Source organism: Jaculus jaculus, chromosome 13, assembly GCF_020740685.1.
Source record: "Jaculus jaculus isolate mJacJac1 chromosome 13, mJacJac1.mat.Y.cur, whole genome shotgun sequence".
Lineage (NCBI taxonomy): Eukaryota > Metazoa > Chordata > Mammalia > Rodentia > Dipodidae > Jaculus > Jaculus jaculus.
In genome coordinates, this window is record NC_059114.1 from 18,543,743 (window position 1) to 18,829,352 (window position 285,610).

Genomic DNA, 285,610 nt, shown 5'->3' on the forward strand with positions numbered 1-285,610 from the left:
AACACCACGGAAACCCAGCGCTCAACTTCGAAAAGGGTTTAGGCAGGAGAAGCTGGACCAGTCTGGGAGGACTCTCTCCAGCCTCCCCTTATCAAAACACCCATCCATCCTTGTGTCACTGACCATTCTCATCAATGTCATCATCGTTGCTACTTTTTTTCTTTAGCCTATAGTATAAGCCATGCTTTTACAACCTTAGCTCACGGTGGGCATCCTCACAACGACCTCAGGCCCATGTCCCTGCTGGGGGAACATTCTGTGGGTCTTAACACAGCACAGCCGGAAAGTGGCAAAGCCCTGATCAGCTGATGGAATTTCTAGGGTCTTCCTTCAAGATAGTTGAAAACAACACAGACATCCTCACATCCTGTCAGCTTTTTCTTTATGCCTCCCTCCCTTCTTCACTTCCACCCCCTCTTCCTGCCCCTAAAGTCACACTCCCTTCCCTTAGGCTCCATGTGCAAGACATCCGAAAAGGCATTTATTAGTGACAAAGTGTGTGAGGGGAGGTAGTTTTCCTATTCACCTCTTTCTTTGCACAGAAACTAAAGCCACGGTGAGCTGGCTGCCCTGTTCCAAGGCTGGAAGAAAGATCAAGTGTGTGTGTGTGTGTGTGTGTGTGTATGTGTGTGTGTGTGTGTGTGTGTTGTGCGTATCCTCCTCTCTTTCTTTGAGTCCCTCCCCGCCCCGCCCCCCCCACTTCTCCAAGACTGTGTGAGCGACAGGGACAGTGAAATGCAAACGCTTGTGCAATCTGCCCAGGAAGACAGCTTTCAGACGGGTTTATATGGTTACCCATATGGTAGAGCCCCTAAGAAAGGAAGCCTGAGTTCTGAGCGTCTGCCCTACCCTCCCCCCCACCAGCCCTTCCCCCCCAGGCCCAGGCCTTGTCTTCTCCCTGCCTTGGGGCCTCCTGGCCACAGGTGGACGCAACCCAGGCCATTCTCCTCGCTCTCCAAGATGCCATACCCTACATTGCGTTCCAGAATACACCAGAAGCAGGGAACTTTTCCAGAAGGGAATGGACTCCTTCATTCTGCCCTCCAGGAACCAGGGCCAGAGACCTAGCTGGACTCAACTGTTGGCTCTTACTGGGGTCTTCCAGCCCGTCCTCTTCTGTCCCATTAAGGGATGTTGTCATAATACCACGTAGGACAGAAATAACCATCCTGTGTCTCTCAGGGGCCTTCTCTGCCCAAAAAAGCATAGCCCTTCCCTTGTGTGGTTACTGCCTCCAGTGTCATCCAGACTCCCCAAAATTGTCATTGTGTGTGTCTGTGTGTGTGTGTGTGTATGTGTGTATTTCCTGATAGAAAAAAAAAATGGAAATTAGGTTATATAAAAGATGTATGCTTTGGAGCCCAGAGCCGTTCTTTTAATGAGGGTTGCGACGTCTCCCTCCCCACGCCCATAAACCAGCCGGGTTGGACGTCACCGCTAATTCGTTTCAGCGATGATAGGATAAAGGAGGGACATTAAGAAATAAATTCCCCCCTCACGACCCTCGCTGAGCTCGAGCCTGGGTCCCTGCATGTTGAGGCCTCCTGCCTCCTGGGCGTGCAGCTGCTTAGCGCCACGGCTCCTTCTGGGCTGGGGCAGCCGGGTGGCATCGGCGGCGGCGGCGACGCCGGTGGCGGGCCGGGGTGAGCCGGGGCGCGCGCGCGCGCGCGCGCGTGGGGACGCCGCCAGCCTCCGTCCCGAACTTGGGGCGGGCTGTGGGGCGGAGGGAGGCGGGCAGGAGGGGACCCGGGAAGGGAAGGGAAGGGGAGGGGGGGTTGGGGAGCGATCGGGGCGGCACAAAGCGGAGGGGACCGCGAGGTTCGCGCGCGGCTCCTACCCCGAGGTTGAGTGGGTGCGCCGTGCGCCCGGGTGGCCACGCGGGGCGACCGAGCCGGGGGCTTCGGATCCGGGGAGCGCGGCGGCGGCGGCGGCGGCGGGCGCGGGCAAGAGGAGGAGGAGGACAGGCGGGCGGGCGGGTGCACAGAGAATCCATCGGCAGCTCCGGAACTGCCGGGGCTCGGCGGAGGCGGCGGCGGCAGGTGAGTTCTCGGGCCCGGCTTCGGCTCGCGGTGTCCCGAGTCCCCCCCATCACCCTCTTTCGCCTGTCCCCGACGCTCTTCTTCGCTTCTTCCGCGAGGAGCTCCCGGCTGGGCTGCGTGCGCCACGCGCGTCCCAACTTGGCTCGGGCGGCCTGGCTTTGCTCCCAGCGGGCGGACCCCGGGCCGGGGCTGCCGTCACCCCGGAGAGATGGACGCGGACGCTCCGCTCCAACTTTGCGGCGACATCCCCGAGCGTCCCCAGCCGCGCGCTCCGCTCTGCGCCGCGGTAATGGCGGCGGACGCTCGGCGGCAGCGCCGGTGACCCCAGCGGGCAGCCCGGAGGCTGGGAAGGGAACGCCCGACCCCCCGGGAGATCCTTGGCGTCTGCCCATCTTCAACTTTCAGCCTCCTCCTCCTCCTCTCTGCTTGGCATCCGCGCCGTGAGCGCGCCGCCGCACCTGCCTCCCGCGGGGACCGCGACGGTGGCCTGTGGCACCCGGCCAGGCCACCCGCGGCAGGGGACCCGACACCTGAGGGTCACTTAGGCTGGCTTGCAGGAGCGCGGCTCCCACCTGGCTTCCCAACTTTTGCCAAGATCCTCCTTTGCGCTCCCGGCGGTCCCAGCCGGGCTGCTGCGCGGTACTGGAAAGTTTTGGCTCTTCCTGGAAAGGGAGCTCTAGGGCTCCCGTCTGGGGTGTGAGAGAGGAGCTACGGGGGGCAATGGGTGAGGGGTGCGCTCTGCCCCGGTTCAGGACTCTGGCCATACACAGCGCGGAAATGGGTTTGCTTCCCAGCGGCCCGGCAAGGAGGATGGATCTCCGAGAAAACCAATTTCCCTGTCCGCCCTCCGAGCCGGTGTCCTAGGGTGCGCACAGGGGAACCGAGAGAGTAGGACGCGAGGCGTTTTGCTCCCATCCTCGGGTCACACTGGGCACACCCCGGGAGCTCACAGATCTGGGCACGCAGGGGACAGCGGCTTCTAGCAGAGAGGCGCGCTGAGAAGGCATCCAACAGGCAGGGACCTCTGAGAGAACCCCCCGGGATTCCAGTCCCTAGAGCTACCTTTGCATGGCCTCTTGACCTTGGGTGAGTCCCATCCCTTCTCTAAGCCTTGGTGCTCTCGGAAGTAGAATGTAGGGGCAACCTCTTCCCTGGGAGCTGTTTGGGGACCTTTAGCGCACAGTAAAAGTCAGTCGGAAGCCCAGAGCAGACGCTTAGACGCGGGAAATGTTGCTGGCGGTCTGTTCTTAGGAAGCCCTGGGACAGATCTCAGAGCCTCCTGGATCTGGGGGATTCCAGCAGGCAAAACATGAGGGGCACGGAGAGGGTGGACAAGGCAGCCCCCCACCTCCATCTCCATGTCCCCCACCCCCTCAGCAGCTCTTGGTCATCTCATCAAGTTTTTTGCAACAGATGAGGCCATCTTAACCACTGCGCTCACACACGCCTCAGTCGTGAGGCCATCACAGGGGGGAGAGTCCCCGCGGAGAGGTGGTAGCGGTGAGGTGCAGACATGCTCAGGCCCAGGGCACATCTAGTCCCTCGTGACCCCAGGACCCGAGAAGACAGACGGGAGAGCTGGCCCGGCAAGCTGCTGCTCCTGAGGGTTGTGGGGAAGTCACCCCGCACACACGCACACACGCACACACACGTTGGATTTTTCTTTTTGTGCTGGTTGGGGTTGTTTTTTTGTTTTGTTTTGTTTTTAAACCTTGAGTTTGCGCCAGAACTGAGGACGGGTCAGACCCATTCTTTACCCTCAGGGGGGTCTCAGCAGACCGATGGGAAGAGTCTTGGCGGGTCGTCAAAAGGAAGCACTTTGTCCCCACCATCAACCCAGCCTGTATTCCAGAAAGCTCTGAGGAGCTCACAGTTCTGTGTGTGCGCCCAGCCGCTGCATAGGCAGGATGTGCGTGTGGAGCCCTTCAGTAGCTCCCCCAGGTCTCCAGGACAAGCCTCACTTTGCAGATGTGGAAACTGAGGCAGGGCTACCCAAGCTACCTGCCCATAGTCGCCTATAGTGCAGGTACAGCCAGAAGAGACCGCCACCCTGGTTTGTGGTACCAGTCTGATGCATACGGCTGTTGCTTAAGCAGACACAGCCTCATTTCCAGATAAGTCCACCCAAGCAGACTGGAGAGATTCTGACACACACACACACACCCCACCTCACCACAATGACACTAACTACCAGAAAAAAGGGAGAGAGCATTGTGGAGAAGACCTCTGTTTGAGGCTGGTTCCCCCACCACCACCACCACCTTCCATGGCCGTCTGACCTCCAGGTGGTCTTTTAACCTCTCTTAGCTTCAGTTTTCTTATCTGTAAAATAAGAGCAGTAATTCCCACAACAGGTTGTTTTAAAGTGAAGTGACAGTTGCCTGAAAAAGGAGGCATATAAGATCTAGAAACAAGATCTTATACTAAGATTAGTGAATCCAAGGAAGAACAGAAAACCCCCGGGGGAGGGAGGAATCAGCTATGGAGTCATTTGGGACACAAAAAAAATGTGGACATGATATCAAGATCAACCTATCCTTTGCTCTTTCTGCCTCTCCTTAATTTTCCCCAAATGGCCAACACCAGCCCCAGAGGCTCTGCCTTCTGTGGAAAGACCTTTGGGAAAAGCTGAGCTCCAGGGAGCCACTTAGTGGTCTCCCCCAGGGGCTCTCGGTAGGCGAGCTGCAAGGAGCTGTCCGAGGTACTGTGCAGACAACGTCTCTCCCTCTGGAAGCATTGATGGTCATTTGTGAACAAGAAGACATTTGTTTGCTACCCTCTTGGAGTGTGTGTGTGTTGGGTGTCTTGTGTCTTACGGCAGCTCCCAGAGCTGTCTGTGACTCGGGTTCTGTAGGCCTGGCCAGGGAAGGCTGAGTGCTGGAATGCAGATAAGAGCCACAGGCTATGGCGCGAGCTTGCTAGAACAGGGCTCTTTCCTTGGAGAAGTTGGCAGGCTCAGAAGTTGAATTTGGCATTTCATGTTCGCAGGAAGGGGCACGCTTTCCCACCCCAGAGCAGTATGGACACGCACGGCTCATAGCACAAAGCCTGCGGAGGTTACTGGCATGTCCGTTTCCCTCTCTCTAGTGTCTGACAGCTTCTAGACGTCACCTGACCTGGAGAGTGTCAGGCCCCGTGGACCGGCGGCAGCATTCAGAGCCCACAGGCTGGAAGGGCCCCTTGGGCTGCAGACTCTACATTCCCAGAACGCTACGCAAAAATGTCTGTATGTTTACCAAGGTCCTCCAGGAGTTCTAAGGCGCTCCACCCCTGCCCATCACCCTTGTTGTGCCAAGGGGGAAACTGAGGCCTAGAAAAGGGACGTGACTTGGATAATTCATACAGTCCATTTCTGACAGAGCTGGGGCAGAACCTCGGTGTCTTGACACTTCACCTAGCATTCATTTCAAAACGCAGAGACCCCAGAAATTTGGGGTCGAAAGGGGATTTCATTTTCATCTTTTCTGACTGTCATTATAAATTGGTAACCGGAGCCAGGTGTGGTGGCGCACACCTTTAATCCCAGCATTTGAGAGGCAGAGGTAGGAGGATCACCCTGAGATCAAGGCCACCCTGAGACTACATAGTGAATTCCAGGTCAGCCTGGGCTAGAGCGAGACCCTACCTTGAAAAACAATTGGTAACCCGCTTAGGACAGTACGTGTGACACTTTACGGGATATCAGCTCTGAGTCCCCATCTAACATTGAGCATTAGCTTAATCCCTTTAGGGAGAAAATGCCTTTTAAAAGTGTCCCATCAAGTAAAACCAGAAGCAAGACAATAAGCCCCTGTTTAACTGCTGCTGGTCTCACAAGACCTTTGCTTTGAGCTCATCTCAACAGGCAATTGAGCAGCCACCCAGCCTCTGCGGGTCCTTCTCACACACAGATCACCCTGCCAGGCTGGAAACTAGAAATCCAAGCCTGCTTGGCTCTGTTCAACCCACAGGATGGATTCACACGCACACACACAAAAATACCGCTAAGTCCCCACTAAGAGCAAAACTCTTCCAACACGGATGCCAGCATAATCTTATTTAGTGATGATTAACCAAGAGTGAGGGCAGCTCTGCCAGTGGTTCTACGATCTACATCAGCACGTGTGTCAACCGTGTGTGACAATGGGTGGGTGTCATCAAGTGTAAGATGGTGTGAGCCCTTCTCTGGGGAAGGCTGCAGTGTAATCAAGCAGGGGACATCAAGCAACCCCACTTCTTCAAAAGAGGTTTTGGGGGTACAGTGCCATTGCTGCCGGGAGGGGTAGCTGACAGTAACAGGGCAGACTTCTCAGAGGCACTGCCTCAGAGCCAGGAGCCCAATTTGCACCGCTCTTCCGGTGACGGCACTGTGGTATCGTGAGCTGACAGCCGTCAGAGTGTGAGGCAGAGAATCACACTGAACCCAAGGAGATGTCATCCTGGGATGCGTCTTGGCCGGACGCGGCCAACCGAGAACTCAGTGACTCAGGGTGAGTGAGCTGAGCTGTCCGACCTACCAAGTATTGGTGCTACATCGGGGGAACCCTTTATTTAGCCAGTAGGTCTGGGCTAAGCCCCTTCCCAAGCCTCAGTTTCTTGTCTGTGAAATGGAGGAGTCCCAATCCAAGCGCATCTCCATTGGACACCTGGATGGATATCTGATAGGCTAGCATATGGTTGATTCTGGTTGTTTTGAATGGAGGGGGAGGGATTGCCTTGTTAGAGAGATGTGTTTCATTTTGGTTTGATTTGTTTGCCTCAGGAGACCTTAGGCCATTCTGTATGGTTTATATGTCACTTGCCTGGCCTCAGAGGCATTTTAGTGATAATCCCTAGACTGATTATGTCCTTCAAAACCTCCTAGGCTTCTGCATTCTGATCCTCACCTCAGATGTATGGTGGCTCAGGCATGGTTCCTTGGTTGCATTCAAAAGAAAAAGATGCCAGGTATGGTGGCACATGCTTTTAATCCCAGCACTCAGGAGGCTGAGGTAGGAGTATTGACATGAGTCCAAGGCCAGCTTGGGCTACAGAGTGAGTCCCAGGGTCAGCCTGGGCTACAGAGAAACTCTGTCTCAAAGAGAGAGAGAGAGAGAGAGCCCTGTTCAGGCAGAAGCCAAGCTAGCTCTTTGCAGGGGACAAAGTTCCCATTTCCAGCCCAACACTGCGTTATTTTTCTCATTTCTAATGTCCATGTTCTGTGTCGACTCGGATCACATCACTGTCTCAGCTGGGATTTTCCAGGAAGTATGATCCTGCGTTTTGGGTATCACATGATTCCTCTGGAGTTTGGGACTAAAACCCTCTAAAAGGAATTCTTCAGGTTCTGAGATTCCCCATAGGCAACTCAGCTTTTGTTTGCAACATTTGCCAAGCATTGACCAACGCATCAAGATTGCTTCCTTATTAAGATCTCACAGCAAAATCACAAAAGGTGGGTCTTTTCGGAACACATTTCCACTCAGACGGGAAGAAGGGATCTTGTGAATTTAAAAGACTGCTCCCGCCAGGCGTGGTGGCACACATCTTTAATCCCAGCACTCGGGAGGCAGAGGTAGGAGAGTCACCGTGAGTTCAAGGCCACCCTGACACAACAGGGTAAATTCCAGGTCAGCCTGAGCTAGAGTGAGACCCCACCTCAAAAAACCAGATTAAACAAAAAGACTGTTCGCCTTCAGTCAGTGTCCATCATCTCTCGGTTAAAGATTTAGATTTCTTGTTATTAAACAAGTCAAGCTGGCTGCTTGTCCGTTTAAGACACTAAACTCTGAGCGCCAGCCCAGACCCTATAAGAGAGACTTTGGCATCAAGGAGGGACCAGACAATCCCTTCAGGTAGCTCGCAGTGCCATCGTGAGGTAGCAGCCTATGAGGCAAAGGGTTTGCCCAGTCGGTCCTATTTAGCCATTAAAATAGCACGTGGAACTTGGGCTGTATTGAGGCATCAAAAACTAACCTACGGGGACCAGTCAAAATAGCATTTGACAGCAGTGGACATACTGTGCGTATTTGACAACAGTGGACATACTATGCATATTTGACAGCAGTGGACATACTGTGTGTATTGGACAGCAGTGGACATACTGTGCGTATTTGACAACAGTGGACATACTATGCGTATTTGACAGCAGTGGACATACTGTGTGTATTGGACAGCAGTGGACATACTGTGCGTATTTAATAGCAGTGGACATACTATGTGTATTTGGCTCTGTGACTTCAGAAGCAGAAGCTTTGCTCTGAAATGTTCAACAAGGAAAATGAAGGCCAGTTACACGGAGGTGCCTGTATTCAGGGAGCTGACAGAGTCAAGAGCACGCACTTGAGAAAAGCTCTCTCTTGTCATTCCCCCTGTCATACAGAGTCACTGAGCCCCTTTGTTTCTTACAGGGCACGATATCAGTTCATTGGATCAGATGGGACTCTTGCCTGGGTAGATTTAGTAAATTTTTTTCTAGTTTTTGTTTTTTAACTGCTTTTTTAAATAAAATGGTTGTACCCTTAGACCCTTTCTCTCCTCTGTCCCAGTTCCGCTGAGGGTCTTCTCCAGTGCGGTTATTGGTCTTCACCATGGAGACCAAGAGGCCTCAGTCACTCTGGGGGTAGGGGGTGGAGAATAGTGTCTCAGGCTATTCCCCACCACCACCCCCGAGGCTTTTACAGTCTTTCTGGCCCTTCTTCCAAAATGTTCCCTGAGCCTTGGAAGGCAAGATAGGGATCTGATTTAGTGTGGCCTTTTCTATTGACTCTGGGTCTCTGATTTGATGAGGTTTGAGTGACCACAGTGTCTGTCGCCGTTTCCCAGGAGCTGCTTTTTAAGCTAGCTATGAGGGCAGTATTCATGTAACCGCTTCCCCTGAAATGATTCTGTGCTGGCAGGTGAGGTGGGGGTGCCCCATCTCATGGTAGACAGTTGGCTCTCTCTTGTTTATTCTCCTCCATCCCTTGACCCCACCCACCATACAGGAGTCACCAGGGAACTAAGGAACTGGGGGGCCTACTTGCCCCACACGCAGTCGGGCACTACCCACCTATTTATTATTTTTTAATTAATTTTATTTTGTTTTTTCGAGGTAGGGTCTCACTCTAGGCCAGGCTGACCTGGAATTCACTATGGAGTCTCAGGGTGGCCTCAAACTCACGGCGATCCTACTACCTCTGCTTCCCAAGTGCTGGGATTAAAGGTGTGCGCCACCATACCTGGCTTGATTTTATTTTTATTTATGAGAGAGAGAGAAAGAGAGAGAGAAAGAATGGGCATGCCAGGGCCTCTAGCCACTGCAAAAGAACTCCAGACACATGTGCCATCTTGTGCATCTGGCTTACGTGGGTACTGGGGAATTGAACCTGGGTCCTTAGGCTTCATAGACAAGCACCTTAGCCACTAAGCCATCTCTCCAACCCCTAATTTATTTATTTATTTATTTTGACCAAACAGTCAACGTTACTACTGGAGATGTTTCTTTACTGCCGCTTTTGAGGCTCGTGTTGGGCACCCTTCCCTGGACACTTGCCATGAGAGGTGGGGCAGGGGGGTCCTGACTTTGGAGCAGATGGTTGGATTCCAGAAACCTTGCACACTGGTGGGGAGCAGCATTCGGGGAGAGCAGTGATAACATTGGATGCTTGTCTGAAACAAACTGGAGCCCAAGTCGGGTGTTCTGCACTTACTTACAACACTTCTGACGGTCACCTCCTCCCCCTCCCCCGCTCCAGAACCCCTGACTTCCCCCTCCCCCCGCTCCAGAACCCCTGACTTTCCTCCTCCCCCCGCTCCAGAACCCCTGACTTCCCCCTCCCCTCGCTCCAGAACCCCTGACTTCCCCCTCCCCCCGCTCCAGAACCCCTGACTTCCCCCTCCCCCCCGCTCCAGAACCCCTGACTTTCCCCCTCCCCCCCGCTCCAGAACCCCTGACTTCCCCCTCCCCCCCGCTCCAGAACCCCTGACTTTCCTCCTCCCCCCGCTCCAGAACCCCTGACTTCCCCCTCCCCTCGCTCCAGAACCCCTGACTTCCCCCTCCCCCCGCTCCAGAACCCCTGACTTCCCCCTCCCCCCCGCTCCAGAACCCCTGACTTTCCCCCTCCCCCCGCTCCAGAACCCCTGACTTCCCCCTCCCCCCGCTCCAGAACCCCTGACTTTCCTCCTCCCCCCGCTCCAGAACCCCTGACTTCCCCCTCCCCTCGCTCCAGAACCCCTGACTTCCCCCTCCCCCCCGCTCCAGAACCCCTGACTTCCCCCTCCCCCCACTCCAGAACCCCTGACTTCCCCCTCCCCCCACTCCAGAACCCCTGACTTTCCTCCTCCCCCCGCTCCAGAACCCCTGACTTCCTACTGCTGGGAGTATCACATCCGCTCTTCTCTCTCCAACCACGGGAACTGGGCTTTTACTTAGATTGGCACTAAAGCACATATATTTAAAACCCTGTATGACTGCTTTCCCCAATAACCAACTAAGTCATGTCACTTCCTCCTGACCGCGTATAGCGTATGTTACCTAACTATGTGGTTCCATCGAGTGAATTGGGTGAAATTCTACACGTATAATTCATCTTATTAGGTATGATACTGGTTTTATGGGGCTTGTGAGACATGATCTTATTCCTGAGATGCTCTGTTTAAGAATTTAGGGCTGAAATCCAAGTGTGGTGACTCACATCTCTAATCCCTGCACTCAGGAGGCAGAAGCGGTGGTTGCCTTGAGTTTGAGGCCAACGTGGACTACAGAGTGAGACTGTGTCTCAAAAACCTAAGTAATGGTAATAATTAATAATGATAATAGTGTAGGGAATCTGCCAACGGGAATCCACAGAGCCATCTCCCCAGCCCTGCAACTCATTTTAAAATGATTCCTTGTTAAAGGCTGGTGCTTGGATCAGTGGGAGAGTACCTACCTAGCATGTTCAAGGCCATGGGCACATTCGTTTCATTATAAAGACAGACAAGTAGATAAACAGTCAGACAGTCAGACAGATGAACAGGCAGACAGATGACAGATGAATATGCAGGTAGGTGACAGACAGATGAATAAATACACAGATAAATGTGTCACTGATGGATCAGGATGAGCAAAGACACAAATGCTAATAGTTGTTGAAACTAATGGAAAATTTAAAACCATCATTATATTATTCATTTATGTTTTCTGTGTTTAAATATGCCTAATAAAATGGTAGTGTGCACCTCAGGAAGCTGAGGCAGGAGGATCAGGAGTCCAAGGCCAGCCTGGGCTAGATAGCAAGATTGTGTCATGCATGTGGGGCGGGGGGGAGAGAGAGAGATTTCCTAATAAGAAGCTGAAAGGGGGCTGGAGAGATGGCTTAGTGGTTAAGGAGCTTGCTTGCAAGGTCAAAGAACCCAGGTTCAGTTCCCCAGGACGCACGTAAGCCAGATGCACAAGGCAGTGCATGTGTCTGGAGTTTGTTTGCAGCAGTTGGACGCCCTGGTGCACCCATTCTGTCTCTCCCTCGCTCAAATAATTTCTAAAAACAAAAATTTTAAAAGAAGCCGGAAGGCAAGAACAGTCTTAGAGATTCTTCTCTGGTTAAATTTTCCCAAGTTTCTTAGAATAATATTCACATCCTGGACTTCATAAGACCTAGTCGCAAAAAAAAAAAAAAAAAAGAAAAAAACAGAATGCACACACTCTTAAGAACACATTCTTCATTATCTCTCCCTCCTTCTCTCTCTCTCTCTCTCTCTCTCTCTTTCTCTCTTTCTTTCTCTCTTCCCCCCACCCCCTTCCCGCCCCAACCTTTTCCTGGAAGAAGCAATCCTGTGGTTTAGCAGAATGTCTGTTTTCCGTGGCAGCTTCTCTTTACATTTTTCTTTCAGCATCTTAATTAGGGCTGTGAGTCACCGAGCTTTATGAAGCCTGGTGACAATGTCATTTACGGCTCTTTGCCATTCTGATCCAGCTCTCTTTCTCAGCGCTCATTACATCAGGGGCACCGAGCAGCGAGCAGGTGACAGTAACCCTGCCTTCAGCAGGCCAGGCCCTGGGCCTCTTGAGGAACTGAGCTAGGAGCTCGAGGTTCATCCCTGGAGTCTCTTCTAAAGTCATTCCCTCTCTCCAGCTGGAACTGCAGTCTGGGAGTGCCTGGTGCTTCGGGCTCCACGAGGCTGTTCAGGCAGCAGTTCTGACCTGTTTGGCATTAGCATCATTCTCCCAGACCCAACGCTCCCTTCAAGAGCACACAGTGGCCAGGCATGGTGGCGCACACCTTTAATCTCAGCACTCAGGAGGCAGAGGTAGGAGGATCACCATGACTTCAAGACCAACCTGCGACTACATGATGAATTCCAGGTCAGCCTGGGCTAGATCAACACACTACCTCGAAAGACCAACAAAAAAGAAGAAGAAGAAGGAGGAGGAGAAAGAGGAAGAGGAAGAAGAAGAAGAAAGAGCACACAGTGCTGTGGCATTGGCTCATGGACACTAGTCACTTCTGTCTACAGAGACAGTGACAAGGACTCAAGAGCTCATCCAGCGGCACATGCCATTTATTCAGCCCATAACCTTGAGCAAGTGGCTCGGTCTTTCTACGCCTCAGTTTTCCCTTCTGTAAGCAGGGCAGATGCCACTTTGCTGAGTACCAGGACTCATTAAATGCGTGGGGCCTGCAGGTGTTCCAGAAGTTCATGGGTGAATATGAGGATATGAGTGGGGTCACTTCACTCAGCTGTACTGCGGCCATGAACTTAACCATCAGAAATGCTTCTAAGAATTCCTTATCCTATGGGTCGCAGAGATGGCTCAGCAGTTAAGGCACTTGCCAGCAAAGTCCATGGACCCAGTTTCCATTCCCCAGGCCCCACATAAAACCAGATGCACAACATGGCACATGCATCTGGAGTTTCTTTGCAGTAGCTAAGAGGCCCTGGTGCACCCATTCTCTCCCTCTCTCCCTCTCTCTCTTTCTCTGTCTCTCTTTCCCACTCTCAAATAAATAAAAAAATATTTTTTAAAAAAACAGAATTCCTAGCTGGGCGTGGTGTTGCATGCCTTTAATCCCAGCACTCGGGAGGCAGAAGTAGAAGGAACACCATGCATTTTGTAAATATTTTAATTAATTAATTAAGTTGAGAGAGAGTGAGGGGGGAACGCCAGGGAACTCCAGGCACATGCACCTTGTACATCTGGCTTTACGTGGGTATTGGGGAATCAAACCTGGGTCCTTAGGCTTCACAGGCAAGTGCCTTAACCACTGAGAAATCTCTCCAGCCCTCCAGTCCTATTTTCTCAAGGTCCTTCTGAATGCATCTCGGAGTTTGAAATGAAAGCAGGTGTTTGATCTGTATTGAAGAAACCTGAGAACCTTGTAGAAAACTGGAGACATTTCAGCATGCCCTGGCTGGGATGGCATCTGTTGGGTGGGTGCCGATTAATCATGGCTGGGCTTACGGAAAGTGGTCAGTAACCTCTTCTTTCTCCCTCTCTATGCTGGCTGATCTCTGGCTTCCACCCTCCCCCCCACATCTTTCTCTAAATTCCCTCCAGCACCTGGAAGACAATGGACATCTTTGAATCCTTGGTCCTGTAGCTTCTGATGGGGTGTGCCCAGAGCAGGATCCTGGGTACTAAATGGAAGAGGAGAGTAATGAGAGAAGAGCGAGGCTCAGTACTTCTGATTTCTTCCACTCCCTCCCTAATTTAGGGCTGTTTGGGAGGGTGTGCATTCTGGTCAGAGCTTGTTTTTGTGGGTGGTCCCCCCAGTCTACCCCAAACTCCATTCAGTGGTGCAGAGAAACACTGCCACTTCCAGCTCCTTCAGCCTAGGTGGGACCTTCCCCGGGTACTTCGCCCTCCCTTGTCAATGCCTTAAAGGGTGTGCCAAGCTTTGCTTCAGGGGCTGCGGAGATGGCTCAGTGGGAGAAGCGTTTGCCCTGTAAACATGAGGGTGTGGGTCTCGATCCCCGGCACCCACTTAAAAATGCTAGGTGTGGCGATGCACGCCTGTAATCCCAGAGCCTGGGAGGCAAAGATGGGGGAAGCCCTGGGGTTCACTGGCCAGCTAGTCTAGCCAAATTGGTGAGTTTCAGCTTCAGTCGAGAGACCCCATCTCAGCAGATAATCAGGTGGTTAAAGAAGACACCTGACATTGGCCAATGGCCTCTGCATCCACATGTATGCACACCCACATGTGCATTCACAAACACACACACACACACACACACACACACACACACACCTGTCACATCACACATGATCATGGCACTTCCAGACACAATTGCCTTTTATGTTCTGCTTGGATTCTGGCTAGAAAATCTTTACCTTCATAGCCTCTTGGATGTTAGGATAAGGAATTCTTTTCTTTCTTTCTTTCTTTTCTTTTTTTTTTTTTTTTTTGTTCTCTGAGGTAGGATCTCACTCTAGCTCAGGCTGACCTGGGATTAACTACGTATTCTCAGGTGGCCTTGACCTCGAGATGGCTTACCAGGTAAAGCATTTGCCTGCAAAGCTGAAGGACTCAGGCTCAACTCCCCAGGACCTACGTAAGCCAGATGCACAAGGGGGCACACACATCTGGAGTTCGTTTGCAGTGGCTAGAGGCCCTGGCATGCCCATTCTCTCCCTCTCTCTCTCTCTCTCTCTCTCTCTCTCTCTCTCTCTCTCTCTCTCTCTCTCTCTCTCTCCCCCTGCCTGTTTCTGTATCTTGCTTCCTCTCAACTAAGTAAACAAGTAATAAAATAAAATATTTTAAAAATATATTCACAAAGCTGGGCGTGGTGGCACACGCCTTTAATCCCAGCACTTGGGAGGCAGAGGTAGGATTGCCATGAGTTCAAGGCCACCCTGAGACTACATAGTGAATTCCAGGTCAGCCTGGGCTAGAGCGAGACCCTACCTCGAAAAGCCAAATATATTTTTTTTCACAAAACATAGGAGTGGATGTTATAAAATTAAATGAGCCATGTCAGGGCATTTGGGCATAGCATCCCAGCCTGCCAGGTAAAACTAGGGGCAAGATGATTGAGGAGGTGAAGCTTCTTGAACTAGTGCTGGTGTGACGGGTCACCGCTGAGGACTGTGGGGTGTCCTCTCCCCACACCATATGGTGTGGCTGCCAACTAAGTGTGTGTGTCACTAGCACGGAGTAAGTTCATGGAGTTCAAAACAAGGTATGTCAGTGTTGGTCCCGATCCCTAACATCTTAGTGCTGACCTTTACAGAGAGCTGGGGCGATCCTGTATGTTTCTGGCAATGACTGTGACATCAGCCAACACTGTTTTTTGTTGTTTTGTTTTGGGGGGAGTTATTTTGGGTTTTTTTTTTTTCGAGGTACAATCTCACTCTAGCCCAGGATGACCCGGAATCCACTATGTATTCTTAGCCTGGCCTCGAACTCACAACAATCCTTCTACCTCTGCCTCCTGAGTGCTAGGATTAGAAGCATGTACCACCACAGCCAGCTTGTTTTTGTTTGTTTGTTTTACAGAGATGGAGAGCAAGGGAGAGAGAGAGAATTGGTGGGCCAGGGCCTCAGCCGCTGCAATCCAACTCCAGACACTTGCGCCACCTAGTGGGCATTTGTGACCTTGCACTTGTCTCACCTTTGTGCATCTGGCTAACGTGGGATCTGGAGAGTCAACAGAGTCAAATATGGGTCCTTAGGCTTCTCAGGCAAGCACCTTGAACACTAAGCCATCTCTCCAGCCCTGTTTTTGTTTAGAGGCAGGGTCTCACTATGTCGCCCAGGATGGCCTCAAACTCACAATCCTGCTTCAGTTCCCTGAGGGCTGGCATTTCAGCAGGTAAAAAGAGGTTGGGGTGGAGCTTGGCCTTTGACACCCGCCGAGACAAAGTTGCACGTTCCCTCAGGAGGTCCCGTGAAACACCTGGGTCCTCCAGGGACCACCACCACCACCACCAAGAGAGCAGTTCTGGAAAATGACCTTCCCTCTTTCCTTCCAATAGTCGCTCCATCATGAGTCCCAAAGTCAGACAACTCCTCCAGAGTCCTGGCAGGAAGCAAAGGTGGGAGGGAGGCTTCGTGGTGGCCACAGGCCACCTGAGAGCTCAGGCCCCTCTAACATGGTACCATCACCTACTCCAGCTGTTTGCTGAGGTTTGAGGATCTCGGCCCAGGACAGGTAGCACCTCTTCCACTGTCCTAAGAAAGCTAGATATTTCTACCTTATATGAAACCTTCACTTTTTAAATTTATTTATTTATTTATTTATTTACCTGAGACAGAAAAAGAAGGAATGGAGGGAGGGAAGGAAGGAGGAAGTGAGAATGGGCACAGCAGGGCCTCTAGCTCCTGCAGACAAACTCTAGACACAAGCAACACTTTGTGCATCTGGCTTGCATGGGTCCTGGGGAATCAAACCTGGGTCCTCTGGCTTTGTAGGCAAGCGCCTTAACCACTAAGCAATCTCTCCAGCCTGAAGCCTTCACTTTTTAAATAGTGAAAACTCACTGGGGAAAAATAATAATTTTGTGAGCCAAATGAAGCTCACCTGTGTGCCTGGGGACTATTATTTTTAGGCCATTCCCAGCCCTTCTGATGCGTGTCAGATTCTAGATCTGAAACACTTTTGTGTGGAACCAGGGAGAGATGAGCTGGAATCAAAGTTTCCTTTTGAAATTGTCATCTTTGCATGTCATGAAATAGTTGACTGACAGTGATTTTGTACGGGTCAGCTGATATCACACTCGCTAGATGGAAAGCTGCCTATGAGGTTTCCAGGGGGTTGACTGCAGAAAGAGATCAGGCTGGGGAGATCGCTTGGTCAGTAAAGTGCTTACCATGCAAGCATTAGGATCAGAGTTTGGATTCCTAGAGCCCACATAAATGCTGACTGGGCATGACAGCCTGCTTATAATCCCAGTACAGACCAGATCCCAGAGGCAAGCGGGCTAGCTAGACAGGCTGAATTGGTTAGCTGTGTGTTTAGTGAGAGACCGTGCCTCCATAAATTAAGTAGAGAGTGATGGAGAAGACATAACCTCTGGCCTCCACACACTCAACACGTGCCCACACAGACTCAAACGCAAGCCAAAAAAGAGAGAGAGAAGGAAGGAAGGAAGGAGGAAAGAGAGGAAGAAGGAAGGAGAGAGGGGAGGGAGGGAGGGAAGAAGGAAGAAAGGAAGGAGGGAGGAAAGGAAGGAAAGCATAACAAGTACTAGAGGCCTATTTCTCAAACAACCCCAGGCAGAGGAGTCAGCATCTACTGCAAGGGTTGGTCAAAATGGGGCTTGAAGGCTGGAGAGATGGCTTAGCGGTTAAGCGCTTGCCTGTGAAGCCTAAGGACCCCGGTTCGAGGCTCGGTTCCCCAGGTCCCACGTTAGCCAGATGCACAAGGGGGCGCACGTGTCTGGAGTTCGTTTGCAGAGGCTGGAAGCCCTGGCACGCCCATTTTCTCTCTCTTCCTCTATCTGTCTTCTTTCTCTCTGTGTCTGTTGCTCTCAAATAAATAAATTTTTAAAAAAATTTTAAAAAATGGGGCTTGAGAGACTGCACATTTGACACACTCCCAGAGGATGCTGGGCCATGGACCACACTTTGGGTAGCAAAGCAGTAGACCACATCCATTGCTGGTGATTTTTTTCCTTCAATTTCCCCTTCAACTTTCTCTCCCGTGAACCCACATTTTATGACCCGGACATGTGAAGTCTCTTTCCTTCCCTCCCTCCTTTTTTCCTTCCTCCTTTTCTTCCTTCTTCCCTCCCTCCCTCCCTTTCTCTCCTTCCTTCTTTTCTTCTTTCCTAATGGGCTGTGTGTCATCCCCTCCCCACAGCTGCTGGCAAACAGTGAAGTGCTTTGGGCCTCACCCTCCAACATGGTGACCACTTGCTGGAACTGCCCTGCCCATGGCCCAGAGCCACCCAGCTCTCCACTGTCCCCACTGGTCCTGCTCACTAACACGTGGGCTGACTCATGCAGTAGCTATAGACTTGGAGATGCCACCCCTGGTCTGTGGAGTACCTGGATGTGCCAAGCCCTGTCTTATATGCTGAGAGAGAAACCTATAGCTGGCTTCAAGGAACATCTGACCCAACAGCTCATTCAGTTGATTTTTTTGGAACAAAGGTAATTCCTCAATAAACGTGACTGATGGCACTGCAGAGATGCCAGCAGAATGGTTCGAGTCCCCAGTACTCACGTAAAGCCAGATGCACAAGGTGACACACGCACCTGGAGTTTGTTTGCAGTGGCTAGATGCCCTGGCCTGCCCGTTCTCTCTCTCTCTCTCTCTCTCTCTCTCTCTCTCTCTCTCTCTCCTTGCAAATAAAATAGAAATATTTTTTTAAAGTTTAAAACAAATAAACATGACTGATGAAGGAGTTGTAGGAGGGGCCCTCATATCATGACCCTTATCTTATTGTACTTTTAATATATACTTTGTGTACTGACTAGTTTGTATTTTGACCCTATAGGTTTCCTTTTTTAAATTAATTTATTTATTTAAGAGTGACAGGGAGAGAAAGAGGCAGAGAGAGAGAGAATGGGCATGCTAGGGACACCAGCTACTGCAAACGAACTCCAGACGCGTGCACCCCCTTGTGCACCTGGCTAACATGGGTCCTGGGGAATTGAGTCTTGAACCGGGGTCCTTAGGCTTCACAGGCAAGCGCTTAACTGCTAAGCCGAATCTCCAGCCCTAGGTTTCCTTTTTAAAGGAAGTAAGTTAAAGGAATGTTGCATACTGTTCCATGCATGAAGAGTGTGTGCTATGACGTGTGTGTGGCATGTGTGCACATGTATATGCCACAGAAGGTGGCCAGAGGAGGACCTTGGGTGTCCTTCATCACTCATCTTTGGATGGCCTTGAGACAGAGTCTCTCTCTGAATGCAGACCTGTGTCTTTCATGAGCCCCAGCCATTCTCCAGACTCTGCTCATCACGGGACGGGGGTTACAGTTGTGTGCGGCCATACCCAGCTTTTTACACGGGGGCCAATGAGTCGAACTCGGGCAGTTTGCAGCCCCCTCAGGCCCTCGCATTTGTAGCCAGCACTCTTGCCCACTGCGCCATCTCCCCAGCCCCATAGTGGGGACTTCTGAGTGGATTTTAAGTTGTGTGACTTTCTGATGCCGCTAGGCGGTTAAACCAGTATGTAGATCTCAGATTGTTTTGGAACACTAAGACAGATCTAAGTCACAGTATCTTGAATTTGCTTTGTTAAATGAACACACACTGCCCCTCTCTCTCTCTCTCTCTCTCTCTCTCTCTCTCTCTCTCTCTCTCTCTTTCTCTCTCTTTTAGGGTCTCACTCTAGCCCAGGCTGACCTGGAACTCACTCTGTAGACCCATGTTGGCCTTGAACTCATGGTGATCCTTCTACTTCAGCCTCCTGGGTGCTGGGATTAAAGGTGTAAGCCATTCTTTCTCCCTCTATCTTCTTCTTTCTCTCTCCCATAAAAATAAATAAATAAAATATGTTTTTAAAAGGGCTGGAGAGAATGCTTAGTGGTTAAGGCATTTGCCTGTGAAGCCAAAGGACCCAGGTTCTATTCCCCAGGACCCATGTAAGCCAGGTGCACAAGGTGGCGCCATGTGTCTGGAGTTCGTTTGCAGTGGCTGGAGGCCCTGGTGCACCCATTCTTTCTCTCTCTCCATCTGCTCCCACCCTCTCTCATACAAATAAATTTTAAAAAGTATTTTAAAGGAGTAAGCCACAGCATGCCTGCTCACATATTTGTTTAAACGAACACCTCCTCATTCTTTCTGCAGTCAATCTATACAATATCACTATTGTTTACTCAGTAATGTATTTGGAAGGTTCCAATGATGTGGTCAATATTTGCACATTGTAGTTAAGGCTGCCTATCATTTTATTTTAAAAATAAAAACAAACTTTAGCCATGCATGGTAGTGCACACCTTTAATCCCAGCACTCAGGAGGCAGAGGTAGGATGATCGCTGTGATTTCAAGGCCACCCTGAGACTACATAGTGAATTCCAGGTCAGCCTGGGCTAGAGTGAGACCCTACCTTGGAGAAAAAAAAAAAAAAAAAAAATATATATATATATATATATATATATATATATATATGTATATATATATATATATATACCTTTAATAGTCCCTCACAACACTAAAAATGTGGTATAATCAGCATTTTATTCCAATATTTTAATTTTTTTGTTTATTTTTATTTATTTATTTGAGAGCGACAGACAGAGAGAGAGAGAGAGAGAGAGAATGGGCTCGCCAGGGCTTCCAGCCACTGCAAATGAACTCCAGATGTGTGCATCCCCTTGTGCATCTGGCTAGTGTGGGTCCTGGGGAACTGAACCTCGAACAGGGGTCCTTAGGCTTCAAAGGCAAGCGCTTAACCAGTAAGCCATCTCACCAGCCATTTTATTCCAATTTTGAAATTGGCCTTTCATATGTTTGCCTTTAGAAATGACTATAATCCGCGGCTGGAGAGATAGCTCAGCAGTTAAGGCACTTACCTACAATGCCGGGTGACCTGTGTTTGATTCCCCTGTACCATGTAAATCCAGATTCACAGAGTGGTGCATGTACCTGGAGTTTGTTTGCAGCAGCTATAGGCCCTGACACGCCCATTATCCCCCTCTCTCTCTTCCCCCCATGCTTGCAAATAAATTAAAGTAACTAAGTGGCTACAGTCCATTAGCTTTGTCCCTTCTCAGCACCCGTGGTTTCTTCCGACACCCTCTTCTCCTGCCTAGAGAAGCAGGTGATACTTGGAAGTGGTTCCCCAGGAAGGGAGGTAAAGTGATACAGAACTCTGGGGAGTTATTTGGAATAGTAATCAACAGCTTACCTAGATAGAAAGAGTGACTCCTATTCTGAACCTAAATTTCTGTCAAATATAGGACCCTGAGCAAATATCGTCATTGCATGGGGAGATTTAAAAAAAAAAAAAAAAAAAAAAAGGTTGTGAGACCTCAGTTTGAGTGTCCTGAGTTTGATCCCAGCTCCTTTGCTGTTTCAAAGAACAATTTCATTCCCAGCAATGAGCTCAAACGCCTGATCAGCAAGCTATTGGGTTAATCCAGGTCTTCTTTCTTTACTCCCCATCGCGCTGTGTTTGGGAAACCATGTTAATGCTACCGACCCTTTCCTCCCATAAGCACGCATCAGCACATGTTTACACAAAAGCCATGCACACAGTTCCAGGGTCCAGTGGTCTCTGAGCCCCAGAGAAGGTCTGCAGGTTCTGTATCAGATATGGAATGAGGACTGGAGAGATGGCTTAGCGGTTAAGCGCTTGCCTATGAAGCCTAAAGGACCCTGGTTCGAGGCTCGATTCCCCAGGACCCACGTTAGCCAGACGCACAAGGGGGCGCACGCGTCTGGAGTTCATTTGCAATGACTGAAAGCCCTGGCACGCCCATTCTCTCTCTCTCTCTCTTCTCTCCCTCTACCTCCTTCTCTCTCTGTCTGTCACTCTCAAATAAATAAAGAAAAAAAAATTTTAAAAAGAACCCACAGATATGGAATGAAAAAATAAATGTCTAGCGTCCCTTTCAATTTCCAGCCACCATCTAGAAGCAGGGTGATTGAGTCAAAAACATGCTGTAGTATTTGGAAAGTGACATAAGCAAAGATTTTGACTTCAGACTTGGTCTGAGACGGCCCTGCTGATTCTAGCTGAGATGCCATAGCTTCATTAATGTCTTAGACCATCGTTTCAGGCTGCAAAATGGGGATAATAATATTGTGCTCTTCAGGAGTCTTGGAAATATTAAATTAGATAATTCAATATTCTGCATATAAAAATGTTCTGGATATTGGGTTGAACTTGGTAAGATTCATTTGTAAAACTATTAATTTCATGTTGTTTATTTTTTTAAAAAAATATTTATTTGAGAGAGAAGAAGCAGAGAGAGAGAAAGACAATGGGTATGCTAGGGCCTCTAGTTATTGCAAAGGTCCCTGAGCCTTGGAGGATGTGACAGAGATGTCTCACTAGTCCTAAACACGCCACTGTCATGTCGCAGCACTTTAATGAGATTTGAGTCTCCCCAGTGGTCACCGTCATCTGAAAAGAGAAGCTTCTCTAAACGAAAGTGAGTGTCGCATTAATATAAAGGCATAAACATAAGTATTTAGAGGGCAGTTTGATGGGTATAATATATCCGTTTAGCTAGACAACAGTAGTTACTTCCCCCCTAGGGCCTATGAACTCTCCAGCCATAGACTTTTGGTTAAGTCTTCAGTATCAGGCATGAATTTTTTCCCTTACATTTATCCAATAGTAGAGCCTTGCCCTTTTGCTCAAACCTGATCCAGTTACATTTATTGTTATTACAAGCATGTCTGGCACATGTAGAATTATGCCTTCATGGTTTGTGATTTTTATTTATTTACGAAAGAGAGAGAGGTTGGGCATTCAGCCACTGTAAACAAATTCTAGATGCATACACCACCTTCTGCATCTAGCTTACATGGGTCTTTGGAAAATGAACCTGGGATTCTTTGGCTTTGTAGGCAAACACCTTAACCACTAAGCCATCTCTCCAGCCCAAGGTTTTTCTTTTCCATTTCATATTTTCTCCTTTTGCTAGAATTCACTTGTAACTGATTTAGGTCTATGTAGATGTTGTGATGTACTTAGAGGGAACTTTCAAGATAAGGGACTCAGCCTTATCATTACTTCCTTAAAATATATTATTTTTACCTTCTTTTTTTTTTTTCTTCCATGGGGATCTTTTCACATCCTCTAGTAGGCTGAGCCTCCCCACACCAGAGAGCACTCAAGGTTGCCAAAACAGGAGGGAAGAAAATTGGTTGAGTCTCCGATAAACTCAGAGCTGCAACCTGGGGAATGCTGATCATGATGATAAAGACTCAACATGGCCCCTGCAGCTTACATCTCCGGGGTACCAATTGTCCATGCAGCACCCATCTTCTCAAACCTTCACAAAGTCCCGGCCAACTGCTTCTCATAACTTTCTCAATTTCACGGAAAGAAAATTGCCAGCCATGTTGTTAAATGACTCTCTTGAGATCAAACCGGCAGGCAGTGACAAGGGTAGGGAATGAACCAGGTCACGCGTCTTTCCTGTCATCTCCCCACTTCGGGAAGTTTGGGTGTTAGAAAGCGGTGTCTCCTGCACTAAATCAGACCACAGTTAAGGTATGCATTAGGATTCAGGAAGTACGGTTCCATAAATGACTCCCTTCTGTTGTTATTTTCTTTCACCCCACCGGTCTGGGTTCCTCTTAGGAAGTAGTTCCCACCCCACCTACTGTGAAAACCAGAAGCCAGCCAGGAAGTCTCTAGGGACAACTCCCTCTTCCCTTAGCCTCTCAATCCAACCCTTCTCCACATCTCGGTGACTCAGCCTCCTGGGTTCACTTCCCTCCTTCCTCCCTGTCTCCACCCTGGGCCTGACCGCCATGGCACCTTATCTCTGGGCTGCAGCAGCTCCTGGCAGGGATCCCTGAAGCCTCCTTGGGTCTCCTGCCCTCTCTGCTGACCAGCAGCAATCTTTACCAAACCCAGATTTGACCACAGAAACCCTGTCACGGTGCCCAAGGCTTGCTGCCCCGCTAAGGATAAAGTCCAAATTGTTTTCAAAGTAGTGTACAAAATGATGGATTTTTTAATGACCTTTCATACATGTGTGTCATGTACTGTGCTCATGGTGATCGTTAATCTCCTTCAACCCCTGCTCCTGGTTCCCCTCATTCCAAATAGCGCCCCCCGCTTCTACTTTCATGCATATGGGGTGTTTTTTGTAGATTCCAAATATGAGGGAAAACTGTAACATCTGTCTGTCTTCCCCCCACCCACCCGCCCCTCTCTTTCTGAGGTAAGGGTCTCACTCTAGTGCAGGCTGACCTGTAATTCACTATGTAGTCTCTCAGGCTGTCCTCAAGCTCACAGCGATCCTGCTCTTTCTGACTCTCAAGTGCTGGGATTAAAGGCGTGCACCACCACACACCCAGCCTATTTCTCTGGTTTTTGTGGCAAGGGTCTCACTGGGTAGCCCAGCCTGGCCTGGAACTCCTGGCAACCCTCAGCCTACGCATGTCGTTGCGTGAGTCCAGTTGATTTCATTTAACAGTGCAGATCTCAGGTTCCATCCATCTCCCCGCAAATTACATGATTTCAGACATATTCCGGCGTCTGCGTGTACGGTGTGCGTGCACATGGGCGCACTCGGCCGTGTGTAGGAGCGCGGGCACCCACAGGACACCGTATGAGCGGGGAGGCCAGAGGCCAACTTTGAGCGACAGCCCTTGCCTGCCACCGTCTTTTTGAGACAGGGTCTCTTGTCCACCACTCCATTTGCCAGACTGGGAACTTCTAAGAGATTCCCCTGCCTCTGCCTCTGTTCTTGCCACACGAGCACTGAGATTCCAGACGCTGCAGTGTCCCGCTTCTCCTGGGGGCCGGAGATCAAAACGCAGGTAGTCATGCTTGCATGGCAAGGGCTTTATCCACTGAGCCATCTGCTCAACCCACTGTTTCCTTCTTTACAGCCAAATAAAACTCCACCTCCCTCTCCCTCTCCCTCTCTCTCTCTCTCTCTCTCTCTCTCACACACACACACACACACACACACACACACACACACACACCACAATTTCACTCATCTGCATGCCTAGGAGGGCTATTGTGAACAGTGCTGAAATCAACATGGGTGTGCAGCGTCTGTATGGTATGCTCACTCAGGATCCCCTCAGTGTACCCCCAGGAGTGGTACAGCATAGCTGGATCCCGTGGTAGCTCAATAGGTAACTGTATTGATGACATTAGGATGCTCTGAGTGTATACCCAGGAGTGGTTTAGCATAGCCGGATTGCGTGCTAGTTCAATAGAACTAGTTTAGGTTTTGTTGTTTCAAGGCACCTCCCTTTGCTGTTGCATTTCAGCCATTCCAACAGGGTTGAGAAGAAATCTACAAGATATATATATATATATATGTATGTATATATGTATATATATATATGTATGTATATATGTATATATATATATCTTGTAGATATATATATATACATACATATATATGCACATATATATGCACATATGTATGCACATATATATACACACATACATACATATATATATACACACATGCATATATATGTATATATATATACATATGTATATGTATGTATGTATATATATAAGTTATATACGAGCAGAGAGAGAAAGAAGAGAAACAGCCAGGGAGAATGGGTGCACCAGGGCCCCCAGCCACTGCAAACGAACTCCAGACACATGCACCACTTTGGTATCTGGCTTTACATGGGTACTTGGGTATTAAACCCTGGTCGTTAGGCTTTGTAGGCAATTACCTTAACAGCTGAGCCATCTCTCCAGTCCCAAACTTCATCCTTCAAGAACTACCTATTCCATTCATTTACCCATGTTTTGAGAGAATGATTGGGAAGGTTTGTGGTGTTCACTTTTTTGTTGTTGTTTTTATTTTTATGTTTTTGGTTTTTTGACGTAGGGTCTCACACTAGTCCAGACTGACCTGGAACTCACTAATACAGCCTCAGGGTGGCCTCGAACTCGCGGTGATCCATCTACCTCTGCCTCCCAAGTGCTGGGATTAAAGGTGTGCGCCACCACGCCCGGCGGTGTTTACTTTTTTGAAGTTAGAATCCAGAATCTTTAAGTTGCTTCTCGGAGACCTTCATGGTCCAGCCTTAGCCTGAGACCCTGGCTTTCCTCTCTTACCTCGAGGGCCTCAAAGTGCCTGCCTGTTCCCAACCTCAGTGCATTCTTACCTGCTGGTCTCTTTCCCCACCTTCCTGTCCCCCCGTCCTCCTTGTTCATCTGGTCAGCTCAGTATCCTCACTCTGGAAGCCTTCCCTGAGAGCCTCCACTAGACTATGTTAGCCACTTATATCCCTGTGCTACTCACCCCTGGGTGTGAGCAGAGGGTGAGGATGTTGTCCGTCTCATCCCCACACCTACCCTATAGCCCCAGAGCCGAGCACCTCGCTGTCTAGAGTGAGAGCTGTTGTGAGAGTGGATGAATGAACGGGCAATGTGAGAGTGGATGGAATAATGACGGAACAATGTAAATGAGAGGAAAGAGCTGGGGTGATGGCTAAAGCAGCTAAAATTGCTTGTTTTCGAAGCCCGATGGCCCAGGTTCACTTCCCCACCAGTACCTTTGTAAATCCAGATGCACAAAGCGGAGCATGTGTCCAGAGTGTGTTTGCAGTGGTGGGAAGCCCTGGCTGCCCCTATAGTCTGTCTGTCTGTCTGTCTGTCTGTCTGTCTGTCTCTGTCTCTCTCTCTCTCTCTCATAAGTAAATTTTTAATGAGAAGAACAAAGGGAGGGAAAGAGAAAAGAAGTGGGGAGAAAAAGTGAAGGAGGAAAGGTTTACTAAGGGATAGAAAAATGTATGCCATCTGTTTTTATTTATTCCATTTTTTTTTTTTTTTTTTAGTTATTTGAGAGCGAGAGAACGGGCACACCAGGGCCTCCAGCCACTGCAGACAAACTCCATGTGCCACTTTGTGCATCTGGCTTACATGGGTACCGGGGAATCAAACCTAGGTCCTTGGGATTTGCATGGAAGCGCCTTAACCGCTGAGCCATCTCTTCAGTCCCTGATTCCATTTTTTTATTAGTGCATGTGTACGCATGTTCGTGAAGAGACTAGAGGGCAAATGTGGGTGTCGTCCTCACAAATACCATCCGCCTCCTTTGACACAGGGTCCCTAGGCTTAGAGCTCACCAATTAGGCTAGACCGGCTATCCCAGACGTCCGCCTGTCTCTGCCACGCTAGGGCTGGGATGACCAGCCCTGGCCACCACACCTGACATGTTACGAAAATTCTGGGGGTCAAACTCAGTTCCTCATGTTTGTGAGCCAAAGATCTTACCAACTCAGCATCCCCCAGCCCTATCTTTATTGATCTCAAGAAACATTCTGAAGCCATGATGCTTCCTTCTAGTAGCCATGAGGCTATCCTCTTGGCCTCTTGGCCATGTTTATAAAGTCCATGCATCTGGCTTGAATGTTTGTTTTTTGGGCGGAGGTTGGTGTTGGGGTTCAAAGTTTCATTTTCCTGCAACTGTAAAAGTAATAGTTGACAGTGACATGTATGTGACATGGGTCATCCCATTGCATGCCCTCCTACCTAACTCATGTAATTTATTTTATGTTTTACATTTTAAAAAAAAAGAAATTTTTTGTGGTAGGGTCTTGCTGTATCCCAGCAAGACCTGGAATTCACTATGTAATCTCAGGCTGGGCTTCAAACTCACTGACAGCGATCTTCATACCTCTGTGGGGATTAAAAGCATGCACCACTGCACCTGGCTAATATTTATATTTTTAAAAGATTTATTTATTCGAGAGAGGGAGGAGAATTGGCACACCAGGGCCTCCTGCCACTGCACACAGATTCTAGACACATGCGCCACTTTGCATGTCTGGTTGTATGTAGGTGCTGGGGAATTGAACCTGGACCATCAGGCTTACTTTACAGACTGAGCCATGTGTATAGCCCTTATTTCTGGATTTTTAACACAGGGTCTCAAGTATCCCAGGCTAATCTCAAACTTACTAGGCAGCCAAGGATGACTTTGCATTTATGATCATCCTGCCTCCGCCTCTCCAGTGTTAGGATTATAGGTATGCGCCGCCACATCTAGTTTGTGCGGCATTGGCACTCAAAGCCAGGGCTTCGTGCGCACTGGACAAGTGCTCCAGGGGAGTTACATCCCCAGCCATCCTGCAATTTGTTGATCTAGACCATCAGCATTCCCGTTTTACAGATGAGCAATCTGAGGCTCACAGGAGGTAGACCCCGGTCACAGGTCCTGAATTCTGGCTGTGACCTCTACACAGTAATGAGGCAGGTCCAGCAATGGCGAGAGACGAGCAGAAAGAAATTAAGAACCTCAGCTCTGAACTCTGGAACTTTCTGTCAGTATGATGGATGGAGTGAGTGGCTTTCAGATGGCTGAGCTGGCTCGGGTCACTGAACTTTGCAAAACAAAGGTGAGTTATGACTCATCTCACCTCACCCAATGTGGAGACCACAGCCCCACAGCTGTCCCTAGATGATGGATGAAGCAGGGATTTCTCATCTCACCTTCATGGGGTTGACTCAGCCACCAGGGTCCGGGGCTCAAGTGTCTCCAGCTACATCTCTCGTGCTTCCCAGCCCAGCATCCCCAGTCTTGCTCTCTGATCATCCCTAGGAGTGGCTGATGGCGTGGGTCTGTGTCCACAGCACCAAGGCTCTGAGTAGCGTGCATCCGCAGACGTGCAGTAGAAAAATGATGGCTTACCTGGACGTAACAGGCTCCATTTCTTTGGTGCTTCCCCTCATCTTTGGGGTGTCTTTGGGCTATTGCCTCATTCCTTCCACACAGATACCTGAGCACTGTCATTATCTCCATTTTACACACGTAGAAACAGTGAGATAGAAAGGTGAAGTAACTTGTCTATTATCACAAAGCTAAAGGGCTGGCGAGATGGCTTAGCAGTTAAGCACTTGCCTGTGAAGCCTAAGGACCCCGGTTCGAGGCTCAATTCCCCAGGACCCACGTTAGCCAGATGCACAAGGGGGCGCTCACATATGGAGTTCGTTTGCAGTGGCTGGAGGCCCTGGCGTGCCCATTCTCTCTCTCTCTCTCTCTTTTGCTCTCAAATAAATAAATAAATAAATTTTTTTTAAACATTTTTTTAAAAACAAAGCTAAGTAGAGAAGCTAAGACAGTCTGGCTTCAAAGACCATGTATGATTTTATTTTAAATTTTTTTAAAAGAATTTTATTTTTTTGCAGCCAGAGAGATAGGGTAGAGACAGATGGAGAGAATGGGTGCACCAGAGCCTCCAGCTGCTGCAAACAAACTCCACGTGCCACTCTGTGCATCTGGCTTTACGTGGATACTGGGGGATCGAACTCCCGTCATTAGGCTTTGTAGATAAGCACCTTAACTGCTTAGGCAACTGTCCAGCACCCCTCCCATCATGTAATCATTTTTAAAAGTGTTACTAAAAAACAATAATCAAACCAATAATTGAAAATTACTTAGTCCATAATCAAGTATAAAAGAATGGACAAGAAAATGAGCTTTCCTTATTACACCCAAATCTGAGCCTCCTATTCCTTTTCTGAGGAGTAATTGCTATTACTGATAGCCAGGATATTTCTTCCCAAGCATTCAGCATATCCCCAAGCTGACAGGGAACTATGAGACACACACAGGCTAGATGCCTGAACACAGCCCTATATCAGTGTGCTCCATTGCTTGAAAAGGAGTAATAGATCCTGAAGGTCATTCATTCTTCATTGATTGTTTTTAATGTTTACTATTTATTTGCAAGCAGAGACAGAGAGAAGGGGGACATACAAAGCGAGAGAGAAAAAGGATGGGCACAACAGGGCCTCCAGCTGCCGCAAACGAACTCCAGATGCAAGTGCCACTTTGTGCATCTGGCTTATGTTGGACATTGGGCTTGGCTCTTCAGGCTTTGCAGGCAAGCAATTAACCACTTAGCGATCTCTTCAGCCCCCATTGATCTCCACCACCAACTTAATGCCACCCCAGAACAATAGCTGCATAGCACCCCATTGTTTCCTTACTTCTCCTCTACTAACTCCACTTATATATTCCTCATCTTTTGTTGGTCTTGCTTTTCTTTTTTTTTAATTTTTGTTTATTTGTATTTATTTATTTGAGAAAGACAGACAGAGAGAAAGAGGGAGAGAGAGAGAGAATGGGCGTGCCAGGGCTTCCAGCCACTGCAAACCAACTCCCGACGCGTGCGCCCCCTTGTGCATCTGGCTAACGTGGGTCCTGGGGAACCGAGCCTCGAACCGGGGTCCTCAGGCTTCACAGGCAAGCACTTAACCACTAAGCCATCTCTCTAGCCCTGTTCTTGCTTTTCTTGTTGGCATCGTTGGGGTATTTGAGACAGGGTTTCACTCTGCAGCCCAGGCTGGCCTCAAACTCCTGATCCTCCTACTTCAGCTCTCCAAAACCGTTCCTGACTCTGTCTCTTGTTCGGAACAACCCCTGTGAGGGAGCGTGGCCGCACATGTTGGGGGTGGGACATACCTGCCTGTATGTGTGTTGCATGCATATATGCATGTGTATGTGCTTATGAATGTTCCTTATAGTTTATGCGTTGGAGAAAATGCAAGGTTTCAATCACCACGTCAGAAGCACGTGTACTTTAAAACGCAGCCAACATCACCGTGCTGGTATCCCAAGAGGCTGTGCCACGCATCAGTGTCAGAGTCTTCAAAACCCCTTGCGACAGGGGTCACATCTCCCTCCATCATCTACCTCCTTGCTCCTGACTCTCAAGCTGAGCCTTTTTCTTCTCCCAGAGATGTGGGAAGGTCAAAGTCACTGTAAGCAAGCTGTAGCAAGTCCGTGCTTGGGGACTTGTTCCCGGTCCTTGAGGCTGTGTTTCCGTGATCTCCCCCAACCCACATACACACACACACACACACACACACACACACACACACATGCGCGCGCGCGCGCGCGCGCACCTCCCCAAGGCGCAGAATGTCAGGAACACCCTGCTGACTTCCAGGGAGGTGGCTGGCTTGTGGCTGTTACTCGCTGGCGTGGGAGAAACACTTCAGCTTGAATCCTGGGTGCTGATCCATGGAGAAGACTGCAAATTAGGGGCTCTGGGGATGGGAGGAAGTCGGTTGTTTGGGGGTAGTTTTTATAGAAGGACCACAGTTGGGTTGACACTTTCGATCTTTTGTTTCTGTGGGGGATGGCGACGTTGTGTTTGTTTTGTAAGACGGGGAGAACCTGGCATCTGTTTTTAAATAAGATTGGAGGGAATCAGGGGAATAGGGCTGTGACTCTATAAGTGACTCTTCTGTGGGTGTGCAAACTACAAACGAGTTCACAGGCTGAGTTTTGTTTTCTTTCTTTTGTTTCTTTGTTTGTTTAAAAGATAGCACCCATGTGATTTAAGTAATTCACATGATATTCAAGTAGGAGGAAAGGTATTCAGTGCCACGTGTTCGCCCCTCCAGCTTCTGGCTTCCAAGATGCCTTGGAAGGAGCAACCACAGATAGCCACTCCTTCCAGAGTAAATACTGCATTTATGTGTGTTGTAGGATCTCCCTTTTTATTTATAAATAAGCCCAGTGAGGGAGCATTGGACGTGGCCCTGGGTTCCATCCTTACTACCACCAAAAAATACATTGAGAAATTAAAATTAAAAAGAAGCTTTACAAAAGTAACAAAGAAAACAATACTTTTGTTTAGCCCAATGAATCTGTAATATTATCATTTCAACATGGAAAAAAATGTTTAAAATTTTAATGCTTTTATAAAAAGTAGATTTTATTTCTATTTACTTATTTGAAAAAGAGAGGCAGAGTCAGTGAAAGAATAGGCACATCAGGGCTTTTGGCCTCTGTAAGTGAACTCCAGATGCATGTGCCATATTGTGCGTCTGGCTTACACAGGTCCTGGGGAGTTGAATCTGAGTCCTTTGGCTTTGCAGGCAAGCACCATAATTGCTAAGCCATCTCTCCAGCCCTTTTATTGTTTAAAATATTTTATTATTATTTGTCTGAGAGAGGAGGGGGAGAGAGAGAATGGGCGCACCAGGGCCTTCAGCTGCTGCACCCCAACTCTACGTGCATGCGCTACCGCGTGCATCTGGCTTACTTGGGTTCTGGGGAATCAAACCTGGATCCTTTGGCTTTGCAGGCAAGTGACTTAAACTGCTAAGCCTTCCCTCTAGCCCCCTTAACATTTTTGAATGAGGTAGGAGGATCGCTGTGAGTTCGAGGCCAGCCTGGAGCTACAGAGTGAGTTTCAGGTCAATCTGGACTGGTGTGATGCCCAAGGCGTGCTTTGCTGTTACAGCCCCTCTCAACCACAGCTGAAGTGCCCCAGCCACAGCCAGGACACACCATGGTCACATGTGGTGAGTGGCTGCCATCTCGGACCATGCGGCTCTCCATCCAACATGGCCATTCCACGTTGAATGAGCACTCCAGGCCTGGACTCCTCCTAGTGAATAAAAGGAGGCAGACTAGAGGGTCTCGGTGTCTCCTCTTCATCCTAATCTAGAAGTGGAAAGTGCCAGAATTGGAAAGCAACAACAAACCTGGACAAGCAGGCATCCCTGGAGTAGCCTAATGTCCCCTTACATAGTGGGGAGGGGGACTGAACCTGACCGTGACCATGAGTCGCATGGTGGCGAAAAGAATGGCTGGAATTAAAAGGTGCACTTTGGGGGCTGGAGAGATGGCTTAGCGGTTAAGGTGCATGCCTGTGAAGCCTAAGGATCCAGGTTCAATTCTCCAGGTCCCACATAAGTCAGATGCACATGGAGGCGCATGCATCTGGAGTTCATTTGCAGTGGCTGAAAGCCCTGGCTTGCCTCTCTCTCTCATCTCTAATAAATAAATAAAAATAAATTTTAAAAAAAAGTGCACTTTGGCCACTACGTAGTGGGGCTGTCATTAGGATTATGGTTGACAATAGGAAATGGTCCAGATCCATGCGGATTCAGAAATGCCTCCTTGGTTTAGATATCTGAACTATATCCCACCACAAGGCAGAGACCCTTACCACCTATGGTGGCTGTAAGGACTAAGTAAGACCTCAGGCAGAGGGATCGCACCTATTTTAGCCAGGAATTCTTGTTCCTGATCCTCCCATTGTGGAAATGAGGCCCAGAGTGGGGAGCTGTGAGCCCAAGGTCGCACAGCAAGGAGGTGGCATCAGACACTAGCCTGTTTTGACTGCCTGCTTCTCCTTGGCAGTTAGTTGGCTCCTACAGTGGGCTACTTGCTTCCTCCCAGCAAGGTAAAAGAAATAAATACACCCGGAGCGGCTGCGGTACTCGAATGAGGCTCGAGTCCAAGTGTTGTTTCCATGGTACGTACTCAGGCGCATGGGCATATGGGATTTGTTTAGAGTCCCAGCTCCAGAGGGCGGAGGCGGGCTTGGCAGGCCATCCTGCCCAGCTTCCATCTCCCTCTGGACAGCGGCCCTGTGGATAACCAGGGTGAGAGTCCTTGATGCCGTTTTCAGGGAAGGGTCCCGTTGGAGATGACACAGGAAGTTCCTTGGCAGGATCATGATTGAGCAGAAAGTACACTGATTAAAACCAAGGGAGTCCAGACCATCACATTATGTAATGATAACAGGAAACCAGGTTTGTTTTTTTTTTTTAACATTCTCCATGACATTGCTGCCTTCTACATCCACTGTCTTCTTGAATCCTCCAACCTACTAATGGCCCATTTGACAGATAGGAAGGTGGATATTAGAGCAAATAAAGATCTCACCCGGAAGCACGCAGATAGAGCCAGGAGGGACCTTAACCAACTCTTAAGCTTGTGAAAACTGGATATTTGCAACCTGGGACAAGTGAGCTTTCTTCGAGCAGATTAATTTATCCACCTATGGGCCAGAGAGATGGCTTAGTAGCTAAGGCGCTTGCCTGCAAAGCCTAAGGACTTATGTTCAACTCTCCAGATCCCACATCAGCCAGATGCACAAGGTGACTCAAGAGCACAAGGTTGTACATGCACACAAGGTGGCACATGTGTCTGGAGTTCAATTGCAGTGGATGAAGGCCCCGGGGTGGCAGTTCTTTCTCTCTCTTCTCTCATAAAATAAATAAATTTTCCAGGCTGGAGGGATGGCTTAGCGGTTAAGGCATTTGCCTGCCAAGCCAAAGGACCCAGGTTTGATGTCCCACATTAGCCAGATGCACAAGGGGGCACATGCGTCTGGAGTTCGTATGCACTGGCTGGATGCCCTGGCATGCCCAGTGTCTGTCTGTCTGTCTCTCTCTCTCTCTCTCTCTCTCTCTCTCTCTCTCTCTCTCTCTCCTCCTCCTCCTCCTCTTGCCCTCTCCCTCTTTCTCTGTCAAATAAATAAATAAATAATATTTAAAAGTTTTTATCCACATGTAAAATAGGAGAGTTGAAGTTGGGCTGGATCAGGATGAGAATGAAACATGATAGTGAATGCAGTGGTTCTTTTGGGAAGAAAAAGAGGGCAAGGTGCTATGAGATTATTAAGATTAGGATTAATGACAGAAGTGGAGGCTTGATTTTAGCATCCCAGCTCCTCAAGAGGCCAAGGAAGGTGGGCAACATGTTTAAGGCCTAACCTGGATACAAAATGAGTTCAGGTCCAGCCTGGGTGACTTACTGAGACACTGTCTTGAAATAAAATAAAATAAAAGGAGGGCTCAGGATATAGCTCAGTGGTGAAGTACTTACTTGCCAGACCCTGAATTCCATATCTAGGACAGCAAGGATGGAGGGAAAGAAGGAAGGAGGAAGGAAGGGATGGAGGGAGGGAAGAAGAAAGGAAGAGAGGAAGGAAGAAAGAAAGAAAGGATTCTAGTTTCTCAAGTGCCAGCCACTAGCCCTCCCTGCTTCAAGAAGATAACAGAGACAAGACAAAGTGCGTGCGGCTGGGGAATTACCTTATTTCTGTTTCCTTAAGTAAAGGACCCCAAAGGCCAAGTCCAGGCTGTGTCCTTTGCTAAGGTCTCACCCAAGCCAGCATGTGGAATAGGAGCCTGGGATCCTTGTCTCCCCCCACAAGCCTCTTCTTCCATTAAAGAATGGAAGGCTGGAGCCGGGCATGGTGGCACACGCCTTTAATCCCAGCACTCGGGAGGCAGAGGTAGGAGGATCACTGTGAGTTCGAGGCCACCCTGAGACGACATAGTGAATTCCAGGTCAGCCTGAGCTAGAGTGAGATCCGACCTCAAAAAAAGAATGGAAGGCTGGAGAGATGGCTTAGCAGTTAAGGTGTTTGCTTGCAAAGCCAAAGGACCCAGGTTCAATTCTCCAGGACCCACATAAGCCAGATGCACAAGGTGGCACATGTGTCTGGGGTTTGGTTTGAAGTAGCTGGAGGCCCTGGCATGCCCATATTCATTCATTCTCCCCCCCCCCCTCTCTCGTGAATAAATTTTAAAAAATGTGAAGGGCTTGAAGGATGGCTTAGCAGTTAAGTCACTTGCCTGCAAAGCCAGAGGACCCGTGTTTGATTCCCCAGGACCCACGTAAGCCGGATGCAGAAGGTGGTACATGCGGCTGGTGTTCCTTTGCAGTGGCTGGAGGCTCTCTGGTATGCTCGTTCTCTCTCTCCTCCCTATCTCTCAAACATATATATATATATATAAAATTTTTAAAAAGAGCGGAGCCCAGAGCTGAGAGTGGACCCAGAAAGAGGGAGCTTGCCTACAACCAAGCACCAAGCAGTCCGGGTTTGATACCCGGGAGACACGGGGTGCAGGCAGGAGTAGGGCCAGCAGAAAGTGAGCCATCTGACCCAAGACGAGACGGGGGACAGCGGTCCCTCGTGTTCCCCTGCCAACCAAAGCCCCGGCAGCAAGATGCGGAGAGACACTCACTCAGCCTGCTGCCCCACGGGCCACGCACAGCACAGAAGTGGTGCAGCGTGAGGGTGATGCCTATGAGCCCACAGAGAGAAACACACACACACACACAGAGCGACGCCAGATGGAGAAGGCAGCCGGGGCTGGGCCCGGGGATTCATTACTCCCCCACCCACATGGCGCTGCTGGTGCTGGCGTTGTTACGTAATGCGAGCTGCAAAAAAGAAAAAAAAAAAACACTAACCAGCCTCTGGGGTTGTGGGGGGGTGGCACCTTCTTTGGAGGGTGGGGGACCTCTGCACCCACCTCCTCCTGCTCTCAAAGGCAGTGGGCGCCTCTCAGCCACCTCGGCCTCCCGGGGTGCCCCCCGGGAAGTTGCTAAAAGGGAAATGAGAGTGTCAAGTTTGTGGGTTGTGTTGGCAGATGGGGGCTCCCTCCTTGTGCTGGCGTGTGGAGGGGATGATGAAAAGAAAGGGTGCAGGACTAGAGATGGGGCTCTGGGGAGAACCCAATGGCCCCCTCCCAGCCCCACTCCACCCCCCACCCACAGGTCATCTGTCCCAGCCCACATCTAGGGGACCCGCTGCTACACACACAAACAGAGCTGGGCTGTCGCCTCTCCAGCTTGGCCTTGGTTGGCGTTTGGCACCTCATCCACACCCTATTTTATTCTGAGCTGAGACAACTGATGATTTAGAAATGGCCAGCCTTTCAAGGCTCCAAAACTGAAACTTGGCAAAACAAAAGTAGGGACATAGCTCAATGGCTAAGAGCACTTCCCGTGTAAGCATGAGAGCCTGAGGGGGTCCCAGGTTTGTTTACCTGGCGCCCAAATACGCAGCTGGGAGCAGAGATTGGAGAATTTCTGGGACTCGTAAAAACTGCAAACTCCAGAAGCTGAGAGAGGCTGTGTCTTCAGGAAACATGCAAATGAACCATAGAAAGAGATATTCAGGGCTGGAGGGATGGCTTAACAGTTAAGGCATTTGCCTGCAAAGCCAAAGGACCCAGGTTCAATTCCCCAGGACCTATATTAGCCAGATGCTGAAGCGGGGGCACAATGTGTCTGGAGTTCGTCTGCAGTGGCTGGAGGCCCTGGCATATCCATTCTCTCTCTCTCTCCCTCTTTCTCTGTCAGATAAATAGATAGGAGCTATTCAGCATATTCCTCTAGCCTTGGTACATCTGCAAGCATGTGCATACACCACATACCACATACAAACACGATACACATGCAAAAAAATTTTTTTAAATGATACATGCCTTTAATCCCAGCACTTGGGAGGCAGAGGAGGTAGGAGGATCGCCTTGAGTTTGAGGCTACCTAGTGAATTCCAGGTCAGCCTGGGCTAGAGTGAGACTCTACCTAGAAAAAAAAGAGAGAGAGAAAAAAAAATGATACATTTGAAATAGCTTGTGCCCTTGGTACAAAGTCCACTCTTCCTAAGGTTTTCACATGGTCTGTGGGGAACTAATTTCTTCCAAAGACTTTTTTGTAGTTTTGTTTTCATGAGAGAGAAAGCAAGAGAGAGAAGGAGAGAATCGGCATGCCAGGGCCTCTAGCCAGTGCACTTAAACTCCACGCGTGAGCCATCTTGTGGGCAGGTGTGACCTTGCCCACTTGCATCACCTTGTGTGTCTGGTTTCCATGGTACCTGGAGAGTTGAACATGAGTCCTTAAGCTTCGCAGGCAAGCGCCTTAACCGCTAAGCCATCTCTCCAGCCGTCTTCCACAGTTTTGTATAGACCTATCTCTTTGGTGTTAACAATGTTTGTAACATGACAAAGGGTATATATATTGTTTTTTTTACCTATGATATGTGAGTCCATGTCTCCACGGGTACAACTGAGGGAGATCTGTGCGTGCTTGTGTGCGTGTGTATGTGGAGGTCAGAATTCAATGTGGGCTGCCTTCACCTCACCAATTCAGCTAGTCTATCTAGCCAGCCAACTTGAGGTATCTTCCTATCTCTGCCTCCTCAATGCCAGGATTTACAAGCACGCGCCTCCACCTCCAGTTTTTACAGGGATCTTGAGAATCTGAACCCATATCCTCATGCTTGCATGGCAAGCACTTTACCCACTGAACTGTCTCCCTAGACCCCATCCCCAGCTGTATGTTTTTTTTATTTTTTTATTTTTTGGTTTTTTCGAGGTAGGGTCTCGCTCTAGCCCAGGCTGACCTGGAATTCACTATGGAGTCGCCTCGAACTCATGGAAATCCTCCTACCTCTGCCTCCCGAGTGCTGGGATTAAAGGTGTGCGCCACCACACCCGGCTCCCCAGCTGTATAAAAAATTTGTGAACTTGAGACAAGTCAATGATGGCAAAAATGGCCATGATGACCAGCTGACATCCTCCGCTCATGGGACCATGGAAGGTGGTGCCCGTCTCATTCTATTAAGTTTGTTGTGCAAAGAGGGGTCTGGGACGAGGAACCAGTGGTCCATTGCGGGATAGCTTCGGAGAGTGAATGGAAAATGTGTGAAAAAGCCAGAGCTCTGTGAGACAAATCATGGTGGGGATGCCGTGTGGGAAACGTGAGAACTCTGAGAATCTTAGCATCTGGTTTCCGCAGCTGGCTGTCCGGGGCTTCCCCAGGGAGGTCCTTTGAGCACAAAGATGAATCTAGGCAGTCAGTGCTAGGGTGGAAAGGTGGGTGTCCCTTCGAGGAAGAATAACTGAGCTTCTGGGTTGGGTTCAAAACTCCAAGTGCTCCCTCTGCTTGCCACTTAGCAGCGCTTTCTAGCCTAGCTTTGAAGACCATGTTTGGTACTTGCTTCCATCTATCCTTTTTTTTTATTATTATTATTATTTTTTCCTCTGTCTTTGCAGCCCCAGAAGCCCTAGGTCACAGCTGCATCTAACAGGCCAGTGACCAAGATGTCCAGAGCATAGTTCACGTGCGTCACTTCTAGACACAGCCACCAGACGCAGCACCTCCCCAGCCTGCCTGACCTGTTGCGTAGGGACACATCCCGTCACTTCTCCTAACATCTGCCCCACTGACCATTGCTTCTTTTGAGAACAAGGTGAGAGGTGGACCCATGACATCATACCACCGACAGCCGGATGGCAGTGAGCAGATGACGCCAAGTTGACGTCGAAGACAGAGACGACAGAAGCCTCTACAGCCTGTGTCCCCCAGCTGTTCCCTCAGAGTAGCCTGAGCCCAGTCCTGCTGGGGAAATCATCTTGGCTTGCAACATCTTGAGGTCTTCGGACCAGGACTCTGGGACGCAGACACCATGGAAGATCATATGTTTGGTGTTCAGCAAATCCAACCTAACGTCATTTCTGTCCGCCTCTTCAAGCGCAAAGTTGGGGGTCTGGGATTTCTGGTGAAGGAGAGGGTCAGCAAGCCACCAGTCATCATCTCTGACTTGATCCGAGGAGGTGCCGCAGAGCAGAGTGGCCTCATCCAGGCAGGAGACATCATTCTCGCCGTCAATGGCCGGCCCTTGGTAGACCTCAGCTATGACAGCGCCCTGGAAGTGCTCAGGGGTATTGCCTCCGAGACCCACGTGGTCCTCATTCTGAGGGGCCCCGAGGGTTTCACCACACACCTAGAGACCACCTTCACTGGGGACGGGACCCCCAAGACCATCCGGGTGACCCAGCCCCTGGGTCCTCCTACCAAAGCCGTCGATCTGTCCCACCAACCATCGATCAGCAAAGAGCAGCTGCTGGCAGTGGATGGGGCTGCAGGTCCAGGAAATGACCCTCAGCATGTTCAAGGCAACAGGCAGGAGGCTGGCTCTCTCTCCCATGCCAATGGCTTGGCTGTTGAGCCTTCCGTGAAAAGTGCCAAGTTTGGTGTCCAGGGCAGTGGGGAGCACAACGAACTCCTCAGAGAGATAGAGCCTGTGCTGAACATCCTGAACAGTGGGGGCAAAGCAGTCAACAGAGGGGGACCTGCCAAGGCAGAGATGAAAGACACAGGAGTTCAGGTGGACAGGTGAGTTCCGCTGGTGCCCGTGCATGTGCCTGTGTGTATGCATGTGTGTGGAGGTGCAGACCCAGGGCCCAGGAGCCAATCATGTTCAACCCGTTGTCTCAGACAACTGCCCACACACGTTGCTTGGCCACCTTTCATCTTCCCCACAAACATCCCAGTCTCTGGAGGCAAAATGGACCTAAGGTGTCAGATGAAATTCCTGCTGTGAAATTGGGATTAATTAGTAATGAATTAATTGTTAGTATCATTAAGAAAGTAATAATACGGAACTTGTGTCCTCCTATCTTTGTCCCATGAAATGTTCCAGGAGCCCTGTAAGGTAGTTTCTGGAGGATCCATGTTTCACATGGTATTAGATCAAGGCCTGGGGAATAGGGAGGTGACGTCCCTGAAGTTGGCCAGTAAGAGGCAAGTGTGCATGGCTCATTTGGGTCTGCAGCATGGGAAGAAAGTCTTGGATTCCCATCTGCCTCAGTGTCTTTCTCCTCTTCACAGCTAGTTAAGGAACAGGAAGATTCCCAAAGAGGGTAAAGGACCCCCCCCCCACCAGTACTGGCCCCAGTGCCTCCAAACCACATTCTTGTTGGCATGTGAACACTGAAGGTACAAAATAAGGAATGGGTGTTGTCCCTTCTTGCTCGCCAAATTGGTGCCTCCTGAGTTTCTGGGGAAGGAGATCTGATAGCACTGTGAACAACAGAGACTCCTTCTGAAGGGGGACTGAAAGTTGGACCACATGGAGAATAGTGGGTTCCAAAGATGTGAGACCCTACAGCCACCTCGTCTTTCCAGGGACTAGACACACCTAGTGGGGCGTTCAGGGCTGAGACCATGCAGAGCCCACGTCAACTTCCCAAACCCCTCTTTAAAAAAAAGGTGCCTGTCTCAAAAGTTGTGGGGGTTTGGGGGGGTTTTTGTTTTGTTGTTTGTTTTTCGAGGTAGAGTCTCACTCTAGCCCAGGCTGACCTGGAATTCACTATGGAGTCTCAGGGTGGCCTTGAACTCACGGCGATAGCCTCCTTCCTCTGCCTCCCGAGTGCTGGGATTAAAGGCGTGCGCTGCCACGCCCGGCTCAAGGGCTTTTAGAGGTCCTCTGAGAGATGCTAGAGACCCCGCTGAAGCAGCTTCCCACAGCCCTGTGTCATTCATTTAGCAAACATCATGTACGCAGTGTGCTATTCTGGACTCAAGAGCTAGAGCAACGTGGTATGTTAGGGATATGTGCTGACACAATTCAACCTTCCTCATTCTATAGCAGAGAAGTTCAGAGAACTCTCTTAGTTGATATGAGCGTCGTTCCCTACCCACAACAACTGATTTGGGATTGCATCAAATATTCCGTACACTTGACTCTGAGATGCAGTTGGGCCTGGTACAGTGGGTGTGAGACTCCCTTGGGTTTTATTTGGGGGCATACCCTCATCTCCCTGAACCCCATATGATATGGAGAATCCCCAAGGAGATCCACAGTTAGGAGATGGGTGCTGCACACCAATTTAACCCTGGCCCGCCACCCCCCCAACACACACACACTTGACACACAGGGACAAAAAGCTGTACTACAGAACATGAGGCTCCAGTGGGATGCTCGGAATCAAAAAGCTTTAAGGGAAACCCTAAACACCAGCCAGAGAAGCACTTCCTGGCCTGTGTTTCTCCAGGGAGTAGCAACATGAAGCATGGTATGGGAATCCTACCCCGCACATCTATTTTTCTGCTCTATCCAATCTCTCTTCTGTCCTGGTCCTTCCTCTGGCCGCCCAGCTCCATCCTCCACATGATCTGTGGTTTGACCAAAATGACTTTTGGGAGAAAGCCACCCAGAAAGTCAAGGGAGCCTGGGGAAGTCTTGCAGGGGACAGGGTCTAAGGATGAGTAAGATTTATTTTCTTTCTTTCTTTTCTTTGCTTGGTTTTTTTTTTTTTTGTTTGTTTGTTTTTTTTTTGAGGGAGTGCCTCACTGTATCCTGGCATCCTGGCTTACCTATCACTTACTTTGCACCTGAGGCTTGAGCCCACTCCGTCCTCCCACCTCACCCTGCTGAGTATTGGGATTAAAAGTATGTGCCACCACACACGGCATGGCATTACCTAATGGCATCATATGCCTAGCTCAGTGCCTTGTAACTATGTCAGACCTCCAGACCCCTATATGTTAATACATTTTAAATGTCCCTCCCTTATTAGCCAGAAGGTAACTGGTGATTAATATAATATATAATATAATATAATATATAATAATAATATATATAATATATTATATAATAATATAATATTTTTTCATCTCTTTCATTCCCTAAATTTTAAACTGAATGAGGGGCATTAAAGTAACTCCTAATAGCCTGCAACTGGACAGAGTCCAGGTTGAACCCCAGCTAAGAGGTCAGGTTGTACATCTGAACCCAGAATTACTGTGTACACTAGGGCAACAAATGTGCCGTTTTGGCATCTCCAGTGCCACCAGCAGTGTCTCCTTGGTGACACGATTTTCTGAAATAGTGAACAGCTCTTAATGAGATGACAGATGGGTCAATATTTCCTTGTTGCACCCAGTTCCGTGGGTGTAGGCATGAAAGACTCGGGTGCATGGTAAAACTATCTTTATATGTAAAATAGAGCCACTATCTCTGCCTAGGAACTTTCCATCTGTTTTTTTTTTTTAATCAATATGAAGGGTTATGTAGTCTCCAGCACCCTCTCTCTTCATGTGGGTTTGTCCCTGGCATTGTAGGTCACCCCCCCACCCCAGATGCCACCTCCCTCCCACCATGATATAAGAACCATTCCTCCAGCATTAGAACAGTCTAGAGTGCCTCTGATTGCCACACTGCTGCCTAGGGGATGAAATAGGACCTCATTGAGAATCAGTGCTTCAAGCCAGGTGTGGTGGTGCACACTTTTCACCCCAGCACTTAGGAGGCTGAGGTAGAAGGATCTAATTGAGTTCCAGGCCAGCCTGGGCTACAGACCTTGCCTCAAACAAAACAAAACAGCATCAGTGAATGTCTCAAGTGAGAATGTCCTTTGAGGTCCTTTGGGCTGGCCCCCCTAGGAACACCCAAGCCCCTTAGCATGCAAGGCTGTTTAAGAAATTCTCATCCTCGGGCTGGAGAGATGGCTTAAAGGTTAAGGCATTTGCCTTCAAAGCCAAAGGACCCAGCTTCGATTCCCCAGGTCCCACATGAGCCAGATGCACAAGGAAGCTCATGCATCTGACATTCATTTACATTGGCTGAAGGCCCTGGTGTGCCCATTCTCCTCTCTCTCTGAAATAAAGTTAATAAAAATTTAAAAAACAAAAAAAAAGAAAGAAAGAAATTCTCATCCTCCAGAGACTCCCCTTATCCAGGCTCTGTTTTGGATGGGAAGTTGGCACTAATTTCCTGGAGGCTGAATGCTGGGTGATCAGTCTGAGCCACTTAGATGAGAATGAGACACGCCAAGCCCAGAGCCCACATCCAGGAAACTCCTACCTGTGGCCCCTGGGACCCAGCGGAGGGCTGGTTCACGGCTGGCTGTTGTCTTGTCTTCCTCGTGGAAATGGACTTAGCAGCCTGCACTGTCCTTGAGGCTTGGGGAGTAAATGCGATGTTTACTCAAGTGAGACAGCCCCATCCCCTTACCCGGGAGCAATGTGGCCCTACTATGCAATGAGGGGCGGGAGGGGAGTAAATCAGGACTTCTGGCACTTTCCATACTTGGGAGCGGTCACTTTAAAATGTTGCGTGGCGGAGGATATCGAGGTTGCTCAGCTTGCCGCCTTGAGGAGGGCTCGCTAAGGAGGCCAAGGTCTCTGGTCCAGTGTCCATCTGGACCAGCTGGTCAGCCTCACCCCGTAAGATCACCCACCCCCATTCACACCGGCAAGGCGCTGTGTTAGCTTCCAAGCGCCTTCTTCAGAGCCTGCGGAACGCTGCGACAGAAGTAGGCCATGGTTTCAGCCTGTGTGTGGGTAGATGCATGTCTGTACGTGTGTGAGCCCACGTGTGTGCACAGGTAAGTGTGCGCATGGGTCTGCGTGAGTCAGGAGGCCAGAGGTCAACACTGGGTGCCTTTCTCTAAAGAAAAAAAGTGTTTTGCTTTTTTTTTTTTTTTGGTTTGTTTGGTTTTTTTTTTTCATGGTAGGGTCCCACTTTAGCCCAGGCTGACCTAGGATTCACTATGTAATCTCAAGGTGGCCTCGAACTCATGGCAGTTCTCCTACCTCCACCTCCCCTAGTGCTAGGATTAAAGGTATATGTCACTGTGCCTGGCCATGTCATTCTTTTAAGAAGGCCTCTCCCTGAACCTGGAGCCCACTGATTTGGCTAGACTGGATAGCCAGCAAGCCCCAGCGATTCCCTATCTGTCTCCCCAACACCGGAACTGCAGCCAGCATTTTGCGAGGGTTCTGGGGATCAGATCCTCATGTGTGCGTGCGTGTGGGTGTGTGTGTGTGTGTGTGTGTGTGAAGCATTACTCACTGAACCATCTCCCTAGCCCTTAACCCAATTTACTAAGTGAGTAAACTAAGGCTCAGAGAGGTGAAACCATTCAGCTAGGGTCACACAGCCCCCAGAGTACTGTTGTGGTTCTACTCATGAACCTCACAATATGTGCCCAGAGTTAAAGGGAACGCACTTGAGGGAGGGTAGCTGGAGGCAATTGTAACCCAACAGAAGCAACTTGATCATGGAGAAGGGGGCGTGTTCCTTCTGTGATGAGCCTGAGGTTTTTTTATTTTATTTTATTTGCAAGGAGAGAGGGGGGTCAGAGAATGGGCAACGACATTGCAAATGAACCCCAGATGCATGTGCTACCTTGTGCATCTGGCTCTATGTGGGTGCTGGGGGAATCGAACCCAGGTGGTCCGGCTTTGCAGGCAAGTGCCTTAACCTCTGAGCCATCGCTCCAGCCCAGGGCCTGAGTTTTAAAAATCACATTGAGAGTTAGCTTCTTCTGGCCACACCAAGGGAAACTGCCCGGTGCCGAAGCGTTCATTTCCATTAATTCCTCTTGCTGCTCACAGTGTCTCCACTTAACGGACAAAGGCACCGGGGCTCAGAGACGTTCTGTCACTTATCCCAGGCCTCACAGCCAGCGAGCGACCAAACTAAGACTTGACCCCAAACCCGCGCTGTCGACCTCTGTCACCTCAACACATTACGCTGTGGGCCACAGTCTTGGCCTACTGGTCATCAAGCGTCTGGAGGTAGCAGAATGCGTTCTCAGAGTCTGAAGGGGAAACCGAGGCCTGGAGTAGCGCCAACCTGATGCAACTAATGTGGCTCGAGATGAGCAAGCTCAAAAATCCTTCAAGGCAAGAAGGAAGTCTTCCCTGGGGTTAGACAGGAAGCCTCCTCATTGGTTCTGCGGGCTTCTCAACCACCCATCCCCTATCTTGAGCAAGCATGGGAGAGAGGGAGGAGGTGGGAGCCCACTCTCCCTGTAGCAGGAGAGACTGGCTGGCCTGTGTCTGCTTGGTTCCTATCTTGTCTTGCGATCAGAATTGTTGGTGGGGAGATGGCTCAGTGTGTAAAACACTGCCCGTACAAGTGTGAGGACCTGAGCTCAGGACCCCAGAACCCACGTAACACCGGGTGCTTTAACACGAGTGTTTATAAGCCCAGCACGTCTACAATGAGATGGGAGGCAGAGTCGGGAAGCTCGTGGACCTGATAGACTGGTGTACGCAGCACAGAATAAGAGGCCCTGTTTCAAGCTGACACCTGAAGTGGTTCTCTGCCATCCACAAGCACCCTGCACACACACACACACACACACACACACACACACGTGCACGCACGCACACACACACACACATAAAAATTAAAAAATAGAGACGCCCTTACAGTGTCCTATAGCAAGACTATCTCCAGCGTCTCTGCCCGGGCTGCATGGGCTTCGTATACCGGTCAGAATGGCTGGGAATCTTCCTCAAAGAAGCCGAGCCGATAACTTAGCCTTGGTGTTACAGCCCAGAGTGATGTCCCTTCTGCCCCCACCCCCACGCGTGGCTTCCCTCATCCGTCCTTCCCCGGGCTTCGCTCCTGCCTTGTCCCTTTCTGTCTTGTCAAATGGGCACCTCGCTGTTCCACGGCTGAGCTATGGAAGAAGGCCACATGTCCATGGCATGTCACCTGCGGGCATCTCAGCATCCCCCGTGCAGTGAGCACTGACTGAGGATGCCACTCTCAGCTCCTGGGATGAGCTGTGAAGCTCTGACCTCCAGGAGCCATAGCAGAAGCGAGAAGTGAGGACTGAGCAGACACATGCATGGCTGCCCGTAGAGACACACACCAGAAGGGAAACGGAACAGTGGTGGGGAAATTGGCCTGGGGCTGCATAGAAACTAGATCGGGGTCAGGAAAGGCAATAAGCATCAACTATGTAAAATCCAGGGAGGGCCATCCCTGGCAGGGGTCAAAACAAGCAAAAAGGTCCTGAGGCAGGGACCACGGAAGGATGTTCAAGGAAGTGATAGAAGAAGCTTAGTGGTTAAGGCGTTTGCCTGCAAAGCCAAAGGACCCAGGTTTGATTCCCCAGGACCCACGTAAGCCAGATGCATAAGGTGGCGCATGCGTCTGGAGTTCATTTGCAGTGGCATGCCTATTCTCTCTTTCTCTCTCTCTCTCTTTCTCTCAAATAAATAATTTTGTTAAAAGAAACTGAGAGGAGGCCCGAGGGGCTGCAGTGTCATGAGTGGAGGCAGGAAGTGAGATCAGACATGGGACCATCACCCATCCCACTGCTGCCTTCTTCCCTGTCCCATTCAGTTACCCTATCACACCCCTGTGGCTGTTTTATAACAATTTCCCCACACTTGTGGCTTCTAAGAGTGCGTGACCTTTGCAGATCCCTGTGTGGGTCTAGAATAAGTCTAGGGAGGGCCACACCCACCACTGTACATCTCAGCAAGGTGTCCACCTGCACCGTGTCCACAGACAGCTTTGGTCGTCAGCACATGGACCGGCTGTGGGCCACTGGTACTGGCTACAGCAGGGAGTGGCCCCAGGCGGAGCTCAAATCTCACAGGGACAAGATGTGCCGCAAAGACTTCTCTGGCCTAAAATGCCAATGGCGCTGAGACCACACGGTTTCACCTACACGGAGGTCCACCTGGGGCAGTTGGGTGGGAAGGATTCATAAGCAGTGGCAGAGGACAGTGACCATTCAGCCTGCTCAGCAGCCTAAAGAATCCCACCTAATGATTCTGTGTCTTCCACCAAGTGTATTTTTTTCTTCGATGAGGAAATGATTTAAAAAAAAAAAACTGACCGAGTGTGGTGGCGCACGCCTTTAATCCCAGCACTCAGGAGGCAGAGGTAGGAGAATCGCCATGAGTTCGAGGCCACCCTGAGACTCCATAGTGAATTCCAGGTCAGCCTGAGCCAGAGTCAGACCCTACCTCAAAAAAATAAAAAAAGAAACCATTGCCAGCATTGAATTTACTCAGTGAGTGTAGTCATTGGTTGGGAACCTACAACATTTAAATTTAAGGCTGTTTATAAATATGCAGTCTGACCAAACCCTCTCAAGGTCCCCAGAAATCCCTGTTCACCAGAATGGTCAGCTAGGGCAGCAGTGGGAAGCAGAGTGGTCATAAATTGTCCCCGGCCGTGTGACCTTGGACAGGTGACCTCTGCACACTACAGCCTCCTTCCTCGCTAAGGAGGACTGACACAGCTCCTGTCTTCCTAGTGTCAACTACGTGCTAGACACTGGAGATGTGTGACCTTCTTCTTCAATGGCCAGAAGCGGGGGGTAGACTAGCTTTTGAAGGATGGATGAGTAGGAGTTGATTCTCAGTGGAAGAAAGATAGAAGAGCATCCAAGAGTCCAAAGGGAGGGGAGAGTGGAAAACGGGGCTGGAAACATCGGGAATCTAGCTGCGAACCTACTCAGGTTTTGCTCCTGGGTGGATGGAAGTCAAATAGCTTGACCCGGGTCCAGAAAGAAAACAGAGTCCCAAGCCCATGGGATCTATAATCAAGACAACTCTCGTGCCAGGGAGATGGCTCAGTCAGCAAAGCGTAGGGGCCCGAGTTCACATCCCCAGCGCCCACGGAAAGTGCTGGGTGTGATGGCATGCGCCTGCAAGCCCAGTGCTGAGGCGGTGGGCGTGGGAGGCCCCTTGGGGCAACCACTGCCAGCTAGTCTGCCCACATTGGCAAGCTCCAAGTTCACAGAGACCTTGTCTCAAAGAAGAAGGTGGAGAATGCCCGAGTGAACGGAGGGGCTTACGTACACGCATGCACTGCATACACGCACGCGTGCACAACGGTTTCCAAAGTAGCCAAGTAGAAAACCGACACTGTCTGCATCCAGTCCAGCAGCATCGTCTCCTTTCCCTGCTACATAAGCCACAGGCGCCTTCATTTCCCAGTCTTCGAGGCTTCCCACTGACGTTCCCAGTGGCTCTTTACACTGAAGTTACGTGAGATTTTAAAACCTCAACACCTGTATGACAAGAACTACATTTTGGGTGCCCAGTGGCCAGTGACCATAATGCCAGACAGTGCTGCCCTGTCCATCATGGCTAGACAGCGATGGCTTAGAAGCCTCACCATCATTCCCCGCGGGACTCAGAGTTCCTTTATTGTGTCCCACGAAGCCACGACCAAGGAGGTGGGCAGAATCACAAGCAGGTGCTGAGGGGTGGAGGCAGGTCCTCACATGGCCATAGCCCCGTGCTGCTGTTGACACCGTGTGAGAAAAACCACTGAGACTGGTCACGTGTCTGAAGCTGTGCGGCTTATAAGGAGCAGAGCCAAGAGTTTCCTTTGACTCTGCCTCGTCCTCAGCACGTCCCCACCAGCAACACCACTGTGCAGATCACGGGGTTTCTACAGCATGCAGACACTGTCAGCAGGTTCTGGGAGCCTTGAAGCAGGTCTGTCTAGGTGCACAGTCTCACGGTGTGGGTCGTGAATCTAATGGAATCTGCTAAGCTGAACAAAATCTGGGTGGATGGATGTTCTCCAAAGTTCCATATTAAAATATTCTTGCTAGGTATGGTGGTGGCGCACGCCTTTAAATCCCAGCACTCGGGAGGCAGAGGTAGGAGGATCGCTGTCAGTTCGAGGCCACCCTGAGACTCCATAGTGAATTCCAGGTCAGCCTGAGCTAGAGTGAGACCCTACCTCAAAAAACCAAACAATCTTTTCCTGCTCTCTACACACAACTCTAAACAAGGGTATGCTGGCAAAACACTTCCAGTGCATACTTTAAACAGTGGTATTCACCAGCCAAAGACAAGAGCGATGCTGAAAGGAACTTGTAAGTTCTTTCTTACGAGCACACACCCAAGCCGGGTGATTTGTTTCAGAGCTGACTTCACTGACAAATGGCCCCTGTACATTTATCGTTGTAACCTATGGGAGAATAAATGCCCAAACTAGTTTTTCCTGTCTGGTTTTTTTTTTTTATGTTTCCTTTGAACATTATATTATTTTATTTGTTTATTTACTTATTTGCAAGCAGAGAGAGAAGAGAGACAGAGAGAATTGGGTGCACCAGGGACACCACCCTCCATGAAAATGAACTCCAGATGCATGCGACTCTTTATGCATCTGGTTTCACGTGGCTATTGGGGAATCAAACCCTGGTCATTAGGCTTGGCAGGCAGACGCCTTCACCACTGAGCCATCTCTCCAGCCCTCCTATCTTTTTTTTTTTTCTCTTAAAACAAGGAAAATATCTGGGCTATCAACCACCAGTCAGACCTAGTTTCAAGTCCCAGCTCTGTTCTGTGTTTGCTGGGGGACTTTGGAAAACTAACATCACCTCTGTGGGCTCAGTTTTCTCATCTATAAAATGGGGCCTTATATGTCTGTTGAAGTGAAATAAGTTCTGGGCAAGCGCCGGGTCTGTTGCAGACATCGCGTTAACCTCCTCCCTTGCGTGCTGCGTCCCGACGTGTGGTCACGTGGGGCTGTCAGCTCAGGAGTTTCGGGGCTGAGATGGAGCCGAGTGACATTTATTTGGAAGTGGCTCTCTACAGACCGTTCCTTTGTTAATCGCAGGTAATCTGCTGGCTTGGGAAATGCCTGTAGTCAAGAAGCTCTCCGGGAATGTTTTGGTGACATTTTAAAGAGGGCGAGACAGAATGTTCTGTCTGATGAATGCGAAATTCTCCCAGCTCAAGAGTGGAGGTGGCTGTCTGGGGGCCACAGGGGTTTATGCGGACCCAGTAAGCAGGGCTCTGGCCGCCCCAGAGGAGCAGCCGGGGACCACTCCGGGCCAAGCGGCCAGCTGCTACGCCAGCTTCTCGTTCATCCCACGTGACTGCCCACATGCGAGACTGGGGGATAGAAGAGTCCCCAAAGCTGAGAAGGTGGCACAGAGGGCTGAACAAGGGGCGGTCTTCATGCCCGAGCCCAAAGCCTGGGGGGGGGGGGCCTCAGAACAACCCGATGCCCTGAAGTTGAGGACAGCAACGTACAACTGGACACACGGTCGACGGACGCAGGGGTAAGAAGCAGGCGGGCAGCCCTCACGAGGAGGAAGGCTCGAGTGACCCGGGACAACAACAGGGTGGCCTGTTCCTGTCATCCTCTCAGAAGCTGGCCGACCTGTGAGACTTCGCTGAGGTGGCCTCATCTTGAGTCTGTTAGAGGTCGAGGGCAGGTTGCCAAGGAAGCTTTGTGGATCTGTCCGGTTAGGAATAAGCCAGTAATTGGCTCCCTCGCTGCTAGGTGTGTGACTTGAGCCTCTCCGAACCTCAGCGTCCTCATCTGGTGCCCATGTGATGGTGGGGGTGGGGGTGATGATGTGAGAAGTCCGTGATGACGGCAGTGAGGGTAAATGCGACGGTTGCCATGGCTCTGCCGGTAAGAAAACGTTGGGTGGAGATGGCTCTGATGGTGATGATGGTGGAGGTATTGGAGAATGGTGATAATGAAAAGCTTCCGCAAGCTGCCAGATCGGCCTTGACCACTGACTTGGCACCTTGACCCCTTAGTTTCTCCCTCTCACACCATCCACAGACATGTGATTAACCCTCACCTGCACTCCACAGGGTCGGTGCAAGGGTGAAATCGTCAGGAGCATAGCCCCAGCATGTAATAAAGCTAATTTAAAAAAAAAAAATAGCTATCATTAGGAATGCTGTTACTGTTTTCGTTTTTGCCTTTTCTTAATTTTCCTAAGCCGCTGTGGCTCAAAACCTCGGTGGAGGGCTGGAGAGATGGCGTAGCTGTTAAGCGCTTGCCTGTGATGCCTAAGGACCCCAGTTCGAGGCTCGGTTCCCCAGGTCCCACGTTAGCCAGATGCACAAGGGGGCGCACGCATCTGGAGTTCGTTTGCAGAGGCTGGAAGCCCTGGCGCGCCCATTCTCTCTCTCTCCCTCTATCTGTCTTTCTCTCTGTGTCTGTCACTCTCAAATAAGTAAATAAAAAATTGAAAAAAACAAAAAAACAAAAAAAAACCTCGGTGGAGGTCAGTGGGACTCTTAAGCCCTGGCCCCCAAGACCTCTGTCCCCCTGTCACCTACCTTTCCTGTGATCAAATGGGTATTGAGGCCTTCAAGGCTCTGCAGATTGGCCACAACGCTGACACATCTGTATTATGTTGGGGGCGGGGGGAGGTGAGGAAACTCTGTCCAGTCTGTGCTGAAGCTATGCCCACAGACGGACAGTCTTGGGGCTGCTCAAACCCTCTCACTGCGGGGCGGGGGGGAGGTTCCCGTATGAATGATCACTAGCAAACAGGCATGCCGGTGAGGGAGGGGGCGTCTGTATAGGTACATGACTCCCAGATCAAGGTCGCCCATCCTCAACTGGTCCACCTTTCCTTTCAGGGAACTTGAAGGCAAGTTGCACAAAGCCCTTCCTGTGGGCGGGGATAATGACCGAGGCTTCAGTGACCTGTGGGGGAAGGGCAATGGCCCTGTGATCCTCAACAACCCATACTCCGAGAAGGAGCAGGTGAGTGTGGGTGCCCGCTGGGAGCCCACGTCCCCACACTGCCTGAGCCCCGGGGGAGCAGTGGGAGAGGGGAGGAAGGGGTTGGAGCGCAGAGCCATGGTCTCCACGCTGGGAGCTCTTGGGATGTGAGGTCTGGATCTGGGATGTTTGGGTCTGTTTGGGAACTGGCCAGTTTTCAAATTTTAACTATTTCTACCAGGAAAGGCGTTCATGTGGGCCCCATATATTTCAGTGTTTTATTTATTTATTTGAGAGAGAGAGAGCCAGGGGCTCCAGCCACTACAGACAAACTCCAGATGCATGTACTACCTTGTGCATCGGGCTTTATGTGGGTACTGGGGAATCGAACCCAGGTCCTTAGGCTTTGCAGACAAGCACCTTAACTGCTGAGCCATCTCTCCAGTCCCCATATTTTAAAGAGCTCATAGAGATGTGCTGATAACTAAGTTACGAGTCATTTTGTGTGTTCTGAGCAATATCTTATATATAGACGGCCAAGTGACATATTATTTTCACATTTTTTAAACTATTTATTTATGTATGTATTAGAGAGATAAAAAATGGGCATGCCAGAGCCTCTAGCCACAGCACATGAACTCCCAATGCATGCACCACCTTGTGCCTCTGACTCACATTGCTACTAGAGAACTGAACCTGGACCCTCAGGCTTTGCAGGCAAGAACCTTAACTGCTAAGCCATTTCTCCAGCCCCTGTTTTCATTCTTTTTTATGCAAACGAGACTGTGTTTTATTTCGTACCTTACTTTTTCATGTGCTAACACATCTAGGAGAGAAATCCCAGGAGAGGAAAGAGAAGCCTGGTCCTTTTTCATGGCTGCGCAATATTCTACCACATAGCGACACCTTCGTTTATTGGCCAGATTCTTCGTAACAGGCACTCAGACCACTTCTGTTCTTTGGCTATGATAGCGTCATCATGTGTGGCATGGTTGCGGTTGCCTCACTTGCCACGTGGGTTGTTGGCTTATCAGTGACATAAATCCCTGGAAGTGGAAGTATTGAGTCAAAGGTCATGTGCATTTATGACATGGCCACAGTTGTACCAGCTAGGCAGGAGACTATTTCCCCCACAGCCCCACCGACTCCATCTGTTGCCAAATGTCTTGGTCCTTGCTCGTCTGCTGCGATGTGTGTCAACAGCTGAGCCAGGGTTCTTTTCCAAGAGCGACTCAGCTGGCTGGAGACCAGAGGTACAGACAGCCGTCGGGCCAGGCCTGAGTGGTCCTGGGAAAGTGTGCACACGTACATCCTCTGACCTTCACACAGGTGCCGTGGCACACACACCCCTCTACCTATGTGCACGCGTGTGCGTGTGTGCACACACACACACATGCACACAGTCCATCACCATTCCTTATACTAGCAATGTTGTTTTCTTACAAAATTGAGAACAAAAGTTAAGTCTTCAAGTACTCATGTCTTGTTCTTTATCCAGATGGAACCATAGTTCTCAGGCATACTAAGAAAGTGCTCTACCACTGAGATGCATGTCCAACATGTTTTCTGGTTTGTTTGTTTGTTTTCTAATTTTTTTTTTTTTTTTGGACACAAGATGCTTTGACCGCCTTGTGGTTCTCTTTCTTTAGCTCCCTAAGTAAGAGGCCATGTCTCTATTATAATTGGTAGCTAGAGACTGACCAAGAGGTTCTTGTGAGGCAAAAATTAAAAGATGAAAATGATTCCATCTTTTCGTCAAAATGAAAAATATCATGTGTTCAGTAGGCAACCAAATACTGGGTGTGGAACTCACCCAGCCCACTACGCTGGTTTGCCATCTGAGTTTGTAATTCCCAGTTAGTGGTGGCCCTTGAGTTTAAGTAATGGTTAAAAGAAAGAAAGAAAAAAGCAGAGGAATCCTTATTCCTCTTCAAAAAGACACTGGAAGTCCCTGCCAACACCTGAGCAGTGGCAGGACAGCGGCCACTTCCCCTCATGTCACCCACCTTGTTTAGAGTGACAAACTTGAAGTAACCTTGAGTCTCGTACCAAGTGTGGGGCTCTGTCCTAGGAACATGGGCAGAGGTGATTCCCGAGAGAACCACGGGCTATTTTGCAGGGCAGAGTGATGGAGGCTGGGGGCCAGAGGGTGTTAAGGACTGTCTTGGGGCTCCCCTGGGATGAAAATCCCACTTCCTTGGAGAAAGACAGCGTACTGGAGAGGGCCAGTAACTTTCAAGCAGTTTTGCCGAAGGCCTCTGACTTGGATCGCAGTACCAGGAGGATTAAGTAGCACGCCATCCATTGCCATCAGAGCCTCAGTGTCGCCCGTGATTCACGATCACTGGTCCATGTGACCATCCTGCCTCCACTGTCTGGAATCTCTCCTTCACGTATCCCTCAGAGGAGCTGAGGAGGTGGCACAGAAGTTAAAGGCACTTGCTTGCAAAGTCAACCAGCCCAGGGCTCAATTCCTCCCCCGCCACCCACATAAAGCGGAGACTGACATTGGTTTATAGCAGCAAGAGACCCTGGAACGCGCATGTGTAAATAAATAAATAAATGCAAATATCCCCCAGAAAGAGAACGAAAAGCCAGGTGTGGAGGTCGTCTAATCCCAGCACTTGGGAGGCTGAGACAGGAGGGTTGGGAGTTTGGGGCTAACTTGGGCAACATACTGAGACCCTGCTTCAAAACACAAAGACTGCTACGTAGGGGTCGCTCGCTGGGGGAGCATCTGCCTTGCACGCACACAGTCCTATGTCCAATTCTAGTCAAGGAGTGGAGAGACAGACAGGCAGAGACAGGGAAGGAGGGAGGGAGGCCACAAGGAGGCTCTTGAGACCCACGTGTGGGGTGGGAAGAGGGTGCGGGGTGTGTGGGGGTGGCGAGGAGATACTTGACCCAGCTGCAGAGGTAGGCAACCAGCCTTGCTGGCCTCATTATCCCGACAGACATCTGATTCCTGCTGGCTTCACATGGTCCCTGGGCTGAGCAGATCAATACAAAAGCAGGGTTCTCCTCTAGGAGGTGAACCCACACTCTTCCAGCAGCCGCTCACTCCTTGGTGAATCTGGAAAGTGGAGCTATAGCCCTAAGCCTCCCCACCTCACCCCACACCCAGTGACCCACTTCCAGCCCAGCCTTCCAGAAGGTTCCACAGCCTCCCGCCCAAAAGAACTCTACCGGTTGGAGGCCAGGTGTTCAAACACAGGAGCCTGTGGGGGACATTTCACCTTTAAAACCTAACATGCTGCAGAACCTTGGGATCCATCTGAACAGGGCCCTTCTGCTGAGCACCTGTTTCTCTCGCCTGCCTCGGTAGCTTTCCTAAGTGGGAAGGGGCAAGCCATCTTGGCTTGATTGGGACAGACATCTGCTTTCAGATGCCAACCAAGCATTCATGTGACATGCAGGGGTTGCAGTGGGGGCAGCGGTCCAGACAGAAGTGGCTCCTCGCCTGGCATCTTACTCTCTCACCCAGCCCCTCCTCTCTCTCTCTCTCTCTCTTTCTCTCTCTCTCTTTCTCTCTCTCTCTCTCTCACACACACACACACACCACACACACACGCACGCACACCCCTGATTCAGGCCATCAGTCACTCAGGTGCCTTTCCCTGGAAGCTCTCCCCACTCCACTGCCTTGTCAGAACCTGGCATTTCCTCGCCCCAGGGGCCCAGGGCTCCCCGGCTGCTCTGGAAATGTCACAATCCACCGCGAAGCCTTCCTGGGTGAGTGGCAGCCCCAGCTCAGCATCTAGAGGATTCCAAATGACAAGGCAAGCGGGGTTCAGGCTCCGGGGCTCCTTCTTCCCCTATCTTCAGGGGAGCCAAGGTCACTAGGGCCCCTCTCTCTGTGGATAGGCTCTGCTAACACCCAGAAGGGCCTGGGAGACCTGGGTAGATATGAGGGGGAACCAGACACGAGACCTCTCAGCGGAAAGCCAGCACACAGAAGCAGGAAGCCAGCCTGACTTTGAGCAAAGTAGCAGGATGCAAAATTTATACACAAATAATAACAAATTTTCTGAGAAAGGAATCAGAAAAAAAAAAAAAACACTCACAAAAGCCTCAAAAAAAAAAGCAGGCTGGAGAGATGACTTAGCAGTTCAGACACTTGCCTGCAAAGCCAAAGGACTCATCAGGTTGGATTCCCCAGGACCCATGTAAGCCAGATGCACAAGATGACACATACATCTGAAGTGCTTTTGCATTATCCTGGTCTCAGTTAGATAACTGCCGTGTTGCTAATGTGAGGCAGAGAGATTAAGAATCACCACTTTATACAAGACCCTCGGGGCCCTGATGTAGGAAAGGAGCACCGGTTGAAATTAGGAATTGCAAGAGCAGGCTCTGTGGCTTGTGACTTATTAATCTAGAAACGGACACTTGGCCCTTCGGACCCTCTGCTTCCCCTGCTGACAGCGACTCCTCCGTAAGCCAGTAGACACGCAGCGACAGCCAACTGGGCACTCACAAGAGACTGCTCAGAAGGAAAAATTGAATGTCAACACTTCCCCGGAAGCGTTTGCTACCAAGCCATCATTTTCTCATCAAGTATTTGCCATGATTTCTAAAAAATGCCACTCCCAAGACAAGCTGTAGACAGACACGGCAGCCTCACACGGACGCCTGAGCTGACACTGGCTCCTTCAGAGTCCACCAGCCGACCCAAGTGAAGCCCACCAGCTCCGATCCAGCTGGCATGTCCAGCTCAGCTTGTCCCCAGATCTTCAGTGTCCTCCTCTCTGAAGGGACGCAAGCTTCCTGCCAATATCTGACTCTCCGCAAACAGGCTCTCCAGGAATTTTCGTTTTTCCTGAGCGGGCCTCTCTGCCCTCAGGAATACTCACAAAGTACCCGGACCTCTGCCAGAGGTACTGAGAAGTTGACAGATCTGCCCTGCGTTCATCTTCTGGTGATCCCGTGATATTTGAAAAGCTGACCGATTTGATTTGTGTGTTTCCAACATTCGCAGTTAGCAAGAGGTCATCTAGTCCCTTCTAGTTGTCCCTCAACCCCAACGGTCATCTGTTTGGCGACCCTCTAATCTTTATAGATCCCTTAATCAAAAGACTAGCCACCAAGTCCTGCTGCCCCAGGGGGTCAGAACCAGGCTGGAGTCAGGAAGCAGGTCCTGAATGGACTGGTGTTTGGGTTCAACCCTGCTGGAATTTCCACATATTTTGCTAACTGTTTGTATTCACAGTGAGTAAGGATATTTAATTCAGGGTGCCCCAGTGATAGGGACACGAGAGACTGCTCAGAAGGAAAGAAAATTGAATGTCAACACTTCCCCGGGTATTTTATATTTTATATTTTAAGGATATTTAATTCAGGGTGCCCCAGTGATAGGGACAATGACAATCTGATCAGAAACCAGGGCCACCTCCCCTACCTGCTCACTCACCGCACAGGCCTCCCCCCAAAACCCTTACTTGGGTGTGTGAGCTTTCCCCCTCCTTCCTTTACCAATTGGTACCAGTTGCCCAAACTTCTGCCCAGAGATTCTGAGAGATCAAGAGAGACGGCCCTACATTCGACTTCTGATGGCCCTCGTGATATTTGAAAAGCTAACAATTTGTGTGTTTCCAACCTTCACATTTAGCAAGTTCATGCTTTGAACAGATACACCCAAAACAAGACAGTGCACGTGTGGTCACGTGTGTGTATGTAGAGACTATAGAAAAACCTTGGGTATCACCTACCATTAGTTTTTGGGTTTTGTTGTTGTTTGTTTGTTTTTATTTTGTTTTTGATTTTTTTTTTCTTTTTTGGTTGTTCGAGGTAGGGTCTCACTCTAGCCCAGGCTGACCTGGAATTCACTATGGAGTCTCAGGGTGGCCTTGAACCCACAGTGATCATCCTACCTCTGCCTCCTGAGTGCTGGGATTAAAGGCGTGTGCCACTAAGCCTAGCACACTGATGAGAGAGAGAATAGACACGACAGGGCCTCTGGCGGCTGCAAACGATCTCCACACACATGCAACATCTTGCACATCTGGCTTTACGTGGGTACTAGGGGATCGAACTCCAGTTATTAGGCTTTACGGGCAAGCGCCTTCACGGCTAAGTCATCTCTAACTTTCATGAGATGGTCTCTCATTGGCTCAGAGGTCACTAAGAAGGCTAGACTGGCTGGCCAGTGAACCCCAAGGGTTCTTCTGCCTCCACCTCCCCAGTGCTAGGATTCCAGGTACACACCGCCACGGCCAGCCTCTTTAAAGGTGTTCCTGCTGGGGATCAAACTCAGGTCCTCACAGGTTGCAAGGCAAGCACTTTACCAACTAGGCCATCTCCCCAGCCCACAGGATTCACTTTTCGAATTAATTTCGAATGTGCCCAGCCATTCTGATATGGTCATGGGACCAAGTTTAAAGTCATCTGGTCATAGGAGACTCTCGTGACCTAAGTGGGGTGGTGTTCTAGTTTAAAGATTTCTGCAATTTTTTTTTTGTTCTGATTTTTCTTTTTTTCAAGGTAGGGTCTCGCTCTAGCCCAGGCTGACCTAGAATTCACTATGTAGTCTAAGGGTGGCCTTGGGCTCATGGCGATCCTCCTACCTCGGCCTCCCAAGTGCTGGGATTAAGCGTGCGCCACAGCGCCCAGCAAGTTTAAAGATTTCTTAATCTCAAAGGTCTGCACCTCTTCCCCTCCCAAACAGGAACAGAACTAATTCCTGGGCCCCCTTCTCCTCACCCCCTGTAGACAGTGAACTGAGGGAAGAGGCCAGAATAAACAATCACAAGCTTACATGGAGTTATGACAAGGAAGGGCTCATTTTAGATACAATGCTTTCTGAGGGCCCCACGGAAGTCATTTTCCAAGGTACTAAACGCAGTCAGTTACATCCTCCGTGTGACAATGTGTTTATTGCACGGGTCCAGCGCTGCCACAGCCCATAACTGGGTTACCCTGGCCACTCTGGGGAGGTGGTCCCCACAGGTTGGAGCAGCGTTGCCAGGGGCTGCAGGAAGATCACCATGGGTGGCGTCTGGCCCCTGGCGTGATGGCCCACTGCCCAGCTTGGCCCTGGCGTTGCTGCCCTCATTTTCAGGACAAGCTGAGCAGGCAAGTTGCCACAGGCCTGTCATGAAAGGACCACGGCTGGTGCCAACAGGAATAAAAAATAAGACACTGGCTGCTCCGTGAAGCTCAGGCCTCGGCTCCTGGGGTCACTTGCTGGAGTGCATAGCTTAAGTCCCAGCCACCAGCTGCTTCACATCTCTGAAGCCAGTGGCAAGGTTGGGGCGGGGCAGTTACTCCTGAGGGCTGGGTGTGCGAGCCCCCTCTGGGCTTCTCCGTGGCTGGCGGATGGCAAAGTTAGCAGTCACACGGCCTTCCCCTTGTGTGGGTAGGGCTCCAAATTTTCCAGTTTTGCATGTGTGTGAGTGTGTATGCTTGTGTGTGTGCATGTGAATGTGTGTGTGCATAAGTGTGTGCACGTGTGTGTGCGTGTGGATATGTGTATGTGTACGTGTGGGAGTGGATGTGTGTGCGTATGCATGTGTGCATGTATGTGGGTGTGTGTGCGCATAGGTGTACATGCATGTGGGTGTGTATTTGTGTGTGTGCATGTGGATATTTATGTGCATATCCTCATCTTCAGGAATGTTGTCCACCTTTCTTCTTGAGAAGGTTTCTAACTGGCCTGAAACTCACCAGTTAAACCAGACAAGGAGCCCAGGGATCCGCCCGTCTCCACCTCCCCAGGGCTGGGATTAGAGAAGTGCTCAACCACACCCAGTATTGGTACATGAGTTCTGGGGTTCAAACTCAGGTCTCACTCCACTGGCTGGAATATCTCCCCAGCTCCAAATTTCTCCTTTTTTTTTTTTTTTTTTGGTTCAAGGTAGGGTCTCTCACTCTAGGCCAGCCTGACCTGGAATTAGGTTCAAGCTGGCCTTGAACTCACAGTAATCCTCCTTTCTCAGCCTCCCAAGTGCTGGGATTAAAGAAGTGTGCCACAACGTCTGGCCCAAATTTTTCTATTTTGTAAGGATCTGTTTCAACTGTGTAATGGCTTCATTCAACTTGATCACTTCTCTCAGATCCTGTCTCCAAATAAGATCATATTCAGAGGTGTTAGGATTTAGGGCATCCTCTAAGAATTTGAGAGGACATAGATCCTCAATGCTGTGTCTCATAGATGCCGCCCTCAATGCCTCCCTCCATTGCCAACCAGTCTAGTGTAACTGGCAAGTTCCAAGCCAGTGAGAGACTGTGTCAGAATGAATGGCACTTGAGGAAAGACACCTGAGGTGGTCTTCTGGCCTCCACACTCAACCATTCATACATGTATGTTCACACTCACAAACACATGTGCACAAGCTTGCATACAGACACACACACACACACACACACACACACACACACACACACACACACAAAGAAACTTACTTCTGACAGTCCTGGAGGCTGGAAGTCTGGCATTGGGGGACTAGAATGGCCTGGCTCTGGTGAGGACGAAGGGTTCTCTTCCCAAGTTGCAGAATGTGCTTTGTGCATAACACAGTAAGAGAGACTTTTCTCTGATAAGGTCTCCAATCCTGAAGATGGATTAGTGGTTAGAGCACTTGCCCATGAAGCCTAACGACCCAGGTTCGATTCCCCGGTACCCATGTAAGCCATATACACAAATGTGATGCACGTGCCAGTAGTTTGTTTACAGTGGCTAGAGGCCCTAGTGTACCCATAGTCTCCTCGACCCTCGCTCTCTTCCTGTCTATCTACATCTTTCTCTGTCTTTTAAATAAAAATAAATAATATTTTTAAAACATATTTTTTAATATTTTATTTATTTATTTATTTCATAGAAAGAGAGAGAGAATGGGCACACCAGGGCCTCCAGCCACTGTAAAGGAACTCCAGATGCATGCGCCCCCTTGTGCATCTTGGGTCCTGGAGAGTCGAACCAGGATCCTTTGGCTTTGCAGGCAAGTGTGTTAACTGCTACGTCATCTCTCCAGCCTTTAAAGATATCTTTAAAATCTGCCTAACCCTAGCAGGTGAGGGGCCCCCTCTATGTCCTCATTTAACCTCAGTGATCTGAAAGCTCCGCCCACCAATACAGCCACCAGCATATGAATTTGGGGGACGCAGCCCAGTCTACAACAGACCTCCAGTGCCTATTCAGCGTGTGCTGGGGAGCCAGCCAGCCGAGCAGTGGGGCTGGCAGAAGGCAGGTACAGTCAGCTGCCCGTGTCCCTGGGTTCCTCATCCACGGATTCAACCAACTGCAGATTGAAAACTTCTGGGAATGAGGCTGTGACTGGGTCGTGGGGAAGTGGGTCACCAATACAGCATTAGCTTTGAATGTGTAAGACCCTGGGTTCAGTTCCCCAGTACTTGCCCAAAAGAAAAAAAAAAGTGCAGATCTTTATTCTTGCCATCATTCCCTAGAAAACACAGTGTGTAACAACTGTCTGGGCAGCACGTGCCCTTTATAAGGCGCCTCGCGTCATCAAGAAGCAACTTAAAGCACACAGCGGGGGGGGGGGGAGTGCATAGATGGATGAGAATACTGTGTCATTGTATACAAGGGACTTAAGCATTGGTGATTTGGGGGACTCATGAGAGTCCTAGAACCACTGCCCTGCACATATGGAGGCATAACTGTCATCTATTTTTTAAAAATATGTGTATTCACAAATATATATAAATGTATATATATATATACATACACACACATGTACATGTATATATATATTTACTAGAGAGAATGAAAAAGAGTGAGAGAGAAAAAAAATGGTAATGTGGGCTGGAGAGATGGCTTAGCGGTTAAAGACTTGCCTGCGAAGCCTAAGGACCCTGGTTCGAGGCTCGATTCACCAAGACCCACGTTAGCCAGATGCACAAGGGGTCACATGCATCTGGAGTTTGTTTGCAGAGGCCCTGGCGCACCCATTCTCTCTCTCTCTCTCTCTTTCTCTCTCCCTCTTTCTGTCTGTCGCTCTCTAATAAATAAAAATAAACAAAAATAAGTTTAAAAATGGGAATGTCAGGGTCTCTAGCCCGTGCAAACAAACCCCAGACACATGCACCACCTTGTGCATCTGGCTTCCATGGGTACTGGAGCATGGTCCTTAGGTTTCACAGGTAAGCACCTTAACCTCTAAGCCATCTCTCCAGGCCCACAACTCTGTCACCTTAATCCATACAGCTATATGTGTACAAATTTATGATATATGATAAGATATAGACATAGAAATATACAAACGCATATGATCATTACAGGCAGTGCCAGGCAGAGTGGCACATGCCGGGAACCGCAGCACTCTGGAGGCAGTGATAGGAGGATCACAAGTTCAAGGACAAGACGCAGTTTCTAAAGACCCATGGTCGGGGGTGGGGGAGTGCTGGGGAGATGGATCAGCCAGTAAAGTGCTTCACAGGCGTGAGGACTTGAGTCCAATGCCCAGGACCCATGTTTTATTTTTTTTTTAAAATACCTGTAATCCCAGGAAGGTAGAGACAGGGCTTTCCCTGGGCAGCCAGCCTAACTAGTGTGGCCAGTGAGTGATTATAATTAAAAAGAAAAATAAAAACAGTAGATGGCGTACTTGAGGATGACAACTGAGGTTGTACTCTGGCTGGCGCACGCGCGTGTGCGCACACACACTCACACACTCACACACACAAATGCACAAGAAATAAAACAAAAACCCGCCAGCAGGCAATGCTGAGTGCTGTTAGGACCTAAAGCATCGTAAGGGTTTCGAAGGAGCAGAGCACAGGGCTAAGTGCTATTTCAGAGGAGCAGGTGGAAAGATCTCTTAACACGGTTCTGAGCACACAGCACTCATCTGGGGTTGAGCTCCGGGAATTGTTCCTGGCAAGGGCAGAATATGAAATATGCTTAGCTCTGTGCACTGTCCCGTCATGGTCCACGTCGCCACTTCCCCAGCTCTGTGGCACACAAGACGCCATGGGCAAGCCGGGGCCTGGCGGTGCAGACCTGTGACCCCCCAACTACTTGGGAACCTGAGGCAAGAGCAGCAAAGCGTTCAAAGCATGGCTGAGCTACAAGAGTGAGTTCAAGAGCCGCCTGGGCAACTTTCCAAGACTTTGTGTCAAAAGAAGTCCAAGGCTGGAGAGATGGCTTAGCAGTTACGGTGCTTGCCTGCGAAGCCTAAGGAGCCATGTTCGACTCTCCAGATCCCACATTAGCCAGACACACAAAGGTGAGGCAAACGCAAGGTCACACATGCCCACTAGGTGGTGCCAGCATCTGGAATTTCATTGCAGTGGCTGGGCCCCTGGCATGCCAATTCTCTCTCTCTCTCTCTCTCTCTCTCTCTCTCTCTCCCCCCCTCTCTCTCATAAAAAAAAAAAAAAATTTAAGTCCAAACTGGGCCAATGACTCATTGGGTAAGAGCACTTGGTATAGCATGAGAGTCTGATTTTGATACCTCAGCACCCATTAAAAGACCAGCCTGACCATGCATGCCTGCAACCCCAGTCAGTTCACTAGTCAGCCAGCCTAACTAAAAACAGCAGCTCCAGATTCCTTGAGAGACCCTGTCTCAAGGAAGCAATACAGAAGCATAACAGAGGATGACACCCAACGCTCTACTCTGCCTCCACATATGTGCACGTGGGGCACATGCACCTGTACACACATGTGCATATCCTATACACACACACACCCTACGCACACACCACAAAAATAAAATAGTCGAAAGAGGGCTTGGGGCCAGAGAGATGGCTTAGCAGTTAAGGTGTTTGCCTGCAAATTCTAAGGACCCATGTGTAACTTCCCAGACCCTACGTAAGCCAGATGCGCAAAGTGACTTATGCACAAGGTGGCGCACACGTCTGGAGTTCTGTTGCAGTGGTGAGAGGCCCTGGTGTGCCAATTCTCTCTCTCTCTCTCTCAAAACAAAAATTTTAAGATGGCTTGGATGAAAAAAATGGGGCTGTAGAGATGGCTTAGAGGTTATGGTCCTTGTCTGCGAAGCCTATCAACCTGGGTTCAATTTCCCAGTACCCACATAAGCCAGATGCACATGGTGGTGCAGGAGTCTGGAGTTTCTTTAGAAAGGCTAAGAGCCCTGGAACACCCATTCTCCCCTCTCACCTCTCTCTCTTTCTCTCTCTCAATAAATAAGTAAAAATAAAAATTTTAAATCTGTTCTAAAAGAGAGCTTGGGGTATAGCTCAGTAGTCGATCACTTACTAAGCATGCATAAGACCCTAGGTTCAACCCTTAGCAATGTGGAAGAGGAGGAGGAAGAGGAGGGCAAAGAGAGGAAGAAGCAGCAGGCACCACCTTGGGCAATACAGTAAATCATGAACAGTATGGGTGTGCCCAACAAGCTTTATCACGAGCCACTGGAATTTAAACTTCATGTAATGTTCATGGATCGCAGGATTTTATTCTTTGACTTGGAATACCCAGCAGTCTAAAAATGGGAAGCCCACTGCTTAGCCTACGGGCTGTACGGAGACACACAGGTCCACGTTGCCCATGGGCCTCGGGCTGCAGACCCCCACCTCGGAACAGGCTGAGAGTGATGTCCAGCTTCCCGGTTATGGGATGGACATCACCGTGTGTGAGCACGCCCGGCTTTTCTCGGGAGCTTGGGTGGCAAGCCTCTGCCTTCAGCAAGCCGCTTGGACAGACTTTGTTGATGGAACCTTAGGACGGTTCACTCTGCAATTTAGCCCTCCCTTAGCGCGCAGCTAGAGCAAGCCAATGTTCCCCCCCACACACACACACCTGAAAGCTCCCATTGTCCTTCCACAGACACACGGGCAGAAAAGGACACGTGAGGCCACGGCCAGAGCCCACTTGTGTCCTGTCCCCAGCATCACAGCCCTTGAGTGCCGCTGATCTGCATTTTGAGCACAGCCCTTGGGAATCCACTCAGAAAAGTCATTTGCATCCTGAACGCAGGGCCCCTGTCTGCTATATTCATCTCTCCATTTGTCCCCCCTCCTGAGTCACCTAATATCACTGCTGGCTAATTAAAACATCAAAGCCAAGTACAACAGCCTGCCGAGGCTTCCTAACGCCGGGTTTCAAGTGCACAATCCAACCAGTTTCAGAGCAGAGGGTGGAGGGTGGGGTGCCCATGCTGGCTGGCGATTACTTGGCTCTTAACCACTGCCCCTCACACATCGGGAGCCTCAGCAGATATTTGATAAGGCCTGTTGATCCTCTGCCTCCAGGCAGTGAGGGCTTGGGGCTCCCCACCCACAGGCCATGCCCCACACCTTAGGCCTGGCCATCCTGAGGCCAGTACCAGGTCTATGACCTCCTCTGGGATTCCTGCTGTCACACAGGTTTGGGGACACCGCTGTGGGCAGCACAGAGTTGCTAGACTGGTTGAGTGACACCCAAGCTTTTTAGGTGCTGCTTTTCCTTCCAACATGCAGGCTGCCTGCCCAGTCAGAGGGACACATTGCTTTAAAGGTGTGCTCTGATGTCCCGCCCACCAGCCAGAAGAGACGGGAGTGGAGGCACACCCCTAAAGAAACGCATAGACGGCTAAGGCTGTAGCTCAGTAGGTAGATGCTTGCCAAGCATGTACAAGGCCTTGGGTTTAATTCCCTGCATCATATAAACTGGGTGCAGTGGTGCATGCCTATAACCTTAGCACTTGGGAGGCAGAACCAGGAGTATCAGGAGTTCAAGGTCATCCTCAGCTACATAACAAGTTAGAGACCAGGGCTGGAGAGATGGCTTAGTGGTTAAGGCTCTTGCCTGCGAAGCCTAAGGACCCATGTTTAACTCTCCAGATCCCACGTAAGCCAGACACACAAAGGTGAGGCAAGCGCAAGGTTGCACATGCCCACTAGGTGGTGCAAGCGTCTGGAGATCAATTGAAGTGGCTGAGGCCAATTCTGTCTCTTCCTTCTCCCTCTTGCTAAGTTAAATTAAAAAATTAGAGACCAGCCTGGGCTACCTAAGATCCTACTTCAAAAAAAGGGGGGATGCTGGAGAGATGGCTTAGTGGTTAAGGCATTTGCCTGCACAGCCAAAGGACCTCAGTTTGATTCCATAGAACCCACGTAAGCCAGATGCACAAGGGGGCGCATGCATCTGGAGTTCATTTGCAGTAGTTGTAGGCCCTGCGTGCCCATTCTCTCTCTCCCTCTCTCCCTCTCTCTCAAATAAATAAAAATAAAGTTTAAAGAGCAAAAAAGATACACAGGATGTCTGTCCAGGCTTTCCAAGGAAGTGAGGCTATTCCTATATAGACTCACTCAGAGACACAAGTCAAATTACTGAGTTCAGCAGGGCACAAAGTAGAAGTGGGAAGCAAAGAGAAGCAAGCCTCTTCGGGCTGACCAGGGTAGCTAAGGATAGTAACTTCGTCCATTTCCTGTTGTTTTCACTGAATACAACAGAAAGGATAGCTTGTAAAGAAAAGAGGTTCATTCGGCTCACAGTTCTGGGGGCTGGGGAGTTCAAGAGCATGGTGCTAGAACCAGCCAGGGCCTCGTGCTTTACAGCAAGAGTATCCCACAGCAAAATGCAGGGGCTGGAGAGATGGCTTAGCCATGAAGGCACTTGTCTGCAAAGCCTAAGAACCAGGTTCAAGTCCCCAGGACCCATGTAAGCCAGATACACATGGTGGCGCAAGTGCATCTGGAGTTTGTTTGCAGTGCCTGAACTCATTTCTCTCTCTCTCTCTCTCTCTCTCTCTCTCTTTCTCTATCTCTCTCTCTCCTCCCTTCTTTCCTCCCTCCCTCCTAAACTCCTAAGTAAATCAATGTAAAATAAACCGTTATTTTAAAAATACAGCAAAGTGCTGAAGGGATGGCTTAGCAGTTAAGGCACTTGCCTGCAAAGCTAAAGGACCCAGGTTCACTTCCCCAGGACCCATGTAAGCCAGATGCACAAGGTGGCGCATGCTTCCAGAATTCATTTGCAACGTCTGAAGGCCCTGGCGCACCCATTCTCTCCCTCTCTCCCCCACTCTCCCTCCCTCCCTCCCTTCTCTCTCTCTCTCTCTCTCTCTCTCTCTCTCTCACTCCCTCTCTCCCTTCCTCCCTCCCTCCTCAAATATAAGTAAGAATAAAATATAAAAAATATAGCAACATGCTAGCTCAGATGCAGCCACAATTCCACTGTGGAATGTCCAACCTCACAACCTCGCATAACTCTGATTATCATCCCGAGAGCCCACCTCCATATGCCAGCCACATATGACTTTGGGAAAGGAGCATCCAACCCACGAACGGTCAGGAGACACATCCAACCCACAGAACCCGGTGCCAGTACTTGGAGCAGTGGCCCCAGCCGCAACAAGAGTAGGGGTTGCGCTGATAACCCGCACAGTGAGAGGTGGTCATGCACAATTAGGAGACAACTCTAGTCATCCCGGAAGAAGGTTAACGGTGGCTTGATCACAGCGGTAGCTGGTAGAGGAGAGAGGTGGGGGATTCTACAGATACTGAGAAGGCTGACATGGATGGAAGTCAGTGAAGGACAGGATGGGGGGTGGTGAGGATGTCTAGGACCACACCCATCTGTGGCTGGTCCAACAGATGGCTGGCAGCGCCTGGCACTGGCATGGATAACCAGATCTGGTCAGAGCAGAGAGACATAGAAGCTCATGTGTCTCTATGCCTTCCGCTCTGGGCTATCACTCTACAGCTGGGGTTTTTTTTTAAATATTTTATTTATTTATTTAAGAGAGAAGCCATATGTGGTGGCTCATGCCTTTAATCCAAGCACTTGGGAGGCAGAGGTAGGAGGATCACTGTGAGTTCAAGACCAGCCTAAGACGACAGAGTGAATTCCAGGTTAGCCTAGGCTACAGCAAGACCCTATCTCGAACAACCAAAAAGCAAAAAGAGAGAGAGAGAGAGAGGCAGAGAGAGAAGGGATGGGCATGCCAGAGCCTCTAGCACTTAAACTCCAGACGTATGCATCACCTTGTGCATCTGGCTTACATGGGTACTGGGAAATCAAACCTGGGTCCTTCAGCTTTGCAGGCAAACGCCTTAACCGCTAAGCCATCTCTTCGGTCCCTCCACAGCTTGCTATTCACCTGCTTCTTGTTACTCATGTCCCAGCATGGTGGTGTGACACTATCACAGAGCTCCCCATCCACTGGCCTCTGCACAAGGTCTTGTCCCTGTGAGGCCTTCACTTCCGTGCCTGGTTCACACTAACTTGTCCTTCTGGTCTTGACCTGGAAGTCAAGAATACCCTGGGCTCAGTGTCTCCTCCTCACGCTTACATAGTCCACTGCAAACCCCAAATGTCCCATGTCATGACCTCCTTTGTACACAATTGCATTGGTCCCTCAGATCACACACACACACTGGACTGTGACCTCCATGGAAGCACACAGCACATAGACATCTCAGGTTTGTCACTGTAGCGTTGGCCCCAGACGCCTCACCGGGCATATGAAACACGCTCAATAAACACATGTTGAGTGACTGGATGATTGAGTGATTCAGAAGGGCCAAGATGCAGCAGCATCAGTGATTAGTCAGAGGCCCGCCGGTGGAGTCCTGGCTCCTGCATGCCGGCTCTGTGGTCCTGGAGAGCTGACTTGGCTTCTCTGTTCCTCTCGTCTGTGAAATGGGAATGGAAATCACAGGATGCTAGCTTTCCAAATCGGTCCTCCAGCATGCACCGTGGCTTTGGTCCTAGACGCAGCTCACTGGTCGTAATTTGGTCCCTTCTGAGCTCCTCAAGCTCGTGAGACACGAACTTGACCTTCCTGACTTCCCCACTCATTCACTGCAACCACACTGGCCTCCTTCGGACTTAAAGAGCTCATCACGACCTCAGGGCCTTTGCAGTCAGCATTCTCCCCTCCACGAAGTCACCATCACCTCCCCACTTTTATATTCTCACCTCCAGCTGAAATCACACCATTTCTGCATTCATTTATTTTGTCTTTCTCTTCCCTCCCCCAACAGTCATGTTCCAGAAAGTGAGGGTCGGCTGTCCCTATAGTATCTACTCATGGAACCTGTTGGTTGTGAACTAGGAATTAGGGTGGGTCACGAATGTGACTTTTGTGAGTTGGAAGTTGCAAGAGCCCTACCTTAATGTCACTGCTCTGCCCTGGCATGGGCGTCCCCAGGATGCTGGCTCACCTTCTCCCTCCCTCCGTCCCTCCCTCTCTTGGCCTTCTCATTGAGGTACACCTGCTGGATCTCTCTTAAAACTGCTTGCCTGATACATGGCACAGCTCTGCCCAAGCAGGTTAGACAGCCGCCCAGAAACTTCTAAGACAGACGTGATCTCTATCCATGAGGTCTAAGTAGATGACCTCCTACCAGTGAGTCTATACAGTGGAAGAGAAAGGAGACTGAAAGTGGTTGGAGCAGTGGAACCAGGGATGATGAAGGGTCTAAGGCAGGGCATTTTCACAAGGCATACACTTACAATTTGGAGAAAATACTCTATGCTTTGAATTCTACCAACTCCAACCTTTCTGTTTTCAGAGTAACCTCCAGAAATGGTTAAGCTTGAGCTGTAGCCAGAAAGCCAAGTAAACCAACTAAGTTTCTACAACCCTAGGGGTCCTAAGCATCAAGAGGTCCATAGTACCCTCTGTTATTCATTCAGCAAACAGGCGCCAGCATCACCCCGCCCCTCACCCGGTACATTCTAGAATCTAAAAAGTTTGGTCTTCATAGTCATAGCTCTGTGGCAGACATCCAAGAAACCACCTTTCATGTCCAGCCTCCTTCTCCGGGATGGAACCCCAGTGGCTCTTCTACAGTGCCTGAACAGTATCTGAGCAGATAGAGGAGCAGGTCTCCAGGGACCTTATACCTGGCTCCCAGGGAAGGTTGGGACCTTCTGTCCCAGCATGCAGCGGGTGACTCGGGGCAAATTCCCCAAAGACAAAAACCTCCAGGTCTCAGTGAAGCCAACTTCACAGCACAGCCACCTCTACTCCCTGCCTCACGCTCCACCTTTCTTCTCTCCCGCAGCCCCCCGCCTCGGGGAAACAGTCCCCCACCAAGAATGGCAGCCCCTCCAAGTGCCCCCGCTTCCTCAAGGTCAAGAACTGGGAGACTGACGTGGTCCTCACCGACACCCTGCACCTCAAGAGCACACTGGTGAGTCTCCCGTAGGCTGTAGCCCAGGCTGGACTCATTTCGGCGTCTACAAAGTTGGGGGGTACGCATTGTTGTGGGGGTACTTGTGTGCATCATCAGTACCACCCCTGGTCATACCCCAGGTGGTGTCAGAGAACCTACCCAAGATACAGAAAGGTCTCCGGGAATTACATCACATCCCCTGGGTTGGGAATGTCGCCCTGTTTGAGACCCATGGATGCCCTCACTCACTCACGTCCAGGTGTTTTACGTACACAGCCTGGGCGGCTCGCCTGGGGCTGTGGAAACCTGCGAGAGCTCTGGTTCTTTCTTTGGTTACTTTGCAAAACCTCTTGAGACTTGGGCTCGGACATAGCTCAGGGTCACTTCCACGTTCTGTGGATCCAAAGCAGCTGGGGCTCAAGGGGTGAGAGGCTGTGCCTGGGGCGCATCGATGCTGCAAGAGCACACCATGACGAGGGAGCACGCAGGGAGGAGGAAGAGCTGAGAGCACTTTTTGCCATCAACCTATCATATGTGTGTCCAAATAAATTAGTGGTCATTTGGTTCATCCTTTTCTTTTTAATTGTATTTATTTATTTGAGAGAGAGAACAAAGCAGATAAAGAGAGAGAGAATGGGCACGCAAGGGCCATCCAGCTGCTGCAAATGAGCTCCAGATGCATGTGTCACTTGGTGCATCTGGCTTATGTGGGTCCTGGGGAATAGAACCTGGGCCCTTTGGCCTTACAAGCAAGTGCCTTAACTGCTAAGCCACATCTCCATCCTGGTTCATTCCCTTTTAATCAATGTAAAATGGGAAAATGCTCTGAGCTGAGCCTGGTGGTGCATGCTTAGGACCCCAGCTCTTGGGAGGTAGAGGCAGAAGATCAGAAGTTCAAGGCCAGCCTGAGCCGCAAAAACAACAACAACAGAAAACTATAGAGATAGATGTATAGCTATAGAGGATGTAGATAGATATGGTTGATATATGTGACACAAATATATAGATATGCATATGCTACAGATATAGATGATATTGATGTATGTAGATATATAGGTGGCATAAATATATAATATATATATGCTATAGATATACACAGGTGTAGATGTGAATGATACAGATATGTGTAGATATATAGAGGGTATAAATATATATTATACATACTATATATAGACAGGTATAGATATAGATATATGTAGATATATAGATGGCATAAATATATACATATACTGTAGATATAGACAGGTATAAATATAGATATATAGATATACAGATGATATAAATAGATAATATGCATATACTGTAGATATAGACAGGTATAAATATAGATTATAAAGATGCATATAGATATACAGGTGATATAAATATATAATATGCATATACTATAGATATAGACAAGTGTAGAAATGGATGATATAGATGTATGTAGATATATAGATGGCATAAATATATAATATACATATACTATAGATATAGACAGGTATAAATATAGATGATATAGACGTATGTAGACATACGGATGGCATAAATATATAATATGCATATACTATAGACATAGACAAGTATAAATATAGATGATATAGATGTATGTAGACATACAGATGATATAAATATATAATATGCATATACTATAGATATAGACAGGTGCAGATATGGATGACGTAGAACTAGATTCTGGAGTATAACACCAACGTTTCCAGTTCCTAGTCACAAGGCCCCTGCTCCCGTAATGAACCAGTGCAAACACCTTAGGCGCCTTAGCAAGCAGCTTTTGAGCTTACCTGACCTTGACCACATCCAACAATGATTTGATTCTGGCACCAAGAAAAATCCCCTTTGGAAAAGTGAAGGTCAGATCAACTTGACCATCAATCCTCGGGCCCAAGACCTACGAAATGCAAAAAGGCCAGGCCCTAGCCCACCTCTCTTGGCCCCCAGGAGACAGGATGCACAGAGCATATCTGCATGGGCTCCATCATGCTACCCTCCCAGCACACACGGAGGCCCGAAGACGTCCGCACAAAGGACCAGCTCTTCCCCCTCGCCAAAGAGTTTCTCGACCAGTACTATTCATCCATTAAAAGGTAAGTCACTGCTGGCTCTGGGGACCCTGGGGTTCCTTCAGTATATTCCTTTACATAGCTTCTTGTAAGCCTTAAACTTGACATAATGTTTACAAAAATAATAATAAAAGTAGTACCAGGGCTGGAGAGATGGCTTAGTGGTTAAAGCATTTGCCTGCAAAGCCAAAAGATCCTGGTTTGATTCTCTAGGTCCCATGTAAGCCAGATGCACAAGGTGGCTCATGCATCTGGAGTTCGTATGCAGTGGCTGGAGGCCCTGGTGTGCCCATTCTCTTCCTCTATCTCTCTCTTTCCCTCCCTCTCTCTCTTTCTCTCTGTCTCTAATAAATAAATAAAAATAATTTCTTTAAAAAAAGTAATATCATATGCCAGGCATGGTGACACACGCCTTTAATCCTAGCACTCGGGAAGCAGAGGTAGGAGGATCACCATGAGTTCAAAGCCAGCCTAAGATTACATAGTGAATTCCAGGTCAGCCTAGACCAGAGAGAGATCCTACCTCAAAAACAAAAACAAAAACAAAAACAAAAAAAAACCAAAGGGGGAAAAAAATCATACAATAATGTTTATAGTAATAATGTTTATAAAATTGAATACATAGCCAGTATTTAAGACTTAGAAAAGTTTCCTTTAAAAATCAGAATCTGGCCAGGTGTGGTGGCATATGCCTTTAATCCCAGCACTTGGGAGGCAGAGGTAGGAGGATCACTGTGAGTTCAAGGCCACCCTGAGACTACATAGTAAGTTCTAAGTCAGCCTGGGTTAGGGTGAGACTCTACCTCGGGAAAAAAAAAAAACAAAAATCAGAATCTGCCAGGAGTGGTGGAGCACGCCTTTAGTCCCAGCACTTGGGTGGCAGAGGTAGGAGAATTGTCGTGAGTTCAAGACCACTCTGAGACTACATAGTGAGCTCCATGTTAGCCTGGACTAAAGCAAGTCCCTGCCAATAAATAAATAAATAAATAAATAAAAATTGGAGTCCTAGTTGGAGAAGTTACTCAGTGGTTACAAATGCTTGCCTGCAAAGCCTGACGGCCCACGTTCGATTCCCCAGTACACATGTAAAACCCTTGCACAAACTGCTGCATGCATCTGCAGTACATGGCTAGAGGCCCTGGCATGCCCATTCTCTCTCTCTTTCTCTCCCTCCCTCCCTCTTTCTGTCTCTCTCAAATAAGTAAATTTTTTTAAAAAATAAAAACTAGAAATCAGATTTCTAGTCTCTAATGAATGCCAGCTGGCAGCCACGCGTCCCCATCCCTGTCAGGTGACCATTGGCTACAGCAGAGTTCCAACCGTCCCTGTGGACAAGGCCAAGCCGGCCTGTCTGCCCCGATTCCCACACATCCCGTGTGCACCGAGTGGACAGCCTGTCCACCTGTCATTCATACCGCTTCACTGGGAAGTCAACTCAGGATTTGGTGTGGCCCAGTCCTCTGGTAATAACTTGTTCCTTCCACCAGCCTCTGCATCAGAGGAAACCTCATTGTGTCCCTGTGACAAAATGCCTAAGGCAGCAAACTGAAAAGAAGAAAAAGTTTAATTTTTGTTTCTGGCTCATGGTTTTGGAGGGCTCAGTCTCTGGTCATGTGGCCCCAAGGCCGCAAGACCTGTGGTAAGTTAGGACATCATTGTGGGAGTGGATGGGAAAGAAAGCAAGCAAGACAAGAAGGTCTGGGCTCCCAATATCCCTTTAAAAAAAATATATATATATATATATATATATATATTCTTATTTATTTATTTATTTGTAAGGAGAAAGAAAGAATGAGCATGCCAGGGCCTTGGTCTCTGCAAACGAGCTCTTAGATGCATGCACCACTTATTGCATCTGGGTTTACATGGGCCCAGGGGAATCAAACTCGGGTCATTAGGCTTTCCAAGCAAGAGCCTTAACCACTGAACAATCTCTCCAGCCAGCCCCCCCCACCCCCGCAATATCCCTTTTGAAAGCACGCCACCCCAAGGACCTAGCTTCCACCCACTGGGCCCAGCCTCTCGAAGGAAAGCTGTCTCCCTGATCCTTCCCTCCTCCCTCAGGTTTGGCTCCAAGGCCCACATGGAAAGGCTGGAGGAGGTGAATAAGGAGATCGTAAGTACCAGCACCTACCAGCTCAAGGACACGGAGCTGATCTACGGCGCCAAGCACGCCTGGCGGAACGCCTCGCGCTGCGTCGGCAGGATCCAGTGGTCCAAGCTGCAGGTAAGCTGGCAGGCTCGGGTGCCCAGGGGTCCCTCTGGTGAGGGGACGAGGAGAGGGGCCCAGCTAGAGTTTCAAAAGGAGTCAGATCTGATGATGACCTCTCAGCCGGTACCTATACCTTCCCGCCTTCCCAGACCTTATCTTACTCAGTCACTGCTGTTCTTCATTAAATGAGATGTGCTTGTCTCGGAGGAGGGGGGTAAGGGGGGACTTGGGCTGTCCCGTTTGCCACAGAGCCTGTCACTCCCTTTTGCTTGCATCTGCCTGAAGGGGTTCGTTTCTGTGTCCCCTGGTGTGATGGTTTGTTTGTTTTTTTTCCCCCTACAGCATTGTGTTATGCAGCAAGTAGATTATCAGGATGAAGGTCTCTTGTTTGTTTGATTTTTTTAATTATTAATACATACACTCAGTTTTGGTTAACCCTTCCCTTTCTCTGCCACATTTCCCTGACCCCCACCCTACTTCCACCCTTCACCCTCAGCATTCCCACCTTGACTTTCATATTGCTTAAGTCCTTCTACTTTCCCTCTTCCCGGAAGCCTCATTTTCCACCCCCTCATGGGCTCCTTTCGAGTGCCCTGGCATCTGCACACACATAATAACACACACGTATAAACTTCTAAGCTAGGATCTTCATATGAGAGAGAACATGCAGTGTTTGTTTTTCTGTACCTGAGTTACCTCACTTAATTGTCTTTTCCAGTTCCTTCCACCTTGCAGCAAATTTCATGATTTCATTTTTCTTTTTGGCTGAATAAACTTCATAAAAAGGGCTGGAGGGATGGCTTAGCGGTGAAGGTGCTTGCCTGCTAAGCCTAAGGACATGAGTTCAAATCTCCAGGTCCCACGTAAGCCCGTTGTACAGTGACGCAAACCCACAATGTTACACATGCACACAAGGGGGCGCACGCGTCTGGAGTTCATTTGCAGTGGCTGGAGCCCCTGGCGCAGCCATTCTTTCTCTCTCTCTCTCTCAAATTAAAAAACTCATATATATGAATATATATTCATATATACATATATGAACATATATATATGTAGATACCACATTTTCTTTTTTGAGAATTTCATTCATGTAAGTCATGTATTCTGATCATATTCACTCCCATTACTCATTCTTTCTCTCTCTCTCTCTCTCAATCTCCCCCCCCCCCTTCCCCTTCCCACTCCTGCTATTATTCCCAATGAACTGCCAAGAGCTCCTCTGGCTGGAAGAGGATATTGTGAGCCCCTCCCCCATCCATCATAAAATGTTGACAGGCTCAGTCAGTCTTGTACAGGGAATCACAGCTGCTGCGCAGTCATGAGTGTCACAGTCACGCCGTGCCGTGTCCCAAAGCCCTCCCCATCCTCTGGCTCTTGCGTGCTTTCTGCTCCTTGTCCTCAGTGTTCTCCAAGCCTTGGATGGGACAATACAGCTATTCTGTTTAGAGCTGAGAACTGGCGTGTGTGTGTGTGTGTGTGTGTGTGTGTGTGTGTGTGTGTGTGTGTGTTAAATTCATAAAATGCCTGGTAACCTCACAGAAGTATAACCAGTCCATTACAGCTCCCTCCCTTTAGTCACTAACCCTTTCTCATAATCTTGCTTACTTTGGGGGTATATTTCTAGGTCTAATTAAACTTGGTTATCACCATAGGGAGGAAAAAGAAGATATAAAACTCAGGGACAAGGTGCTCACTAACCCAATGGGACGGCAGCCCCCCCCCCCCCGTGGGCTCAAGAGTTCCCTAAAATATGGGGCTGCTGGGGAGGGACGGGGACAGCAATGTCACCTTGAACCCCTGCAGGTGTTTGATGCCCGCGACTGCACCACGGCCCACGGAATGTTCAATTACATCTGTAACCACATCAAGTATGCCACCAACAAAGGGAACCTCAGGTGAGCTGTCCTGCTGAGCAGGGAGGGCGGGTCCTTCTGGCGTGATGTGGCTCCACTGCCAGGGAAGGGCTGCCCCTCCTTCTCAAAGAAGCATCCTGGCATGTGCCCTTCTGCTGGGTAGAGCGGGCTCCAGTGCAGTTTATCAAATGTCCAAAAGCACAAATCACAGCTTGGAGGACTCCCAGTTCCCGGTCACCAGTGAAGAGGGCAGGGGCACTGGTTCAGATTCTCCAGTTTTTTAAAAAAGGCAATTTCTCCCTCCTCCCACTGGGCCAGGCCTCGGGCTTTCTAGTTCTGCCATGCCAAGCTCACCCTGGACTCCGTACAAAGAACCAAACCGCGGGGAGCCAGCCAAGGCAGGAAAAGGCACTGTAGGGCCAGCGGCTTCTCCACGGGGCTGGGCTGGGCTGGGCTGGGCTGGGAGGGAGCAGCTGGACCTCTACCCAGATGGCCGCTGCACTTGTCAATCCTGCTCATAGCATCTGTTTCCAGCCGCTGAGGACTTACTCAGGAACACCCGCGGCCATATCGGGAGACATTCCCACAATCCCCCACTTCGGGCTGCCCCAAACTCACACAGGAGATGTCGTCTATGCGCTTTACGGGTGAATTTTCTTGAGCACTGCTCGCCAGCTGCCTGAGTCATCTGGGTATGAGGAATTCACATTTCGGACTCTTTCCCAAGCAACCTCCTCACCCTGAGAGAACATCAGAGAAATCTCCAGCATACCCTAAAATCACGAGTGGCAGGCCCAGCCACGGTCAAGCCCTCGTGTTGCCCGGGGGACTCTTCTGATGGTTTTCAAATAGAGCTGTGAGCAGGATATAGGAGGAGGGCACCCCAGGCTTGGCAGTGCACCCCCGTTTTCTTTCAATGATCTGTTAGGAGAAATGTTCGTAAGAGCTATTTAAAATAAATAGAATAGGGCTGGAGAGGTGGCTTAGCGGCTGAGGCGCTTACCCGCAAAGGCAAAGGACTCGGGTTTGAATCCCCAGTGCCCACGCAAGCCAGATGCACAAGGTGGTGCATCTGGAGTTTGCAGTGACTGGAGGCCTTGGTGCACCCATTCTCTCTCTCACTTGTTCGCTCGCTCTCTCTCTCTCTTTCTCTCTGTATGTGTGTGTGTGCACACACGCATCTGCCGCCTTCCTCAAATAAATAAAAATACTTCTAAAAGTAAATGAAAGAACCAACTCTGTGTGCAGGCAAGGGCAGTTGCGCAGGGGGCACCCTGCATACATAAGGAGGCCCAAGGAGGACATGGACTATCCACCTGCCTGCCCTTGTCCCTCCCTGTCGGGTCGACTTCACACAGTGTCTCTCACTGAACCTAGGGCTGCTGTTTTCGGTCAGACTGGCTGAGCAGCACAAGGTCCAGCAATTCTCCTGTCTCCACTCCCCACAGGACGGAGGTTACTGGCGCATGTGGGCACCCCGGGTGTTGACATGTGTGCTGGGGAATTGAAATGAGAGTGATTCCGACCCTCTCGGGTGTTCCAGCTTGCACAGTGGGAGCTCTGGCCTGCTGGGCCATCTCCAGAGCCTCCCTGTAGGATTTTTCTCGCTTTTTTTCTTTTTTAGTGTCGTATACATGTGTGTGTGTGTGTGTGTGTGTGTGTGCGCACACACACACTCCATTCTGCCTCTCTCTGCACTAGGGTTATAGACCATGCCTTGCTTTTTTTTTAAAGCAGTTTTTCATTTTTTTAATTGTGTTTATATTTAAATATTATTTATTTGAGAGCAACAGACAGAGGGAGAAAGAGGCAGCAAGAGAGAAACAGAGAGAGAATAGGCGCACCAGGGCCTCCAGCCACTGCGAACGAACTCCAGAGGCATGCGCCCCCTTGCGCATCTGGCTAATGTGGGTCCTGGGGAATCGAGCCTCAAACCAGGGTCCTTAGGCTTCACAGGCAAGCGCTTAACCACTGAGCCATCTCTCCAGCCCCCATGCCTTGCTTTTTAATTGGTCTCCAGTGCTCATGCTTTGTACAACTAACCCTGTTTCCCTCTGCGCCATCTCCCCAGCCCTTCTTTCTTAAGTCTAAAACCGTGTATTTGACAACGATGCGAATCACAAGAGAATATCGACCATGTGTAGAAACAGCTTGTACTCCAGACACGAAGGAAGGCCAAAGAGAAGACAGGAGAGAGCTTACATAATTCAACAGCCGGTGTGCTCAACCTGCCCTGGGGCGAGCGGAGCGGCTGTGGGGAAGCAGGGCAGGAGGGCTGTGCCCACACTCTCTGTCTCTGTGGGCCTCGGTTCTCACAGGGAGTAAACATCACACCCCACTCACGCTGTGTGGTTCTGGAGTGTCTAAACATGCTTCTAAAATATATATGTACACATCACACAAACACTTTCTCCCTGTGGGACTCACCCAAAGATGCAGCTACGTGTTGTAACGCCAGGGCGAAAACTCCCTGGCTCATCTTGTGTTTGTTTCCAGTGTGGTGCAGACGGGTTTTTGCTCAGATACTGTGAGATTTTCACCCTCTGGACTCACCCCTCCCAGGAAGCTGACAGCCCACCCTCGCTGTATTAAATGCTGCGCTCTCTTGCATAGAGGTTAAGAGCTGCAAAATGCTTTCATCAAGAGGGTTCAAGGGCCGGAGAGATGGCTTAGCAGTTAAGGGTGCATACCTGTGAAGCTTAAGGACCCAGGTTCGATTATCCAGGTCCCATGTTAGCCAGATGCACAAGGGGGCACATGCGTCTGGAGTTCCTTTACAGTGGCTAGAGGCCCTGGCATGCCCATTCTCACTCTCTCTCTCTCTCCCTCCCTTTCTCTGTCTCTAATTAATAAATAAAGTAAAAAAAAAAAAATCTTGTAAAAAAAAAAAAAAAGAGGACTCAAGGCTGAGGAGCTAGCTCCCTAGTTAAAGGCGCTTGCTTGCAAAGCCTGCCGGCCCCTCGAGTTCCCGGAACCCACACAGAAAGCGAAACGCAAAGTGGCGCCAACGTCGGAGGTCTCAGGGCTCCTGAGGCAGTGGGAGGTGGAGCCAAGGTCACCAGGCCAGCTCACCTGATGTGCCTTTGTGGCCTGGCTGCTCGTGTGTGTAGTAAGAGACCACATAGCAAAGCAAAAGAAGCGCAGACACCTCACCTCAGAGCGGCTCCTGTGGCCTCCACATGTGCGCTGTGATGCACGTGCACGCGCACAGATGTGGCCTCATGACAGTAGAGGGGATTCCAGCGAGGGATGATGGACTGTGTTCCAAGAAGAGCAATGACCCTGAGTTGGACTTACTATATGCCCCATGCTGGGGCTGAGGCAGGAGGACTGGGGCTTGCTAGCTCGCTAATCTAGCCAAACTGGTGAGCCCCACGTTCGGTGCAAGACACTATTTGAGAAATAAAATGTGGCCGGGCGTGGTGGCGCACGCCTTTAATCCCAGCACTCGGGAGGCAGAGGTAGGAGGATCGCTGAGAGTTCGAGGCCACCCTGAGACTATATAGCAAGTTCCAGGTGAGCCTGGACTAGTGTGAGACCCTACCTCAAAAAACCAAAAAAAAAAAAAAAAAAGAAAGAAAGAACGAAGGAAAGAAAGAAAAGGAAGAAAATGTGGAACCTAGGGAATGGCTCAACAGTTAAAAAGACATTTGCTTGCAACACCTGCCAACCCAGATTCAGTTCCCTAGCACCCACATAAAGCAAGATGCAAAAAGTGGTACAAGCATCTGGTGTTGGTTCGCAGTGGCAAGAGATCCTATCATGCCCATACACACACACACACACACACACACACACACACACACACACACACACGCCTTTAATCCCAGCACTTGGAGACTGAACTAGGAGGACTGCTGTGAGTTTGAGGCCAGCCTGAGACCACATACTGAATTCCAGGTTAGTGACTCCAGCGAGACCCTACCTCAAAAACAAACAAACAAAAATAAGATGTGGAGGTGACGAAGCCATCCACCATCAACCTCTACTGTCCATATGCGTGTGCATACACACGCATACACACACACACATGCATACGTACATTTGCTCATACTCATATGTACTTACATCACACCTACATCCAAAGAAAAAGAAAAACGTTCTCACTTACAGACATCCCCCTGCATTTTGAGAATCCGGGGTTTCGAGGTAGAAAGACAAACACCTTTCATCCCACAGCCGCTCCATCGGCCCTGGGGGCCTTGGCAATGCACTCGACCCCCTCCAAACCTCAGAAAGCATCTTTTCTAGGATGCTCTAGAAGTTCAAGTCCCACTCTGGTGACATACGTCCTCCCTCTTTGTCCCCACAGGTCGGCCATCACGATATTCCCTCAGAGGACCGACGGCAAGCACGACTTTCGAGTTTGGAATGCCCAGCTCATTCGCTATGCCGGCTACAAGCAGCCTGACGGCTCCACCCTGGGGGACCCGGCCAACGTGCAGTTCACAGAAGTATGTGAGGGTACCTCCCTGCCCCCCCCCCCGACTTCCTCCTGGGACCTCAGTACCCTGGCCGTGTTCTTTCATCCTCAAACTTTTTCTCATTTAACATGATCACCCAAGAAGGATCAGTGAGGACAGGGCACAGTACGCGTTCTCCCAGACCTGCTCCTCTATCGGACTGTTCTTAATTAACCCCAACTTTCTTCTCCTCATGCCATGACTCATCCAGTATTTCCAGTGGGCAATGTCCCATCTCAGAGTTGAGAAAACTGAGTCTGCCCAATGTCAAATGAGTGATCCAGGGCTGCTAAGTGAGGAAAGAGACACGTAGAACCACAGGGCAGAGGTTCATCCCACTGGGAGAGACGCAGCTGGAAGAAGCCGGGTTGGCATCGCCCAGTGTGAGCTGCTGAGACGGCTGACGCACATGGTTCATTCGTGTGTTGGACAATGATTTGAGCTGCTATCCTTTCTTGCAGCGAACTTGACCCTCTGGGCACCAGCACACCAGGAATGCTGCTAGCCAGCATCGTAAAAGCTACCAGGAGTATACCAATACCACCTGACGCCCTCCCAGGGTCCCTTCCAAGATGACTGGTACTAAGCTAAGGGATATGCCCATAGGGACCGTGCTCACAGGGGCACCAGAGCAGACCCATGCCCAAAAACCCCTTTTACTTCATACCACTCCTACCCAGCTGACCTCTTTTGTCCTTTTCACACCCCCTCCTCTGCTCCGCTGGCTTCATTTGCATATGGCTTTTCTTATTGAACTGTGATGGTCCTGAGGAGGGTTGTAACCAGGGCAACCAGGAGCCGCACCTGTGCGCTCTAAGGCTTAGCCAGATTCCCCGCTCCACTTGGCTGAGCGCTAACCAAGCACTTGGCTGACCTTGCCTCAGACTCAGTAGAACATGAAAGCACATCACAACCTCTTCCTCCCGGTCTGCTTCCAGAACTTTCAATGACCAGGACATGTTTCCCCTGAGCCCAAGTTGCAATGCCTCTATCTCCACCCCTAAGCCTATCACATCGTTTTATACCCAGATTCCTCATTCCCTGTGCTGCCCAGTCAGCAGCCTCCAGCCCTGTGTAGCTGGCCAGCCGTGAGCTACGCGTGCAGCTGGTCCCAACCAAGATAAGCTTTAATGGAAAACAGCCCGCCAGGTCTCCAAGACGGGGCACAAAAGCACACACACACACATGCACACACGCACACACACACACCAAAGAAAGAACTCATTAATTATTATATGGATTGTATGTTGAAATGATGAAAAGTAGAGAAGGTATATATTAAAGTTTTGGCAAAATTGTGTATGTGTATATATACACATACATACATATATATATATGTTTATTTTTTTTTTCAGACAAGCCCAACAGACTACCTTTTTTAATGTGAGAGTGAGAGAGAGAATTGGCACACCTGGGCCTCAGCTACTGCAATCAAACTCCAGACGTGTATGTGTGCGCGCGCGTGTGCGTGTGTGTCCCCTTGTGCGCATGCGTGACCTTGTGCAACTTGCATCACTGTGCGCCTGGCTTACGTGGGACCTGGAGAGGTGAACATGAGTCCTTAGGGTTCACAGGCAAGTGCCCTTAACTGCTAAGCCATCTCTCCAGCCCTATATGTTTATTTATTTATTTGAGAGCGACAGACACAGAGAGAAAGACAGATAGAGGAAGAGAGAGAGAATGGGCGCGCCAGGGCTTCCAGCCTCTGCAAACGAGCTCCAGACGCGTGCGCCCCCTTGTGCATCTGGCTAACGTGGGACCTGGGGAACCGAGCCTCGAACCGGGGTCCTTAGGCTTCACAGGCAAGCGCTTAACCGCTAAGCCATCTCTCCAGCCCCCTATATGTTTAATTTTAATTTTGTTAACACAAATGCACAGCCCTCTCTTCCAGTGGAACATGAAGTAGTTACTTCTGGAGGCAGATATGTATGATCGCGGCACAGGAACATAGACTTAGCCTATCCTAAATATCATGTTCTAATGTGATAACCATTGCATGAAGTTTTTATAGGGACAGAACAAAGAAAGTTATACATCAGGCCTTTTATTGTTTTTTAAATACATCAGTGAGAAGACCTGGTAGGTGGGTTACAGAAAAGCGAGGAAACCTCTGCTACACACTTTAGATGATCTCTCAAGACAGCCTTAGCTTTGGGTTAGTGGAAGCTAGTGATCTGACTTACGTAACAGTCATAGGCTGGACTTAGGTCCAGTATGGGAGCGGGAAATGAACAGCTGTTTAGGGAGCTGAGGTAGCTCGAGATCATGTTGGCTGTAGATGTGCAAATTCCAGTTGTCCACAACTACTAAATCAACCAGCCTTGTAGGATGTTCAACAGGTGCGGGCTTTTTTTTTTTCTAGGAACTTAGTTCACAGTATTAAACATATCATTAAAATATATTTACCTTAATACTTTTATCATGATTCATGCATAATGGTGGATCATGCTTCTAATCCCAGCGCCTAAACTAAGGCAGGAGGATCATGAGTTTGAGCTACATAGTGAGACCTGGACTCAAAAACAAAAACAGAATTTAAAATATCAAAAATATTAATAAATTAATGTTGACATTTAATGTGTTTCATTTGTTTTATATCACATAGACTATAGACATTTATTTGAAAAATAAATATTTTATATATTCAACTTTAATGTCCAATTAGAACACAATAAACTTTTATATTAATTAATACTTGTATAAGGTATGATATTATTAGATTTTTTTTTTATTTTTTGAGGTAGGGTCTCACTCTGGTCCAGGCTGGCCTGAAATTAACTATGTACTCTCAGGGTGGCCTCAAACTCATGACAATCCTCCTACCTCTGCCTCTCAAGTGCTGGTATTAAAGGCATGAGCCACCAAGCCCAGCTGAGTATTAGATTTTAAGTTCATAATTTAAAATAAGTATATAGGGCTGGAGAGATAGCTAAGCAGTTAAGGCACATGCCTATGAAGCCTAGGGACCCAGGTTTGATTCTCCAGGTCCCACGTAAGCCAGAATGCATATGGTGACGCATGAGTCTGGAGTCTGTTTGCAGTGGCTGGAGGCCCATTCTCGTTCACTTGCTCTCTGTCTCTCTCTCTCTGTCTCTCTCTCTCTCTCCCTGTCTATAATAAATAAATCTTTAAAAAATAAGTATATAAATAAAGTTAGTTTCACCTCTTGTTTTTGTTAATGGGGCTACTAGAAAATTACAATTACTTATGTGGTTTTTGTGGGCCAATGAGATAATTGTGCTAACACAGGTATTGTATGTGGTCATTCTTCATTCAGTGGGTTTCTTTGTATCTTGAGGCATTTAACATCACACACACACACACACACACACACACACACACCCAAAGGGAGATGCCACTATTACTGACACTCAGCCCTCATCTCTTGGCAATGTCCAGTGGGCACTGGGGTTCCTCTTCAGAAGACAGCTGCTCTGTGTCCTAAGCAACCTCTAGAAGTTGAGCTGGCTCCGTGGTAACGTCAGGGACAGCCTTGGAAAGGAGGGGACATGACCAAGATCCCCCAGGGGCTTACATAGAAACCTGTGCTCTCCCGCAGTCCTCATACCTGCTGTGGCTGGAGGGGTGTTTGGAGGGTCAGGGGCCAAGGGGTGACCAGGTGTTCTGTTTGCAGATATGCATCCAACAAGGCTGGAAACCTCCAAGGGGCCGCTTCGACGTCCTGCCGCTCCTGCTCCAGGCCAATGGCAATGACCCTGAGCTCTTCCAGATCCCCCCAGAGCTGGTGCTGGAAGTGCCCATCAGGCACCCCAAGTAAGAGGGACTGGCCCAGTCGGGAGGGGTCCTCCCAATGTCCCCATCGCCCTTCTCATGCTCCAGCTCTGTGCAGTTCCAACAGACAAAAAGAGGGCTCCATTCCTAGCACAGCTGCAGCGTGGGGCAAACGGGCTCCTTCTTGACCAGACTGAGCCATTAGACCCCCCCCATTCCTAAGGAACCCCAAGACCTGCTCTTTGCCCAGCCCTCGAGGTCACAAAAGCAGAAGCACCCACTATCTTACTGCAGATTAAAAAAATTCGACCAAGCGCCCTTAGCCACCGAGCCCTCTCCCCAGCTGACAGATGTATGCAATAGAGGAAGTCACCTAAAATTACTGACCCTAGGAGAATCAAGTTCAAAAGAAATACAGAGCCCAGAAGAAGTGGTGAGGGCAGGCTAAAGCCAAGGCTAGCAGCTCTAGCAACATTTGCACTCTAAGATGAAGGAAGGGCTGCAGAGATGGCTTAGCAGTTAAGATATTTGCCTGCAAAACCTAAGGATCTAGGTTCAGTTCCTGAGCACCCAGGTACACTATATGCACAAGGTGGCACATGTGTCTGAAAGTTCATTTGCAGTGGCTGGAAGCTCTGACATACCCATTCTCTGTCTCTCTATCTGCCTTTCTTTCTTTCTTTCTTTCTTTCTCTCTCTCTCTCTCTCTCTCTCTCTCTCTCTCTCTCTCTCTCATAAATAAAATTTAAATTTAAAAAAAGCGTGAAAAGCTAGGCATGGTGGCTCACACTTATAAACCCAACATTCAGGAAGCTGAGATAGGAGGATCTCTGTGAGTTCGAGGCCAGCCTGGGCTACAGAATGGATTCCAGGTCAGCCTAGACTAGAGTGAGACCCTACCTCAACGAAACAAACAGCAACACCAAAAGAAAAAAAAAAAAAAAAGAGTGAAAGACAGCCACAAGGAGGTGCTAGACGAGAGGCAAAATTGAGGAAGGTTGATAAAGAGAACTCAATGATAAGTAATATAAAAATGCCACAGATCTTAAAATTCACGTTGTTTTTTCAAGCCATGATGAACTATATCTCAGCATTTTAAATGAAAACAGGATGCAGCTCAGACCTGACATTAGGGTGAGACAAGAAAGCTGAGTCACACAATCAGGAGCCTGTCTATTTAAAGGGTTTTATTTTTATTTTTATTTTAAAAAGCAGGGCTGGAGAGATGGCTCAGCAGTTAAGTGCATTTCCTATGCAAACGTGAGGTCCAGAGAGGCCTGAGACCACCAGAATTTGAAATTCCAGATCCCACATAAACAGCTGGGTGTGGTCATGTGTGCCTATAACCCTGGTCCCACAGGGGAACAGAGACCTGAGAGTCATTGGAGCTCCTCAAGTTCAAGAATCAGAAAAGAGACTGTGGCTCAAAACAAGACCAAGCAGGGCTGGGGAGGTGGCTTAGCGATTAAGGCACTTGCCTGTGACTCCTAAGGACCCATCTTTTACTCCCCAAGTGATGCAGTCACAAGGTCGCACACATGTGCACAAGGTGGCGCACACATCTGGAGTTCAATTGCAGTGGCTAGAGGCCCTGGTGTGCCAATTCTCTCTCTCTCTCTTATAAAAAAAAAATACAAAAAGGGCTGGAGAGACGGCTTGGCAGTTAAAGGTGCTTGTCTGCAAAGCCAAAGAACATAGGTTTGATTCCCCAGGACCCACATAAGCCAGATGCACAAGGTGGTACATGTGTCTGGAGTTCGTTTGCAGTGGCTGGAGGCCCTGGCATGCCCGTTCTCTCTCTCTCTCTCTTTCTTCCTTCCTCCCTCCCTCCCTCACCTTCTCTCTGCCTCTTTCTCTCTCTCAAATAAGTAGATAAAATTTAAAATTTTTTTCAGGGCTCGAGGGATGGCTTAGCCATGAAGGTATTTGCCTGCAAAGCCAAAGGACCCAGCCTCGATTCCCCAGGACCCACATTAGTCAGATGTACAAGAGGGCGCACGCATCTGGAGTTCATTTGCAGTGGCTGGAGGCCCTGCCACGCCCATTCTCTCATTCTCTCCCCCTCTTTCTCTGTCAGATAATTAAAAATATAATAAAAGTTAAAAAAAATTAAAGCCGGCTGTGGTGGTGCAGGCCTTTAATCCCAGCACTCGGGAGGCATGGGTAGGAGGATTGCTATAAATTCAAGGCCACCCTGAGACAGCATAGTTAATCCCAGGTCAGCCTGAGCTAAAGTGAAATTCTACCTTGGAAAAAAAAAAAAAAGAGACCAGGCAGAAAAGAGATGGAGCAGGACACCCAATATTTCACTCAGGCCACCATAGATAAGCATCCCACACTGCCATAGGTACACATAGGAGGCACCACACTACACACACACACACACACACACACACACACGTGCACACACACACGTGCACACACAGAGACAAGCAAAGAAAAAAAAAGCAGGGCATTAATTTAAAATATTGCATGCATGGAAAACGGTGTTGACCTTGACCGCTAACTGAGTCTCTTGGTGCCTCCTTAAGTCTTGCAGCCAACCCTAATGCTTCACTTTCCATGTCCAAGTCTTACCCCTGGGTGAGAAGCAGGTGTCCCGCTGCCCCTGACATTCTGGAACACCTCAGACTCCTTTCAGACTCATTTCTTGGCCCATTTAATACAGTTTCTGGTCCCCATTCCAGTCACTCATTGGGCTAGCTTTGGGGCTGCCGACTATGTCCCCACCTCTGTGGCTTGACTGTGTCAGAGGAGAAGAGGGCTGAAGAGATGTCTTAATGGTTACGGTGCTTGTCTGCAAAGCCTAAAGACCTGGGTTCCATTCCCCAGTATCCACATAAACCACATGCACAAGGCGGGCTTGTGCATCTGGAGTTCATTGGCAGTGGCTAGAAGTCCTGGTGCACCCATTTCTCTCTCCCTCTCTCCCTCTCTATCTGCCTTTCTCTTTATCTCCCAAATATATAAATAAAAATACTTTTAAAAATTTTTTTAAAGATGAGAAGAGCTGAGACACACAATTCCACAAATACTCATTTAATTCCAAGTAAGTACAGAGAAAGAAAAATGTGAAGTCACCTGGAACTAACTGGGCAACAGGGAAGGTTTCCCAGAGCAAGCAACATCCTAGGTGAGAAGTGAGCACAGGGAAGATGCAGAGCCCAGAAGAAGGTCCCAGGGAGAAAGATCCGCCTATGCAAAGGCCCTGGGGTAGAAACCAGCTCCGTGGGTGTCAGACAGCTGCAGTGCTCCATGCCTCCTCCTGGACTCGCTCCCCCCCCGTGGGCTTGTGATGGTAACCCAAGAAGCACATGCCAAAAATGCATCTCCTCGGGCCCCAGCTGCAGAACTTGTCAGTCCACAGAGTTAAAAGCTGGGCCCCAGGAATCACGTGCGACGCGGAGCACCCAGTCTGACGTTACGCCACCCGTGTCTGTGCTCAGGAGACACCCGCCCCATGCTGAGTGGGGCTGCGTGGCTCTCCGCAGGTTTGACTGGTTCAAGGACCTGGGACTCAAGTGGTACGGCCTCCCCGCCGTGTCCAACATGCTCCTGGAGATCGGCGGCCTGGAGTTCAGCGCCTGCCCCTTCAGCGGCTGGTACATGGGCACGGAGATCGGCGTCCGAGACTACTGTGATAACTCACGCTACAACATCCTGGAGGTGAGGTCCCAACACGCGGGGCACAGAAGTCGGTCAGGGGGACACCACGCTGCAGCTCTGCGGCGGGTTGCAAAGTGGCTGGGACAGAAGTACAGATTGAACACAGACCCTTGAGCATGCTAGGTGAGTTCTCAGTCTTGAGGGTTTATTTTTGGAATTTTTTAGGGGTTGTTTTGTGAGCAAATTTGTCCCAATCTGCAGTCTGCAGCTGTTGGTCTTGTTTCAAAAGAGGCTGTAGAGAGACAGAGACGTTCAAGGAGGGGCTCTGGCCACACAGCAAACCAGGTGCAGAATTGAGGAAGATCAGAGCTCAGAGCCAAGCATTATTAGGCTTATGTTGTTAAAAATCCACTGGTGCCCCTGGGCATGGTGGCACACACATTTAATCCCAGTATTCAAAAGGCTAAGGCAGGAGTATCAGCCTGAGATACATATGAGACACTGTCTCAAAAATAAATAAATAAATAAATAAATAAATAAATAAATAAATAAATAAATAAAACAGAGCTGGAGAGATGGCTTAGTGGCTAAGGTGCTTCCCTGAGAAGCCTGAAGACCCACATTCAACTCTCCAGAACCCTAGTAAGCCGGATGAACAAAAGTGAGGTTAAACGCAAGGTCGCACGTGCCCACCAGGTGGCGCAAGCATCTGGCGTCTCATTGCAGTGGCTGAGGCCCTGGTGGGCCAATTCTCTCTCCCTCTGTCTGTCTCTCACTCTCTCTCTCTAAAATAAAAAAAATAAGAGATTTTTTTTTTTAATGCAAGCAAAATAAATCCCACTGGTGTCACCATGGAAAACAGATCCCAGGGTCCTTGCTGGGCCATGAAGTCACCTGGGAAGCTTCATGGTTCCAGGCCTCTCTTGGCAGGATGCTGTTTACATTGGTATGGGGCAGGGCCTGACATAGGCATTATTCAGTCCTCCCAGAAGATTCTACTAGGCAGACACCAGTGTGCACAACCCCCTGGCAGGCAGGAGAGAACATTCCAGGCAATTTCCATAGATGAGGCTTAAGTGACATTTGAAGTTGTTTTTTTTTTTTAATAATTCTCACATAAGTTCTTTGCAGCTACTTTTTATTCCTTTAATCAAAGTAATGCCTCAAATGTTCACTAGCTGTGCAGCCAGCTGTGTACACCCCCTCTTCCATAAACCCATTTGAGCCAGTCTGTGTGTGTATGTGTGTGTGCGCGGATGTGTGTGGTACAGCAACAATCCTTTAGTTTCTGCAAACGTGTTGCTAATTTGTAGGTAAGCAGTTCCCAGAAGTCTACAGCTCAAAGAGTGTGTTTATAAATCCACTGTCTGATCTCACAGAGAGGCAGCACTGGGTAGCTTAATGATCTCTTCCATCCCAGCCCTCCAATCCCAGCTGGTGACAGCGGGGCCTGAAAACAATGTATCCAAACCTGAGACATTGCTGCACTGGAGCCTCGTGATACGCCCCAGGTTCCCAGCCTTGACTAGCCCCGACGAAGGGAAGGACAGGCAGGGATCTGTTACAGAATCATTGCTGGGTCTTCTCCACTCTTCTTTTTGTTTTGTTTTGTTTTTCTGAGGTAGGGCCTCACTCTGGCTCAGGCTGACCTGGAATTCACTATGTAGTCTCAGGGTGGCCTCGAACTCACTGCGATCCTCCTACCTCTGCCTCCCGAGTGCTGGGGTTAAAGGCGTGCACCACCACGCCCGGCTTTCTTCTCCACTCTTGACATCATTTGCTTATGTCTGCCTTGGCTGAATCATACATGACTTGGCATGTAGGGGTCTGGAGTAAGGCCTTGGACAAGGCCAGACACCTCTCCAGGCCTCTTTCCCCATCTGTCAGAGGAAGCTAAGCAGGAGTCCCCGGGAGCTTAAAGCACCCCTGGTCTCTATTCTCAATAGCAATCACTTCAGCGACAGGGTAGAACAGGGAAGATTTTCCCACAGGAAGCGAGGCCCATTTCTGTTCTTCAAACTCTGTAAAGACACCCATTGCATTCAAATAAAAGTCCAACTCCTGGGGCTGGAAGGATGACTTAGCCGTTAAGGCGCTTGCCTGCAAAGCCTACGAACCCAGGTTCGACGCCCCAGAACCCACGTAAGCCAGATGCACAAGGCAATGCGTGCTCACAAGGTGGCACATGCGACTGGAGTTTGTTTGCAGTGGCTAAGGCCCTGGCATGCCAATTCCCTCTCACTCACTCACTCACTCTTTCTTTCTGTCTCCCCTAAATAAAAATAAATAAAAGTCCCCCTCCTTGGTACAACCTTCAAGGCCCTGCACCATGCAGTCCTACATCTCTCTCATACACACCAGCCTTCCTGTGCTCCCCACCCCCCACACACTGGTCCTGCTGCCTCTCAGACAGCCCAACCTTTACTCTGCCTCTTGGGATCCCTCCCCAGATACGGCAGGGCACCGCTGAACACCCAGTTCCTCATATTAATTCCTTTTTAAGGATCAGCACTTATCACAGTATTAACGCTATCTCCACCGCTAGACTGTGAGCTTCATGACGAAAGGGCCAGCAACACCCTTTAGCTTTGACCTGGGTTCTCGACAGCAAGTCTTTGGAGTGAGTGAGTGAGTGAGTGAGTGAGTCAACCCATCAATGGGTTGGTGGCTGATAAATGAAGACATTCATTCCTGACACCTTCTTTGGTCTGACATCTCGAAGTACCCAGCCTGTGAGTTTTTGTTTCCTTCCCCCCGCCCCCACTTTTAGGAAGTAGCCAAGAAGATGAACTTGGACATGAGGAAGACATCCTCCCTGTGGAAGGACCAGGCGCTGGTGGAGATCAACATTGCTGTTCTATACAGTTTCCAGGTAGCCTCAGGGCCTTGTCACCAAGGTCAAGTTTCAGAAGGAGAGGGGAGAAAACCTCCCAGAACACTGATGCAGAGGGTTAAGAGACCTGACTGGCAAAATCCATTTGGGGGGCCGTGGTAGAGGGGAGTCTGTCTGCCACTGTGACTTACTTCCTGTCTACCAGTATGACATTATGACCTACTTCCTGTCTACCAGTATGACCTACTTCCTGCCTGCCAATCTGACCTACTTCCTGTCTGGCAGCATGACCTACTTCCTGTCTACATGCCTTCTGGTCTCATGAGCGAACAGGAAGTGAACATGGGCCATGGACACGGGAGAGGAGGGTGGTCCCTTTCCTTGTGATGCTTCCAAATTGTGACGGCGGCTGTCCTCTGTGCCTTGCTGTCTGTTGGGGACTCATACTATCACGTAAAAAGGACAGGTGGCCCTCCTTGCTGTCAGAATAATGTAAGCCCCCATTAAGCGACATGACAGTAAGATAGCCGGAAAATATATTCTCTAACCAACCTGTTGGCTTCTCCGGGCCATGTTGGGCCAAAAAGAATTGTCTTGGGCCACACAGACAGGTGTGTCCATTGCTGAACCGCAAGTTGGGAGAACATACATGCGTTTATTTCGTGTGACGCTGCAACAGGACGTTGTCACCTAGAGTTCATGAATGCTTAAAAACCGATTCATGGAGTTACCAAAAAAAAAAAAAAAAATGCCAAGAGAAATCTGGTGTTGTTTTAAGTAAATTGGCAGTTTGAGATGGGGCCACATTTATAACTATCCTGGGCCACATGACGCTTATGAGCCATGGGTTGGGTACCGTCCATGTCCATCCTGGCACTTTTGAGCACAAGGCGGGTTCTGTGAATAATTCCACCGGCACTGACAGGCATAAGCCGGGTGTTTGGTAAAGTAGGAGACCTAGAGAATCGCACTTAACAGGATCACTCAAGACCAGATGCCAGCTCTGTCCCATGGAGGGCTTCGGTCTGGGCACACGGGCAGGCGAGAATGTCAAATCAAGCGGTACAGGAATAGAAACTGTGGGTCCATGGCACAGGTGTGGGCAGAGGCAGCCCACCGAGAGACGGCACAGGGCAGTAGAGAAGGTGGGGAAGAGGTTGAGCCTGGCATGGTGGTGCCCATCTTTAACCTCAGCCTCAGGAGGCAGAGGTAGGAGGATTGCTGTGAGTTTGAGACCACACGGTGAATTCCAGGTCAGCCTGGGCTAGAGAAAAACCCCGCCTGGACAAAAAACAACAGAGGTGACCTCCCAAGAAGAGGAGCTGTGAAAAGGGTGGGACGCAGCTCAGATCAATGGGGATAGAAGCACCCCGGGGTGTGAGAGAAGTGAGTGGAGGAGAGGAAAGGACCAGGCTTTGTGGGCCGAGCGGCCAGCACCAGGCATCCAATCCACCCACCTCTGTGCTGATTCACAACTTTCATCTTTAATCTGCCTGTTGTCATGACTTAGAGCTTTGTGAGTTAAGAGGATTCTATGTCGCTGCCATAGATGAAGAGCCCATGTGGGTTACAATACACAGAAGGTAATTATAATGTTAGATAAACAAACATACAAAAAACAAAATAAAGTTGCTGGAGTCTAGCTAGCGCTGCCTGTGGCTCCTGCCTCTGATTAGAAGACAGAAAAGAGGAGGCTGAGGAGATGGGCTCAGCAAGGCCTGATTTGCCCGGAATTTAATTCCCCAGAACCCCGACAAACAGCTGGGCTAGATATTCATGCCTGTAAGCCCAGTCCTGTAGAGAGAGAGAAAAAAAAAGAGAGAGAATTCCTAGGGCTCACTGGTCAGCCAGTCTGATTAAAAAAAAAAAAAAAACAGCTGGAGAGATGGCTTAGTGGTTAAGGCATTTGCCTGCAAAGCCAAAGGACCCAGGTTCAATTCCCCAGGACCCATGTTAGCCAGATGCACAAGAGGGCATACACGCCTGGAGTTCATTTGCAGTGACTGGAGGCCCTGGTGCACCTATTCTCTCTCCCTCTCTCTCCCTCTCTCTTCTCTCTCTCTCTCTCTCTCTCTCTCTCTCTCTCTCTCTCTCTCTCTCCCTCTTTTTCTGCCAAATGAATAAAAATAAAATAAAATAAAGAAAACATCAGCTCTAGATTTAGCAAGAGATCCTGTCTCAAAGAAACATACAGATGAGTAATAGAGGAAGACTCCTGAAGTTCTGTGGCCTCTGCGTGTGCACGCATGGGGCTCTTACCTCAGCACAAGAACTGCATAACCCCCCCCCCACGCCCAGTTTGCCACACGTGCACACTATACGACGTTTGTCGTCAGATCCACGTTGCTGGGCTGAACATCCAGCCAGGCACAGTTCACGGGAGGGAGGGGTTTACTTCAGCTTACAGATCCAGGAGAAGTTCCCTCGATGGCGGAAGACGCTGGCTCTCTTTCACAGACTCAAGCAGAGAAAAACCACCAAACAGCCAGCACCGCAAACAAATACAAGTCCTCACACCGCTCTCTGCACACCTTTGAGCCGGAATTCAGATCCGCCTCCCCAGAGACACGCCCGCCTGCAGCTGGCATCTGTCTGCTGGGGGCTGAAGTTGCAGACTCAATTTCAATAAGACATGAGTCTACGGGGCCATACGTTTACATTATCACATTATCACTACCACAGCGCACACAGTCCACACGTACACACACACAGAGAGAGAAAGAGAGATGAGCAAAAAGGAAGATTGGCAAGACGGATGAGAAAGGTGTTAAGAGACATGCTAGCACTGAACCCAGCCTTCCTCCTGGGTTAATAGAAAGACAGAGGCAAGCTGCAATGGCAGTCTCTATTTCTCTTGACATTGCTTGCAGTCAGTCATCTCCTGGGCCACCCTTTGGGGAGATGCTATCCTGTGGGCGGGGTCCCTAAACATCCCACCTTCTCTTCCATCCCAATTCCTCATTCCCTCTCCTCCCACAGAGTGACAAAGTGACCATCGTTGACCACCACTCTGCCACCGAGTCCTTCATCAAACACATGGAGAACGAGTACCGCTGTCGAGGAGGCTGCCCGGCCGACTGGGTGTGGATCGTGCCCCCCATGTCTGGCAGCATCACCCCTGTCTTCCACCAGGAGATGCTCAACTATCGGCTCACCCCGTCCTTCGAGTACCAGGTCCTGCCCCACCTTGCCCTGCGTCAGGTCCTCCCAGTCTACAGTACAGTTTGTGCCAGGAAAACATCTGTGCATGGGCCAGTGCTGTGAGCACACACATGTCCATGTGTGCCTCCTGTACCCAACACAGACCTGCCTGAAGGACCCAACAGATGAAAAGAGCAGTCAGAAAGAAGTGAGGTTTTTCTGGTTTTCTGAGGTAGGGTCTCGCTGTAGCCCAAGCTGACCTGGATTTCACTCTGAAGCCTCAGGCTGACCTCAAACTCACAGTGATCCTCCTACCTCTGCCTCCCAACTGCTGGGATTAAAGGTGTGAACCCCTGTACCCAGCAGAAAGGGAGTTGAAGCTGGGCGTAATGGTGCATTGTGGAATTCCAGCACTCAGGAGGCTGAGACAGGAGAATGGCAAGTTTGAAGACAGCCTCAGCTATATGGCCAGACCCGATCTCAAAAAGGAAAGGTAGAGTTTGAGGGCATGGAAGGTGTCTCAGTGGACAATGCACTTGCTACACAAGTGTGAGGTCCCAAGTTCAGATCCCCAGCACCCAGGTAAATGCCGTACACCGTAGCACGCATGTATCCCCCACGCTCTGGAGGTGGAGACAGGAGGATGCCCAGAGCCTGCTGGCAAGTTAAACGGGCCAAGTCTAGGTTCAGTGAAAGACCCTGTTTTCAAGTTGGATAGTGACTGAGGAAGACACCCAGTGTGAACTTCTGGCCACCACAAACATGTGCATACACACACACACACACATGCATACACATCCACCTTACACTCAGACACTTGCAAAAATAAAAAGTGGGGACTGGAGATAGATGGCTTAGTGGTTAAGGTGCTTGCCTGCAAAGCCTAAGGATCCATGTTCGACTCTCCAGATCCCACGTAAGCCAGACACACAAAGGTAAGGCAAGCACAAGGCCACCTATGCCCATTAGGTGGCACAAGTGTCTGGGGTTCGACTATGGTGGCTGAGACCCTAGTGTGCCAATTCTGTCTCTCTCTCAAAAATAAAAATAAAGCCAAAGAGCTGTAGAGATGGCTTAGCGGTTAAGCATTTGCCTGTAAAGCCTAAGGACCCCGGTTCAAGGCTCGATTCCCCAGGACCCACGTTAACCAGATGCACAAGGGGGCGCACATGTCTGGAGTTCATGTTCAGTGGCTGGAGGCCCTGGCACTACCATTCTCTCTCTTCCTCTCTCTCTCTCCCTCTCTCCCCCACCCCACTTTCTTTCTGTGTCTGTCTCTCTCAAATAAATAAATAAAATAAAAATAAACAAAAATAAATAAATAAAGGCAGAGTTTGGAGAACACAAGGTCGAGTGAGAAGGGCTGCATTGAGACAGTGCAGGAAGGCAGCATCTGATCCCGAGTGCAGGGTTACTTGTGGCTGTCCCTAGCTGAATCCTACCTTGCCAGCTGAGGACATATCCAAGGAGAGCTGAATTTACCTGAGGTCCATGACCAGTGCTCTTGCTTCTCTTCCCAGCCCGACCCTTGGAACACCCACGTGTGGAAGGGCACCAACGGGACCCCCACGAAGCGGCGAGCCATCGGTTTCAAGAAGTTAGCCGAGTAAGTGTCCCGTATCTGGGAGGGTGACGGGAGGCACCTGCAAATGGAGACTACTCCACAAAGGACGCCGAGTAGATTCCTGTAAAGCCTAATGTCCTGAGTTCCATTCCCCAGTACCACGTGATGCCAGATGCGCCAAGTGCCGTACATGTCTGGAGTTCCTTTGCAGTGACTGGAGGTCCCGGTGAACCTGTTCCTCTCTATCTGTCTGTCTGCCTACCTATCTATCTACTTCTTGGGTGTGGTGGCATGCACCTTTAATCCCAGCACTTGGGAGACAGAGGTAGGAGGATCTCCATGAGTTCAAAGCCAGCCTGAGACTACATAGTGAATTCCAGGTCAGCCTGGGCTAGAGTGAGACCCTACCTCAAAAAACAACAACAACCAAGTAATAACAGTATAATATAAAAACAGTATAATTATAAGGCTTAACCGAGCAGAGAGTGGAGGCCAGGAGGCTATGGACCAAGCTGAGGGAAGGATCATTGTCCTGCCAGAGTCTAGCTGACAAGTCAGATGAGGCCCATGTAGATGATGTCATAGGGACACCAGCCTTCTGCACCAAGGAAGGCCACCCCACGCCTCCACTCAGCAGGGCCAATGTCTGCACGAGGACATTGGTAGAGGCTGAACTAGCTTGTATTCAGATCTCAGACTCTAGAATTTTCCATGAGTGGCATCTATGTGTACAACAGGTACCATCTATACTGTGGACCCCTGGAGGCATGATACAGGTCTATCTTGCAGACACTGAGCCCGTGAACTCGGCCCCCTGGCGTCCCCTTCCCACCACCTCCAACATAAGAACACGTGAACAGCCTCCTTTCCTTAACCAGGGCTTCCTGAACACTCTCCGTGATGACAACCTTTGGCTTCAGTTCAGTTCCACGGGCTCCAGGAAAAGAGAAATAGAAAACATTAATTGCGCTATTAAGTTTGGGATGGAAACAAAAGGAGTCAATTACAGATACTCTGTATGCTCCTAGCTTTCCGAGGGAACCCTCCTGGCACCTTTTATTCCTTTGTCAGCCTCCCCCAGCCCCCGCTACCCCCACCCCTGCCCTAAGTCAGAGCCTTCCTGCTGTGTGGGTGGTTTCCCCCAATTCTCACAAACGATGAAGTTATCACCAATAAGCCCCAGGTGGGAGATAATTAGCAATTTGTCTACGGCAGAGATTGCTAGTAAGAGCAGGGAGGGCCGCTTGGAGTGAGCCCAGATATTTCCCAGTCTGTGGCATCTACCAACCCCACTGCTGCCAGTAGGGGGAAGGAAGGCAAGCTGACTTGAGTCTTCCAGCTCAAATAGGCTGCGCTTGACATTAAACTCCTCGCAGCTGAGCGGCGGCATCTTTTTAAATTCATAGTTTATTTGGATAGATGTTTATTTGTGCCTGTTAGGCACCAGCTTTGTGCAAAACCTTGTAGGTGCGTTGCTAAATAAACCAAATCTGTTCTTTTCATGTGTGGATCCACAATCCTTGAAAGTCCCTCTGACTCAATGCTGGGGGATTGTTAGTGATCCATCTACTATCTGCCTTTCTATCTACCTGTCTATGTATCTACCTATCACCTGTCTAACCATCCATCTATCAATCATCTGTCATCTATTTAACAATCAGTCATCAGGCTGGAGAGAATGCTTAGCGGTGAAGGTACTTGCTGCAAAGCCAAAGGTTCCAGGTTCGATTCCCCAGAACCCACGTGAGCCAGATACATAAATAAGGTTGTGCATGTGTCTGGAGTTCACTTGCAATGGCTGGAGGTCCTGGTGCGCCCATTCTCCCCCTCTCTCTCCCTACCCCCCTTTCTCTCTCTGCCTCTCTCAAATAAATAAATAAATAAATAAATTTTAAAGACCCTATTTTAAACTTTCTGTCATCTCTCTATCCATCCATCAACTATCTACACTTTGTTATCTACATACCCATCCATCATTTATATATTTGTCCATCTATCAATCATCTATCATATGTCAATTGTCTATCTGTCACCAAACTACCATCTTCAATCTATCCATCAATGAATTACCTATCATCTACTGATTGGCCATCAATCTGTCATCTATCCATTTGTCAGTCAGTCGTCCCTCTGTCTAGATCTATCAATCTATATCTATCTCGACTCTCAAGGACACGCACGTGCTCGTGATTAGCGGCACAGGGCAGCTGCTGGTCCACAGCCTGCCCTCGCCATTCCTCTGTAGCAATGCCTGCTCCATAGCTCAGGAGGCGTGCTGGGAATGACCACAGCCTTCGAGGCGGTGCTCAGCCAAGCAGGGTCCCCGGGCCCGGGAGCAGACCATCAATTGACAACGAAGCATGGTAGCCAACCACCGAACTCATAGCTAACTGCTGCAGAGATTTGATAAAGGAGTCAATATGGCGCCTGAACTCAAGGGTTAGGATGTGACTCTAGTGGGCCCAAAGCCATCGATGGGCAAGAGAAAGTTCTCTAGCCAGGCGTGGTGACACACGCCTTTGATCCCAGCACTCGGGAGGCAGAGGCAGGGAGATTGCTGTGAGTTCAAGGCCAGCCTGAGAGTACATGGTAAATTTCAGGTCAGCCTGGGCTAAAGCAAAAAAAGAAAACAGAGGAGTAAGTTCCCTGTCCAGCTTCGCAGATCATGGTTCTGGCCCCAAAGGCCCAACCTGGCATGTTGGGCCTCTTCTTTGTTTCCCATTTTTCTCTCCGTTCACTCCCCTGCAGAGCCGTCAAGTTCTCGGCCAAACTGATGGGGCAAGCCATGGCCAAGCGGGTCAAAGCGACCATTCTCTATGCCACCGAGACAGGCAAATCACAAGCCTATGCCAAGACTTTGTGCGAGATCTTCAAGCACGCCTTTGATGCTAAGGTGAGTGGCACACAGGGGAAAGCTGGAGGTCATGGGAAGAACTTTCACCAAGATGCCCAGCCACACACGTGTGCGTACACGTCAGCCACCATGACGCCGCTCTCCCCACGGACCCTCCTGGAGTCCAGAAATCACCAGATGGCATTCCCATCTCTGAGAGAAAAGAGTGAACATGCGTGTAAGAACCCATTCCGGGGTCCTCTTGGCAATCTGTTCAATACAGTTCCATGGGTCTCATTGCTGCAGGCTTTCTCGGAGCCTTGAATCTGTGAATGTACATTATAATCTCCAGGTGAGGAGACAGTAACAAATGGGTAGCACCCTCGTGGAGGATCTCTGGAGACTGGCCTTCCTTGGGCTGCACTCCGAGAAATGTCCAAGTCATGCCAAGATACAGGCAACGTCTTTCCATAAGGTGGCACACCTACCACATGGGGCTCAGGTGTGGAGGCAGGAGGCCATTAGAGTCTCAGCAAGTCAGATCGCTCACAGATGGAGTCGGGAGAGCTCTGGGATGAGGTGGACATTGAAATCCCAGGCAGAGAGGGGAGATGGTTCAGCAGGTCAGAGTGCTGGCTACCCAAGCATGAGGACGTGAGGCTGGACCCCAGCACCCACAGAAAAGCCAGGCATGGTTACACATACCTATAACGTCAGGCCCAAAGGAGCTGGCAGAGACAAAGGAATCACTGAGGCTCCCTGCTCAGCCAGTGACACTGAAAACAGCAGCGCCAATTTCCGCAAGAGACTCTGTCTCAAAGAGACGAGTCCAACAGTGACAAAGAAGGACACCCAACATTCTTCTCTGGCGTCTGTAGATGTGTGCATGGACACACACATCTGCACACTGCAGCACACACTACACACACCACACACACCTTCACACGTGTGCATGGGCACACATCCGCACACTGCAGAACACACTATACACACCACACACACCTTCACACACGTGCATGGACACACACATCTGCACACTGCAGCACACACTATACACACCACACACACCTTCACACACGTGCATGGACACACACATCTGCACACTGCAGCACACACTATACACACCACACACACCTTCACACGTGCATGGACACACACATCTGCACACTGCAGCACACACTACACACACCACACACACCTTCACACGTGCATGGACACACACATCTGCACACTGCAGCACACACTATACACACCACACACACCTTCACACGTGCATGGACACACACATCTGCACACTGCAGCACACACTATACACACCACACACACCTTCACACGTGCATGGACACACACATCTGCACACTGCAGCACACACTACACACACCACACACACCTTCACATGTGTGCATGGGCACACATCCGCACACTGCAGAACACACTATACACACCACACACACCTTCACACGTGCATGGACACACACATCTGCACACTGCAGCACACACTATACACACCACAAACACCTTCACACATGTGCATGGACACACACATCTGCACACTGCAGCAAACACTATACACACCACACACACCTTCACACGTGTGCATGGGTGCACACATCTGCACACTGCAGCACACACTACACACACCACACACACCTTCACATGTGTGCATGAGCACACACATCAGCACACACTGAACACACCACACACACCTTCACACACGTGCATGGGCACACACATCTACACACTGCAGAACACACTATACACACCACACACACCTTCACACATGTGCATGGGCACACACATCTACACACTGCAGAACACACTATACATACCACACACCTTCACACACGTGCATGGGCACACACATCTGCACACTGCAGAACACACTATACACACCACACACACCTTCACACCTGTGCACAGGACACATCTGCACACAAGACACACACTGTACACACCAGACACACCTTCACACACAAAAGAAACCCAAAATCCTACTTTGATCAGGGTCCCATATTCCCATAATCCTCCAGGCTATCGTGGGCATTGTAACAATCCATGCCACCAAAAGGCATTAATGCTAGCCACCTGAGCCCCCTAAAAGTAGTTGGGCTCCCCTCCAAGGAAATGGCTCAGAACAGCACACCTTCTTCCTTCCTGTTTCCTCTTTCTTGTCACTTTTTTTGGCATGTGCATGTATGAATGATGTTTGTTTGCTTGTATATATACGTGTATGTGCAGGTATATGTGAAAGTGTGTGCACATGCATATGGACTTGACTTCTGGTGTGTTCCTCAGTCACCTTCCACCTTAAGTGTTGAGACAGGGTCTCATGCTGAGCTTAGAGCTCACTTATTCAGCCAGAGCAGATAGCCAGCAAGTGCTGAGGATCCTCTTGGCTCTGCATCCCTAGTGCTAGAAGCACAGACATGTGCTATGTTGGTCAGCTTTATATACTCTTGTATTTATTTAAGAGAGAGGAAGAGGCAGATAGAGAGATGCAGAAAGAGAGAGAGGATGGGCACACCAGGGCCTCTAGCTACTGCAAATGAACTACAGACACATGTGTCAGCTTGTGCCTCTGGCTGTACATGGGTCCTGGGGTATCAAACGTGGGTCCTTTGCCTTTGCGGCCAAGTGTCTTAACTGCTAAGCCATCTCCCCAGCCCCAGCTTGTCACTGATGGATGTCTCCAGGTCGTTACTTACCTCCTCTCCCCTCCCATACGTGCCCCCACCTAGGTGATGTCTATGGAGGAGTATGACATTGTACATCTGGAGCATGAAGCCCTCGTTCTGGTGGTCACCAGCACCTTTGGCAATGGAGACCCTCCTGAGAACGGGGAGGTGAGAGGGGCTGCCCCTGTACTGGCGTGGGTTCCTCCCCCAGGAAAAAAGAGTCACCGCTGGGTCCCTTCTCTGCACTGGGCTCTCAGAAGCAAGCCTCCTAGAGCCTCCAAACTAGAACTTCAATTTGATCCAAGTTGTACAAATTAGACAATTCTAACTTTTCTTGGTTTAGTTTTTCAAGGTAGGGTCTCGCTCTAGTCCAGGCTGACCTGGAATTCACTATGTCGTCTCAGGGTGGCCTCGAACTCACAGTGATCCTCCTACCTCTGCCTCCCCAGTGCTGGGATTAAAGGCGTGCGCCACCATGCCTGGCTCAATTCTAAATTCTCTTTCTGTTGGTGTCCCCTGAATAAAGAGTTCCAAGTTCAAATGTCCCCTAAGTGAGTTGTTTGTTTGGAATGGATACACCAATCATAAGTTCAGGGACTCTCATCCAGACAGAGGAACGATATTTTTTTGTTGAGAGATGGCCACTCAGAGTTGTGTGAATAGCTGGCCTCCCTCCCTGTGCACTGCACTGGATCGTGGCTGCCCACTGGAACCCGTGACCATCCCTGCCATCTGGCAGCCAGGCAGCAATCAGGCTTCTCTCCTGCCAGCTAGAGCCCCAGTCCCTGCGCCCACCCCTCTTCCCGCACTTACGAACACATGCTTCACACACTCGTTGGTTTTGACTTTCAGAAATTCGGCTGTGCTTTGATGGAAATGAGACACCCCAACTCTGTGCAGGAGGAAAGGAAGTAAGTGAACGACCCCCTTCCATGATGGTCACATGACACCCCCGGAGACCACTGGAAATTATCCTTTGGCACGTTCAATTCACATTTGAGGTCTGGATAGTGTTTATCACTTAGAGATTAGTTTTAGCTGGAGGGGATCTGAGCTCCGCTGGGGCTGACTTTTGGTCTCTGACTCCATCACTTATTGGCCCTGTGCCTCTGATCCTTTTCCTATAAAATGGAGATTACACAACCTTCCTTGACTCTGATTGGTAAGAATCAAATCAGGCTGAGTGTGATGGCGCACGCCTTTAATCCCAGCCCTCGGGAGGCCGAGGCAGGAGGAGGATCACTGTGAGTTCGAGACCAGCCTGAGACTACATAATGAACTCCAGATCAGCCTGAACTAGAGTGAGACCCTACTTCAAAAAAAAAAAAAGGAATCAAATCAGAAAACAGAAGAGTCCTGGAACTGTTAAACCCACCGTGTAAATATCAGTTAATATTCTTTTTCCCCATTTTTTTGTTTGTTTGTTTTTCAAGGTAGGGTCTCATTGTAGCCCAGGCTGACCTGGAATTCACTATTTAGTCTCAGAGTGGCCTCGAGCTCACAGTGATCTTCCTTACCTCTGCCTTCCGAGCGCTGGGATTAAAGGCGTGCGCCACCACGCCCGGCTTTCTCCCCACTTTTGAAACCCACATAGAGAATCAGCACAGGCTGCTGTCTCCTTAGAACATTTCCATCTGGGGCTCACAGTGGACCTGCAGCCAGAGTAGAGTTTAAGTTCAAAGGGCAGGCAGGATACTTCCGAAGGCCATGACACCCATGGTCAGAGAAACTGTGTCTCCCACGGGGCTGGGTGCTAAAGGCATTCTGCACGGTGGAAATATCGCAGAATGTATCACCCACCCTACTGACAGCACCCTCCGGAGAATAGAGAACAGACAGGGAGCCTGCAGGCTGCCCTTCAAGGAGGCCCCCTCAGGTTTCCTCCAAGGGAGCAAACGGGTCCTTGTGACTTAAGATTCAGCATCTGATGTCATAGCTGGCTGGAGGGTTAGAGACTGTAATATGTAGAAAATCTCCCCTGCTTTTCGCGGTGTGGAGCACATGTTACCAAACTCACTCCTGCCGGATACCCAGGGGTTAGATGACCACCCAGTGCCTTGTGGTCAGCCCTGACCCCCCCCACCCCTCCTTCAGGGAGAGATAGGGCGCCATCCATTCTCCCCTCTAGGTACCCGGAACCCTTGCGTTTCTTTCCCCGTAAAGGGCCCTCGCTCCCCCATGGTGATTCAGAAGCTCACAGTCTGGCTGCTGCCCGTGACAGCCAACACAGGTAGAAAGCTCTTGTACACAAGTTGCCGTGAGTGTGCATGTATATGCATACATGTGTGTGTGTGTGTGTTTGCGTGTGTGGGCATGAGCAGTATTGGAGCACCCCTGGCCACAGCTGGGTCTCAAAGAGACCCAAATCCTAACCCAGGCTAAGCCACCGACTCACTCAATGACCTTGAGCAAATCACTTGACCTCGGTACGCCTCAGTCTTTCTTATCTGTCAAATGGAAACACATAAATTATCTCAACCCTGAGAAGGGAGGGGTAATAACACAGAGGAGTGTTTGCAGAAACCTCCAGCCTCAGAAAATCCACGTGCTGGTATTTTTACCCCACAACCATCCACCATGCCTCCCCCACTAACGACACAGCCGCCCCCTGCTATGTGGCATGACTGATTTGGAGAAATGACTCAATGTGAGACTATTTTGGGGCAGAAAATACACTTACATATATTTAGAACTCTGGTGCTGGAACGAAAACTTTGAACATTATCCAGCTCAGTAGCCCTGTTGCCAGGATGCACAGTTTTTTTTCTGTTTTCTTCTCTTTTTTTTTGCATTCAAATTTGTATGTTAGGTTTCTGTCTTGAAATGGTTTTTTCCCCCTGAAAGGGAGAATTGTTTATTTGTTGGGTATTGGGCCGGGGGCTTTTCTGGTTTTTGCTTTGGTTTGCTTTTGCCATGTCTAAAAGCAAAACTTCTCAAGGAAAAAAAATGACTTTTTTTTTTTTTTTTTTTTTTTTTTTTTTTTTTTTTTTTGCAGCACCAAAATTCCCCAAACCTCTCCTACTGTGGTTTGGGTCCCGGACATCTTCCTTGTCCTCAAAAACAGTATTATTAAAAAATGTCTTTTCATCCTGGGTATCGGTGCTGCACATTTTTCGGTGTTGGACATTTTTCATATTTACTGGAAACATGACTTGCAGCAGGCCCTGGAAATGTCCAAAGACCTTGTTTCTACAGAAGGAGGGTGTTGACTAGGAAAGGCCAGTACTACCTCGTGGAATGTTCCACAGGAATGTCAACATCCTGTCTACAATGGCAAAAAAATAAAAGAAGCAGCCACACATGCCCATTGGGCACCTGAAACATGACTCCCCCTATTTATTTGTATCTAATTGTGGTTGATTTAACTTTGGATTAAAACGGCCACAGATAACCAGTGGCCGCCATCGTGAAAAGCATGGGTCTGCTTGGCAGCTGCTTAACATGAAGCCTGGGTGTAGCAAGGAGGGAGCTTGTCAACAGTTCTGACTCGTGGGGCTGGGCAGATGGTTTAGTGGTAAAGTTGCTGGCCTGCGAAACCTAAGGACCCAGGTTCGATTCCCCAGGACCCATGTAAGCCGAGATGCCCAAAGTGATGCATGCTTTTCGAGTTTGTTTGCAGTGGCTGGAGACCCTGGCATACCTATTCTCTTCCTCTCTCTCTCTCTCTCTCTTTCTCTCTCTCTCTCTTTCTCCATATTCCTCTACTTCTCTCCCTCTCTCCCTCTCTCAAATAAATATTTTTTAAATCTTGTAAAATTTTTCTGACTCTCGACTCCCCACCTACCCCTGCTGAACCATAAACCCACTTCAAGAAGATCCACGGGTGATTCCTACTCACCTTAAAACCTGAGCAGCGAGGAGGTCATATCTCGAGGTCACGGTAGTCCATTCTGTTCCTGACCACTCAGTGAGAGCAGCACTGGAACTTGCAGGTTTCCTGAGTCGAGCAAAGGCCCCAAAACCCTTTCAAGTTACAGGAGGGGTCAAGTGGAGAGGGTCGACTGTCATGCGTCATGGTGGGTGTTGGTAAAGCTGATGCATTCTTGAAGACTTCAGGGGAGAGCTATCCTTTGACTCGGTACACTGCAGAAGGTGCTAGAACTAGGGCCAGTAACTTGAAGAACCAAAGCAGTGCTGGCCTTGGAGAGGGGCATCAGGACAGAGCCATGGATTCTCCTTCCTTTTGGGCAGGAGCTACAAGGGTCGATTCAACAGCGTCTCCTCCTACTCCGACTCCCACAAGTCACCGGGCGACGGGGCTGATGTCAGAGACCACTTTGAAAGTACGGGACCCCTGGCCAATGTGAGGTGAGCGAGGGCTGCGTGGGGTGGGCTCGGGGAAGACAGAGGCTCTTGGGGAGCAGAGCCCAGCTGCAAGGTTGGCTCAAGCTCTTGGGGAAGAAGACAGCCTTCTGTACTCCTTCATTTCTCATGAAACAAGCCTGCTGGGACTCCTCACCAAGCAGGCTGCCTGGTCCCCCAGGTTCATTCTCGACATCCTGTGGCATTTCCTGGCATCTCTATAACATCCCTCTCATTCCCAGATCCCACACTCCCGGTTCTCCCCATCCTTTGTGCTGAAAGACACAAAACTCCAGATAGCACCACTCTCTGAGCTGTTCCTCCCTGCAGACAGAATCTGCATTTTTTTTTTGAAAGAGAGAAAGAGAGAATTGACACGCCAAGGCCTCAGCCACTGAAATCGAACTCCAGATTCTTGCACCACCTAGTGGGCATGTGCGACCTTGCACGTACCTCACCTTTGTGCATCTGGCCTATGTGGGATCTGGAGAGTCAAACATGGGTCCTTCAGCTTCGCAGGCAAGCGCCTTAACCACTAAGCCATCTCTGTGGCCCCACAATTTACACTGACTGGAGGTTTCTAGAGATATTGCAATATGACCCAGTGCTTCTCCACCTAACTCCGTGGATGCACACAAAAATCACCAGCGGTTGGGGGTGATGCAGGCATGGAGGTAATTCCTGTAACCCCAGCACTCAGAAAACAGAGGCAAGAGGATCACAAGTTCAAGGCCAGCCTGAGCTATATAAGGAGACCCTATCTCAAATCAATAAACCATCTGGGCATGTTTGTAGCCCTTCAGGCCCCACCTTCAGAGATTCTGCTGCAAGTGGTCCAGGTCTTAGACCCAGGCACACACTAATTTCTTTCTCTTTTTTTTTGGGGGGGGGTGGGGATGGGAGGGAGTTTAAGGTAGGTTCTTGCTCTAGCCCAGGCTGACCTGGAATTCACTATGTAGTCTCAGGGTGCCCTTGAACTCATGGTGATCTTCCTACCTCTGCCTCCTGAGTGCTGGAATTAAAGGCGTGTGCCACCACACCCGGATACATAATTTTTTTTTAAGATGACCATCTACAGAAATGTATTTTCACATAACTCTGAAAGCTAAGTGTCCAACAATTTGCGGGGAGGGTTGAATTACTCCCTCTTACAAGGTAGCGAATGTTGTTGGCTTAGGGCCCCACTCTTGAGACCTCTTTCAACCTTGATCACCTTCACAGAGCCCCTATTTCCAAATAGAGCCACACAGAGCTTTAGGACTCTAGCGTATGAGTTTTGGGGGCTCACAGTTTGGCCTATGACAACAGGCACCCCCTCAGCCCCACAGACCATCATCCCTGAAGCCCATGCACCCTCTGCTGTCTCTTGGGCAGGTTCTCAGTGTTCGGCCTCGGCTCTCGGGCATATCCTCACTTCTGCGCCTTCGGACATGCTGTGGACACCCTCCTGGAAGAGCTGGGAGGGGAAAGGATCCTGAAGATGAGGGAGGGAGATGAGCTATGTGGACAGGAAGAAGCTTTCAGGACCTGGGCCAAGAAGGTCTTCAAGGTACTGTGGGTCTCCGAGACCTGGGAGGAGAGATGGGATGGCACACCAAAGACAGCTCTCAGATGTCTATCGAGAAAGATAAGGGGCTGCCAGGCACGATGGTGCACGCTTTTAATCCCAGTACTCTGGAGGCAGAGATTGGAGGGTCACTGTGAGTTCGATGTCATCCTGAGACTACATAGTTAATTCCAGGTCAGCCCAGACTAGAGTGAGACCATACCTCAAAAAAGGGGCTGGGGGAGCTGGAGAGATCGCTTAGTGGTTAAGGAGCTTGCCTGCAAAGCCAGAGGACCCAGGTCCAATTCACCAGGACCCATGTAAGCCAGTTGCACATGGTGTGCATGCGTCTGGAGTACACTTTCAGTGGCTGGAGGCCCTGGCAGGCTAATTCTCTTTCTCTCTCTCTCTCAAATAAATAACAAATAAATAAAATGAATTTCAAAAATAAAAGAAAGATAAGGGGCCAGGCATGGTGGCACATGCCTTTAATCCCAGTACTTGGGAGGCGGAGGTAGGAAGATCACTGTGAGTTTGAGGCCAGCCTGAGACTCAAGAGTGCATTCCACATCATCCTGGGCTAGAGTGAGACCCTACCTCAAAAACACAACAAAAGGAAGGAGGAAAGGAAAGGAAGGAAGGAAGGAAGGAAGGAAGGAAGGAAGGAAGGAAGGAAGGAAGGAAGGAGAAAGGAGGAAGGAAGGTGGGAGGTAGGTAGGAGGGAAAGGGGCTAGGGCATGGCTCAATGGTAGGGCATAACTAGCCTGCAGAGGACCTGGGTTCCAGTTCAGAAAATAGGAACAGAAAGGAAGGGGAGAGAAGGGAAAACAGGAAGGAAGGGGAAAAGAGAGAGAGAAACGCAGGGAGGGGGGAAAGGAGAAGAGAGAGTGAACCTCTGGCATTTTCCTCATGTATCTGGTCAGGATTCAGCTTTAAACAGCTCCAGTGAATGTGAGTGTCTTTCTCATACACATCTTTCGCCCAGAATCCCACATCCTGCATGATGGGCAAGAGGCTGGTCCACAAGTCTCCGATAGGTGCTCAAGTTAGCTCAGTGGTGAAGACTTGCCTGGCCTGTGAGTTTGCTCCCCAGCACAACCAACAAGTCCATCAAGCCTGACTTTAGAGTGTACACAATAAAAAAGTTAAGGGGATGGAGAGATGGCTTAGTGGTTAAGCGCTTGCCTGTGAAGCCTAAAGACCTAGGTTCGAGGCTTGATTCCCCAGGACCCACGTTAGCCAGGTGCACAAGGGTGCTCACACATCTGGAGTTCCTTTGCAGTGGCTGGAGGCCCTGGCATTCCCATTCTCTCTCTATATCTGCCTCTTTCTCTCTCTGTGTCACTCTCAAATAAATAAATAAAAATGAACAAAAAAATTTTTTAAAAATAAAAAAATTTTAAAAAAATAAAATAAAATAAAAAAGTTAAGTAGAGGGCTGGAGAGATGGCTTAGTGGTTAAGCGCTTGCCTGTGAAGCCTAAGGACCCCAGTTCGAGGCTCAATTCCCCAGGACCCACGTCACCCAGATGCACAAGGGGGCGCACGCAGGGGGCGCATGCGTCTGGAGTTCGTTTGCAATGGCTGGAGGCCTTGGCACGCCCATTCTCTCTCTATCTGCCTCTAGTCCTTAGACTTTGCAGGCAAACACCTTAACTGTGGAGCCATCTCTCCAACCCTATCTACTTTTTTTTTTTTTAATCTATTTGAAAGAGACAAACAGAGAGAAAGGCACGGAGAGAAAGAGAGAGAATGGGCGCACCGGGCCTCCAGCCTCTGCGAACGAACTCCAGATGCATGCGCCCCCTTGTGCATATGGCTAACGTGGGTCCTGGGGAACCGAGCCTTGAACCGGGGTCCTTAGGCTTCACAGGCAAGCGTTTAACCTCTAAGCCATCTCTCCAGCCCCCTATCTACTTTTTTGTTAATTAAAATGTAGACTTTTAAAAGTGACACAAGGCCAGATAATAATAAAAGCTACCCTTGAAAACTTTAAATTTTTCATTAAAGAATAACTCTGGTTATTCATGCCTATAGCCTGAGATACCCAGGAGGCTGAGACAGGAGAATCACTTGAGCCCAGGAGTTCAAGACCAGCCTGGGTAACATAGCCAGATCTTAGCTCAAAACAATTACTTAAAGTACTTCTAAGCAGTAATTCTTAGGATCGTTAATGTGAGCAAATAAAGGAGCTTAGCCAAGAATAAAAACCATATCCAAGCTGGGTGTAGTGGTGCATGCCTTTAATCCCAGCATTTGGGAGGCAGAGGTAGGAGGATCGCCATGAGTTCAAGGCCAGCCTGAGACTACATAGTGAATTCCAGGTCAGCCTGGGCTAGAGAGAGACCCTACCTCAAAAAAAAACTAAAAAAGGTCAGGCGTGGTGGTGCATGCATTTAATCCCAGCTCTCCCGGAGGCAGAGGTAGGAAGGATTGCCATGAGTTCAAGGCCACCCTGAGAGTACATAGTGAATTCCAGGTCAACCTGGGCTAGAGTGAGACCTTACCTCGCAAAACCAGAAGAAAGGGGGGGAAGGGCTGGAGGGATGGGTTAGCCATTAAGACACTTGCCTGCAAAGCCAAAGAAACCAGGTTTGATTCCCCAGGACCCATGTAAGCCAGATGCATAAGAGGGCACATGCATTTGGAGTTCATTTGCAGTGGCTGAAGAGCCTGGCGCGCCCATTCTCTCTCTCTCTCTCTCTCTCTCTCTCTCTCTCTCTCTCTCTCTCTCTCTCACTTACTCACTCTCTCCCCCCCCTCCCCTTTCTCTGTCAAATAAATAAATAAATAAGAAAAACTGTATCTAGATACTCAATCTATTCTATCTTTAAATAATATGTGGACTCTTCAGGGAGATGGCTGTGAAATCTATGGGATTCACTTTCACTTTGAATTTAAGCCTTTGTGCATGTTGGATTTGAGGAATAAATGTCATTTTAGGTCCTATTTTAAATGAAGGTGAGGTCCTGTGGTCAGGAGTAAATGAGATGTGTTTGGTGCATCAGAGCCTCTCCCTCTCTCTCTCTCTCTCTCTCTCTCTCTCTCCCTCTCTCTTTCTCTCTCTCTCTCTTTCTCTCTCTCGGCTATCTCTCTGTCTATCTACCTATCTGCTTATAAACATATAAATAAATAAAATATATTGGCTGGATGGGTAGATGAGTGGATGGATGGGTGCATGCATGGGTGGTGGGTGGCTGAATGATTAAGTGGATGGAGGGAGTTAGGGAAGAGGGAAAGGAGGCGGGGCAGAAAGCAGGGAGACATAATATGCCTTGACTTGGGGCCCTTGGGGAGGAAGCCTCTCTGGGCTGCAAGAGATCAACAGATGCTATCTGTGTCCCACAGGCAGCCTGTGACGTGTTCTGCGTGGGGGATGACGTCAACATCGAGAAGGCGAACAATTCCCTCATCAGTAACGACCGCAGCTGGAAGAGGAACAAGTTCCGCCTCACCTACGTGGCCGAGGCGCCAGAGCTGACGCAAGGTGCCCCGCGGTCCTCCCCGGGTGGCGGGGGCGGTGGGGTGGCTGGCGACACCGGGGAGGACAGGACAGGAGGTCTCACTGCTGACCAGTGCTTGGGGTTGTGGCTGCATCACCCGGGTCCCTTTCCAGCACCAGTCTCACGAGCGCACAGGCCGTGGTCCTGCCCCCCCCCGCCCCCCCAAACACAGGGTGGACCATGAACTCAGAACCTCCTCTGTAGTGTCACACCGTGCCCTCCCCACCATCCCCGCCTCCACTTAAATCAACCACCTTGACTTTCGGCTCTGGATCCACAGTCCTCATCCGCCCCTTCTCTTCCACTCCAGAGGACGGTAGAAAGAAGTGTGGGTAGAGGAGGCTGGCGAGGTCTTATGGACCACTTTTTTCTTTTATTATTTTATTTTATAAGAGGTTATACTTGGGCTGGAGAGATGGCTTAGCGGTTAAGCGCTTGCCTGTGAAGCCTAAGGACCCCGGTTCGAGGCTCGGTTCCCCAGGTCCCACGTTAGCCAGATGCACAAGGGGGCGCACGCGTCTGGAGTTCGTTTGCAGGGGCTGGAAGCCCTGGCGCGCCCATTCTCTCTCTCTCTCTCCCTCTATCTGTCTTTCTCTCTGTGTCTGTCGCTCTCAAATAAATAAATAAATTTCAAAAAAAAATTTAAATAAATAAATAAATTTTAAAAGGTTATACTTGCCCGGCGTGGTGGCACACGCCTTTAATCCCAGCACTTGGGAGGCAGAGGTAAGAGGGTGGCTGTGAGTTCGAGGCCACCCTGAGACTACAGAGTGAATTCCAGGCCAGCCTGGGCTAGAGCGAGACCCTCCCTCGAAAAACAAACAAAACAAAACAAAAAGGTTGTGTTTACACTCTTTTGTCACCTGGCCTCCACTCCTATTACCCGGGGGCCTTCTTCAGCGCTGGGACTAAGGGTGTAGCCACCATGCCTGTCGGTGGACCACTTTTTCTCTTCCTGTCACTGAGCCCATTGTTTCTCTCTCTGCAGGCCTTTCCAGCGTCCACAAAAAGCGAGTGTCCGCTGCTAGACTGCTCAGCCGTCAAAACCTACAGAGTCCTAAATCCAGGTAGGAAGGGCCAGAGTTTGCTCTTGCCTGCCTCAGCAAGAACTAAGTTCTCTGACCCCACAGATGGGCGGGCATCCTGTTTCCCCACCATCGTGACTGCCACAGACTCCCCTTGCTGCTGGGTCCTCTGTGGGGGTCCTGCCTCCCCTTCACCACACTCCCCGCTGGACGCACAGAGGAGGGAATACCACGGGGAAAGGAGAGAGGGAACTGGCTTCCAGAGGCTCTGACCAGTGACCCATGCCCGCCAGCACCTCCAGCAGAAATGGCTTAGTGGAAGCAGTTCCTCTCTGTGGGTGATTTTCTATGCTTCAAAACTTCCTACCTTGGGCTGGAGAGATGGCTTAGCAGTTAAGCGCTTGCCTGTGAAGCCTAAGGACCCCGGTTCGAGGCTCGGTTCCCCAGGTCCCACGTTAGCCAGATGCACAAGGGGGCGCACGCGTCTGGAGTTCGTTTGCAGAGGCTGGAAGCCCTGGCGCGCCCATTCTCTCTCTCTCCCTCTATCTGTCTTTCTCTCTGTGTCTGTCGCTCTCAAATAAATAAATAAATAAATATTAAAAAAAAAAAAAAAACTTCCTCCCTTAAGCCGAGCGCGGTGATGCACGCCTTTAATCTCAGCATTCAGGAGGCAGAGGTAGGAGGATCACTGTGAGTTCGAGGCCACCCTGAGACTATTTAGTGAATTAAGGCAGCCTGGACTAGAGTGAGGCCTTACATTGAAAAACCATTTATATATCTCCTACCTGGACTCTTCTTACATGTCTACTGAATGATGAGAGGCTCTGTCTCTCCCTACATAGCTTCCTCTATGTTTTAATATCTTGTTATAAATGACCTTAATACCCCACATAGCCAAATATCATAATGTCTAATATAAAGCATGTTATCTTAGTATGAGGCAGTTTATCTTTTTGTTTTTCTTTTTTTATGCTTATTTGTTTATTTGAAAGTGACAGAGAAAGAGGCAGAGAGAGACAGAATGGGCGCGCCAGGGTCTCTGGCCACTGCAAACGAACTCCAGACACGTGCGCCCCCTTGTGCATCTGGCTAACGTGGGTCCTGGGGAATCAAGCCTCAAACCGGGGTCCTTAGGCTTCACAGGCAAGCGCCTAACCGCTAATCATCTCTCCAGCCCTATCTTTTTGTTTTCAAGGTAGGGTCTCGCTCTAGCCCAGGCTGACCTGGAATTCACTCTGTAGTCTCAGGCTGGCCTCAAACTCACCGTGATCCTCCTACCTTTGCCCCTTGAGTGCTGGGATTAAAGGCGTGCGCCACCACGCCCAGGTTTGGTGTGTGTGTGTGTGTGTGTGTGTGTGTGTGTGTGTGTGGTTTTTCTTGTGCTCATTTCATGGCAGTACTGGGGGTGAAACAGAGGCCAGTAGTAGGCTATCGAACTTCCTAACTCGCAGCCTTTCCAGCAACACTGGAAACAAAGCTGTCTCTGCCAGGTGAGAGACTTATGAGTGACTCAGCGCACCGGCCGCTGCCTCGCTTTGGGCTTGAGTCACAGGACCCACTGCCCTGCGGGAAATGTCGCTCTCAGACTTGGTCGCCATGCAGCAGAGGTCATGTGATCCCCACTGCCAGTGTGCCAGGGCTATTATTGCTGTCACCTATCTGAACAGGATGTGCTTAATGCCACCGAGACTGCAGCCGCTGTCCTTACATCCCTCCCACCCACACGCTTAGCTTCTAGACGTCTCTCTTCTCAAAACCAAACCAAGACTCGCCACCTCTCTACTCCAAAAGTAATTTTTTTTTTTTAGCATTAATGATTGTCTTTCATTGATCCTCCATTGAAGGGGATTTTTTTTTTAATTTTTATTTATTTATTTGAGAGAGAGAGAGGGAGAGAGTGACAGAAAGAGGCAGAGAGAGAGAGAGAGAATGGGCACGCCAGGGGCCGCCAGCTGCTGCAGACAAACTCCAGATGCATGCGCCACCTTGTGCATCCGGCTTACGTGGGTCCTGGGGAATTGAACCTGGGTCCTTTGCCTTTGCAGGCAAACGTGCCTTAACCTCTAAGTAATCTCTCTAGGCCTAGAGGGAACATTTTTCACTTTGCGGTTGCAGCCGTCCTTGGCTCTTTGCAAAGTGTCGTACAAAGAGCTCGTAGCCCTGGACACTGACCCCAGGTCTCACACGCACAGCCCATGTCTGCGGAGCTTTGTAAAGTCACTCAGGTCCTCTGAGCTCCCATTCCCTCAGCTATAACACGGCAACGATAGCTGGTACTTGGTCTAGCGCTTTCCCTGCTCCGAGCCCTCCACACAGCTCCTGTCATCCCCCATACCAGCCCAGGATAGCGCCTGTGATCCCTCACATTTTTCAATATGAGAAATGACAAGAAAGAAGTGCCCGTGAATTTTTTCAGGGTCACAGTGACCTGGTTATCTGACTGCTGTCCAGAGTCCAGAGTCACCACGGTACCAAATGACCACACAGATGGCCTCAACCACATCATCAGGCGGCTGTAACTATTATAAATGAGGGGCGTCAAGCAGAGAGCATCATACGGGGCCCCCACTTCTCTTCCTTGCTCATCCTAGATCAGGTCACCCACAAGTCTAGCATGCTTGCTTCTGTGTGCTTTTCCAAACACATGATGGATAGAGAGCCCCAGGGCTCTCATAGGTCCTCACACATTAATTAATTAACTAATTAATTAATGTATGTGGCAACTCACATCTTCAAATAATTAACTAAATGCAGTATTCTATACATAATGACCTCTGAGTAGAGAGATTCCATATTTGACATATTTATCTTCTTTCCCTTTTGTAACAGTTTTTAAAAATTATTATGTATTTGTGAGAGAGAGAATGGGCGGGCCAGGGCCTGGAGCAGCTGCATTCAAACTCCAGATGCATGTGCCACCTGGTGCATCTGGCTTACGTGGGTCCTGGGGAATCGAACCTGGGTCCTTTGGCTTTGCAGACCAGTGCCTCAACCACTAAGCCATCTCTCCAGCCAGCCCCTTCTTTTCTTCTTTTTTTTTTTTTTTAAATCCCATGACCTAAATAGCACTGGAAGAGAAGGGACGTAGGAACCACTGCAAAGTTCTTTCAGCCCAAGCTATGAAAGACCAAAAGACCAGGGTGTGATAAGCCTCATTCATAAGCAGCAGGAAAACTGACAGATAGTCCCCAACAAGCTTAAGATGAGCGTCTAAAGGTGATTACTGGAAGAACATCGTGAGCAAATTTAGGAGCTGAAATAGAATTAAAATTAGTTGTGAATTAGCAGAGAAAGGACCAAATTGTACCAAAGGGTTGGTTTCTTTAAGAGCAGACTCCAGAGTACTTACTACCTATTTGAGGGCTCAATGCCATTTCAAGCTTTATAAGGTTTATGTGGGGGTGGGGGAGGGAAGGAAGCGGATAACTGAGTGGGAGAAGCATAACTTTCCCATTTTCCCCCTGGCTACGTCCAAATTGGGCTCTTTGGCCCAAGAAGCCATAAACCAGAACATGGAAATCATGCCCACTAGAGATCCTTAATTGCAGACAAAGTGCTGAGAAAGAAGTAGAAAGCCATTGCAGGGTGACCTGCAACTTTGAAGGGAAGAATGACCACAGTCACCAGCAGGCCTGGGAATGAGTTTCTAAACACACGCCCAGCAATTAGCAAACAAGGCACAAGACAGAGACGGTAATGGAGCCCTAATGGGCAGCCAACCCTAACGGGCAGCCTGGGAATTAGGAAGTCCTAAAAGTTGGAGGTGGGAAAATGTGAGGCTTGAAAAGAATCCTTCAGGAGGGCGAAGTTTAGAGAAGAAAACAAGCAGAAATTTAGAGAAATGAGCTGGGTGTGGTGGTGCACACCTTTAATCCCAGCAATCAGGAGGCTGAGGCAGGAGGGTCACCGTGAGTACAAGGTCTCCCTGAAACTACATAGTGAATTTCAGGTCAGTCTAGGCTAGAGAGAGACCCTACCTTTAAAAAAAAAAAAAAAAAAAAGAGGTGCCTGAACAGGAGAAAAGATAATCACTGGAGACAGCCAGTGCTTTGAGATATGCACCACCACACCTGACTTAAAGAATTCTTTTTACTTTGGGTGGGGGGTGAGATGGCTTTTTTGTTGGGGGAGGATCTCACTCTAATCCAAAATGACCTGGCACTTGCTAGGCTGGCCTCCAGCTCACATTGCTCCTCCTACCTCAGCCTCCTGAGAGCTGGGATTATAGGTGTGAACCACCAGGCCTGTGGTCATCTCTGGTCTGCGTGACTGGAACAGCTACCTAATTTATCCCCTTGTTTCTGGGCTTGTCTCTTGAAGAACCATTTTCCAAAAACACAAAAGCCCAAGAACTCCTTTAGAAACATAAACTGGCCAGGCGTAGTGGCACATGCCTTTAATCCCAGCACTCGGGAGGCAGAGGTAGGAGGATCACATGAGTTCTAGGCTGCCCTGAGACTACATAGTGAATTCCAGGTCAGCCTGGGCTAGAGTGAGACCCTACCTCGAAAAAACAAACAAACAGAAAAAAATATATATGTGTGTGTGTGTGTGTGTGTGCGCGTGCGCGCACTGAAAGAGAGGGATTTCTTAGTGGTTAAGGTGCTTGCCAACGAAGCCAAAGGACCCAGGTTCAATTCCCCAGGACTCACATAAACCACAAGGTGGTGCATGTGTCTGAGCCCCTGGCATGCCCATGTTCTCTCTCTCTCTCTCTCTTTCTCTCTCTCTGACAAATAAATAAATAATAAAATAGAATATCTTCCTCCTATCAGGCCAGACCCAAACCCCTCCAGTCATGGTAGCATATACATACAATCTCAGCTGAGGCAGGAGGATTGTGAGTTCCAGACCCGCCTGGCCTACATAGCAAGGCTCAGGATCACGGTGCGTTTGAGGCCAGCCTGAGACTACTATGGTGAATTCCAGGTCAGCCTGGGCTGCAGAAAGACCCTACCTCAAAATAAATAAACAAACAAAAACTAGAGGAAGACAGAAAGAAAAGCCGTTTTTATCCTGTGCAAACATGCTACCCCATTTCATGGCTATGGGCAATGGGATTTTCCCCTTTTCTAGAACTCCCTGTCCTGGACCCTTGCGTGCCCTCTACTCATTTTGTTCAAGTGCCAGCTCACCATAGAGGCCGCCTGCCCATCCTGACTTAGCCCACTGCCCAACCCATTACCCCCGCACATCCACTTTCCTAAACGCCTCTGAGATCTTGAAGTGAGACAAAGGCAATCTAACCTCCTCACCCATCACTCTCCGCTGGTACCTAGGGCCATGGCCCGGACTCGGTGAACATGGGCTGAAAGAATGAAGCTCTTTAGCTTGGGAGCCCCCAGCAGACACCGACTCTTCTGGAAGGATGGCAGTGTTAGATATTTGCTTTAGTTGCTTAAGGCTGGACGTTAGCAGACTGTTATTTCATCTGTGTCCCTGACTGATCCGCTGCCGTGTGTGTGTGTGTGTGTGTGTGTGTGTGTGTGTGTGTGTGTGCAGAAATGCATCACACAGGGGGCAGTCTGGATCCAAATAGCCAACTACTGTCCCCAAATTGCCCTTTTCTGCCTCTCCTTGAACTTCCCAATGGCCCATGTATCCTAAACTTTGGGGGGGGGGGGAGGCATGAAGAAGCTGGGCATGGTGCCACATGCCTTTCATCCCAGCACTCAGGAGGATCCATGTGAATTTGAGGCCACCCTGGGACTACATAGTGAATTCCAGATCAGACTGGGCTAGAGCGATACCCTAACTATCTTAAAACACACACACACACACACACACACACACACATACACGTGTGAAGGAAAGAAGGAATGGAAAGAAAAACTCAAGGGATAAGGCAGGAGGATTACCAAGAGTATAAGGCCAACCTGGGCTATGTAGCAATTTCTAGGCCAGCCTGGGCTACAGTGTGAGACCCTATCTCAAACCCCTATCCCTGGAAAATGCTGGAATAAGTATCCTTCCCTTAGAAGAACACCCCACCCCCAGCAAAACTGAGAAATAAAACTGCTGATGTCCAAGCTGCTGGGACCGGACCGTCATCTCACCCAGCTATTCTCAGTTAAGCTGTTTGCAAAGGCCCCTGGCTGAAAATCCCAGTTGGGGTAGAACCTGGCAGCTCGCATACCAGCCACCTTCCCGTTCCTGTCCCTTTATCTGCCCTGTTTGGGGAAAGCAACTGGGAGCCAGCTCAGCAAGTTCGGGTCCTCCGCGGCCCTGTTTGTTACCAGTCGTGATTTGAGTGCGGGAAGAAAGCAGGATTTGCAGTTCTTTCAAAGCCTTCCCCCAAATCCAAACGCCCACATCTAAAGTCTTGCAGCGCCCCCTGCTGGTATGGGAGGCGCCCAACTCTAAAGTCTTGCAGCGCCCCCTGCTGCTATGGTTACTCGTAATTCTACCTTCAGCGGAGGGAAAGATGATGTCTTTGCTACCCGAACCAAAGACGGATCATGCAAATAAACCCCAGTGCTCCAGAGAGGATAAGACCTTCCCCCCAAAAAAGAGAGGAGCCCCAACTCCTAAAAGTTAATTCACAAGTATGGTCCCCCAACTTCACCACCATCCTAGGTACACAGACACGCCCATGCTCCAAGAAGATGCTTCACGCACGCTCCCCCCCCCCCACATACCCTCAAAAGCACGTGCCAGCCCAACTATTTTTAATAACGGTGCCTATTTGTATCACAAAAGGGCTTTTGGTTGTGCCAAAAACTCCCTAAATAGCAAGTCCTCTGGGTCTATTGAAGCGTGATTTACATACAGTGGGGAATGTTGAAACTTCATGTTGGAGACCAAGTTGGCAAGGGAGAAGGAAGGAGCCGGTCGGAAAACCAGTGGCAGCTCAGAGTGAAAAAAATGCTGCTCATCAAATGTCACGGAGCCCACGGTTTGCAATATTATGTAGAACACAGTGTAACTGAGCCACACCTTGCTAAAGGGTCAGAATGGGAACACTCTAAGAATTACTTTTTATTTATTTATGACTTTTTTTTGGTGTTACTAGGATTGAACCAGAGCCTTATTCATGCTAGATGCTAGGCAAGCACTCTACCACTGATCTATGCCCCCCCATTGCTTTTTTTTTTTTTTTTTTTTGAGCCAGGCTGGCCTTGAACTCACATTAGTCCAACATGCCTCTTTTAAAAAATCTATTTTTTTATTTTTATTTACTTGTTTATTTATTTGACAGAGAGAGAGGGAGGGAGGGAGAGAGAATGGGTGCGCCAGGGCCTCCAGCCACTGCAAATGAATTCCAGACGCATGTGCCCCTTGTGCATCTGGCTTCTGTGGGTCCTGGGGAATGGAACCTGGGTCCTTTGGCTTTGCAGGCAAACACCTTAACTATTAAGCCATCTCCCCAGCCCGAAAAAATAGTCTATTTTAAAAAAAAAAAAAAGGTACTTGCCTGCAAAGCCCAGGTTTCATTCCTCAGTACCCATTCATTTCATTCCTCAGTAAGCCAAATGCAAAAGGTGGCGCATGCAACTAGAGTTCGTTTTCAGTGGCTGGAAGCCCTAGTGCACCCATTTTCTCTCCCTCTCTCTCCACTTGCCTCTTCCTCTCCCTCTCTCTCTCTCTGAAATAAATAAACAAATGAAACATTGTTTAATCAATGCAAAGGGAATGACTAGACAGGCAGATTTTCTTTATAAATAAGTCTCTCCATTTTTTTTTTTTTTTTTTTTTTTAGCATTACTGAGTTTGTGCCTAACAGGAACCTGAGTTGAAGCAGAGGTCTTCTTGGTTTTACGGCCACAACATTGGGACTCGTTTACAAAACAGAGTGGATCCCACACTTGTAGGAGAAAAAGAACTTCAGGGAATGGAGCACCCCTGCCTGTAGCTACAGTGGGGCGCTGTTCCCTGGGAGGACCCGCATTGGTTCTTAGGGCAGTCTGCCCAGCAACAGGCTAACCCTGGGAGTCAGGTTTCTTCGTTCTACAAGTGCTCTTAGTACATGCCATCCGCTGTGGTAGGCACCAGAGATGCCAAAATGGACAGACGGCCTGTCCCAGAAGGAAGTAACCAATGCTATGGACAATGGAGAGACGAGGGGGCAGAGGAAAGAGAACAGGGCAGATACATCTGAGGCCTGAGGTCAGTTCAGGGCTGGGGGAGTGAGCCAGAGAGCTTCCTGCAACAGTCAGACAGAAGACACAGAGAGCTTGAGGCTAAGAAGGAGTTGGAGAAGGGTGTGAACAGCCACATCGACGACGCCTTGTGGTCCCAATGATGAGAGCCCAGACCTGGCCGTTGCCTCTGCCATGGGCTCAGGAGAGACGCGTGGTGGGACACGCCTTGCTGGCCCAGCTCCAGGCGTCCTGGGCCAGCAGAGACAGGGCAGCCCCGGGGCCTTGACCCCACCGTCCCCTTCTTCCCTGCAGCCGATCAACCATCTTCGTGAGACTCCACACCAACGGGAACCAGGAGCTGCAGTACCAGCCTGGGGACCACCTAGGCGTGTTCCCCGGCAACCGCGAAGACCTGGTGACGGCGCTCATCGAGCGGCTGGAGGACGCGCCTCCTGTCAATCAGATGGTGAAGGTGGAGCTGCTGGAGGAGCGGAACACGGCGCTGGGTGAGCGGGGGCGCTAGGGGGCGCGCGAGAGCAAGGCGCTGGGTGAGTGGGGGCGCTAGGGGGCGCGCGAGAGCAAGGCGCTGGGTGAGTGGGGGGTCGCCAGGGGGCGCACGGGAGCGCGGGCCGCAGCAGCATTAGGCCCTGGGTAGCGTATGCGTGGCCTCTGCGCAGGCATCCCAGTTTCCCCCGGTGCTAGACTCAGTCTGCAGCCATCACCTTCTTCCTTCCTTCTTTATTCCTTCCTCCTTTCTTTCTTCTTTCCTCCCTCCCTCATTCTTTCCCTTCCTTCCTTTTCTTGACAATCTCTCTGTGTAACCCAGACTGGCCTTTGAAGTCAGTCCTCCTGCCTCAGCCTGTAAGTGCTGGGACTAACAGGCCTGCCCACCCCGCTGGGCTTGAGGAAGGTTCAAAGGTAATGTTTCATCTTCAGCTCAGTGGACACAGATGGTCCCTGGACCCCAGGACCAGAGCTGTGGTGGCCTGACCTGGCAACCCGTCTTTACAAAGGAGCTGGGTAGCGTGTGGACGTAGCATATAATCAATACCTTCCCAAGACTCCCCTGGGAAGTAGCCACTGTGGAGAGACACGCCTCCCTTATCGCTACCACTTTCTTAGGGTTGGAACAGAGCTTGCTTGAACTCACAGTGAGGGGCAGATTTGTGTCTGAATGGAAGCTACGTGAAGGCAGCGCAATCCAAACACCCTCCTCTGGCTTCATAGGGCAGAGGTTCCAGAAGATACCAAAGTCCATGATGCTTAAGTCCCCTATTTGAAATGGCATCATATTTACACACTACCCATGCATACTTTAATTTTATTATTTTATTTTATTTTATTTTGGTTTTTTGAAGTAGGGTCTCGCTCTAGTCCAGGCTGACCTGGAATTCACTATGTAGTCTCAGGGTGGCCTTGAACTCACAGCGATACTCCTACCTCTGCCTCCCAAGTGCTGGGATTAAAGGCGAAAGCCACCATGGCTGGCTACTTTATTTTCTAAATAATTTTTTTCAAATTTATTTACTTACAAAGAGGGAGAGAGAGAGAAAGAGAGAGAGCGGGTGTGCCCAGGCCTCTTGCTACTGCACTGGAACTCCAGATGCATGCACCACCTTGCACATCTGGCTTTGTCTCGGTGCTGGTGAATTGAACCACCAGCTGGCTGGCTTTGCAAGCAAGTGTTTTAAACCGCTGAGCCATCCCCGCCCAGCCCTCATGCGCACTTGAAATCATTCGTAGATTATTTACTATGCCCAGCAAAATGTAAGTGCCATATAAATAGTACTAAACTGTATCATTTCAGGATAATGACCCAAAAAAAAGTCTATACATATTCAGTAGAGATGAAATGTCTATTTTCAATCCTCCCTACACTCCACAGAGTACAGAACCCGTGGATGGGGGGGATCATAGAACAACACAGTAGTTAGACCCAGATCTAGTACTAGAATGCCTGAATTCACGCTTGTGACATGGGTGACCTGCAGCTCTCTGGGCTCCCATGCTCACCACCGCAGATCATAGCAGCAGTGACCACCTTAGCGCTGTGGCGAAGAGTGAATGAGTCTAGAGCAGGCCTGGAGTCCTGACTGGAACCCAAGCCTCGCCCGCTCACCCCTCATCCTCAATGTGCTTCGCCAGGTGTCATCAGTAACTGGAAAGACGAGCCTCGACTCCCGCCCTGCACCATCTTCCAGGCCTTCAAATACTACCTGGACATCACCACGCCGCCCACGCCCCTGCAGCTACAGCAGTTCGCCTCTCTGGCCACCAATGAGAAAGAGAAGCAGCGGCTACTGGTCCTCAGCAAGGTGGGTCCCTGGACCTCTCACAACCTCTGGAAGGGGTTGGGGGTCGGGGGGATCGTTCAAACAGCCTACACTTTGGAGAGCTGTTCTTCCAACTCTCCCCAGCAGGGGGCAGTCCCGGGCAATGGCTGTTTTACATGCGGCCACCAATATTGGCTCCTCGTCCATTTTGCCTAACCCTAACCATGCGGCTTCCTGGCTCTAAGGCCTGACAGAGTAAGAGTGACCCCTGGCCATCATAGAAACTGCTTTCCTGTACTCGCTTTGGCAGCGCAGACACTAAAGCTGACACAATACAGAGATTAGCATGACCCCTGGGCAAGGATGACCTGCAAATTTGTGAAGTGTTGCATAGTAAAAGAAAAAGAAATTGCTCTCCTAACCCTCTTCTGGCCTTTCCTTTGTGGCCCTGTGTTCCATCTTGACCCATTTACTTGGAATGCTTGGAAGAGAAATAATACAGAGAAATTCAGAGCACCCCAGTTAAAAAGCTCAGGGCTTTGGCCAGTGTGGTGGGTGGCGCTCACCTTTCATCTCAGCACTTGGGAGGCTGACGCAGGAAGATCGCTGTGAGATCAAGGCCAGCCTGAGACTGCACAGTGAATTCCACGTCAGCCTGGGCTAGAGCAACACCCTACCTCAAAACAAAAAAAATAAATAAATAAATAAAACAAGGGGTTTGTTGTTGTGGTTTTCTGGTACAGAAAAGAAAGAGATATAAGCTAGCTATAAGAGACTGTTGTTGGTCAGGTGACCCAGAGCCTTTACCACCCCTGCTTGGGCACTCTGAATGAATGTGCCGAGACTCCTGCCTACCCGGGAGGGTCATGCCACTCTGCCTCCTCCCAGCGGGGTCTCCTTTCCAGAGTGCAGCCCCCAGCAAAGGCTGCTTCTCATGCTATCCAAGAACGGGGACTGAATGGCGGGCAGCAAGGAAGAGGCTCACCAGCAAATGCATGTTATTTAGGAAGAGGAAAATAACAGCAGCAGACAGCTAGGGATGTTTAAGTGGTTACCACTGGGGAGCTGGGAACAGATGGTCGTGGAAGAACAGCAGACCATTATTTTTAATCATAAGCTTAAGAAAAAAACTTTTTTTTTACTTTTAGAATATTCATGACATGGATTAAAATGTGCAACTCATGAAAGGGGGTGATATGAATGGGGAGCGTTCTGCACAGTATTATTTAAAGTACAATTTGTGTAAATCTATTTTTTCCCCTAAAAGCAAAAAGTCTTCAACATGGGATAAATGAACAAGCAATTTAAAAAAAATTTCATTTATTTATTTGAGAGAGAGAGAGAGGAAGAGAGAAAGAATGGGCACACCGGGGCCTCTAACCATTGAAAACAAACTCCAGATGCAAGCACCACCATGTGCAGCTGGCTTACAGGAGTTCTGGGGAATCGAACCTGGGTCTTTAGGCTTCACAGGCAAGTGCCTTAATGGCTAAGCCATCTCTCCAGCCCGTGAGCAAGTAATTTTATTAGTGGAAATACCTGTGTGTGAAGAAATGGAAAAGGAGTCAATGAAGGCTAGGAGAGAATGGTCAGACTGCAGAACAGGGCCTGACCACAAGAAAAGGAAGAGAGGGAAAATAGGGTGGGAACGTCCTGGCTTACAATTCACTTTTACACAGAACAAGTAAGGGGAATTGGAAAGTTGGCTTATTCAGTTAAATGCTCAAAAAAATTTAAAAAACAAGGTGGAGCCGGGTGTGGCAGCGCATGCACTCAGGAAGCAGAGGTAGGAGGATCTCCGTTGGTTCGAGGCCAGCCTGAGAGTACATAGTGAATTTCAGGTCAGCCTGGACTAGAGTGAGACCCTACCTCGAAAAACCAAAACCAAAAACAAACAAACAAAAGAACAAGGTGCAGTCAATAGGGGAAGATACCAGAAGTTGACTTTTGGCCTCCATATACGTGTGGGAACACATGTAGTGTGCCTGCACATACGTGTGTGTCCATGTGTGTACCCCATGCATGCAAACCACATGCACTGAAGAAGACTTACACCTGATCTCCCTTGAAAAGAAGACAAAAGGAGAGGGTAGGGGAGGAGGCAGGAAAAGAGAATAGGCAAGGTCCTTGGAGCTTTGTAGAGTCAAGGCCACAGCTTCAGGAAGGGGCTAGCCTCGGATCAGTTCCTTCTGTGCCCATCAGCCATATATTGGGAATGGCCTGCAGGAATCCAGACCTGGCACCAACGCAGGTGACCACTGTCAGTTTCAGGTAGGGGTCAGGAAGAGGTCTGTTTTAGGTAAAGGTCAACTCAAGAGTTTTCCACTGGGGCTCTTGGTCACTTGGCCCCACAGCAGCTGGACAGTTGGTGAGGCTGGGGGCTGGGAAAGCACACCTCAGGAGCACAGCCTCTAGTCCTAAGACAAGGCTGGTGCCACGGGGTGAGTCTGAACTGTCCCCTGTGGGCTCGTGCTTTGGGTGCTTGGTCTCCAGCTGGTTGTGCTGTTTTTGGAAAGGTCTAGAATCTTTGAGAGGTGGGACCTACTGGAAGAAGCAGGCCCCTGGAGGGTGGGTATATTAAGCCTGCCCATTTCCCGTCAGTCTCTGTTGCCTGGTCTGCTGGGATGTGAATGGTGGAGTTCCCTTACACACTCTTGCCACCTCGTGGTTCTTCCCAACCAGTGGCATCCTGTGCTGTGACCAATGGCCCTGGCATGCTCACTCATTCTCTCTCTCTCTCTCTCTCTCTCTTGTTCACTCACTCTGTGTGTGTGTGTGTGTGTCCCAGATAAATTAATAAAAATATTTAATTAGAAAAGAAAAGAGGTAAGGCCCAAATTGGGAATGTAGCTTAACATACATATGGTTTAATCCCCAGCACCGGCCCTGCAAAAAGGGATGGGGGAGGCCTAGAGAGATGGTTCAGTGGTTAAGGCACTTGTCTGCAAAGCCTGACAGCCCAGGTTCAGTTTTCCAGTTCCCATATAAAGCTAGATAGATGCACAAAGTGGCACACGCGCCTAGGGTTCATTTGCAGTGGCAGGAAGCCCTGGCATGTTCATACTCCTCTCTCTCTGTCTGTCTCTCAAATAAATAATATTTTTTTTAAAGAGGGAAGTTAAGAGAGGGAGAAAGAAAAGAAAAAAAGGAAGGCTTTGGGGGAGGTGATTAAGTTAGAAGGCTCTAGTCTCATTAATGAAATTAGTATTTTTTAAAAAACTTTTTTTGTTGTTTATCTTTATTTATTTGAGAGTGACAGACAGAGAGAGAAAGAGACAGAAAGAGAGAGAGGAGAGTGGGCACACCAGGGCTGCTTAGCCACTGCAAAGAACTCCAGACGCATGCGCCCCCTTGTGCATCTGGCTAACGTGGGTCCTGGGGAATCGAGCCTCGAAACGGGGTCCTTAGGCTTCACAGGCAAGCGCATAATCGCTGAGCCATTTCTCCAGCCCAGTGAATGAAATTTAGGATTTTTACAAGAGGCTTGGGGAGCTGTTTGGCCACTCCTGTCATGTGAAGATATGTTAGCAAGTGCCACCTATGAAAACCAAATCCTCACCGGACCCCAGATCTGCTGGTTCCTTGGCCATGTGCCTCCAGACCTCTGAGCAACCCACTCCCATGGTCTGAATTGAACCAGGTTTCTTTTGTTTTTTTTAAGGTAACTGCTACAGTCATAGTTTCTAGTATTTTAAGCCAGCTGGTTAGCTCTGTTGGTTAAATCATGGTTCTGATACTGTTTAACTTTATTTATCTGCAAGCAGAGAGAGAGAGAGAGACTGGGCATGCCAGGGCCTCCAGCCACTGCAAACAAATGAGTGAGCCACTTTGTGCATCTGGCTTTATGTGGGTCCTGGGGGATCAAACCCCAGGTCATGAGGGCTTTGCAGGCAAACACCTTAACCAACAGGCAATCTCTCCAGCCCCTGACCCAATGTTTTGAAATAGCTCCCTCTAGGAGGGAGTTACCATGGAAGTTGTTAATTATAAAAAATAAATAAATAAAAATAAATTTTTTTAAATGGCAGTCTGAAGGGCTTGCCTCAAAAGAAAGAAGGAAAGAAAGAAAGGAAGGAAGAAAAAGAAAGAAAGAAAGAAAGAAAGAAAGAAAGAAAGAAAGAAAGAAAGAGAGGAAAAGAAAAGAAAAGAAGAGAAAAGAAAAGAAAAGAAAAGAAAAGAAGAGAAAAGAAAGCGCTCTCTATGTTAATTACTGTTCTCATCATTGTGGCCAAATACCTTGGCAAGAGGCAGCTTACAGGAGGAAGGGTTTATGTTGGCTCACGGTTTGTGGGACACCATCCATGACTGTGGTGAAGACATGGTGGGCAGAAGTGGCCCCTCTGCTGTCCGCGGGGACATGTGGCTGCTGACCACATCTCCATCTGGAAGCAGATGAGTCAAAAACTAGAGGTGAAGCCGGGTGTGGTGGCGCATGCCTTTAATCCCACACGTGGAGGCAGAGGCAGGAGGATCGCCATGAGTTCGAGGCCACCCTGAGACTCCATGGTGAGTTCCAGGTCAGCCTGGACCAGAGTGACACCCTACCTCGAATAAAAAAAAAAAAAAAAAATACTGGAGGTTGGGGGGGAGGGGGTAACCCTCTTGCCAGGCCCCTCCTCCTAAAGGTTCTGCAAACTCTCGCGAAACAGTGCCACCGGCTAGAGACCAAGTGTGCAAACACAGGAGCCTGTGGGGACACTTCACACTCAAACCTGATCCCCAGAGGGGTTCGGGGACCTCTCTCAAGCCTGGCTCAGCACAGAGCTTCTCACTTGTGTTTGACTCTTCCCCTGGCGCGCCGTGCGGGCTCCGCCAGAAGTCGGGGTGCTACCCCTCGAGCCCGCCTCCATTCTCTCCTTGCCACAGGGGCTGCAGGAGTACGAGGAGTGGAAGTGGGACAAGAACCCCACCATGGTGGAAGTGCTGGAGGAGTTCCCGTCCATCCGGACGCCGGCCACCCTGCTCCTCACGCAGCTGTCCCTGCTGCAGCCGCGCTACTACTCCATCAGCTCCTCCCCGGACATGTACCCCGGCGAGGTGCACCTCACCGTGGCCATCGTGACCTACCACACCCGAGGTAGGCGGGCGGGGACGCCCCCGGGTCTGCATTTGCTCCCCCCCCAAGGCCCCCGGAGGTCTCCCCCTAAACTGCCCGCGGGTCAGATCCCTGCAGGACACAGGGGAAGAGGAAAAGACTGAGCAGCATTAAAAAGAGGCGAGGTGTGGGCTGGAGGGATGGCCCAGCGGTGAAGGCGCTTGCCTCAGAAGCCTAAGGACCCATGTTCCACTCTCCAGGTCCCACAGAAGCCCAGATGCGCAAGAGGACGCAAGGGCACAATCACACATGCGCACGAGGGGGCGTACACATCTGGAGTTCAGTTGCAGTGGCTGAAAGCCCTGGAGTGCCAATTCTCTCTCTCTCTCTCTCTCTCTCTCTCTCTCATAAAAAATAAAAAGGATAGACTGTTGGGCTTGCCTTGAAAAATAAATAAGGAGGTGGGGTGTGCATGTTGAACCCATTGGCTGTGCTCCATATCCTCTTGGACCCTAAGAAATACCTAGAACAAGCCACCAGACCTTTCCCTGAGGAGCTCTCTGCTGCATCACATGTGGCTGGTGGAGGCTCGAGGAAGTTACACCTAAACTGCCCCTATATTTTCCTTCAATTATTTATTTATTTGAGAGAGAGAGAGAGAGAGAGAATGGGTGTGCCAGGGCCTCCGGTCACTACAAATGAACTCCAGACACATATCCTACCTCGTGCATCCAGCTTATATGGGGCTTGGGGAATTGAACCTGGGTTCTTAGACTACAAGTGGGCTGATGCCCCTCTTGCCAAGCAAGCGCCTTGACCACTAAGCCATCCCTCCAGCCCTGTTTTCCTCCTTTGATAAAGCAGTCCAGACGTGCAATTCCTGCAGGCACAGACCAGGATCCCAGCAGCAAGACGCTCAGAGCACCTTGACCAAGGCCCTGACGTGGGTGGGATCTGAATGTCACCCCTCGGTGCTCTCCAGACCCAGGGCAGGTGCACCCAGCTCGCCGCTTCCCCTTCAGTCCCAGAATTCCAAGGCACAAACTTAGCATTGGCCTGCAAACATACTGTACTTGGGGCGAGGGGTGGAGAGGTTGGGGTGGGGGAGGCGAGGCAGTGGCTGAAACAGATCACTCGTTTATTCCCAGTAGATGGAGAAGGACCAATTCACCATGGCGTGTGCTCCTCCTGGCTCAACCGGATACAGACTGATGAAGTGGTGCCTTGCTTCGTGAGAGGGTGAGACACACACACACACGCACGGGAAGAGGCCGGTGACCTTCGGGCCAGCAGGCTGATGTCACACGTTGGAGTGAATGGACCAGACTAAGAGTCAAGACAGATGGCAGGGAGAGGCAGGACGGGGACCAGTGTTCTTCGTCACTCCAAGTTGTTAGGGAAACGGGATCATGGGACAGAGTGACGCAGCCGGCTGAGCAAGTGTTAAGGCAATGAACAGTGACCAAGTACTTGTTCTGCATGGCGTGCTGGGGCTGCGGTGAGGACCGGGAGGACACTCCGCCTCCGTGGACTTTACAGACCCGGGGATTCTGTCCAACCTGGAGTTTGTTTGCAGTGGCTGGAGGCCCTCGTGTGCCCATTCTCTCTCTCTCTCTCTGCCTCCATCTCTTTCTCTCTCTCTCAAATAAACAAATAAAATATAAAAATAAGTAAGTAAACCATAGAGAAGCTCCATTTTAGCCCAGTCCATCTCTGCCCTATGGCCTTGCCTGACCATGTGAGGTAGGGAATGAAGCAATAGCCAACCTCCAGTGACGTCCTGTTTTTGGAGTCCCCTGAGTTTTCGGAGTCCCACCCTAAAGAGAGTTCCCTGGCCCCACTCAAGGGCATCCCCCCACGGTGGCTGCCTGGCCTGAGTTGATCTCCCAACATGGGGTGCAGCTGAACCCGGCAAGGCTCCTGACTCTCTTTTCTTTGTCCAGCGCCCCCAGCTTCCACCTACCCCGAAACCCCCAGGTGCCCTGCATCCTGGTTGGCCCGGGGACCGGCATCGCCCCCTTCCGAAGCTTCTGGCAGCAGCGACAGTTCGACATTCAACACAAAGGTGGGTGTGACCCAGCAGTCACTGGACTCTTGACAGCGGGGAAGAGGACCCTACACTGTCCCCTTGCTAAAAGGCCCGGTAACTCTGGAAGGGTAGGCACTGGTCCTTTTCAAACAGGCACGTTCATGGGACCGTCCCCTGGACTATCTTTCAAGCGCAGGTCTTGCTGTGGGAGGCTTGGCGGTTCAGCTTTGGGAGGAGAAAGCCTGCCACCATAGCACATTGTTGCATCTAGTAAGTGGGCAACTATGACCCTGTTCTAGGTGTTAGGAGTATAGCAAGACACAAGGCAGAAGCTAGCCGCAGTGGCGCACGCCTTTAATCCCAGCACTAGGGAGACCAAGGTAGGAGGAGCGCTGTGAGTTCAAGGCCAGCCTGGGACTACAGAGTGAGTTCTAGGTCAGCGTGGGCTAGAGTAAAACTCTTACCTAGAAAAAAAGAGAGATAGAGAGAAGACAGAGGGCAGTACAAGAAAAACCAGTCGCAGGAAACTGCTCCCAGCAGCTAGCATTCATAAAGGATGGCCTTAGTACCAGGTTCAGTTTCCCCACCGTCCTCACAGCGCCCCCATGAGGTGGCTGTTGCTACTGCCGCCAGCTCACGGTCTACATCAGCCATTGCTATGTGCACAGTTCACCCAATTGCTCAGCAGACATATTCAAAGAAAAACATTGAGTCTGTATTGAACATGCACAGACATTTTTTTCCTCAAACAGTACAACATAACAACTATATTTATATATTATTTGCATTGTGTTCAATATTATAAGTCCTCAAGATGGTTTAAAAGTACATGGAAGATGTGTCAAGGTTCTAGAAAATACTATGCATTTTACATAAAGGACTTGAGCATCCACAGCTGCTGGTATCCAGTGGAGGGTGGTGGGGAGGGTCTCCAAGAACCCATCCCCTGTGAATACTGAGGAGGGAAAGATGGGTTTCTGTTTTGTACCTGAGGAGACTGAGGCTTAGAAAGTAAAGTCAGTGGCTTATAGTCACACAGAACTGTGACTTAAACCAGGAAGTCTCACTTTAGTCTGGGTTCTTAGCATTGCTTCCCAGAGACCACGAGTAGGCTGGGGGTGGAGGAAGGAGCGAGACTGGGGAAGGAAGGTCTTCAGAGGTCTGAACACCCCCCCCCCCCGTACCCGGGCTTCTGTCTGCATAGTACACCTGAGGTCCCAGCACCCCGGCCCCTGTAGATGCATGAACCGCCACTCAGGCATGAGAAACTTTGGTGATGTGGGGGTCTTCCTGGTCCTCAGGAATGAGTCCCTGCCCCATGGTCCTGGTCTTCGGGTGCCGGCAATCCAAGATAGATCACATCTACAGGGAGGAGACCTTGCAGGCCAAGAACAAGGGGGTCTTCCGAGAACTGTACACGGCTTACTCCCGGGAGCCCGACAGACCAAAGGTAATTCAGCTCACACTGGCATACGCTCGAGTGTGTACACACGTTCACATATACACACACACATATGCACATCCTGTCTCACAAACCTCTCCCCTCTCTGAATTCCCCTCTGTGAATCCTCTGTGCTCAGAAGGCCTGGAGAGGGGTCATCTCTTAAAAAAATATTTAACAGCCCGTATTACTTTGTTTTTATTTAGTTGAAAGAGAGTGAGAGAGAAAGAGGCACATAGAAAGAGAGAGAGAGAGAATGGGTGCGGCAGGGCCTCTAGCCACTGCAAATGACCTACAGATGTGTGCGGCAACCTTGGGCATCTGGCTTTACATGGGTACTGGGGAATTGAACCTGGGTCCTTTGGTTTTGCTGACAAGTGCTTAACCACTAAACCATCTCTGCAGCCCAAACAGCCCATGTTCTATGATCCCACAGCCAGTTATGGGTTGACAGGGGCTAGAGGAAGGCAGAAAATGGGAAGGGACTGCTTAGTGGAAAAAGAGCTTCCATTTGGAATGACAAGAAAGTTCTGGAACTAGATAGTGGTAATGGTGGCACAACTTTGTGACTGGATCATTTTTTAAATGTTTTATTTATTTATTACAGTCAGAGAGAGAGAATGGGCATACCAGGGCTTCTAGCCACTGCAAATGAACTCCAGACGCGTACACCACTATGAGCATCTGGCTTATGTGGGACGTGGAGAATCAAACCTGGGTCCTTAGGCTTCGCAGGCATGCACCTTAACCATCTTAATCACCACTAAGCCATCTCTCCAGCCCGCAACTGGATTTTTATGCCACTGAACTATATACACTTCAGTTTTTGTTTTATTTTGCTGTGAGATAGGGTCTACTACACAGTCCAAGCTGGCCTAGAACTCATTCTGTAGCCCAGCCTAGTCTTGAACTTGTGATCCTCCAGCCTGGGTTTCCAGGATGCTGGGATTACAGGTGAGTTGAATTTTATGTTTTGTTTTTATTTATTTACTTATTTGCAAGTACAGAGAGAATGGGTTTGCCAGGTCCTTCTGCCATTGCAAACGAACTTCACATGAGTGTGCCACTTTGTGCATCTGGCTCTACGTGGGTACTGGAGAATCAAACCCTGGTCATTAGACTTTGCAGCCAAGTGCCTTAACCACTGAGGAATATCTCCAGCCCCGGAATTGTATGTTTAACACATGGTACATTATACACTGTGTGTCTTTAATCACAATAAAAACTGTTGAGCATGATGGCATACTCCTATAATCCCAGCACTAGGGAGGCTGGGGGCAAAAGTATGCTCAAAGTCAGGCCAGAATGCATAATGAGAACTGTTTCCAAAAAAAATTATAATGTGGGGCTGGAAAGATGAGTCAGTTGTTAAGGCACGTGCCTGTGAAGTTTAAGTATCCAGGTTCCATTCCCAGTACCCATATAAACCAGACACACAAGGTGGCACATGCATCTGGAATTCCTTTGCAGTGGCTGGAGTCCCTGGTGTGCCCATTCTCTCTCTATCTGTTTCTTCCTCTCTCGCTCGCTTGCTCGCTCGCTCACTCTCAAATAAATAAAATATTTTTTAAATGTGGTTGGGGAAACAGCTCTGTAGGATCTGAGTTCAGTTCTATGAAAATTCCAGGCATGGTGGCACACACCCGTAACCCCAGCACTAGGGAGGTAGAGACAGGAAGATCCCCAGAATTCACCAGCCAGCCCATCTAGCCTAACTGATGTGCTCCAAGCCAATGAGTGACTCTGTCTCAGAAAGTGCTGCGTGGCTGGGCTGAAGAGATGGCTTAGCAGTTAAGGCACTTGCCTGCAAAGCCAAAGGGCCTTGGTTTGATTCCCCAGAACCCACGTAAGCCAGAGATGCACAAGGCGATGCATGCATCTGTAGTTTGTTTGCAGTGGCTAGAAGCCCTGGTGCACCCATTCTTTCCCCCCCCCCCTCTCTGTCTGTCTCTCTCTCTCTCTCTTTCTCTTTGCCTCTTTCCCTCTCTCAAATAAATAAAATATTTTTTTAAAGGAAGAGCTGGACGGTATTCCAGAGGATGACATCCAAGGTCGTCCTCTGCCTTCCACATGTATGCGCACACGTGTCCAAACACAAACATACATACACATGTATCCACACCACACAAATAAATAATAAATGAAATTGGAGCTTTTGAAAATAATATTTAACAACTCATAACAGGACCGATCAGAATGCACGTGGGCCAGAGGATGGTGTTCTTTCTATTGCTTTGTGGGAAGATCCAGGGTACCTGAGGGCCGAGGAGGCAACTCAGAGAACAGTGGGCAGTGGGCATTTGGCAGCCGTGTGGGGTGTTATGCCAGCATGCCCGGGTGCGTTTCCTGACAAGTTGAGCATACACTCTCCAGAGGCGGTCTGAGGTGCCCGGGTGCCACCCCTTGCTACCACCCTTGTTGCAGCAGCAGTGGGCTTCACGGGTGTGCGCTGACAGCACCTCCTCTCACCTTATCCCCCCCTGCCCAGTGCCCAAACGTCATTCCTGAGCTCCTCTGGCACCCCGGCCTCGGTACCTTTCAGGGCCAAAGGCCACACCTGGAAACATACACACATCAACACCACAGTCATGGCCACCGGCCACTGGGCGAGGGTAGCGGATGGCCAGTGCCCCTGGGATGCTCCTCCAGAGACCAATTTGGGAGCATCCTCCCCGCCCCAGCTCTAGAGGACCCTCATTAGTCAACTTTCTCCCATTCAAGTACTAACCAGGCTCGACCCTGCTTAGCTTCCAAGGTCAGAGGGGATCGGGTGCGTTCAGGGTGGTGTGGCCCCAGACGACAGTCAACTTTCTGCTGCCCGAAGCCGGCAGCAGCTCGTTCACACCCTAGGGCTTGCGTCCCCCACCTGCCCTGTTCCACCCTTCCAGCCCCTCGCGCCCTGTCTCCTGGGATCATGTCACAAAATAGCTCTCTTCCTGCAAGGCCCCGCGACACACTGCTTTGGGACGAGGGGGCGTCCTGAGCCGTGGAGGAGTCTCTCGCGGCCTAGCCCCTTCCTTCTCCTTGGCAGAAATACGTACAAGATGTGCTGCAGGAGCAGCTGGCCGAGCCTGTGTACCGGGCCCTGAAGGAGCAGGGAGGCCACATCTACGTCTGCGGGGATGTCACCATGGCCGCTGACGTCCTCAAAGCCGTCCAGCGCATCATGACCCAGCAGGGGAAACTCTCGGAGGAGGAGGCCGGCGTGTTCCTCAGCAGACTGCGGGTGAGTTGGCATGCCAGACCCAGGCTCCTCTTCCTTACCCTCCCTATTGCCAAAAGCCTTTTCCCTGGGGACATGGAAACACGTATCTGTCCACCCCAGAGAGAGGGCACAAGTGACCGACCAAAGTATGATTGCACCAAAACCAGTTTGGGGTGAACCAGTGAGGTCATTGGAGTTACCTACAGAGCAGGGTGAGGGGTGACATCACTGAAAAGCCACCCCCCACCCAGCGTGGGTGACGGGCTCACGGAGGCTGTGTCTCTGGAGAGCCCGCACAGCCTGACCCCAGCTGGGCTGGTGTGAGAGTCTCTTCCCCAAGCAGTTCTCTCCCCATTATGTCCTCTTGGGCTGGCGTCTTGCAGCCTTTTACTTAGACTTTACTTCCTGCATCTTTTGAGTTTCCTTCCTCCCAGGGGGGAATTTTTTGTGTGTCTGGTTTTGTTGTTTTTTGTTTTGTTTTTTTTTTTTCCAAGGAAGGGGTCTCATTCTAGCCGGGGCTGACCTGGAACTCACACCTCTGCCTCCCAAGCTCTTGAATTAAAGGCTCGATCCACCACGCCCGTTTGGTCAGTCTAGGGAATGTTTCAAATGCTGTTTAACATTGGTCAAAGTCGGCCATCTACAGTTGTTTATTGCTCCTATAACCTTAGGGTGTGGTCACATGACCTTTTAAATTTTTTTCTGCTCTCTCAGACCAGACCTCCTGAGTCTTTCTCTTCTCTTCATGAAGAAATATGTCACTTCAGAGGAATTTACTATGCAGCCCTTCATAATGCGTGGAATTCTTTCTGCACTTAAAACTGGGGGTAGCGGGGCCTGGGGTGCACGCCTTTAATCCCAGTACTCTGGGAGGCTGAGGTAGAAGACGATAGCTGTGAGTTCGAAGCCACACTGACACCTCAGAGTGAATTCCAGGTTAGCCTGAGCTAGAGCAAAACCCTGCCTCAAAAAAAAAAAAAAAACACCTGGGGGTAGAGAGGCCTGGAGAAATGGCTCTAGTGGTTAAGGCACTTGACTGCAAAGCCAAAGAACTCAGGCTCAATTCCCCAGGACCTATGTAATCCAGATGCACAGGGTAGCACATGCATCTGCAGTTCCTTTGCAGTGGCTGGAGGCTCTGGTGTGCCCAGTCTCTCTCTCTCTCTCTCTCTCTCTCTCTCTCTCTCTTTATCTATCTGCCTCTTTCTCTAATAAATAAATTAAATTTAAAAAAAAATTTAACTGGGTTTAGGAGAAACAGGTAGTCCAAAGCCGTGGTTGAGAAAGGAGGATAGCCAGGCACCAAGCTGCAGTACTGCCCTGTACAGTTTCACAGTTTTGGCACTATGCAGAAAAAGGAATGAAGGGCTGGAGAGATGGCTTAGCAGTTAAGGCGCTTGCCTGCAAAGCCCAACAACCCAGGTTCGATTCCCCAGTACCCACATAAAGCCAGATGCACAAGGTGGTGCATGTGTCTCAAGTTCATTTGCAGTGACTAGAGGCCCTGGCCCACCCGTTTCTCTCTCTCTCTCTCTCTCTCTCTCTCTCTCTCTCTCTCTCTCTCTCTCTCTCGTTAATTAATTAATAATAATAAAATCTGAAAGCCATACCATGTGTGGTTCTCCAAGCTTTGCACCTAGCATGGAGCTGTGTCTTTCCTAAAGGAAAGGCCTTTCCTTGCCTTTTTCTTTTTCCTTTTCTTTCCTTTTTTTTTTTTTTTTTTTTCCAAGGTAGGGTCTCACTGTAGCTCAGGCTGACCTGGAATTCACTGTGTAGTTTCAGGATGGCCTCAAACTCACGGCAGTCCTGCTACATCTGCCTCCCAAGTGCTAGGATTAAAGGTGTGCACCACCATGCCCAGCTTTTTCCTTTTTTTTAATATCATTTTATTTTTGAGAGAGAAAGAGGCAGAGAGAGAGAGAGAGAAAGAATGTGCACGCCAGGGCCTTTTAGCCACTGTGAGTGAATTCCAGATGTGTGCGCCCCCTTGTGTTCATGTGCAACATTGCACGCTTGCGTCACTGCACCTGGCTACATGGGACCTGGAGATTCGAATATGAGTTCTTAGGCTCTGCAGGCAAGCACCTTAACTGCTAAGCCATCTCTCCAGCCCTGAAAAGAATGCTATTAAGGAGACCATAAGCCAGAGGATTCCCATGGGGCCCATCACGTCCTCCATCTCTTTGACATGGTCCTCAGGAGGACAGTGGACTTTGTAGAATAGCTTGAAAACCTTCCTCCACTGAAAACAAACTCACTCTACAGACGTGTCGCTTTCTTCAGGAACAGCAGGTGCCAGAAGTGAGTCTCTGCTAGCTGAGCCGAGCTCCCAGCTACCGCTGTGGTCAGCATTGTGATCCTCAAAAGACGCTACCCTTCGAGACTGTTCTCGTTTGCCCACCCCTCGCTTATGTCAAAGGAGCTCCCATCACTTCCAAATGTCTCCTTCCTTTTTTATTTTTTTTCTTCCTTGCAATGCTAGGCATGGAACCTGGGGTCTTGTGCATGCTATAGGCAAGCGCTCTACCACTGCGCTGCTTCTGAAATATTTACACGCCAAGAAGTCTGCACTTTGGGCGGCCGTGGGGAGGTTTTCTGAGTGCCCAGTAGCCATCTTTTCTTCCCCTCCCTTTCTGCTGGTGCCAGCAGGTTGTGATGGCATGTCACATATAACCCAGCCCTGCTCAGACTGGAACTTACGGGCATAAGCAGGAAAGAGGTAAAGAGAGAAGGATGACCTCACCACCTCTTCTGGGCTCAGGATCCACAAAGCAACCGCCTCATTTCCAGATAACCATGATCATATGTTCCTTGTCACCCAGGCTAAGAGGGACAACCTGCCCCAGAGGACAGAGTCCTGCTAACATAGAGAACGAAGGTCTCCCAGGGACACTGGACTGACCCTTTGTCTTCTCTGGGTATCTGAGTATTCCCCTGCCTGTCTATCTCCAAGCGCTCACCTGACATTTGACTGTCCCCTGGCTGTTTCCGTCTCCTAGGATGACAACCGGTACCATGAGGATATTTTCGGAGTCACCCTGCGAACGTACGAAGTTACCAACCGCCTTAGATCTGAGTCCATTGCCTTCATTGAGGAGAGCAAAAAAGACACGGATGAGTAAGTTGGCTTCGGCGCTGGGCAGAGCAGGCGGAGTCGGGATTGCCTGATTTTTTTCCCCACCGTGGGATCCCCAAACCAGCATCAGTGGCGCCATCTGTAACCATGTTCAAATACAAATTCTGGGGGCTGAAGGGATGGCTCAGTCAGTAAAGTGTTTGTCATGCAAGCATGATCTCCAGAATCCACATTTTTAAAAAACACCGGGAGGGAGGGGGTGGCTGGAGGGATGGCTTAGCGGTTAAGGTGTTTGCCTGCAAAGCCAAAGGGCCCAGGTTCGACTTCCCAGGACCCACATTAGCTAGATGCACAAGGTGGCACACACATCTGGAGTTTGTTTGCAGTGGCTGGAGACCCTGGCACACCCATTCTTTCTCTCTTTCTCTTTATGTCAAATAAATAAATACAATAAAATAAAAATATTTTTTAAAAAACCCACTGGGTAGGGGCTAGAGAGATGCCTTAGCAGCTGAGGCACTTGCCTACAAAGCCTAAGGACCCAGGTTCCATTACCCAGGACCCATGTAAGCCAGATGCACAAGGTGACTCATGTGTCTGGAATACATTTGCAGTGGCTAGAGGCCCTGGCATGCCTGTTCTCTATCTATCATCTATCTATCGATCTATCTGCCTCTCTCTCTCAAATAAATAACATATTTAAAAACTGGGCATGGTGAAGTATGTTTGTAATTCCAGCACTGGAGAAGCTGGGACAGGTGGATCTCTTAATTACTTGCTTGGTAAGTTCCAGGCCAATGAAAAACACTGTCTTTCAAAAAAAAAAAAAAAAGAATGTATGGTGCCTGAGAACAATGACAGACAAGGTTGTCTGCACACACATACATGTGTGTATACGTACAGTCCCACAAACACACACACACACACACACACACAAATACAAATTCCTCTCAGGGTTGATGACAGAGGCCTGTATGAGGAGTGCAAGCCTGAAGCCCACAGCAAGAACCTGTCTCAAAGAAATGAAACAGACAATAAGGAAGAAAAGCAAGTTCCCGCACAGCTCCTCACGAGCTGAGCCTGACATGTGGGAGTTAGGACACAGGGTCAGTAAGACTCTGAGGCTCCCAGAGTGTGGGCACCCAAGCTTGGGATGTGAGCAGCCTCCCATGGTGCCCCTAGGGGGCAACTGGTTTCCTTGTCTGGGATGCTGTTTTCCTACACACTGCACTAACTCTATCTTTAATATATATATATATATATATATATATTTGAAACAGAGAAGTAGCTAGACAGAGAGTGAGAATGGGCACACTAGGTTTCTAGCCACTGCAAATGAGCTCCAGACTCATGCAGTACCTTGTGTATCTGGCTTTATGTGGGTGCTGAGGAATCGAACCTGGGTCCTTAGGCTTTGCAGGCAAGTGCCTTAATCACTGAGACATCTCTCCAGCCCAACTATTTTTTTGTTTCGTTTTTGTTTTTTGTTTTTTGGGGTTTTTTTGTTTTTTTTTTTGAGGTAAATCTTGCTGTAGCCCAGGCTGACCTAGAATTCACTGTGTAGTCTCAGGGTGGCTTCAAACTCACGGCAATCCCCCTACCTCTGCCTCCTGAGTGCTGGGATTAAAGGTGTGTTCCCCCACAACAGGCTTATTTTTTTTAATATTTTATTTTTATTTATTTGCGGTATGTGATAAGAGAATGGGTGCGCCAGGGCCTCCACCCATTGCAAACGAACTCCAGACGCATGCGCCCTCTTGTGCATGTGGCTTACGTGGGTACTGGGGAATTGAACCTGGGTCCTTTGGCTTTGCAGGCAAGTGTCTTAACCACTAGGCAATCTCTCCAGCTCTATTTTTTGATATTTATTTATTTATGAGAGAGAGGAGGAGGAGAAGAAAAGAGAGAGAATGTGCACACCAGGGCCTCCAAATGAACTCCAGACACGTGCACCACTTTGTGCATCTGGCTTTACGTGGGTCCTGGGGAATTGTACCCGGACCATCAAGCTTGGCAAGCGAGCACCTTTAACTACTGAGCCAACTCCACAGACCCACTGCACTAACTCTTCACGCCAGTCCCTCTCATGTCCCTCTTGTGGCCCAAGTGCGAGGACAAACATCTGAGAAGAGCCGGGTCCCATGCAACTCATTAGGGCTTCAGAAGAAATGAAAGAGATTAAGTGCCCATGCTCAAAGTGCAGGTGACTTTCTCTGGGTCTCTCTTTTGTTTGTTTTTGGTTTTGTTTCTTGAGACAGGGTCTCACTAGGAGGCCCAGGCTGGCCTTGAACCCCTGGTCTTTTTTGGCTCCCTCCTGAGTGCTGGGATGGTAGGTCAGCCACACCTGACCCGACTCCAGGTCTCCTGAAAGAAACAGAGAAGTCGGACTCCCACTAACACCCTCTCCCCTCTCCTCCCACAGGGTTTTCAGCTCCTAACTGGATCCTCCTGGCCATATGGATGGCGGGACGGCCGCCCCAAGTGCCCCAGCCAGGGCGACCCAGGTTCTCTAAGCGCGGACACACTCGGCTGAACCTTTCCCACGGGACCCCACGTGCCCCACCCCCACCCCCGCTCCGCCTCGCGTCCTGTTGCTGCACCCAGATCCTCCCTTCTCTGGGCTCTCACCCCTCGGCGGCGGTTTCCTGGGTCCCCAGGGGTTTCCTCCTTGACCCTCCTGCTGCGTGCATCCCCCTTGTACTCCGCGGTGGCTCTCACACACCACGTCCTCCCTGCCGGCTCGCTGCTAGGGGCGGGTCGTGGCACATAAAACCAGTGGGTTGTGGCTGTCGCTCGTGTTAGGGTCCATGCTGGGGGGGTCCCCTGGGAAGGTGGCGGGCACTGGACTTCAGCACTATCCTGAGCCAGTCCCTTTGGCCACCCAAGTTCCTCCCTCCCCCATGCTTTTTTTGTATGTGTGTGTGTGTGATGCTGTTTTGGTCATGCGTGCACACATATGTGCACATGATACAGCAAGGACTTTGTCCTCTTGCCTGTGCAAGCGTGCTGGCCTTAGATCCGTGTCCACTGCCTTCTGGGAGGACCCCCCCCGCCCCAGTGCCGTGAAACATGCCCCTACTGTGCTGATTCCTTGTATGTGTGTCATGAAAGGACTGTGCCAGTGTCCCAGAAACACATACAGCGACCCCCCCCACCGCCGATGGTCCCCATGCAAAGATTAGAGAATGAGATGTGTGATGATCAAAAATCTCCCCACGATGGAGCCAATCACAAAATCCCACGCATTCAGATGACCACACTGGTCAGTGGAAAATAAAACCATCTCATGGACTGGGCAAACCCTTCCCCCTGTCCACCCACCACAGCCAGGGCCACTTTCGGTGAGTCCCTTACCAGGCAATCCCACCCAGGTAGCCCAGCAGCCCTCCTGTGCAGGGAAGCCTGCTGTAGGTAAGGACCTTCCCACTTGATCACTGGGAAACTTGAAGCAAGGTTAAAAAGGATCAGGCCGGGTATAGTGGCGCACGCCTTTAATCCCAGCACTCAGGAGGCAGAGGTAGGAGGATAGCCATGACTTTGAGGCCACCCTGAGACTACATAGTGAGTTCCAGGTCAGCCTGGGCCAGAGTGAGACCCTACCTTGAAAAAGCAAAAGAAAAAGAAAAAGTATTTGGTTAGAAAGAAAAACCACATGGATTCTCCTATAAGAACTGGGACTCAGGGCTGGAAAAGCTAGGACCTCCAGCTTTTGGCCTCCTGAAATCTCCCAAGTTTGAAACCTGCTAAAATATTTTTGATTTTTATCTGTTTATTCAAGGTAGGGTGTCACTCTAACCCAGGCTGACCTGGAACTCACTCTACAGCCCCAGGCTGGCCTTGAACTCACAGCGAGCCTCCTACCTCTGCCTCCGGTTGCATCCTTGGGATTAAAGGCTTGCGCCACCACACCGAGTTTAGAATAATCTTCATAGAGATTCTCTACTGAAATCCCCAACTATGGGCAGCAAAGGCTTCTGTGAGAATTAGGCCCAGGTTTCTCTGAGTCACCACCCACTGAGTTCACCTTCTAGGAGTTGCAGTCCCTTCCACACTTACATGTTTTAAAAAAAATGTGTCAGAGAGTTAGTGTTGTGAGATAGCCAAGAACCCCGTGACCAGGAGGAGTTGGCTGTGGGTCCCCAGCTCTGTTTTTGTTTGGTTTGCTTTCTGTCAGATACAAGTGTGTGTGTGTGTTTCCTTCATGTCCTGAGTCTGGACACTTACTTTCTTTCTCAATGCTCATTTTGGGGACTGTCCAAGAGAAGGTGTCACGAGTCATTATGAGTCTGTACAGTTGAGGTGCCGAGACACTAAGGACTGTAACCCCTTAAAGTTCAGAGGGCAACCACGACTTACCTTTCCTTGGCCAGCCCCACTTGGCAGCTGGCATGCCAACCTTGTCCCAGTCATAATCTCACCTGCCCTCCTTTAATCCTGGTTGGTCCTGCCTATTAGCTTCTCGTTAATATTGAGACTAAGCCACCAGCACTCCACAGTGACCCTGTCTAGCCTGGAGGAAAACCAGTGGTGATGTCCCGCTGTTCTGTCAACACAGTTCTGTCTCCCAGGGATGTAGTGGATTTCCACTGGAATGAGGAGGGGCACCTCCTTCCTGTTTATCTCTGAGCTTCAAGTAGCAAGTGGACAGATGCAAGCTGCATGTCCAGAGAAATGATTATATGACCAGGCTCATCTTTTTCCCAAGAGACTTGACTTTTTTTAATTTCCTTACCTCTTTCCTTCCTTCCTCCCTTCCTTCTTTCTTTCCCTCCCTCCCTCCCTCCCTCCCTCTCTCCCTCCCTCCCTCCCTCCTTCTCCTTCCTTCCTTCCTTCCTTCCTTCCTTCCTTCCTTCCTTCCTTCCTTCCTTCCTTCCTTCCTTCCTTCCTTCCTTCCTTCCTTCCTTTCTCAATGCTAGGAATGAGCCCAAGGGCATCGCAAATACTAGACAATTGCTCTACCAACTAAGCTACACATCATCCCCAGGTCTCCAAGGATTTTATTTTTTTTAACCCTCAGACACAAGCTCTTCCCAGGAGCTGTTTGATGTATTTCTCTCCCTTGCCACGATTCCTGGTACCAGAAAGCCTCCTTGTCTTGAGTAGTTTGTCAAGAACACGACAGAAGGAAGTGGCCTCCGTGCTGAAGCAGGGAGGGTCAGTACTGCCCTCTGCTGGTGATTTCAGCTCAGGCTCATGGCCAACGAGTGGAAAAATGGAACTTGCAACTAACTGGTCAGCGAGAATTGACTGAGCTAGCATTTGGGGACGCCCAGGTTGTAGCCCATTTGTTTCCCCTACGATTTCCCTGAAAGAACACCAACCCCATTTCACAAAAGTTGGTCTGAGCTAGGTGTGGTGGCACACACCTTTAATCCCAGCACTCAGGAGGCAGGGGTAGGATGTTTGCCTGTGAGTTCAAGGCCAGGTTAGGACTACAGAATGGACTCCAGGTCAGTCCGGGCTACAGTGAAACCTTGACCTTAAACCAGGACAAAGGAGACGGTCACAGAAGCAGTTAAACCCCTGGGGAAACAAAGGCCTTTCTTGGATTAAGATAGCCAGGTGTATTTCTTTTAGGAGAAAATGGTTCCAACCCAAACGATGAAGTTTTGCAAGCAGACCTGAGTCCACCCCAATTCTGCCTGTTTCTATAGAAGGCCGTGGGCTGGCTTTTCAACCTTCCTGAATCTTCATATTCCCCTGCGCAAGGTGGACTGGAGGAAGCCATGCCCCATTACAGGACCAGGCGTGAAGATAGGCGAGCTTTCGTTTCCCCGTTCACTAGTAACGTATCCAGCCATGGCAGCCAGTGGAAGGCACCACTCACCGAGGCTCCTGTCCTTGTCTGCTGGATAGAGGTGTCATTCTCAGAGTGGATGCTTCAAACTGAGGCTTTTTGTAGGAGAGGAAACAGTAGGATTTCAACCCTCTCCCCCGTCAAGCCAGCCAGAAGGTATGGCTAAGCGCTTTGATAAGACGTTACATCCTTGGCACTGGTTCTAAGACACGCGTCTTGCGCAGAGTTTGAGCCCCACCCCACCCCCACTCCCATACCGTGCTTTTCCTTCCTCATTTTTGTTGCTGTGTTGTCCTTGTGACTGTAAGAGCCACTCCAGGCTCAGCAATGGCTTTCCAGAATCAATCACCCCATGTTAGCTGTACCCATGGGTGTCCATTCTGGGGTAGAGCGGACAGAGCCAAGGTCCCATCTCAACACACACACACACACGCACGCACGCACGCACGCACGCACACAGTCAGAAACTCGGATCCCCCGCCCTCCAGCCCGACCTCTCGATGCTGCTAATCTCTGCCAAGTGTCCCGTGTGTTCCAGCACCTTCCTCAAAGGACCGACGCCCGCCCCACGCTCTGCGAGGTTATCCAGGCTGTGTTCATGCATGCCTTCCTCTTCCGTACAACTCTCATCTTCTCATTTGATGGATTCGACAACAAGCCTACTTATGCCTGTTTGCATTATGGTTCAACTATTAAAAAAAAAAAAAACAAAGTGGACTCTACCTGGATGGCTGATGTCTTCTGTCACATGGGCTTGGGATCTTCCACATTTTTCCATTCGGGCCACAGACTGGGTACCCTGGAAGTTCACACTCAGAGCTGGAAGGAGGCTGATCAGGCTGTGTCCAGGGGCAAGACCAGCTAGTCTGGGGAAAAGCCTTACTGGCTCGTGGGCTCAATAGAAGCTTCAGGAAGCTAATTCTAATGTCCTTTCAAGCCAGGCTTGATGGAGCACGGCTGCCATTCCAGCTGTTTGGGAGGTTGAAGCAAGAGGATCACAAGTTCAAGGACAGCTTGGGCGATGGAATAAGTTGCAGACCAGTCTGAGCAACTTAATGAAAGCCTGCTTTGAGTTAAAAAGTGAAAAGAGAAGCTGGGCGTGGTGGGGCACGCCTTTAATCCCAGCACTGGGGAGACATAGATAGGAGGTTCTCTGAAAGTTCAAGGCCACCCTGAGACTATACAGTGAATTCTAGGCCAGCCTGGGCTAGACTGAGACCCTACTTCGGAAAAAAAAAAAAAAAAAAAAACGTGAAAAGAGGAGTAGGGACATAGCTCAGTGTTAGGTCACTTGCCTAGCATGTGAAAAGCCATAGATTCAATCCCCAGTATGCTAAATAAATTAAAAATGTAAAGGCTCTTCAAAGGTGTCCTGATTTGGGACTAGGAGGCCAGATTTTTTTTAATATTTTTTTTAATTTTTTATTTATTTATTTGAGAGCGACAGACACAGAGAGAAAGACAGAGGGAGAGAGAGAGAATGGGCGCGCTAGGGCCTCCAGCCTCTGCAAACGAACTCCAGACACGTGCGCCCCCTTGTGCATCTGGCTAACGTGGGACCTGGGGAACCGAGCCTTGAACTGGGGTCCTTAGGCTTCACAGGCAAGCGCTTAACCGCTAAGCCATCTCTCCAGCCCAGGAGGCCAGATTTTAAACCCTTGTGTGGATCCCTGTTGGGCCAGAGAGCTTCTCCCAGGAAGCACCCACTGAGGACATTCCCAGCTGCTGCCAGGATAACAGGTAGATCTTGGCTCCTACGTGTATCTCCATGGTATGTTCTCTCCCCACTTGTTCACAGTAGCCCTCTTTCCTAACATGGTGGCATCCATCAGAGGGGCCTCAGAGAAATAGCACCGCTATCCGAACTTGGCCCTTCTTCCTCTGTTTTCAGACTCAGCTCCACACTCATGCACACAAAGAGACATTGAGGGCTGGAGAGATGGCTTTGCAGTTAAGCGCTTGCCTGTGAAGCCTAAAGGTCCCGGTTCGAGGCTCGATTCCCCAGGACACACGTTGGCCAGATGCACAGGGGCACACATGTCTGGAGTTTGTTTACAGTGGCTAGAAGCGCTGGCGCGCCCACTCTCTCTCTCAATCTCCCTCTGCCTCTTTCTCTCTCTGTCTGTAGCTCTCAAATAAATAATTAAAAGTAAACAAAAAAAATTTTTTTTAAAGACATTGAGCCGGATATGGTGGCACATGCCTTTAATCTCAGCACTTGGGAGGCAGAGGTAGGAGGATCGCCATGAGTTCAAAGCCACCCTGAGACTACATAGTGAATTTCAGGTCAGCCTGAGCTAGAGTAAGACCCTACCTCAAAAAAAAAAAAAAAGAGAGAGAGAAAGAGAGACATTGAAAATACCCCAAGGACAGATGAAGAGGCACTGGTCTCAATGCCCTGCTGGGTTGTTAACTGTACAGGGACAGGCTGGTGGGAGACTACAGGGGTGAACTATGTCTTTGTGCGCCCTTCTAGGCACAGCCATTGGGATTCTGGGGTCATTTGGGCAGCCATCTCAATTTCCTGCTCTGTTAAAATTCAAACCAGTAGGGTTGGAGAAATGGCTAAGCAGTTAAGTCGTTTGTCCACAAAGCTAAAGAACCAAAGTTCAGTTCCCCAAGACCTACGAAAGCCAGATGCACAAGGGGACACATGCATTTGGAGTTTGTTTACAGTGGTCTCTCATAAACAAATAAAAATATTTAAAAATTACAAACCTGCAAGCATTCATCTTTCAACTACAAGATAACTATTTCCCAGCATCCACACACATAAACCATCCTAACTCCTCAGTTTCACCCCTCATTCCAAGGCTCCACGTGACGTGAAGGTCAGACACGTTGCAAGGAGCCAGAGAAGTCCTCTCGTGCCTTACTGGTTTCTGTCCTACAAAATGTCTGAGCTAATTAACATAATGGCTGTCATTATCTGACATATAATCATTCTCTCTATATCACTCGGGAAACTGACACAGAGACGAAACTACTTATACCAGATCAACGGGTAAATGGTAGAGGTGGAATTAAAACTCAGCCTGGGGCTGGAAAGAAGGCGTAGCAGTTAAAGGCACTTGCCTGTGAAGCCCTAAGAACTCATGTTCAGATCTCCAGATCCACGTCCAGATGCACAGTGGCATGAGCGTACAATGTCGCACATGTGCCACAAGGGGGCGCCTATGCATCCGGAGTTCATTTGCTGCCGGCTGAAGGTGCTGGCACAGCCATTAACACCCCCCCCCAATAAAAAATAATTTTAAATATTTTATTTTAAAAAACTCAGCCTGTCCATCCCAAAATCTGCATTCTCATCCACAGTCCTGGGTGTCTACTGGAATACTCCGACTGCCTTGGTTCACTTCCTAACTATGTGATGTTGGATAAATTTCCCAACCTCTCTGTGCCTCCATGTCTTCACCATAAAAATAGGCTTTGATTGTTGTGGTTTTATTAGATTGCAATAGGTTGAAATGAGTTAGTATATGCAAAGCTTTGAAATGAGATGGGGTGGGCTGCGGGGATCAGATGGGGCAGGATGGGGTGTGGTAGGGTGGGATGAGATCCTAAACAGGCCCAAACTCTGATTCCTTCCAATTTTCTCGGGTTCTTTCTCTCCCAAGTCCAAGCAGCTCCACCTTGGACTATCTGATGACTAAGTACTGAGCTTCTCTGGTCTCTTCAGGCCACTTAGTTTTTACAAGGGCCACCCTCCTAAAAGTCAGTTCCTGGACAGCTCCTCAACTACCCATTGGCACTGGCTAAGAGGCTGGCCTTTGATGCCTCTATGCCTAACTAACTCTCCACCTGAGGCCAACTCATAATGGAGTTTCGATGACAATTGAACATATGTGCATCCCAACTATATAGCTTTTGATGCCGGGCAAGCAAGTGAAAAATTCAAGTTTATACCAAAACAGAACCTTCCCAACCAAGGGAGACCGGGTGGGAAAGAGTATGGGCTGTGGAGATGGGAGTGGGAAAAACAAGGACAAATCTAGAATATGGGCTTCCTAGTCACATAATAAAAACATACATGGACTAAAGATATGGCTAGGTGGTTAAGGTGGTTGCCTGAGAAGCCTAAGGACCCAGGTTCGATTCCCCAGTACCCATGTAAGCCAGATATACAAGGTGGCACATGCATCTGGAATTCATCTGCAGGCTGGAGGGTCTGCCCATATTCTGTCTGTCTGTCTGGTGCTCTGTCTTTCTCTCTCCAATAAATAAATAAAATAAAAATAAAAAAACAAAATGCAGATAACTCAATTGATTCCCTTGTAGAATTCATTCATTCATTTATTCAACAGGAATATAGTAAGGACTCATATCCCAGGGGAAAGAGGAGAAAAGAAGCAAGAAAACAATTGACAGGTCAGGCGTGGTGGTGGATACCTTTAATTGTAGCACTTGGGAGGCAGAGGTAGGAGGATCACCATGAGTTGGAGGGCAGCCTGACACCACATAGTGAATTCTAGGTCAGCCTGTCTTAGAGTGAGACCCTACCTTGAAAACCCAAACCAAAAAAAGAAAAAAGAGAAGCTGGGTGTGATGTCACCCACCTTTAATCCCAGCACTCAGGAGGCAGAGGTAGGAGGATCGCTGTGAGTTCAAGGCCACCCTGAGACTACATAGTGAATTCGAGGTCAGCCTGGGCTAGAGCGAGACCCTACCTCATAAAACTTTAAAAAAAAAAAAAAAGGAGTTTAAATAAGGTAGTCAGGGAAGGCATCAATAACAAGGTGACTTAAGGGACACTTGCAGAAAATGAGGCCACAGGACGAATCACAAAAGGATAGTGGGGTTAGGTGACCCCACCAGCTGTCCCTGTCAGACACTATGAGAGCCTCTTGCATAGCTCAGCAAAACTGGCAGTCAATGTTTTGTGACAAAGTCAGGTCTTTGTGCATGTTGGGCAAGCACTATGCCACTAAGTTATATCCCCAGGTCTTGAATTTTTTAAGATTCTATTTATTTTTTTTTTTGCCAATTGCTCTTTTTTATTTATTTGAGAGAGACAGAGGCAGATAAAGAGAGAGAGAGAATGGGCACACCAGGGCCTGTAGCCATTGCAAATAAACTTCAGATACATGTGTCACCATGTAGCTCTGGCTTACATGGGTACTGGGGAACTGAACCTGGCTCCTTAGGCTTCACAGACATGTGCCTTAACCCTAAGCCATCTCTCCAACCCCTCGATTTTTTTTAATTAATTACATGATTATAAACAATATCCCATGATGATTCCCTCCCTCCCCCCTCTGCCCCGTTTGAAACTCCACTCTCCATCATATCTCCCCCCCACCTCAATTTTTTTTGACTCATGATCATACTTGCTTTTTTTTTTTCTTTTGGTTTTTCAAGGTAGGGTCTCACTCTAGCCCAGGCTAACCTAGAATTCACTATGTAGTCTTAGGCTGGCTCCAAACTCACAGCAATCCTCCAATCTCTGCCACCAGTGTGCTGGATCTTACCCCCCAGAGTGCTGGGAGTGCAGGCATGTGTCACCACATTTTTCCATGGATAGATGTTTGAACCTAGGTGAATGACAGTCTTGCTTCCTGACATTGCTGTGTCATTGGAAGACTGTGCCCTGGAGCTGCTAAAGTGGAGTTTGTCACTTAAAACTGCTCCTCTTGAGACCCCAAGGTTGCACATGCACACAAGGTGGCATAAGCGTCTGGAGTTCAATTTCAGTGGCTGGGGGCCCTGGCGTGCAAATTCTCTCACTCTCTCTCATAAAAAAAAAAGAAAGAGAGAGAGAAAGAAAGAAAGCAAGCAAGCAGCAGCTCTCTGCCTCTTTGCCTGTTGCTCTCAAATAGATGAATAAAAAACCTTTTTTTTAATCTTTCTAAGCAGGCTGGGGAAATGCCTTAGCACTTAAGGCATTTACCTGTGAACCCTAAGGACCCCAGTTTGATTCCCCATGACCCATGTAAGCCAAATGCACAAGGGGGTGCATGTGTCTGGAGTTCGTTTGCCCCAGCTGGAGGCCCTGGTGAGCCCATTCTCTCGGTGTCCCTCTCTCTCTTTCTGTCTCAAATAAATAAATAAAACATTTTAAAAAGTCTTCCTAAGGGCTGGAGAGATGGCTTAGCAGTTAAGCGCTTGCCTGTGAAGCCTAAGGACTCCACTTCAAGGCCCAATTTCCCCAGGACCCACGTAAGCTGGATGCACAAGGGGCACGTGCATCTGGAGTTCCAGTGGCTGGAGACTCTGGTGCACCCATTCTCTTTCTCTCTCTGTCTGTCACTCAAACAAACAAATAAATAAAATGGAATCAGGAGCCAGGAGAGGTGGCACACGCCTTTAATCCCATCACTTGGGAGGCAGAGATAGGAGGATTGCCATGAGTTCAATGCCACCCTGAGACTACAGAGTGAATTCCAGGTCAGCCTGGGCTAGAGTGACCCTAAGTCCCCCCCCAAAAAAAAAATAGAAAAAGACCTCCAAACAGAATAAGCTCAAGACCTCACCCACCCCAAATCTGCCCATGCAGTTGGAGAGTCCACTAACTGCAGCCCTCTGAGGCCCTGGACTGAGCGAAAGGCAGGGGTCCTTGAAGGCACAAAACAGAAGAGGCTCGCCTGGTCTGTGGTCAACAGGCTGTGTGTTTCTGTACACCAGAGCCTGAGTAGGGACCACTGAACCAGCTCTGCAAACAGAATTGTGCCAATAAAGGCCCCAGATGTGAGGGGAAATGGACCGGGGGAGAAAGGATAGCTGTCCATCCATATCCATGGCGACTGATGCGCACAACTTCCAGACGCCAACGTCTGTGAATGCAGACGACACTGATGGGAAACCTGAACGTGCCTTGAACATCACTTCTTGTGGTGGCTTGAATTAGGGGCCCCCCAGAGACTCATGTCTTTTGAGAGTGTGACTTCCAACTCGTGGCAATTTGGGAACTGGAGCCTTGCTGAAGGAGATGTGTTATTGGGGGTGGGCTTAGGGGTGTTATAGCCAGTTCCCCTTTGCCAGTGTTTGTCATACTCTCCTGCTGCTGTTGTCCACCTGATGTTGGCCAGGAGGAAATGTCCACCTTCTGCTCATGCCATCGTTGCCTCTGCCATGATGGAATTTCCCCTCGAGTCTATAAGCCAATGTAAGCAACATTTCTCCCACAGTTGCTTTTGGTCTGGTGTTTGGCCTACAATGCAAAAGAAACTGCAACTCGTGCTTTTAGTTGATTTTAAAAATAAATAAGTCACTGTTTTGGCCGGGCCTGGCGGTGCACGCCTTTAATCCCAGCATTCGGGAGGCAGAAGTTGGTGGATTGCCCATGAGTTTGAGGCCACCCTGAGACTCCATAGTGAATTCCAGGTCAGCCTGGGGTAGAGTGAGATGCTACCTCAAAAAAAAAAAAAAAAAAAGGGCTGGAGAGATGGCTTAGCGGTTAAGCGCTTGCCTGTGAAGCCTAAGGACCCCGGTTCGAGGCTCGGTTCCCCAGGTCCCACGTTAGTCAGATGCACAAGGGGGCGCACGCGTCTGGAGTTCGTTTGCAGAGGCTGGAAGCCCTGGCGTGCCATTCTCTCTCTCTCCCTCTATCTGTCTTTCTCTCTGTGTCTGTCGCTCTCAAATAAATAAATAAATAATTTTTTTTTAAAAAAATCACTACTTTTGGAGGTTACACATCCAAGCCATATATTATTGACGTAGGATTTTAGAGTTCAGGGAGGGTTTATGAGCCCCAGCTGTTGAGCTCTTGTCTGTTTTAACGAAGAATTGAAAACAGACTGAGAAACCAAGCATGGTGGCACACGCCTTTAATCCCAACACTCGGGAGGCAGAGTTAGGAGGATCACCATGAGTTTGAGGCCACTCTGAGACTACAGAGTTTCAGGTCAGCCTCGGCTAGAGTGAGACCCTACCTCAAAAAACCAAAAAAAAAAAAAAAAAAAAGTAAAGAAATTTAGTAAAGGATTAGAGAGATCAGAGATCATGCATGTAACAGAGCAAAGAAATACTAACAGCTAGGGCCTGGGAATTCAGACGCCTGGAAAGTGAGTAGTAAAGAAAGTCAAGAGAGTTATTCCGTCAGAGGAAAAAAATTCACACACATAACAAAGTGATAAAGGCATCTGGAAACAGAATACAAGTGAAGAACGAAGCCGGGCGTGGTGGCACACTCCTTTTATCCCAGCACTCGAGAAGCAGAGATAGGAGGGTCGCTGCAAGTTCTAGAACTTTCTGAAATGGCATAGTGAATTCCAGGTCAGCCTGGGCTAGAGTGAGACCCTACCTTGAAAAGATAAATAAATCAAACAACAACAACAAATAAGGAATGAACGTCAGTTGGGTGACTGGGCTCCTGGAGACTAAAGTCAGCAATGTCCTTAAGTCTGCCCTTGTAGACGCCACTTTGCTAGAGATCAGAGAAGCTGGTTCTTCTTATCTCTTGCCTAAAGGAGTCCCCTAAAACAACCTGAGCACCTCCTTGAGAGGGAGGCCTCCTTTCCTAGAACTTCAATCTGATCCTAACATTGTCGGGGTTACGCCCAGCCCTTAGCCCAGACCAGTCAGCTCTCTCTCAGGTTCACCTGAGCCTGAAGGGAGACCTCGCCACAGGGAGGTTATAAATAGACCCTTACCAGGGGCAAGGGCTTTTTTGGCTACCCGTTCACCACTCCTGAACCTTCAGGTTCTAGTAAAGTCTCCCCTAGGCTCTGCCCAGCTGAGATGAGGGAACCCCCCAATCCACACACCCCTATCCATCCCTTCTTGCCTCTACATGGCAAGGGCTCTCTGTACTTTCTTTTCTTTTCTCTCTCTTCTCCTCTCTCTCTCTCTCTCTCTCTCTCTCTGTGTGTGTGTGTGTGTGTGTGTGTGTGTGTGTGTGTGTGTGTGTGTAAATCTCTTTCCATATTTGTTCCAGGCCCATCACATGGACTCTCTGATCACGTGGGGTATCCATTTCTCTTCCCTCAGTTTACTTTCCTAAATAAATAGAATAATAATTCTCCTCAATTTGATTTGCCCAGTTCTTTGGTTAAATACAAACACGAACTCGGGGTTTGGGGTTCAAGGACTTACCTGAGCTCCTAAGACACGCCCCCTACAACGTACCTAGGTGGGAGGTGCCTTCGCCTCCCTCAGCCAGGCTGGGAGAGGAGAGACACTTTAGACCCTGTTATTCAGATGAGTGAACCACAGGTCAATCAGGCCACCAAAGTGGAAGAGAAAGTGGTTAGCGCACCAAAATGAGAGAGAGAGAGATTAACATAAGCCCTTTATATTTAACTAGGATGTGTTTTTGCCCTCAGACTCGGGTATGTAAGGGGGAGGCCTGATTGGTTTGCGGATTTAGGGAGTCTGACCCAAAGAGGCCAGCCCACCCAGGTATGCTAGATTGGTGAAAAAGCAGGGGGCGCTGCAGCCATTGTGGGTTGAGATTTGATCAGATGCTAAATGCCAGTTCTGCCAAGACAGGCAGGTGACTTCTGTGTTCTCCACGTGCCTCTGTCCCTACATGTCTCCCAGAAGCTGTGTTTCTCCTTCATTATTAATCTTCTATCAGATCTGCTGACAGATAATGCCTCTGCTTACAGCTGTGGGGAACAGATATGTCAATATAGGTTACTCCTCAGGGTCTTGAAGGCCGCTATTGTTAAAAATCACTGACTCTTGCCAGGTATGGAGTCACACGCCTCTAATCCCAGCACTCCGGAGTCAGAGGAAGGTGGATCGCTGGGAGTTCAAGGCCACTCTGAGACAACCTAGTGAATCCCAGGTCAGCCTGGGATAGAGTGAAACCTCACCTTGAAAAAACAAACAAGGCCCCCTGATGCTGAAAACTTAAAATAGGAGTAGTCATGAGCCCTAAGGGTGTAACATCTGCTCCTGTCCGGCTAAATGTATATACTATGCTTATCAAACTTCCCAGTAAGCACTTCTCTTAATGTTCGTATCCTTATATTAATGCTCCTCTCACTTTTGGTAGAGAATCTTCTCTTTTCAGATGGCAGTGACCTTGGGATGACTCAGAAGGCATCATGGTGCTGGAAAGAAGTGACAGGAGTGCTCAGTACTGCAATATCTCTATCACACTTTCCAAGGCTTAGGGTCTATTGCTGAAGAGGTGGCAGAAATAATGTAAGAGCCAAAGGAAGGGTAGGACTCCTTACAACATGCTCCTCCAGACACAAAATGGCCTGAATATCCATGACCTCACAGTGCCTGACACTACCTACACACGACCATCATAATAGAAGGAAAAGATCATAACATCAAAATAAAAGACAGACTGAGAGGGGAAGGGGATATGATGGAGAGAGGAGTTTCAAAGTAGGGGGAGGGAGGGAATTACCATCGAATATTTTTTATAATCATGATAGTTGTTAATAAAAAAAAAAAATCGGGAGGCAGAGGTAGAAGGATCGCCGTGAGTTCAAGGCCACCCTGAGATTCCATAGAGAATTCCAGGTCAGCCTGAGCTAGAGTGACACCCTACCTCAAAAAACCAAAAAAAAAATTTTGTTTGAAAAGAAAAAACAAAACAAAACCAGAATATCCTTTCTCACTCCACCAGAGTGGGAAGGACATGGTCTTACCAATGTTGGGACACCCAAGACTCGGGTAGAGAGATAGACAGCCTAGGAGCTGGAAAAGGATTAGCAAGAGTGACTGTTGTTTGGAGTCATGGGGTTGTATCCCGAAGAGGTTGGCAGTTTGGTTTGGGTTCAGAGGAGGGGTCCACACAGGCACACACACACACATCTGGGTAAAGTGCTCAAAAAGAGAGGGAGCTGATTGGATGAGCCTGGGGCAGATGCTAAATTCCGGTTCTGCTGCTGCACCAGGGAGACTGTGGAACATGAGATTTTACTCTTGAAAGCCTATTCTGTAACTTCTCTAAGCAAGCTACCTGACTCCCTCTCAGTGCCGTGTCTGATAGGTGAGCTTTGGATGTCAGGAGGCCACAATGTCACCCTCAGGTCGTCCTAATGCTACAACCTTCTGAACATACGTCCCACGAAGGACCAGGAAGACTGAGCTAATTAGGCCTGTGGACACCTCTAAGGACAACCTCACCCAAGTCTTATCCTGGGGGAGATAGATGTGAGGGTTGGGTCTTCATCTCCATGGTTGGCCTCTGTATTAGTCAGGGTTCTCTAGAGGAACAGAACCAATAGAATGAATTGTGTTTAAAAAGGAATTTGGGGGCTGGAGAAATGGCTTAGCAGTTAAGGCACTTGTTTGTGGAGCCAAAGAACCCAGGTTTGATTCCCTAGAACCCCACATAAGCCAGCTACACAAGGTGGTGCATGCATCTGGAGTTTGTTTACAGTGGCTGGAAGCCCTGGTGTGCCCATTTTCTCTCTCTCTCTCTCAAATAAATAAATACAATATTTTGGAGGGTCACGGTGAGTTTAAGACACACTGAAATTTTTTTTTTTTTTTTTGGTTTTTTGAGGTAGAGTCTCACTCTAGCCCAGGCTGCCCTGGAATTCACTGTGGAGTCTCAGGGTGGCCTCAAACCGACGGCAATCCTCCTACCTCTGCCTCCCAAGTACTGGAACTGAAGGCATGCACCACCACGCCTGACTTCTGAAAAAAAAAAAATTAAAGCAGGGTGGGGACAGATTTATTGGATTATTTTACAGCAGTCCAGCAATAGCAGTCTGCAGGCCTGAGAGTCAGGGAATTTGGTAGCTGCTCAGTCTCACTCTAGCTCAAGCTGACCTGGAATTTACTATGCAGTCTCAGGGTGGCCTTGAACTCATAGCGATCTTCCTACCTCTGCCTCCTGAATGCTGGGGTTAAAGGTATGTGCCACCACGTCCAGCAATGTTTGGTTTTTGATGTAGGGTCTTGCTAAAGCCCAGGCTGACCTGGAATTCTCTATGTAGTCTCCAGGTGGACTTGAACTCATAGCAATCCTCCCACCTCTGCCTTCTGGGTGCTGGGATTAAAGGGGTGCACCACCATGTGAGACTATACCTGGCTTTTTACTGCTTGGGCCTAGGATCCTCATGCTTACACAGCAAGTGTTCATCCACTAGGCTATCTTCCCCATCCCCTGTTGCTGTTTGCAAGATGAATTCTCGCTATGTAGTCCAGGCCAGTCTCAAACTACAGTCCCCCCTTCCTTGGCCTCCTGAGGACTGAGAGTACAGGCATGCCTCACCACACCTAACTTTTTAAAAATATTATATTTTTATTTATTTATTTGAGAGAGAAAGAGGCAGATAGAAAGAGACAAATGGGTGCTCCAGGGTCTCTTGCCACGGCAAATGAACTCTAGACGCATGTGCCACCTTGTACACCTGGCTTATGTGGGTCCTGGGGAATTGGACCTGTGTCCTTTGGCTTTACAGGCAAGCACCTTAACTGTTAAGACATCTCTCTAGCCCACACTTGACTTTTGAAAATAATTTTGCCCCTTGGTTGGCCAGTTGGTTGAATCCACAGTGTGGGACTCAAGGGCACAGATGGCTGACTTCATAGATCCTGATATCACAGATTGCATCAGGGCAGATCGCAGCTGAATGACGTTCTAACTGGTTGATGGGGTTTTCCCACAGGAAGGGTTCTGAAGCCCAGCAGCCAGTGATAGTCAGATCCTCAGGAACACACCTCTATATATCCCAATAAATGAGGTTACTGGATGCAGTGCCAAGGGACACCATGCCTTAGGGAAGCCAGGAGCCTTCTGGATGGAGATGGGAGGAGCTTTTTCTGGGATTTGGACTTGAATCATGGGTGATATATATATATATGTATATATAAAAATAGATATACATATAATGTATAAATATATGAGAGAACTGGCACACCAGACCTTAGCCACTGTAATCGAACTCCAGATGCCTGTGCCACCTAGTGGGCATATGCCACCTTGTGCTTGTCTCAACTTTGTGCATCTGGCTTACGTGGGATCTAAAGAGTTGAACATGGGTCCTTGGGCTTCTCAGGCAAGGGCCTTAACCACTAAGCCATCTCTACAGCCCATGGGTGCTTTTGAACAGGAACAAGGGAATGGGGACCAGACTTTTTAGAGTAAAATTTGGACCCTGGCAGCCCTAACGATCTATGCTAGCCACCTGTCTCTGGGCAGTGATAGTGAAAAGCCAAGAAAAGAGATTTATTCAACGTGGCCACATTGGAGGAGGAACAAATAGTGGATGAGTGACACCTCTCCCCCACCGTACTGGCCCATCTTCAGGGTTCTGACTTTAGGTTTAGGTTTTAAATAAGGGCAAGAGGTGTAATCCTGGCCATCCTCCACCCATCATTATCTGGCTCTCCTCTGTGGCAAGATGTTCTGACAAGTTGTCAGAACCGTGTGCAATCTCTTTTCCCAGGTGACAAGTTCCTCCTCTGGCGCCTGGCACCAGGACTCCAGCCTTTCCCAAACTTGGGATTCCTGAGAGAATTTTAAGTCATTGGTGGGGGGAGTCTATTGCCCCAAAGGTAGGGGCACAAGTAACTTCCAAATACCTCCTCCCCACCAGGACAGTTAGAAGCTCTCAGGACACAGTCATGGGCAATTTAGCAAGAGCATATAGAAGGAGGAAGAGAGGGAGGGAGGGAGGAAAGGAAAGAGAGAGAGAAGGAGGGAGAAAGAATGAGCCAATATTAGTAAAGAGCGCAGGGGTCTCAGGCAAACCAGACAAGTGCTGTACCTCAGCTTTCTTCCTTAAAGCATTCCTTAAGACATGTTATGTTTGTAAATATCCCTCTGATAGGTAACACTTGTGTGTACCCTATTTTTCTGATCATGGCAAAACAGGCAGAATAAGCCAGGCGTGGTGACGCACGCCTTTAATCGCAACACTCGGGAGGCAGGGGTACGAGGATCACCATGAGTTCAAGGCCATCTTGAGACTACAAAGTGAATTCCAGTTAAGCCTGGGCAAGAGAGAAACTACCTCAAAACAACAACAACAAAAAGAGACAGAAACAATTACCTGAACTATTCAACGGGCACAATTCAATGGCGTTAAGAACATTCACAGAATTTGGAAAGATGGCTCAGCAGTTAAAAGTGTTTGCTTGCAAAGCCTAAGAGTCCAGGGTTCAATTCCCCAGTGCCCATGTAAAGCCAGATGCACAATGAGGCACATGTGTCTGAAGTGTTCATTTGCAGTGAGTGGCAAGAAACCCTGGTGTTCCGTTCTCTCTCTCCCTCTCTCTGCTTGCAAATAAATACATATCAAGAAAGAGAGAGAGAGAGAGAGGACTGGAGATATAGCTTAGCAATTAAGGTGCTTGCCTGTAAATTCTAAGGACCCAGATTCGATTCTCCAGTACCCACACAAGCCAGATGCGCAAGGTGGCACATACGGCTGGAGTTTGTTTGCAGTGAGTACCTAGAGGCCCTGGCGTGCCCATTCTCTCTCTCTCTCTCAAATAAGTAATTAATTAAATTAAATTAAATATTTTTTAAAAAAGAATATCATCACTGTTTGCCAAACTTCTCATTATGACAATCAAAAACTCTGCAACGCACACCTTTAATCCCAGCATTCAGGAGGCAGAGGTAGGAGGATCAGTGAGTGTTTGAGGCCATCCTGAGACTACGTAGTCATAATGAATTCCAGGTCAGCTTAGGCGAGATTGAAACCCTTACCTCAAAAATCCAACTCCCCCCCCAAAAAAAACCCCAACTCTACAACTTTTAAGAAATAACTTCTCTTCCCCGTAATCTCCAGCCTACATTCTATTTTAGGACTTGGCCTTTCCTCAGTTTCCCACTTGTGTATTTGCCCTTGTGTCTGACTTTTCCCTTGGCGTGGTGACAAGGTTCATTTACGTGGATGCTCGCCACAGCACAGAGGAGCACTGCCTCCTTTCTAGGGCCGAGCAGCAACTCCAATTTATGTGTGTGGGTTGCATTTTGTTAATCTTTTCCAAGGCTAACTAAGCTCCTTCTCTCTCAGCGTTATTACCCAGGAATGTTTTTCTTAAGGGCCTGGAAAACATCTCTTTGAAATGTAAATATCAAAGAAGACAGTGTCCCTACCTCCTGGTCACAGCGGGAGTTTAGCTGGGCTCTTTGCATACTCATGGTAACCACCTGCGAGATAAAGATTTGGGAGGTTTTATTATTCCTGGAGCATAGGAAGCTGGCCAGCGCTGGGGGTACCCCGATTAGCAGGCCAGTTTAAAATGAAGCCAGAAAGAATGTATCGCCAATGAGGAGGTCACTCTCCCTACCCAAGGACAAGTGAACTACAAAACAAGAATATACTTTTAGAGGGCTGGAGAGATGGCTCAGTGGTTAAAGGCACTCGCTGACAAAGCCTGACAGTGACACATTTGTCAAAAGCTGTTTGCAGTGGCATGCCCAAGCTCTCTCTGTCTTTCCCTCCCTCCTCTCTGCTTGCAAATACATAATAAAATTTTAAAAATAAATAAATAAAGCCCAGAGAGGTGGCGCATGCGTTTAATCCCAGCGCTCACTCATGAGGCAGAGGTAGGAGGATTCCTGTGAGTTCGAGGCCACCCTGTGACTACATTGTAAATTCCAGGTCAGCCTGGGCTACAGTGAGACTCTACCTTGAAAAAACAAAGCAACAAAAACAAACAAACAAAAAAAAGGTGTGTAGAGCTCACCGCCTGCAAAGTGGAATCACTGTGTGTGCGTTTCCTGTGTTGTGACAGGGTGTCCTTTGGCCCTTGACTTCCATTTTACTTTGCTGCTATGGTTTTTTAAAAGCCGGACTGGCTGGCTTGCAAGCTTTGGGATTTTTCCTGTCTCTGCTTCCCATTGCTGTAGGGACCCACTGCACATTTTATTCCTTAATTACGGTCAGCTTTGATCAAGTGATTAGAAGCAAGAAGCAGAACCAGACGTCATGAACAAGAAAGTGACAGCGTCTCCTCAACAGGCCTTGCTGACCAACCCACGAGCAGCAGGGTCTGCCTGCACCGCGCTATCTAGGACGGAGTTATCCAGGCCCAAGCACCGTCAAAGCTGACTTGTGACTGCTGAGAATCAAGGCCAGCAATAGCTGAGGGGACAGAGAAGGCGATGAACTTGGTTCCCAGCCAAAGCCAAGTTCCCAGCCCCAAGCCGCGTCACACGTGGACAGCCAGTTCTCTTTCACCATCCTGGGTGTGCAGTGAAGACCCCCGTTCAGTCCGCAGTGGGCACCTGCTCACACCCACTCTATACCCAGCATAGCTATACACAATCCACATGAAGCCACTCAACCAATCCCCCTGCCAGCCCCAGGAGGCAGGCACTGCTATCCTGCCCGTTTTATAGCCAGAACAGTACCTGCGAGAAGGACAGAGGAGGGAGGAAAGGGGGCTGGGGATGTGGCTTGCTGACTGAACAAAACAAACAAACAAACAAACAAACAAACAAGAACAGGGCTGGAGAGATGGCTCAGCAGTTAAGATGCTTGTCTGCGAAGCTTAAGGATCCAGGTTTGATTCTCCAGGACCCACGGAAACCAGATACCCAAGGTGGCACATGTGTCTGCAGTGCATCTGCACCAGCTTGAGGCCCTGGCACCCATTCTATTTCTCTCTATCTGCCTTTTCTCTCTCTTTCTAAAATAAACTAAAAAAAAAATTTAAAAAAGATTTTAAAAGGCAGCTTAGGCTGGAGAGATAGTTCAGTGGTTAAAGATGCTTGTTTGCAAAGCCTGATGGCCTGGGTTCAAATCCCCGGTACCCATGTAAAGCAACATGCACAAAATGGTACATGTGTCTGGAGTTGATTTGCAGTGCCAGGAGGTACTATGAGCCCATAAGGCCCTGTGTGCCCATGCTCACTCTCCTTTCCTTTCCTTTCCTTTCCTTCCTTCCATCCTTCCTTTTCTTTTTTTTGGTTTGGTTTTGGTTTTACGAGGTAGGGTCAGGCTGACCTGGAATTCACTATGTAGTCTCAGGTTGGCCTCGAACTCATGGAGACCCTCCTGCCTCTGCCTCCCAAGTGCTGGGATTAAAGGTGTGTGCAACCATGCCCAGTTTCCATGTTCAGTCTCTGCCTCTTTCTCCTCTTTCTCTCTCTCTCTTTCAAATAAATGCATGCATATGTATATATAATATATATATATATACACATACATACATAAGCATATATATATATATATTTCTTTCTATCTATCTATCTATCTATCTATCTATCTATCTATCTATCTGTATGACAGTTTGGGCTGGAGAGATGGCTCAGCTGTTAAAGGTGCTTGTTTCCAAAGTCTAATAAGTCAGCTTCAATCCCTCAGTGCTCATGTAAACCCAGATGCACAAAGTAGGACATATATCTGGAGTTTATTTGCAGTGGAAGGAGGACCTGGTACACCCATACTCACTCTCTGTCTGTATGACTCTTTTTCTCTGTCTCTCTCTCTCTCTCAAATAAATAAATAAATATGAAAGCCAGGCGTGGTGGTGCACACCTTTAGTCCCAGCACTTGGGAGGCAGAGGTAGGGGGATTGCCAAGAGTTTGAGGCCACCCTAAGACTACTGAGACCCTACCTCGAGAAACCAAAACCCAAACAAAAAACAAAAAAGAATTCTGTAACATGAGCCCTGCATGTGTCAAATTCCTTTACGGTGGCTGGAGGCCCTGGTGTGCCCATACTCTCTCTCCTTCTCTCTCTGCTTGCAAATAAATAAAATAAAATAAAATAAAATAAAATAAAATAAAATAAAATAAATTTTTTTGTTGTTTTTCAAGGTAAGGAAGGGTCTCACTCTAGCTCAGGCTGACCTGGAATTCACTCTGTAGTCTCAGGGTGGCCTCAAAATCATGGTGATCCTCCTACCTCTGCCTCCTGAGTGCTGGGATTAAAGGCGTGCGCCACCACACCTGGCTACAATAAAATAAAATATTTTAAAAAACAACAACAACAAGGCAGCTCTGGTTTGAGTGAGAGTTAATGGACAGATGAATAAAAAACACAGCACATGCCGTTCTCTTCTGGCTTCTGCTTGTGCAAACCTGGTACACATTTATCTGTACACACACACACACACACACACACACAAGCATATACTGTACACACATCACATACCATGCCCACACATACTCTAAACACACACACACAAGAATACAGTGTACACACATCACATACACATCACATACCATGCCCACACATACTCTAAACACACACAAACACATGCATGTGTGTGCACACACACACATGTGCAAAAAAAAACAAAACAAAAGAAAATGACCAGGTGGGGGAAAAGAGCAATAAGCAGCTCACCTGAGGACCAACACAGCTGGAGGAGGAGCGAATGGCCCCAGACAGGCAAAGGGAGGTGGAGTTGTCCCTCTGTAACTATGTCAGGGATTTCAGATTTATTTCTTAGTGTCCTAGGGAGTCTTGGGTTTTACTACCTGAACTCTCAGCACATGCTGATTTCCAGGCTGGGTGGACCATTTGATTACAGTCTCTGTGTCCTGGTAGGGCTTTCTAACCCTAGTTGGAATTCACACTCTAGGTGTGCAAAGACTCTGATTTTCTGATATTCCTAATCCCAGCACAGGGCCTGCAATCAGCTGAATTCAGCTAAAAAAAAAAAAAAGGAAAAGTGGAGCTTAGCTTAAGGTATAAGCTTATGGTATATATGTTAAGGTACTTGCCTGAAAAGCCTAAGGACCCAGGTTCCATTCTCCAGGATCAATTTAAGCCAGCTGCACAAGGTGGTGCATGCAACTGGAGTTCATATGTAGAGGATAGAGTCCCCAGTGTGCTCACTCTCTCTCTCTGTCATATATAAATAAATACTTTTTAAAAATTAAGAAAATTGAGCTGGGTGTGGTGGCACATGCCTTTAATTTCAGCACTCAGGGGGCAGAGGTAGGAGGATCAACATGAGTTCAAGGCCACCCTGAGACTACATAGTGAATTCTGGGTCAGCCTGGGCTAGAGTGAGACCCTACCTCGAAAAACCAAAAAAAAAAAAAAAAAAAATGTTTATTTGAGAGAGACATGCAGATAGAATGGGCACACCAGGGCTCCATTGCAAATGAACTCCAAACACATGAGCTGCTCTGTGCATCTGTCTTTACATAGGTACTGAGGAATTGAACCCAGGCCTTCAGGCTTCACAAACAAGTGTCTTTGATGGCTGTACCATCTGTCCAGCTCCAGCTTAAAATTTTTTCCCCCTATGGTAGGGTCTTGTTCTAGCTCAGGCTGACCTGGAATTCACTATGTAGTCTCAGAGTGGCCTCAAACTCAGAGTGATCCTCCTACCTCTGCCTCTCCTCCAGAGTGCTGGGATTAAAGGCATGTGCTACCCCCCCAGCTTTATTTATTTTATTATTTTTATTTATTTTGGGAGAAAGCAAATTCGTGCTCCAGGGCCTGCAGCTACTGCAGTGGAACTCCAAACGTGGGCGGCCCATCTTGTGCATATGTGCAACCTTGCATCACCTTGTGCGTCTGACTCACATGGGACCTGGAGAGTTGAACAGGGGCCCTTAGACTTCTCAGGCACGCACCTTAACTGTTAAGCCATCTTCCAGCCATATTACTATTATTTTTCATTTATTTATTTGAGAAAGAGAGAGAGAGAGAGAGGAGGAGAGAGAAAGAGGCAGATGAAGAATGGGCATGTCAGGGCCTCTAGCCACTGCAAATGAACTCCAAATGTGGCCCCTTCCATGGGTACTGGGGATTTGAACCACCGTCCTTTGGCTTTGCAGGCAAGCGCCTTAACCACCAAGCCATCTCTCCAGCCGTATTATTATTATGATGATGATTATTTTAATGAGGATCCTCTACAGTATTGAGATGGTCGGCTGGGGACTCCCAGTCCCAGACATCCTTTTCCAGCCTTTCCCTGGTCCAGGCCTAGTGGGCGTGACCTTCCCCCCATGGGCGTGGCGCTCTCCGGCCACGCCCCCAGCACGGGCCTGGGTGGGCGTGGCTAAGGAGGCTTCGTAGCGCGCGCGCGCGCGCGCGACGGCAGGCGCCGGCCCTCAGGTACGCGGACAAGATGGCGGCTGCGGCGGCTGCAGCGGCGGCGGCGGCCGTGGACAGCGCGATGGAGGTGGTGCCGGCGCAGGCGGAGGAGGCCGCGCCCGAGACGACGGGCCTCAGTTGCCTGGTGCAGCTGCCGGGCGAGGTGCTGGAGTACATCCTGTGCAGCGGCTCGCTCACGGCGCTCGACATCGGGCGCGTGTCCAGCACCTGCCGGCGGCTGCGCGAGGTGTGCCAGAGCAGCGGGAAGGTGTGGAAGGAGCAGTTCCGGGTGAGGTGAGCCCGGGGTCGGGGTGGACCCGAACCCTCCAGCCGGCCCCGTCCGCTCGTCCGTCGGCCTCTTCCCTCCTCCTCCCTCCCCCCCCCCACACCCTTCACCGGCCCGGCGCGTCGACTCCACCCCGGGCCCCCTTCCCGCGGGGCCCCGCAGACAAAGGCCTCAGGCCGCCCGGTCCCCGCCGAGCCCACCGCCCCGGGGCCCGGATGAAGCCACCGTGGGCCCTCCGCCGCGGGGACGCCCACCCCCCACCCCAGGGCGCCCGGGCCTGGCTCGCTTCCTTTGTGCCCCGCTCGGTACCCGAGTGTTGGCACGGATGCCGGGCAGCATCCTCCTCCTCCTCCTCCTCCTCCTCTTCCTCCTCCCTCTTCCTCCTCCCTCCCCTCCATACCTCCGCCCCGCGGGCGCAGCATCCTCCCCGGCTTTGGTGCGCTGCACAGATTGCCGAGGGGTTTGCGCTGGCCCTGCCCATCATCACCCCCTGGTGACCTTGGGGGGTGTTAGGGTGGGGTGTAGGGGTGGCCGTTTCCCTTCATCAGCGTCCTGGATCTAAACAGTTGGGGAAAAATAAAAAAATTAAAAAAACACCTCCCTCCCCCTCCCTTTTTTTTTTTTTTAGCGTGGTCATTTAATGAGATGATGTACGTGGTGCACGCACGCACGGCCTGCCTCTTAGGAGACAGGCGAACTGTTATCAGCGCTGTTGTTGCTACAAGTGACCTCCTTTCAGTGATGGGGGTCGGGAGGGGTGGGGACGCTGGAGAACACCGCTACGCCAAGGTCACTCCTCCGGTGGTGATTTGAACTGGGTCCGTGGCCAAGGCCTCCCCCCTCCCCCATCATACCTTCCTGCTGTCTCGGTTTTTATTTTTTTGTTGTTGTTGTTTGTTCTTTTTTTTGCAAGGCTTGCCTGTAAGCTCAGGGGGGTGTTTGTCTCCTTGTAGGTGGCCTTCCCTTATGAAACACTACAGCCCCACCGACTACGTCAATTGGTTGGAGGAGTATAAAGTTCGGCAGAAAGCTGGGTTAGAAGCCCGGAAGATTGTAGCCTCGTTCTCAAAGAGGTTCTTTTCCGAGCACGTAAGGATCTGTGGATGTGGCTCTGGCGTTTGCTTGGTCTTGGCGCGTGTGTGTTTGTGTGTGTGTGTGTGTGTGTGTATGATATGTGTCGAAGTCTGTAGCCTTTAGTTCCATCTCCCTTTTCAGTGCTCACACAATCCTTTGCTCACATGGCTGGAAGAGTCCTTGTGTCTTTTCCCTCCCATCCAGCAACACGGAGCCATTTGTCGCTGCCAACTTTACTTTTGCAAAGCCAGAGGATGGGGGTGGAGGGAGGAGGGAGGAACACAGAGCGCAGTGAAGAGTGGGTCCGGATAAATGTTACCTTCTCTTCAAGTAGGTACCCATGCAGTGACTTCAGAGTCATCAGGGAACTCTGAAATTTCTCCCAGTTGTTTTCCCAGAAAGGCTGATGATGAAGTGAATGTGGTTTTCTCTCTGGCTCTGCAGGTCCTACCCAGTAACGAACTGCCCTATGTATTAAGGTAACAGAATTGCAAGCTGTTTATCAGTCAGAATGTATTGTTCCCTCAAGTAAAATTGTCTTGCACTCATTACCCCCAGAAAGTTTGGGATTTTTATCGTTGCTGCGGCTACTGTTGTTTTGGTTTTATGAGACAAGGTTTTGCTATGGTAGCCCAGGCTAGCCTTAAACTTTCTGTTGTGTTGTTGTTTGTTTGAGGCAGGGTCTCCTTATAGCACAGGTGAACCAGGAACTCACCCTGTAATTTAGGCTGGTCTTGAACTCAGGGTGATTCTCTTACCCCAGCCTCCCAAGTGGTAGGAAAACAGGTGGATACCGTCACACCTGGCTAAATTGTATGTGTTTAATACTGAAATGCATGTTTGTTTTCTGATTTGTTTTTATTTTCTTTTTCCTTTCCCAACGTGTCTTAGTGATATTTGTGTCCATTCCTGATTCTTAACTTCTTGCAACCCCTCCCCCAATAGTGCACTCTCATATCTTGAATTCCTCAGATTTCTAGATTTGTACTGATTGGGGTGTACATATAGAGCTGTTCTTGTTTATTTTACTTTTCTGGTTTTGCTGAAGGTTATATCTTATTTTATAATTTTAACTGCTGTTGATTAGTGGAGTTTGTGAACTGCAAATGTTTTCAAGGTGTTACAGGTTTTGAAAGGGAATATTTTACTTTGAATGCATTTGGTCTTTTTCTATGGGAAATAAAAGTAAATATCCCATAAGTAAATAATACATGTTTATATTTATGCTTGTTAATGGTGGGATGAACAGAATTTCTGTTTAATCTCAAAGTAGAACATTGCCCTGGCTAATGTGTAATCACAGATGTTAACTTCCAGTTAAATGTGTGCACACAACTGGTCTTTGGCGCTGGACATGTTTGGTGCAGTGGGTCATGGGCTACGAGTTTGCAACCTCTGCTTTTGTCTAGCAGGGTTTGCGTGCAATTTTACCAGTCTGTGTCTTTACTACAATGGGCTGGTGAGGTTTTTTCACCCTCCAGTTTTCCTGTAGCGCTGCTCAGTTAGAAGCCTATCAGGAACTTTGGACACAGCAGGAGGACCTTTAGGGTTGATCTGTGACTGGGGGGTTTGCTCTGTCTCTGGACTCTTGTGTTCTGTGATCTTGGCATGCAGATATGCACATCTGATGCACCGGGAAAAGTCATAGCAGTTGACCTGAGAAGATCTAGGACCTTTAGGGTTGGTCTGTGACTGGGGGTTTGCTCTGTCTCTGGACTCTTGTGTTCTGTGTTCTTGGCATGCAGATATGCACATCTGATGCACCGGGAAAAGTCACAGCAGTTGACCTGAGAAGATCTCAGGGAGCATTGTCACCCCACTTGAACTTGCAGAGAAGAAAACGCACCTAGCAGGCCATAGGAGCACTTCCCACCTTAAGCTTACAGTTCTGGCCCTCCTCTTACAGACCCCAAGAAACGGTTACTGAGAATTAGAAGACTTCAGTTCTAGGCCTTGCTTTTCTTTACATTAGAATTCTGAATTAGTTTCAGAAATCCCAGTGTATGAAAACATAACTCATCCATAAGTAATGGAGATCTGAACGCATTCTTGTTACCTTCTCCCGCAGCAGGTAGCAGGAGACACTGTGAAAGAGCTTTAAACACTGTCCATGCATGTGCATCCTTGTTTGTGACCCAATGACAGCCACATTCATAACTGAGGCCTGCTGTCTGTCATGTCTTCATAGGTTCCTTGTAATGGCTTCAGTGACATTGAAAACCTTGAGGGACCAGAAATATTTTTTGAGGATGAGCTGGTATGCATCCTAAATATGGAAGGAAGGTAAGCCACAGTTTTCACGGGGATTTTGTGTTTGTTCTAATAGTCATATTCTCAGAAGAAACTATGTAAGGTTTATGAGGAAGAACTATGTGAGGTTTATGAGGATGAGAGAAAGAGGCAGATAGAATGGGCATACCAGGGCTTCTGGCCACTGCAAATGAATTCCAGACGCATGTGCCACCTTGTGCATCTGGCTGTATACTGGGGAAGCAAACCTGGGTCCCTAGGCTTTGCAGGCTTTCATCGCTAAGCCATCTCTTTAGTTAGCATTTTGAGATTAATATACCAGAACAGTTGATACATAGTCAGCCACCTATAGCTATGGGTTCCACATCCATAGATTCCACCAACCTTACTTAGATCCGAAATCCTCAGAAAGATAGGCCTGGTGGCTTCATGCCTTGAATCTTGGCATTTGGGAGTCTGGTGCAGGATGGTTGCTAAGAGTTCAGGAACAGCCTGGGCTACAGAGTAAGATCCTGTCGTGCAAAAAAAAAAAAAAAAAAAACACCCAAAAATAAAATTTTTTTAAAGGCAGACAAGGGCTGGGGAGGTGGTTCATTAGTTAAAGATCCTCTACAAACCTGTTGTCCAGAGTTCAAGTCCCAGCAGTCACAGAAGGCTGGACACAAAATGATTCATGTGGTTGTAATCTTAATGTGCCCATGCAGTGGGGGTAGGAGAATCCTGAAGTGTGTGAGAGGATATGCATAGGTGAAATGCACACACTGCCGCTCCCCAAAAAGGTCTTGAGTGCCCGCAGAGTCATTGGGGAGAGGAGGCAAAACCAAGACATGTGACTACAAAGGATAGCTGTGCAAAGAAACCTTGAGGAGGGAGACTGTGTGAAGAAAGTGAGTTAACATTTAGCCCTGTTGCAGCTTTGAGCTGTCCTTACATCTGTTACAACACCAGAAACCTGTTGTTGATACCAGTTCCTTAGTTGTCAACTCTCCACAAGCCTGTCATGAATTAAGTCTTATTTACTTTTAAATACTACTCATTTCTTTTTATTTTATTTTTGCTTTTTCAAGCTCTAGCCCAGGCTGACCTGGAATTCACTTTGTTCACTTTGTAGTCTCAGGGTGGCCTTGAATTCACAGTGTTCCTCCTACTTCTGTCTTCCGAGTACTGGGATTAAAGGCGTGCACCACCATGCCCGCCATTTATTTATGAGAGAGAATGGGTATGCCAGGGCCTCTAACTGCTACCAATGAACTACAGACTCATGCACCACTCTGGCATCTGGTTTTATGTGGGTACTGGGGCAACTGAGCCAGAATTGTTAGACTTTGCGGGCAAGCACCTTAACTGCTAAGCCATCGCTCCAGCCCTGTTTGTTTGTTTTTTTAATAAAATAAGGTCTGTCATAGTTGACGGTTTTGGGAGCAGTACCACTGTGATGTGAAGCTTTGCTGTGGTTGCAGACCACCTCTCTTGGCTGCTCTCCTGATTCAGACCCCTTAGTGGGGCTCTGCCATGCTTTGCTCTGAGAAGGTTAATTTCCATTTCACCTGGATGGTGACTTGGCTTCTAGCCTCACTGTTGCCTGTGGAAACATTTTCTGCTCAAAGTTCAGGAAGCTGTACAGGTTAGTGTGTTAAGCAGCCTGGGAGGAGTCTTTCTGGAGGGTCCACCAATGGGTCCACAGCGGTTGGCTGCCTTTTGTAAGGCTCCCTGGGAGACGGGAGGAAGCTCTGCCAGGAGAACAGTGGTGGTGGAGGTGCGCTGCTCTCACTGCGTGAGTTCAGATGTGGAGTCTGTTTTCCTGCTCTGTTGTGCTTAGTTATAAACAGCAACCTAACAGCATTTGGAGAGCCACAGTCAAAGCTGACTTGCACTTCTTATACATGTGTCTGTTGTCAGTACATGTGCAATCTGGGCACGCTTTTTCTTTTTCTTTTTGGTTTTTCGAGGTAGGATCTCACTCTAGCCCAGGCTGACCTGGAATCCACTATATAGCCTCAGGGTGGCCTTGAACTCTCGCCAATCTTACTACCTCTGCCTCCCAAATGCTGGGATTAAAGGTGTGCACCACCACACCCGGCTTTTTTTTTTTTTTTTTTTTTAGCACTTGATGCATTTCTCCCTCCTCCCTGCACCCCTTCGTTTTGGCCTTCCCTGCCTCCATCTCCCTCTGAGGATTTGCAGTCAACCCCACAGCTTTGCATGTGCTAAGCAAATGCTCTACTGCTGAGCTGCATCTTCCGCGCCACCTGAGTGACTTAAAAAAAATTGCTTATTATTTGAGAGAAAGGGTGCTCCAGGGCCTTTAGCCACTGCAGATAAACTGTAGACGCATGTGCCACCTTTTGCATCTTGCTTACATGGGTACTGGGGAATTGAACCTGGGTCCTTAGGCTTCACAGGCAAGTGCGCCTTAACCATTAAGCCTTCTCTCCAGACCCACCTGTGTGATTTTTAATAATGACTTGTAATTCATGCTATACAAGGAAGAGAAGAGGGTGTTATTGTTGCATAGAATTGCCATCACATAATAGATACTTTCTGTGTCATTTCTCTTTTTCTTTTCTTTCTTTTTTTTTTTTTTTTGGAGGTAGGGTCTTACTCTGGCCCAGGCTGACCTGGAATTCACTATGCAGTCTCAGGGTGTCCACTAACTCACCATGGCGATCCTCTTACCTCTGCCTCCCGAGTGCTGGGATTAAAGGCATGCGCCACCACGCCTGGCTTTCTGTGTCATTTTTCTTAACATTGAGTTAGGGAAATCTGTTCTAATTAGTTGTTCAAAAGGTAAACCCTTTGGGGCTGGAGAGATGGCTCAGTGGTTAAGGTGCACTTCCCTGTGAAGCCTAAGAACCCAGGTTTGATTCCTTAGTACCCATGGAAGCCAGATAAACAAAGTGGCACATGCGTCTGGAGTTTGTTTGCAGTGGCTAGAGGTCTTGCACACCATTCTCTTTCTCTTTTTCCCTCTCTCAAATAACTTTAAAGAATTAAAGGTAAGACTTTTGTTCATTGTTACTACTACTTTATTTACCCAGCCCTATGTGGGTGGATAACCAGGTTCATGTTCATTCTGTGACAGTGAAGTGTAACACTTCTACAGGTGTTAGTTTGGAGCTGTGGATTGTTGGGAATGGGTTTCTTAGATCAGACCACTACTACAGAACAGCACTGAGAAATGTAAAGTAAGAGCAAAGACTTGATATCACCACCACGTTAGTTCTCCCCGTGTCAAATGCATCTCAAGTGCCACTCGGGATCTGAGTAAGGTTTGGGACGTGGGGAGGTTTATTTGGTTTAGTTATTTTCCAGGTTGGATAATATAGTCGTAAAATATGTGCAGGACAACAAATTGACCAGAGAAGCCAAAGCAAACCTGTTTAGATCCTCATAATGGGAACCCTGCATCATGAGATGGTGGGACATAGTCTAAAGTAATTGGTGTCTAAGCAGTACAAAGTCAGTAGAGTGTGGCCATCAGTAGCAAAGGGAATTCAAAAGCATGTCCCAGAATAGAAGACATTGTTGTTAAACTCTGACTGACGGTAAAAGTGTAGATTGTCTAGTGAGTGTGTATAACTGAATACCCAGCAAGAAGAAAGCAAAACCTCATCTTACATTCAAAATAAAACTCCAGAAGAGTAAACAGCCAAATTTGTAAAACAATGACAGCACAAAGCCCTCAAGGAAATGGGAGAGTTGTAGAGAAACCTCCTTTACCACAGCTGATAATGTGGACCCAGAGCCCAAGGCCTGGGTCTAACAGTGAGAAAGGAAACAAGCCGGAGGACGGCTGATCAGAGTCCGCGTGACTCGGGGCTGCTGGGAGGGCAGTCACATGCTGTGTACATAGGAGCAGCACGTTCGCAGAGGGCAACTCTGATAGCCACGCACCTTATTATCATCATCATCAATAGTAGTAGTAGCAGTAGTATTTTGGTTTTTTGAGGTAGGGTCTCACTGTAGCGCAGGTTGACCTGGAATTCACTGTGTAACTTCAGGGTGGTCTTCAACTCATAGTGATCCTCCTATTTCTGCCTCCCAAGTGCTGGGATTAAAGGCATGTGCTGCCACGCCTGCCAACTATGCACCTTTAAACTCATTAGTGAAAGAAACCTTAAAATGACTGGAAACCATTGCCTTTCTTTCTTACTAGGCTGGCATAAAAAGACTGAAAATGCATAGCCAGTAAAAACATATTATTAGTCCTTTTAGAAATAAGTATTGTAGAACTGGAGAGATGGCTTAGCAGTTAAGGCACTTGGCTGCAAAGCCCAATGACCCAGGTTCGGTTCCCCAGTACCCACGTAAAACCAGACACACAAAGTGGCACATGTGTCTGGAGTTGGTTTGCAGTAGCTGGAGTCCTGGTGCACCCATTCTGTCTGTATCTATGTCTGCTTGTAAATAAATGTATGTATGTTTGCTTTTTTAAAAGAACAATATTTTAAAATATAAGAATTAGTATCATAAATTTGTTACCCTTTAGCCTAACATTTTTTGAGCTTGAAATAGGGTTGTTTTTCAGTGACAGTGAATACTTTACATCTTAAACTATTTGAGGATGGTGATTTTCATAGAGGGCCCTTATTTGGTTGTTAGGTTATGGAAAGCCCTATTCTCTGGATGTTTGATAAGTATTTGTAATTATTGTATTCTGTGTGACCTTTAAAAAAGTATGTCCTGAAGCTGGAAATGGCTTAGTGGTTAAGGCATTTGCCTTTGAAACCTAAGTTCCCAGGTTCAGTTCTCCAGGACCCATGTAAGCCAGATGCACAAGGTGGTACATGCATCTGGAATTCATTTGCAGTAGCTGGAGGCCCTGATGTGCCCATTTTCTTCCTCTCCCTCCCCTCCCAAATAAATAAGTAGATAAATAAAATTTTTAAAAGTATGTCCTGGGTTGGAGAGGTGGCTCAGCAGTTAAAGGCACTTGCTTGCAAAGGCTGATGGCCCAGGTTGAATTTCCCAGTACCCATGTGTAAACCAGATGCATAAAGTGGTATATATATCTGGAGTTTGCTTGCAGTGGCTGGAAGCCCTGGCGTGCCCATTCATCCTCATTCCCATATTCTCTCTCATCATCTTGCAAATAGATAATCAAGAAAAATGAAGTAATCCTATAATAAATATTTAAAGAAATATTAGGGCTGGAGAGATGGCTTAGTGGTTAAGCGCTTGCCTGTGAAGCCTAAGGACCCCGGTTCGAGGCTCGGTTCCCCAGGTCCCACGTTAGCCAGATGCACAAGGGGGCGCACGCGTCTGGAGTTTGTTTGCAGAGGCTGGAAGCCCTGGCGCGCCCATTCTCTCTCTCTCTCTCCCTCTATCTGTCTTTCTCTCTGTGTCTGTCTCTCTCAAATAAATAAATAAATAAGTAAATTTAAAAAAAAAAGAAATATTAAAAGAACACATGATGTACTTGCAAACATTAACCCAGAATGAACAGTGCTGAGGCAATTTAATAAAATTATTGGATTTTAGACAGATAAGGCCTTTGGGTATCCAAACAAAAAAGATGAGGTCACTTCTATGGGAAAGAAAGTCAGACTATCTCATCAGACTTTTAGCCAGCCACGCTTTATGCAGCAGAACAAGTGTTCCAAGTTGGGAAGGACATGTCTGCCAAGGATTTTTATATCTAGCCAAACTGACTTCTAAAGGCTAAAGACAAACATGATGAGAAACTCAGAGACTTTGGGGCTGTTTCTGACAACTCTGACAGAAAATGAGTTTCAAACACTAACATCCACAAAGGTAGGACTGGGGTGATGCCTTAATGGCTAAAGGTGTTTGCTTGTAAAGCCTGTTCCAGGGTTCTGTTCCTCAGTATGCAAGTGAAACCCAGTGCACAAAACGTCATATGCATCTGGAGGTTGGTTGCAGTGGCAAGAGGCCCAGCTATGCCCATATTTTCTCACTTTCTCCCTCACTCCCTCTTCTCTCTCTCTCTCTTTGTTTCTCTTTCTCTGGTTACAAATAAACACACAGAGGCCCCCTGTCCCAGGACTGGTCATTAGCATGGAATACCCATGGACTTGTTTCAGTTGATCACATGATGTGGTTGGGGAGCGGGTACTGCATGTGTCATTAGGCCTGAGCCCTGACTGTAGATTCAGTGAAAATTGTAGAAAATGAGCTGTGCCAGTAGAAGAGCATATGCAAAATCCCCCAGTGTTTGCCCTGGCGCAGAGGTCTTGTTCCATGGAGCGCACGATCTGCTCCCCCCCCCCGTGTGTGTGTGTGTGTGTGTGTGTGTGTGTGTTTGTGTGAAAGGCAAGTAACTGCCGAATGCTGACTTTCACCCCTGGCATCTTGGAACACAGAAGGCACATGAAGGCAGAAGTTTGAAGCTTTGCACTTCTGAGTTTAGATTAGACACGTTGGTGTGAGCTTGTGACTGAGCAGCTGGTAGAAATGGTCTTCCCTGGCTTCCAGGTTGTGATGGGTCAGATCCCCTTTCCCACTAGAAGCAGCCAGGATCTTAGAGAAATGGCTGCTTCTGCGTTCACTGTGGGAAATACATACAGGATGAGCCCAGAGAGCCTTGTCAGCCTGAAGCCAGATAGGAAGACTGCTCATGTCCCTACCGTTGTCAGAGGTGTACGGGGCCAACAGCCAAGAGGCTTCCGTGGGCCAAGATGAGCAGCAGTGTAGAAGTAGCTTGATGCATGTCAGGTATGTTTAGCTCTTTAAGGTCATAGGGATACCTAAAAGCAGTTACTTGGTCTTCTTTGAAGGGTAATAGGAATTGAAACCCCAAATTTGAAGTATTATCTAAGCACTTATCTTGTCTCTTATATACCATACTATTGAGGCACTAAATAAATAGTAGATGGGGCAGAGTTTTATAGATGTGTTCCTACTAATAAACAAAGAAGGGCTTGTTTGGTTAGACTGACAGCATTGTGTAGCCTAAGGAATTAACAGGCGTGGGCATTGAGCCTCTGGCTGCTAATGTCACAGAATGTACACCAAGGCTATACCACCTTTTTCTCTCCCTTTTTTTTTTTTTTTTTTAAGCTTTTTTGTTTTTGTTTTTTGAGGTAGGGTCTCACTTTAAATGAGGCTGACCTGGAATTCACTATGGAGTCTCAGAACTGCCTCGAACTCGCAGTGATCCTCCTCCTTCTGCCTCCCAGTGCTGGGATTAAAGCTGTGTGTCACCACACCCAGCTTTCTTTTTTTCTTAATTTTTTTTTTAAAGGAAATGACACTGACAATGGTATTTTCTTTTTATTTATTTATTTATTTGAGAGCGACAGACATAGAGAGAAAGACAGATAGAGGGAGAGACAGAGAATGGGCACGCCAGGGCTTCCAGCCTCTGCAAACGAACTCCAGACGTGTGCGCCCCCTGTGCATCTGGCTAACGTGGGACCTGGGGAACCGAGCCTCGAACTGGGGTCCTTAGGCTTCATAGGCAAGCGCTTAACCGCTAAGCCATCTCTCCAGCCCTTGTCTTTCTTTTTTAAATTTTTATTTACTTATTTGAGAGAGAGAGAATATGGGTGTGCCAGGGCCTTTAGCCACTGTAAACTCCAGACACATGTGCCACCATGTGTATCTGGCTTACATGGGTACTGGGGAATCAAACCTGGGTCCTTAGGCTTCATAGGCATGCGCCTTAAGTGCTAAGCCATCTCTCCAGCCCTTCCCTCCCATTTTTGAGACAGGGTAGGGTCTCACTGAGTACCCCGGGCTAGCCTGGAGCTTGTAGTCCTCTTGCCTCTGCTTCCTGAGTGCTGAGACTACAGGTGTGGACCATCAAGCCTTGCCTTTTTTTTTTTTACTTATTTTTGTGGTGCTGCTGGTGGAACCCAGGGCCTTTTGCATGTGAAGCAAGTGTTTGCCACTGCTCGTACCTTTAGGTGGATCCTGATGGAAGACCACACCTCCTCCTGGGGTGGCTGCTTCCAGGTAACTGCCATTGGAACCTGATGGCACCTCTGCATCCACTTGACAACAAAAATCTTAGAAGAGCCGGATGTGGTGGTACATGCCTTTTATCCCAGCACTGGGAAGGCAGTGGTAGGAGAGGATCACCATGAGTTCAAGGCCAGCCTAAGACTAAATAGTGAATTCCAGGTCAGCCTGGACTAGAGCGAAATCCTACCTTGAAAAACCAAAAACAAGAATCTCAGAAGAGCAAGCTAAACCATGTGTGGATGAACTCCACACATTCCAGACTCTGGGAAGCTATAGTTCAGACAGCGCATCTTTTCCTAAATGGGCGCCTGTAGTTTAAGAGACTTAAGATCTGTAAACAGTTTAGGGATGCGTATTTAGTGGTCTCAGGTGCAGGGAAAAGCAAGACAGTGATGCGTAGAGGTGTGGACTGTAGTGCTGAGGTACCTTTGGCGGGCTCGTGAGCCATCTGTCTGCGTGGGGAGTAGTGTTTGCCCCTCAGTTATCCCTTCAGTCCAGGTGAGTGTGCAGTAGGGAAGAGCAGGAGATGCAGAAGCTCTGCCGCCATCGCTGCCGCCCGCGTGGACAGGAGTGCTTCCAGGAGCTCGTCACTGAATAGACTTAACATGCACCCACATGACTCAGGGAATTTCACAGAAGAAAGGGAGGAAAGATTGTTAGAGCCACAAATTGAGACACTGTGCACAGAGACATTGTCTGTTCCCCATAACTGACGACTGTCCCCACCATGCACGACCCACAATCTCCATGGGGATGACCTGCCTCCTCAGTGAGGAGGGTCCCTTGATGGGGGAGGGCAAGGAAGAGGGAAAGGATGGTACTGACCTTTGCTGTTTACATACTGAGTGTGCCCATAACTAACAATAACAATAAAAAGAAACCCAAAGGTCTGTAAACAACATTTTATTTGTTTAAAGCCTAAACAAAAAAGAAAATATCAGGCACAGTTAAAGTTATGCACTTATTTTCACCAAGGGGTGGGGGAGATAAAAAGAAGTAAGCTATATATTACACTAGGAAATGGAGAGTGCTACAGAGAAGTACTGAGCAGGAGAGAGGGCGAGGGGTGGGAAGAAAGCCTAACTGAAAAGGGCACCTGCATGGAACGTGAAGGAAGGTGAGAGAATAGATTGAAAGTGTCCGGGGAAGGAGTGTTCTAATTACAATCTGAAAATGCTGAGGTGATGTCCCCAGGGATGGGGTGAAGGAACGGCAGAGCAGCTGGGACTGAGGGCTGAGCTGGTGGGTGAGAGTGAAAAGGAGCTTTGAGATCTTCAGTAGGAGTTGGGAGTTTGCTTGAACAGAGGAGGCAAGACATCTGGGACAGTCCAGAGATCTGGTTCTCACTGGGTGACAGCTGACTGTGTCTGAGGAGAGGCGACTTAGAAGAAACGTTTGGGATGCCCCCAGCTACCCAGACTGGGTGTGCAGGTGTGGGTTCTGGGAGCAGTTGCTGTGGAGAGCAGCTGTGGAGAGTGGTTGTGCAGACATGCTTGAGAGCATGAGGTTGGATGGTCCCATGGCCTAGATCATGGAGAGGGAAAAGAGCACCCTGGGGACCCACCCATGGCCTGAAGCTTGCAGCACAGTTCACCTGGCCTCACTTCCCAGGTCCTTACCTAGATACAGGCTGTAAACCTGATGCAGACAACAAATGCTATGTTGCCTCCTGTGATCATAAGTACAAGATCATGAGCCAGCTCTTGTTTGTCTTATTAAAATAGATTATGTGGGCTTGAGAGATGACTTAGTGGGTAAGGCGCTTACCTGTGAAGTGTAAGGACCCAGGTTCAATTCCCCAGGTCACATGTAAGCCAGATGCACTTGGTGGTGTATGAGTCTGGAGTTCGTTTGCAGTGGCTAGAGGCTCTGGTATACCCATTCTTTCCCCCCTCTCAAATAAGTAAAAAACAAAAAATAGATTAAATAGTGTAATTAGAGTGAAGCAAAAACTAGGCAAACGAAAATTTTAAATCTTTTGTTTTTGGCAAGGAGAAAGAAAAAATGGGGTATGCAACAGCCTTCTGCCACTGCCAACAAAGTCTGGCTTTACATGGTAGGGCAATGAAACTTAGGCTGGGAGGTTTTACAGACAAGCACCTTTAATCACCGAACCATCTCCCCAGCCCCAGTCTTAATTACTGACATGTTTGTGATTGTTTTCAGAAAAGCTTTGACCTGGAAATACTATGCAAAAAAAATTCTCTACTACCTGCGGCAGCAGAAGATCTTAAACAACCTGAAGGCTTTCCTTCAGCAGCCTGGAGACTACGAGTCCTACCTTGAAGGTGGGTCTTTTCTTGCACATGTGGACAGCAGCCTTCCTAGGGAGCTGGGTAGCCTTAAAGAGCAAGCATGGGCTTTGGGTGGTTGGATTACAAGGCCGACAGCACTGAAGCTTCCAGCAAGGACTTGGGTAGCGTCTTTACCTGTTAGCTAACACGGCGGTGCTTGGTAGCTGCACCATCGGCTCAGAGTGTAAGAGCTGCTTCGGCTTGGGGAAGTGAGTCCTCGCTCTGTTCAGGGAGAAGCGTCATTTGCAGATTGGAAAGTAACGGGTTCATTTTCTTCTTTGCAACCTTGAGTAATCCTTTAGCCTCTGCTTGGAGTTTGAGGACGACGGAGGTTGTTCCTGGGTGTCAGTGTTCTGGCCCATGACGAGAAGTCTTGAGAAAGGACAGGCAGGCAGGTGTGACAGCAGGAAGGACTGTTCTTGTGAAGTTAAATAAAAACAAAATGACTTGAAATTTTCAAAATTATTTCAGTTCCCCTAACTCAAGATGAAGTGCATGATCACTTACCTGCTCTAGTGGTGCACCCTTGACTCCCCCCTTCAAGTGGCATACCCCATTTGTTGACTCTCTCTCCCAGTGGTAATAGCCGTGTGTTGACCTCCCCCCTTGCAGTGGCATAACCCATGTGTTGACCCCTCTTCCCAGTGGCGTACCCCATGTATTGATGATTCCTCTCCTTCAGTGGCATACCTCATGTGTTGAATTGACTTCCCCTCCCAATGGCATACCCTATGTGTTGACCCCTCTTCTCAGTGGCGTACCTCATGTGTTGACCCCCCTTCCCAGTGCCGTACCCCATGTGTTGACCCCCTTCTCAGTGCCGTACCCCATGTGTTGACCCCCCTTCCCAGTGCCGTACCCCATGTGTTGACCCCTCTTCCCAGTGCCGTACCCCATGTGTTGACCCCCTTCCCAGTGCCGTACCCCATGTGTTGACCCCCTTCCCAGTGCCGTACCCCATGTGTTGACCCCCCTTCCCAGTGCCGTACCCCATGTGTTGACCCCCCTTCCCAGTGCCGTACCCCAAGTGTTGACCCCTCTTCCCAGTGCCGTACCTCTTCCGAGTGGTCTTGCAGTCATAATCCCTTTTCCAAGACACTTGTCCTGCAGGCTCTTACCACCTCTCCCAGTAGTAGCTTTCTTTTTCTTTCTTTTTTGGGGGGGTTCTCTGAGGTAGGGTCTCACTGTACCTCAGGCTGACCTGGAATTCACTATGTAGTCTCAGGGTGGCCTTGAACTCATGGCGATTCTCCTACCTCTGCCTCCCAAGTGCTGGGATTAAAAAGGGTGTGCCGTGCCTCCCCCCCCCCCCCCAAGCCCAGCATGTTCCACTAGCAGCTCTGGAAGGAACCTGTCTTCCCTCGGGCTCACTGCTGCCCTTTACTGGTCTGAGCCCACCTCCACTGTCCCCGTTCCTGTGGACTTGCAGTGTGCTTTCTTTAACAGCTGCTTGCTTTTCAGTGCCTCCATAAGCTGGTCTTCTCCCAGCTCCACACCTTTCTCTGTCCCTCTGGCCAGAGATAGCCTTCTTCCTTGTCATGTCCTCTTGAAAATTCCCCTCCACCGTTCAGCTCGGGTTTCACATGCAGAGTTCTGCTTGAAATAGCTATAGTAGTATGATGATGGTGGCCACTCACCTCCCTTCCATTGTCCCAGACTGGTCTTGAACTTGTGACCCTCTTGAGAGGGATTAGAGGTACTGCATCAGATAGCACTTTAGTAGGAAGCGGCTGGGAGGAGGATTGATTGTGTGGCTCTCCTTACTCCAGGTGCCGTCTACATTGACCAGTACTGCAACCCTCTCTCTGACATCAGCCTCAAAGACATCCAGGCCCAGATTGACAGCATTGTGGAGCTCGTGTGCAAAACCCTGCGCAGCATCAACAGCCGCCACCCCAGCCTGGCCTTCAAGGCAGGTGTGGAATCGCTGTGGAATAGCTTCATTTGCCAAGAAAACCTAGAGGAGCTAGCTGGCTTGGCAGTTCAGTCTTGTGGGCCTGTGATAAATGACCCAATGTCCTGATTCTCTGGGAAGTGTCAGGCTGTACATACATCCTGTCTCCTGCCCCTGGCCTGGCAGTGTGTGGTTGTTTAGCCCTGCCAGTCCTGCATGTTCTGGGTGTGGGGCGTGGCTGGCCTGCTTTGTGCTTGCATCCCAGAGTAGGTCTGTGTTTCAGGTGAGTGCTCCATGATAATGGAGGTAGAACTCCAGAGCCAGGTGCTGGATGCCATGAACTATGTCCTCTACGACCAGCTGAAGTTCAAGGGGAACCGAATGGATTACTATAATGCCCTAAACCTGTATATGCACCAGGTAAGTATGGCTGTAGTAAGAAAGTGAAGTGCTTCCCCCACCCCGTTTTACAGCCAACTATAGATCAGAAGTGTCAGAAGAACTAGTTGTGTCTGTGCTGAGCTTGTGTGGACTGTTCTTGTTAATGTTACCTAGACACATAGCTGTTTATGTATTAGGAGGTACACTGTAACCCAGAGGTGACTTAGAGCATGTGGAAGGCTATGGATGGTTCTGTGTAAACATTTCCTCTTCTCTATAGGGGGTTAGAGTGTCTGCAGACCAAGTGTCCAAGGGGTGTCTTGAAACACATTCCCTGTAGTTACCAAGTGTAATAGTGAGCTGCGGGTGCTGGGATGAACTTCCAAACCAGGCACAGTTATGGAGGAAGGAAATTTATTTGCCGCTTACAGATCCAGGGGAAGTTCCATAGTGGCAGAAGAAGCTGGCACACTTTCACAGGTCCAAGCTGTGAGAGAATAAGCCACAGCACATAGTGCACTTGAGGAACTCCAGCAGAGCTCCAGCATTTTGCATATCTTTAGACTGGAATTCAGATCCACCCCTACACCTTAGGGCTGGGCCCTAGGATCTGCCAAGTGACACCACTTCCAGCAGATCTAAATTACAAACTTAAATACAAATCCTGAATATGTTGAGAGCCATCCATTCAAACTACCATACCAAGACACACCTGTGTGTGTGTGTGTGTGTGTGTGTGTGTGTGTGTGCGCGCGCGCGCACGTGCCTGCGCGCTCGTGTTTTAAGCTCACCTCTCATGGACTGTCCATTTCTTGTTGAGCTTGTTGCCTTTTCCATCTCTAAATGCCCAGTGAAGCCTGTTCTCCTTGATATCAAGAATATTGCTCTGGGTTTTGTTTATCATGGAATGGCCAACCCTTGGACTGAGTTTGTGACCAGAAGTTTCTGTGACCCAGTTTGTTCAGTGTGGATCTGTTGAGTGCCAAGCTGCAAACCTGTAGCCTGCTTCCAGCAGAGCTGGTTGAGACCTGTGGCCTGGCCCACAGGATTTACATAGGGTTTATAGTTTACACTTTGACATTTTTTATTTGCTTCCTGCTTGCCTCCATTATTTATTTAGTTTTTTTGAGGTAGCATCTCACTCTAGTCCAGGCTGAACTACAATTTACTGTGTAGACCTCCAACTCACAGTGATTCTCCTACCTCTGCCTCCCAAGTGCTGGGACTAAAGGGCCTGCACCACTGTGCCCAGCTTGTCTCCATTTTCTTGTTGACTTCGTTGCTTTGTCTGCTATTTTCATTTTATACTGTCATTTCTTGCATCTTTTTCTTGACATGGCTTTAAAATCTTTCTGGAGCAAAGGGCTACACCAGGGATTAGCAGCTCTGCCTGCTAAGGGGCAGGCAGTGAGTCATCTCAGCTTTGCAGCCATGTGGTCTCTGTCTTCCAAGTCCTGCCCTTTGCACAAGAGAGGAGCCTAGGCAGGACTGGGACAATGACCATGAATGACAGTGTTCCATTCAACTAAGCGTCATACGTGGCCATTGAGACATGGGTTTCATGGAGGATTTGTTTCTAGTTTTGAAACAGGGTCTGGAACTATCCATCTTTTAGTCTCAGCCTTCCAAGTGCTAGGATTACAGTCCTGCCCCACTACATCTGGTTCATGGTTGTAGTTTCTTTTGCTGGGGGGGGGGGGGGGGGGCTTCTCGTACTAGTGGAGCTCGGTGTGCAGCCTAGGCTAGCCCCGACCCAGTGGTCCTCCCACCCGAGCGCTGGGAATAGAGGCGTGCGCACCACTCCTCGCTGGCTCATGTTGTATGTGTGTCATAAAATAGTCCTTCAGTTGTCTTTCCAAACATTTAGAAATGTGGAACTTCAAGGCTAGGGTGTAGTACAGTGGTGGATGCTTGCCCAGTAATATAAGTCCCTGGGCTCCACCTCCAGCACTTTAAGAACAAAACCCCCCAGAGCAGTGTCTGGGTAGAGTGGTGTACACCTACAGTCCTAGCATTTGAAAGGTTGGAGCAGGAAGATTGAGGGTTTGAGACCTGCCTGAGCTACATACTGAGTCCCAGGCATGCCTGGGCTTTGTAGGGAAACCTGCTTATAAAAAAAAATAGGGGAGATTATTTACTTGAGAGACAGAGAGAGAAAGGATGGGCGCACCTGGGCCTCCAGCCATTGCAAAGGAAGTCCAGATGCACGTGCCACCTTGTATCTGGCTTATGTGGGTCCTGGGGAATGAAACCTGGGTCCTTAGGCGTCCCAGGCAAGTGTGTTAACGGCTTCTTACACTGGGTGCAGAAAGGGCTGGTCCCACATGTGGATCACAAGTCCCATCTGCTTCTGCTTCCAGATCACAGGTGATGAGGGAAGGCATGGACACTTCCTTTTCTGAACCTCCACAACTTTTTCCTGTAGGTTTTGATCCGCAGAACGGGAATCCCCATCAGTATGTCTCTGCTCTATCTGACCATCGCCCGGCAGTTGGGAGTCCCGCTGGAGCCCGTCAACTTCCCAAGCCACTTCTTACTGAGGTGGTGCCAAGGCGCAGAAGGGTGAGCCATCGGACGCACATGATGGGGTGCTGGCTGAGGGTGCCGGGTGCAGCTCTGAGTGAGGTGTAACCAAGCAGGCTGAGAAGAGTCAGCCTGCAGTGGAGCTGAGTGTTCCTGGGACCTTGTGGGTCGTCGGGTGTGGCACTGCATTGCCATGACTCGGGATGTTGCCCACAGGACAGATGGGGCAAAGGCCATGCTGGGTTTGTCTGTAGTCTTTCCATAGTTATGATGATCTCGGAAGTTTTAAGTTCAAAGCAAAAACTAGGTCTTGTGACTCTCAAGGTTCCTCTGTATCAAAATAGATCTGATCAGGTCAGGCCTGGCGTGGTGACACACACCTTTAATCCCAGAACTCAGGAGGCCAGGGTAGGAGGATCTTGTGAGTTTGAGGCTGGTCTGGGGTTACAGAGTTGAGTTCCAGATCAGCCTGGGTTAGAGTGAGACCCTGCCTGGAAAAAAAAAAAAAAAAAAGACAAAAAAAAAATCAAAGTTCTTGAGATTCTTTCCATTTTCCATAGTCTCCTTCTTACGGGGGCCAGGAGAGCTCTCTGCTTACTGTCTTCTCAGTCCCCGTTTACCTTTCCTGAGAGCTGCTCAGACAGGTAGAAACTGCTTCACTTTAAATCTGCCATTTAGGGGAAGGAAGACTCATGAGCTGTGTCCTGGTCCCTGGGCTGCTTCCTGAAGGTCTGTACACGTGAGCCGCCCTGTAGCGTGACTAAGACACCTGAGCTCTAAAATCACACTGGCTTCAGACCTGGGCCTCCTCTGAGCCTCAGTCTCTTCTGCAGAGTAGAGCCAGTATTTCCTGTAGGACACCCTGCCCTCCACTGTCGCTTGCCCGTCCACCAGTCTGATGTGGCTCTCTGCCCCCCTAATTTCAGAAGTAACATGCTGTATGTGTTGTTGACGCCTCCTGAGAACTCTTCCTTGTCCTCTCTCTCGTTCAAGGTTAAGTTCCAGTTAGTTTGAGGTTGTTTCTTTCCATGCTAATGTGTTGGCTTGTTACCTTTGTGTGTTTCTTTAAATATCTATAGGCTGTCATTTTCTGAACATGCATTGGACAGTGGATAATTACTTTCCATCTTTTAATTTTTTTTTGTTTTAGAGGGAGAAAGAATTGGCACACCAGCACCTCAGTCACTGCAGTTGAACTCCAGATGCTTGCGCCACATAGTGAGCATGTGCCACCTTGTGCTTGCCTCACCTTTGTGCATCTGGCTTAAGCTGGATCCGGATGGTGGAACATGGGTCCTTAGGCTTTGCAGGCAAGCGCCTGTAACCACTAAGCCGTCTTTCCAGCCCTTTAAAAAGTATTTTTTTTTTTAATTTTAGATAGAGAAACTTTCCATTATTTAAATGAGGAAAATAATTTGTCAGCCCCTTCCCTTCCCTCTTTCTGTATGTCTGAAAACACCCACGTAGCCCTCCATTGCAGGTTCCCGTGCAGGTTTAAGCTTTTGGAACTCTGGCTTCCTTGTTAGTCGTCACAGCCACTCATTGCAGAGCAGGTTTGCGTGTGCTGACAGGGCCATTTCCTCCTTGGTCACCAGTGAATATGCTGTGATTCAAACAAAAAATGCAGGTTTTTCTTTTTGTTCTTGGTCTTGTCTTGAAATCACAATCCTCCTGCTGAGCCTCCCTTCCTGAGCCACCACCTCTGGCTTGTAACAACCCAATAATTTGTTATTACCCCATGTTATACCAGTTCCCTGGGAGATGGAGGCAGGAGGATAACTTGATACCAGGAGTTTGAAACAGCCTGGGTAACATAGTGACAAGTAACAAATAAATAAAAATAAAACATTACCAAAAAAACCTTAAAGCCAGGTGTGGTGGTGCATGCTTTAGATCCCAGCACCTGGGAGGCAGACATAGGAGGATTGCTTTGAGTTCAAGGCCACCTTGGGACTGACTACATTGTAAATTCCAGGTCAACCTGGGCTAGAGTTAAACCCTATCTTGAAAAACAAACAACAACAACAAAGTACTTAAAAGGGTTGGATAGATGGCATAGTAGTTACGTTGCTTGCCTACTAAGTCAGAGGATCCATGTAAGCCAGATGCACAAGGTGGCGTATGCATCTGGAGTTGGTTTGCAGTGGCTGGGAGCCCTGGCACACCCATTCTTTCTCTCACTCTTACCTGCCCCCTCACCACTCTCTCTCTCAATAAAGAAAGAAAATACTAGAGCTGAGCATGGTGGCACACGCCTTTAGTCCCAGCACTCAGGAGGCAGAGATAGGAGGATCCTGTGAGTTTGAAGCCACCCTGAGTCTACATAGTGAATTCCAGGTCAGCTTGGGGTAGAGTAAAACCCTACCTTGAAAAGGCAAAAGATAAAATACAATATTAAAGACAAGCAAAGCCCCAGGCTGGTAGCAGAAACAGGCTTAGAGACTCTTAAAAGACTGACCCCTTTAGGGAAGATGCTAGCTCACACTGTTGTGGTTCTCCCCATTCTTCTTGTGGACTCTGTCCACTCCAGCCGTGTCCCATCCCTCTGCCCTGTACCAAGACCAGAATGTCATCATGACTGACTGTTAGCCCTCATACCTGCTAAGGTGCGCCTTGCTGCCAGTAAGTTCTTCAGAGTTGCCTTGGCTGTTCTTAGCTTGTTCTTTCGTAAATCTGTTTACCAGATTCCTTAGAAATCCTGTGTGGAAGCCAGCCAAGTGTGGTGATACATACCTTTGAAGCCAGCACTTGGGAGACTGAGGCAAGAAGATCTCAAGGTTGAAGTCAGCCTGGTCCATATGGCAAGATCTGGCTTGAAAACAAAAAACAAAATAACCTGCCTGGATGTTGATTGGCTTCCACCATTAACTGGGATACTACAGGGTTTCATTGCCGGTCCGTGAGCCCCTGTGAGGGCCTTAACGTTCACGTGGGGACTGTCCTTGAATACTGTCCTTGTCTTCACTGAGTTCCCTTCTTGCTCGCTGGTTCCTGGGCGCCTCCAGTTTCTGCTGCGGCTGTAGATGGTAGTTTTCACATGATTGCGCAAGTGCTGTCTGTGGGTGTGGCTGAGACTCCAGTGCAAAGGTCTGATGCTCAGTACTTCTGCTGAATGATTTTAGTGTGGCTAACTTCGAGTCAGCGCTCTTAGTGTCTTCCAATAGTGGCAGTGTTGTTTCTGCTTTCTAGCCTCAGGCATTGGTTTCTTCCTCTGTTGGCTAGATCCTTTTGTTGAAGAAACAATAGCAGACAACCTTGTCTTGGGGATGACTTTCAGTGGAATCTTTTTCAAATTAAACCATTAATCTTGATGGTTAGAGCAGTATATACCTTTCAGTGGGGTCACCAAAACTACCTTCCAGATTTTTAATGTTGCCAAGTGTTACTGATATCTAGACACTTTTTTCTTTAAAATTTTTTGTCATGTGTTCATAGCATTTTCTCTTGGTCTGTATGTATGGCAATAGTTTTGAATTTTGTTTTGGTTTTCGAGGTGGGGTCTTGTTCTAACTCAGGTTGACCTGTAATTCACAATGTAGTCTCAGGCTGGCCTCTAACTCACAGCCATCCTCCTACCTCTGCCTCATCAGTGCTGGAATTAAAGCCATGTACTAACATGTTGGGCGGATTTTTTAAAATATAAATATTTTTTATTTATTTGAGAGAGGGATTAGAGAGAGAATGGGCACACCAGGGCCTCTAGTCACTGCAAATGAACTTCAGACACATGCACCATCTTGTGCATCTGGCTTACATGGGGGTTAGATATAGTTTAGTCATGTTTTACAAGCACAGTATTGCATTTTTAATTGTTCATATTTTGTCTGGAATTTTTTCTTTTTGCATTGTGCTCATCATTGACTTATATGCTTGTCCTCAGGAGGGTCTAGCCTCATAAAGAGTTGAAGAGTTTCCTTGTTTCTAGAACATTTTGTGTGAGTCTCCTGTCTGCCAAAAGTGGCTATCAACACAACCCAGAAGAAATCTGACTGGGGTTTTTAGCAGCCAGAGAGAAAATGTTACATGATTGCAATGGGCATAAGATCAAGATGGCACAAAAGAAATGCCACTGTCTTCAACCCAGAGCTGCCTGTGTTCTCCATGAGGCCTCGAGAGCACACATGGTAGGGCAGTGTCATGTGGACGGCATCTGCTTGGTCAGACCCAGGAGCTGGGGCCCTTGTGCTCACTGGAGACGATTGCAGGCTCCCAGCCAGAAGCTGCGTGGGCAGGATGGAGGGCCATAATTTTTCTCAGGCCCTCTTAGGCCCAGGATCCCCAGACCAGCAACCACTGCTGCTCTGCTCTGGATTGAACATGCTGTCTCAGGCATCACTCCAGCTTTTTCTTGCAGCACTCTGCTGGGCTGTACCGTCTCTCTTCTAAAGAGCTCTGATGGGCAGATGCTGCCTGTCAAGGCGCTGTGGTCGCCACATGTGGCTGAGCTGCATTACGAGGCAGGTGTTTAAGTGGGTGAGGCCTTGATGACAGCAGTAGAAATGGTGCTTTGCACCTTTCCTTTCTGCTTTTTGTTGCAGGAATTTAAAATACTGAACAGAGGCTGGGGAGATGATGGCTCAGTGGTTAAAGGCATTTGCTTGCAAAGCCTTCTGGCCCGAGTTCCCCAGCTCCCATGTAAAGTCACATGCAAAAGTGGCACATGTGCTGGGCATGGTGGCATCTGTCTTTAATCCCAGCACTTCAGAGGTAGAGGTAGGAGGATTACCATGAAAGGAAATGCTGAATTGTTACTCTCTGGTGTGACAGGGCGACTCTGGACATCTTTGACTACATCTACATAGACGCTTTTGGGAAAGGCAAGCAGCTGACGGTGAAGGAGTGTGAGTACCTGATCGGCCAGCACGTGACGGCGGCGCTGTACGGCGTGGTCAACGTGAAGAAGGTGCTGCAGCGCATGGTGGGCAACCTGCTGAGCCTGGGCAAGAGGTGAGGCCCGGGCTGCCGCCACCCGCTCCAGCGCCGTGCCCGTCCCCGTGTTGTCTTCCCACAAATTTGTGAATGAGCTCGCCTGTGATACGGCAAAGCCATGGAAGATAGCTGGTCACGTGACACTGTGCCAAGCGGCTTCTCTGCCTGTCATGCTTGCCGTGGACTCAGGCAGGTCTGTGGGGAATGCTGGAGCGTTCTCTTCTTTTTAAGGAGCTGGGCATGGTGGCCCTCGCCTTTATTTTATTTTTATTTATTTGTTTATTTATCTGACAGAGAAGGAGGGTGGGGATAAAGAGAGAATGGGCATGCCAGGGCCTCCAGCCACTGCAAACGAACTCTAGACGCTTATGCCTCTGGCTAACATGGGTCCTGGGGAATCGAACCTGCATCCTTTGGCTTTACAGGCAAACACCTTAACTGTTAAGCCATCCCTCCAGCCCTGGAGCATTCTTTAGTAACCAGAATCCCTTAGACTGGCCAGGATTACTTCAGGGACTGGATGTTCTTGTGTCTGTGGAATTTTTGAGATCTTCTCATGTATACCTTTCCATTACTCAAATAAGAAAGCCAGTGAAAGGGTGGAATTGTCTTCATAGGTTGTTTATTATAATGATAGTTTTCTGTCTCTTAACAGAACTTTTAAAAATAGACTGTATTTTTCATAACAATTTCAGGTCGAAAACAAAATTAAGCAAAATACAACATTTCCCCGTGTGCACAGCTTGCTCACTGTCTTCGTTTCTCACCAGGGAGACAGTTATTGCAAGTGATGGGCCCATGTTGACAGGTTATCCAAGGCCATGTGGTGTAGTGTGGGGGTGGACAGAGCCATGTGCTCTACAAGTCCTTTCTAGGTTCTGCCCCTTCAGAGCTCGGGTGTGATCCTAACTCTGTTAGTGAAGTAACTTTTTTATGAAGATGTGATTTTAATTTATGACAAGATTTATATTCAGTGTGTATTTTGTTAAAAACACTGCAAATCTGCTGAGTAGAGGGGAAATATATGAAAACTTTGGGAATGACGTTGGTTACTTGACTTGGGGAAAGGTGTGTTGGTCAGAGAGCAAGCAGTCTAAAGCAGAGGTGATTTCCCCCCAGGGAAGGCATCGACCAGTCGTACCAGCTCCTCAGAGACTCCTTGGACCTGTACCTGGCAATGTACCCAGACCAGGTTCAGCTCCTGCTCCTCCAGGCCCGGCTCTACTTCCACTTGGGTATCTGGCCAGAGAAGGTAATTATCTTACTTTGACACTTGCTTGGCCCTTGCCTTAGAGAGGGACACTCTAGCCTGAAAGATGGCTGTCATGAGCTTATTCTTGCATTAACAAGGGGAATGAGTTCAGGTTTACTCAGAGTCTGTCCCAGTCCTGATCCAACAAAGTTTTATTTGTTCTATGGAACATGGGTTCTACTACTGGGCATTACCGTTTGTTCTCTGTGCCTAGTTCCTAAACATTTGAATACAGAGCTTCTGCCCACCACTCACTCACTGCTGCCCATGGTGCCTTCCCAGTTGCCCACTCAGCAGAGGCAAGCCACGTAGCAACTGTTGGCTCCCATTTGACATGGAAAGGCCAAGTGTTACGTGTGTTTGTAAGTCTGGTCACCAGAACTAGCTGAGAACTACTTAAGTCTTTAACTCGAAGGTTTTTAATTATTATCACAGATTACTTTATCCACCAGAACTGCTGTGACAGGGCCGAGTTGTTGAGCCCAGAGCTGGTCTTGGGCACTCTACACACAGCCCATGTGTGGGCCTGGTTGTGTGTGACAGTACAGGAGCCCTGGCCCATTCCCACCCCGCCTTTGCTGTGCCCTAGATGCTAGCAGCTTGTTCTCTTTATTGAGAACAGCTCAGAGAGGTGATTTGATTTTGAGATCTTGCCGGGGTATCACTGTAAACTTGTCTTTATTTTTATGTATTTATTAATTATTTATTTTGAAGTAGGGTTTCACTCTAGCCCAGGCTGACCTGGAATTAACTTTGTAGTCTCAGGGTGGCCTTGAACTCATGGTGATCTTCCTACCTCTGCCTCCTGAGTGCTGGGATTAAAGGCATGGACTAGCACTCCTGGATAAACTTGTCTTTCTGAGTTGTTGGAGTGGGTAGTCTTTCTAGAGAACATCTCAATGACTCCATGTTACTTAGTTGTTGTGTTTTTTGTTGTTGTTGTTATTTCTCATTAGGTCACAGTTTTTTTTTTTCATTATTTATTTATTTACTTGAGAGTGACAGACATAGAGAGAAAGACAGATGGAGGGAGAGAGAGAGAATGGGCACGCCAGGGCCTCCAGCCACTGCAAACGAACTCCAGACGCGTGCGCCCCCTTGTGCATCTGGCTAACGTGGGACCTGGGGAACTGAGCCTCGAACCAGGGTCCTTAGGCTTCACAGGCAAGCATTAGATCACAGTTTTTTAAGATGTAAAGTAAGTCTGAGGAAGAACACATCAGAGAAATGCCAGCTCCTAGCTTAAGATGCCACCCATGGTCAGGAGTGCATATGTGAGAGCAGCCTTGGGAGCAGGTGGGAAAGAAAGGGCCCTTCCAGATCTCCCCCCCCAGCTCAGCGGCAGGGTTTAATCACTTGTACCTCCTCCTCTATTAGACTGCAGCTGTTGAGGGATTTCTAGTCGTGCGTGAAGACACAGCAAAGGTTCCTTAATCAAGTTCTCTACGTAAACGACAAGTGTGCCGAGGAGTGGCGGCATGGGCACCTACCCTCTCATTTTTTAAAATACATTTTATTTATTTGAGAGAGAGGGAGGCAGAAGAGAGAAGGAGAGAATGGGTGTTCAAGGACCTCCAACCACTGCAAACGAACTCCAGATGCAATATGTCCCCTTGTGCATCTGGCTTACGTGGGTCCTGGAAAATTGAACCGGGATCATTAGGCTTTATAGGCAAACAGACACCTTAACTGCTAAGCCCTCTCTGCAGCCCGACACCTACCCTTGTTGAGGGAAAATTGTGGCAGTGCTGTCTACATCTGGCTCATTCCAATGCTCACAAGTAAGGTCACCAGGGAATTGGCCTCAGTGTCCCTTAGAGCCATGACTTGCTTGCCTCCCAGCAAGTGTCACTGAAACAAAATGAGCCCCAAGGTGCTGCACACCTCTTAATGGAGCGCTTGGGTGGTCCTCCCTCAGTGCTGGGAGGGAACAGGACTCATTCCTAGAGACCTGTCCCCTCACTGCATGTCTAGTTGGTTAGGGAGATGACACCCCAAGAGTGTGAGATGAGGAAGAACTCAGGATGCCCAGGTCATCGGACAGGGCTCATCTCTAGAGGAGAGCTTTGGGGAGGATCTTGAAGTGTGGGGAGCCATCATGGAGCAGAGGTGTGGATACTGGTGGCTGTGTGTATAAAATGAGGAGGTTAAGTTAGCTTGTGGAATGTTGTGGTCTTGTTTAGTAGAAAGGGACTGTTCCTGAGCCAGGAAGGCTGCCTTGCTTTGCATTGAACGCAATCAGGAGGAGCTAAGGGCAGGCCCTCGGTAACTAGCTGGGGTGGAAATGGTTGCAAAAGCCCCTTGCTTGGGCTGCACATCTCCTCCTGTGCCTCTCGGTAGTTCTGTGGCATATAAACTGTTCTGTTGCCATTTTGCATTTGATGAAACCAGCATGGAGAAATTACTCAACTTGCCCAGGCTTCCTATGCAGCCATCACTGGTTGAGCCTGGCTGACCTGAGCCCACTGAGGGATTACCATGGCTAAGGGAGATAATTTCTGCAGAAGGTCACAGATGTGTGATGAATTTCCTGCTGTCGGACTCTTGGAGGGCTGTGAGCCCCCCTTTTTGTCTGCATTTCAGTGGGGAAAGGGTCCTCCAGTATTCCAAGCAGTCCCTTTGTCTGGCTGAAGGACAATGCACTCCACGTCAGCCCTGCTGGCACTTGCCTGTGGCTGCCATCTCTTGCCTGGCTGATGTTCTTACACACTGTCCACTGGGCTGCTGCCCACCAGCCTCTGCTTGTACACATTTGCAGAAGCCCGCTCCACGCCCACTCCTCCACCAGGTACCATTGTGGCCGGGAAGCAGTGCCGCTTTCTGCCCACGTTGCTGCAGTCAGTTGATGGTCGTCTTCCCCTAACCGTGTACATTGCTGCTGCTGCTCTTCCTCCATATGCCCTGTGCCCTCAGCGCCACACACAGGTGGTCTCTGGATTTGCCCCAAGGGATGTCCGTTCTGCTAGGACTATGCTGCGGGTTTATAGCTGTGGTTCTGCACAGGCCCCTGCTTGGCCACTTCGCTGTGTTGAGACCCTTGAACCTACGATACGTGGTGGCCAGGGGATCTGAGTAAGGCGTCACTGCGTCTCTGTACTGCTACCCGTAGCCACAGAGCCAGGCGCTGCTGTGTGACTCAAGTTCTCAGAGGCCGGGCGCTGCCTGCCGCACCCTCCATTGCTCTCATCTGCCCCGTGCTGTGCGCACTGGCTGTCCTCCATTCTCCGTGCTGCACACAGTCCCCTGCTGGGTCCCTGCCAGGCAGCTGCCTCCTCGACCTCTTAGCTCTGTCATCCAGCTCACTTCTGCTGAGTTAGCAGCTTACCTACCACTTCCTCTGAACCACCCTGTTCCCCGAAGGTCTCCTGTTGGTACATCCTCCTCCTCCTCCATTGGGCCATGCTCTCTTAAGGACACAATAGTGCTCATTGGCCAGTCTCTTCATATCACAAGTTGAGGCACTGAAAGGTGCCCAGAAGAGTTTCTTTTAGCGAATGGTTAGGATAGGGCTGAGTACCATTGGGTGTAAGTGAAGTAGGCTGCCAGAGCATCCTCAGGTTTTCCAACAAGGTGCTGCCAGTGCTGCACTGGGAATGGGTGCTAGGGTGGAGACTATATAGGCTTGTGTGGGTTACGTGAGATTCAGTTAAAGTGACAAGAGACCTGACGTGTGTATACAAATACACACATTAAAAAAATAGTAAAAGCTATGGGCTGGAGAGATGGCTTAGCGGTTAACACACATGCCTGTGAAGCCTAAAGACCCAGGTCCCACTAAGTCAGATGTACATGGTGGCACATGTGTTTGGAATTCATTTGCAGTGGCTATCGGCCCTGGCATGCCCATTCTCACTCACTCTCTGTGTGTGTGTGTGTGTCTGTCTAATAGATAAACGAATAAAAATAAAATCTAAAAAAAAAAAAACAGTAAAAGTTGGTATTGTGGATCTGCACCTAGGTTCCAGGTTGCCTTGGTCATGAAGCCAGTGTGCCTTTGGACTCAGTAAATTGGACAGAGTTGTTGGAGACTCCTCTGTGCTGTAGCGCCACGTGGTGGATGACCGTGTGTGCACAGGCTCTCCCTTAGCTCTTGTCCCTCCGTAGAGCCAGTCCTGCTACTGCCCACTGCCAGCTCCAGTGCAGCAGTGTTTCCCCTGCTGCCCACTTGAATGCTGAAGGCTAGCAGATTCTGGAACAGTGAGCAGCCTGGCTGACTCTCATCCAGCACCTAGCCGTGTAGAGCATCTTAGGATTGCCCTCCCATGTAGGAGGCAGGGACAACGGTCTCCTACTGCCTGCTCAGGCCTCTTGGTCTTCCTGATTCACGCGTTAACAGGTGACAGCTCCTCATGGCCTTGAGGTTGCAGATGATCCCGTGCTACAAGAAAGAAAAGGCCTGGCGAAAATATTATCTCCTAGTCTTTCTGTCTTGTCTTGAAGGTGCTTGACATCCTCCAGCACATCCAGACCCTTGACCCCGGGCAGCACGGGGCGGTGGGCTACCTGGTGCAGCACACGCTCGAGCACATCGAGCGCAAAAAGGAGGAGGTAGGCGTGGAGGTTAAGCTGCGCTCTGAGGAGAAGCACAGGGATGTCTGCTACTCCATCGGGCTCATTATGAAGCACAAGAGGTGAGTGCCCCACTCCTCCCATCCTCTGTGCCTGTCCACACGATGCCGTGGCAGGAGGATCTGGCCCTGAGCTTCAACCTGTCCATCCGTCACCTTTGGCCACAGGCAAGCTGGACTGGATCTGCACTGTTTGTAAGCAGCAGTGCACTTGGCTGACAGAGGGCCGTGTCTTTCATAACCTCAGACCTTCTCTGCGGGGAGATGGAAGCTGCTGTAAGCAGAGTTGTAGGCTGAACCTTGGGGGTGGTGCAGACTGGGCAAGTTTGTTCCACACACCTAGCCTTGCCTTCCTCCGTTGTCCTCGCTCCTCCTTGTTTGCTGCCACTGGAAGTCTGAGTTGCCAGTGGCTCTTCCTGGGCCACAGTTAGGGTCTGCACGTGGTCTGTTTACCAGGCTGACTTGAGCTCTCCAAAGCGAGGACACTAAGTCACATGCACCAGCAGCCCAGGAGCTGCGAGTGCTGTTGCACCACGTGTTCCTGGTGTGCCTGTGGACCGAGTGCAGATGGCTTTGGACGTGGTTTTCCTCTCCACTCCCTGGCCACACAGGCTGAGGTTCTTTGTCCCGCAGGCGTCCTTGGATGACGTAGTGCTAAGTCAGCGTAGTTACCTTTCCTGAAGAGGGATCTAATGGCTCTTCACGATGTGTGACTGCTGTGCATCCGGCAAGTGGCTCTCTGTGAGGACGAGTTGTGTGCTTGGGTCTCTGTGAAGACAAGTTGTCCGGCACATGGGTCTCTGTGAGGATAGATTGCCAAGACCCTCCCTTTGGAATAATTTTCATTCTTTTCTTTTTTTGGTTTATCAAGGTAGGGTCTCATTCTAGCCCAGGCTGACCTGGAATTCACTATGGAGTCTCAGGGTGGCCTCGAACTCATGGCAATCCTCCTACCTCTGCCTCCCAAGTGCTGGGATTAAAGGTGTGCGCCACCACGCCCAGCTTTCATTCTTTTAATAGGTTCTTTAAAAAAAAAAAATTTATTTTGAAAATTTTCAATTACACATGAAAAGTAGAAGTACAGTATCAGGTGACCTTGCCAGCGTCCAGCTTCAACAGTTAACGTAGTACAGCCGGTGCACAGTTTCCTCTCTCTAGCCCTGTCCTCCCCCTGGATAACTGAAGCAAGTACCACATGTCATCACACCACATACCTGGAGTCAGGGCTCGCATGCTCCACTTGTGTCACGTCTGCAAAGCCTAGCAGACCGTTCCTGACCTTGTGCACTGTATGATCAGGTGAACATTTCTAGTTGTCTTAGGTTTTTCCACACTGACTGTGAATAACGGTCCTTTAAGTCTGTGAGCTTTTAATCCCAGCACTCAGGAGGCAGAGGTAGGGGCATCACCATGAGCTCAAGGTCACCCTGAGACTACATAGTGCATTCTAGGTCAGCCTGGGCTAGAGGGAGACCCTACCTTGAAAAAAGCAATTTTTTAAAAAGGCTGTGAGCTTGAGTGCTCTCATAGTGATCCTTTCTTGCTGGTGTGTTTAGTGCTTGCCTTCCTCAGGTCACAGTAGGTAAGGGTCTCCATTGTGCAGTCAGTCTCTGTCTTCCCAGAAGTCATTCCCACTTGGACAGTGAACGGTCTCTTGTTTCCCTCTGAGGGCTTGGTCTGCAGTAGAAGGGTTTGTAAAGTGGGTGAGACTCAGTGTGGTGATCGCAGCTAACCCTGAGACCAGACTCCCTTGTGCCCCTGGTGGGTGTGGCACAGCCAGGGAAATGACTTGTGCTCCTCTTTTGCTCTTTAGGTATGGCTACAACTGTGTGATCTATGGCTGGGACCCGACCTGCATGATGGGCCACGAGTGGATCCGGAACATGAATGTGCACAGCCTGCCTCACGGCCACCATCAGCCCTTCTACAACGTGCTGGTGGAGGATGGCTCCTGTCGATACGCAGCCCAGGGTAAGGCACTCACTCTCTGCCCGTACCCCCACCCTCCCTGGCACCTGGTGTGTACTAAGCACACATTTGAGCACTGGAGCTGTGGGTAGTGCTCACCAGTGGTTTCAGAGGTAACAAGTGTCCCATGATGATCAGCTAACTGTGGCCTTGGCGTGGCTACACCTAGGAGTCACATGTGGGCAAGCACAGCCAAACCTGATTGCGGTGATCTTGTCATCTGTGTTGCTGATTGGTCGTTGTCTCTGCCAACCTAATTCCTAGCAGTCTTGCCTCCCAGAGCTGGCCTTGAGGACAGGAGGAAAGCTTGGAGGCCTCAGGCCATCCCAGACACTCCCTCATGTGGGTGCTTGTGGAACTGCAATGCACGGGGCTGGCCCTGAGTGCCAGGTTGTATCAGTTCCTTTCCTTGTGTGAGCAAATACTTAACCCGAAATGACTTAAGGAAAGAAGGGAATTGGGGGGGCTCCACTCACAGTCCTGGGGGGACGTTTCATGGCAAAGAAAGCATGGTGGCAGGCCACAAAGCACAGCTGGTCACACTGCACCATTCAGGAGGCAAAGGACCAAAGTGGGGCTGGGTTGTTAACGTCAAGGCCCCTCCCCAGTGGCCCACCTCCTCAAGGTGCCACTGACTTCCCAAGTAGCATCGCCATCTGGGACCAAGTGTTCAAGGACTCGAGCCTGTGGGGGCATTTTACCTTCGAACCACATCACAGGTAAATGGCTGCCTGGCAACCTTCGGGAGGTGTTTGTGCCATAGTCAGCCCTGACAGGTGCCAGCCTAAGGTCCGGCCAGCCTAAGAAGGCAAAGGGGAGACCAGAGAGCTCTCAGTGAGTTTGTCCATTCTCCGTGGACCTCTACCTATTTCATAGATCAAATTACTTGTGTGCCTGACCACCAAGGCATCCATGGCGGTTTACTAATAAAAGGACCTTGATGGAGACTGATGTGGTGGGCCAGGCAGCTAAGTCCCCTTGAGACCCACATGCATCGTTTCGCACATGCAGAGCCCAGAGCACATGAAGGCCCTTCCACTTTGCCTTGCCTAGGATGAACCTGAAACTCTGAGCTTGGCGAGGGTCCTGCCCTGGTGTGCCCTGTTGCTCGGGGCATCAGGCTTGCTCTCACAGGTCGTAGTAGGAGTACTGGGTCTCACAGTGTGACGGGGTCAGAGAGGCTGGAAACAGTCTCCACATGGATATTGCTCACCCTTCAGAGGCTGGGGCATCCTGGCAGTGGTGCCAGGAGAAACGTGCATTACGACTTCAGGCGCTTCACCTCTGGGAGATGGCAAGGCCATGTACCCCTCAGAGGAGCTGGAGGCTCCGGTGGACTTTCACTTCACTTGCAAAGTTGTGTCAAGTAAAAGATCACACCGAGCAGTTTCCAGAATCACAGAATGGTTAGAAAATTATCTAGTGCTTTGCTGGGCCACCTGGCATGTGTTTCACCACTTAAGCATGAGACAGTGCGTCCCGGAAATTGAGGCATTGCGCCCTGAGAATTGAGGGGCAGCTTCCTTTCATTGTTCCCATGCATGTATCAGTAGGAATACCTTCAGTATTTGTGTTTTTGTTTTTGTTTTTTTTTTTATTTTGTTTGTTTTTTGAGGTTAGGTCTCGCTCTGGCCCAGACTGACCTGGAATTCACTATGGAGTCTCAGGGTGGCCTCAAACTCAGAGCGATCCTCGTACCTCTGCCTCCCAAGTACTGGGATTAAAGGCGTGCGCCACCACACCCGGTTCATTCATATTTGAAGGTAGGCTTTTGGGGGTAGGTGAAAGGAGTATTTGGCTTTAGGTGTTGAATGTCCTGCTAAAGATTTAGTACTTCAGGCTCAGTGAAACCTTGAGTGTGTTAAGTCAGGGCAGGACAGCTCGAAAAGAAGTATGGTATGTGATGTCAGCCTTACCATCTGTGAACACTGGACAAGTGGTAGCAAGTTGTGTAATGCCTAGAGTTGAGACTGGAAGATTCTGAGCTGAAAACGCTGTTCCTGTGCTGTGCTGGCTTTTAAGGTCTGCTGTGTGCTGGCCATGGGCCATGGAGGGAGTGGGAGCTTCTCCAGAGGCCCTGCACACGCCGGTACCTGTGAGGCTCCCCTGGAACAGTGTCCTGGGACTTACGCTCCATGACCTCTTGTTGGCTTTACACCTCCTCACAGCCTAGGGACTTCTGCGTATGGAGGGTTCTGGCATCTCAGGAGTCTGTTAGTCCTTCCACTGTCTTCTCACTCCTGGGGTGCATCCAGCCCACCTGAGCACATGCTACTCTCTACACACCTCCCTTCCCTTTTTCATGCCTCCATTTGGCCCGTGGATTTCTGGTGTGTATTTTGGGATGTTCCTAAAGCTCAGCTAGGCTTGCTTGCTGCCTAGGCTGACAGGTAGTCCCGGACACCCTTGCACCACCCACTGCTTACCTGCAGGTCTTCCCGCTGGTGGTCACTCTAGTGAGCAGCGCTTGGTGTCAAGTCCCTTCCTCCAGGAGCCATTAGCCCTGCCTGGTGGTGCCCACAGCACCTGGACTGTTCCCTGTAGACTGATCCTGTCACCAGCTTCTGGGGCAGTGGCTCTGCCCTGTTCACTGGAAATGCCCTAGCCATGCCAGTCCAAGGAAACATGTCTAATTGGGCAAGGGAATCGCTGTCCCAGAGAGGGGCAGGCTGAACAGAGAGATGAGTGTAGTGTCTGGAGTGGGCACACGAGAGGCTTTGCTTTTTTACAAAGCATGCTTAGCTATGTGGTGTGTGTGCTTCACATCTTGCAACTTTTACATGGGGTCTGGGGCTCGGGTTATGGTGTAGCCAGGGCTTTATCTGCTGCTCCATCTCCCCAGCCTGTGGCTCTTGTGTTTGACACCCGAGGATTGAGAACATTTTCAAGCATGTGCACTAGTTAAAAGAATGTATCAGATATCCAGTTCACCCTCCAGAAGGTTCCAAAGTTGAAGCTTCCATGTCTGTTCCCTTGGCAGATAGACTTGGGCTTTCTCCCATTAGAAGGAGAACCGCAGGCATCCTGACCTCAGCAGTCACACTTCCTCTTAGAGGAAGGACATCCCTTGTTGCCATAGTTACCACGTCACACTTAAGTATGGTGCTGCCTGGCATCTTCAGCTCTCCCAGTTGGTATAAGCAGCTCTGTAGCAGTTCTGTTTGAAAGCGGGGTTGCTGCGTCACCCGTGGTGGTTACTTCTCCTCAGTCTCGTGTTCACGGCAGCTCTTCCTCCTCCCCTGTCTTCTCCCCATTGTCATGCTTGTGACTTTTGGAAGAATCCAGGTGAATCAGTTGTGTTAACATTCTGCATTTGCCTTACTGTTTCTTGCCTGTGTATTGTCTGGAAAGTGGCAGATAATACTGAGGCTTGGCTAAACCAGGGCTGCTACTCCACGGGATACCCTGTGTGGGATGTGTGTGCCTGTGAGTACCTGGGGTCCTCAGTGTGGGATGCTGTGTGCCCACGGGTACCTGGGGCTTGGGGTCCAGCCATCCATTGTGCTGACTTTAACCAAGAGATAGCTCAGCTTCCCTTTGCAGCCAGCAGGAGATCCTGTGTCATGGCCACAGTACCCCGTGAATAAGACGTCTTGCTCCCCACGCACCCGTAATGTTGTGGATTGTCCTTGCTTCTTGCAGCGCATAGCACACCCTGCCATTACCTGATTTTTCCTTCCTGTCAGATTTTGTCTTTAACAAAGCTGCCTCCTCCTCTTTCAGAGGTAATTGCCCACTCACCTCCTGTGAGACCCTTGAGAGGAGCCACCTGGGACCAGCCCTACCCCCTTCCCCAGCTCCCATTTCCTTAAAGGACTGTGATCGCCCTTTGCGATTCCAGACATAGTGGTCCTCCCTCCCCACACATTGTGCCCCTGGGCCTTGGTGAATCAGTAGGTCACTATAACCTAGGCTGCCCTCCAAGAGAGCCTCCTGCTCTGTCTTGATTACAGGGTGCTGAGTTTCTGCTGCTCCTGTTCTCTAGTCTGTGAACTCGAGCCGCCGCCTTCCGCCCTGCCTCTGCTGCCCTCCTCCCTGCCTCAGGCTCTGGGTGTTTCCTTCAGTTATTAGTCATTTGGGACAGTTGTGCTCCACAGCCCATACCTCGCTCATGGGAGAGCTTGAGGAGATACATTAACATTTTGGGGTCAGTATATCCACACTGAGTTTGTTTTCAAACATTTCTTGATGTAAATTTTCCGTATTTGGCTATGGTAACCCTGTTTCCCTGGGAAGAGCTCATGAATAGTGCTTTTCTAGTTATTCTCCCTCCTCAGAACATTAAGGAGAGAATGCTGACCCCATGCATATGTGGCAGCCATCTGTCAATGGCCCGAGTCCTCTCTGGTAAGAGAGTTCATAATGTGCTCACCGAGCGCAGCTGTGTTTGTGAGGTGCTGCTCCACCCGGGGCGCACGTTAGCACCTTGCTGGCCCTGCAAGAGCTGCTCTTGTCTCCACTCCCGTGAGTCCTTGGACAGCGTGGAAGGTGACTGGTGACTGTTCTGCACCCACGCCAGCCCCATTGGAAGCCCGTTTTTGGTTTTGTCTAGAACGCTAATGCTTGCTTAGAGCATGCTACGCCCTCACTAGCCATGAGCGCCCTTTCCCTAATGTCAGTTGCGCTCCCACATGCTCTTTCCCCACACAGACAGTTGTGACATCCATACTTACTGGCAAGTGTGTCATCAAGGTGAGGGTCCTACCCTGGTGTGAGTGTAAAGTGACATGGCTGTTTCAGAAGGTAGATTGGCATTCTCTTCCCTCCCTCCCCTGCCTTCTGTTCCCTTCTTTCTTTCTAAGCAAAGAGAGAGTGACAGTGGTCTACCAAGGCCTCCAGGTGCACATCTAGCTTTGTGTGGGCACTGGGGAATCAACCCGGTCATCAGGGTTTGCAGGCAAATGCCTTACCACTGAGCCAGCTCTCTAGCCCTCCCTCCCTCCCTCCCTCCCTCTCTCTCTCTCTCTTTTTTTTCAAGTTCTCTTGCTTCCAAGGCAAGCGCTTTACCTCCTAAACCACCTGCCCATCCTATGGTCCCTTCAGTGGCTACTTACCTTCACGTAAGGAAGCTTATGTCCCCTGTAGAAACAGCAGAGTGTTGTTCATAAGGACTTGCCTGCACTGGGGTGTGTCTGCATGGCTGCAGATGGTGAGCTCATAGCGGGCTGCCTGGTGGCCTTGCCTGCCCTGTAGAAGCAGCCTCTTGTCTGGCCCATAGCCAGAAGCCTTTGCAGTAAGTGCAGTTGTGCTGCCCCACAGAACTGAGCAGAAACATGAGTTTTTCCATTCTTCCCTCTTACCAGCTGCTGCCCAGTGTGTAGAGAGAGTGGCAGGTTTTCTGTAGAGCAGGGTGTCTCAACTGAGGGCATGGGCACTTGGCTGAGATCATGCCCTCTTCTGGGAGCTGTGCCTCGTGGGGTGCTCACAGCACCCCAGCCCCTCCCCTGCTGCAAGCCAGGAGCAGCTCCCAATTCCTACCACAAATGTCTTCAGATTTGACCACATGCCCTTTCGGGGACAGAGCAGCTCCCTGCTGAGCCCGTGCACTAGAGGTGGCCACTGAGTAGTCCTGGATCTCTGCTCCCTACTTCTGCGTCCTCTATGTGGAGCAGCAGCGCGCACATGGAAGCAAAGGACATGCTCCCCCGAGGGCCTGGCGGGGATGCCTGCGGCCACCCACAGGCTCCCTAGCCAGTAGGGGTTTTTAAACACCAGCTAGGGCTGGTTTTCTTTTCCATTTGCTGATTTGTTGTTCCAATTCCAGCTTTTAAAAACTACAGCAGAGAGAAGAGACAGCAGTGTTCACTAGAATATGTAGGGGTCACAGTCACAACCTCACCTGGGCTTCCCGAGGCACCACTTACACACTCCTTAGCTTGACATCCTGGGTAGAGCCTTGGCTGGTCCTTCGTTCTGCAAGGGGCTCCCATGGAGTGGGATTGTGTTGGCCAGTGAAGCTGTCACAGGGTGGGGAACACATAGGTGATGGACTCAAGAAGGCAGGAAAACAGGTCACCTTGCCTTGCAGTCTAGAACCCCTGGTTTGGGCCCTGTGGGTGTTTTTAGCAGAGTACACTTTCCCATTCTCCCCAAGGATCCTGAAAACGAGCTGGTGCCCAAGAACGGTGAATTATGCACTGCTTTCCCTGGGCCCAGCTGGGCCTCAGCGCTGCTCGACTACCTCAGAAGCGCTGGTGCCCACACTGCGCAGCCCGCAACTATTCTGAAGACATGTCCTAAAGCAGGATACCCACACGAGGTTGTCCTGGAGCAGAGAGAGAGCCACACAGGGACATGGCACTACACTCCTCACCCCTCCCAGAACAAGGGTGGAGAACCAGAGCTCTAGGAGACCCACTGGGCATCCCTGGGTGCTCTGGGGATGCCAGGCCCTGGCGTGACATTTCGTGGTGTTGTGTTGCTACTGTTGAAGAGATGGTACGACATTTCGTGATGTCGTGTTGCTACTGTTGAAGAGATGGTACGCATGTTGCTCCACACGTGCTGCTGGCAGCAGGCCTTGGCCAGGGACTCGAGCTTTCCCCAGAGCCAGGCTGCATAGTGTTCTGCCTACTGAACAGATGGAGGAGGAGAGGTTCCGTCCAGTTTCTGGCCAGTCCATCATTGGCTCCGTGAAGCCACATTGTAGTTACTTCCTGAGGGTGAACCAGTTCAATGCCAAGCCTATGAATATTGATTACTCCCAAGTTTGTTGTTGTGGGTTTTTTGTTTTTGGTTTTTTTTTTGTTTTGTTTTGTTTTTTTTAAGAAAGGGAGGGAGAGAATGGGCGTACCAGGGCCTCCACCCACTGCAAACAAACTGCAGACGCATGTGCCACCATGAGCATCCAGCTTATGTGGGTTCTGGGGAGTTGAGCCTAGGTCCTTAGGGCATGCAAGCGCCTTAACTGCTAAGCCAATGCTCCAGCCCCTTGTTGCTTTGTTTTGTTTTGTTTTTATTTTTCATATTTATTTGTAAGAGAGAAAGAGGCAGGCAAAAAGACAGAACAAGCGCACCAGGGCCTCCAGCCACTGCAAATGACTCCAGATGTGTGCACCACCTTGTGCATCTGGCTTACATGGAATGGGTCCTGGAGAATTGAACCTGGGTCCATTGGCTGTGCAGGAAAGTGCCTTAACCACTCTCCAGCCCTGACTTGAGTTTTTTAATGCATGGGTTCATGCCCACATACAGGTAGAGGCCAGAGGACAACCTGTGGTGTTATTCTCAGGAATATCACCCACTCCCTTTAAGACAGTGTCTCTCATTGGCCTGGAGCTCACCAGTGAGGCTAGACTGTCTGGCCATTGAGCCCAGACAGCCTCCTGCCTCCTCCTCAGTGCTGGTATTATAGCTACAATGCCACCATGCTCAGAGTTGTACATGGGTGCTGAGGCTTGAACTTGGATCCTCAAGCTTTTTTAAGGGCCAAGCAGGGTGTAGTGGGAAAGCTATTGTTTGCTGTCCCACCAGGGAAGCATGTGGCAGTGTGGAAAAAATCCCAGTGGAAAAGGAGCTATGTGGCTGGGGCTCCTCTGGGTAGAGGAATGGTAGGTCTGAAACTCAGCCAAGTGACAGGGTGGCCTTTGTAGCTTGGTCACTAGGGGGAATGAGCAGGCATGGATCATACCGCCCTGTGCTCTGGATGTTTGCTCCATCAGACCAGGGGGTGTAGTGCATCTCCAGGAGTCTGCTCCAGGACTCTTAAAGCCAAACACCTCAACTCGGGATGGGAAAATCAACCTCTTCCATGTGGAGCCATTGGGGGCTCCATGCTGCCCTCCCCATCCTTGATGGTCATCCTCCACCTTTCCCTCCACTCCAGGATGTGGGAGTAGGAGGGTCTCTGAACAACCACTACAAGAACTGAAGTGTTAATGGGATGTCTGTGTGCCTCTTTGCCAACAGAAAACTTGGAATACAACGTGGAGCCTCAAGAAATCTCACACCCAGACGTGGGACGCTACTTCTCCGAGTTCACCGGCACGCACTACATCCCAAATGCAGAGCTGGAGCTTCGGTATCCAGAGGACCTGGAGTTTGTGTATGAGACGGTGCAGAATATTTACAGTGCAAAGAAAGAGAGCGGAGCCGAGTAGTCTCGTAGGGGACGTGGCCCTTTGCTGCTGCGGCTACCTTCAAGAGCCGGGATCCTGGACTCAGCACAGGACAGCCACTCCAGCAGCGCCAGCCGCCTCCCCAGTTGGAAGACTGGTGTGTGCTCTCCTCCAGGCGCAAAGACAATGTTGCTCTCCGCTACACTAGTGAATTCACTTGAAAGGCACTGTGTTCAGTGGCATGGCTTGTCTGCTTGTCCCGTGGTGACAGTTTGTGACATCCTGTCTTCATGAGGTCTCACAGTCAGCACTCATTCTTACCACTTTCCATCCTCATCTCTGTCTGCATTGATCACAGAACATCGCCTTCGCCGGACAGATGGTTCCACATTCGCAATAATTTCTTTCTGGTTTCTCTCTGGAACAAAGGCGTGCCTACGTCAGGGTGGCTTGTCACTCTGCCCTGAGGTCGTTCGTATGTTCAGAGGTGACAGCACCGTGTGGAGGAGACGTGCAGGCTAACGGAAATCAGAATCGCTAGAATTTATTTTTTTGCTTCTACATGAAACAGATGTCAAGTTTTATTTTTTTTTTAATTTAAAATTGAGGGCTTAACAGTTTTCCCTTACTCCTCTCATATTTACACACATTCTACCAATCATTACATAAGATTCTTTGAGCAAATGCATAGCGATAGTTGTTTTGAGTGAATTTTTCCACATTTATAAAGTATTCCTGTAAAATGACTACTTTTTTGTTGTTATTTTGAATGTTAGAAATCCTGAGATCATTCAGTCTTGGGTTTCCTTTTGTAGTGAGGCCAACAGACCCAATGTTACAATGTTTGCCCTTAAAAATCATGCCCACTGTTCTCCAAAGACCACAAGAATGGGGTTTTGCTTTCTAATCAAGAAAATGAACCTTAATTGGAAAAAAGAGATTTCATGCCCCTTGTCACATGTTAGAATCATTTCCAGACTTCTAAACCCATAGTTTTGAGAGTGTTGGGCTCATGGGAAAGGATGTGTGTGCCTAGGGCTTCAAGCCACTGGCGAAAGGCTCGAGTGGGGTTTGTCCTGGGCTCTTGTGTTGGTTCCACAACTGGCTCCTGTAATGCTCTCACAAGATAACTGAGTGTGAAGGGACTGAGCCTTTAGCAGTTTTGGGACTCCTGGCATGTGTCACCTGGTTCTCAGGCAAACTCCTGTAATTTACCCAACAGGGCCAGCTTCCACAGTTGGGCCTAGTCACTTCCGCTCTGCGTTTAAAGTACAATTAGCTTCTCTAGCGAATGAGGCTTTCTGGAGTTGCCAGCCAGCTAGCCTCATGTGCCTGCCGTTTGCATGCATGCGGTATTTTCACGCCGTGTTGAATGACTGCTCCTTGTTTATCCTTCACAAGCCTCGGGATGACCAGGGAATGTCGCCGAGGCTACTTAGTAACAAAGGAAGGCCATTAAGGCAGTTCCTAGAAAGAAACAGGGGTGGCCAGCTCCCGTCCTGTGTCCGTTCCTCCCAGTGAGACGTAGAGCTGGGTTTGAACGTGCATTTGGAAACGTGACCACTGAGCACCTCTGTTCATGAGGTGGCGGGATTTCACACTACCCTTAACTCACAGGTAAAACGAGCAGGCGCAGGATTCACACTCACTGAGGGTGACTGCTGGCTCTCTGCTTCAAGGTCCTCCTTTCTCAGTAACACCGATGCCAAGAAAGATGGTTTCCCCTTCCTGACCCGACTGTAAATATGTATTTAGACAGTTTTTAATGTGTTTCTTCATGAATGATTCATTTGGCTCCAGGAAGCCTGTGTCACCTGTGTAAGTTGGTATTTGGGCACTTTATATTTTTCTAAAAACGTGTTTTGGATCCTGTACTCTAATAAATCATAAGTTTCTTTTTAAAAATTTTTCCACAAGTTTTCTCCATTTTCCAAACCCCTGTTACAAAAGTAGAACTTTCACAATGTTGACATGTTAACTATTTGGATATAGCACTTTCTTTTCTCCTCAAATGAACACCAAGGTTTTTTTTTTGTACAATGATTAATAAATGGAACTTAACCCAGAGAAACCACACAGCAGCCTGCCCAGTGTCGTTTCAGAAACAGGAGCTGGAGCCGGATGAGCCAGCAGGATCCTGCCACCTCTTGGCTGAGGAAAGGGACGAGTTTGTCTCGCTGGGAAGTGCGCGTCTCCCCGCCGATCGCTGTTCTTGGGCTCAGGTGTTCCGTGTTGGCTTGCCGAGCAGAAAGCGAGAACTGCAGGTCTTGAGCGCTACAGTGTCTCCAGCCTGTCCTCCAAGCAGCCTACTATATGGAGACAAGGTAGGGGCACCATGCAGTGTCAGAGGAGCGGAGAGGCAAAGGGGCACGTTTTCCTCAGTTGGACCTAGTAGAGTTCCGCCCCCCCTCCCCCACACAGGCACACATGAATGTCCCAATTCCAGGGTTTGCAGCAGTACTCAAAAAAGTGTCAGACCCTTCAGCCTTACCCTCAGACCAGTCCCATCCACCCACTCACATGGAAAGCAGCTGACCCTCGGCCTGACACCCCAAGCAACTATGACGTGTGGACAGCAAAATCAACTTGAGCAAGGGGCGCCGCTGTGAGCTCGGTTGTACATGCCACACTGTGTGTCTCAAGTCTTGTTCCCTTTGTGAAATGGTCCCACCTTCCTCGCCATAGTAAACTGAGCCAGGCCACCACCAGGTCCCTTTGCTATAAAGAGGAACCATTTCTTTAGTCCCGATGCCAAGTGGGAAAGGAGACTCTGCCAGTAGCTATTTCATCTCAAAGTAGCTGTGGCCGCAGTCGAGGTCGGCCTCTTCCCTGTCTTCTATTTTGCCTTGCTTTGGGGAGGGGAAGAGAGTATTCACCTGGGCAAAATGCAGGCTTGGGCTTATGGGGTTTTTGTTTTTATTTTTGGAGATACTGATGGCTATGGTCTGCTTCAGGGCCGCACACTGCATGGCATCTTCTGCATATCCTTCTGTCTTTATAGGCCCAGAGGGTGGCGTGGGAACAGGCTGAGGCCGTGCTGGACCTATGTAAGTTAGCGTCTCTCTGCGCACAGGGGTAAATTGAGGCCATGTTGCTTATAGGTGGGTGGAGAGCCAGGATGTGGGGCCCAGCTGGTCTCAAAACCCCCGGAGTCTGTGGCCAGCCCTTCCACCAAGACCAGCTACCTCACCCAAGCGGTCACCGTTTGCCTCCCAACAACCTTAACCTTTTTAAACCTTTCAGTTCTCAAGAATATGCAATTCTTTATGTATCTTGGCCACTTAACCAACTGTATTAGGGTAATGCCAGTTCTGTAATAAACAGACCCGAAAATGTACAGCACCTCCAACACCTTAGAACGCTCTTGTTGTGGGATTGCTGGGTGGGGTGCCGGAGGGATGGGCCAGAGAAAGGCCAAGGGTACACTGAGGGACCTCTCCAATCTGAAGGGGAGGATGAGCTTGGAGTGCCCCAGGGGACCTGGTTGGGAGTGGCGCGGTATTTGTGCACATAGCACGTGCAAGGTAGGGCGGGTAACCAGGCCTTACTGGAGTGAGGAGGAGGGGCACTGTGTGGAAGCAGCCACAGTCCACTGCCATGGTCTGCTCTTTCCCCAGCAGGCCATAGCCAGCACGGCGCGAAGCCCTCTGGTTGGGTATTAGTCTAGGCCTGGGCCTGCAGGACACAGCAGGCAGCTGAGTGTCCTTACTCGAATGCAGTTCTCCATGCAGAGGCTGTCGGAGGAAAGGAGTTCTCCTGGGACAGGCCCATTCACAGCATCTGACTGTAGCCAGGAACCAAGTCAGGGGCACCCTAACCCCAGAGGAACCTGGAATTCCTTTCATGAGAGAAGTAAGGCACATCAGTGGGTCCCACCTCGTGTTCCACCCAGAGTCCTTCCTGCTCCGTGCATTCTACCCAGGCGTCTGGAAGTTTCTACAAGTTCCCCGTCAGCTTTAGGGACCAGTAATCAATGAAGTAGGAGTGGCCTGAACTTGAGTCTCCACCCCCCGCCCCCACCCCACCGCCAAGCCACACCCCAGGCCTCCTCAGTGAAGAAGGGCCAAGTCAGCCTCAGCCAGAAAACCCCTTTAGAATGAGGCCTTGAGAGCAGCCACCTCCCTAGATTGCTTTCAATACCCCATTCGTTCCTGCATGCCAAAGCTCGGGAGGTGTTTTCTCAGGTCTGGTCCTCCTGGTCACATGGGAAGTAGGTGTCAGGGTCCTGCCTGCCTCAAGCTTGGGGGCCACTCTCAATTGTTTCCTTATTTGTGTGTTTATTATTTGGTTTTTCGTGATAGGGTTTCGCTCTAGCCCAGGCTGATTTGGAATTCACTCTACAGCCTCAGCCTGGCCTCAAAACTGCAATCCTCCTACTTCAGTCTCCTGAGTGCTAAGGTTAAAGGCATGAGCCACTGTTTGTTTGTTTATTTATTTGCAAGGAGAGAATATGAATAAACATGACAGTTTTTCTTAATCCCACCCTTAACTCCACCGTGAACTTATTTTGATTGATCATTTTTTTTCAGTTGAAATTCACGTAATGTAAAACTAACCATTTGTACTGTGTGTACTGTAACAAAATACCATCAAAAGCAACTTAAGGAAGGATTTACTTTGGCTCTTGATTTGAGGGGACACAGTCCAACATGGGTGTGGCGACAGGAGCATGAGGCAGCTGGTCACATTGTGTCCATAGTCAGGAGGCAGTGAGGTTAATGCTGGTGCTCAGCTGGCTTTCTTCTTTTTCTTTTCTTTTATAACGTATATATAATTTTTTTAACATTTATTTACTTGAGAGAGAGGGAGAGGGGGAATGGGTATGCCAGGGCCTCCAGCCACTGCAAACAAACTCCAGATGCATGTACCACCTTGTGCCTCTGGCTTTCGTGGGCCCTGGGGAATTGAGCCTGGGTTTTTTGGCTTTGCAGGCAAATGCCTTAACCACTAAGCTATCTTTCCAGCCTTTTTAAATTTTTTTTTTTTTTTTTTTTTTGAGGTAGGGTCACACTCTAGTCCAGGCTGATCTGGAGTTTACTATGTAGTCTCAGTGCAGCATCAAGCTCACAGCAATCCTCCTACCTCTGCCTCCTGAGTGCTGGAATTAAAGGCGTCTACCACCATGCCTGGCTTGCTGTCTTCTATTTTTTTTTTAATTTTTTTTTTAATTTATTTGAGAGCAACAGACAGAGAAAGACAGATAGAGGGAGAGAGAATGGGCACGCCAGGGCTTCCAGCCTCTGCAAACGAACTCCAGACGCGCGCGCCCCCTTGTGCATCTGGCTAACGTGGGACCTGGGGAACCGAGCCTCGAACCGGGGTCCTTAGGCTTCACAGGCAAGCGCTTAACCACTAAGCCATCTCTCCAGCCCCAGGGCAGTTTTTTTAACTATGAACTGTAAAATCACAAAACAGATCACAAGCTTCTAATACACAATGTGTATTAGGGTTCTCTAGAAGAACAAAGCCAATATGAATGAATTGTATTAAAACGGGACTTGGGGGCTGCAGAGATGGCTTAGTGGTTAAGCCCTTGCCTGTGAAGCCTAACGACCCTGGTTCGAGGCTCGATTTCCCAGGACCCACGTTAGCCAGATACACAAGGGGGCGCACGTGTCTGGAGTTTGTTTGTAATGGCTGGAGGCCCTGGTGTGCTCTCTCTCGTGCGCGCTCTCTCTCTCTCTCCCTCTCTCTCTCTTTATCTCATTCTCTCTCTGCCTCTCTCTCGGTCACTCTCAAATAAATAAAAATAAAATTTTAAAAAAGGGGACTTAGCCAGGTGTGGTGGTGCACACCTTTAATCCTAGCTCTCAGGAGGCAGAGGTAGGAGGATTGCTATGAGTTCAAGACCACCCTGAGACTACATAGTGAATTCCAGGTCAGCCTAGGCTAACCCTACCTCGAAAAGAAAGAAATAAATGGGCGGGGGGGGGGATTTATTGGACTAGCTTATGGCAGTCCAACAATAGCTGTCTATGGGCCCAAGAGTGAAGGAATCTGGCAGCTGCTCAGTCCATGAGGCTGGATGTCTCAGCAGTCCCAATCCGACATTAAAGGCCTGGAGGTGTCCTAGAGAGCCGCTGGTCTTCAGTCCACACAGGAAAGCATTGGGGGGGGGGGGCGGGAGGATAATATTTTCCTTCCCAGGGCTTCCTTAGGTAAAGCCCACCCTGAGAGGGGCCGCCCACTCTGGGGGAAGGGCTCACTCTGCGAGGACTTCCTCCTTCAGTTACTCCTTCCTGGAGACAACCTTAGAGACCCACTCAAGAGGAGTGTCTGTGGATCCCTAACCAGATCAAGTTGACAACAGAACTTAACCATCACAGGCCGGCATAGGATAAGCATTTCTGTCTAAAAGGGAGAAAATTAGGCCAAAGCAAGACCAAAATTCAGCAGGACAAATGTTCCATGTCCTGTACCTGAGGCTCTTGGGGACATCGTCTCAGCTCCAACAGCCTCAGTAGCCCTGACTCCCCTGGTTCTACCTGCAGCACACACGTAGCCTCTCTCTTGGGCTGGCCCCATCCTGCCTGCTGATTCTGCCACAGGCTCACAGTCCCTGGGGCTCCACTGCCACTGGGACTTACACTTCACAACTGCATGTAGTGGCCTGCCAGGGCCTCCTCGCAGGGAAGCTAACCCCTTGACACATTGCCTGCCTCGTGGCTTTCTGGAACCTTGGCACTAACCTCCCTGACTCCCTCCCTATTGGCCAGTATATGCCTGAAAAACCAGTCCCATGTGGACAGTGCCAGTTCTGTCAGCTAAGGACGTGGTCTGCCCCCCACCTCCCACCAAGCCTCTATGCACCTTGATGGGAGCCCAAAACACCTCCCTAGACAGCTTTCAGGCAGGGAACCTTTCAGTAGCGACCTTCTTTCTCTGCACCTGCCTCGCTGGCATCTTTCAAGTCAAGCCACTCATGGCCCTTTGCTCAGCAAGCTGCCTGCTTTTTCCTGTCTCTCTCTTGTCTCTCACTCGATTTGACTACACAGCAAGCAGTAACCGTGCCACATCCTGAACGCTATGTTGTCCTCTGTCACATGACAGTCCATAGCTTTTGAATTCAGTCTTTAAGACATGGGTACAATGTAGCCTCTGTTTGTTTTTGGAGGTAGGGTCTCACTCTGGCTCAGGCTGACTTGAAATTCACTCTGTATTCTCAGGGTGGCCTTGAACTCATGGCAGTCCTCTTACCTCTGCCTCCCGAGTACTGGGATTAAAGGCATGTGCCACCACACCTGGCTGCCAATTTCTTAAAATACGTATATGTTTTATTTTTATTTATCTGTTTTATTTATGAGAGAGAGAATGAGCATACCAGAGCCTCTAGCCACTGCAAACGAACTCCAGACGCGTGCACCACTTTGTGCATCTGGCTAACGTGGACTCTGGGGAATCAAACCTGAGTCCTTAGGCTTCGCAGGCAAGCACCTTCACCATTAAGCCATCTCTCCAGCCCAGTGTTGACATTTTTGGCCAGAAGATGTGGCACCCTTGCAATGGCTGATGACATTTACAGCCACAGATGAGTAGGAACCCCCAGGTTAAGCACAGTGACCCTGTCTTTCTTCAGCCTGACTGCAGCCTTGATCAAGCTGTGCGGGGCCAGCCTGTGCAGACAAGTGGTGGCCGATATAGCAGAGGATGCTCAAGATGTGTATACTTTCTGCTTAAAAAAAAAAAAAGGCCATGCATGGTGGCGCACACCTTTAATACCAGCAGCCGGGAGGCAGAGGTAGGAGGATTGCCATGAGTTCGAGGCCACCCTGAGACTCCATAGTGAATTCCAGGTCAGCCTGGGCTAGAGCGAGACCCTACCTCAGAAAACAAACAAAAACAAAAACTATTTTTTTTGTTTTTTGTTTTGCTTTGTTCTTTTTTGTTACATTTGGTTCAGCTTTTTGGCTTTTGAGACAGACTATCACGTAGCTCAGGCTGGCCTGGAACTCTTTTTAAAAACAATATTTTATTTTTATTTATTTACTTGAGAGAGAAAGAATAGGAACGCCAGCTCCAGCTGCTGCAAACTCCGGACACATGCACCATCTTGTTCCAGACACATGCACCACCTTGTGCATCTGGCTTATGTGAATCCTGGGGAATTGAACCTGGGTCCTTTGGCTTATGCAGGCAGGCGCCTTAACTGCTAAGCCATCTCTCCAGCCCTGGCCGGGAACTCTTGATCCTCCTAAACCAGCCTGCCGGGTGGGAGGTGGAGGCAGGCCTGCTTGGGTGGGACCACAGGCACGCCACACCACACCCAGGTGTGATTCCTCTCTGTAGTGGGCAGGCTGGTTCCCAGCAACGCCACCTGCAGGGAACGCACACGCGGTGGTCCTCAGGGAGGGAGTTAATGCAGAACACAGAGCTGACGACTCATCAGAGACGGACGGACAACTTCTAGAATGTTCCGTGACGTCGCTGTGCTTTCCTGTGATAGGACACTGCCAGAAAGCTGATGCCTCCGTCCCTCAGTGTGCCAGCGCTCACCGTGTCTGTGGATCCTCGGACTTCTCCCCGCTTGTACACGAGGAAGCCAAGGCTCGGAGGGGCTGAGCGGCTGATCCAGGATGGCACTGCTGCTGAGTGACAGGTTCCAGGCCCCATCCCAGCTTGGCCACGCGCCGAGACCTGAGGCCTGAGCCGCTGCTCACAGTGCCTCAGCTCTCATATCCTCCCGGGAGGAGCCGGAAACAAGACCGACTTCTCTGTGGTTCCCAGTAATCTAGACACAAACTATAGGTCATTCGTGAAACACAGAAAGGTAGACCTGGGCACGCTTTGGGACATGCCAACCAACTAACTTGTGTGCACATCATCTTGCCTTTCCAGAGACTAAAAGCTGCCAACCTATGATGTTCAGAGCCCTCCCCCCTCCACACACACTGATTTCTTACTTTCTCAGGCTGGGGAGTCAGTCGCGTCTGCGTGAGCGCATTACTCACTGACAGCTGACGTTTCCTGGGCTTGCCTGAGCTGTCCCACTGTCCTTTCTTCTCAGTCACTCATTGAAATCCTCCAGACAAACGCCGCTTGCCTGCTTTACTTTGGTTGGAGATGAATCCTCTTCCTTTGAGACACGACAGGTCTGTAATCTGCAGAACGGGGATCCCACGGTGAGCTGCGTGGGCTGGGGCCGCATTGAGCATCAGTAATACAGAAGCAGATGGTTCTGGGGTGAGGTCACTCAGGACCGTCCTTGTGGCTCAGGGTGCACTCCCTGCCCCTGTCACTGCCTAGGTAGGCGACATTGCTATCCTGGAAGCTCATAAGCTCCAGGCACTTGGCCACCGGCCAAGAGAACACTGTTAAGCTGGGGGCACCCAGCCAGCCAGGAGGCTGGTCACATGCCCTGGGTTCTGCTGTCCCTTGCAAGAACCCAACTTCAAAATCACTCACCTTGAGGAAGTCTTTGGAAATTTTGTACAGAAGTGGTCATTTACCCTGAGGTCTTACAAGTGACATTATTATCTTTCTTAAGAAAAAAAAATGATTCTTATTTTTTTAAATATTTTATTTACTTAGAGATAAAGAAGCAGATAGACAGCAAGTATGGGTGTGCCAGGGCCTCCAGCCACTGCACATGAACTCCAGATGTATGCGCTACCATGTGCGTCTGGCTTACATGGGTTCTGGGGAACTGGACCTGGGTCCTTAGGCTTCATCAGCAAGTGCCTTAACACTAAGCCATCTCTCCAGCCCTGATTTTGTTTAAATGAAAAGGTTGTACTCCTTGTTTCCCTCACTGCTTCCCCAATTCTGCTGAGGGTCTTCTTCAGTGGGGTTATTGGTGAGTGTTGCAGTCAGGTTCACATTGCTGGCCAAAATCATCCGACCAAGAACAGCTTTTGGGAAAAAAAAAAAAAAGGCGGGGGTATTTTGGCTTACAGACTCGAGGGGATGCTCCACAATGGCAGGGAAAACGATGGCATGAACAGAGGTCATCACCCCCTGGCCAACATAAAGTGTGTCAAACACTGGCAAGGAGAAACTGGCTGCAATACCCATAAGCCCGCCCCCAACAATACGCTGCCTCCTGGAAGCATTAAATCCAAGTCTCCATCAGCTGGGAACCTACCATTCAGAACACCTAAGTTTATGGGGGACACCTGAATCAAACCACCACATTCCACCCTGGTCCCCATAAACTGATAACCACACATGATGTTAAATGCAATGCATTCAGTCCAACTCTTAAAAGTCCCCATAGTTTTTATCAATCTTAATTATATTCAAATATCTTCATAATCCAAGGTCCTTTTTTTTTTCTTTGAGAGCGACAGACACAGAAAGACAGATAGAGGGAGAGAGAATGGGCGCGCCAGGGCCTCCAGCCTCTGCAAATGAACTCCAGACACGTGTGCCCCTTGTGCATCTGGCTAACGTGGGACCTGGGGAACCGAGCCTCGAACCAGGGTCCTTAGGCTTCACAGACAAGCGCTTAACCACTAAGCCATCTCTCCAGCCCTCCAAGGTCTTTTAACTGAGCCATAATACCAAAAAAATCCCCCCAAAATCCATAATGGCACAGAATAAACATTAACACTGCAAAAGATGGCATTAGACATAGCGAAGAAATACTCAAGCAATTCATGATTTAAACAGGGCAAACACCAAACTCTAGCCCTGAGTCCAACAACTCTAGCCAGTGACAAGTCTCCAAGTTCGATAATTCTAACCAGCAACAAGTCTCTGGAGTTCCAATTCCGCCCCTCCAGCAGACTACTCACAGTCCTGGAAGACTTCATCAGGGGCCGGCAGCTTTCCTTAGCAGCCATCTCGTGATCCCGGCATCAACGCTGGGTCTCCACTGCAATTCACGGTTCATTCTCAAAGCTCCATAGGGTCTCCATGCAGCCATCCAGCAAACCTGCTTCACATTGTCCATGGCCATTTCCAAAACACAAGACCACATTGCAAACTCAATGACCCTCTCTTCCCTGCATTTCTTATACTCCACAATACCAGGTAGGGTGCCAGTTTGTTAATCCAGGGGGAATAAAGCAGACTTTGAAGAACGGGACACTCCTTGAGCACTCAAGCCCCTTCAAAAGAGTCTACATTCTTCCTGTTGCCCCAATGCAGGTCAGCTGGCCCAATCTCAAAGGTTGTAATCTCTCAGGTACAGCTGAATGGACAGCAGTTCACCCAAGGATTTCTTTCTTTTTTTTTTTTTTTTCTGTGCCATATTCCTCTGCTTACACCAGTCTGTTTCTATGCAAAGCAACCTTGCACAACTTCTCAAGACATGGGCATAACAGCAAGCCTCTCACCCAAACTGCTTCTAGCCCAGTCCAGGCAAAAGCTCTCTCTCGACCTCATAAGCCAAACCTCACAGTACATAGTTCTTACTGCATTCAGGTCTTTCAACTCTGACCAGAAGAGTCCATCAAGCTGCACTTAGAGCACTACAGGTGTTTCTTAGGCAAGGTTTCAAATCCTTCCACATTCCTCTGGAAATTCAGATCAGAAAGGCCAAAGCCACACAGTCAGTTGTCTAGCAGAAAATGACTCCACTCCTTGGTACCTATAGTATTGCTGCAGTCAGGTTCGCATTGCTGGCAGAAATCACCCGACCAAGAGCAGCTTTTGGGAACAAAGGGTTTATTGTGGTTTACAGACTCAAGGGGGTGCTCTATGATGGCAGGGAAAACGATGGCATGAGCAGAGGATGGACATCACCCCCTGGCCAACATAAGGGTGGGCAACAGGAACAGGAGAGTATGCCAAACACTGGCAAGGGGACACTGGCTATAATACTCATAAGTCCGCCCCAAACAATACACCACCTCTAAGAGGTGTTAATTCCCAGATCTCCATCAGCTGGGAACCTGGCATTCAGAACATCTAAGTTTATGGGGAACACCTGAATCAAACCACCACAGTGTTCACTGTGAGAACCAAGAAGCCTCAGTCAGACTGGGGAGCTAGGTGAGGCGTGTGGAGGATGTAGTGTCTCCAGCTATTGCCACCCACCCTGAGGCTCTTGCAATCTTTCTGCCCCTCTTCCACAATGTTTCCTGAGCCTTGGTAGGCAAGATAGGGATCTGACTTAGTGTTGTTTTCCCTGTTGGATCTCTGTTTTGATGAGGTTTGAGTGACCACAGTGTCTGTTACCTTCTCCCTAGAACTGGTTTTCAAGCTAACAATAAGAGTAATTATTCCTGTCACTGCTTTCTCTTCAATGACTTCTGGGCTAAGGCAGACGTGGTGGAGGTGACCCATCTTGTGGTAGGTTTTTTTTAGGTAGGGTCTCGCTCTAGCACAGGCGGACCTGGAATTCACTCTGCATTCTCAGGGTGGCCTCAAACTCATGGCGATCCTCCTACCTCTGCCTTCCGAGTGCTGGGATTAAAGGTGTGTGCCACCATGCCCGGCTTCTCTATTCTTGACGTATTGATGTGTCCTGGTTCTCCCCAGTATTCTCCACCATCTGGAAGAGAAAACAGACTCTCCCGCCAGCGCTGGGGGGCCCGCCGTGTATTCTTTGACCACTGTCAGAAGAGATGGCTGCTGTACGCAGCTTGCTGAGTCTTTGTGGGTTCGGGCAAATTCACATGCCTCCGTGAGTGCCTGGCAGGTGTTAAGTAGGGAGACATTTATGCGGGTGATTCAAAGAGTGTAGCACACTAACTTGTCAACAAGGAGCTTTTGTGAGTGATTATTCAAGGGCCGAACTTGTCCACTTTTTATTTTCATTTTTTAACATTTCATTTATTTATTTATTTAAGGAGAGGAGGGAGGGAGAGACAGGAAGAGAATGGGCACACCAGGGTTTCCTGCCACTACAAATGACCCCCAGTGCATGCACCAGTTTGTGCATTTGGCTTTGTGTGGGACCTGGAGCATTGAACCTGGGTCCTTAGGCTTCCCTGGCCCCATTGTTGGCTTTTTAAAAGTGGGCTGGAGAGATGGCTTATTGGTTAAGGCACTTACCTGCAAGGCCAAAGGACCCAGGTTTGATGCTCCAGGTTCCACGTAAAGTCAGATTCACAAAGTAGTGCATGCACCTGGAGTTCTTTTGCAGCTGGGGGCCCCCGATGCACCAATTCTCTCTCTCTATTTCTCTGTGCTTGTAACTAAATAAATAAAGATATATGTGCATAAGTTAATCATGGTTATCTTGGAAAAAGAAAAAAGTGTTCTTTTTTCTTTTTGAAAACTAAAAAAATAAAGTTTTTTTTTTTTGAGGTAGGTTTCATTCTAGTCCAGGCTGACCTGGAATTCACTATGGAGTCTCAGGGTGGCCTTGAACTCTTGGCAGTCCACTTACCTCTGCCTCCCCAGTGCTGTGATTAAAGGCGTGTTCCAACACTCCTGGCAAGATGTTTTTGATTTTTTTAAAAAAGTAACATTCTGGTTGGTAAAGCACTTGCCACACAAGCACTGAGCTCCAGACTTTGAACCCGAACACCAACATCAGTGCCAGGTGGGTGTGGCAGCCTGTCTGTGGGAGGAGGAGAAGGGGTTCCTGGAGTAAGCTCGTTGGCTAAAGCAGCAGGATCGGTGAGTTCTGGGTTCAGGCGAGAGGCCCTGTGTCAGAAAGGAAAGCGGACAGTGTTGCAGCCAGCTCCTCATTGCTGGGCCAGACGTCCAACCAGAGGCAGTTTATATGAGACGGGTTTATTTTGGGCTTATCCATGGTGGAACAAGCTTCTTACTTCCATGGATCTAGGCGGAGGGAAACCACTGCAACAAGCAAACACCAGCAAAGAAACCTCCAGAGCTGCACAACTGCTTTGCACACCCCTCAGGCTCACGTACGGTCAGCCCCCAGACACACCTTAGAGCTGGACTGCAAGACCCACCCTCTGCGACATGCCTCCTGTAGCAGGGATCTGCCAGGTAGGGGCTCAGATAGGAAGGTTAATCAAAAATGCCTGATAGCCGGGTGTGGTGGTGCACGCCTTTAATCCCAGCACTTGGGAGGCATAGGTAGGAGGATTGCTGTGAGTTCGAGGCCACCCTGAGACTCCATAGTGAATTCCAGGTCAGCCTGGGCTAGAGTGAGACCCTATCTCGAAAAACCAAAAAAAAAAGCCTGAATCGGGCTGGACGGATGGCTTAGTGGTTAAGGCATTTGTAAAGCCAAAGGACCCAGGTTCAATTCCCCAGGACCCATGTTAGCCAGATGCACAAGGGGACGCATGCGTCTGGAGTTCCTCTGCAGTGGCTGGAGAGCCCTGGTATGCCCATTCTCTCTCTTTCTCTTTTTCCCTCCCTCTTTCTCTGTCAAAGAAAGGAAGGAAGGGAGGGAGGGAGGGAGGGAGGGAGGGAGGGAGGGAGGGAGGGAGGGAGGGAGGGAGGGAGGAAAAAAGGAAGGAAGGAAGATAAAATATTTAAAAAATGCCTGAGTCTATGGGGTCATACATTCTAATTACCACACATAGGCATAGAAGATGCCTGATAGTAACCTCTACACATGTGTACACACACACACGTACCCACATGTCCACACACATGCACACTTACCACACACACATGAAACCAGAAGTAATGTTTTGGAGGTTGGGCGTGATACAAACCTGTCACCCCAGCACTGAAATGAGAATGGTGAGCTCAGGCCAGCCTTGACTACATAGTGACACTGTCTAAAGAGTGTGAGCTGGGCGTGGTGGCGCACACCTTTAATCCCAGCACTCGGGAGGCCGAGGTAGGAGGATTGCCCTGAGTTCAAGGCCACCCTGAGACTACATAGTGAATTCCAGGTCAGCCTGGGCCAGAGTGAGACCCTACATCAAAAAACAAAAACAAAAAAAGAAGAGTATGTAGTGGCTGGAGAGATGGCACAACGGTGAAAGACACTTGCTTTAAAATCTAGATGGCCTGGGTTCAATTCCCCAGTACCCATGTAAAGCCAGATACACAGGGTGGCACATGAATATGGAGTTCATTTGCAGTGGAAGGAGACCCTGGTGTATCCCCCACCCTCCCTGTGTTTGCAAATAAATAATAAATAAAAAATATTTTTAGGGCTTGAGAGAGGGCTCAGCAGTTAAGACACTTGCTGTAAGGCCTAACAACCCAAGTTTGATTCCCTAGTACCCACCTAAAGCCAGATGCACAAAGTGATGAATGCATCTGGCGTTTGCTTATAGTGGCTAGAGGCCCTGGGGTACCCATTTTCTCCCTCTCTCTTTTATGGATTTAAGGGCGTGGTGACATACACCTTTTAATATTTTATTACTTATTTATTTATTTGACAGAGAGAGAGAGAAAGAGAAAGAGAAAGAGAAAGAGAAAGAGAAAGAGAAAGAGAAAGAGAAAGAGAAAGAGAAAGAAAGAATGGGAATGCCAGGGCCTCTTGCCACTGCAAATGAACTCCAGATGCGTGTGCCCCCTTGTGCATCTGGCTAACATGGGTCCTGGGGAATCGAACCTGGATCCTTTGGCTTTGCAGGCAAATGCCTTAATCCCTCCAGCCCCTCCCTCCTTCTGTCTTCATACTGCCACAGAGGGATATGAGCATCCCCAGCCTTGAAGTCCTGAGGGTTCTGCTGTCAAGGGGACCCTGAACTGCTGGGACCAGGACAAGGTGGGAAGGTGTGTGTAGAAAGCACACAGAGAGGCGGCTGCCCCCTGTGAGGTCCAGTCGGGTTTTCCCAGTGGTCACAGGCAAAGCCAGATGTACTCAGTGGCACATGCATCTGGAGTTCGCTTGGAGTGACAGGAGACCCTGGAACACCCCTACTCTCTCTCTTCCTGTCTACCCCTTTCTCTCTCAATATATAAATCAATAAAAATATTTTTAAAATTACATATTTACATTTAGGATACTAACGACCAAAAAATGTACAGTTCGAGGGCAGCATTAATTCCACCGATAGAAGTGGTCACTGCCGATGTCCCAACCCCATCTACAGGGCCCCGGTGAGGAGGCCGAGTCCCCGCACCACAGCTGCCAGCCTTCGAACACCTTACCCTTTCCCAGCGGCTCCTGTGCACCGCACATTCCTGAGCTATTTATAAAACAGCTGCAGAAGTCGAGAGACGTGTACCAGGCGGAGGTGTGTGCTCTGCAGACTAAGAATAGTGGCGGAGGCCTGACAGGAGTTGCTTTCTGGTGACTTCATGTGGGAGCAGCCATCCAACACTTACATCCCACTCAGCAGCAGCAGCAGTGTGTCTTCCTCCCTGGGCGGCCACAGCTGTCCACCTGCCCTTCCCTCCCTCCCTCCCAGAAGGGCTGTGCTGAGCCCGGCTTGCCAGCAGGTGGGAGGGAGTGGCTGGGCACTTGAGGTTGAGGTCGGGGCCTCTAACGGGTCAGTTCCCCTTTCCCCGTGTGGTTCCACTATTGACTGGCCATCTGTCCTAACCAAGGGGACAGAAAGTTGAGGTCGGAAGCAGCAGGACCCCTCTGTCCGTGCAATCCGACGTCTACCAAGCAAAACCTCTATTCTGATCACCCTGTCTCGCCACCCCCGGGGGGGCTGCCAGCAAGCACAGATGCCAGGCTGTCCCCCTGCTTCTGAAACGTGACACCCACCTACATGTATGTATGTATGTATGTACATATATATATATATATATATATATATGCACATATATACATATATATGTATACATATACAAACATAATGTAGGTATAGCTACACACAGTGCATAGAATATAAATGGATGTACACACAGAAGAATTCAGTGTTTCTAACATTGTGAGGGAGCCTGGAAGATAACATGCTAAGGGAAAATAAGCCTGGTGTAGAAGGAAAGTATGACATCATCTCATTTTCACATAAACTCTGAGCCAAACCCGTAGAAGCAGAAAGTAGAGTGTGGTTCAGGCTAGGAAGCAGGGAGAGACTAGATGAAGGTTCAGAACTTCAGTTGTGCAGGGTGTGGTGGCGCACGCCTTTAATCCCAGCACTTGGGAGGCAGAGGTAGGAGGATCGCTGTGAGTTCGAGGCCACCCTGAGACTGCAAGGTGAACTCCAGGTCAGCCTGGGCTAGAGAGAGACCGTACCTCGAAAAACCACACACACACACACACACACACACACACACACACACACACACACTTCAGTTTAATGGGCTTAAGGCTGAGGCATGGCTCAGTGGCCAAGTGCTTTCCTGACATGCGCAAAACCCCAGGTTCCAGCCTCAGCACCTCAAAGCAATGAAATTTATCGCCTGCTGTGGGAGCAGAGGCTCTGGGCTCAAGGGTTCCCTCCTCGAGGGAGGAACAGGAACTCATCGTTCAAACATCAACAGAGGCACACTAAGGCAGAGAAGTGACTTGCCAAAGGTCATGCTGACTGACAACTCTAGAGTCCTGACATCATTGTTTTTTTCTTTATTTGTATTTATTTATTTGAGAGTGACAAAGAAAGAGGCAGGGGGGGGAGAGAATGGGCGCCCCAGGGCTTCCAGTCACTGCAAACGAACTACTCCAGACGCGTGCGCCCCCTTGTGCACCTGACTAACGTGGGTCCTGGGGAACCGAGCCTCGAACTGGTGTCCTTAGGCTTCACAGGCTAGCGCTTAACCGCTAAGCCATCTTCCAGCCCCTGACACTCTCTTTTAGCAGGCTTGCCCACAGAGTGGCTTCAGCTGGTTTCCAGCAGAATGGGAATATGTGTCTCCCTGTGGGATACACTTGAACTCTTTCCAAGTACAGCCATGCCTAGAGGCCACTAGTGGTCTTACAATGCCCAGTGCCTGGGTATGGTGGTTTGATTCAGGTGTCCCCCATAAACGGAGGTGTTCTGAATGCTAGATTCCCAGCTGATAGAGATTTGGGAATTAACACCTCTTGGAGGCAGTGTATTGTTGGAGGCGGGCTTACAGGTGTCATAGCCAGTGTCCCATTGCCAGTGTTTGACACACTCTCCTGTTGCCATTGTCCACCTGATGTTGGCCAGGGAGTGATGTCTACCCTCTGCTCATGCCATTGTGGAGCTTCCCCACGAGTCTGTAAGCCAAAATAAACCTCTTTTCCCACGAGGTTGTGTGATTTCGACCAGCAATGCGAACCTGACAGCAGCAGTGGGTCTCGGTGAAGGTTGACCTATCTCTGCGGCAGGGCCACTCCTGAGCCATGAAGGGAGGGGACCACGGAGCCATGCCCCAAATCCCCCAGCCAGAACACTCCAAGAACGCACTGAATGGCAGGCACACGTCAATTCCAGCTGCGTGTGGTGGATGGCCCGCCATGCCGCACCTAGTTTTTCGCTCTGAAAACACCACCTGGACATTGGTCCCGGGGAATGCTGGTTTCGTCTGCCTGGACTTGGGGCTGGACAGTGTTGGAGTCACCTGGGGGACTTGAACTCCACTAAAGCCACCCTGTTCCCCACCCTACCTGGTTTAATTGAGGTGATAAGTTCAACTATTGAGTGGGGCGGGGCTAACAAACACAATTGGAAAAAAACACATAGGTATTTTTTCAGCTTTTCGAGATAGGGTCTCACTCTAGCTCAGGCTGACCTGGAATTCACTCTGTAGTATCTCAGGGCAGCCTTGAACTCACGGCGATCCTCCTACCTCTGCCTCCTGAGTGCTGGGATTAAAGGCGTGCTCCACCACGCCCGGCTGGAGAATATTCTTGTTCCCTGAGCATGTGAGCTCTACTTCTCAGCAGACAGGGCTGTCTCCCCCATAAGAGACCTTGACCCCTATAGCTGCTTAAATGTATGTGCTTTCTAAGAAGCGTCTGCTCTGGGTGTGGGCTAACCTGTACCACATACGTATTGGGAAGATGCTGCAGACCATCATGCTGTCATACGGGGCCTTGGGCCTTGGATATCACCATCGAACCATCTGCCTCCCCCTTGTCTCCACCAGCTTTGATTTATTTATTTATATATTTATTTTTTGGAGGGGGGAGGTTGAGGTAGGTTCTCTCTCTAGCCCAGGCTGACCTAGAATTAGTCTCAGGCTGGCCTCAAACTCATAGTGATCCTCGTCCCTCAGCCTCCCGAGTGCTGGAATTAAAGGCGTGTGTCACCGTGCTCGGCTCCAGTGGCTTCTTGTATCGAGGTTCCCTGGGAAGGACAACGGCTCCTATCCTTCACCGCATGCACCCACAGGTCCCCTTGGGGTTTGAGTTCACACCCGCCGCGCCCTCCTTCCGCTGCCCAGGTTTTCCCAGGCCCACCATCATCCTGTGCCGTCTCTCGTGGCTGCACTTGAGCCCCAGGGGTTCGAGAAACCTTTGCTTCTGTCCCTGCTGTTCAGACCTGCTTGCAGGGCCAGGCTGAAGGACAGGCACCAAATAGTGCTCCCCGCCCCCCGTGGCACAGTCTCCCCACATGCGGACACCCACCCCGTGCTGCCCTGAGCACCCAGGCCTGATGAGACTGCTGGGACCGGACTTCTACGTGCAAATAATTACATACAACTATAGAGTTTATTTTTCATTTTATTTTTTAATATTTTTATTTATTTGAGAGTGACAGAGAGGCAGGCAGAGAGAGAGAATGGGCGCGCCAGGGCCTCCAGCCACTGTAAACGAAGTCCAGATGCGTGCGCCCCCTTGTGCATCTGGCTTATGTGGGTCCTGGGGAATCGAGCCTCGAGCTGGGGTCCTTAGGCTTCACAGGCAAGCGCTTAACTGCTAAGCCATCTCTCCAGCCCCTAGAGTTTATTTTTAAAAATACATTTTATTGATTTATTTGAGAGAGGGAGAATGGGCGCGCCAGGGCCTCCAGCCACTGCAAATGAACTCCAGACACATGTGCCACCTACTGCATATGGCTTACGTGAGTTCTGGGGAATTGAACCTGGGTCCTTAGGCTTCACAGGCAAGCAACTTAACTGCTGAGCCATCTCTCCAGCCCCAAATTACATTTTTTAAATACTACTCTGTTCCATTGTGGGAGAGGGGAGAGGAGCCTGTCTTTTCTTTCTTTCTTTTTTAAAGTAGTTGTTTGTTTGCAAGCAAAGAGAGATAGAAAAGAGACAGACATATAGACAGAATGGGCACACCAGGGCATCCGCCCACCACAAAAGATGCGTGTGCCACCTTGTGCGTCTGGTTCTATGTGGGTACTGGGGAATTGAACTCAGGTCCTTAGGCTTAGCAGGCAAGTGCCTTAACTGCTTAACTCTCCAGGCTGAGCTTGTGTTTTTATACAAGAAGGCAAGAAAGCCTGACATAAATGCACCAGGACCTTCTTGGAGGGGCACAGTCACCACCTTTGCCCAACCCCCCCCCCCCCGCCCACAACACACATGTCCTGACGTGAGTTTGGGACATACCCATATTGGTGACCTCTCTGAGCCTCTTTCTTCCTCTGCGGAAATGGCCAGGTTGAACTAGTCCTGGAGGTCTTTCAACCATGCCCGGAGTCCCTGCTCAGCTCTTGCAAGAAGCTAGGAGACCAGGAAGGAGGGTTCTCCAGCGCCACGGGCCGCTTGGTCAGGTCTAGCAGTCTCCGCACCCACTGCCTGAACTCAAGTCTTGGCAGGAGGAAGCCCAAAGGGTGGAGGAGCAGGAGCTGGTTCCCTTGTGGGCTGTCACAGCCGAGCCCCAGGAAGGTTTCGGCGCCAGTGACAGTGGACAGCTGGAGGCCAGCTTACCTTGCCTGGCCCTGCCGAGTCAGCTGCCGGAGCCCTGGCTTTGCTGAGTCAGCCTGGCCACCAGGCCAGCCTTGGGCTCTGCGGGACTTGCCTGGGCCGGCCCAATACCTGCTTGCTGGCTCTCCAGCAGAGCCCCAAATTATCCCTTTTGCATGAGGCCCCCCCGCTGTGTGTTCCCACCCCAGGCAGTCATTGGGGGGTGGGGGCGGGAAAGGGAGAACCTGCCTCACTCTCACTCTCACGGCCCCGGGCTTGGGATGGATGTGGAAGGAGCTGTCTCTAAGTCCTGCAGGGCACCTCACAGTCCCTGAATGCAGCCATTGACATCCAGTCCCAGCCTGCCACCTACTGACACACTGGAGGCCTGACTGAAGACCAGATAGCCCTGGGCAGTCACAGCCTGGCTTCTCCTCCTACTCCTTACATCTAGCCTCCCACCCTGCTGCTGGGGTCTGTCTGGCGGGTGACCTAGCTGTCTAAGCCACAAGGGGGCAGAACCTCCATCCACGGGGCTTCCAGCACCCTGCGCACGGGCCTGGACAGAGTATAGCCCATGGTTCATGAAAGGATTCTGAAGGAGTCTCCAAAGGGGGCTCTCAGCTGAGCATACCAGACCCTCATTTTCTTTTTCCTTCTTTTATATTCTATTCTATTTTTTAAATTTTTTTAAATTTTTATTTTTTGGTTTTTCGATGTAGGGTCTCACTCTGGTCCAGGCTGACTTGGAATTAACTCTGTAGTCTCAGGGTGGCCTTGAACTCATGGCGATCCTCCTACCTCTGCCTCCCAAGTGCTGGGATTAAAGGCGTGCACCACCACGCCCGGCTTCTATTTTATTTTTATTTTTTCCCTTTGGTTTTTCAAGGTAGGGTCTGGCTCTAGTCCAGGCTGACCTGGAATGCACTCTGTAGTCTCAGGCTGGTCTTGAACTCACCCTGATCCTCCTACCTCAGCCTCCCAAGGGCTGAAATTAAAGGTGTGCACCACCACGCCTTTTTCGTTTTTGTGAAGAAGAATTTTTTTTAAAATCTATGTATTTGTAAGGAGAGAGAAAGAATGAGAATGGGCATGCCAGGGCCTCTTGCTACTGCAAAATAAGCTCCAGAGACCTGCGCCACTTTGTGCATCTGGATTTTATGTGGGTACTGGGGAACTGAACCAAGCTCATCAGGCTTTACAGTCGAGTGCCTTTAACTGCTGAGCCATCAGCCCAGGTTCCCATTTTCTGCCCTGCAAGTTTGAGATGCAGCGATGTTTATTCACGCATGTCCCTCTGATGGTTGCAGTAAAATCAACCCAGGAGGACCTCGGTTAAATGCAGGTCACTGGGCCATTCATGGGAGGAATTGGGAGAGGCATTTCAGAGCCACACTGGGCAACTGAAAGCCATGAGGAGTAGTGGCTCTCAGTGTGGTCTCGCACTTCCGTGGCGCACGCCTTTAATTCCAGCACTCAGGAGGCAGAGGTAGGAGGATCACCAGGAGTTCGAGGCCACCCTGAGACTACATAGTGAATTCCAGGTCAGCCTGGGCTACAGTGAGACCCTACCTCGAAAAACAAACAAAACGAAGTGCAAAGTGCCCAGTACTCACGAAAGCCTACATTGGGACAAAGGTTTCTGTTGATGAAAAAGTGCATTTTCTGGGCTGGACAGATAGCTTAGTGGTTAAAGCACTTGCCTGTGAAGCCTAAGGACCCAGGTTTGATTCCTCAGCACCCACATAAGCCAGATGCACAAGGTGGTGCATATGTCTGGGAATCCTTTGCAGTGGCAGGAGCTCCTGGCGTACTTATTCTCTCTCTGTCCCTCATTCTGCACCTCTCTTGCTTTCTCAAGTAAATACATAAAAATAAAATCAAAGCAGTGCTTTTTCAGTTTCTTCTTGGGTGTGGCTCACCTGCAGTGGATGGATGCCTACTAGAACTACCACCACTCTCTGGCCCAGCAGGGCTCAGCCGCTTGGCATTGGGATGAACTCAAGCATGTGGTCTGGGACTGCTTGAACCTCAGTTTCCATGTCTACAGCATGCGGGTGGCCAGTCACCCCACGGGCTCTTATCCAGCAGTGCTGGCTAGGTGAGCAGCCAAGGGCACATGAGGTCCGTCTGGCCACTGCCTGCTCTTACTGCTGCGCTGAGCCTTGCTTTGAAAGCAAGGGTACAGGAGGAGGAACTTCCCCCAGCCACTGTCTTCTGTCTCCAAATATGGCCTTGACGGGGACTCGAAGAGATCATTTTGTTGGGGGTGGTTCTCTTTTCTTTTCTTTTTTCTTTTATTTATTTATTTATTTGAGAGCAACAGACAGAGAAAGAGGTGGATACAAAGAAAGAATGAGCACGCCAGGGCCTCCAGCCACTGCAGATGAACTCCAGACGCATGCGCCCCCCCTTGTACATCTGGATAACATGGGTCCTGGGGTAATCGAGCCTCAAACCGGGGTCCTTAGGCTTCACAGGAAAGCGCTTAACCACTAAGCCATCTCTCCAGCCCTGTTGTTGATTTTCTAACATAGGGTCTCACTCTAGCCCAGGCTGACCTGGAATTTACTATGTAGTCCCAGGCTGGCCTCAAACTCATGGCAATCCTCCTACTTCTGCCTCCTGAGTGCTAGGATTAAAGCATGTGCCACCATGACCTGCTGGAAGACATCTTTTTAAATTTTTAAAAATATTTTATTTTTATTTATTTGTTTATTAGAGACAGAGAGGGGGGAGCGAGAGAAAGCAAGGGAATGGGCATGCCAGGGCATCTAGCCACTGCAAATGAACTCCAGATTCATGCACCATCTTGTATATCTGGCTTACGTGGGTCCAGCAGAAGTGAACCTGGGCCCTTTGGCTTTGTAGGCAAGCATCTTAACTGCTAAGCCATCTCTCCAGCACTCAAAGAGATCTTTGTACACCAATGTCCATAGCAACACTATTCACAGTGGCCAAGAGACGGAAACCATTGTGTGTCAGCTTCCCGATACTGGGATGAACTTGCAGACTAGACACAGTTTATGGGAGGAAGAAGGGATTCACCGAAGCTCACGGGTCCAGGGAAGTTCCGTAATGGCAGAAGAAGCTGGTTCCCTTCACAGGTCCACGCAGAGGGAAATGCCACCACTACCACCACAAGCAAGCACACCCCAGGAACCCTGGGCAGAGCTCCCGCACTCTGCATAGCTTCTTTTCTGGAATTCCAGATCCACCTCACACCTTAGGGCTGGACTCTAGGATCCACCCACAGTGACATCAAGCTACAAGCTTGAGTAAAACTCTTAAATCTGTTGAGGGATATCCATTCAAACTACCACACCACCCAAGTGCCCATCCTCTGAGGAAATGCGTAAACAAAATGATCTCTCCAGACCGTGGGACTATTATTCAGCCATAAAATGGAATGGCACATGCTACAACGTGAACATTGAAAACATATGTTAAGTAGAAAAGACTAGATATGAAAGGCCACCTCATGTATGGTTTCATTTATATGAAATATCCAGAGCAGGGAATGTGGGAGTGAGTTAATGGGTTTTGGGCTGGAGAGCAGAGAGGACTGAGGGGCGATAGCTAAAAGGTATAAGGTAGAGCTGGGTGTGGTGGCACACGCCTTTAACATCAGCACTCGGGAGGCCGAGGTGGGTGGATCACCATGAGTTCAAGGCCATCCTGAGACTATTGAGTGAATTCCAGGTCACCCTGGGCAAGAGTAAGACCCTACCTCAAAAAAAAAGTATGAGGTATCTTTTGGGGATGGTGAAAATGTTCTGAACTTGACCATGGAGCACGGTTCTATGAAGACACACTGCTGAGTTGCACACTCACTCACACGTGCGTGCAAGGTGGGAAATTGTATGGTGCAGAATTCTGCCTTGGTGAAAGCATGGCCCCCAAACCTCTCCCCATCAGAACCACCCAGAGTTCTGATCTGAAGCGCATGCATTCTGGCTTTCAAGACTCCAACCTAAGGGCCCAGGAATCAGAATTTAAAGAAGAACGTCTGAAAATTCGTATGCACCCAAACTTAAGAAAATGCTCTGCCCAGGGAGACCACCAGGTTTTTGCCATTTCCAAGGCCCTGGGAACTTACAAGTGCAAACCTGGTCTCTATTCACTGCTATAATGAATGACTACTCACTTTGTGGCTTAAAACAACGCAAATATGTTATTTGCCAGTTTCAGGGGGTAGAGAGAGGTGAGGGTCTCAGTAGACCACAGTACAGGTATCAGAAAGGTGCATTCCTTTGGGGCTGGAGAGATGGTTCAGTGGTTAAAGGCACTTGTTTGCAAAACCTGATGGCTGGGGTTCAAGTCTCCTGTACCCACGTAAAGTCAGATACACAAAGTGGCACATGTACATGGAGTTTGTTTACAGTGGCAGGAGGCCCTGGTGTGCCCATTCTCATTCTCTCTCTGCCCGCCTTTCTCTGCCTCAAATAAATAAATAATTTTTTTAAAAAGATGTATTCCTTCTAGAAACCTGAGAGAAGGCTATCTCTTCTACATTTTGTAGCTTTAAAGGCTACTTGCATTCCTTAATTCACTCTCAGGGCTACCTCCTCCATCTGTAAAGCCAACTAGGGCTGGCCCGGTGTCTCACACTTTATTACTCTGGACTATGACACTCATGTTTAAGGTGTTTGTACCCGGCCCATCTGGACAGTACCTCAGGGTCAACAGGACACAGTTGCCGCTTGCTTCTGCAACCTTAACTCACTCTCATCTGAACCTAGCAGGTTCCAGGTATCCGGCTGGGACCTCTTCAAAGTTGTCTTCTAAGTGTCCCTACCTAGAGGACGTGTCTTCGAGAAGCACCCCAGCGCCTTGTAAGGCTCATGCCCGTCCTGCTCCGAGCGAACGGAGGAGCTTAAATGGATTTTGGAAGCCTGCCACCTCTTTTCTGCCTCTTGGACATCAATGCGGAGCTTGAAGCCCATCCAGGGACAAGCTTCCATTTGCCCCCTGCAAGTTCCAGCACTTGGTCACTATTTATGATCACATAAATAATAGAGAAGCGGGCTCAAGCTGCCCTCCCCCAGAAGCCCCTGGCTCCTATTTTTAGGCCCTCTAGCCCATGGAGCTGCCTCCTTCTGACGTCCACGTGGGGGGTGAGACAAAGATCTCGAGGCTTCAGTGGTGTGACACCTCAGGACAGGAGGGGGCGCATCAACGGGAGAATCCGAGACTGAAACCCAGAGGAGCCCTTGCCCGAGGACATCAGAAAGACTGCTTTCCTACTCAGGGGTGAGTTTACAGGTCTCCAGAACGAGCCACCCAAGGTGACAGTACTGAGGGGCTGAGAGATGTTCAGATGTTTGGGTGTGAGTTTCATTTACTGGTCAAGGTTTAGAGCTCAGGGCAGGATAGCTAGGAGGAGGCGAGGGGAGAGAGAGAGAGAGAGAGAGAGAGAGAGAGAGGGGCTGGCTGTGAAAACCTGGCTATTCCTCCCCAGTATGAAAGGCACACACCTCTGCCAGCCGTTGCACCCTGGACAGCTGGGGAGTGAGCCACCACTTGACATGCAGAGACACTATTCCAAGATACAGTGTGCCCCACTTGACACGGGGACACGGTTCCGAAACGCACCCGACCTGGGGACGACGTGCAGGCAAGGTGTCGCAGAGCCCACAGTCCAACCCAAGTGAATCTGTCTCCCGTGACACATGCTCACAGAGGGGAAAGATCAGGGCGCAGAGACTAAAGCCGCCCAGAGACAATTCAAGATACAATTTGAGGATGACGCCCATCTGCTGCCAACAGGGCGTGACATAGAGACCAGCTTCGGGGTTTGGATGAGGAACACCTGGTGTGGGGGGGGGTGGAGGCTCCCCCCAGGGGATCTTCGCTTTATTTATTTATTTATTGACAAGGTTCCACTGTATAGCCCAGGCTGGCCCGAAACATAGCAACCCTCTTGCCTCCGCCTTCCAAGTACTAGGATCACAGGCAGACACTGATGCTGAGATCCCTGGAAGGATATTGTTGCTTTGATGTGGTTGGGTGTGGACTTGGAGTCCCTGTTAATTTCTTGGAGTCATTGGCCTAAAAAAAAAAAAAAAAAAAAGGTGTCTTGTTACCCCTGGAAAAAAATACAAGCGTTGGGAGTCACCCCACGCCAACTGGGTTGCAGAGACGGCTGTCTGGACAAGTTCAAGTCTGGATGCTGGTTCCATCACAGCCGATCTGGAACCCCTTGGGCCTTCCCATTGATAAAGTGGCCGTGCGCTGAGTGTCCCTTCCAGGCTGTCAGAGCAGCTGCTACTCACTAAGGTGCCGTGATGGCTTCTCACATCTCTGTCCTGGCAGGCTGGGGTCCCTGAGGACCCCATAAGTGAATGGGCTGGTGCGGACCATCTGCGAAGGCTCAGGCGGAACGCGGCAGGCAAGGCCCCTGGCTAAGTGACTCAAAAGCCTGAGCTTGGCCTAGAAGGAGCATTTACACTATGGAAATCGAAAATGCCACAGAGAAGAGCTTCCACAACTCCGGCTTCCCAGAACCTGTTACCAGCAAGCCCTGGGTGGCAAGGCGGCACTTACTGCTACGTGGGTATGTTTCCAACGCTCTGCATACATGAATCTTCCTTCATCACCCTCGCGGCCACCCCATGAGGAAGGCACCATTGCTCTTGCCATTTTAAAGGGAGGGAAACTGAGGCTCAGAGAAACTAGTCACCTGGTCAAGCGTGGTCCCATGGGAACCTCTCCATCCCCGGGCTCAGTCACCTCTCTGGCTCCCCACCCACCCCACCCCAGGGACCAGCCAAGTCAGTTACATGCAAGTACAGAAACAAGCAGGTGTTTTCGGCCACTGCTTTTACTCAGCCCCTCCCAGAGGTAGGAGTCTTCCGGGAGGAGGAGACTGTTGCCTGGTGACTGAGGCTGGCCCCTGGAGAGAGGTCACCCCTTGTGGTGGGGGAGGATGCAGCCCTTCCTCGCTCCTCCAGGGGCTGGAGATGACACAGCCAATCAGGCTGCCAGGCCCACATCAAGGTCCAGACCCCGTCTGGTGACGACAGCGGGGAGGATTGAATGAAAGCCGTGACGTCCCGCAACAGGCGGCGGCTTCGCGCGGAGGGAGCCCCGCCGGGTGCTTGCAGCGCTACCCGGCAGGGAGGGAGGGAGGATGGGTGGGTGCCACTACAGGTGCCCTTGCAGCAGCCACAGTTGGGGATAACCGCGGACACTGAGCCCCTCAGTTTAAGGGGAGACAGAAGTTCTTCAAGGGCCATTCTGGCTTGAATAGTCCAGATCTCTGCAGGCCCCGTGGGAGCCCATGTCAGCCCTTGCTTAACCCTCAACTTGGTGCTGCTCCCTTTCGGTGTGTGTGTGTGTGTGTGTGTGTGTGTGTGTGAGAGAGAGAGAGAGAGAGAGAGAGAGAGAGAGAATGAATCAGAAACAGATACAGAGCACTGAGAGAGACAGACTCCATCAAAAGTTCTTTAGAAGTGAAGTTAGAGTCTTAATCTTTTAATCCTGTTTGTGGCTTTGTGACCCTGCTAGGGCCCTGGGTATAGTTGGGCCTCAGCAAGCACGCAATGAGTGAGTGAATTAATGAATGAATGAGTGAATGAGTACACAGATCAAGGCCTGCCCCCCCCTCCCCACTTTCCTGCTGCGGTGACTTCTCCAAGGCCCCAGTGGATGGCAGCCACACCCAGCCTCCCTCCCTCCCTCCCAGCTGGCTGGCGGCTTGTTTAACAGCAGCTCCAGAGAGCAGAGGGGGACCCCCAGAAGACCTCCCTGAGACCAAGGAGAGGAAGGGGAACCCCCAGAAAGCTTGTGACCCAGAGGAGGAAGTGGGTCCAGACAGAAGGACCAAGCAAAAGGCCTGTCTAGGAGCTTACAACCATCAGCTGCAGACTGGGGTCGGGGGACAGGTTCCCCTTGGAGACTCTGTAGAATCCAGTGTTCCTTCCACTGCCCAGGGCTTTTATCTTCATCACCAGCTCTGGGGTACTGTGTGTGCTGGGGAGTGGGGATGGGCGGTCCTATCCCCATCCATGAATCCCTTAATAAAACACAATTCCATGGAGTGGTACTGTAAGGATTAAGTTGCTCCCACATGTTATAGGTAGTGCGGTGTGTTCCGGGCTCGGATTCCCAGGGTCTCCCGGCTGTTTTCTTGTCTGGCGGGATCTCAGGGCTCCTGAAGGTGCTTTAATGTGGGCTCCAGCAATTGGTTCTGTTCTGTGGACACCCAGGGAGAACAGGTGGAATCATTTTTCAGCAGGAGTGGGCCATTCTGTAGCTGTGGGAGGTGGTGGGAGGACCTGGAACTTAAGTGGGACTCCGTACCAGAAGAGACCCGGAATTCCCTTAGAGCTGAGAGCCAAGCTCCTTCATGTTGCCCTGGCCTGACCTAGGCACAATGGTCTTGTCTTTGAACTTCTGCCCAGGCCCTGTGACCTTCCAGAACACCCGTATCCTTTCTTGCAAGCTGGACAGATTCCACTGGGAACCAGCAACCGCTGTCACCTTGCTGTGTGTCCAGGCAACGCCCTTAGAGGACATCTCGTAAGTATCCCCATTGAGAAGCAGGGAGGAATGGCAGTCAGACAAGCGGTAGGACTTCCCTGCTGGGCTCACCTACATGTGTAGGTCAGCCAGCATGCCCGGAGAGGGGGTGGCCGGCTGGCCACCTGCAGGGGCATAGGCTGCACGTGTCCGCGCCTTGGGGGGGGGGAGCGTGGATGTACCGGTGGCCGGTCGGCTGGGTGAGGCCACCTCACCGAGGAGGGGACAGGACTGGACCTAGATCTCCGCTTCTGACATCCATCCCGGGGGCCCCATGGGGTCTGAGATTGGACGAATGTGTGTGTGGGGGAGGAGAGGGGGACAGGGACCCCCCGGGGGTGGGAGCGCGCTGCCCCGCCCCCACTGGCCACACCTGCGAGGCTGCGGCAGGGGCGTGGCCGCCATCGTGGGCGGTGGCAGACTTAGGGACCTCGTGGGGTGGGTCCTCGCGCCCCGTCCCCGCCCTCCGGGGTGATTCTGCCGCGGGTGTCGTCGTCCTCCCTCCCCAACACACACTTCCCGCGTCCCCAGCACGAAACCGGCGAGCGCTAGGACCGCGGCGCGCAGCCCGCCGCCGCTATAAGAGGCCGCGCTCGCGGGGTGGCCCCCCACGCGGAACCCGGCTCCGAGCCGTCCCCGTCCCGGTCGCCGAGGTCCCTTAAACGGCCGCGGAGCCACCCCGGGCTGGGGTGGGTGGAGGGACCTGCGACGGACGCGCTCCCCGGAGCGAGGTTGGGGGGAACCCGGCGGCCGTGCGCACCATGGGCGCTGCCCACTCGGCGTCCGAGGAGATGCGGGAGCTCGAGGGCAAGACCGGCTGTGAGTACGGCGCGGGGTGGCCGGCGACACGCGAGACACGCGACACGCGGAGGGGACTTCCGCTGTGTGACCTTGGGCTGCTGGCCGGCCGTCTCTGTGCTCGCTCCCCTCGGGGTCCCCCTGTGCGTGCGTGGGCATGGAAGGGGGTGTCCCCGGGGCACCGTGGGAGGCTGGCAAGGGAGCAGTGTGTGTGTGTGGGGGGGGGTGTGGAGGTGACAGTGCTCTGACTTCCACGGTGGCCCCGCGCAGCCCCCACCTTCGCCCCAAGCCCGGGGGAGCGCACTGGGCACCGGCTCATCCTCGGGGTTCACCCGGCGCGCGCGCTCGCGGGGCGCAAAGTTTGGAAGTGGCGGGACCCGGTGGATGTCGCGCTCTCCGCCGGGTGACCTTAGGCGTGTGTGTGTGGGGGGGTCACCTATCTGCCACCTGGTCTCCGGGGAGGGATGGAGTCCGCAGTGCACTTTGCCCTGAGCCCCAGAGACATCCTCCCGCCACCCCCACCTCGGGACTGACCGCAGAGGCTTGCGCGCAGGGGAAGTGACCAGTGACCCGGGAAGATGCATCTGTCCATCCGGCCCTTGCTTGACCCTGGCCACCCATCTAGGGGCTCTCTCTCTCCTTCTCCCAACCTCCCTCCCACTCCCCTCTGCTGCTGCTGGCTCTGTAGCGGGATGTGGACAGGCTTTGGTGACTGATGAACAAAGCCAGGATTAACCCTCCCGGTTCCACGCGGGCTGTGTGACCTTGGGCCAGTCGCTTTACTTCTCTGATTGTCAAGTTTTCCTCCTCTGTGGAATGGAAGTCTGTGGGCACCTGGTAGATGCTCACACGAAGGGGCCACAGATGCGTGTGGGAAGGAGCTGCAGGCTCCTGGCACCTGCTCTGAGTTAAGGGCTGAGTAGCGAGCCTCCCCCCCCCCCCCCGCCCCAATCTAGAGTCCTTTCTGGAACAGGGTGGGAATTACGGAAAGTCTTTCAAAGTGATGTGCGCACACACCTGCGGGGCCAGGCCCCTTTGTGTTCACGTGGAACTGAATCCAACCAGAGAAGGGCGGGCCATTGGTACAAGGCTGGCTTTTGTTAGAGAGAGTGTCTGTAACCACCTTGTTGGCATTAAGCTCACATGCTAGACGATTGTTGGGAGGTTTGGTGGAAAGTGCTGGAAAGGATGTATGCTCACCTATGTTTGTTTGGTTTGGTTTGAAAGAGGTGTAGTCCAGGCAGGATACTACTTTCTATGAGCCTCCACATCCTACCCCTGCGGAGTCCTCCTGCCTCAGCGTCCCCAGAGCTGGGATGACAGGCGAGCGACACCACACCTGCCTTTTACATTTTCAGTTTTGGGTTCCATGGCTATTTTACTTACCTAAAAAGTTTCATAACCAAGCCGGGCGTGGTGGCGCACGCCTTTAATCCCAGCACTCGGGAGGCAGAGGTAGGAGGATCGCCATGAGTTCGAGGCCACCCTGAGACTACAGAGTTAATTCCAGGTCAGCCTGGACCAGAGTGAGACCCTACCTCGGAAAAAAAAAAAAAGTTTCATAACCCTGAACTCAAGGCTACTGTGAGCGGGGAGGGTGGAGTTGCCCAGGTCCTCCCTCCTCGGGTTCCCCTGTCACCAGTGCCCTCCTGGCTGGGTCAGGTGGAGGAAACAGGAGTTCCTGTTGCAGGGGGCCCCTGTCCCAGCAGCACCCAGGGCCCCTGCGGGAATTCCCCCCATCCCCCAACTGGCTGTGGTTTGACAGTGACAGCCACAGAGCATGCTGGGAGCCTTGTCAGCTTCCTGGGCCCAGCCTCCCCCCGGTGACAGATGCTGCCTTCAAGCTCCGTGGCTTTCCTGGAGGTGGCTGGGACTGTGCTCCCTTCTAGCTGCCTGGAGTGCAGAGACCATGTCCAAAGGGGGAAGGGAAGTTCCATTCCTGGGGACAATAAGGGCCCTTGGATAGCTTTTGTTTTTTTGTTTTGTTTTGTTTTGATTTGATTTTTCAAGGTAGGGTCTCACTCTAGCCCAGGCTGACCTGGAATTCGCCTTGTAGTCTCAGGGTGGCCTCGAACTCTACGTGATCCTCCTACCTCTGCCTCCTGAGTGCTGGGATTAAAGGCGTGCGCCACCACGCCGCCCAGCCCTGGGGGTCTCTCAAATGTAGGTACCTGGAGAGTTCCCCCAGGCCTTTGACAGAGGCTGGCATAGTGTGGGCACTTTCACCCATTTGGCCGACATTTATGGATGGGGTCAGTATTTCTGAATGAGACGTCTGGGGACAGGTTCCAATGGGGTGAGGGGTGGGAAGTGCATGTCTTTAGTTAGGGTGCATGGGCAAATAAGGTGCCGGCCAGTCACGTGACACGTAGAGGCAAGAGCATTTCAGGTCGAGGGAGAGCAGGTGCCAAGGCCCTGTGGCAGGAAGAAGTTGGCAACAGTCTGAGAACTGTAGATGACACAGCAGTCCCCCCACACTAGGGGACTCAAGTCGCATTGGAGTCTGATTTCAGGGGTCTTTCCTGGTGTATGGCCTTAGCAAAGTCCCTTAGTTTTCCTGTGCCTCAGTTTCCTCTGCTGTCAAGTGGGCCTGGCAATAGCACCTTCCTTGGCATTGTTGGGAGAGATTATGTAATTAATTATCTATCAAGTGGATAAACGTGTATTTATTTTACTGACGGTGACTGTGAGTTAAACATACCTGTCTGCCCTAGTGCTTGGAGACATTCTGAGAGTTCATTGAAGGCCTCACCTGGTCCCAGCAATGTGATCCTGAGTCAGACTTTGTACCTCTCAGGGTCTCGGCACGTCCCCTCCCTCCCACCACCAACAAGGGCCCCTAAGTAGTAGGAGAGAGTGTTTGTCTAGAATGCCTGGGTTTGGTGTGAGAAGGTCAGCTGTTGGGGCCTTGTCTACAAGAACCCCTGGGAAGTGTCTGTGACAAGAAGATGAAAGAGCTCGGGGCCAGGACAGGCGTGGCCCTGGGCTGCAACCTGGCTCCTTGGCTGTAGTGCTGTGCACTTAAAATATCATGTACTGACTCTGTGCCAAAGCCCTCCAGGGAAGGTAGTGATATGGCCATTGCACAGATGAGAAAACTGAGGTTCAGAGAGGTCAAGCAGCTTGCCTGCAGTTGCACAGCTAGGAAGTGGAGGGGTAAGGGATGGGAGGGCTTCCCGCTAGGTGCTTTCAGTGTCCAGTCACTTTTCTGACTTCTAGGAATCTAGAATGGGTAGGAAAAGACTGCCAGCTTTTCTTCTCACCTCAGGCCCTTTGAACAGGCTGTGCCCTCTGCTCCCTGCACTCTTACTGATTTTTTTTTCTTTTTTAAATATCTTATTTTTATTCCTTTATTTGAGAGAGAGAAATAGGGAGAGAGAAAGGGGGAGAGAGAATATGAATGAGTGTGCCACAGCCTCCAGCCACCGCAAACAAACTCCAGGTGCATGCGCCACCTTGTGCATCTGGCTTATGTGGTTCCTGGGGAATCAAACTGAGGTCCTTTGGCTTTGCAAGCAAGCGCCTTAACTGCTAAACTATCTCTCCAGACCTCTCACTGTTTTATATATGAAAATCCCCACTGTCTCCACTGTGGAGTCAAGGGTTCAGATCCTTCCTCCTCTCCCTGCCTCTGATCACAGACAGTGTGGCTTAGCTGTTGCTTCCTTCCAGAAACCCATGCCTGGCTATTCTCATGTAGCTTAGGTGGGCGTGTATGCCTGGCCTCAAGCACCTGGAGCTATGGTGTCCCTTCCCCACACAGCAGGTCACACTGCTGTATTAACCTCGGCTCTGTCACCTCCCCCTTGAAAATTGGAGTAAGCGCACCCCATTCCCTTTGGTTGCCGGTGGGCATTGAGGCTAACAGATACACAGGGTTGGGGACATCACTGGGCACTTGGTCACCCAGGGAGCGTCGCTGCCCTACGTCTGATGGAAAGCCAAGGTTTGCCCTCCCTTGTGGGCCCTGGCCTCCCAGCACCGTAGGCTCACTGCCGCAGGGTCGCTCCAGCTCCAAGCCACCCACCCAAACCAGGCTTGTGAGGCAGCTCACCCATACAGGGTGCGGCGGGCCACACGCCAACTTGCACCCAGCCCGAGCGCTCGCTCCGTGAACGATTTACCACACAGACAAACCTCCCTCCCGAGCATCCTGCCTTGACTGCGCATGGAAGCCCACTGGGGAAGACAGGTGGGTTGGAGGGTGGTGCCTCTGCCTTGTGGCCGTGGCCCTTAGGGATGGTGTCCTGAGCCAGCCCACCATGAGCTGGCCTGAGGGTTCCCTCCAGTCCCTGCCTGCTCCCAGAGACGTGAGCGAAGCCAGAGAGGAGGATGCTGGGAAAGGTGGAAGGTCTGGGTTCCCATCTGTCTTCTCGGAGCAGCAAGAAGCTGCCAGAAGGGAGAAGAGACAAGCCCTCAGGCAGACAGTGCATGCCTCAGACCAGGGTTGGCAGGCGGTGCCATCTGCCAGGCGCCATGGAGTTGAGCGCAGCAGGCGGTCACTAATGCCGGCCGTGCCTCCCAGTGGCGCAGCCAACCCACTGCACAGAGGAGAATGCCAAGGCCCTGCAGACAGACATGGGCTCATGAAAGTGTTGGGGGGGGCGGGGGGGCCACTCTCTTCAAGCAGAAGGCACTGGAGATGGGCCACCCAAAGGCCAGCTGGGGGATTGCTTGGCTTTCTCACTGATTCTAATCCACAGGAGGTGACCTCTTAGGCCATAATCTGTTGTTTATTTATTTGTATTACTGGGAATGGAACCCAGAGCCTTACACAAGTGTTTTACCGCTGTTCCTCATTAGTATATATATTTTTTAATTTGAAAGAGAGAGAGAATGGGCATGCCAGAGCCTCTAGCCACTGCAGATCAACTCCAGACACATGTGCCTCTTGTGCATCTATCTGGTTTACATGGGTATTGGGGAATTGAACCTGGGCCCTTAGGCTTTGCAGGCAAATGCCTTAACCACTAAGCTATCTCTCCAGCCCCCATTTTTTTTTTAAGACCAGGTTTCCTTATATAGCTCAGACTTACCTTAAACTCAGGACCCTCCTGCCTCAGCCTCCCGAGTGTGGCCATAACTGTTGTTGTTAGGAGAGGATGCACCACTGTGCCCGGCTTGTGCCAGAGTCTGAGAGTGGCCCCAGCTCATTGCCACATGCCATATGAGGCACTGGCTTGGGGGGGGGGGTAGATTTTATGTCCTTCAGATGTTCATGGCGGTGGAGTATAGAGAGAAAGTGTGATGGGGACAGAGCGGGCATCACTCTGCCTGGCTTACCTGCTGAGGCATGAAAGCAGCCTGCCAAGGCCACTGGCTCCTTTCTGTCAGGTGGTGGCCTGCGAGCTTAGATCCTTAGTTTTGGGGGTGGGGGGGGTGGATGAGCCCTGTGAAGGAGGATGCAGGCTGTGTCAGTGACTCTGGGGACAGACACCACCTCCACGATTTCTCCTCAGGTTGTCTAAACGGACATCCCAAACGGCCCCTGCCTCAGTAAGAAGGGGATCAATACACAAGGCATGATGGGAACCCCCCTGTAATCACAGCTGAAACAGGACCCCCCCCTCCAACTTTCAACAGAAAATAAAAAAGATTTAAAACATTTCAAATGAGCTTTAATCCCAGCTCTCCGGGAGGCAGAGGTAGGAGGTTCGCTGAGAGTTCAAGGCCAGCCTGAGACTACATGGTGAATTCCAGGTCAGCCTGAGCTAGAAGGAGACCCTGCCTCCAAAAGCCAAAATAAACAAACAAATCAATCACAATGGAAACTGAGTCTTACTAGTGGAAAGACCTGTCCTCCTTCACGCTGCGCTCTGGAGGCAGGCCTGGGGCAGGGGCAAGCGTGGCACTGGCTCTGGGGTCATCAGTATAGTAGTCCAGACCTTGGATGGCCCCCCAAATGCCTCAGCCTCCAAAATCACTTCCTGTGTGGGAAGGCAGAAGAATCGGGCATCCTGCCTGGGTGCTCACAGTGTGGAAGTGTTCTGAGGGGGACCCAAAGGACACCTCCAAGTTGAAGTTCAGCTGGCCCCAGTCCCATTACCCGAGCAGCAGAGTTACGAGCAGCCTGGAGGCAGGTGGATGCTGGGCAGTAGCCGGAGCCACACTCCGTGCCACCCTGCTGATCGTCCTCTTTCTGGGTTGCCATTCCCATCTGTTAGGAAAGGTGGCAGTGACCAGATGGTCTGTGGTCACCTCAGCTGGGAAGGAGGTGGCAGCTGCCTCATCTTGGGCCCTGGGTATTAGCCATCCCCTGAAACTCAGAAGTGCCTTTGGAGGGTAGGGACTGTAGCCATCCCCAGTTTGCATATAAGGAAAACAGGGAAGGAAATGTCCAAGGTCATTTAGATGCTAAATTCAAACCCAGACCAGGCCTTCTGTTGGCTTCTGAAGTGCAGGGACAAAATGCCTCTCCTGCCTGAGAGAGCCGCCCCCCTTGGGATCCAGGCGGAGGACCCCCCCCTGCCTGTAAGATCTTGGCATCCCCAGGAGAGATGAGCTATTACCCCACAGTTGCTCTTGCATCCACGCAATGGTGTCCCAAGTTGAGTGGGGCCTCAGGACAGACTGGATCCGCTCTGGGTGATCTAGAGCTTGCCCACTCAGTGATGAGCAGGAGGAATGGAGTGGGGCTTCCCCCTCCATTTCCTAGGGGTGTCTGGCTCATGTGGGTTCTGGGTGGCCCTTCCAGGCTGGGGTTCAGGAGCAATGAGGTCCCTGTCTCCACAAATTCCATGGCAGGGTATTTGGTGGTGAGGTAATGGTCCCCAGGATGTAGCAGAGAGGTTAATCAGAGCTCAGGCATGCCAGCCGGCCAGGTGACACAGGCCAGAAGAGGCCCTGATGCCAAGGGCTTCCATTCCTGCTACCTGAGGCCAAGGGGTGTCAGGTTTGAAATTCCCCCAAACCTGAAGGAGAGTCTGGCCAGAGATGGGGTGGGGAGAGGCCATGCACCCTGATTCTGACAGCCAGTCTGTCTTCTGTTCCAACTTAGTTATTAATTCATGAAGCCAGAGGTCAGCTGGGGGATTTCCGCGGGTGGTAGCGGTCACCTTAAGCGCCAGGACAAAAACGTGCTTTGTAGTCCCTGCGGTGTGACCTTTGCGGGCAGCACACTGTCAGGAATGGCTTCCGTCCTGGCCATGGCTGCCTGGGGAGGTGGCAGGACGTGTCTGAGGGCCTCCGAGAGAGGTAGGGGCATTCCTGGTCAGACTGGTTGTGCCTTGTGGCAAATTGCAGTGGACACCTTGTCTCAGGTGCCACAGCTGGAGGAAGACATGACCTAGGCTCCTCCCAAGGGCTCATGCCAGAGCCCAGGGCCTGGCACCCTCTCAGGCGAGCTCCCAGCACTTCCCAGGCCTCACCCATCTACTACCTCCAAGGGCCCCCTTGTCACCTGCCTCCTCAGGACCTTCACCAGAGGTCCACAACAGTAGATAGGCTAGCCATCAGCCCCTGCTCCCTGCCCGCAAACCCATGTGGGTTCCAGTCATGTGGCTGCCTCTGGTTCTTCAGGCAAAGCTCTTTGCCTCCCTGAGCCTCAGTATCCTGATCTGTGAAATGGGAGTAAAGGAAGGGTCAGATGAGAACATGGGCAAACCATTTGACATATCCCATGTTGGCAAGCACAGGCTGAGAATCCTGAATCTTCAGACCAGAACACTTCAAAATCCAAAATACCCCAGGTGGAAAGTTGCCGCCTGGTTTCACGTGACAGGGGCAGGGCTCAATGGTGGAGTGCTTGAGTGGCATGTACCAGGCCCTCAGTTTTGTCCCCAGCACGACAGAAAACACAGCAAGCAGGTACATTAAAAGTACTACGTAAGGGGCTGAGGCGATGGCTCAGTGGTTAAAAGCACTTGCTTATAAACAAGCCTGACAGCCTGGGTTCAGTTTTCCAGGACCCACATTAAGCCAGATGTGCAAAGTGGCACATGTATCTAGAGTTTGTTTTCAGTGGTAAGAGGCCGTGACATAACCCATGTCCATTCCTTCATATTCTCGCTCATTCTATCCCTCCCTCCCTCCCTCCTTTTTTTTCTCTCTCTCTCTGTTTAAAATAAAAATAAGGGGGGGCTGGAGTGATGGCTTAGCAGTTAAGACATTTGCCTGCAAAGCCAGGGATCCTGGTTTGACTCTCCAGGACCCACGTTAGCCAGATGCACAAGGGGGCACATGCATCTGTAGTTCATTTGCAGTGGCTAGTGGCCCTGGTGTGCCCATTCACCCTCTCTCAAATAAATAAATAAAAATATATTAAAAAAAAATAAAAATAGGGGCTGTAAAAATGACTCAGTGGTCAAAGGCTCTTGCTTGCAAAGCTTGACAACCTGGGTTCAATTCCCCTGCACCCATGTAATGCTAGAAGCACAATGTGGCGCACGCATCTGGAGTTTGTTTCCAGTGGCTGGAGGCCCTGGCACATCCACACTCACTCATTCTCTCTGCCCCTTTCTCTCAAATAAATAAAAATAAATGAAAGAAAATAAAAATAGGTTTTTTTTTTTTTAAAGTACAATGTATGGGGCTGAGGAGGAGGCTCAGTAGATTAAACATTCACCACTCAAACCTGAGTACTTGAGTTCGATTCCCAGACTCCACTTAAAAAAATCCAGAAGCCATTGTAGGTTTCTGTAATCCCAGCATTCTGATGGCGGAATAGGAGGTAGAGACAGGAGAATTCTCCCAGTGAGAGCAACAAAAAATAATAGCAGAATGAGACCCAGAGAGAGAGAGAGAGAGAGAGAGAGAGAGAGAGAGACTCTGCCTCCTTTGAGGAGGAAAGGTAAGGACAGACCCACAAGTTGTCCTCTGACCTCCACATGTGTGCTGTGACTCACACGTGCTCTCACTGTCACATGAACACATGAACATGAACAAATAAAGTTGTAGGGGCCGGGGAGATGGTGCAGAGGCCGAAGGCATTTGCTTGCAAAACCTGTGGCCTGGGTTCGATTCACTGGTAACCACGTGAAACCAGACACGCACCCTGGAGCATATGTCTGGAGTCTGTGCGGTGGTAAGAGGCCTTGGCGTACCCATGCTCACTCTCTCTCCCCTGCTTTTTCTCTTTCTCTCGCTCGGTTGCAAATAAATAAAAAAAAATATATTTTTCAGAGTTTTATATCATGATGTATGGAACCACATTCAGGCCAAGCATGCATATGAAACAGAAGTGGGTTTCCTGTTTGGTTTGGGGCTCTAGAATATCGCATAATGGATGTGCAGATGTCCCAACTTGGATGCACTCCAGGTCCTAAGCATTTGGAGAAGGGTGTCCGTGCAGCCACAGCTGTGTGGGTGACCACATCCCCATCACTGCATACCCTGGGCCTTTCTCCATGCTGCTTTCAGAGTGCCCTCCATCTATGTCCCCTTTCAATGGCATTCCAACTTTTCATGTTTTAAATATTTTTTATTTATTTGAGAGCGACAGACAGAAAGAGGAAGACAGAGAGAGAGAGAGAGAGAGAGGGTGGGAGGGAGAATGAGCACACTAGAGCCTCCAGCCACTGCAAACAAACTCCAGACATGTGTGCCCCCTTGTGCATCTGGCTTACATGGGTCCTGGGGAATTGAGCCTCGAACCGGCATCCTTAGGCTTCACAGGCAAAGCATTTAACCACTAAGCTATCTCTTCAGCCCTCATTTTTTTTATTTTTTTGAGGCAAGTCCAACAGACTGCTCTTTTTTTTTTTTTTTTTTAAATGAGAAGGAGAGAGAGAATTGGCATGCCAGGGTCTCCAGCCATTGAAATCAAACTCCAGACACATGTGCCACCTTGTGTATCTGGCTTTATGTGGGTACTGGGCACTCAAACCTGGGCTCTTAGGATTTGTAGGCAAATTCCTTAACTGCTGAGCCATCTCGCCAGCCCTCCATCCTGTCATTCTTCATAATGATTTAAAGCCTACCATTCTCTGCTGTTTTGCCTTCCTGGGGCAGCTTTCTCCTATGAGCTGCGTCTGTCAGCTCCCTGGCATGGTGGTTCATTTGTTTTTCTCCTGTGACCCCAGATTATACTGGGCGCTCTCCCTCTCACACCCTCACAGACTCCCATGAACCCTGGGCTACAGAAGTACCTCCCAGGGTGCTTTGCATGCATTGTGCTAAGTTCCTCAGGGTTCTCACCAGTCTCCAAACACCTTCTACATTAACTTTAATATTTGGGTCAGCACAGAGGGCTGGCCGGGCACATGCAAGGCCTTGGGCTTGGTCCCTAGCACTGAAGAAAACACCAACACTATAGAAAGACCTTATCATTGGTTTTGTGCCCCACAGCAGTGGGGTGTGTGGGTGTGTGGTCCCGGCCGGGTACTGATTTGTCACAAGAGCCTGCCTTCATCCTCCTGTCACTTCCCAGTGGGGACACTGTCCTTGCTATTCTGGGAGCTGGTAGAGATAGTGCCTTCTGGGTCACTTTACTAAGAGGGGCTGTCTTTATCATTTTGGCCTTTTGTGGGGGTCTTAGTTCCAGTTCACACAGACCCAAGGCCATTGGGGACTCTTCTCAGTGGATTTGAAGCCCCTCTCCTGCCGTTACCTATCAGGACCCGTAACTATCCTAATACCTCTGGACTTCCCGGCGGGTTCTGTTACCTCGCTGGGTGAGTCTCAGTCCCTCCTTGCTTCTGGCATCTTTTTAAAAAAAAAATTTTTATTTGTTTTTTTGAGGTAGGGTCTCCTTTTTTAGCCCAGGCTGACCTGGAATTCACTATGGAGTCTCAGGGTGGCCTCGAACTCACGGTGATCCTCCTACCCCTGCCTCCCGAGTGCCGGGATTAAAGGTGTGCCCGCCATGGCTGGCTCGCATATGCTTCTGCCATCTTGATGCATGCTCCAGCCTCCATCTTTGAGACAAGAACTTTCTGTACAGCCTGGGTTGGCCTTGAACTCAAGATCCTCCTGCCGTAGCCTCCTGAGTATGGAGTTGGAGGTGGGTGCGCCCTGCCTAGCTCAGGAATGCCCCTTTATCTTAAGTTGAGCAGACTGTTACAAGTTCTAATTTCCTCCAGAGTCTCATGGGCCTGGACTGCAGGTCAAGCCTGTATTAGCAGAGACTGAAGTTCCTTTTGCTTCTTTCCTTCCATAATAAGCCTCTGTGCTTTAGGTAAGCCTGTCTCCACTTGCTGTGGATAAGTCTGGGGCAGAAGATAGTTCTGGAAGAAGGTGCAAACCAGTTTCTTTTTCTTAAAAAATCAATCAATTAATTAATGAGAGTGAGAGGGAAAAATCCTGGAGAGAGAGAGAGAGAGAGAGCGCAAGAGTGAGCGAGCCCACACCAGGACCTCCAGCCACTGCAAATGAACTCCAGACACATGTGCCACCTTGTGCATCTGGCTTGTACATGGGTAGTTGGGGAATTGAACCTGGGTCCTTTGGCTTTGCATGCAAGTGCCTTATCTGCTAAGCCATCTCTCCAGCCCTAAACCAGTTTCTTACAAGCTCTCTCTGATAGACGCCCACTCTCCATGTCTTCTTGGATTCCTGGTGACTCCCCCACCACTTCTGCATCTTTTTTTATTTTATTTTTTAAAATCAAATGAAGACATCCTTGTGTCTGATCACAGAAACAAAATGTGCTCATTAGCCTGGCCCTTCTCGCGGTTGGCACACAGCCCAGCAAACAGCGATGAGAACAGATCCACGTCTAGCTGTCCCCGGCCTGAGTTTCAACCCTATGTCTGCTGTTCATCCCTTGTGTGACCGTCAGTGAGTGACCCCCACCTCTCTGATCTGGCTCTGGTCTCTGAAATGGGCACACTGTCCACCCTGCGAGGTGGGCACTTGCTGGGAGAGTGGAGATGCTGCCTGCCTAGCGTGCCTCAGCGCCTGCTAGAAGGCAAAGCAACCAGAGCTGGAGGAAGATGATGTGGCACAGACCGTGATGTTTAGAGTCACTCATCCAGCCGACAGCTTTCTGAGCTGCCTTGTGGCAGGAGATATTGGAGAGTGGAGGCAATCCATGCACCCCGTTCACTTTGCCCTCTGAGAATGGATTCCATTAAAACACTGCGCTGAGAGTCTAACAAGGCCTTTGACACCCGAGATGATCGTAAATGCTGCCTGTGTGGACGTGGGCTGGTGTCTCTTCGTGAGAAAGCTAGAGCTCATGTGTGCAAAGGCCAGAGGACCTGGGGATGGCTGGGGAGATGGCTCAGTGAGTCAAGCGCTTGCCTTGAAGTGTAAGAACCAGTGTCTGATCCCCAGAAACCACGGGAAAAAATGCTGAGCAAGAATGATGGTGCATTTGTAATCCCAGCATTAGGGAGGCGGAGACAGGAAGATCCCTGGGGCTCACTAGCCAGCCAGTTTGCTAATTGGCAAGCTTCAAACCAGTGGAAGATCCTATCTTAAAAAAGGGTAGACAAGGGCTGGAGAGATGGCTTTGTGGTTAAGTGTTTGCCTGTCAAGCCTAAGGACCCTCCCTGTTCAAGACTGGATTCCCCAGGACCCACATTAGCCAGATGCACAAGGGGGCACATGCATCTGGAGTTCAATTGCAGTGGCTAGAGGCCCTGGCCCGCCCATTCTCTCTCTCTCTCCTGCCTTTTTCTCTCTGTGTCTGTCATTCTCAAATAAATAAACAACAAAAAAAATTAAAAAATAAGGTAGATAAGGGGCTGGAGAGATGGCTTAGCAGTAAGGCACCTGCCTACAAAACCTAAGGACCCAGGTTCAATTCCCCAATATCCATGTAAGCCAGATGCACATGGTGGCACATGCATCTGGAGTTGGTTTGCAGTGGCTAGAGGTCCTGGCATGCCCATATATTTCTCCCTCTCTCCCTCTCTCCCTCTCTCTCTCTCTCTCTCTCTCTCTCTCTCCACACACACACACACACACACACACACACACACATCTGCTTTCTCTTAAATAAATCCATAAAATATTTAATAGAAAAGGTAAACGGGGCCCTTGCCTGCAAAGCTGAAGGACCCAGGTTCAATTCCCTAAGTACCCAAGTAAAGCCAGATGCATTAGGTGGTACATGCATCTGGAGTTCATTTGTAGCAGCTAGAGGCCCTGGCATGCCCATTTTCTCTCTTCCTCTGCCTCCCTGCACCCAACTCTTTTTGCTTCTTTCTCATTATCTCCCAAATAAAAAAATAATAATAAAATTCTTTTTTTTTAAATTTTTTAAAAAATTAATTAATTATTTATTTGAGAGCAACAGACACAGAGAGAAAGACAGATAGAGGGAGAGAGAGAGAATGGGCATGCCAGGGCCTCCAGCCCCTGCAAACGAACTCCAGACGCATGCGCCCCCTTGTGCATCTGGCTAACGTGGGACCTGGGGAACCGAGCCTCGAACCGGGGTCCTTAGGCTTCACAGGCAAGCGCTTAACCGCTAAGCCATCTCTCCAGCCCAATAAAATTCTTTAAAAAGTAAATAGTGTCTACGGAACAATACCTGGGATTGTCCTCTGGCCTACATGTAAACACATGTGCATCTGAACCCTCACACATGTGGACCTGAACACACACACACACACATACACACAGTAAAAGCCAGCAGTGAAAGTCCATGTTTCCACCTCCGTGTTAGAGAACAGAATGGGATTTTTGAGAACTCTTTGCTCAAGGCCAAGTACACCCACGCACATCTTTGGTGGAATTTAAAATCCCAGCAGCCAGCCGCTATGTCGGGTGTGCATGCACCGGGCCTGAGACTTCTGTGGAGCAGGTGAAGGAAGCACCTCCTTTGTCCTGGCTGTGTGATGGGGCACAGCCTCGCCCGGCACTGGAGACCTGGCCTTGGATCCTCTGTCCCCAAGCCCTCGTTAGTCACTGCTTTGACTGGAGCCTCGGTGTCTCGGTGACTTACGGCCCCCCCCCCCCCACCGCAGAGCTTGGAGTGGCTGAGTGGTCATGATGGGGCTGTGGCATCACTCACGGGGAATAACAATTGTGGTCACGGCCACTTTGGTCGCTCTTGTTCCCCCACCAGATTCAGGCTGTAATGCACATGTGATTTAAAAACAGTCCAGACAAAGTTTAGGCGACATAAAATTGACCATCTTTCTTTGTTTTTGTTGTTTTTGTTGTTGTTGTTTTGAGGTAGGGTCTCACTCTGGCACAGGCTGACCTGGAATTCACTATGTAGTCTCAGGGTGGCCTCGAACTCACAGCAGTCCTCCTACCTCTGCCTCTTGAGTGCTGGGATTAAAGGCATGCGCCACCACTCCTGGCTTAAAATTGACCAACTTAACCATTGCAAAGTATACAGTTCACAGTGAGGTATCCTAAACCACCATGTCTATTACCAGAACATTTTTAAAATATTTATTTTTTAAAGTTTTAAAAAATATTTTATTTATTTATTTTGAGAGAGAGAAAGAGAGAGGAAGAGGCAGAGAGCAAGAGGCAGAGAGCAAGAGAGAATGGGCACACTAGGGCCTCCAGCCACTGCAAAGGAACCCCAGATGCATGCACCCCCTTGTGCATCTGGCTCATGTGGGTCCTGGGGCTTTGAACCAGTGTCCTTAGGCTTTGCAGGCAAACGCCTTAACCACTAAGCCATTTCCCTAGCCCTTATTTTTCTTAAAAGTTTAAAAACTATTTTTATTTATTTATTTGAAAACAGAGAGAGGAGAGACAGAATAGACATTCCAGGGCCCCCAGCCACTGTAAATGAATTCCAGATGCAAGCACCCCTTTGTGCATCTGGCTTTACGTGGGTACTGGGAACTCAAACCCAGTCATCAGTCTTTGCAGGCAAGCTCCTTAACTGCTGAGCCATCTATCTCTTCAGCCCATACCAGGACATTTTCATCATCCCAGACTGAGCCCTCAGCCACTACTGGTCCATCTTCCTCTCCTCCTCCCCGGCCAGGGCCACATTAAGCCCGTACTGTGTTTCCGTGGACTTGTCTGGTTTGTGTATGCGTCACATAAATGGAAGTGTCTGACAGGTGGCCCGGATGCCACTTTGTGTACTGTTTCCGTGGTACGTCAGTGTGCGAGCAAGTGTCAAACCTCATTTCTCCTGATGGTGAACAGTGCTCCATCCCAGGGATCTGTCCCCTGATGCAAGGCATTCACCAGTGGGGAGCTGCGTCGGTGGTTGCCACCTTTGGGAGCTGTGACTAGTGTTTGTCACTGGAATGGTTTGTCACCATAGGAGCGAACTCGGGAGTTGCTATTGTTATCCCGTGTCTCCGAGGAGGAGGAGGCAGCAGCCAGGGTGTGTGGTGGCTCAGGGAAGGATCTGGCCCCCTGAAGCTGAGCACACCTTTTTTCCCCCCTTTTTTTCTTTTTAACGTCAAGGTATATATTTCAGAACACTTGAGTGACAAAAGATTTGGTCTACTACGGAATCCAGCTTATATAGCTAAACACTTAGACCACAAATCGGTTACATTTTACAACACACAGTTCTACCAACCTGTTAAAATAAGCCAAGGTAAAGCTAGAAAAAGCACTATTTACATTGCTGCCTGTGGCATCACCCTTTAACCCCAGCCCTCGGGAGGTAGAGGTAGGAGGACTGTCATGAGTTCGGGGCCAGCCTGAGACTACGCAGTGAATTCCAGGTTGGGGTGGGCTAGAGCGAAATCCTACCTCAAACAACCAAACAAACGGGGCTGGAGAGATGGCTTAGTGGTTAAGGCATTTGTCTGTGAAGCCTAAGGACCCTGATTCGCTTTTCCAGGACCCACGTAAGCCAGTTGCACAAGGGGGCGCATGTGTCTGGAGCTTGTCAGCAGTGGCTGGAGGTCCTGGTGCGCCCATTCTCTCTCTTTCTCCCTCTGCCTCTTTCTCTCAAATAAATAAACAATAATAAAATGTTAAAAAACAAACAAGCAAACAGACCACACCTCTCTGGCTGCCATGTTCTCCTGCCTCAGTGCCTGACCTACTCTCTCCTCCACATGAGAGCGTCAGCCAGTTTGCAGATGGCAAGCCACAGAGTTCTGAAGGCCTTGGGAGTCTCTAAGACCTACCTGCCAGTGCCCTGGAGTGTCTTCTGGCACTCTGCACGAAATGCCAGACACTTGCGCCACTTTTGCCTTAGGCTTTATGTGGTGCTGGGGAATTCACCTCTGAGGCTTTGCAAGGAAGCACCTTTCACCACTGGACCATCTCCCCAGCCCACTTTTCTTTTTCCTTTTGTAAATTTGGTATTTATTTATTGGCTTGTGTGCACATAGGTGCATGCTCCAGGCCTCTTGCTACCATCAAGCAGATGCTTATGCCAAATTTTACAACCAGCTGATGTGGGAATTGAACCCTGGCCATCAGGCTTTGCAAGCGGGGTCTTTTAGCCGCTGAGTCATCTTTCCAGCCCCTCTATCCTTTTTGCTACAACCCTTCCTTTCACTGTCTACTGCCAGGGATGAGGAATCTCAGTCCATGGCTTGGTGCCCCTGTATACTCAGGGTGAAGCCTAGGGTCCTTGGCCTGATGGGTGAGGCTGGCGGCTGGCACAACCTTCCCTGCCACCTCCCATTGCCCCCTGTCTGCTCAGAAGTGCCCTTAGGTTCACAGCTCTGCCCACGGTCTCATCCACGGCTGTGCCCTCCGTCAGCCCTGGCCGCCCATGCCTCACCACTCAGGCCTCAGGGACCCATTCAGACATCTTCCCTTGCCCCCCTCCCTGGGGTCCAGAAGCTCCACGTTGACTGGGGTGCTGTGTGGCCTGTAGCCACAGTACCCTCATTCTGAATCCCAGCAGGATGGCCTGGCTTGCTGCCAGCCCCGAGCTCTGCATTTTGTCCCTGCTTCCCTTGGCACACACTGGGTGCTCTGCAAACCTGAGGTACTCGGTCAGTGTCCCCGAGGCAGGTGGTGTCACCTGTGAGAGGGGTTCTATCAGCGCAGGAGATCCCCACCGTGCTCCAGAGAGCCAGCCTGGATGCTGGGGGAGGCAAGTGAATTCTCTCACGCTCCCTGCCCTGTCCTGGGCTCGAGGTGGGGCTAACATGGTGCTCCTGGGTACCAGCCAGCTGACTGACCAGAGTGTGGGGAGAGAGGCGAGGCCTTGGGATTTCAGGCCCATCTCCCTGCCCCAATCCCTCCTATCACCCTCTTCCTGAGAAGTGGTCACTGCTCTGGTGACCCTCATTCAGGGCTTCAAGGTGGTCTCCGTGGCCAGGCAGAGAGGCCAGGGCCAAGCAAGCCACATGTCTTGCCTGGCCCATGTATTCAAAGTCTTTGCCATGGGGCTGGGGGATTTCCCAGTGCCCATGTAAAGCCAGGCCCTAACTTGCCCTCCCGCTGCCTGCCCCCTTCTCTTTCTTTCTGCCTCCTTCCTTTCTCTCTATCAAATAAATAAATAGGCCAGACATGGTGGTGCACGCCTTTAGTCCCAGCCCTTGGGAGGCAGAGGTAGGAGGATGGCTGTGAGTTTGAGGCCACCCTGAGACTACAGAGTGAATTCCAGGTCAGCCTGGGCTACAAGACCCTACCTCAGAAAACAAAACAAAACAAAAAATCTTCATTAACCTTGTTAGAGAAGCAAGTGGAATTAATTTTAGTAATGTGTTTAATGTTGTCTCATAATATTGAAAACATTATCATAACGTAACCCATTATGTATTGAGACATATCCTTTCCATATAAGTCCTTGAAAGGCTTTTTATTTTTTATTTTTATTTTTATTTTTTTCAAGGTAGGGTCTCACACTAACCCAGGCTGACCTGGAATTCACTGTGGAGTCTCAGGGTGGCCTAGAACCCACGGCGATCCTCCTACCTCTGCCTCCCGAGTGCTGGGATTAAAGGCATGCGCCACCACGCCTGGCTTTTGAAAGGCATTATGGGATCTACATCTCAGTTGGGACTTGCCACCTTTCAAGGATTGACTTACCTCTGTAGCTGGTGGCTGGTATTTTACTGTGTAGGTGTGTTCTTTTTGTGTGGGCATTTTTGATATAAAGTGACAAGTCACCCCATCCCTGGTTATGCTCCCCGTGGCTGCATGGTAAGGGAGCGCCCTGCCCTCAGGTTGGAACCTGAGACCCCAGATAAAGAGGTCTGGATGCCAGGAGTGGAAACCTAGCTTTGTCCCTGTGCCCATGGCAACCATGACCTCATGGGCTCTGGCACCGGGCTCATAGGGGAGCAGAAAGAAAATAGGAAGTGCCACCCCTGGAGCCCTTAGGGAGAGCATGGCCTCCTTCCATAGATTTCAGGAGTATCATGGGGCAGGTGCACCTCAGCTATTTTGATCTCTCTCCGTGTGTGTGTGTGTGTGTGAGAGAGAGAGAGAGAGAGAGAGAGAGGGACCCCACTGAATTGGGCTGGAGAGATGGCTTAGTGGTTAAGGTGTTTGCCTGAAAAGCCAAAGAACCTAGGTTCAATCCCCAGGACCCACATAATCCAGTTGCACAAGTGGCACGTGCATCTGGAGTTTGTTTGCAATAGCTAGAGGTCCTGGTGCGCCCATTCTCTCTCTCTCTCTCTAATAAATTATTAATATATTAATATAAATTTATATTATAATTTAATATATTAATATTATATTAATAATATAATATTAATATAAATTTTAAATTATTTATTTATTTATTTATTTGAGAGTGACAGACACAGAGAGAAAGATAGAGGGAGAGAGAGAGAATGGGCGCGCCAGGGCTTTCAGCCTCTGCAAACGAACTCCAGACACGTGCGCCCCCTTGTGCATCTGGCTAACGTGGGACCTGGGGAACTGAGCCTCGAACCGGGGTCCTTAGGCTTCATAGGCAAGCGCTTAACCGCTAAGCCATCTCTCCAGCCCTAAATTTTTTTTTTTAAAAAAGAAACCTACTGTGTTTGATTAGGGTGGCCTGCATGAAATTCACCAAAGCACATGAGTCATACTAGTGAGCACCCCACTGCCTCCCACTTCCAAACTGCCTATGCCTCCTCGGGGAGGGATGATGGCCTCGGGCTGTCTTCCTTCGTCTGTGATGGAGTGGTGGTGGGCCCAGAATTTAGCCCTGGAACTCACCCAGCTGGAGGATACTCCATGGTTTTCCATATAGTCATCGTTCCCATGTACCATGCATGGAACCCCTAGTACCTAGTGCCCACAGTGGAGCTTGCACGTCTCCCTCCAGCTCCTGGCCAGCCCAGGTCCACTGCTCACATCTGGAGGTGCCTGTCTGGACTCATTTCAGCCTGTGGCCTCAGGCCACCAGCACTTTCCACCCACTGTTGAGTCTGATAGTGTTTGTCTTCACAGATGTATTCAGTGTCATTCCCAATCATTTATCTAGTCACTGTATTTTATTCTTTTTTTTTTTTTTTTTCTTTTTTAGACCTGTGGTTTAGGATAGGGATTTCCTATATGGTCACACAATGAGGGGCAGTGTGGGATGTCAATAAAGGAAAAATCCAACGTGACCCAAAGCACAGCACTCTCCAGGTTCAGGTCATGGATACGTATCTTTCAAGACAACGCGCTACGCACGTGCAAGTTACCTTGTTCTCTGAGCCACACTTGCCTCGTCTGGCAAACAGGAAGCGCAGAGTCGGAAGTGGTGGTGCTTGCTGACAATCCCAGCTCTCTGGAGGCCGAGGCAGGAAGATCAGAGAGTGAAGACTGCGCGTGTTGCATAGGGAGATCCGGTCTCAACAAGTGGTGGGCGGCCGGGCGGGGTGGCGCAGGCCTTTCATCCCAGCACTCGGGAGGTAGAGGTAGGAGGATTACCTTGAGTTGGAGGTCATCCTGAGACCACATAGTGAATTCCAGGTCAGTCTAGGCTAGAGTGAGACCCTACCTCGACCCCCCCCCCCAAAAAAAGAAAGAAAATTGGAGGGTGGAGAAAGAAAAGAGGGAGGTGTGTCCTTTTCAAGAACGTGTGCACCTGGAACATGATCCTGAGCAGAGGATGATTTATTTAAAATCACTGTTTATTATTGTTTATTTGCAAGCAGAGAGAGAGAGAGAGAGTGAGTGAGTGAGAATGAGAATGAATGGGCACACCATGGCCTCCAGCCACTGCAAATAAAACTCCAGGTACATGCACCACTTTGTGCATCTGGCTTCACATGGGTACTGGGGAATTGAACCCAGGCCATTAGACTTTGCCTTACCTGCTGAACTCTCTCTGCATCCCCAAAATCCATGCTTTTGAGATTCCTCTGCTGTCCCTTGTTGTGCACTGAAAAATGCTATTATGATTAATAGCTACACATCGTGTGGAGAGAAATTGGAAACTGTAGATGCATCAAAACAAAACCAAGTCTTTAATCTTAATTTTGGAGTGAGAGTTCACTGCTAGTCTGGGGGAATCCAATTCCATGAATGTTTTTGTTTGCTTGTTTGTGAGAGAGAATGAGTGTGTCCTGGCTTTAGCGGCTGCACATGAACTCCAGACATATGCACCCCCTTGTGCCCATGTGTGACATTGCGTGATTGCATCACTGTGCATCTGGCTTGCGTGGGACCTGGAGATTTGAACATGAGTTCTTAGCCTTAACCACTAAACCATTTCTCCAACCCTCCATGTCTTTTTAAAAAGAATTTTTCTTTATTTATTTGAGAGCAGAGAGAGGGAGAGAGAGAAAGAAAGAATGGGCATACCAGGGCCTCTATCCACTGCAAATGAACTTCAGATGCATGTGCCACCTTGAGCATCTGGCTTTATAGGGGTGCTGGGGAATCAAACCTGGGTCCTTTGGCTTTGCAGGTAAGTGCCTTAACTACTGAGCCATCTCTCCAGCCCCTCCATGACTTTGTGTATCACTTGTATACATTTATGTAGAATGATGTGTTTTCCCCCAAGGTAGAAAGCTGCTTTTGGATACCATATTTAAAATATCACCCTGTGCTGAATATCTATATTCATCACCTCTTTAGTTTCTTTTGAGATGGTGTCTTGTTATGGAGATCGGGTTAGCCCTTAACTCCTATGTCCTGCCTCAGCCTCCCGAGTAGCTGAGACCATGAGTGCACAGTTGCCATGTTTAAGATGACATCGTTTTAAGTTTATTATCAAGCGTGTAGAGAGAGAGAGAGAGAGAGGGAGAGGCAGAGAATGGTCATGTCAAGGTCTGTTGCCACTGTAAATGAACTCCACACACATGTGCACCTAGCTTTACATGGGTTTGGGGGAATCAAACCTGGGCCATCAGGCTTTGCAAGCAAGTGCCCTTAACCATTTAGCAATTTTCCAGCCCCTACTTTAAAGAAATATATATTTTGTTATTGACCACTTCTATACTTACAGACAACAAACCATGGTATTTCCCTCCCCTCCCTTCCTCCACTTTCCCCTTCATAGCTCTGCTCTCTGTCATATCCCCTCCCTCTCTCCATTAGTCTCACTTTTAATTTGATGTCATCATCTTTTTCTCCTAGTATGAGGGTCTTGTGTGGGTTTTGCTAGGCACTGCGAGGTCATGGATATCGAGGCCAATTTCTGTGTGGACAGTTGTATGTAAGGAGTGCTACCCTTCCTTTGGCTCTTACATTTCTTTCCGCCACCTCTTCTGCAATGGACCTTGAGCCTTGGAGGGTGTGAGATGTCTCAGTGCTGGACACTCCTCTGTCCCTTCTTCTCAGCACTCTGTTGCCTCTGCCAGCCCCTGTTTTTTTTGGTTGTTTGCTTTTTTTTTTTTTTTTTTTTTTTTTTTTGGTTTTCTGAAGTAGGGTCTCACTGTATCCCAGGCTGACCTGGAATTCACTCTGTAGTCTCAGGGTGGCCTCGAACTCACAGCAATCCTCCTACCTCTGCCTCCCGAGTACTGGGATTAAAGGCGTGCGCTGCCATGCCTGGCCAGCCCCTGTTTTTATTACAATTATTGTATTATTTGCAAGTGGAGAAAGAGAATGGTATGTCATAGCCTTTTGTCACTGTAAACAAGCTCTTATGATAAAGATACAAAATATTCAGGTCTGGTGGAATGGCTCAGTGGTTAAGGGCACTGGCTTCAAAGCCTGACCACCTGGGTTTGATTCCCTCGTACCTCCATAGACCCTGGTGCACAAAGTGGTGCATGTGACTGGAGTTAGTTCTCAGTAGTGGGAGGCCCTGGTATGCCCATACTCACTATCAAGTGAAATAAAGAATGAATTTTCTTTTTAAAGTTACAAAATAGACCCAACACCTCTTCCCTCTTCACTATTCTCCCCTCTGGGGGCGTCCACTGCCCCAACTTCTGTGTGAATAGAACCGTAGAGCCATGCCCTTCCCTTGTCGCCTCCTTTCATTTGCTGCCATGTATGTTGCCCGGTTTCCACTGCTGTACGCTGTTCCATAGGTCAGCTGCTTCCCCGCCTTGGCACCTCAGCCGTTCCGCCACTGCGGACCGTGCGTGCGTGCGTGCGTGCGTGCGTGGTTTCCAGTCCAGTTCAGTGATTGGCACAGCACAGCCACAAGTAGTACCCCGTGGGCATTCTCGGGTGAGCATTTCTGTTAGGTACACACTGGGTGTTGGCACCTCTGGGCCGGCGTCCCTTGCTGTGTTGGCTGAATTTTCCTCCAAGAAGGTGACCTGGCCTTTGCAGCACGTGCGCCACGGGACACAGCCCGCCCTGGCTGGGGCTTTGCAGAACGGATGAGCTCATAGATGGAGACGGGCCCAGCCAGCCTGGCAGCCGCCTGAGTCTTTCCTAGCAAGCAGCAGCTGCTAGGGGTGCCTGATAATTCTGCACTGTGAATTTTTCTTCTTCTTCTTCTTTTATTTATTTATTTTTTTTTTTTTGAGGTAGGGTCTCACTCTAGCCCAGGCTGTCCTGGAATTCACTATGTAGTCTCGGGGTGGCCTTGAGCTCATGGAGATCCTCCTACCTCTGCCTCCCGAGTGCTGCCCAGCTTTCTTTTATGTGGTGATTCTTGAAGAGACCACAGCTTAAGCCTCAGGAGAGGGAGGAAGGAGGGAGGGAGAGAGGGAGGGAGGAAAGCAGGAAGGATGCTGTGCGTCGAGAGGTGACCATTTGGCCTCAAACATTTGTTGCTCCTGTAACAAGAGGTGACTGAAGGGCTTACAGGTTGGGGTTGCCGACCAAGGCCATGCAAGAATGGGGGTGGTAGGATCCCAACCCAATTACTGAGTTCTTAAAATATTTTTATTTATTTGAGAGAGAGAGAGAGAATGGGCACACCAGGGCCTCCAGCCACTGGAAACGAACTCCAGATGCTTGTGCCACCCTGTGCATCTGGCTTATGTGGGTCCTGGGGGATCAAACCTGGGTCCTTTGGCTTTGCAGACAAGTGCCTCAACCACTAAGCTGTCTCCCTGGCCTCCAATCACTGAGTTTTAAAGTGTGGCCTGAATGGGATATGGTCTCAAGAGGCAGCCCTTGAGCACCCACCAAGTGTTCCTAGCTAGGTGACAGTACATGAGGGAAGACAGTCTTGGGCCCAAGTCCCACCACTGGACCACTCACCAGCCATGCCACCTTCAGCTCTCTGAGAGGCAGTTGTCAAATGCCACTTGTCAGATCACCCTGCAGATTAAGTGATGTTTCAGGTTTCTTCCCCAGACATAGAAGCGTACGCCTCCTACAGCCTGAAGCGCCGGCGGCAGCCTTGGGAGTGGCTGTGGGGGGGGGGGTGTGTGCATGAGGCAGACAGTGATGATCACGAACATGCCCCAGGACACGGACCTGAGAGCACCCCAGCATCCACACGCAGCAGTGACCCAACCTTCCCACGCCGCGTTCCTCCTGCCTGCTCAGCTCTCTCTGTCTGGCCCCTCCCCAGCTAGGAAAGCCCCCTGTGGGCTGCCGTGGGGGGGGGCGGGGAGGTGGTCAGACAAGCAGGCAGGCTATGGTAGGACAAAGCTAAGGGAGCGGGGACGAATCACCCCAGAGCTGCATCACCAGGCAGGAGAGGAGGTCCCTGGCGGTTCTCTGCATCATTCACTGGCCAAGGTGGGAGAAGTCTGGAGAGGGATGACAGGGGCCACAAGATGCCCGCAGCCTCCTGACCACTCCAGGTTCAATGTCAGCAATCCGTCTCCTCTCTCTTCTCCCCCCCCCCTTCCCTCTTCTCAGTCTCCTCGGACCAGATCGAGCAACTTCACCGGAGGTTCAAGCAGCTGAGTGGAGACCAGCCCACTATCCGGTAAGATGCATAGCTGTGTCGGGCTTGGGCGGGTCTGTGGCTCTAGGACTCTCTGCCTTTCTTTTCTCCTTTTCTTTTCTCTTCCCTACTTTTTTCTCCTCTTCTCTTCTTTTTGGTTTTCCGTGGTAGGGTCTCCCTCTAGCCCAGGCTGACCTGGAATTCACTATGGAGTCTCAGGGTGGCCTCGAACTCACGGCAATCCTCCTACCTCTGCCTCCCGAGTGCTGGGATCAAAGGCGCGTACCACCATGCCCTGGCTCGCTCTTTTCTTTTCTTTCTTTCCCTTCCTTCCTTCCTTCCTTTTTTTTCAAGGTAGGGTCTCACTCTAGCCCAGGCTGACTGGGAGTTCACTACGTAGTCTCAGGATGGCCTCAAAGTCATGTGATCCTCCTACCTCTGCCTCCCGAGTGCTGGGATTAAAGGCGTGTGCCACCACACCTGGCTACTCATTGGAACTTTGATACAAGCCCAGCAACACTTCCTCCTTCACAGACACACTTTTGTTACACAATAACCCTTTTGATGGAAACAGTTGTGAGTTCCCACATTTCCTTGTCTGTCACACAGGCACTCACCATTAATCGAAGGCTCAAAGCACCATTTTCAGAGCTAAGGGGTCCCGCTCTAGGTTCTGCGGCCTCTGATATCAAGGTCCTTCACCCCACTCCTCAGCATCAGTGACAACAGGAACCTACACATACCTTCAGCCGCATGTCCTTCCCACTGAGTCCCCGGCCCAGCAGCTTCCTGGCGTCTCATTGGCTCTACCGTTGTCACGTGCCTGAGTCGGAGCCAGTTACCATGGCTGGGGACCAAACAGTAAACTGACTTCTTTCTAGAATGCTGTGAGGGAGCAGGGTCTGGAGTGAGATATACTGAGAGGCTTTGGGTTCAAATCTCACCTCTGTTGAATTTTCAGATTTGAGGCACAAAAGCGAACCCCTAGGATTGTGAGGCAAAACTTGCTTTGAAACTTAAAGTTGTGTGGCTTGGGGCCAGTCGCTTTGTTTCTCTGAGGATGTCTTCGTGTGCACGAGAGCCTGCTCACTTGCCTTTAACATGAGCATCAAGGGTCAGCCAGTGCCTGCGGGGTGATTTAGCTTTGAGCTAAATCCTAGGCATGTGGCAAATGGGCCAGGTTATTCTGACCCTTCATGAGACCAGGGAGAGGCTGGCTGGTCATGGGGGGGGGTAGAGTGCAGGGGTCCTGGGTACTGTGGGGTTGGGAAACACTGGGTCACAGGAGTTCCCTCTCAGCAGCTATGGTAACCCATTGGGAGGGCGAATTGAAATGCTGTACTCCGGGTGGTCTTTCCTAGCCTCAGTGCATGCCATGAATCACCAGGGATTCTTTTCTGTAGAGAGAGCTAGAGAGAAAAAGAGAGAGAATTGGCATTCCAAGGCCTCAGCCACTGAAATCAAACGCCAGACACTTGCACCACCTACTGGGCATGTGTGACCTTGTGCTTGCTTCACCTTAGTGCATCTGGTTTACGTGGGATCTGGAGAAAGATTGAACCTGGGTCCTTAGGCTTTACAGGCAAGCACCTTAACTGCTAAGCCATCTCTCCAGCCCTGGGATGGTGTTTCTAACAAGTACAGGTCCTCAGAGGCTGGCCAGCCCCTCCCTATCTGACCCTTAGCCCAGACCACCTCCTCAGAGACACCTGTCCTGTTCCTTGCCTCCCCACTTCACCTCATCTGGGGTTGCCCCAGCCCAACATTTGCAGCACAGAATCAAACCTGCTCCATCCTCTGCTACTCAAAGACTGTGTTAGCAACTTAGGGGGCAGGAAATGGGTCTGTCTTTTCCCTCCCTCCCTCCCTTCAAGGTAGGGTCTCACTCTAGCCCAGGCTGACCTGGAACTATGTAGTCTCAGAGTGGCCTTGAACTCACAGCCGTCCTCCTAACTCTGCCTCCCAAGTGCTGGGATTAAACGCGTGCACCACCACACCCAGCAAGGGCCTGTCTTTTTCCTTGTCCTGAAGGCTGAGTGCAGGGCTTGTGACAGATGATGGATTCTCTGTGTGTGGCTGAGTGAGCTAATGAGTGAATGAATGAATGAATGAATGAGAGTGATAAAAGCAAGCAAAAACAGTGACCAAGCTCATTCAAACCAGGAAGTGTGGCACACCTGAGGCCTTGTACAGGGATAGGTGTCCCTTTCCAAAATGCGTGGGGACCACAAGGGCTTCCATTTTCAGATGTCTTTGGAGTTTGGAATCTTTGACACCCTCAGGGATGTAGCCCACGTCTGCACATGAAATTCACTTACATTTCATGTGTCATGTGTGTCTCATACCCCTATTTGTGTTTGATATCCTTCACACAATAAAAATGTATGATACATTTGAGTTGCTTTGTGTAGGGAGTAGGTTTCATGGCATGGGATATTTTTTTTTTTTTCCACTTGTGACTTTAAGTCAGTGCTCCAAAAATCTCAGATGTTAGATTTTTTTTTTTTTTGGCTAAGGATGCCCAGTTCGTGAAGATGCCTCTCTCAGAGGGATGCCATCCTGGTGCCCAGGCCGTCAGCAGTTGTAACCCGCTGTCACTTGGGCTGTGTGATATTCTGCCTGCTGGACGCTTGTTCCTCAGTCCTGCAGAGCACCCTGGCAGCAAGCTGTCACAAACACTTCTGGTGTCTACTGGACAGACGGGGAAGGAAGGCTCAGGCTGTGTGGGACCTCGGGGTCACACAGCTCCTAAGTGGAGGTGCTGGGGTGCATACACTGTGCTGACATTTTGCTGTGTGGGAGCCGCAGAGGTTACCTTGACATCTGAGTTTCCTTGGGGACTTTTGTCTCCCAGCTGAGCCCCTGGGTAGGTGGAGGTGTGTTTATAAGGCCCATCACTGCCACCTGTGGTCCCAGAGCCCTGGAGTCAGCTGCGAGGCTTGAACCAGCTGTAACAGGACCTATTATACAAAGTCCTGTAGGAAGGACCTCCTCCCAAACTCCCGGAAGTGTTTTGCCTAATCCCCGTGCACCTCAGAGCCTGGAGGGGGTTCACAGGGCAGTTGGGACTCCCTGGCAGAGGACTGGGCTGGGATCTGGGTATGTTCATGTAGCCTCACTTTATTGGGGGCTTCCTGTGAAGCCTTGGGTAGGGCTTGTAGCCTCTCTGATCCTTGGTGCATCTGGGAAGCTATTCAGGAATCTTGGGGTCACGTTGGGGCTTCAGACATGGAAGCGTCCATGTCGTTACAGATTAGAGACCCCTTAAAAGTATCCTCTGTGGCTTGTAAGGATTCAATACGACACTTGTGAATATAATGCATTTGGAAGCTTAACGAACTGGTGCTGGGAATAGTGGCTCAGCCTGTAAGTCCGGTGTGGAGAAAGCTGAGGCAGGAGGATCTCAAGTTTGAGGTCAGCTTTGGCTGTATTGCAAGATCCTACCTCAAAAAGGGAGAGAAAAAGTCTCTGGAACATGCTTGCACCCCAGTGATGCAGTTGGCCCTCCCCTGTCCTGTGAAGCTGTCCTGTGTTGCAGGACCCTGTGCATGCCAACCTATTAACAGGGCATAAGCCAGGCGTGGTGGTGCGCCCCTTTAATCGCAGCACTGGGGAGGCAGAGGTAGGAAGATCGTCCTAAGTTTGATGCCAGCCTGAGACTACATAGTGAAATTCCACATTAGCCTGGGCTAGAGTGAAACTCTATCTTGAAAAAAAACAAAAATAAAATAAATGGACATAATCTTAGATGAGGAAGAAAAGACAATGTGATTTCTGACATGTCTTCTCTAGTTGGGCAAATTGTAATTTCTGATGCTCTCTGGCAGTGCCTAGAAATAGACTTCTGGAATGCTTCAAACATCATAGCACCCCCCACCCCCAAACTTATCAGATAGAACCATGCCACAGAAGTATTTTTAGATCCACCAGGCCCTCAAGTGTGGTGCGGTCCCTGTGATAAGGGCAGCCCCAGTGACGGCGACGGCATGGGACTGTCTGTCCATCTAAGTGTGTAGCCACCGTTTCCGTGGACAGATGGGGTGTCAGCGAAAGGCCCTGCCCCTGGGTCCTGCCTGGGGCTCCCCTTGGTTGTATCAAGTCTGTCATTGCTTTGTTTCCAATGGAATTTAGAGTGGAGCTGTGCACAGAGACGGGAGGTCCAGGTGCTGGGGTCTGAGGGCAGTGTGCCAGAGTTCAGGCCTGCAAAACCTCTGGAATCCACACCCTTGACCCCATTCTACAGATGAAGAAGCTGAGGCTGGAAGGTTGTGCTCACACAGCAGGGCTGGGGGAGGCAAGAACTGGTCCCTGGGCTTCTTATGTCTCACCTGTGGGGAAGGTGGCTCTGGAGGCCCTGCCAGGGGCTCCTGACGAAGGTATAATAAACCCTGTGAGTCTCTCTCCAAGATTCAGCTATAGAGTCCCACATTTGTTTGAAAAGGAAACCCTGGGGGCTTCTCAAACCCCCTCTTACCTCCCTGGGCAGGAGCTCCACCTGGCTTCCTTCTCTTGTGTTCTAGGCCTGTGGTGGTTTGATTCAGGTGTCCCCCATAAACTTAGGTGTTCTGAATGCTGGTTCCCAGATGATGGAGATTTGGGAATTAAGGCCTCCTGGAGGCGGTGTATTGTTGGGGGCGGGCTTATGGGTGTTATAGCCAGTTTCCCCTTGCCAGTGTTTGGCATACTCTCCTGTTGCTATTGTCCATCCAATGTTGGCCCGATGTCCACCCTCTGCTCATGCCATCGTTTCTCTCTGCCAGCATGGAGCTTCCCCTCGAGCCTGTAAACCAAAATACCTCCCCTTTCTTTTACCCACAAGCTGCTCTATGTTGGGTGATTTCTGCAAGCAATGAGAACCTGACTGCAATAAGGTCTCAGCTCCCTTCTCTTCTTCCTCCTAAAGCCTTAAACTGTAGTGAAATCTTTCTGAACATTAAAAAAAAAAAAAAGAAATAAAAGGAAATTAAACCTATAGCCACTGTAAAACTGCCCAGAAAGGGCAATAAGTGGGGGTGGCTTGGTATATATGTATATATGTGTACGTATGTGTATATATATGTATATATACGTATACATGTATATATATGCATATATATACATGTACATATGTGTGTGTATACACATGTATACATGTGTGTGTGTGTGTGTGTGTGTGTGTGTGTTGGCAAGTTTGGGGCAGAGGCAGTACTTTGAGTAAGGACTGAGCAGGCCCCAGAGTGTCCCTGAGCCCCAGGCAGCTTCCCTGGGCTCTTGGCATCGATGCTGTGCTTGGCGGGCCTGTCAACCACACCAAGTGCTGTCTTGCTGACGTTTTCTCCTAACACAGTCCTTGCTTACAGCCAGTGGCCAGGGACTTCCCTGGCAGGTTCCAACATGCATGAAAAGCCATTGTATATGGAGAGCAAGTGAGATTAAGGTGGGAAAGGTGGTGTCCCTTGGGACCAAAGCGGGGATCGGGGCCTTGGCTTCAGTAGTCAGGGGGAAAAAATGCTCCAGAGGAAGCCACATTCGGGATGAGACAGAAGGAGCTGGCTTGTGACAGGAAGAGGGTCGGGTGTGCAGACCAAAGGGACAGCAGGTGTGCAGGCAGAAGGTCAGAAGTAGCTGGGCCAGCCCGCGTGGCAGAAACGGGGCAAGATCTCACAGGGACATCGTGACCACCACCAGACCCGTTCTCGGCAGAGAATGCGTTCGTGGCCTGGGTGCTAAGTCTCTGACCAGATCCTCCCCAGGCCACCTCACGTAGTGTCTGCCCACTTGCTTGAAGACCCAAATAGACACCATAGTCAACGTGTCCCGAGCCAGGCCGTCATCCCGCCTAGATGTCCCTTTAGGCCACAATGATCAAAAGTGCCTGTTTCCACTGCCAGATCTTCTGGGGCTGTCCCGGGTTTATCGCTCTCTCAGTTTCTCCCGCTTCTGATCTGTCAGGAAGCTCCCTGTCCCTCCCTCCAGGAGTCTGAGGGGTACCCCATTTCTTCCTCTGCCCATGGCAGTCACCCCACAGCCCCTCCCCTGTCCTCACTGGAGGCGCTGTCCTCATAGGAACCCCTTTGCGTTACCTGGGAAGACATGCTTTGTGAGACACAGTCCCCTCCTTGAGGAGTCCCCCTGGGGCCTCAGTTTCCCCAGTGTGAGAAATGCTGAACGGGGAGTGCTAGGAAGAAGACTGTACAGAGCTGGGTGGGCCGCCCAGTGGAGGGAGGAAGGTGGCCTCACTGGATGGGGGAGTTTGGACAGCCGGGATGGATGTGGGGCCCACTGCAGGCTCTGCTCCAGGGTCCACGGGCAACTGAGACGGGCCTTGGAAGCCACTGGAAACTAGTCCACAGCGTGGGGCTTGCAGACGCGGCCAGCCCAGGCCTGGTACTATTTCTGTCTTGTTTTAACCCTTGTGGGTTAGACTTGTCTTGCCCAATCTGTGGGTTCTCGTGAGGCCTCAGGCGGGAACAGGAGCCCGTGGGGGACTCTTGTCTCTCTCATGCACCAAATTGGGAAGGAAGTAGTGAGGGGAGGAGCTCCCAGGATGGTCAGAGTTCCGCTAGCTCTCTGCTAGCTAGCCGTGAGGTCACGGCTTAGCCACTTGGCCTGTCTGGGCCCCGAGTTCTTGCCAGAGAAAAGTGGTTCAGCATCACTGTCACCACGCCTAGGTGTGACAATGAAGCCTCAAAGGAGCAGCACAGCTGGGCACTGGGAGACTTGAGAGGGACGTTTTCAAACCCCCCCCCCCACTCGCCTCAAGATCCCCTGGAGGAAGTATGGAGGGGGCTGCCCGGTGGAGCCCCTGCTTATCGCTGGGTCAGCTGTGTACCAAGTGCCAGCCCAGCCCTTGAGGTGGAGCAGAGCCATCCTTCCCATGGCTGAATCACCCGGAGGCAAGCCGGTTGAACCAGCCTGGTGGGAGCCGGAGGCAAGGCAGCCGGACCGAAACCACTGTTAGTGGGGCGCTCAACTCCACTTAGGCTGGCCCAGCTCTGGCCGGTGCCCTGTGGCAGGTGGCAGGGAACCCCAGTTCCAGGTAGACAGACCTTACTTCTGCGAACAGCTAGAATGGGCCTCCATATCATACCTGAGTAGCTTAACAGGAAACGATCCCCTTTCTACCTTCTTCCTCTCCCCCACCAATGCTCTCTCTCTGCCCTTCCCTGTGCGGCCTGAACCCCGTGCATCCAGACAAGGGCTTCACCATGGAAACACGCTCCCAGCCCTCTCTCTCTCTCTCTCTTTTTTTTTTTTTTTTTTGGTTTTTCAAAGTAGGGTCTCACTCTAGCCCAGGCTGACCTGGAATTTACTATGCAGTCTCAGGGTGGCCTCGAACTCACAGTGATCCTCTTACCTCTGTCTCCCGGCTCTTTCTCTCTTTTAAAATTTATTTTTAAGCCGGGGGTGGTGGTGTACGCCTTTAATCCCAGCACTTGAGAGGCAGAGGTAGGAGGATCCCTGTGAGTTCAAAGACAGCCTGAGACTACATAGTAAATTCCAGGTCAGCCTGGGCTAGAGTGAGACCCTACCTCGAAAAACCAAAATAATAAAATAAAATAAAAAATAAATATTGTATTTTTATTTAGTTAGTTGAGAGAGAGAGAGAGAGAGAGAGAGAGAGGGAGGGAGGGAATCTGAACTGGCACACCAGGGCCTTAGCTACTGCAAACGAACTCCAGACACATGCACCACCATGTGCTTCTGGCTTACATGAGTCCTGGGGACTCAGACCTGGGTCCTTAGGTTCCAAAGGCAAATGCCTTAACTGCTAAGCCATCTCTCCAGCCCTGGTTTTTTAAATATTTTTTTTTCAGGCAAGCCCAACAGATTGAACTTTGTTTATGCAAGAGAAAGAAGAGAGAAAGAGAGAGAATTGGCGCACCAGGGCCTCAGCCATTGCAATCGAATCCCAAATGTGTGCTCCCCTGGGTGTTTGTGTGACTCGTGCCCTTGCATCACTTTGTACGTCTGGCTTATGTGGGACCTGGAGAGTCAAACATGACTCCCTAGGCTTTGCAGGCAAGCACCTTAACTGCTAAGCAATCTCTCCAGTCCCTTCTCTATTTTTTTTCCCTGAGGTAAGGTCTCACTCTAGTCCAGGCTGACCTGGAATTCACTATGTGGTCTCAGGGTGGCCTTGAACTCACGGCGATCCTCCTACCTCTGCCTCCCTAGTGCTGGGATTAAAGGCGTGTGCCACCACACCCAGCTCCTCTCTATTTTTTTAAAAAGATGTTTGTTTATGAGAAAAATAGGCAGAGAGAGAGAGAGAATGAATGTGCATGCCAGGGTTTCTAGCTGCTGCAAACGAACTCCAGATACATGCAGCACCATTTACATCTGGTTTACATGGGTACTGGGGAATCAAACCTGGGTCCTTAGGCTTTGCAGGCAAGAGCCTTAATCACTAAGCCATCTCTTCAGCACCGCCCCCCCCACCCGCCCTTTCTTTATTTTTTAAGACAGGCTGGCCTCTAACTCATGATATTCTTCTCAGCCTCCCAAGTAGCTGGGATTAGAGGAATGAGTTGTCACGTCTAGTTAATGGGGTGCCGGGGATTGAACCCCGAGCTTCATGCATTGAGGCAAGCATGCTCCTGACAGAGCGGCGTCCCCGGCCCTCAGCAGGCTGGTCACCTGTGCCACTGCTGGGGCAAGGCTTTGAGGACAGAGCCCCATGCGCTCAGTCCCCAAGCCAGGGAGCCCCCACTGATGGGGCGCTAATGACTTTCTTGGCCTTATCTCCTATCAACTGCACAGTGTCTCTGGGAGACCCCCATTTTCTGAGGAGGAGAAAGCAAGGCTCTTAGTCGTAGGCAGCATAGCAGAGTTGGCCAGGACCCCAGGCTGGTTCTAGAGCCATGCCCTCTGCTGCTCAACTGCTGTGCCCACCTCAGGTGGTAAACTGAGGCCCAGGAAGCTTAGCCACAGGCAAGACCTGGGCTCATGTGTCACCTACCTGCATAGCATCGGCCGCTTTTCTATTTCCCTAAATTCCCTCCATCTCCCCAGGGTCCCTCTCTTGGTCAAGGGCCTGGACTTTGCAAAGCAGACCTTGTTCATCCAGGGAGAGCAGAACAGAGCCGTGTTGGGGTGGAGCGTGACTTTACTCCGCTGGGCTTCCAGGGTGGCTCTGCGCTGCTTGGCTGGGTGAGCCTGGCCAGCCGCCCACCCTCTCTGTCCCACACCTGTTACATCAGCGACTACCAGCCCTTGTCAGCTCTGCTCAGATAAAGCACGCGGTGTAGGCCGTGGCCATTTACACAGCCAAAGTGACCTGAGGCTACTGCCATCTGACCACAGTGTTACAGAATCTGATTGTCTCCCCTGGTAACCTCGACTACTCCTTCCAAGTGGGGCTCTAGTTTCTGTTGCTTCCTCTGGAGATGGCCAGTGGCCACTGTGCGGGGAGGGAAAACATGTGATGTCCTAGCACAGGGAGAGCTGAATAGGGATCAGACGGAACTTTCCTGTACGGGGTCACCCAGGCCCTGTGCCAGGAGCAGAGCCCAGCTTTCCCAGCCTGGAAGCCCCCTCGGGGTAACCTCCTCCTGGTCACCCATTGTAAGAGTAGTTAACCATTATCCTGACTCTTAACTGTGGAGGCTCTACATCAGTAGTAAAGGTGTAGGGACTCTCTTCATTTTTTTATTAACGAGTTTAGAGGAAAGTTTGCTTGGCATGTGTGTGCACATGTGCATGTATGTGGGCGTGCATGTCTGTGAAGGCCGTAGGACGACAATGTCAGATGTCATCCTCAGGAATGCCATCCACCTCCTTTGGAGACAAGGTCTCTTCCTGTCCTACAGCTCACCAATTAGGCTAGATTGGCTGGCCAGTGAGCTCCAGGGATCCTCTCATCTCTACCTCCTCAGCACTAAGATTACAGGAGTATGCCACCCCACGGGCACTGACGTGCATTCTGGGGGGCGTGGTGGGGTTGAAGCCAGGCAAACACTTTGCAGATCAAGCTGTCTCCCCCAGCTTAGGGGAAAGATCTTAATAGCTCTGTGGAGCTATAATTCACATAGTATATAATTGACCACCCACAGTGTACTATCATTTTGAGCATCTCTGGAAGGAACCCCACCCTCCCCCACTGTCTGGGCCCTGGAAACCAGTTACTCTCAGTGGACCTGCCCCCTTCTGACCGCCTCTCATAGAAGGGATTATAGAGTGCGTGGCTTTGGGTGTATGGCTCTGTCGCTTAGTGTGATGGTTTTGAGATTTGTGTTCCAGTGTGAATCTGTTCCCATCCTTATGTTTTGCTTTTGGACAGGGTCTCACTATGTAGCCCAGGCTGGCCTCAAAGTCCTGGACTAGAGTCATCCTCCCGCCCCAGCCTTCCCAGTAGCCAATCCCACAGGCACCCACCAATGCGCTCACTTTGTTCCATTCCATTTACGCCCTTTCTCTCCTGACTTATTACATTGAATATTTTTGTATTTATTTGAGAGAGAGCAAAAGAGAGAGAGAGGGAGGGAGGATATGGGCTCACCAGGGCCTCCAGCCACTGCAAACGAACTCCAGAAGCATGCACCCCTTATGAATCTGACTTATGTGGGTTCTGGAGAATCAAACCTGGGTCCTTTGGCTTTGCAGGCAAGCACCTTAAACTCTAAGCTGTCTTTCCAGCCCCTAACTTAATACTTTTAAAATATTTTATTTTTATTTATTTTGGAGATAGAAAGGTAGATAAAGAGAATGGGTGCACCAGGGCATCTGAATTCCAGATGCACGTGCCACCATTTGCATCTGGTTTACATGGGTACTGGGGAATCAAACCTGGGTCCTTAGGTTTCACAGGCAAGTGCCTTAACCACTAAACCATCTCTCCAGCCCCCCTTTCTCTATTTTTCAAAACAGAGTCTCTCTAAGTTACCCAGGTTGGCCTCTAACTCATGATCCTCCTCTCAGCCTCCCAAGTAGCTAGGATTAGAGGAATGAGTTGTCACGTCTGGTTAATGGGGTGCCGGGGATTGAACCCTGAGCTTCATGCATTGAGGCAAGCATGCTCCTGACAGAGCGGCGTCCCCGGCCCTCAGCAGGCTGGTCACCTGTGCCACTGCTGGGGCAAGGCTTTGAGGACAGAGCCCCATGCGCTCAGTCCCCGAGCCAGGGAGCCCCCACTGATGGGGCGCTAAGGACTTTCGTGGCCTTATCTCCTATCAACTGCACAGTGCCTCTGGGAGATCCCCATTTTCTGAGGAGCAGACCTTGGCTTAATGGCTTAACAGCTTAACCATCGCTCTGGCTACTTACTACTTTTTATGGCTACATGGTGGTCACCCATCGCCCTGGGCCAATTGTCTCAAGTGTGTGTGCCTTCTCTAAACTGGGCTCCTAGGAATCTAAAGTGTGGCTGTGACGGGGCACTGGCTCCTGCTTGGCCACATGCCACCAGAAGCCCAGCCACATGGGGTGGGGGGGAGGCGGCTCAGGAGTGGAGAGAACAGGAAAGACCAGTCACCACTGGTCCTGTGGTGCTGGGGATGCCGGAAGGCCCCTGAAGGCTGGACAGGACAAGGGACTCAACTCAAACAGTGGAGAATGTCCCAGCACCCCAGCACCTGGTTGATCTGGTTTAGAGTTCTGATGAATGTCACTTGTCCTCTCCCTCTCCTGAATACAGTCCTTTTAACTCAGCTGACCCTTACCTCTCCCCTCCTGTGGGTGCTGCCTTGTTCCTAGGGCTACTGTGTCCTTCCCAAGGTCAAGGTTGTGGGCATCCTTGGAAGAGAGACAAAAGGGAAGCCAGAGTAAAGTCTGAGAAGAGCTTGTAGCTCTTGTAGAGAGGGAAGGCAGGCAGGTAGGCAAGAGAGGCGCCTGCCTTATTGCCCAAAACCATAGCTGTGCTGTGTTTCTAATTTTTAAAACCTTTTTACTGTAATAGAATTCACAAACATACAGCTCATTCGTTAAAATATACATTTCAGTGTCCGTCAGTATTCCTGTATTCCAGTATTCCTACAGAGTCGGGTATCTGCGCCTTGAACAATTTCAGAACGTTACCAGTAACCAGACGGAACCTGTGTTCTTAGCTGACCCTCCACTGGACGTCCCCAGATGGAACCTGGGTCCTTGGCTGTCCCCCCACTGGGCTTCCCCAGCCCCAGGGCAACACTCTTCTGCTTTTTGCCCCAGTAGCCAGGCCTGTTCTGCGCATACCACATAAAAGAAGTCGGGGCATGACTTTATGGCTGGCATGGTTCCGTGAGGGTCGCTCTTTAGGTGTCATCCCGCTGCGGCAGGTGGTGGTGCTCAGACCCTTTCCCAGCTTGTGGGAGGATCACGGTTAGCTATTCACTTAGCAGGTGGCAGTCCCTGGGTTGTTCCATGGGCAGGTACTCACTTGTCTTCATCGCATACTAGGGTGGATATTGGGGTCAGAAGACAATGCCAGGCCCTCTGAGGACCTCCCAGGCTGTTATCTGAAACTCCATGCTGGCATTTCTGTTGCTGGGAGCCCTGGAAAAACAAAAGCATCCAATGCTGGGCTTTCTCCCCTGTGCAGCAATTCCCATCTCCACAGCTCTCTAAGGATGAATGTTCACCCCATTTCTCATTCCTCAAGTTGCCTTGAGTCCCCAAGTCCTCATTGCCACCACACCCTGCAGATGAGACAAGGGGGTGCAGAAAGGGGGCGCATTTCGCCTCTCTTGACTTTTTTCAAATATATTTTATTATTTATTTATTTGAGAGAGAAAGAGGCAGAAAGAGAGGAGAGAGAGAGAGAGAGAGGTAGAGAGAATGGGTGCACCAGGGCCTCCAGCCACTGCAAACTCCAGATACATGCGCCCCTTTGTGCATCTGGCTAACGTGGGTCCTGGGGAATCGAACTGGGATCCTTTGGCTTTGCAGGCAAAGGCCTTAACCACTAAGCCCTCTCTCCAGCCCCTCTCTTGACTCTTCCCATGGTGTGTGATGCCAGCACCACTGACGCCTCTCTCGTGTCCTTCTTTCCCGCGGTTCTTGGAGAGCAGCAAAGAGAACTTCAACAACGTCCCTGACCTGGAGCTCAACCCGATCCGATCCAAAATTGTCCGTGCCTTCTTCGACAACAGGTGGGCCCCTTTTCTGGAGGTGGCTGAGAGCAGGCCACTTGGTCCTCTGACTTCTTAGCCTTATCGTGTATGCTGGTGTGAAGCCTGGGGCCAAGCAGGATTTGGGGTCTTATGGTTCTGCGTTGTGGCTTTGGCGTCCCCTGTGGGCTCTCCAGGCCTCTGTCATGGTCATCTCTGACTGTATAACAAGTCAGTCCAGATACAGCAAGTGTTTTTTGTTTTATGTGTGGCTGAGAGTGGAAGCCAGGGCTTCAGATGTGCTAAGCAGGTGCTTTCCCACGGGCAGCCATGCCCAGCCCCAGGCCTGGCATTCATGACCTCAGTTTCTGAGGGTCAGGAACCCAAGTACCAATGATCTGGGGTCTGAGGACTCATACTCAGCTGTGGTCAGTTTCTTATCATAGGCTGGCCTGGAGGAGGCTCTGCTGCCCTTAGAATTCAGATAGGAAGTAACCTGCTCCAGAGGCTTGGGTGGTGAAGATCTGGCCCCCAGCTGGTGGTATTGTTGTCAGCTTGTTGGGTTTTTTTAAAAAAAAATTTTGTTTATTTTTATTTATTTATTTGAGAGCGACAGGCAGAGAGAGAGAGAGAGAGAATGGACGTGCCAGGACCTCCAGCCACTGCAAATGAACTCCAGACGCGTGCACCCCCTTGTGCATCTGGCTAACGTGGGTCCTGGGGAATCGAGCCTCAAACCAGGGTCCTTAGGCTTCACAGGCAAACACTTAACCGCTAAGCCATCTCTCCAGCCTAGCTTGTTGGTTTTTTGACATCAATAGTCAATCCACTGATGGGACCATAAATTCTTTATGACGGGGGGAGGAGTTTGAGGCAGGAAGGGTCTCATTCTAGCAAAGGTTGATAGAATTCACTATGTAGTCTCAATCTGGCCTCAAACTCTCAGCGATCCTCCTACCTCTGCTTCCTGAGTGCTGGGATTATAGGTGTGCGCCACCTCTCCCAGCATGATGGGTTCATAATTTGATGGTGGTGCTAAGCGTCCTAGTTGGAGGAGCTGGGTCACTGGGGGATCCAGTGTCCTTGACGGGTATACCTTGTCCCTGGCTCCTTCCTGTCGTTCTCTGTTTCCAGGCTGCCTGGTGAGGAGCTTTTGTTTGCCACACCATTTGGCTATGATGTGCTTGCCCTTTCGTGGGCCTCAAAGCAATGGAATCAGACAGCCATGGACTGAGACCTCTGAAATCATTAGCTGAAATAAACCTTCCCTCTCATAAGCTGTTAACGTTGGGTATTTTTTATTTATTTTTTAATTAAAAAAAATTTTTTTTGAGAGAGAATGGGCCTCTTTCAGCCGCTGTGAATGAACTCCAGATGTGTGCGCCCCCTTGTGTGCATGCGCGACATTGCACACTTGCGATTGGCTAGTGGGACCTAAGATTGGAACATGCATTCTTAGGCTTCACAGGCAAGCACCTCACCCACTCAGCCATCTCTCCAGCCCCTGGGTACTTTTTAAAGCATATTTTATTTATTTAGTTGAGAAAGAAAGTGGGGGGGGGGGAGGCAAATAGAGATAGAAAGAGAATGAGCACACCAGGGCCTCCAGCCCTTGCAGACGAACTCCAGACCCATGAACCACCTCCTTCTGCATCTGGCTTACGTGGATACTCCGGACTTGAACCTGAGTCCTTAGACTTCCCAGGCAAGTGCCTTAACTGCTAAGCCATCTCTCCAGCCCTACATCAGGTATTTTCCCACAGTGAGGCAAGGTGAGTAACTTAGCCGACAAGCTCACTGGTAACTAGGACTGCTCATGGCATGGTGACAGTGTCCTCAGAGGGAGTGAGACAGAGGGGACATCTTGGAGCCCTCTCAGTTTCCTCATGGAGGAATGGAGAAAACATGCACCGTCTCCCAGGCTTGCTGCAGGGCTGTGCTGAACCCGCAGGCTAGAGCTTGGCTGGCCCTTGTTAGGAACATTGCCCAGGGCCACGAAGATGGGAGGGGCCGGAGCCTCCAGCCACCTAGAGCTGAGATGTCACCAGGGAGACTGCCCCAAATTTCCAGTGCTGAGTTGAAAGAGTCCACAGACTGGTGGCCCAGGGCTTGCTGTACCTGAGGTCCTATGGTGTGTGTGTGGGGGGGGGGGGGGGAGGAAATGTAGGTCCTAAGCCAGCGGGGTCTGTGCAACCATTGTTGTTTGTCACTGTTGATTCTGATGTCCTCACAACTATGAAGCTTGCAATGAAGTAGGGGGCAGACAGAAGGGGAAAGGAGGGAGCGCAGGTGTGGTGGCAGTGAGTTTGGATAAGATTGGATGGTGGGCTTGAGTCCGCAAGCACGTTCCACCAGCTCTGTCCCGGGGCACTGCCGTGGGACATTGGACTGGATGGGAAGCCTCCCCGGGTCAGGGGCTTTGAGTGCCCCTGGAAAGTCAGGGAATCTTTGAGCTGTCCTGGCAGATGCAGTTAACTTTCCTCAGGGACCTGTGGGATAAGCCAGAGGACACTGGCTTAACAGGCGGACTGTGCAAAGGTCCTGTGGCACCTGGGAAGCGAGGGAGGCAGAGAGGAAGCCCGGCTAGAGCACAGGCTGGGTGGGCATGTCCATAGACCAGCAAGAGGACCCCCCCCACATCATCCTTGGCCCAGAGGCAGATACTGATGGATTTTAAAGTAAGAGGGTCAGGCTGGAGAGGTGGATCAATGGTTAAGGCTCTTGCCTAATGACCCAGATTTGATGCCCCAGTACCCATGTAAAGTCAGATGCACAAAGTGGCACATGCATCTGGAGTTCATTTGTTGTGGCTAGAGGCTCTGGTATGCCCATTCTCTCTGTCTCTCTTCCATCTCTCCCTGCTTGCAAATAAATAAGAATATTTTTTTTAAGTTTTAAAGTAAGAGTGTCAGTGAACTAGGTTTGTACTTTTAAATTTTTTTTAAATTTATTTGCGGGCTGGAGAGATGGCTTAGCAGTTAAGTGCTGGCCTGTGAAGCCTAAGGACCCCAGTTCAATGCTCTATTCCCCAGGACCCACGCTAGCCAGATGCACAAGGGGGCAAGGGGGCGCACACATCTGGAGTTTGTATGCAGTGGCTGGAGGCCCTGGCACGCCCATTCTGTCTCTATCTGCCTCTTTCTCTCTGTCTGTCGATCTCAAATAAATAAATAATAAAAATAAACAAAAATTTAAAAAATTTATTTGCCAGGAGAGAGAAATGAGAATGGGTACCCCAAAACAAACTTCAGATGAATGTGCCATTTCATGCCTCTTGCTTTACACGGGTACTGGGGAATTGACCCTGAGCCATCAGGTCTTGCAAGCAAGTGCCTTTAACTCCTGAGCCATCTCTCCAGCCCAGGTTTGGACTTTGGAACAGGCCACGCTAGCTGCCTATGGGTTATGGGGTGGCGATGGAGAGGCAGAAGCCAGGGAAGGGGGTACCGCAGTCTATGAGCCTGGATGAAGGCTGCCAGGTGGAATGGGGACAGAAAGTGGCTCTGAACCACCAGGAAGTGGGAGGGCTGGCTCGGGGGGGTGCAGTCGAGACCTGTGATCCACACAGCCAGCTCTCACATTTGTCATAATGGGGAGTTCTGTAGGACTCAAGTGGCTGTGAGCTGAGTGAGGTCACCCGGGCAGTGGCCTAGCTGGAGTGGAGCTTGCTGCCCCAACTTGCTCTCTAATGAGCCAAGGGAAGGCTCTGGGCAGAGTGTGGAGCCTGGCCTGTAAGTTCAGGCAGGATGGACGCTGCCAGGCCCGGGGCAGACAGAGGGGGGAATGCAACCCTGATGAGGAGGTAACACGGGCTTCTGGGACTCAGAGATGGAGGCACTGACAAAAAGATGAGGAGGGCTGGAGAGATGGCTTAGCTGTTAAGGCGCTTGCCTGCAAGGCCAGAGGACCCAGGTTCGATTCCCCAGGACCTTCATAAGCCACATGCACAAGGTGGCATGTGTGTTCAGAGTTCATTTGCAGCTGCTGAAGGCCCTGGCGCACCCATTCTCTTTCTGCCTCTTTCTCTGTCTTAAATCAATAAAATAAATTATAAGAAAGGCAGATGTTGGTGAAAAAAAAAAAAAAAGAAGATAGATTGAGCAGAGCCTAGTGGGTGCCTGATATGAGTGTGCGTGTCTGCATGTAGTGACACCCTGTGTGAGCATGGCGTGTGCGGGTGTACTTGCTTCCAGAAAGCTCTGATGCAGGTCTGGCTGAGGGTGAACTTGGCCCTCATGCTGGAGAAGAGACCTGGATTCTGTGGTCAGTACTAGGTGGAGGATGACAGGGTTGGTGACAATGTCTGTGAACCTGGGCTATGGCCGGAGAGGGGCATGTGGGGCCGGGCAGGGCAGAAGGAAGCGCCTGTGGGCGGGGTCATGTCTTAGGTCGTGATGAGGTGGCTTTCACAGGTGCCTACTGGTGTGCCCATGACCCGTGGGTTTCATTATAGGGTTTTGTTTTCTTTTCTGAGGTAGGGTCTCATTCTAGCCTAGGCTGGCCTGGAACTCACTCTAGTACCAGGCTGGCCTTGAACTCACAGCAGTCCTCCTACCTCCGCCTCCTGAGTGCAGGGATTAAAGGTGTGCACCACTATGACTGACCATATAGTTTTATTTATTTTGTTTATTTCACTTTAGCTTTAAAAAATATTTATCTATTGGAGAAAGAAAGAGGGGGAGAGAGAGAGGGAAAGAGAGAAAGAGAAAGAGGGAAGAGAGGAGGAGAGGGAGGAAGGAAGGAAGGAAGGAAGGAAAGAAGGAAAGGAAAGGAAGAGGAAGATGAGAGAATGGATCACCAGAGCCTGTAGCCACTGTAAATGAACTCCAGATGCATGCCCCACCTTGTGCAACTGACTTACATGGGTCCTGGAGGAATCAAACCCAGGTCCTTTGGCTTTGCAGGCAAACACCTTAACCACTAAGCCCTCACTTTAGCTTTTGAGACATAGTCATTGCTATGTAGCTTTGGCTGGCCTGGAACTGGCTACATAGAGCAAGCTGACTTTGAACTTGAGGCAGTCCTCCTGTTTCTGCCTCCCGAGTGCTTAGATCACAGGTGCACACCACCACACTTGGCTTCATTGTATTTTTCAGAAACCAACCTGACCCCCAGGTCTCTTGGCTGTCAGTCACCATGCGTGGGAGGTTCAATTCTTCCTCAGGCAGCCTGCATAAAGGTCTTGGGAGACCCAGGGTTGGCACATTTGTTTCTCGGGGTGGGGGCAGAGGTCTGCCATCATGTGCCCTCGTCACTGGGATAGTCTGAAGCCGACAGGGCCTGCACGCAGCCATCTGTGGGGTGGAGGCCAAGGTGTCAGACAGCTGTATCCAAAAGGCGGACATCAGAATGTATAGCTATATCTGAAGAGGCAGGAGAGGCCCTTGGGTGTCCCAAGGAAGAGAGTGACGCAGGCAGGGATGCTTAAGGCTGGAATGGATGGTTAAGATCGGGCTGGAGCTGGGGGTCACCGTGAGAACTGCAGAGCCTGAGGTGTTCAGCAGGGGAGCCACTGGCTGTACAGGCAGTGGGGTGGCGGGTGGGAAGGGCTGGGATGCCTGGGGTGGAGGACAGGGGAGGATCATAGACAGGAGGGTGGAGAAGGGCAGAGCCCAGGGAGCTCACGATGAACCTGCTTTGTTGCTGCGGGGAGATGTCCAGGGATCTCTTGGCTCCAACAGCTGTCACCAGTGGCGTGAACTTTTGAGCCACAGGATGAGCGGGTGTCAGCTAGCTTTGCCTGCAAACCAGGTGGTGACGTGGTGACTGCTTGTGAGTCTTAGCAGCCCTCCTCCCCCTGCCTCCCCGTGTCCCCTCACAACTCTCTGCCTCCATGGCACGCAGGCAGCTGTAGGGAAGGAGCAGCAAGGCTGTCTTCTAGCATCTTCTGTGCAGGCGCTGGATATTAAGTTCAATATAATTTGTCACATGCCCTGGAATATTTGATTTAAAAATTTTTAAGTAAAGTAACTCCTGCCATCTGGGGAGGTTTTTAAAAACATTTTTATTTATTTGTTTGCAAACAGAGAGAGAGAGAGAGAGAGAGAGAGGAGAGAGAGAGAGAATGGGTACTCTGTGGCCTCCAGCTGCTACAAACAAACTCCATATGCATGCACCACTCTGTGCATCTGGCTTTACGTGGGTCCTGAGGAATCAAACCTAGTTGTTAGGCTTTGTTAGGTTTAACATGCTGAGCCATCTCTCCAGCCCTTGATATATATATTTTTTAAATATATTTTATTTATTTATAAGAGAGAGAGAGAATATGAATGGGTGTGCCAAAGCCTCCAGCCACTGCAAATGAACTCCAGGTGCATGTGTCCCCTTGTGCATCTGGCTTATGTGGATCCTGGAAAATCAAATCAGGATCCTTTGGTTTTGCAGGCAAAGGCCTTAATCACCAAGGTCTCCCCCCGCCCCTCTCCCCATATATATATATAAACTTCCCCCCGACCATTTAAACAGGTAAAAGCCTCTCAGTCCACAGGTACACAGAACCAGACACCAGCTCCATGGGATGTAGTCTCTTGACTCCTGAAACAGTGGCCCAGGAGCTGCATCTTGAATGAGTTACTGGATTGTGTGGTGTCTTAGTTTCCCCAAATCTGTCTGCACCATAACCTACCCATGCTTCCCTCCCCACGTCCTCACCCCCAGTTGTCTGTTGGTTCCCGCGGCAGGTCTGTGAGGCCTGGGGTTCGGGCCACTACAGAGCTGGAGTCCAGAGCCCAAGGGTGAACATGGGCCTGGAATGTGAGAAGGGTATAGAAGGACCAGAGGCACTGTGAGTTGATTGGCAGTTTCCCCCCCCCCCCGCCCGCCCATCTGCTGTTCCCATAGGAACCTACGCAAGGGCTCCAGTGGCCTGGCTGACGAGATCAACTTCGAGGACTTCCTGACCATCATGTCCTACTTCCGGCCCATCGACATCACCCTGGGAGAGGAGCAGGTGGAGCAGTGCCGCAAGGAGAAGCTGCGGTGTGAGCGCCGGCCCTGGCCTGGGGCTCCCTTGCAACAGGAGGGAGGGCCAGGGAGCATCTGTCCCTAAACGGTCATGTTTGATTGCGTCTCTACTCCTACACTGCACCTGCGTGGACTTCCTCATAAGCAAGTCTAGTGGTTTCTTGTGTTTAGGGACAGGAAGGGAGTTAAAGAGTAATATGGTTTAAAGAGACCCAGATTTAAAATATATATATATATATAAATCAATTAATCAATTTATTTATTTATTTATTAAGTGTGTGTGCGTGTGTGTGATAGAGAGGCAGATAGAGAGAATGGGAATTCCAGGGCCTCCAGTAAACGAACTCCAGGTGCATGTGCCACCTTGTGCATCTGACTTTAAGTGGGTCCTGGGGAATCGAACTTGGGTCCTTTGGCTTTGCCAGCACATTAGCTGCTCAGCCATCTCTCCAGCTCACAGACCTGGGTTTTAATCAAGCTTCTCTGCTCAGTGCTGTGGCCTTGAACTGTGAGCCTGGACACAGTGCACTGAGTAGGAACACAGGCTTGTAGTGCTGAGGACTCCGTCACACCTCCATCCCTTCACTCAGGGCCAGTGAGCCCCAAAGCTTGGGTCTTCCACACCTTCCTCCCTGGCAAGCCCTGAGCACGGTCTGTGAGCAGCCTGCTCCTGGAGGATCTTCCAGAGTTCACTTAGTTGCCATCTGGGCTGGAAAGCGGCCCTGGGACCCAGCCGCGGCCCAAGTCACGTCTCCTTTCACTCCTGTGGACTTTCCCACGACTCCCGACATCCTCTGCAATCCCTGGGCTCAGCCACATCACCAGGAAAACGTCTCTCTATGTTTAGCTCTGAAGTGTGTACGGGAGGTTGGTGGGAACTACTGGGCTGGATGTCCCTTGGGCCTCCCTTGTCACTCTGATCAGGCAGGCGCCCACTGTCTACCCCCATGTCCCATTTGCTCTGAGGACCAAGGTGAGGGTCAGGGCACTGGATAGACATGCATCTGAACCTAATTTCTGGACCATGGCTAAATGCCTTAACTTGTGTGAGCCAACATCAGGCTTCTGAAATGGGGCTCGGCAGCCCTGACCTCGTGGAGTCAGGGTAGGAGGACAGGGTGGCCAGGAGGCACTTTATGTGGCACTGGGTACTTGTTGATGTTGGGTAGGTTCTAGGGCAGAGCACTTGAGAAAGCTGGGACTGGTAGGGAGTGGCCACTCTGCGTCTCACCTCTGTGGGGCTTCAAGCTACTTCACAGGGGAGCTGTCAGGGGTGTTCTGGGACTGGACAGGAAGCGGGGTGAGGACCGCGTGTCCTGTGGCCTGGCATTTTGGGATATACCCAATGAGCTTTGCATGGCGGTGTCGTGTCTTGTCACCTGTTCTCACAGAATAGCAGGGCTGGCGGACCTTGCTTCCCAGCCAGCTCTAACTTATCCAGTGAGGCAGATGTGCTTTTTAAAAAAATATATTTTTTTATTTTTATTTATTTGACAGAGAAAAAGAGGGAGAGAGAGAGGGAGGGAGAGGGAGAGAGAATGGGCACGCCAGGGCCTACAGCCACTGCAAACGAACTCCAGACACATGCGGCCCCTTGTGTATCTGGCTAATGTGGGCCCCGGGGAATTGAACCTTGGTCCTTTGGCTTTTCAGGCAAACGCCTTAACTACTAAGCCATCCCTCCGGCCCAAGGAAGATATTCCTAATCCCATTTTACAGCTCAGAGAAGTCAGGTCACTTGCTCAAGCTAAGCGCAGTAGGCAGAGATCAGGTAGACCCCGTGGCTGTACCCCTGACCCTCAAGACTGTGGCGCTGAGACTTGTGTTCAGTGTGATGTGGCACTGGGAGAGGGAACCTGGGGGAGCAGGGAACCCAGACTCCATTCCTGGCCTCACCTAACTGGACGCCTGTTTTCCTTGCTGCCTCGAGTTCTGTTCCACATGTATGACTCCGACAGCGACGGCCGCATCACCCTGGAAGAATACCGAAATGTAACGTATGCTCCTCCTCTGCCCACCCCTGGGCTCGGTGCCTCTCCTGCCCTTCAGCCTTTGTCCAAGGTCACTGACTGTCTCTGCCCGCCTGGCAGGTGGTCGAGGAGCTGCTTTCTGGAAACCCTCACATCGAGAAGGAGTCGGCACGCTCCATCGCCGATGGGGCCATGATGGAGGCGGCCAGCGTGTGTGTGGGGCAGATGGTAAGTGTCCCCTGGGTGGCAGGAGGGAGGGAAGGACAGGTATAGCATCAGCTGACCCTCCACCCTTGCCACTCTCTTGTCAAATCCTCAGTGCCTTCCTCTGGCTGTGGTCTGTGCTTCCGGAAGGTCTAACGGGTGCAGCCCTCTGTGACCTATGCTTTGGGAAGGTCTCAGTGGCTGTGGCTGTCTTGCTGGCTGCTCTAACCAGGTTGTGTGTGGATTGGAGCCCCAGGTTATTCCTACCCCCAGGGTATTGCAGGTTCTGAGCCCTAGAGAGTGGTGCAATGCGGAAAGACAGAGCACAAGGCCCTGGTCTTGGGTGCCAGGTGGTACCATGGTGGCCCACAGCAGCACTGGGCACTGTGCTGGGTCTGGCCAGCAGGGGCATGGGCGGGTGGCTCAGAGACCTCTGGGCTACGGAGAGCGCTTGTGTGGGGTCAGCTGAGAAGAGGAAATAGGATAGGTGTGGTAGTGACAGAAGAGGGAGCTTGGCCTCATGGGAATGCCATTATACAGCACTAGCCTCGTTTTACTTGTGGGGAAACTGAGGCTCAGAGAGCACAAAAAAGTCAATGGAACTGGTCTTTCCTATGCTAGGTGGAATACTTTTTTTTTTTTTTAATTTAGATTTTCGAGGTAGTGTCTCACTCTAGCCCAGGCTGACCTGGAATTTACTATGTAGACTCAGGGTGGCTTCAAACTCCTGGTGATCCACCTGCCTCTGCCTCCAGAGTGCTGGGATTAAAGGCGTGCGCCACCACGCCCAGCTTCCTTTTGCTTAAAAATAAAATATATTTTACTGGGTTTGGACAGATAGCTTGGCAGTCAAGGCACTTGCCTGCTAAGCCTAAGGGCCCAGGTTTGATTCCCTAGTACCCACATAAGTCGCATACATGGTGGCGCATGCATCTGGAGTTCGTTTGCAGTGCCTGGAGGCCCTGGCGCGCCCATTCTCTCTCTCTCTCTCTGTCTATCAGCCTCATTCTCTCTCTGTCTGTCCTTCTCAAATAAATAAATAAAACAGAAAAAAAATTTAAAAAAAAAATCATAAGCTTAACTAAAACATTAGATTTGCCAGATGTTGTGGTACATGCCTCTAACCCCAACACTGAGGAAACAGAGGTAGGAGGATCATTATGAGTTTGAAGCCAGCCTGAGTCTATAGTGAGTTCCAGGTCAGCCTGAGCTAGAGTGCGACCCTACCTCAGAAAGCTAAGGAAAAAAAAATATATTTATTTATTTATTTACTTTTGGTTTTTCAGGGTCAGGTCTCACTCTGGTCCAGGCTGACCTGAAATTAACTATGTAGTCTCAGGGTGGCCTCAAACTCACGGCGATCCTCCTACCTCTGCTTCCTGAGTGCTGGGATTAAAGGCACGCGCCACCACGCCCAGCAACTAGATTTATTTTTTTTTGTAATCCGCTTGCATAGTGCTCTAGTGTGAACTTTGTAGATAACATCTGTTACAGCGTCAAATAGCTGGACATACCTGCTAGATACAGTGAAGCGGGTTCCTTGCTGGATCCTGTCATCGAGGGCCAGAAAACACCAGACCGAGAGAAGTCACATGTGTGTAGGGCCACAACCCTCCTGGCTTGTGTTTATCTACTTTTTTCCTGGAGGGCAGCGTCTGGCTTTGGTGACAGTGCATGTTATGTGTTAAGTATCTTCAGAAAGGGGCGTGGCCTTGGCGGAGGGAGAGCGGGGATCCCTGCTGCTTGTGGAGCCAAACTCCTCTGATTTAATTACGTCCTCCCTCTTCAAATTGCTCCCAGCGAACTCCACTTAGAATCAGTGACAGTGTTTTTAATTTGGTGCAGTAAAATTGTTGGCAACCTGCACCTGCTCATTTGCATAAACTCCAAGCCGCCACAGGAGCCAAGGCCTCCCAGGGGCCAGACGAGCTTCCCCAGTGTGCATCTACCACCCTCCCCCCCACAGACCTCAACTGGGTGGCGACCAGGTCATGGACTCAGTGGAACAGCCCCAGTGCCAGTGTAGAATGTTGGCATTATGTCCCCCGATGGACCCTTAGTGTGTGAGGAACATACTTTCTGGAGCAAACAGTGGCTTAACCTACCCAGGCCCAGGTCTGGGAACCCAACCAGCCACACACAGCCTCTTGATACCACTGGCCTCCACGGATGCATAACATTTCTGACCTTGTCATCACCTACCAACAAAGATCTACAACCCCTGTTTTATATATGCACATACATATATATATATATATATATATATTTTTTTTTTTTTTTGAGAGAGAGAAGCAGAGAGAGAGAATACAAATGGGCACACCAGGGCCCCTAAGCCACTGCAAACAAACTCCAAATGCATGCACCACCTTGTGCATCTGGCTTACAAGAGTACTAGGGACTCAATCCTGGATCCTTAGGGATTTGCAGAAAAGCACCTTAGCTGCTAAGCCATCTCTCCAGCCCCATGGTGAGGATTTTTTTTTTTAATTTTTATTTATTTATTTATTTGAGAGCGACAGACACAGAGAGAAAGACAGATAGAGGGAGAGAGAGAGAATGGGCGCGCCAGGGCTTCCAGCCTCTGCAAACGAACTCCAGATGCGTGCGCCCCCTTGTGCATCTGGCTAACGTGGGACCTGGGGAACTGAGCCTCGAACCGGGGTCCTTAGGCTTCACAGGCAAGCGCGTAGCCGCTAAGCCATCTCTCCAGCCCAGTGAGGATTTTTAAAAATATATTTATTTATTTGCAGGTTGAGTGAGGGAGAGGGAGAGGTAGGGGAAGAGAGAAAGAAAGAAAATGGGCACACTAGAGCCTCTAGCTGCTGCTAACAAACTCCAGATGCATGTGCTACCTTGTGTATCTGGCTTTATGTGGCTACTGAGGAACTGAACCCATTTGGTAGGCTTTGCAGGCAAGTCCCTTAATTGGCCATCATCTCTCCAGCACGCATGGTGGTGATTTTTTAAGTGTGTCTCTAGAGCCCATGAGCTGTGTGGTGATGTGGCAGTGGAGGATGGGGTTGCTGGCCTGGCCTTCAGCCTGGGGTGCCCCCTCATGCCATGCCGTGCACCCTCTCTATCCTTGCCAGCGTCTGCTGCTGCCTGCTCCCCAGGCAGAGGAGCTGAGTTTATAATTAGCTCTTCTTAGCTGGCTTGGGAGCCTGGGTGCCCTGGGGAGAAGGTGGCCACTTCTCTGCCCATGAGAGGGAACAACAGAGAGGAAGGAAACCCTGGGGACAGGGCTCGCTCGTGCCAGAGGACTGGAGGTTTCTTTTTATAAAATGTTTTAAGAAGTAAGAAATCCAAAAGGGCACAAAACCGTGCTCGACAAGCGACTCTCCCTCCCATGCTGGGGGCTGACCTGCTCTTCCCAGCAGTGGGAAGGTGGACAAGGTGGGAACAGGGACAAGGCTCCCCTCAGGACCACCGTGAGTGTGGCATCAATGCTCAGGGGCATGCCTGGCCCACAGCCAACAATGGGCACCCACTGTTGGGTTGAAAGAAGCCAGGTTTTCTGTACCCTTGGCTGCCAACCTCAGGTCCTTCTCCATAGGGACCCCAACCCCCGGCCAGGGGCATTTGAGTTCATGTTTTATTAGTTTATTTTGTTTTGTTTTGTTTTAGATAGGGTCTCACTCTAGCCCAGGCTGACCTGGAATTCACTCTGTAGTCTCAGGGTGGCCTCAAACTCATGGCAATCCTCCTACCTCTGCCTCCCAAGTGCTGGAATTAAAGGTGTGTGCCACCATGCCTGGCTACATTCATTTTATTTTTTACAGTGCTATAGATTGAGTGCAGGACCTCTATTTTCCAAATGCTGTGATTCTGGCCCTAACTCTCATTTATTTTTTAAAATTTTATTTATTTATTTGAGAGACAGAATGGGCACTCCAGGGCCTCCAGCCATGCAAACAAAGTCCAGATGCATGGGCCACCTTGTATATCTGGCTTTACATAGGTTCTGAGGAATTAAACTTGGGGCCTTTGGTTTTGCTGGCAGATAGCTTAACCACTAAGCCATCTCTCCAGCCCTGTCATTTTATTTTTAATTACGTTTAGTTTTATTGGGTTTTCGAGGTAGGGTATCACTCTAGCCCAGGCCGACTTGCAGTTCATTATGGAGTCTCAGGGTGGCCTCGAACTCTCGGTGATCCTCCTACCTCTGCCTCCTGAGTGCTGGGATTAAAGGTGTGCGCCACCATGCCCGGCAGTTTATTTTTTGGTGCTGGGGACTGACTGGCACATGCTAAGCAGACTCTGTACTGCTGAGCTCCAGCCTGGCCTCGACTCTGCTTGCTCCACATGTGAGATGGCCTGGATCTGGTGGTGTCTGTGCTCCCTGCACTGACCGTGCAATTGTAGCTCATGTGTGAGTCTGCCTGCCAGTCTGGGACAAGCCTGCATGTCCTTGGGGTCTGTAATTGCCTCTGCTCTGTATTGGTTTTTGGTTTCTCTATTGCATTCCTATCTCCGAGTCCTTCTCACACTGAGATGGGTAGTGGACTGGGGGTGGGGTGAGGTGTGTGTGTGTGTGCGCACGTGTGCGTATGCACGCATGCCATGGAGCTCCCTGGATGCCCATTCTCACCTTCCACCTTGTTTGGGAGGCAGGGTCTCTGTTGTTCATTGCTATGTATGCCAGGCCAGCTTTTGGGATTCTCCTGCGTCTACCTCCCATCTTGCCACGGGCATGCTGGCATGACAGAAGCATGCTGTTGCCCTCAGCTTTTCCATTGGTGCTGAGGCTCCGAACTCAGGTCCTCACACTTGTACTTTACAAGGTGCTTTACCCACTGAGCCAGCCCCCAGGCCATGTGGCACTCAAGAGTGTGGAGGGACCCTACAGGGTGTTGGGGCTCAGTGTCACAGGAGGTGGGAAATGTTTTGGAGACTTAGTGTGCATCAGTAAGAATGTCAGGATCCCCCATATGATCCCGAGGGATCCTGGATAGGAAGGATGTGGGTGGCGGCCAGCCCTATCAAGTGTGCTCTGAGGCAGGAGGCTCCTGGCTCAGGCCACCCTCTGCTCCCTTACCATGGTGATCGCAGGCACGAGGGTGGACTTGTTTGGAGGTGTTGCAGTCAGGGTCGCATTGCTGGCAGAAATCACCCAACCAAGAGAAGCTTGTGGGCAAAAAGGTTTCTTTTGGCTGACAGACTCAAGGGGAAGCTCCACAATAGCAGGGGAAAACAATGGCATGAGCAGAGGGTGGCCATCACCCCCTGGCCAACATAAGGTGGACAACAGCACCAGGAGAGTGTGCCAAACACTGGCAAGGGGACACTGGCTATAACACCCATAAGCCCGCCCCCAACAATACACTGCCTCCAGGAGGTGTTAATCCCCAAATCTCCATCAGCTGGGAACTCAGCATTCAGATCACCTGTTTGGGGGACACCTGAATCAAACCAGCACAGGAGGCCAGCCCTTCATCCTCTTCCCACTGGGCTCTGTGTGTAGAGTAGCCTGGAATAGCTTTGTTTTCGGTGTAGGGAGACGAGGCAGGACCTGGGGTGACAGGTGGTGCCTTTGTGGTTGGACAGCTGGGACGGGTGGTGGAGTGTTAGGAAAGCGCGCTTGTAGACTGGAGTTCTGTGCCCATTGTCTTCTCCCCTGACTCTCTTGGGGGAACGTGAGGAGGAGGTCCCTAGCCTCCAATCAGAATGACTGCCACTGGCTGGAGACAAATGACCCCTGTGCTCTGGGTGTGGGGAGGGGGTCCCAGAAGAAGCGTGGCCACTCACTCAGCCTACTCTCTTGTCCCCAGGAGCCGGATCAGGTGTACGAGGGGATCACCTTTGAGGACTTCCTGAAGGTGAGTGTCAGGTGGAGACCAAAGTGCTCGGGCCTGGGGTTCGCCAGGTCCCCTCAGCAGCCTTGTGGAACAGCGGCTGCCACTTGTGTCATGGTGGTGCCTGAGTGAGCCCTGTCCACGGGTCCCACTTGCTTTTCAGGAAGGGTCATCTTTCTACATGCTCAGTGACTTAAAGCAGCACAAGGGTATGTGAGGAGAAGTCAATTTCTCTTTCACCCTGAATCCTGGTGCCCCTTCCCAAGAGCAAGCAGTTCCTGTTTACAATGGAGCAGAGATTTTTTTATTTGAAGGTTCTGGAAACTTCCTATACCTGGATGAATACAAGCTTTCTACAGGCACATACTGGAACAGACTATATTGTCCTGTGTCTTGCTTCCCTTGGAAGTCTTTGTGGCATTTTATTTTTCCTTGTTTATTTGAGAGAGAGAAATAGGCAGGGAGAGAGAGAGGAAGACAGACTGGGCACGCCAGGGCCTCCAGCCACTGCAAAAGAAATCCAGATGCATGTGCCACCATTGTGCATCTGGCTTACTTGGGTTCTGGGGAATCAAACCTGCTTTGGTTTTGCAGGCAAGCGCCTTAACCACTAGGCCGGCTGTCTCTCCAGCCCTCTGTGGCGTTTGTTAAATGGCTGTCCAGCTCACCTGTCCTTCCTCCCATCACGCACGCAGTCACCCTTTGCTGAGTAGGCATGCTCCGGGGTTTGGAGTTTAAGACTGGCTCCTTGCTGCTCTGATGATCTGGAAACAAGACGAAAGGTCTGCCTGGACACCCCTAAGCAGCATTGCTAAGGCGCTTCTGGGAGCCAAGGAGGTCAGAATCGAAGATGGCCTGTGAAGGAAGCAGAGGCCCCTCCTAGAGCCAGGGCTGGGCACTCTCCTTTGAGTCTGTGCCTTTGGCCAGGCCAGCTAGGCAGCACAACCCCAGTGACAAGGTCAAGAAAAGGACAGGGGTTGGCAGCTATTGTTGCCCACATGGGCACTCCTTGCTGGGCCAGGCAGAGTGTGTGTGTGGGGGGGGGGAGGCTCTACCTGTGTGCAGAGTTGCTCTGGCCAGTCCTGGGACCGGATACAGAAGGGCCAGTGAGGACAATGGGAGAGGCAGGAGACTTAGGGAGGAGGCTCAGCCTTCAGCCAGAACGGGGGGCGGGGGGTACACTTCTCTGTGCCGTGGAGCCGGGTGTGGTGGCTCACATGTGGAATCCCAGCACTCTGGAGGGTAAGGCAGGGGGAATCTCATGTTCAAGGCCAGCCTGGGTTATGTAGTATGACTCTGAACCAACCTGCTGCTGCTTTCCCCAGTCTCCTCCTGCCCATCCTTGAACTTGTGGACCCTGTACAAGTTAGTTCCCCTCCTCTGGTCCCCTCTAACGCTCAGTGACTTTGCAGGGACCTGGGGATCTTTACCCCTGAGAACTCAGCCCACACAGTGGTCAGAGCTGCTTGGCACCAGAACCATTTTCTCTGCATCCCTCGTGATCCCAGGGTCAGGTGCAGGAGACCAGGCAGCACCTGGTGGGAGCAGCAGGCAGTGACAGTTGCAAGCCTGGCCCCAAAGCCTCCCCGAACCTGGGAGCCCACGGGGCTGTGACTCCTGCTTCTAACAGAGAGGCTATCTGGCCCTCCAGATACACAGCAACAGCTTGTCAGTGTGGCAATTCTCACACAAGCAAGGAGATGGAGAAGTCACCTGCCTACCTGGGAGGTCCCTCTGTTTTTGCCCCTTTCTATAGCGCACCCCCCCCCCACGAACTCCCAATCACCGAGTTGCTGGGGAGAGTGTGGTTGCGGGAGTGATGGGACTTGGTCTTGTGGGCCAGTGGCCATGGTGGACAGCACTGCCAAACTTGTGGCCCTGGACACACGTTTCTTTCCAAGTTTGGAGCACGGTGGCCTCTTATCCGCAAGGAGGTTGTACTGACTGGACTATTACTAAGTTCCTTACGGATAAAAACTTTCCACACAGCAAGCCCCTAACAGCTCACATAGTTTTGTGAATGAGGATAGTTCCAAGGGTCTGCAAAGTGGGCAGCGTGGTGTGTGTGTGGGGGCGTGGTGGTCTTTGCCTTGCACTGGAGAAAAAGGAGGCCATTTGCATGAAAATCAAAGAGCCTGGGGTCGGTGGCTGATGGCGAGATCAAAATGATCCCAGCCAAGAGCTGTGGATGCAGGACCTCAGCCTCACTGCTGCTGTGACATTCTTGGGAGGACTGTGAATGTCACAGCCAAATTAACATCAAGACAGATGGGAGGGAGTCTTCTTGTTCAGCTCCAGTCTCAAAACCTGGCCTCCTGGCTTTTCACCTGGTGGAGGAAGGGGAGGATGGGGAGTGGGGGAAGGTGAGGACTAGGCCAGGGCAGGAGCTGGGTGGTGGGTGGGGACACCCCTTCTCCATGCTGCTCCCTTCTTCCGTTCCATTCCAGATCTGGCAGGGGATTGACATCGAGACCAAAATGCACGTCCGCTTCCTTAACATGGAGACCATCGCCCTTTGCCACTGACCACTCCTCCCCCAGAGAAGGCACGCTCTGCCCGGGGAGGGGGCGGCCAGAAGCTGGAACGACAGGAACCTAGTGGCTGGCCCTTTGCTACAGCCACTGCAATCCATCCATGCTTGTCCACTCATCTTGTGTCCTGTAGGGTATGGTATATGGGACTTACATTCTTGTTTTTTGTTTTTTTGTTTTTAAATCTCTAAAAATGACAATAAAGGTTTGTTAATGAATGTGGCTTCTATCTGTCCCTCACATCCATTCAAGGAACCTGGTCATTTGGTGGCACAAGACTAAGTGTGAGGTGAAGGCGGTGGCCGGAGGGGGAAGAAGGATGGATTTCTGCGTAATGATCCTCTGCAGTTATTTCTGAGGGGGCTCTGGGGAGTCCCCTGCCGCCTCCATGCTGGTAAAGCCCGGAAGAGCCATTCTGCTCCTGGTGAGCTTCCAGAGGGACTGTGACTTTGGTACCGGGCGGCCCCTCAGTGCCACGAGGGCGGGCTGACTGCTGAGCCGGGTCCTGACAGTGGGGACCAGCAGCTGGCGTGACTGGGGTTCCTTCTGGCAGCGCAGTCTCCCAGTCATGCGTCCGGACTCTATATACCCTCCACTGAAGGCAGCAGTGAGGCTGGGACGTACCTGTCTCAGGTAAGCATCTCTGACAACTGTCTGTCACCTGGTTTTAAA

The 285,610-nt window shown here is 50.0% G+C and overlaps 3 protein-coding genes and 1 pseudogene across 6 annotated transcripts; all 4 read left to right on the top strand.

The window, feature by feature from the left end:
* Positions 1-1,928: 1,928 nt before the first annotated feature.
* Nos1 (nitric oxide synthase 1) lies at positions 1,929-140,422 on the top strand. 3 transcript variants are annotated; one of them, XM_045132966.1, is made up of 30 exons: positions 1,929-2,039; positions 38,128-39,250; positions 51,029-51,155; positions 69,030-69,158; positions 71,079-71,224; positions 73,265-73,427; positions 75,216-75,307; positions 79,578-79,719; positions 83,363-83,502; positions 86,952-87,126; positions 89,837-89,938; positions 92,879-93,073; positions 94,561-94,646; positions 97,353-97,497; positions 100,176-100,280; positions 100,965-101,023; positions 102,241-102,342; positions 104,304-104,420; positions 105,789-105,963; positions 109,308-109,446; positions 110,451-110,529; positions 118,881-119,074; positions 120,714-120,883; positions 125,708-125,918; positions 127,028-127,115; positions 127,820-127,941; positions 129,207-129,355; positions 132,378-132,572; positions 135,551-135,669; positions 138,050-140,422. In XM_045132966.1, the coding sequence occupies exons 2-30, from the start codon at positions 38,541-38,543 to the stop codon at positions 138,063-138,065; spliced, it is 4,392 nt and encodes a 1,463-aa protein (XP_044988901.1). In that variant the 5' UTR covers positions 1,929-2,039; positions 38,128-38,540; the 3' UTR covers positions 138,066-140,422. The 3 variants fall into 3 exon arrangements, with proteins under 3 accessions (XP_044988901.1, XP_044988900.1, XP_004664205.1); XM_045132965.1 differs by lacking the exon at positions 102,241-102,342 and having other exon boundaries at positions 127,025-127,115; XM_004664148.2 differs by lacking the exon at positions 102,241-102,342.
* LOC123454333 lies at positions 121,140-121,239 on the top strand (annotated as a pseudogene).
* A 20,908-nt stretch (positions 140,423-161,330) lies between the features above and the next one.
* Fbxo21 (F-box protein 21) lies at positions 161,331-202,603 on the top strand. The gene is made up of 12 exons (XM_004664149.3): positions 161,331-161,590; positions 162,536-162,671; positions 164,845-164,939; positions 174,999-175,120; positions 176,896-177,042; positions 177,304-177,440; positions 179,827-179,963; positions 184,692-184,871; positions 185,973-186,105; positions 190,546-190,736; positions 192,487-192,644; positions 200,550-202,603. The coding sequence occupies exons 1-12, from the start codon at positions 161,331-161,333 to the stop codon at positions 200,738-200,740; spliced, it is 1,887 nt and encodes a 628-aa protein (XP_004664206.1). The 3' UTR covers positions 200,741-202,603.
* Positions 202,604-230,345: 27,742 nt separating this feature from the next.
* Tesc (tescalcin) lies at positions 230,346-285,156 on the top strand. Of its 2 annotated transcripts, XM_004664150.2 has the most exons (8): positions 230,346-230,536; positions 254,447-254,516; positions 267,440-267,520; positions 274,319-274,458; positions 276,372-276,433; positions 276,532-276,639; positions 282,384-282,431; positions 284,855-285,156. In XM_004664150.2, the coding sequence occupies exons 1-8, from the start codon at positions 230,479-230,481 to the stop codon at positions 284,930-284,932; spliced, it is 645 nt and encodes a 214-aa protein (XP_004664207.1). In that variant the 5' UTR covers positions 230,346-230,478; the 3' UTR covers positions 284,933-285,156. The 2 variants fall into 2 exon arrangements, with proteins under 2 accessions (XP_004664207.1, XP_004664208.1); XM_004664151.2 differs by lacking the exon at positions 267,440-267,520.
* The last annotated feature ends 454 nt before the right edge of the window (positions 285,157-285,610 follow it).

Bases quoted from the DNA above. Each gene is read 5' to 3' on its own strand.
- Fbxo21 (XM_004664149.3), top strand. From the start codon at position 161,331: ATGGCGGCTGCGGCGGCTGCAGCGGCGGCGGCGGCCGTGGACAGCGCG. The intron at 177,441-179,826 runs GTAAGTATGGCT...TTTTTCCTGTAG, and splicing joins TAAACCTGTATATGCACCAG to GTTTTGATCCGCAGAACGGG. The intron at 192,645-200,549 runs GTAAGGCACTCA...CTTTGCCAACAG, and splicing joins CTGTCGATACGCAGCCCAGG to AAAACTTGGAATACAACGTG.
- Tesc (XM_004664150.2), top strand. From the start codon at position 230,479: ATGGGCGCTGCCCACTCGGCGTCCGAGGAGATGCGGGAGCTCGAGGGC. The intron at 230,537-254,446 runs GTGAGTACGGCG...CCCTCTTCTCAG, and splicing joins GCTCGAGGGCAAGACCGGCT to TCTCCTCGGACCAGATCGAG. The intron at 267,521-274,318 runs GTGGGCCCCTTT...CTGTTCCCATAG, and splicing joins CGTGCCTTCTTCGACAACAG to GAACCTACGCAAGGGCTCCA.
- Nos1 (XM_045132966.1), top strand. From the start codon at position 38,541: ATGGAAGATCATATGTTTGGTGTTCAGCAAATCCAACCTAACGTCATT. The intron at 87,127-89,836 runs GTGAGGTCCCAA...CCCCACTTTTAG, and splicing joins CACGCTACAACATCCTGGAG to GAAGTAGCCAAGAAGATGAA. The intron at 125,919-127,027 runs GTAGGCGGGCGG...TATTCCCAGTAG, and splicing joins CGTGACCTACCACACCCGAG to ATGGAGAAGGACCAATTCAC.